Here is a 288,358-nt window from a genome sequence, read left to right as displayed (position 1 = left end):
CATAGTGGGTGGGTTAGTATCCTCTAAAGGTGCAAGAAACATTTGAGCACAATGAAAAAAGGAAAGAAGAAAGAAAAAAATTGTGTTCTTTACATTTCTGTCAACAAGTTGTTCAATATTTATACAACACAAAATAGAAAGAATTTATTGGCCAATTGTTTGGTCCCTATGTCTCAGCAAAGGCTGACTAGTAACCCCGCTTTAAAATGGGTGCCCAGCCGGTTAAGTTTAACAGGTTAAATTGAATTTAGACAGGGCAGAGCCAAAAATGGATTATCCAAAAGGAGAATATTGTTAATACACAGAAACCGGGGGAGATTCAAATTGAGAAATGCCCGATTTCTCGGATCACAAGTAAGGCAAGGTGCACAAGTAGCCCAGCTAAACCTGGAGGACCGGAAGGATCAAATCAGGGTGTCAATTGAATTACACAAACAGAGGACCAAAACCCTCGGTCTACACCAGGGGGAGGGGCCCCCTATCTGGTTGAAAAGGTCAGTGCGGCACATAAAGTGCTAGGCCTTGGGGCATTTCGGCTGGAAATTAGAACGCCTTTGTCTGGGCCTCCGGTATGGAGATCTCTGTAAAATGGAAGGAAAGAAAGAAAAAATAAAGGTAGGTGAGATCTAAGTGAGGTCTCATTGCCTGTTAAAAGCACAAAAGGGCTAAAAAGGGTAAAGTATTACTGCCTAGCATGCAATCTAGGTAAAGGATATTAATATTGTAACACCAACAATGTCAGCCATAGTCTGATATGTTTAAAAATGGAGCTGCGAAGAGGCCAACCTGTAGGGTGGGAACCGCTGTGAAGGGACGGATTCCTGTCTTCACTGAAACCCAGGCATACACATGCAGGGTAAATCCGGCTGTCATGTTATGGGTGCAGCTTGTGGGGAAGTAGTTGTCCCATCTGTAGTGAAAAAGGATCACCTCGAGGGGTGAGAGTCTAAAAGACAAATGTTGAAAGTAGTGCTAGTGTAGCCAGAAACTTGTATATGAGGCTCAAGGAAAAGCAAGAAATGCAACACATTGTGGGTAAGTGTACACACAGGTCAATGTACCTTAGTGCAAAGTCATAGTGGGTCGAGTCCCCGTAAGGTGATATGATAAAAGCGTGCTGTAGTATTTCAAGCAAGCGCTCTCTGTCAGCACGTCTTGATCACCAAAGTGTGAAGCTGCATGGAGAAAGCAAAGAGGTGCCGAAATCAACTCAGATGGAGCATTAGAATTGAAGCAGAGCATTCTAAGTAGCGAGCTTGTGGCCGGGACCTACTGGGCGAACAAATGCTTACCTCGAGATGTATCAAGCCATAGTAGTTCAAAAATGTTGCGAGGGTCTCCGTCGCAACCGATCCACGGTGCTCTCCTGCAGACGCCAGGGAGTTGTACCAGCGATTGGTATCGTGCGCATGCGTAAGGAACTAGTGTAATGTAGTTCCGCGCATGCGTAAGGGAAAAATAAACTGAAACATTGTCATGGCAACCCCAATGGAGTCACGGCAGCCACGTATTGGGCCGCCATAATGGAGAATCACGGGATAAGGCTTCTAAAGTGCCCATAATACATACAGATCGAAGTATGTGAATGTAAGTTTGAGTAAGGAACTTGGTGGCTGCCTGTTAGAAAGTAAAGCCTGGAAGATGTGCAGTGTTGCCACGGGTAACTGTGAACCTGACACACCGACAGTGAAAGATGAAATGTCAAGCTTTCTGATGGTGTCGTAAATGTGCCGTTCTAAACAAGCTGCAAAATGATTGGTAGTGTGTCAAGGCACGAGAGAACAGAACGTGCACACAGAACTGCCTAGGAATATAGAGCCAGGCGCGGCTTGTATTGTGTGACACAGTTCCTCTAATGGTTGGTAGAGCTGTGCACATGGGTCTCAGTGTTGAGGGTCGGCGAAGGGAACCTAGAGGGTTGTGTGAGACAAATGTTGGTAAATATTGGGCCTACTGCTATGAGGATGGCATCTTATATTAATCATGATGTCGGTTGGGTTGGCCATTAGGGGATAGTCTGGTGTGGATGTCGGGTTGCACTGTGCAGTGCTGTGATGTAGATACACCAGCCCAAGGTATATGCAGTGGTGAGAATATCACAGCAGAGGTCAAGAATCACAACTGTAGCAGATCTTTCCGAAACTTCTGCTCCGTCTGCACGGAGGTAGGTACCTCCTTCTTCCAAATATCTCACCTATCTTTTCAATACAATCTCTTTACTTACATCGTTCCTGAACCCTCAGATCTGCGGCTCCCGATCACCCGCCTCAGGCTTCACGAAATTCAGAAGGGGGATATCCAGCTTCTAAGACGTAGCCCCATGATAAATTCAGGGTAATCCCCTATTTTATACCACACCACAGGCTTGCCAGATTCAGAACACCTACTTACTTGTAATTTATATTTCAGTGTAGACCTCAGGGCAGCCCGGTCAACTGAAGCAGACAACCATAACCACCTCTATCCTTACGAGAACAAAATATTGACACAACAACAATTGAGAAGAGTGGGGGTACAGGGCCACTGGGGAAATTCATCAGTGCAGCATTATCCTCATCTGGTTCCGGTCAGTGCAAAAGTAATTCCTGGGTTTGGTCAGTTAAGAAAATAATTGTGACAGTTAGTGATGCCTGCTTTATTTTTTTGGTGCTGACATGGATCAAATGCAGCAACTTGTTGCTGCTGTTCAATCACTAACCCTAGAAGTCCAGGGATGGTTCAGGCTCCACAAAGTTCGGAACTACCACCAGGCCCTTTGCCAGGTGGCAAGTTTGACAGTAATCCACACAAACTTAAAGAATTCTTAGAATCTTGTACAGTTCAGTTTGTTTTCAAGGCATCCTTCTTCCCCACAGACCGGGACAAGGTGAGACACATGATTTCCCATCTTACAGGTTCCGCCTTAGCCTAGGCCACTCCCTTTGTTACGACCAATAACCCCATTCTTGATTCCTTTCCAGCCTTTGTGAATAGCCTAAAGGCCATGTTGGGAAGACAGGAGATTACTGTAGCATCTCAGGAACATCTCCTAGACTTTAAACAAGGATCACAAGACCACTATTTATACCAAACTCGATCTGCGGGGCGCATACCATCTTACCAGAGTGAAATCCGGGGATGAGTGGAAGACAGCCTTTCGCACACCCTTTGGTCATTTTGAGTATCTGATAATGGCCTTTGTATTGTCCAATGCCCTGCCATATTCCAAAGGTTTATGGATCACATATTTGAAGACCTCCTATTGCATTATGTCATCGTTTATTTAGACGACATATTGATATTCTCCTCTTCCAAGGCAGACCATGTCCAACATGTGCAGGAGGTGCAACGGGAACATCTTTTTTGTAAATTGGAGAAGTGTGAATTTCTCCAGAGTCAAGTCACCTATCTAGGATATGTACTGTCAGCTTTGGGGATCCCCATGGACCCCATAAAAGTAGCAGCAGTGGTAGACTGGCCATCCCCTGCTTCAGTAAAGGATATCCAACGTTTCTTGGGCTTTGCAAACATCTATAGGAAGTTTATTCCTGGGTTCTCCTCTGTAATCCAACCTCTTACTACCCTGTTGAAGAAAGATACACCCTTTTTTTGGTCAACGGAAGCCCAAAGAGCCTTTGAGACTTTAAAATCCTTGTTTACTAAAGCCCCGATACTGATCAAACCTGATCACAAGACAAAAATTAATTGTCGAAACATACACGTCGCATTATGCATTAGCCGCGTTATTGGTGCAAGAAAACAAAGCAAGGAGATGAATGCCCAGTCGCCTACCTTTCCAAAACCCTGACCTCTTCAGGACTCATTTATTGAGTTCTAGAGAAGGAATTGTTGGCCATAAGAGAGCCTTTGAGGAGTGGAGACACTTGTTACTTTGAACCATGTATCGGGTAGAAGTGCATAGCAACCACCTTAATCTTAAGGCTCTGCAATACGCCCAGACCTGCAACAGTTGACAGGCACAGTGGGCTAATTTCTTTTCTCCGTACAACATAGTTTTCACCTTCATTCCAGGAAGAATCAATCTTCGAGCAGATGCTTTCTCCCGAAAAGAACCTATTGGGCCTTCACAATTTTGTTCTGAACAATTATTCCCCAAGGCATTGTTTGTGAATGTTATTTCGGATTTCCTACAACAGGTCGAAAATGACACAAAGATTCATGAGACAGAATGCCAGCAAATTGTCCCTAGACACAGTTTGCAGAAGGAAAACGGGTGCTATTTCCAGGATTCACGGGTGTATCTTCTGACCAAAATGCTCCGGCGCGAAGTCCTCCAGATGTATAATGATTCACCAACAGCCGGACATCGCGGAGTGAACAACACCACTGAACTGATTCAAAGACACTTTTGGTGGACTTCTTTGCACTCAGATATGCTAGATTATGTTTCCTCATGCCATATATGTCTTCAGTCAAAAAACCCTCAAAGGCCCCAATTGGGGAGTCTGGAGAGAATGGCGATTCCCGATCGTCTCTGGCAGATCATATTTACAGACTTTATTGTGGACCTTCCACCTTCGCGTGGATGCACTGCAGTGACGGTGACCATAGACTTCTTTACAAAACTAGCACACTTTGTACGTCTCCCTGGCATCCTGACTGCAGCACAGATGGCGCGAATCTTTGTGGACCATATATTCTCGCGATATGGTTGCCTGAAACTATTGTATCAGACAGAGGTACACAGTATACTTCCCGCTACTGGCAGCAGATCTGTTCCATTCTTGATATCAAATGAGCCTTGAGTTTGGTGTTTCATCCTCAGACTAATGGGCAGACCGAGAAACTGAACCAGACCCTGGAGGGGTACCTACGTTGTTTCATCTCAGCTGCTTAGGACAATTAGGCAGATTTATTTTATCTGGCCAAATTTGCATATAACAATGCTGTGCATTCAGCTTTAAAGACCAGTGCATTCTTTTGCACGTATGGCTATCACCCCACTTGCCTTCCTGTAGCCACCCTGCGGCTACTAGATTCCCGGATATAGATGACCTGGTACATCATATCCAAGCAAGACACAGAACAGCCCACAAGGCTTTACAAGAGGTCCGGGACAGGGTGAAACGCATTGCGGATCGTCACCGTACTCCAGCTCTGGATTTCTGTCCTGGAGACAAAGTGTAGTTGGCTTCTCCTTTTCTCCCTAGGCATTTGGAACCCTCAAAGCTGTTTCCCTAGAACTTTGGACCCTTCACGATCCTGCAGAAAAAAGGATCGGCAGCTGTTCTTCTGCAGCTTCCCTCTTTGTGGTCCAGGATACACCCTGTGTTCCATGTATCCCAACTGAAACCCGATGTACCGGATCGATTTGGACGCGCCTCTGGTGCTAGACCTCCTCCCGTGATCACAGACTTCGGCCAAGAATTTGAGGTATCAGGGATCTGCGATTCCCGTTATTCCTGGGGAGGGCTCCAGTACCTGGGGGACTGGAAGGGCTACTTCCCGGCAGAGCGCACCTGGGAACCTGCTTCAGTGGTGCATGTAGACCAGCTGGTTCGCCGCTTCCATCGGCTTCATCCTGGCAACCCCTTCCCCTTCGGAGGGGGCATAATGTCATGCTCCATGGGACGCATTGTTCTCTCTGGGAGCGATGGAGATGTGTTGGCATGGTAACTACTCATTCGAAACTCTGGCTGTGTTCCAGTCCATCCGATCCTCCCGGCATGGCTCCACCCATCCTGCACAGTGGGGAAAGTTATCTGGGAGCTTGGACATAGAAGCGTTGCATCACTACTCCTCAAAGCGAGCGCTCTGTAAGTTCGATTCCTATCAGAAACATCTTTCTCATACTCTGTCTTGACTATCTGTATCTAACAGCTCTCTGTCCTTCCTAGCAATCAGGGTCCTCCAAGCATACCGCCCCTGCTTGCTCAGCTGCCCTCTCTCCCTGGTTTCCCCCAATGCGATCCAGTTGCCTAGCAACGGTGCATTATACGGCTTATCTACTCTTCGTAGTATCTTACTGCTATCCCCTTCTAATATCATTACTAACCTGTCTGATCCTTTGGGTTTCCTTGATAATCATAGCGCCGCCAGCACACAACTGTAGCAACTCTTTCCGAAACTCCTGTTCCGTCTGCACGGAGGTAGGTTCCTCCTTCATCCAAATCCCTCAGCTATCTTTTTGCTACAATCTCTTTACTTACATCGCTCCTGAACCCTCAGATCTGTGGCTCCCGATCACCCGCCTCAGGCTTCACGAAATCCAGAAGGGGACATCCAGCTTCTAAGACGTAGCCCCACGATAAATTCAGGGTAATTCCCTTTCTTATACCACACCATGGGCTTGCCAGAGTCAGAACATCTACTTACTTGTCTTTAATATTTCAGTGTGGACCTCAGGGCAGCCCGGGTAACTGAAGCAGACAACCCTCCCCCCTCTCTCTACAAAACATCGACATGTCAACAATTGAGAAGACATCCCATCATCAGGGTTGTTTTCCCCAGAGGGGTTCCTTGTGGGTTCTGTTCATCCCACTCCCACTGGTGCAGAGTGAGGGGTGCAGGGCCACTGGGGAAATTCATCAGTGCAGCATTCGCCTCATCTGGTTCAGGTCAGTGCAAAAGTAATTCATGGGTTTGGCCAATTAAGAAAATAATTGTGACAGTTTAGGCGACTCGACTTAAACATTAAAAAAACAACATTGAGGGCCCTCCTGATTCAGGATACGGAAAATTAATTGCTATTTTTAAAACAGAAATTCCACAAGAAGGAGGACAAAGCAGATAAGATCCTGGTGTAGAGTCTGAGGGAGGGGAGGAAAGTAGATTGGTTGCTTCTTTAAAGTTGGGGGATGAGCTAGTGGTTTATAACACAGAAAGCATCAGAAAGAAGTGTGTTAAACATTTTGAGGCCTTATATACCACAGAGAACAGGGGAGATGGGTCACATATTGAGAGCTTTCTTGAAGGTCTTCCGATCCCGGTGATCTCCAGGGAGGTGGCCTTGACGCTGGATGCCCCAATGCCACCCTAGGAAGTCATCCAAACTATACAATAAATATATATATATATATATATATATATATATATATATATATATATATATATATATATATATATGAATGGGGGCACTGCTCCGGCAGGCTTTCCATGAAATGTTATAAACAGTACCGCTCAACAATAACAATATATCTGGTAAATGTGTTTAACGCTGTGCTTGAGGGAGTGCCCCTGCCGGCTACGATGATGGAGGCCATTATTGTGGTGATCCATAACGAGGGAAGGTCTCGTTCATCGTTTTCCTTAGATAGACCGATTTCACTCTTGAACAATGATATAAAAATTCTAGCCAAACTCATAGTTAATAGGCTGGAGTCTGTCGATCCGACCCCCATACATGGCGACCAGGTCGGTTTTATCGGAGGGAGACAGGGGACAGATAATGTCAGAAAGACGATTGATTTTATCCACTTTGCTGACTCCCATGACATGTAATCGTATCTGGTGGCTATAGACTGTGAGAAGGCCTTTGACACAGGCGAGTGATTATATATATGTCCAAAGTCTTGGAGAAGATGGGGTTTGGGGAGAATGCTAGGAAGTGGGTTTCAGCCCTATATGCTTCACCAACAGCTAGGGTCCAGATTAACAGTGCTTTGTCTCCCTTGTGTCAATTGAGCAGGGGGATGAGACAGGGCTGCCCCCTGTGCCCCTTATTGTATGCCCTGATAAATTTTCGCTTTTTGCAGATGATATGTTACATTACTTCACTGGTTGTGGGCCCCCGTTTGGGATATCCCCAAAAAGCTAAAGGACCAGCCCACACTGGGAGTCCTATGGGCAATTTGGAGAAAGAATAGTGTTCATATGAAGCTCTCTTCCTGGCCCTCTACATATGGTTTTAAAGGTGCTCAACTATGGTCGGATAGAGGACTTGAAATGGCGGGCCAGATGTTTATCAGAGGGAGGTATGTGGACTTTGGGGGGATGGTAGAGACCCTGGGCAGTCATTTCGTTATGATTTTTGTCTACATCCGCCTTAAGGGAATATTCTCAGTTTAGAAGTAGGGGGAAACCTCTTTTGGGATTATACCCCATTTGAGAAGGCTTTCAAAAACTCTACTAGGAGGAAGGGCATCCTACCATGATTATATAAGGTTTTAGTTATGGCTGGCTTGACAGGGAGACAGACCTTTAAGAGGTTCTTGGTTGATCTAGCTGGGAGGGACATTTCGAGTGAGGGTATAAAAAGGTAGCTTTTTATGGGAATGTATTCACCTCCACTATGGAGCATAATTTTAAGATCTTGCAGAGTTTGCACCGGCACCAGCTTAAACAATCGAGGATGTTCCAGGGTGTCTCCACCATATGTCCCAGGGGCTGTGCACAGGTGGGCTTACTTGCCCACATGTGGTGGCATTGCTCAACAATTCAAGTCTACTGGAATGTTCTTTTAAATTCGGTCAAGGAGATTATGGGGAAACAGCTCACCCTGGACCTCTTACAGTTGTTACAGGGCATCCCTGCTTTGGACAGAGATGAATATAGATTTCCAAGGCTGTGGGAGTCAATGTTTAGAGCGGGTAGACTAGCCATAGCTCTGAAAGGGAAGGGGTGCTAGTTACAACGAAGGGGGATTGAAGAAAGAAGTTGCGTGATATCTTTCTTATGGAGAAATAAACTGCATTAATTAATGATTACGTGGGCTCCTTTCAGGCGGAGTGGGGTCTGCTGATTGCTAGGTGGGAGGGAAATGCAGAGGAGACTCCAGATTAGGTATGAACTAGTTGGGTTTATTTCCGGGAGAGTGACCGGATGTGGAGAAAGGGATGTTCACACTGCTCAATGGGGAGTGTGGTGGGGGCCCCGGATTGTAGTGTTGATTAGTGGGAGGTATTGAGGTGGAGTCCTTCCCCCATTTGCAGGGGGCTTACTATGTTATCATTTCATCATAATGGGACGGAATAGATGTTGACAATGCTACTGAAGGGCTTCTACTATGTACCTCAAGAATAAGCAACATCGTGATCCATTTTCTTTTTCTTTTTTTGAGGGGAGGGGGCTGGACCTAGGGGTTCCAGTCGTTATTGAAGATGTATGACGTTGATCTATGTTGCAGCAAAAAACAAATACAAACGACAGTGTACAAAAAAGAAGATACTCTCCAGAAGCAAACGTACAACAAAAGGCACTGAAAAAGAAAAAAGATTTGGATTTGTAAAAGTATGGGGTACGTGTGCGTGAGGGAGGATTACTGACAAATCTTACCCTCTACCTTTACAAAGCCAGAACTTTTGGCTTTGGTAATACTTATTCATACACTAGAACTATTACAGCCTTTTTCCTTCTTGGTTGTAATTTATCCAAAATGGCAAAATCATTATTAAATGTTACTGTTGTAATGGGAACGGATATCTCAATATACTATTTACATAAAACAATTAGAATGCTCTCAGGACAAAGCTCTTCTGATTGGCCTTAAAGCTTTAAACTGCACTAACTTTGCTCAAGAAGAAACTAAAATCTCTCCCACTACCTGCCATTTTTTGGAAAAACAGTTATGATTGCCACTTGCAATATTGATAAGTGCACCTGGGCATATATCCATTGGATGGATGTCGGTCTTGACTATTAACCCATCTTTGTTGCCACGCAAGGACTGTGCTATCAGGGAGGGACAAGCACATTGAACTTGATGTAAGGGGTCATCTTACAAGGATGAAAAACAATCAACCAATATCTGTAGAGGCACATGATAAGAACGTCTTTCCCTGGATTCTTTTGAGGGCATGCATCAGCAACCACGCTCCAAAAAGGCTGCGGGTCAGTATGTACTGTGGCCCAGAGCAGTTATTTGCAGAATGTTCACTTTTTCTAGATAGCACAGTCATTTGACACTATTTATTTATTGCGTTTGAATACACGCCCAAACCCTTGGGTGTCACGGCATAGGTTACATACATCATAGTCATCTTAAGCAGTTACAAATATCATGCAAATCTTAGGCAGTTACGTACAACTTAGGTGTCTTGAACATTTTGCATCATACTTGGGAATCTTAGGCAGTAACATAAGTATGAAGAGGACAGGTGGGTTCCTCAAAATAAAAGCGAGGTACATACGGATTTGGCAGTATATAGAATGAGGAGACATGCTGTGTTGCACTTATGCTGTTAGTATTTGTTAAACAACCATGTTTTTAGTTGTTTCTTGAACTTTGGGAAGGAGGTTTCGTTGCTGAGGTGGGTGGAAGCGAGTTCCAGATGCGCTGAGCTGCTATGGGGAAGCTGGCGTTGCCTGCTCTGTATGTAGTGAAGCGTGGGATGTGGAGGTGTGTATTGGCGCTGGATCTGAGTGTTCTGGCCGTGATTTTGCAAAGAAATGCTTTGACTGAGATAGATAGGGGCGGTGTCAGAGATGCATTTGTGGACGATGGTGAGAGTTTTGTGGAGAATTCTCACTTGTACTGGAAGCCAGTGAGCATCTCTTCTGTGTTGAGAAATATGCTCTCTTCTGTTAATACACAGAGCTGCTCTAAGGGCTTTGTTTTGGAGGAGTTGTAGTTTGATTAAATTTCTTTTTGACGTACCTAGCAGTAAAATGTTGCAGTTGTAAATGCAGAAATCAATTCTCCTAAAAGCTGCCATATTGGTTTGCTTCAGCAAGACTAAACCATTGTTCACATAGCATTATGTCCATGTTAAACCAACTGCTCTTTTGTGTCCATGCACAAAGCCTACGGTTTGGCTTTGAGCACACATTACTCATAGATTTAGGAAGGTCCCTCTGCTTGCCTTTCCTGTAAATACGTACATAACAGCATCTTTAGCACTCTTTTGCTTCCCTTCCGACAGTGTGCGGCCTGCAAGTCAGCATGTGTTCACCGACCTTTGAATCTCTTTCATGAATAATGATTGTTCAGCAGCTGCGCTCTTTCCCGCAAACGTAAGAATAAACCTGTCTGTCTTTGGCATTGTCATTTCTTGGAATATGTGTAAAGGGAGTTTTTGTCGGACACTTGTGCATCACCCTGTAAAATGTATGTCCTGCTTTTGTTTTAAAGTCCATAAAAAGAAAATGATTATTGTGGCCTCAGCAAGATATGCGTTGTTTTGCAAAATTCCCCGCTGTATCAAATTTGATGAGATGCTTGTTTTGAATGACCGTGCATGCCAAGGTCACATCTGCATCCTGCACATGTTATGACTTACCCAGATAAGTCATATGAATTAATAGCCGTTAGCAATGTCCGGCCTTTGTGTTTCTCACCGCAAGGTTTAGGATTACAGCCAAAGGTATTTTGGCAGGAAATTGTATGTCTAGAAGTGTCTCATTTTTTTTGCCAGCCATAAAGCTGAATGTTACCATTTTCCTACAAAATTTATCGACTCTGTAATGTTAGCAGCTCACTCAAGACAGCATCCCTATGATGAGGACCTGCAGTCGGCCCGTCCGCGGAAGCTTTTGTCTTGATTGCAATAAATGATTGTTAAACTCACTGGTGCATTTATTTGACGGAGACCTCCGCCTGATAATTTAGCATTTACAAAATTGGCGTCCCTGTGCTGGCTTCGCAGTTGCAGTCCTTCACTTTGATGCATGCCTTCCACTGAGCCGTGTCTTCCTCCGATGACTTTTGGGCCCAACATCTATCGCACCTTTGATGGAAACAGCGCAGTCCTCGTCTTAAGACGGGGATCAGGAAGAAGGAGAGAAGACTGCTCTGCCGAGGAATAGAATCACAGAGGACGGAGGTCTCCTTGGTGCGGTGAGTGAATTGTATCTGCAAATATTGTATTGGTGGATGGTAAGCCACATTGGTATCAGTTTTATGGTACGTATTATTTGATTTTGGAAAGGATATATTATTAATAATGGGAAACTTGTGTGACCGAAATAAGAATGAGGAACCTATGCATGCGCCTGCTGAAGGCACTCCGTGTTATACCATGTTAACGAATTATGGGCTGGGGGCCGTGCAGTTTTTAAAAATAGGGAGGACTATACCAAGAAGTCCATTCAGTTCAAATGGCCTAAAGCAGGGACTTTTGATGTGAAAACGATCAAACACTTAGAGTTAGTATTACTAAGAAAAAAAGTCTGCCCCGCCCAACACGATGCTGCTCGCCAGTGGCGAACAGAAGCGATGAAGCAGAAAATGTCCCAAGACAAAAAGGATAGGAAGAAACAAAAACAAACCATACAGGAGAAGGCCTGTGAATTAGATAACAAAGAGTTTGAGCACCAGCTACATGTAGAGGATCAGGCTGCACTAATAAAGTGCAGTAAGGGTATGTACCCACTCCCCTTGAAAACAGGAAAGGAAATTGCTAGTCCTGACAGCGAGGCTGTTCAGGATGCAATCAGATTAACAGAGAATCTCTTGCGACTAACGTTATCCATCATATCCCAGTCCAACATTGCGCCTCATGTCCCTTCTGCACCCCCCCTGCATATCCATATGGTACCCAGACCGGCACTATGGATCCATGTAGTACTGAGGAAGAGGAAATAGGGATGAATTTGCCCGCTTAGACAACATCGCACACAATTTGTTTACCGACTCAAGGGTAGGGGTCATGCAGAAGCTATATACCTGCCAAAAGAGGGAATTCCGACAGGTAATGAAATTGCATTGTAACCTTGTCACTCAGTGGTTCAGGGATGAGGCTAAGTGTCAGTGGCCCACAGGGTTGTATGGAATGTATCAGAGCATTAGCACCTAGAGAGATCGGACAGCCCTGTGGAATAAATACACTCAGATAATTGACGAGGTAACAAAGGTTGTGAAAGACTACAATGACCAACTAATGGGGCAGGAACGGGAAAATGAAAGGAGAAAGCAGGCCCTATGGGAAGCCAAATCAACTGCTGATGCTTTGATTAAAAATATATATAATGAAAAGGAGAAAGGGAAGTTAGACTACTGGACGGACATATATGCCACCCATAGCGTGGCAACCCAACTGATATGTCTGGAGGGACTTCTGGACAAGATAGGATCGGAATGCGAAACAGGTGGGCGGGAGGATGTTTTTAAGAAAGTGAGAGAGTGCAAGGACGAGTTAAATTCTTATAACACTAACTGGGAAGCTGAAGATCCCCTTAGGACACGCAGATTGTTCAAGGAATTGTTACAAGTGTTTCTCCCAGGGATCCAAATGATGGAATCCCTGAGGGAATATGCACCCATTGTTACAGTGAATGCAGACCCGAGCAAAGACCCCGTTGTTACTAAAACATATGTCTATTTACCCCTCACCAGGGCAGAATTGTTTAGTATGATAAAAAAGCACCCAGGACCCTAGGACTAATGCCGCAGGATTCTACAGAGAGCTGAGAGTGTTATTTAAAATGTGTACCTTGACTTTGCAGGACATCGATCATGTGATGTCCGCCGTAACCCCGGCTGATGTATGGGAACCTTTTAGATCGCGGGACCCCACTGGGCATGTCATTGCCTGGACCATATTAGAAAAGCAAGATAAGGATCAGAAACCAACTGACCCCATTCCGGACGACCTAAAAACCCTAGGGACTAGAATATTAAAGGCACTGAGTGAGGTGCTGCCAGAGGTGGATGTGAATGTTGAGAAATTGGATGCTGTTGGTCTCGATTTGATTGACAAACTATTTACTTTAATTTCATTGCATTCTTTCATTATTAGGCGACCGTGCCCCGCCCGCCCCTGGGGAGTCCCCCTGGGCGGCGCCTGATATCTTCATCGGGCCCATGTTTATCCTAATATTGCCTCCCGGTTCGGTGCATCGCCGCCAGGCCGACTTACAGGTCCCCCCAGGCGTTGATGCCATTGCATTGGATTTGGTTGTTTGGTTATGGGGTTGTCATTCCTCTGTTTGGGGGAGGGATGTGGAAGGGGGTGGGGGGAAGGGGTTATATGTAAAAAACTGCTTGGTATTCGCAGAGACGGTAGGGTCCTGGGCACCGTGGACCCGATGGAATTGCAGACCTCACTATAGTATGCACCGCCTACGGGGGACACACATCCACACACCCGTACTCCTCTATGGCTACCCCTGGGGTGTTGGGTGAAGAAACTCTGACATTTATGAGTTGGAACGTGCGAGGGCTGGGGAACTACAAGAAAATGAGGATACTACAGCTCCAGGCCGAGCGACATGGGGCTAAAGTCCTGTTCCTGCAGGAGACGCATGCATGAACAGAGCATTGTGAAAGGTTTGCTAAAACATGGGGCCTGCAAAGGTACTACACTACCTACTCCACCCAGAGCCGTGGGGTTATGACCCTTATTCACAGGAGCCTCAGATTCAATCCCAAAGCCACGTCGATTGACCCCCAGGGCAGATACGTTTTACTCCATGGTACCCTGCAAAACAAGGAGGTGGTCCTATTAAACATCTATGGTCCCAACATTGATGACCCTGAGTTCTATACACACCTCACGGCTCTCCTCGATAGCTTCCTGCTGTTACCGATTCTCTGGGGGGGGGGCAATTTCAACACAACATTCGATGTAGACCTTGACAGATCCGGATCCAGTCCCCGTCGACTTTCTAAAGCTGCCTACACCACACTTTCCTCTCTCCCCCGCTTGCCTATGGTGGACGCATGGAGGCTCCTCTACCCCGACTCCCACTCTTACTCCTTTTATTCATCGGTACACGACTCCTATTCCCGGATCGACAGGTGGCTGGTGTCTGATATACTCATAAGGAATATATCTGGCTTGACAATCCTACCCAGGACACTCTCGGACCTCTTCCGGGTGACTGTTACCCTGTGTTGGGGCCCAGATCTCGACCGGACTAGACACTGGCGAATGAAACCACATTCCCTTCTCGACCCGGTCTTCAGCTCTGAGATGGGGTCGGCAATCGAGGAGTTTTTCGAGATTAATATTAACTCTGTGTCTTCTCAGACTACCCTCTGGGAGTCTTTCAAAGCTTATATTAGAGGCATTGCCCTTTCTAAGGAAAACGGTATCCTCAAAACTATCCGAAGGGAAATTGCCAAAAGCGAGGCGGCGCTGTCTGCGTTGGAAGCCCAATGCACGCTGCGCCAAACCCCTGAAATCCTTGCGTCGATCGGCTCGGAGCTAGATACCTTCCGTGCGCTTGCGGACCGCGAACTGAGGTTCTTGGACAGCCCGGAACTTGCTAGGAAATATGGTGAGGGTGAGCGCCCGAGCCGTCTCCTGGCTAGACTCCTCCGCCAAGAGTTTGGCGCCACTCCCATCCCCAGGTTTGAGAGACCTGATGGGACTCTGGCCATTTCACCCCAGGATATCAACTCTGAATTCCTCTTCTTTTACGAATCTCTATATGCCCACGCGGACGGCGCCGCCACATCAGAAATTGACGCTTACCTCGACAAGCTCCCGCTCTCGGTCCTTTCCCCTGACACCATTGGATCCCTCGAAATTCCATTCACCCCTGAGGAGTTTTCGGAGGCTATAGACTCCCTATCTTCGGGTAAATCCCCAGGATCCGACGGTATCCCTGTCGAGTTTACAAACACTTCAAATCACTTTTACTCCCTCGCTTGGTTGCCCTCTGGGAGGAGTCGGTGGAGGTGGGTCAGTTCCCCCCCTCGCTCCGTGAAGCCATCATAACCGTCCTACTAAAACCTGGCAAACCCCCACTCAATGCGGCTCCTACTGCCCGCTCTCACTTATCAATTGCAATGTCAAGATTTTTGCTAAGTTACTTGCCTTACGACTTTCTCCCTACATGCCACATATCGTTCACCCTGACCAAGCGGGATTCATTCCGGGATGCTCCACCTCCTTGAATCTGAGGCGCCTTTTCAACATTATAAGCAGGCTGAGCCCAGATGCCTACGTGGTGGCCGCGACTCTTGACATGCAGAAAGCCTTCGACTCGGTCTCGTGGAGGTATCACTGGTGGGTACTTGACAAATGCAAATTCGGCCCTACCTTCCTCTCCTGGGTCAGGCTACTCTACTCCAACCCTGTAGAAGGAGTCCGCACTGAGGACTGATGTTCCCCCCTTTTTCATATAGCTAGGGGTACTAGGCAGGGCTGTCCCTTTTCTCCTTTAATCTTCGCTCTGGCAATGGAGCCATTTGCGGACATGCTTCGCCAACGCCATGCCCATAGAGGCCTGCGCACTGCCGGATCCTCGGATATAGTCTCCCTATATGCGGATGACGCTCTCCTTTTCATCCGCTCCCCTGAAATTAATCTGGCCCCAGTCCTTGAGGATATTGTTCTCTTTGGTCGAATCTCTGGTATCATAGTGAACTGCTCTAAATCCACCCTTTTTCTGCTCACTCCCACCACACTCCCCCATCCTGATACCCTGGGATTCACATGGGCCCAGTCTGTATTCACTTATCTAGGCATAGTTGTTTCATGTCAAGCGGAACGGGTCTTTAAGGAGATTTACCAAAAATACCTCACGAACCTCACGGTAAATATACAGGGTTGGAACAAACTTCCGATCTCATTGGTTGGTAGGGTAGGGATACTGAAGATGGTGGTTCTGCCCCAACTCTTGTATAGATTTGCCAATGTTCCACGGTGGCCGGGCGGCGGGTTCTTCCGGGCACTGACTCGTACCCTTAATACCTTCCTCTGGCACTCAGGCACGATCCGCCTTAAGCTCGGGACCCTTGCTGCCCCAATGGTGGCTGGGGGCTTCGGAGCACCTGACTTCCTCAAGTACTGGCTGGCAGCACAACTCCTATACACTGCATATAGGTTTAACATATCGGACACCCCACCCCACGTCAGGCTGGAAAAGCTAACGGTCAGCGACCGAGACATCTGTTCCCTGGTGATTGCGCCCATGCCAGTGGTATTGGATTCGCTGGACCCGGTGACTTGTACATCACTGGCCTTAACCAAAACGTGGCAAACATTGGGTATCACCCACTCCTTTCACGGTAACCTACCTATTTGGAATTTCCTCCCAGAGGTCCCACAAGTCCCCCCTTCGATTGTTCGCCGATGGGCAGAGACGGGATACAAATTACTCTGTGACATATTCGTACAGGCTAATTTCATAAAATGGCCGGACCTCCCGCCGTCCAAGATGCGGGGACTGTCCGTTTGGCTTCAGTATTCATCCCTCCGAAAGGTCCTCAAACATAAATACCCGAGCTTTCCGGCACTGCCTCCTGATGAGCCTGCAATCACTGAGCTGTCCTCACCCTCTCCCTTGAGGGGCAACATTTCTAGACTGTACTCTTTGGTGCAGACCGGATCGCTCCCCGCATTCTCCAAACTAAAACACACCTGGGAGGTTGACCTCGGACTGGAAATGACCGATGACCGTTGGGCCCATATGTGCGCACGTATCCATGGGGTCTCCTTCAACTCCCGGTTCAAATTGATCCAATTTAAATTACTACACAGGTACAGTTACACCCCGACCAGGCTGCATCGTATCTCGAACGACTTCTCCCCTAGATGCCCCAGATGTGGTTGCGATGACGCTGACTATGCCCACATGATCTGGGCTTGTCCCCGCCTCACTCAATTCTGGAGCGCAGTATGCTCTACCGTGTCGGATATACTTGAACACCCTATCACCCCATCCCCAATGAAGTGCCTTTTTCATGACTTCCCAGAGCTCCACCGTGATTCCCAGAAATTGGCTGGCCTCTGTATGCTACTTGCAGTGCGTGCAATTTTACTTTGCTGGCTCCGACCTAACTCTCCTACTCACGCACAGTGGCTCAGGGCAGTTACATGGGCCTCTGACACCGAGGAATCCTGGGCAGTACAACAGCCCGCCTACTCCAGACCTAGAGATATTTGGTTAAAGTTTCGTTCATTTATGTCTCCTTCTGACACCGATTCGGATCCTGCATCCCCAGCCCTCCCCTCTCGCTCCTCCCCTTCTAGTTCTTGAATTGTCTTCCTCTTAGTCCTGCACCTAACTTCTATGTATCCTCTGTGTGCATAAGTTGATTTTGTAACCACTCTATGTATCTGCAATGCCTACGTTGTTCTGATTGTATATGCCCTGTATGTTACTCACCTGTATCTGTGCTACCAAGCTGTATAAATAAAAGTTTAACAAAAAATGGATGCTGTTGTACAAAGCCCTGCAGACACGGTTGGGGACTATTTCCTGAAATTTGAAAGTGCATTTAAGGCACACAGTGGTCAGTCTGTTAGCGACCCCACAGGTCAGAGATATTTCGCCATGGGCTTTGTGAAGGGTTTACGTAAGGGAATTAAGAAACCACTTAAATTGGGCGAGAGTTCTTGGCAGGCAAGCACCCCGTCCCATATCCTAGAGATGGCTAAATATTACGAACGGCAGGAGGAGGAAGAAATGGAAGGTAAAAAACAGGCTGACAGAATTTTTTTTTTTTTTTAAACTTTTATTTATTCAGCTCGGCAACACAGATACAGGTGAGTAACAATAAAGCATATGGAATCAAAACAGTGCAATCGGCACAAATTCATATAGTACATATAAACGAAGTACATAAAGGAAAAGGAATCAACATATGCACATGGGGGACACATAGAAGGTCGGAACGAAGGCAGATGGAAAATAAATCAAGGGCCAACTAAGGATGAACTAGGATAGGGAGGTGGGGATGCAGGATCTGAGTCGGTGTCAGTGGAGGACATAAATGAGCGGAACTTCAGCCAGATATCTCTAGGTCTGGAACGGGTGGGCTGTTGTATCGCCCAGGACTCTTCGGTGTCGGAGGCCCACGTAACTGCCCTGAGCCACTGTGCGTGAGTAGGGGTGATAGGCCGAAGCCAGCGAAGTAGAATTGTACGCACAGCTAGTAGCATACAAAGGCCAGCCAGTTTTCTGGAGTCACGGTGGAGCTCGGGGAAATCGTGAAATAGGCATTTCATTGGGCATGGGGGGATGGGGGCAATCAAGAGAGCAAAGAATGCATGCAGTGGGTACCTGGAGCACATCAAAGGGGGATCAGACCGCAACGACGACTGCCCAACAGCCCGACCACATTGTGATAGGTCAATGAATCAGGGAGAAATAACAACAGTGAGAAACAGCAAAGACAATAACTTTATTTGTTACAGGTGCGACCAAGTCGCCTCATGGGAGCCACATCAGGTAATGTCAGAATGACAGAAGTCCAGATAAGTTCTGAGGCAGGATATAACAGCATCCATTCAACAATTAGCCTAAGCTGTGGCGAGCCAATGGTGGTGCCTGTTACGAGTACATTTCAGCCGGGAAAGTGTTCATCTATGAACCTGGAGGCCTCCTCAGGCAGCGTGAAGAAGTACACACGGTTTGCATGCTCGATACGCAGTTTAGCGGGATATAACATGGCATATTTAACCTGGAGGTCGCTTAGTCTCCTCTTCACCGCCAGGAAGGTCTTGCGTTCACGCTGAACCGCCACCGAGAAATCCGGATATAGGTGGATTCTGGCTGCGCCTAAGAGAAGGTCCCCCTTGGCCCTCGCCGCCCTGAGGAGGGCATCACGGTCGCGAAAATTTAAGACCCTGGCTATGATCGGGCGCGGAGGTGCTCCAGGTTTGGGTTTTGCCGTGAGTGAACGGTGGGCCCTCTCGATTGCAAACTGTGGGGAGAGTTTTGGGGAGTCCAGGAGTTGGAGTAGCATGCCCTCCACGTAATCCTGCATGGGTTCTTGTATACCATCCTCTGGCACCCCGACAATGCGGAGGTTGTTGCGCCTTGAGCGAGATTCAAGGTCCTCGTTCTTCTTCTCCACCTCAGTAACGTGGGCGGATAGCGTGGAGACCTCCGCACGGAGGGAACCCAGACCGTCCTCGGCGGTGCTCACCCGTGCCTCAATCTCGGTAACACGACCATCAGTTCTCTCCATATGTGCTTTAATAGAGGATATCGTGCCGTTCATGTCATCCAGTTTGCTATGAATTGTGGTGAACCCCTCGTGGATAAACTCCATCATTTTCTGGGAGTCGGATGATTCCAGCGCCAGTGAGGGGGAAGGTTCCTGTGTAGATGCCTCCGTCCCGGGGCCTCCCGAGGGTTTAGTGAAAATATTGATAGAGGATTACTTCTTGCCGGTTCGTGTCGACATGTTGCCGGTGGGGGGATAAACTTAAGACCAGGAGACCAAACAGGAGAGTGGATAGGGCCACAAGGGGAGGCACCAGGATCGAGCAGGTGGCGTATGAGCGGAGGCCGAGCCGAGCACCAGGAAGGAAGGAATATGGCATCTCCGCTGGGGGGCCTCCCGGGCCAGTCAATCTATGTAGGAGCCGTTGAACAGCAAGCGGTCCCAGGAAATTCTCAAGAAATTCTGTAGGGGGTCAGGGCCCAAGAAGCAATGAACAGCAGGAGAGGCAGAAGGAGCCGGAGTCTTGGGTGTTGATGTAGTGCAGGGGAACACCCCTGTATGAGGCAGTAAGACGGGTGGCACTCGGTGCAGGTCGTTGAGAGCAAGTGGAGGGGTCCGGGGCCCTGGAACAACCGTAGCAATAGGCCCAACAGCCGGGTGGTTTGGTGGGAGACAGTTGAGGTTGTCTCTGTGTCAGTATAGAAGGTAGTCAAACCGTCTGCCACAGCCAGAAGGCTTAAGGAGGAACTGGCCACAAGGTCCTGGAGGGGGGTCCCCCGTTAGGGTCAGGATGGAGCTGGTGGCTGGGGGAGAGACCCACCGGGGGGCGACTCCGAGCTGGCGCACCAGCTCCAGCGGTTTCCTGGGGAGAAGGAATGGGGTTGCCGCGACCAACCAGGCCCGCGTGGAGTGCCCAGAGTCAGCCGCAAGGGCAGGGGACCAGTGCAGAACGAGAGACACCTCAGGACCTACTGTAACGAGGGGGATCAAGCCTCCCCAGGGCTTCCGAAATCAAGGAGGAGGAGGGCAGGGTCCGCTGTTGTGTGGCGGGCGTAGAGGAGATCGGGCCAGGACCACTCACCACCCGGAGCCGGATCGATGCGCACTCGACCTCCGGTCAGCACACCGCCCAGGACGGGGCAGCGGAGCAGGTCACTCTGGGATCCAGTGTGGTGAGGAGGAAGAGGCCGCGGCGCAGGCCGGTCCACTCCGGAGCGAGGCGCGCAGGGCGAGTGGAGCGTCCCCCCCCCCCAGCAGACCGCAAGCCGTGGGACTCAGGCGGGAACTCCTGGAGCCGAGAGCGGGGCCGGAAGGCGCCCGCCCCCGCACCTCTCACAGCGGGCTGTAACTCCGCAGCAGGCGCAGCTCAGCGGGCAGAACTCGCGTGGTAGACTCCCGGGCCCGCCAGCAACCCCCGCTGCGGGTCGGCTATACGCAGTGTCGGGGCAAACAGGAGAATTTTCAGGTAGAAAGTGTCACACGGGACGGAGCTGTGAATCAGGCAGCCATCTTCGCTGAGCGCAACAGCGCCCCCCAGGCTGACAGAAATTTAAAAAACAAAATGTTAATGCAACAATTGGTACAGACACCTTATAATAAACCAAAGGACCAGAGACCCCAGGTAGGAAACCCCACAGGTAACGCCCCGCAATGGACACCCCCAAGAATAGATCAGTGCTCATTTTGTAGGCAGACAGGACATTGGAAAAACAATTGTCCCACTTTAATGGCACAGGACGGTCAACCGGCAATTGGGAGAGGAAGAGGTCGAGGTGGACACCCTGCGGGGCACCCCAAGGACAGGGAAAGTTTATAAACCCTGAAAATAATGTATTCTCAGCTGGTGCTGCGCAGCGACAAATGGTTGGAGTGAATGGCAATGGGTTTGTGGAAGATGAATTAAGTTGGAATCATGTTTTTTGATAATACAGCAGCAATGAGTTGAAACGCCCCTAGTGAATCTGAGGAGGCGTGTCTGTTCCTATAGATCAGAAAGGACCTTATGTTAAATTGCAAATAGGACAGCACCCCACCGTTAAATGCTAAATTGATACCAGTGCAGGTAACAGCTTAGTTGATGTCAAGAGCGTCCCCTCAGTTCCACTATCGGGTGAAAATAAGATTTCTGTAGTGTTTGTTGGGGAGCCCATATGTACTCCAGTGTCCCAGAGAGTTGAGACATCCATATGTGGAGTGAAATTGACAAACAAATGGTCACTCACCAACAGGTGTCCTGAGAATCTTCTTGGGTTGGATCTTTTGAAAGCTTTGAATGCAACCATTTATTGTTCCCCAACAGGTGTTCGCATGACTATATGTAAATCCAAAATTGGTGGTTGTTATCTGGCTGAACCATTGCCACCAGAGTTACAGGTATTGCCCGCAGAGCTTTGGGCTGCTTACAGTAATGATGTGGGTGTCCGGAACATTCCCCCCGTTGTAATCAAGGTGAAACATGGGGTCCCTCTACCCCGGAGCCCCCAATATAGAATATCTCCAGAAGGGGAAGCAGCATTGGTTAGGATTGTACAGGACTTGATACGGCTTGGGGTTGTTGAGGAGTGTGATGACAGCCTATGTAACTCTCAGGTGCTCCCTGTTCATAAGAAAGGAGATGAAGTGACCCCATACAGATTTATTGACCTTAGAAGGATTAACAAAGTTGTAGACCCAAGGTATCTAGTGTCCCCAGTGTGACCAGTATTCTCGCTATGGTCCCCCCCACGGCAACTTATTTTAGTGTTGTGGATTACAAAAATGCATTTTTCTCTATACCCATAGCTGAAGAATCCAGACACCTTTTCTCCTTTGTATTAGCACAGCGATAATACAGGTTTTGTCGAGCACCCCAAGGTTACACCGAGAGCCCGGACATTTTTAGTCAAGCACTAAAGCAACAGTTGGATGAGATTTTGGTACCCCCTGGAGTGATGCTCATCCAGTATGTGGATGATATCCTTATCTGTGGAGATAAGGAATTGAGTTGTAAGGAAGGTACCTTGATTGTGTTACAGCATTTGGCATACCATGGTCACAAAGTGTCACTTAAGAAAATGCAATATGCACAACTAAAAGTTGATTATTTTGGATACGTTCTCACTGCAGAGGGTCGATCTCTGTCACCTGTAAGGGTACGGGTAATCCAAGAAATAGCCTATTCTAGTACCTTTAAAGAATTGAGACGCCTGTTAGGTATCACCTCATATTGTCATCATTGGGTCCCTGAGTTCTCCCTGCTAGCTAAGCCCCTGCTACAATGTTTGAAAACAGAAAAAGATCAGATACCTTTCATTTGCACACAAGAACTGAGAGAGGTCTGCGACGCTCTGAAAAGCGCCTTGTGTAGTGCCCCGGGGCTTGGGACACCCAATTACGGCAAACCATTTACCCTTTTTGCACATGAGCAGAAAGTTTGTGCCCTATCTGTATTAACACAGGAACAAAATGGAAGGCAAAGGCATTGTGCTTATTTCCCTGGCACTTTGGACAGCGTAGCTGCAGCACTCCCCCCATGTATGCGATCAGTTGCTGCAGCAGCGGTAGCACTTAAACAAATTGCTGGTTTAGTGTTGGGAACTGCCATCATTGTAAGAGTTCCCCATGCCATGGATGTGTTGCTCAATAGAACTCAGACTCAGCATCTAACGGCAGCCCGTTTAACACAATATGAATTGACATTGTTTGCACCAAATGTAACTATTATGAGATGCAATACTTTGAACCCAGCTTCCCTTTTGCCCTTGCCAAGTGGGCAGGGAGATCAAGACATGCATGATTGTTTAATACGCACTGATGAACAGACCCGAGGTAGGGTCGACCTGAGTGACCTTCCCTTGGAGGGTGGTGATGGGGTTCTATTTTGTGATGGCTCATGTTACAAGTTGGAAAGTGGGGAGACAGTGGCTGGGTATGCGGTTACAACTGAAAGTGAAATTGTCCATATGTACCTCTTACCTGAGTTATTAGCGCAAGCTGCAGAATTAAGGGCATTAATAAAGGCTCTGGAACTAAGCAAAGACTTAGCTGTAACCATCTATACGGATTGAGCCTATGCGCATGGTGTGGCTTTTAATTTTGGCCTATTATGGAAAGAAAGAGGGTTTCTCACCTCACATGGTACCAAAATAAAACATGGTAATTTGATAAGCAAATTATTAGCAGCACTGGCTGAACCCGCTCAGGTGGCTATAGTGAAGTCCTCCGCCCATAAAAAGATAGTAGATTTTGTGGCGCAGGGAAATGATTTAGCAGACCAGGTGGCTAAATATGCAGCGGAACATTGTGAATTGCCCCTCCCAGAATGTAACATGATGCAAAGGGATGTGGAAGGGAAAAGGGATGGTGAACTGGGAAGAGGAATTGAAGAAGTAGTAAGAGTCATTCAAAGAGAAGCAGCAGATTGTGAAATTAAAGCATGGACTAAGGAGAGTAACAATGAACAAACATCCAAGGGTGTGTGGTTGGATAAAATTCAAATGAGGGGGCTGCTCCCTGACAGTTATTTACCCGTGGTAGTAGACATGGCACATGGGAATGCCCACGTTAATGCAAGCGCAATGGAGGACATTCTGAGCAAGGTATGGAAGAACCGGAACATTGGATCATATTGCAGGAGGTGGGCAGCACAGTGTGCCATCTGCCTCCAGCATAATGTGGGTAAATAAGGTGGTGGCAGGTCATAGCAGGCTCCCTATGCAGCCATTTGAGGTGGTGTATATGGACTTTATACAGATGGAACCAGTTGCCAAATTGAAATACTGTCTTGTGATGAGGTGTGGGTTTTGCAGCTGGACAGATGCCTACCCCCTGAGAGATAACACTGCTATTTCCACAACGAAATGTATTTTGAAATACTGGGTGCCTGTCACGCTCACCTGGTCTCCACGGGGGCGTACCACGAAGCTACACTAGTGACAAGTTACTTCACTGATCCTGCGGAGCTGTAGCAGAGTCTTGAATAGCTGGACTCAGCAGGTAAGTCTCTATGTCAATAGATGCTTGGTATTGGTGCTTAATGTCTTTATTGCCCAAGTTATAACCTTTGCTTCTCTTTTCTTTCAGGCCCGGTCTTGAGTGGTTTTCAGAGGAGGATTTGTCTCTTCCTGAGACGCTGAGCAGATTTCCTGCGGGTGAGTATTAGCGTGAGTGAGTGGCGCTGAATGTCTTTATAGATGGTTCTTTTCCGTGCGAGACTAACCTGCTGTTTCTTTTTCCTTTCTGCAGGCGCGGCGTGGCTCCCGGACGGCGATGGGATGAACCGCTTCAATGAAATCCCAGAAGAATGCAGACCCCCGGTGAGTATTGGCTGTCCATGCAGATACCTTCTTCTCTGCAGGAGCAGCGATCCGGTGAGCAGCAGAAGGTGCTGCCGTTTGGATGGAATGATCAGGTAAGGCCTCAATTGCTGTACTAACTCCTGTTCTCTTCTTTTCCTTCTTCTCAGGTGCTGATGGATTGGGATCTCAGGACGGGCGTGGCTGTAAAGTGAAGTAAAGGTAAAGTAGTCCCTCAGCCACACCTAGGGTAGACAGAAAGGCTCAGCCTTGCTAGGCTGTGTATGTAGTCCCATGCAATTTAGCACACGTTATGAGCCTGGCACCGAAGGCGCCAGGACTGAGTCAAGGAAGTCCTAGGACCACCTTTTGGGACTTGATAAGTCCCTATGGGTGCCAGTGAATGGGGTAGGCCCATCAGCTCCAGAGGTTTGTACCATGACAGTGCCCCAGTACACGGTGCCTAGCCTTTTGTATTCTGACAATGGAGTGCATTTTACTGGCCAAGTTGTGAAGTATGTCTGTACTGCTATAGGAATCGATCAGAGATTCCATTCAATATATCACCCAAAGTCAGCCGAAATTACTGAACATGCCAATTCCGAGGTGAAGAATAAGCTGGCAAAGATCTGTGCCTCCACAAATCTAAAGTGGCCAGATGCCCTTCCTTTGGCATTGCTCAGCATGCGTACCTCTCCAAAGGGGACACAAAGATTGTCCCCGTTTGAAATCGTTATGGGCCTCCCTCCAAGAGCCTGGTCCATCCCTAAACCAAAAGCTATTGGTGATATTGAGCAGCCATTGTTGAGGGAATACTGTGCTGAACTCACGCATAAACTGTCTATTATCCATGAACAGGTGAAAGAAGCAGCTCTGTCGGCCCTAGAGAGGGCCACGCTATCAAGCCTGGACACTACATCCTGGTCAAAAGCTTTGACCGGACCAACTGCTTGCAGGCCCACTGGAGACGGCCTTACTTGGTCTTATTGGCAACTCAGACTGCAGGTAAAGTAGCTGGCCACTCGAACCATCTGAAAAAGGCGCCACCTCAGATATTCCACCCCACAACTAAGGATACGGACCATTTTGTAGCCGAACCAATGGAGGACACTCCAAGGTATAATCTGCACCCTAGGAAGTAGCATTGATTACCTATGTTTGAACTCTGACACATGGCTGAGAAAAGTACTTGGTAAAGGGCCGGAACAAGCAAGGACAATTGAAAATACAGATGAAATGGCCTCAGCAGCCCCTCAAGGGTAGGAAATAGCCTCACTGAGACGTGTCAAGGTCGGTGCCAGAAGCGGTGACAGCAGAACGGGTTATACTGTGCAACCCTTGCGATCTAGCGCATAAACAGACGGCACCGTTAGGGTAATTGTTAGGGAGTTTAAACCTTTTGTGTAAATATATACTGTGTGTAACGTGTTACATTTGACAGCCAAGTTCCGGAACTCAGCCATCTGGGATCAGCCCTGTGCGAGGGAACAAAGTAGGTTGTTATGATGGATAACGTTAACCAGAGAGGAAGGAACGAGGATGCAGGACAAAGGCGTCCGTGAGTAAATAGGTATGCATGCACTCCAAAGAAGAAACTCATTATATCCATTGTTTGTGTCCTTACAGCAATAGGGTCAGCTATATTCCTCTGGTACCTTGAACACCATGATATTTATGCTGCCCATAACCTGTTACCTGTCACACCACAGCCCCCAACATCAGAACTAGTAACTATTGCCCATGTAGATCAGGAGTATCGGAAAAAGCACCTCAGTAATAGCTCTTAACATGGATGAATGATATGAACCAAATATTGAATAAGAGCAATTGTTACATATGCACGTATATTCCTCATAGTCATGACAGTGGACCTGAATGGTACGCAACTCCTGCTACAAATGATACATGTGTGCCTCTGCGAGATTTCATCTTGCGTGCCTCCCATAACAATACCGAAACACTTAACTCGATCAAATTTATAAATAAGAAAAATAAGACAATAATTACTTATTGGGTCCCGGGAAGAACTTACATTCCCCTAACACCTAACGCAACTCGGTATCTGAAGAAATCCACTTCTTGCCCAGATGAAGAAACAGAAATGCATCCTCTAGCTACTTTCAAATTGGAGGGGAAAGAAGTACTACCCCGCCCAATCCTTGTACAAAATATAATTTGAAGGGCCCCCTTTTGTTATCAACGAAACAAAACACACGATAAAACTGTTTTTATGGGTCGACACAACTGCCAGATTACGGTAGATATGAATAGTATGTCAGCACCCTTCCGTCCCCCTAAGGGGGGAATGTTTATCTGTGGGAAAGAAGCATTCCTCTGGTTGCCTCGCTATTGGAAAGGTAGATGTACCATTGGTTATATAATGTTAGGCTTGCATTATAAACCTTTGGAGGCAGTAAACTTAAAACAAGAAACGAGAAGAATAAAGATGAATATGGGGAATTACGGGCGAGGGAAAAGAGGTGTTTTTGATGATGAAAACACCACCTGGGACGAATGTTTCGATTTCTTAAAGGGTATAGTGATGCCGATGGGAATAGTTATGAATTCCCGGAGTATTAGACATTTGGCCAGATTGGTGGAAAAGGAACTCAATGTGACCACCAAAATACTCACTAACATTACTAAAGAAGTACAGGCAGTCTGGATGGTCGCATTACAGAATCGCCTGGTATTGGATACAATGCTGGCAGAGGTAGGAGGAGCTTGTAAAATTATTGGGACTTCCTGTTGTACCTTTAACCTGATTATAGCACCAACATCTTTAAAGGGATCGATGAAATGCATAAAATGGCAGCTCAAATACATTCTGAATTTGGGCCCGGGGATGGGACATCCTGGTTCTAGGACCTATTATGGAGTTGGGGTTGGAAGCTCCTTACCCCTCTTCTTGTCATAGGAGAATTGATAGCAGCTTGCTGCTGCTGCATTCAGTGCTTTCCTTTATGTGTATCTGTCATAGGAGATTGCTGCAGGAAAATGATGGGGGCACTGACACCCAAACCCACTAATGCTATGGCAACCAATGAGATGATAAAATTGGAGGAGGCGATAGAAGGGTTGCAAAAGATTAATGTTTCTGACAACAAAAATAAAGAGAGTAAAATATTCAAGTCAAAATATGTGACGTATACTGAACAACTGAACCAAAGGAGAGCCGCAGTTGGGCTCTGTCCAGTGCCTGACAAAGAGCCGCAGCCAGTGTCTAACAGGATGAATAAATACCAGGCACACCGAGGTTATCACTGATATACTCTTGCTGATGCAAAAGGGTCATTTGTAAAAACAGAAATAATTTCTCCTAAAAGCTGCCATATTGGTTTGCTTCAGCAAGACTAAACCATTGTTCACATTATAGCATTATGTGCATGTTAAACCAACTGCTCTTTTGTGTGCATTCACGAGGCCTACGATTTGGCTTTGAGCACACATTACTCATAGATTTAGGAATGTCCCCCTGCTTACCTTTCCTGTAAATACTTACATAACAGCATCTGTTAGCATTCTTTTGCTTCCCTTCCCACAGTGTGCGGCCTGCAAGTCAGCATGTGTTTGAATCTCTTTCATGAATAATGATTGTTCAGCAGCTGCTCTCTTTCCCGCAAACATAAGCATAAACCCGTCTATCTTTGGCATTGTCATTTCTTGGAATATGTGTAAAGGGAGTTTGTCGGACACTTGTGTGTCACCCTGTATAATGTATGTCCTGCTTTTGTTTTAAAGTCCATAAAAGGAGATGATTATTGTAGCCTCAGCAAGATATGCGTTGATTTGCAAAATTCCCTGCTGTATCAAATTTGATGAGATGCTTGTTTTGAACGACCGTGCATGCCAAGGTCACATCTGCATCCTGCACATGTTATGACTTACCCAGATAAGTCATATGAATTAATAGCCGTTAGCAATGTCCGGCCTTTGTGTTTCTCACCGCAATGTCTAGGATTATAGCCAAAGGTATTTTGGCAGGAAATTGTATGTCTAGAAGTGTCTCATTTTCTTGCCAGCCATAAAGCTGAATGTTACCATTTTCCTATAAAATGTATTGACTCTGTAATGTTAGCAGTTCACTCGAGACAGCATCCCTATGATGAGGTCCTGCAGTCGGCCCTTCCGCGGAAGCTTTTGTCTTGATTGCAATAAATGATTGTTAAACTCACTTACTGGTGCGTTTATTTGACGGAGACCTCCGCCTGGTAATTTAGCATTTACACAGTAGTCACTCTTTGTTAGGATAAGGGCTCTGGCAAGTGTCAGACAGTTTTCAGTGGAGAGGAGAGGCCTGCTTAGTGTGATGAGTTTGGCTGTATATGCCGTGGAGGAGGCAAGAGCGCTATTATGGTTATTCATGGTCAGATTGGAGTCAAGGTGCACTCCTAAGGTTTTGACTTTGTGAGATATAGCGATGTGGGTGCCGTCTATCACTATGGATGTGTAGTCAGGGTGGAGTTTGCCGAGTCTAGCTGAGGAACCGACTATGAGGCTCTCTGTTTTTTCTCCGTTGAGGCAGAGACTATTGTTAGCCATCCAATTTTGGTTGAGGGAGTAGATTTTGTTAATGTAAGACGTGTCCTGTTTGAGGTTGCCTGTGATGGGAATAAGTATTTGTGTGTCATCGGCGAAGTTTGTATAAATTACATCCATAGCATCTGGTGCCGCGAAGAGTAATTTTATGTAGGCGTTGTAAAGCGTAGGGGAGAGACAGGATCCTTGTGGTACTCCCAAAGGTACACGTATGGGATCAGCTGCTTCTTCCCCTAGGGTGACTCTTGAGGTGCAGTCAGAAAGGAAGGATGTTATCCAAGTAGTGGCTTTCTTGGAGAAGTGAAAGTTGGTGGATAAGGTTTGGCATATTTTGTCATGGTAGACTTAATCAAAGGCCGCAGGGAGGTCTAGAAGTAGTAGGATGCACAGTTTACCAGAATCCCTAAAATAGTCCATCTGGTTGTTTAAGTCTAGAAAGGCACTCTCAGTACTGTGACTGGGACGGAATCCTGATTGTCTATCCCTAGCAAGTGGTTCTGTTCTAGGTGGGTTTGTACTTGGGTGTATGCTATTTCGTCAATGATTTTGAGGAGAAATGGCACCGTTGTGATGGGCCTGTAATTCGTGGGGATTGCTGGGTCTAGGGAGTTTTTTTTAAATAGGAGTGTGACCTATGCTACTTTGATGGATGCTGGTATTTCACTAGAATTGAAAGACTCATTAACACATTTGGTAATGATAGGTGCTAGTGTGGTGGCGCATTCTTTGACTACTTTAGCAGGAAAACTGTCGCCTTTACAGTTAGAAGGCTTATGAGATGCTATTGTTTTAAGGACCTGGTCATTGGTAACTTGAGCAAAGTGGAATTCGGGTACATCAGATCTTGTGATTGTACCTGAAGGGTGGGATGGACAGGTTGTGAGTTCTAGGAGCTTTTTTTGCAAGGCTATTTTGCTTTGGAGTGTATTCACTTTAGAGGACAGAGCATCCTGAATGGTGGTACACCAAACTTTGCTAGTAATGGGGGGCTGGTGGGTAGGATCGGGTATTCTAGTTCTCTAATAATAGTGAATAATTCTTATGTGTTGGAGGCCGCGTTGGAGATACGTTTATTGAACGATTCCGCTTAATGGGAGAGTACACTAAGTTTATAAGCTTTGGATAGTTGTTGCAGTTTGATTTGGAGTTCTGGGGAGTGGTTTCCTCTGGCTAAGCGTTCTAGGGCTCTTTTTCCCTTCTGAGTTCTATGAGTTTGTCATTGAACCAGGGGGAACTGCGTTTTGACTTGGGCAATTTGGATTTGAGAGGGGCTACTTCATCTATCGCAGATTTCAAGCATCAGTGGTAGTGATCCGAGATGCTCTCCGTATTAATACTGTCTAGTGGTTTGGCGTTTAGCAGGTCGTTAAGTAGCAGATTTAAGTTCTCAGGGGTGAGTTTACATGCATATCTGATCTCAATGGGTGCTGGGCTACATGTTTTAGCTACTGGGTCTGTGTCTAGGTTTATGTTAAATTTGATTAAGCAGTGGTCAGTCCATTGCATCTTGAGGATGTCTACTATGGTTACTGCGGTATTCAAGGTGAGTATCCAATCAAGAATTCTACCTTTGGTTTGGTTGGGGGGGAATTCACATGTTGGGTGAATTGCATCTCACGGAATGCATTGTGGCAAGCTGTTGCTTTGCTGTCCATGGGGACATTAAAACCTAGATTGAGGTCTCCTAGGAGAATGTACTTAGTTTTGGGTTTGAGAAAGGGTGTAATTAAGAGAGGTAGGTCTATGTCTGGATTGTGTGAGGCACTAAGTGCTCTGTATACTATTAGTAAGTTAATTGTTACTTTAGGGCTGATGTCTAGTGTAACAAAACAGGCAAGGCGGTAGGTTTGTTAAACAAGAAGTTTATTCTGGCGAGCCCGCGACACAACCACCATCAGCGCCCTCACCCCCAACCGTCACCCCGTCACACGAGCTTCCAACATAACAATCCCTGAGCTTGCGCGACGGCACGCACTCTAACATTCCATTCACTACATACATCTGTAACAAACCGGGCAAGGCGGTAGGTTTGTTAAACAAGAAGTTTATTCTGGCGAGCCTGCCAACACAACCACCATCAGCGCCCTCTTCCCCAACCATCACCCCGTCACACGAGCTTCCAACATAATATCTATAATAATATCTGAATAGCACACTTATGAATATGTACAATGAGCAGAAATGGGTAATATTACAATATCAACAATCTCTTTAATCAGTTAGGAGTAGGAATAGAAAGGATAAGGTAGCAGAGAATACTTTGTATAATTTAAGGAAATGCAATGATGGGAAAGAATGCAACGCAGAAATAACTTGATATGGTTTCAATCAAAATAATATGATCACTTTTTCCCCTGTGACTACTCACTCCCCCCACTATGCAATATGAAGAGATGGAAATGAGGGCACACAGGTTTCAGGAACACCATCAATAATGCAGTTCAATCCCAGTTCCCCCAGCAAGCTTAGAGAAAACAGGTATGATTTTAAACACAGGTCAAAAATGCTTTTGAATGTGATTTCAATGAAAGGGAAAAATGCTAAAAATGACTTTAATTCACTAAAGGAGATTCAGGATAAGTGAGAGTTACTTTGGATAGGTTCAGGTCAACACTAGCAATGATTTATGAATGATTATCAGATTGAAAACGAAATTCAGCAGTTGAAAACAAGAAACAGCTATTTTGACATGTGGTGAAATGGAGCTAAATTGCAATTTGCAGCAATTTTTCCGCGTGCGTAAAATGTGATTACGGAAAATCGCATAGTCGCGTAATCTGCTTGTCTTAGCTTCAAAATGACAGTTACATTTCGGTTCTAGGACGTGCGGTTCCAAAGTTACAGACGTTTTTGTGAAGGTAAATTTTTCAGAATCAAAGTCAAGATTTCAAAAATGACAGATGCGCTTTAAAGATTTACCAACAAGAATAGGCTTACACTAAGGAGCTATGAAGAAGCAAGACACTCAACGGGCAACAATCTCTGTCCGTCAAAACACTTGTCCCTCTTCAGAAAATATCAGCGCAAAGATGATTACTGCTACAATTATCTAGAATTATGTGGAGGAGAGAAGAATTAAGGATAGACAACAGAGGTTCTGTAATGCAGTTCTGGACAGATTGAAATTGATGGAATAGGATTACATTAAACCAAGAGATTCGTTATGTACAGTTCTAGACTAGATACTCACTCCTATGCTTTGAAATGGAGTGGGCCCCGTCAAAGATCTGGCCAAGGGTTTAGCTGGGATTCTCTCTCGCCACCGGACAGGTCTCAGGCACTCTGGTCTCAGCACTGCACTGCAGTCTGCGCAGCCTCTGGGACTGGATCTGACGGGTTCTGGATACAGCTCTGCTTTCTGGATCTTGGTTCTAGCACAGGGTTCTTGGCTAGAATAGCAAAACATCACAGCCCGACTGTTGAATGTGAGAGCCCCTTGGAAGATTAGGGGTTAGAATCAGGTTGGTAGATTCTGCAGGCCTGCTGAGAAGGGTTCAGCTTTTGGGTTAGGCCTCTTCTGCTTCAAAGTTCTAGAGTTTGGTTCTAGAGCTTGGTTCTGGAGTCTGGTTTCTGGATCTATGTCTGGAGTCTGGAGTCTTCCTGCAGGGTGCTTCGCCAAGAAATCGGTTAAGAAGTGGAAAGTGTGTGTTATCTGTCCTCAGCAGTCTCTATTTATGTATTTCCAAAGTGGGTGGGGAGGCTGATTCTACAATGCCCAACCCTCTAAGGATCTGATAGGTTAGAGGATTCCCTGTCCCCTGATTGGAGAAAGGATCAGCGTGTCATCCTGTGTCATCTTTATGGCTTAGGGAAAAAAACCTCCCCTTTTCTCTGTACAGTATATCTTATTTTTCATAAAACACATTTACAATATACACAACTTGTTAATATTACATAAATCACATGACAGATTAACTAAGGTACATTTCTGTTCAACTCTCATCTTCCTAAGAGCTTGGGTTCAGAAATGACCACTCTTTGCGCTTTTGGTGGGTTTCTCAAGATTATTTCTGCCCCAATTTTTAGATATGAATGCACACCCCATCGGAGCACAATTCTGTAGTTTTTCAGGTTCCTGGCATAAACATAGTAGCTACAATATGAATAATTCAGGGCTTTGGTCTCAGAACAACGCACGGAGTCCAGCTTAGTCTTAAACCGTGAGTGAATTTTTCATTTTAACAATCTCAAAGTTTCACATTTTTGTCCATTTGTTATAATTTGTTATAAGCATTTTTCTAAAACATATATTTAACCCAATGTTAAATCCACATTTCAGTCTGGTCCGCCCCCAGAGCTGGGCTGGCTCAGAGGTCACATGTCTCTCATTCCTGGCAGCAGTTTGTTTTCAGTCACACCCGAATTAGCATTTTCTATTCAGCCCAAGGATTCCTCTGTCTGCACTGAGAGCAACAGGTCAGGGTGCCACTCCCAGTTCCTTTTCACACCAGCCTGTCAATCTCTTAGCCAGGGGCAGGGGGAAGTCCCCTTTGTCCAGGGAGAAGGTGTGGAATTTGTTTGAACACAGTGTGGGAAACTTTTAACTCTTAAACCCAATGTCTAAAAATGGTCTTTTCTTATAATATAACCCACATTTTTAACACATATATTAAACAATTTCTTGCTTCAGGCCTTTTCAGAATATAGTTTTAAATTGTATCCACCTCTTAGCAAGTCCTTCTTTGGCATAGTTTGAGCTCAATGTACAACTTTACACAAAATGGTTTTAAAACACCGGCTTCTGGTAGAGGTAAGTAACGGTATTACACCCATTTTTGACAGATTTCTTCCAGCAACCAATCCTCAAAAGTGGACTTTGTTCAGCTAACACATACTTCTGTGGACCTTATATTTATGTAGATTCTTGCGGGAGAATGATGTTCACCACCCCACAAGGAGGTTGGATCTTTTTGGGTGGTTTATAAGCACATTTTTGACAATCAAGAAAACGGATTTCCACACAGCTCTGTGTTTCTTTTTGGCATTCAGCATTGCTTTTTCAAGTGATTTCAGGCTACTTTGTGGGTAGCCCAATGGTAGGTTTTGGCAGTGATCTCCTGTGCTCACTGACATAGGCATAAGTAGATGGTGGCCTATTTTTCAGATTTTCACTGCGCACTTTCTGGTGATTTTTGGCAAGCAGCATGCTTTCCGGCGGCCATTATGATGTTTCTGCTGCCAGCAATGCACAGTGATGTTGCAGGGCTTAGAATAGTGGGTTAAGACATCCCACATAGTAGGGCTCCTAATAGAGGCTGACTGGATTTTGGCGAGCTCGAGGGCAGGGTCAGATTCATTTGAGAGAGGGTCGCTGTGGTGTTAGGTATGTTTTGCAGGGTCTCATTAGAGGTGGTAGTCCACTGAGAGCTCATGTCAGGGTTCTCCTGAGTCACATGAGGTTTAGGCGTAGTAGTGGAGTTGGGACAAGGAGGGGTGTGTTGGTTTTTGATGTGGGGGTGTTGGTGATGGGTGCGTGCTGAGAGTCTATCATTTCTTTTAGATGCAGTGATGGGTTTTGTTTGGGCCATATTGTGTGTAGTTCTGGAGCAGAGGCGTGTGTGGCATGTTCTGCCTATTAGCGGCAGGATGTGGATGTGGGGATGAAGTGTGGTCGGGAAGGCTGAGTGCTGGGAAGGAATGACGTGGGGCAGGGCATGGGGTGGTGTCAGTGAGTGCTGGTAAGGAATGGCGTGGGGCAGGGCATGGGGTGGTGCCTGGGGTAGTGAAGCCGGGTCAAGCCTGTCATGAAGAAGATGAATGCACCTTTAGAACAGACTGTGTTGTCGATGGGCATGACTACTGGGTGACCAGGAGTAGTAATGTAGGGTCTAGTGTTATTGGCGCGGGCAGGTGTAATTTGGTGAAATGAGGCACTATGTAATAGGAGGAAGTAACTGAGAACAGAGAGTATTGTGTGGATTGGGGTTGGGACTCTAGGATGTGGGCGCCCAGACCTATTGCTAGGTGGCTCGTTAGTCTGGGCGGGTGTACACCAATGCAGGGCTAGGCGTGTGTTTGCATTAGGCGGGCACTCTGGCGAAGTGCCTGGGGTTCTATAGAGACACTAATAGCGCAGAGGGCGTGATAGGTGGTTACAGTGGCGTGCTGGTAGAGGTGCTGAAGGTTAGGATGGATAAGGTGAGGGCAGGGAGCATAGTAGGTAGCAAAGAGAGTCATGGAGCTGGAGATACAGTGCAGTAGTTGGTGCATCAGAGGGCTACCAATATGGGCAGAGGACCAGAGAACACCATACAAATAGGCTAATTCGAAATTAGGCAGTGGGGCAGAGAACACCATACAGATATGCTAATTCAAAATTAAGCAGTGGGTCAGAGAACATCATAAAAATAAGCTAATTCAAAATTAGGCAGTGGGCTAGAGAACACCATACACGTACACTAATTCAGTATTAAGCAGTGGGCCAGAGAATACCATACAAGTAGTCTAATACAGAAGAAGCAATGGGCCAGAGAACATCATAAAAATAGGCTAATTCAAAATTAGGCAGTGGGCCTGAGAATACCATACAAGTAGGCTAATACAGAAGTAAGTAAGTTTACAAATTATACAAACACACTGCGCCAATCCCTTTACTGCATCATTGCAATATTTATTGTTTCTGTACAGATCAGTCTGACACGTGTTTCGAGCAAAAACAGGCTCTTCTCCAAAGGCTGATTCCACAATACACCATTTATGATTCGTAGTTCACAATATTTGGTTCATACAACAATACAAAATATCACAATCCAAAACATCGCCCCAAGGGTAACAAACGGAGGGTATCACAGAATTAGAAGCAAGCAAATTATGTCCAAACATAGTCATTTGTAATATGACATCCATAGGTGCAATATATAGTGGAAAAATAATCCCATTCAAAAGAATACAATAACACAAAAAAGGAACAACCATTGGACACAAGAAAATAGAGAGAAACGAAGAGAAAACATGAAGACATAGTTAATTTTGAGCTACTGCCAGGCAAGCCAGTGAATATCATAATTGTATGGCCTGAAAGTAATATGCCACGCGGGCCACACCATGGGGATGAACTAAACATTTTAACTTTACCTCAAATGTTCTTAAATGGATACCTTGAAACACAAAATTAAAATGTGTTGTTGTGAGTTATAACAACTCCATATCCACAAACTAAATATTCATGAGTCCATCTTGACCGGTTTTGAATAAGCCAACAACGCTATATGCTGACTTACTTACCATTAGTTGAAAGGAATATTTAGCCAAAGAATCAATTTTGTATGCCTGCAAACAAGAGAATATAGAATGTATGGTGGAAACAACCGTCTCGTTAATTATTCGATACTGTTCCTCTCCAGTTCAACACCAATGATCAAATATATAGCATTCATTTGTAAAGCATACCTTAATTAATCTGTGCGTGATCGCATTTTACAATTATAGTGTCTACTGCCATTCCATGATTGTGACATGTTTATAAATTAGGTGCAAACACAATCGTCCACGTTAGGAATCTGATAGCAGTCAAAAGGAATGCAGCCGATGACGCGTTCAAAAGAAGAGAAAAGACAAGTCCAATCAAGGCCCACTCAATTAATTAGTACTACAATACCTAATCCCCCACACTAGCGTGAGAAGGGGGTTTAGATTCTATAAAAGACAAGGAGGCGAGTATTATGCATGCATTACAATCTTTACTCTGAACCACAGCAGCAAAGAAATAAAACTTTGTAAAACTAAATTTTTTGCAAACAAACACAACGTTATAAACATGCAATGGGAAACATCCCAGTCCAACATGGTGGGCAGGTCATGCCCTAGAGGTAGCCAATGGCCTGCGAGCCAGTCCCATATAAGTCCATTCCTTTAGTAACTCCTCCTCTTTCTGATGCTGAACTTCATCACACGCCCATTGAACATTTTCTCCACGCCGAACGAAGAGCAAACTCCCATGGCAACGGCAGAACTGAAACCTTCTGCAAGTTGGAGCTGAACATCCCGCTTCTTCCTAAATTGAATCCATCAACTGAAAGCTGAAACAACAACCAAACACCAGTAAGGGAGGGTGGGTGGGATAATACTCGCCTCCTTGTCTTTTATAGAATCTAAACCCCCTTCTCACGCTAGGGGGATTAGGTATTCTATGGCAAGACAGGAGGCTTATATTATGCAAGTTCAAAGCCCTTGCATTACATTCACAGCAACATGAGCAATACGTTTATGATAAAACGTCTTAAAAGTTGATTCCCTTGACCAGTCAGCTGCTTTCAATATCTGTTCCAAACTACCCCCCAGAAAGGCTGCCTTAGAGGCCATAGCGCCCCGGACTGAGTGGGGACCAAAAGAGGCTGTGTCAACCCCCGCGTCCCGCATAACCCACTTGATCCATCTGGCCAAAGTAGCAGGGGAGACTGGTTTATGGGGCTTCCTGTAGGAAATCAGCAGCTGAGAGGTATTCAGAGGCCTAAAACTTAGTTTTAAATTCAAAACATTTCAAACAGTTGACCGCACATAATTTACAATTTTCAGGAAAAGCTGGATAGGATATTGAGTTAAACATTTAGTCCTTCGTGAGATAAAGAAAGTAACCCCTTGAGGGGTGAACATCTTATTATCCACATCCAGAGCTCTGATATCAGACACTCTCTTAATAGACACTAGACATAGTAACATAGCAAGCTTGGAAAATAACTGTTGCAAGGATAGATCTTCATTAGGAGGCCAGGATCTGAAGAGCTGAAGTACCATTTTAATGTCCCAAAGAACCGAATACTTCGGTTGTGGAGGGACCTTAATATGAATAGATTTGAGGGCCCTACGCACCAAAAAGTCTCTACCCACGGGTTCCCCCTTAACCAAAAGATGACTGGCTGAAATGGCTGACCGAAACCCATTAACAGTCCTGTAGGCTTTCCCCTCCTTAAACAACTCCACTAGAAAATTGACCACTTCTACAGGAGAGGCAGAAACGGGATTGAGGTGCCTAGCCACACACCAGCTAACCCAGCAGTTCCATGCTGAGGAATACCCAGATTTAGTATAGGGCGCCCAGGAGTCCCTGATGACTGACATAGAGTCTTGCGAAAGTCCTCTGAAGCACCAGGAAGAGCTGAAATCTACCAAGCCATAAGGGCAAGGTGTCCCTGCAGGACCAACTCGTGAGGGAGACCCCCCGGATCCAACAGCAACTGGGGATCGAGAGGGAGAAGACGGAGAACATCTACTGCCAATTCCAGAAGGGCCGGGAACCAAACCTGAGAGGGCCAAAAGGGGCTAACCAGAACCAGAGCCACCGCCTGTCTGTGAACTTGGACCAGAACCTGAGCTATCATGGCAAAAGGAGGGAAGGCATACCCCAACTGACCCGACCAATCCTGCAGGAAAGCGTCGGTGGCCAGAGCCAACGGATCTGGTCTCCAACTGTAAAATCTGGGAACCTGACAATTCCGTCTCGAGTCTATCGCCAGGGGACCCCATAGGGACGCTATGCGGGCAAAGAGAGACCTGTTCAACATCCAGTCGCTCCTGTCTTGCAGGTGTCTGGAGTTCCAATCTGCAACCTCGTTGCTGACTCCTGGGGGGTATTCTGCTTTCAAAAGAATGTCCCTGTCGAGACAAAAGTGCCAAAATCTCTTGCCAAGTCCGCCAGGGCTTTGGACCTGGTGCCCCCCAGATGATTGATATATCTCACCGCAGAGATGTTGTCCAGGTGGAGGAGAACACAACAATTCCCCTGATCCTTGAGGAGACTTCGAACAGCAAAGGACCCCGCTAACAACTCTAGACAATTGATATGTAGTTGTTTCTCTGATTCCGACCACTTCCCCCCTGTGGCAACCTGACCCAATCTGGCTCCCCAGCTCGCTCTGCTTGCATTTGATTCCAAAATGACATCCGGAGATGGGCCAAATATTGCCATGCCATTCCAGGCCTCCATGTGCCTGAGCCACCACAGGAGCTCAAATCTGGCCTCTGGAGACAAATCCGCCATCTGGGAGTAAGAGAGAGACCTGCGCAAATGCCTGGCTTTCAGGCGCTGTAGCGCTCTGTAATGTAGGGGAGCGGGGAAGATAGCTTGAATGGATGCCGACAGCATTCCCACAACCCTGGCTAACTGCCGGAGCGAGATCCTCCCTCTCCTAAGGAGTAGACAAATCTCCTTCCTTATCTTGGAGAGTCTGCTGTCCGGGAGAAGAAGGATGCAAAGCTTCGAATGTATTTTGAAGCCCGGAAAATGGATGCATTGCGTAGGCTTTAATATGGATTTTTTTTACATTTATCACAAAACCCAGATCCTGTAAAAGGGTCACAGTGAACCTTAGATGAGAGCACAGAGTTCGATAATTCTGGGCTAGAAGAAGCATGTCGTCCAGATAAATTATGATCCGAATCCCTCTGGATCTGAGGAGAGCCATTACAGGCTTCATGAGCTTGGTGAAACACCATGGGGCACAGGGCAGACCGAACAGAAGGGATGCAAACTGCCACACTCGACCCCCCCATTGGAACTGAAGAAACTCCTGATGTGGGGGAAACACAGGAAAGGTAAGCGTCCTTGAGGTCTAATTTGACCATCCAGTCCGCCGGGAGAAGGGTGTCCCTGAGCAAATGAATCCATTCCATCTTGAAGTGATGATAAACCACAAAAGAAATGAAGGCTTTTAGATTGATTACCGGGCGAAACCCCTGGTCCGGCTTCGGGACTAGAAAAATGGTACTCAGGAACTGAGAGGCCTTGTAAGAGGCCAGGACTACCGCCCCCCCTGGAGATAAGATCCCTGACTTCCACATCTATGAGGGATTGTTTGACCCCATCAAACACCAAAGGAAGGGGATAAGACAACTGGCAAGGAGGAGCATAAAATTCTATCTGATAACCCTGAACAGTTTGTAACACCCAAGGATCCGAAGTGAGGGCTTCCCATTGTGGAAGAAACCTGGCTAGTCTGCCCCCTAGATTTTTGAGGGAAAAAACTTTTAACACCTGAGAAAGTACCTGGTGACCCTCTTGAGCTTCCGGCGCCCCTGCCGGCACGTCCTCTCCAACTCGAGTTTTGTTGAGGGTAAAACTGGTTGTGTGTTCCTCGAGCAGAGGAGGGATTGTATGCGCCACGGGGCGCAAACTGGCGGGGACGGGATGAGCCCATGGAAAAGCAGCCGGAGGAGCGGGCCCTGCCTCGTCCAGCCTTGTTAAAAACCTTTGGGGCAAATACCTTTTTTTATATTAATTTGCGCTTTGTCCAGTGCCATAAATGTGTGAACATATGCTGACAGATCCTTGAGGAAAGAATCCCCAAACAAATTGCCTTGAGCCGAAGGGCCCCCTTTCCTTTCTGACATGTCCGCCAGTTTAGAATCCAACCTCATTAGTAATGATTTCCTCCTCTCCCTACATATGGAGGCATTAGCATTGCCGAGCAGGCAAACCGTGCGTTGGATCCACCCCCTTAGTGCGTCAACATCTACCAGGGTATTAGAGGACGCCGCCTCTTCTGCCATTTCAAAAATCTGCATGACTGGATCCAGGATGTCCAATAGTCTATCTTGACAGCTATGCCACGCTTTATCGACCCCTTTCCTGTGGTCTTTCCCTTTCTGGGAAAGAAAAGCCGCCATAGACTGGTCTATCTCTGGCGCTAAAGCCACCTTGTCGGCAAGCATAGGTCTGGGACATTCAGACCTTAACTTATTACGTTCCTCTTTGGGCATAGGGCATCAAATCCAGAACTTGAGGAACGAGGAAACCTCTTCAGAGGGCTGCGACTCGGCTGACCTGGGGTGCTGAATCAGGGCAGGATCAAAGAAAGGTACTCCACTAACATCCAGAAGGGGATTCTCCTGAGGGACAACAGAGGTCACTTTCCTTTTCCGCCTCTTTGGGGGCGAATCAGAATCATCTGAACTCTCAAAGAGGATGTGACAGCAATAGGGGGTTCCACTGGCGCGAAAGGCACGGGGAGTGGCCACGGGGTGGATGACATAGGGTGACTGGGCTCTTCCCACCCTCTCTTTAGGTTTCTTTTAGGGGAAGACACAGGAGATATGGCAATGGGGGGACTCAGTTGTCCCTGGATATGTTTAGTTTTTGCTGTGCACTTTTTAGGGGCCTGGACTACAACAGATGGGGCAGCATCATGGGGGGGGGTGAAAATCCGCAATGCGGGTAATAAATCTATCAAAAGCTGACGCCAAGGTATTATTTAAACCAGTTAAGGCTGTGTCCAAAGAGGTTTGAATAGCTTGCGCCACCGAAGGCTGGGCATGACCGGACTGATCCCCCATACTGTCCAACTTATCACTTTTCTTAGCAGCGCACACCGGAGTGCTGGCATCTGCAGAGGAGGGAACAGAACTCCTTTCCATGGCAGCACTGAAACCAAAATATTTCACCATATTCCAAATATACACTTCAAACATATAAGTCACAATTTTATGACCATTAGCAGGCTCAGCTGCTGTACTCAGACTTAGAGCCGAGTAGGCTCGCACCCTTTCACCTTGCTAGGGTGAAATATAACAGGGAAGGCCCACAAGGCAATGCAACAGGCCGTGCCTGAAACCGAGCAGGTAATCACGCGAGCAGCGTGTGAGGCAAAGAAAAAAACCATTGACTAAAACCCTAAATAAGGCAATAAGTAATTTTTAACAAATTCTTAACACTGTAAGGGAAATGCGCAATAAATAAAAAATCATACAAATTATACAAATTTAAATACTGTAAAGGAATGACTCCGGAATGCTGGCTTGAACCGCCAACCTCTCTGGTGCAAGGCACGACTCTACCGAGTGTGCTAACACAGGATATATGCAAACGCGCACGGCTTGTCAGAAGCTACTACACAGCCGCGTGTGCCTGACAGAAAATGAAACGCCGACGGCCCGAATAGGGTCGCGCGTCACAAAGGAACGCTCGAAGCGTACCAAAACTCTTTCCAGACAAAGGAAATTTTAACTAATAAAGCGTGACGCCAACAGGCGATGCGTACAAAAACCACCTCAGCAGGCCTGCGCAGGCTTAAACAAACAACGCTCCGCTCGCCTGACTGAGGAATAACCTTTAAAGAAAGTTGCTAACTAATGAAAGAAAAAGAAACACGCTTCCAGCGAAGGTGGTTCTAGCACACCAATAACTAAAGTGCTACAAAGTAACACTACCAAACACAGTCTAAGGAAGAACAAGAGGTGTGATTTAGCTGTGGGTCAGCAGCAAAGAAAGAGGAGGAGTTACTAAAGGAATGGACCTATATGGGACTGGCTCGCAGGCCATTGGCTACCTCTAGGCCATGAACTGACCACCATGTTGGACTGGGATGTTTCCCATTGCATGTTTATAACGTTGTGTTTGTTTGCAAAAAATTTCGTTTTACAAAGTTTTATTTCTTTGCTGCTGTGGTTCAGAGTAAAGATTGTAATGCATGCATAATATGAGCCTCCTGTATTGCCATAGAATTACAATCAAGCTGCGTTTGTACAGCTCACGGACCCCAGGGGTCGTAACAAATTCCAGCATGTCATACTTACCCAGCCTTTCGGCATCTGAACAGCTTCTGCGCAAAGGCTGCACAGTCTTTCCTAAACATTATACAGCGTTCTCCTAATGGCTGGACCGTTCAGCTCTTGTTGAAATGCATGGTCTAGATGTCTGCCATTTTAGGGGAACCTGGTTCGCAACCGCATGGGTATTCAAATATGTTCGTAACACAGATAATATTGTAATTTTTTGCTGCAACCCAGAAAGGGTCCATACTAATTTGTGCATGTGGCGCTCACTTATTAGCAGTGCTATAACCTACAATATTGCCACTTGTTAATCTGGACTGCAAAATTCAAATTCAATGTTGATTTTGTGCTGCAAAAATAACACGGCCGTCAATGAAAAATGTATTGATGTATGATCCCCATAGTGCAGTGCTCCTTTCGCTTACCAAATATATTGCACATTTTGAAGTTTAATAATGGGAACTATTCTGAACATGTACTTGAATATGGGAACTAGGTATTACGAATTATTGAAATTATTAAAAGAGGCACTGGATTACCTTACTGGTAAAATGATAACATCACCCACTGCATAAATATACATATTTCAGTGCGCTATCTGAATCAATTCTAATTTGAGGAGACACATCTAATTAGTTAAACTAACACTAACAGTACACTCCTACCAATATATGTTGCATGATGCAATTCACAATTAATGGACATTGTCCAATATCTTATTATTTATTTTGAAATAATATGCGGAGTAAAAACAATGAAAAAATATATACATTGGACGTGATATTATATCAATGATACATTATTTCTCTTTTTCATAAAAACACAGAAAATTCATGGTCTGTGTTGAGGCCAACAGTAACAGTTCTATATTGACAGATAAGTCTTGCCTCGCGTTGCCTCGATTTTATTTCCAAATTACCCCCTCATTGGGGTAGGTTGACCTTTGCCATACCCACAAATTTGATTTCTTGTTTGTTATGCATCTGATGATCAGTTTGCCTAATGTGTGGCCAATGGAAATTTTGCTTCTTGATTGGAAATTGTAGAGAGCTGCTCTCTAATTCTGATTTTTAAAGGCCTAATTGGTACTTCCAATATAGTGTTTTCCGCATACATAGCTAATACAGTAAACAACATACTTGGAGTTGCAATTGATGAATGAATTGATATGGGGTTTACCCAAAGTTCCAAAGTCCAAAGTTGTACATTCCAGGGCATATGCACACATAACATAGTGCAACACCCACATTTATGGAAACCATTCTTTCGTCCGTGTGCTAACCATGTTTGTCTGTCAACTTGATTGGACATAAATGAGGGCCAAAGTATATTTTTTAAAGTAGGTGCTTTGCTGAATATAATGCTCGGATTAGGATCTAGTCATTTGTTTAAATCCTGGTCCAGTTGAAGTAAGTGCCAATGTCTCTTGAGAATTGTGTATATATATTTTGCTATCTACATCATAAAAATAGGCTAATTCAAAATTAGGCAGTGGGCCAGAGAACACCATACAAGTGGGCTAATTCAGTATTAAGCAGTGGGCCAGAGAACACCACACAAGTAGGCTAATACAGAAGTAAGGAATGGGCCAGCGAGCACTTTTGCATACAATTAGGCTCATTCAGTTTTGAGCAGTTAAGCATACAGATGAGGTACCACAATATTAAGTGTTATTCCTACAAAGGAGGAGAGGATGCTAAGCGCAAACATGGGCAACAGGATATGTAATAGATACAGGTTAGGCAGTAGAAACTATAGTCATGTGAGCAGGAGGTAAAAATAACATCCTAGAGGAGTATTAGGCAATTTAGGTAGGTCTGCATTGAGTAATAGCTCGTAGCAACGATGTCAGGCGGTTGCTTCCATTGTTAGCAGGCAACTGCAATCATATAAGCGATTTGGTAGCAATGCTGATAAAAGTACTTTGTTGGAATGGACTAAAAAAGAGGTCTTCAAACTGTGGGGCGCGCCCCCCTAGGGGGGCGTGGCCGCATCCCAGGGGGGGCACCAGAGCCCAGCATGAAACGTTAAAAAATATATATATATATTTGTTTTAGATTGGAGGAAATGGGAAGGGCCAGCTCACATGGTCAGACTGGGCCATAAAACGGTCTTAGGCACCAATGAAAAAATGGCCAGCAGTTGCAAATGGATATTCAGTGTTTAGTCACAGACTGTTTGAACAGTACCCAAGGGGTTGTTTTTTGTTCAAATGTAAACAAATGGGGTGATATTTAAAGAATATTTATTCAGCAACAATGGTCAAAACTACTAGCTGCATAGTGAAGTAACTCCTCAAACTGGCCCACATTGGCCAAAAAGTGGCCCATTTTTACTGGCCTACACTAGCATTTTGCATTTTTGGTACGGTCATCGCCCTATTGCCCTATAGGCCAGTCCAAGCCTTCTGGCTCATCCATAATGGGTGAGGAGGCGTCCACCCACTGGCCACCTCACCCATTATGGAGGAGGCGAAGAGCCAGCCCAGTGAAACACTGAGCACTCCCTCAGCTGCTTTTTCCAGCTGAGGGAGTGCTCCTGGGCTGGCTGAACTGTCAAAGGGAAACTGTTTGCCTTTGACAGTTCATTTCCCCAGCCGCACATGATCACTGAGCCATGCAACGCTGGGGGTGTTTTGCTTCGCCAGCCTTGCATAGCTCATTGGAAATGCTGGCTTGGGCACTGCATGTATGTATGTGCGAGGGGTGCTCCTGCGCCTCCTCGCACATACGGGCAGAGCAACCTGGAGCGTGGCATTTTAGCAACAAAGCGAGGTACGTTTATGGCAATTTATTTTTTATTTAAATGTGTATGGATGTGTGTATGCTTGTGTTATGGGACTGTGGTGGGAGCAGGATGGGCGGCAGCACTGGGATAGTGGTGGGAGTAGGGTGGGGAGAGCCCAGGGTCTGTACTGGGAGTAGGGTACGGTGACGGCACACAAAAGTTCATAGCGATTTCTACATACTGTCCATCTGGCACTTTTGGGGGGGCCCGGCCTGCCCATACTTTGCTCAGGGGGGCCCAGGCCAAAAAGTTTGAAGACCACTGGACTAAAGTAAGGCAGCAGTCATTTTCAGCAACAGGGTCAGGATTCAAAAAAGCAATAATACGCAGAGTAAGTGGCAAAGATTAGGCAGGTATCCCGGCAAACACTATGTTACAGCGTCGCGACTCAAAGCCGTTGCGTGATGGTGAAATGCGCAAGATATACGGCAGACATTGCTTAATAGCGAATCAGATGGAGCAGATTGTGCAATAGTGAGCATGAGCACACACGAGTACAAGCAAGGTATGCGGCATGTACATCGAGACAAGCACGAAGTTCGGGTGGGCTGGGTGCATGGTATTGGGCCAGGATGGGATGCAATGCCCAGGTTAAAGCAGCGTTTCAGGTGATCAGCATGCTGCCATGGGGAGTGAAGGTGTTATACCGGCATGTGAGGCTTTAGTTACAGCAAGACCCATATACACAGGTTAGTAAATGCTTAAATAGTAGAACAAAGTGAAAGGCACACAGATGCGCGTGAGAGTCACCTTGCAAAGTTCCTTCGGTCTCCGCGTCTCCAGGCTTCGACAGGATCGGACAGGAGTAGCCTTAGTAGTGAGGCCTTTGTGGGAGAGGCCGGCTTCACCTGCTGGCGTTGCCTGATTGGTAGTTATGGTAGCGAGTAACCAATCAGCAACACGGCCTGCCCAGCAAATTGGGAAGCGGTCTCCTATATCTATAATATATATATAACTATAATCTGCAGTGTTTCCAAACTCTGGAATTCTTCTTTTAAAATCATTAGCAACTGAGTGTTCAAAGTCTTACACTCATTATGGAACCCGTTCTTATGCTGATGTCTCATTTGATGCTGCTTTCTAAGTAGATGAGAGTCCTTCAAAACCATCATCCGATTATTCAGCCACCCTATTCACCTCCTTGTAAAGGATGGAGGGAGGAGTGGGGGTTATCTGCACTCCTGCCCTCTATATGGCAGAGTAGAAGAACAGAGCACCCTAGCCAAGGTTCTCTATGTGGTAGCAATGGATGAGCAACCGAGGCTTAAGCTCTCAGGAGGTGATGCAGGCTGGTTCATAAGTACAGTGCAGTCCCCCTCTCCCCAGCTGATCTGTTCTCTCTTGGCACTGTGCACCTGGCCAACCTCTGTCCTTTGGGCCCAGGTACCTGCTCACCCACCTGCTCACCCTGCCACCCTCCCGCACTGCCTCTGGGCCACCCCTTGCACTGGGGTCTGTATCTCTACCCATACAGTTCCCCCCTTTTTCTTCCTGCACTTATCAGACCTACCCTGTCTGCTGCCTTAAACCCAGCACTTGCCACTTGCTGGCTGCACTACCACTGTGTGTTGCCTTTATTATTTATTTATTAATTATTATGTATCTGTTTCTCCTTTGCTTTGTACTTTCCACTTCTCCCCCCTTCCATGCACTTTCTCCTCCCCTTCTCCCATGCACTTGCGTGTTCTCAATTTCACTGGGCCTAGTAAGATCGTTGTTTTGTTCTTCCATGTTCCCCTCCCTTGCCTTGTTGCGCTCTGAAACACTTGAGTATGAGTGCAATAGAAATAAAATATCAATTTCCCCAAGCCGCCACAAAGGAATATCCACACACCATGTTATGTGATAACACAGTTTTTTAAAAATATAAATAAGGTTCAATATATATAAACAATCAATAACACACTTTGGACTTTGGTAAATCTAATATGGCAAACATGCACTATATATATGTGGTACTACAGTTAACTCTTGACTCCTCTAAAATGCACCAACTGCTGACAGTTTCAAATAGCAATGTGACTCAACGGAAGACATAGGAAGGAAGACAAGTTAGGTTAAACAATGGCAGAACAGTACTTTAGCTACTAAGTCACAGTTGTGTGTGGGGATAACCCCCCCGCCCCACTTGGGCAACCTGTAAATAAAGTGTATCAACAAGCCCAGTCCATATATGTTTAAAATAGTCTTTGTTCCTGCAAAAATGTTCTACTACCCCAATGTACCTGAGTTTAGCAGAGTTTCAACGGTTTGTCAATGGATCCCTTGTGGGTGAACGCCCTTTAAAGCAGGAGCTAGAGGGCGTCGAGAGTCCTCGAATAAATGTGAACCTCGGCACTGAGAGTCCTCGAAGAAGAGATTTCGATGCCACAAAGATGACTCGATGAAGAATGTAGGCCCGGCAGAGGGCGTCGGCATTGGCATCGATGATCGGGACACGGCCACAGCTGGCTTTCGCATCTTCTTCGGCATCTTTGTGGCCTTTGGGTGGCAGGAAATCCACCAGCGGATTCTCCACGTTTCGTCGGCGACCATGACTTTTTACAGCAGGACAAAGCGGTCGACGGTGATGGCAAGGGAGTCCTTTGTTTCAATTGTCTTAGGCAAAGGTGGAGCGGCGCAGCTCCGGTCGTCGAACAGAACGGCATGAGCTGTCCCTGCTTTTGGGCAACACGACTCGACTGGCGTCCAGCGGTTACAGTAACCCTCCGAACCCTGGTCGAGGGCAATGGACTTCGACGGCCTTCATGTCCGGGTGCTTCACTTCGAGATTCCTCGGGGGAACCCGTCTGCGGTCAAGAGCCTTTCAGGACTGGCTTTCGGGGTGCCTCAGTGAAGATCAGCTTTCCGCATGATGTTCCCTTGTAGCTGGGGGAGAGGTCTCCTAGCCAGGTCCTCTCTTGGATCAATCCTCGACAGACTTGACAGCTTTTGGATTGGGTCGAAGGAAAGCAGCAGCAATTCTCTTTCTTCCAGCTGGGCTTCAAAGATAAGCATTGTCAGGGCTGGGCATGTAGTTGGTGGCATTGGGTTCACAGGTGAGTGGGGCCCTGCCACGTGACCCTCCTGGGCTAACATTCTTGGAGATGGAGGCCCTCTGTGCCGGCACCCACGTGGATCCTCGCCCCGTTCCCCTTCTGTATTTCCTATGCCCCCCTCTCCTCCCGCCTCCCAGACCGCCCCCTGCCCTTGATTGGTCCGTCTATGTGTGTGTGTAACAGCCTAGATGCCATCGGACCTGTGCAGATGCCATTCCACCAGGCGCTGCACAGGTGAGTGGGGCCCTGCATGCGACCCTCCTGGGCTAACATTCTTGGATTTGGAGGCCCTCTGTGCCTCTTTGTACCAGCGCCCACGTGGTTACTCTCCCCATTCCCCTTCCGTATTTCCTATGCGTCCCCTCTCTCCTCCCGCCTATCAGACCGCCCCCTGCCCTTGATTGGTTCATCTCTTCGTGTGTGTAGCGCCCTAGACACCGCCGGACCCGTGCAGATGCCATTCCACCAGGCGCTGCACAGGTGAGTGGGGCCCTGCACGCGACCCTCCTGGGCTAACATTCTTGGATTTGGAGGCCCTCTGTGCCGGCGCCCAAGTGGTTACTCTCCCCGTTTCCCTTCTGTATTTCCTTTGCATCCCCTCTCTCCTCCAGCCTCCCAGACTGCCCCCTGCCCTTGATTGGTTCATCTCTTTGTGTGTGTAACGCCCTAGACACTGCCGGACCCGTGCAGATGCCATTCCACCAGGCGCTGCACATTTGAGTGGGGCCCTGCACGCAACCCTCCTGGGCTAACATTCTTGCATTTGGAGGTCATCTGTGCCTCTTTGTGCCGGCGCCCACGTGGTTCCTCTCCCCGTTCTTCTTTCATATTTCCTATGCCTCCCCTCTCTCTTCCCACCTCCCAGACCGCCCCCTGCCCTTGATTGGTTCATCTCTCCGTGTGTGTAACGGCCTAGATGCCGCCAGACCCGTGCAGGCGCCATTCCACCAGACGCTGCACAGGTGAGTGGGGCCCTGCACGCAACCCTCCTGGGCTAACATTCTTGGATTTGGAGGCCCTCTGTGCCTCTTTGTGCCGCACCCACATGGTTTCTCTCCCCATTCCCCTTCGTATTTGCCTCCCCTCTCTCCTCCCACCTCCCAGACCACCCCCTGCCCTTGATTGGTTCATCTCTCTGTGTGTGTAACGGCCTAGACGCCGCCAGACCCGTGCAGGCGCCATTCCACCAGACGCTGCACAAGTGAGTGGGGCCCTGCACGCGACCTTCCTGGGCTAACATTCTTGGATTGGGAGGCCCTCTGTGCCTCTTTGTGCCGGCGCCCACATGGTTCCTCTCCCCGGTTCCCCTCCGTATTTCCTATACTGCCCCTCTCTCCTCCCGCCTCCCAGACCACCCCCTCACCCAGATTGGCTTATTCTATACTCTTAAAGCCACCTCCCCAGGGCAGGCCTCTGGCTGGCAGCCCCCGCAGTGAAGGGCCCCAAGGCAAAGAGCTGCCCCAACAGAGGCGGCTCCACAAAGTGTCTGCAGGTGTCTGCAGGGGAAGCCAAGGAAGTCAGCAGACACCAACTGTCAAAACAACTAAAACTTAGGGAGGAGGAGATCAATCCCCTCTCCCGAACCACAGAAGCCGAATGGATCGACCCTCCCACTGTGGTTGGCACAGGCGCCTGAATATTTAAAGTACAGGAAGCCACGTAGCAGCCAATGGGGGGAAGACAGAGTTAGGGAAAGGGGATGGACTAATAAAGGAAAGGAAGGGGAAAACAACAAGGCAAACAAAGAACAACTCCAAGCTACACACCTGTATCTCTACCCTGATGATTCCTGACCTGATGCCTGAATATCCTGAACGCCTGATTTTATGCACAAACACTTTGAAAACATAACATACTTCTCACAAAAGCACACTGAGCACAATGCGTGGGCCAGGACTCTTAGTGAGCATGACTTGCAAAGCAGGACCTTACATTAACACAAAATGTCATGAAGCAAGGCTTGGAACATGTAACACCATGCGGTTTCACATACAGCACATACATGACACTGAGACATAACATTGCCCCAATTGGGTAAGCATAAGCAACTTTTAACTGGAACAACACCCTCCCTTGTAGAGAGTGTTATCGTAACTTCGGAATGCCTGCTTAACGGGTTCCTCGTGTTTTAGCAAACCATATTCATGCCCTTAATTTAACAAGGACATCTTTAAACAGAATTCATGCCCATAAGTGCACCCAAGAATATATCATAGTGTCCACTTAACTTATTGTCCGGAAATCTTCCTCAGAACGTCTGGACATCAAAAGAGTAAAGCGGCAACCAATAATAAGTCACTGCCGCGACCCAGGTGTTTTACAGGTTTTCTGCATTAACTTCGCGTCCATACACAAAGCACTTATCTGAGTGTCCGGGTGCATCCTGTGGCTACCCCGGACATAAAGAAAGAAGGCACGTCAATTTCCTTCCATGCTCACTGCCGCGGCCCGAAGTATGAGACTGCCGCTCATGGCCACGCGTATCTCTCTTCATAGCGTGTGCCCGCCGCCTCCTCCTACAACGTTGCTCTGTTGCTGCTGCCGCCACAGCCCGTGCTCTCCAACATCAATCATCAGCAGGGGAGCACGGGCGGACGGCCGTTAAGAGCACACCTGAGTCCCAATTGCCTACAGCTGTGGACAGGCGTGGCTACAAAGAACTACCCATTTCCCAATGCCTGCTGGGAAAGGTAGTTTATTCTATACATTTACCCGTCTTTTCCTGTACCACAACCTCTGATTCCTGACACCAACAAAACTGTGAGTGTGGCATGAGTGGGGTATAGAGCAATTACTCTACTCCAGAAAGCCCCTGCCACTCTACCTTACCTTCCATAGCCTAGACTGCCATAGACTTACACAATACATAATTAGGGAGACTTGTGACCACTGCAAATAGACTGTAAATGTTGTCTTGTAATACATATTAACTTACTTGCCAATTTTAGCTAGTGCCACACCTGTAGGGAACTGAAAATTAGCCTGAAAATGTGATTCTTAGCATGCACCACATTCGCATGGAATTCTTAACTTTAGCTTGCATCGCATCTAGATAGAAATGGGAATGTTAGCATGCACCACACTTAGAATTCTGAACTTTAGCTTGTGTCGCATCTAGATAGAAATGCATCTAGATAGAAATGTAATTGTTAGCATGGTCCACACTCGTATTGAATTCTATCTAGATAGAAATGTGATTGGTGGCATGTGCCACACTCGTATGGAATTTTTAACTTTAGCTTGCATCGCATCTAGATAGAAATGGGAATGTTCGCATGCACCACACTTAGAATTCTGAACTTTAGCTTATGACACATCTAGATAGAAGTGTGATTGTTAGCATGCACCACACTTAGAATTCTGAACTTTAGCTTGCGTCGCATCTAGATAGAAATGTGAATGTTAGCATGCACCAAACCTGGATGGAATCCAATAATTGCAAGGACAGCAATGCCAACTAACCAATCTACTAACAATTTCATCCCTCTCCATACACCTCTCAAACTCTAACCAAACACAACCACAAGCCTAAAACACAGCAATCCACACAAACTTCACCACACTGCAACAACAAAACAAACCACACATAGGCTTGCACAACAGCACACAATGACTACCGACCGTAAAACAACCCAAGCCCAGCCAACGGACCCACGGGCTGAGGCTGCCAACAGCACATCACTGCTCTCTTGCACTTTTCCAGCTTATTCCCACTAACCCGCCCCCCCCTCCCTTTTTCAGAGCTGCCAGAGCGCCAGGGGACCACTCCGGTGGTGATAGTGTGCGGTACAAATATCCTTTAACATTAACATTTAACATTAACATAACATGTAACTGGTGCTATGGGAGGAGTAGGAAGGGTTAAAGCTGTTCCTGGGCCTACTACATTGTACTCCAGGCGAGTACTCAATCCCTTTTACCGAAAGAAGGCTCAGGGATGGAGAACAGCCCGAAGACTACACTACCAAGCAGGCTGTGCTGTGCACAGGCCTGCTGGTAGGGAAATTGCCATGCCCAAGCCATCATGCATGCGCGAGCCACGCCCGCGAGACAGCGCAAGCCACGCCCGCGAGACAGCGCGAGCCACGCCCGCGAGACAGCGCTCGCAATTCTGGACTTTGGAGGGAGAGAATGTGTTACCCTGAGCTCCGGCAGGCACGCCTACGCTGGGCACAAGCTCCCACCTGATCGCCACAGGCCCCGCGTACACCTGCAAGATAAGTCCCTTTGCTATTTATTTTCGCCGCAAATGCAAGTTAGGAACGGAAGTCACATGCACGCCGAATACCACAGACCACAGACGAGGCAGAGGGTTCCGAACAGGGGGCGGATGCACAAAACCGTTACGCATGATACCCGCATGACTTGCATGTTTATTTGCATACGCTCGAGGTGACAGCAATCACGAGGGACGTGATTGCAGAGCCAAGATCTTGTGATCAAGTTCAAGCACTAATACAGCCCTGAGTGCACCAAGAAAAGTAGAAGGCAGCAACCGCATATGCTCATCCCTTGGCAATCGTCATCAGTTACCTAAATATGGGGGTGCTTTAATTTTACAGCACCCACGAGCAGGAATAGCTCCTCTTATAAGAGGATCCACCCTTTCTCTTACGTAAGGACCTTTAATGTATCAACGGTCTCCTATGTGCACCATGTAGTAACACAACTTTCCTTTCTATTCTTATAGAACTTTACCAGTCCTCATTTCTACCCACTCTTCTAACCCTGAGACTATACCTCTGCACCAGAAGACCCGAGACTTACGTGATTAGCACAATATGAAGTCTTAAGTAAGTCTCCAATTGAGAGCCTGTCTACAGTACCACATAGATGGCGGCACTTGCCTTACTGCTATTTATGAATTGTGTAGGCCAACAGCACCTTCCTTACGGATTAGAGAAAATTAAGTTTATTGTTTGTGTGTTTACAGGGACACCTCTGGGGACTGCCTCACTATGAACCTAGGCAGTACCTAGAAAGTACTTACCGATACTAAGAGATGGTAAGCACCCCATCACAGGGCGTTTTTTCATTTTACAATGACTAAAGCATTGTCTGAGAAACCACCACAATCATCATGTGGCCTTTCTGTTTTTATGATTAGGTTTGGCCTGGTACTATCAACCTGTATTAAATACAAGAATTTATGAACAGTTATGAATCTAGACGTATCCACTACGAATACGATCAAGGACTCTACGCTGCCGCAACAGCCAGAACAAGTCCAGTTCTATCAAGCCTCCATCTTGACTCAAGCTGAGGACGAGTTCTGTCTCAGCTCCCACACCCCCCTGAAGAAGTTCCTATAACCAATCCCAAGGACTACAGGAACGAAACATGTAGGGCTACTGCAGATACTAACACTAAGTACCTGAAAAAGGAATTATAACTCGCTAGGGTGTATTTTAGGTATTTTGTAACCAAAGCACCACCTTTTGAGACATTCGACAAAAATAGGTCTCATTTATTGTATCCTATGTGGCTTATTCTGTTTACTAAAACAAGTCAAAGGTTGCTTTCTCTTACAGTTTCTAAACTAAAATTGTAAACAAGTACCTGACAAATCTAGAATTCTCATGTACCTGGAAGTTAGATTTAGTCAGGGTACGTTTTTTGTACTTTATTAGCACTTTTTGGTGATTTGCACACAGCACTTTATTCAACAGCACTGGTCACTTTGTTAATTATTTTATTGATGAAATTTTATATGTATGTTTTTATAACCTTATATGCTTTGTATTAAAATTGTTCTTAACCGAATTAATAATGAAGTTAGGTTGTATTTTCCATGAACTTCTTAGCGTCAGTGTTCTGCATCAGGTTTTAGTGTGATATTTCATGTTCAACCAGGAAACTAAGTGTCCAAACCTTTATTAGCTATGGGAGCCTTTATGGTCTATTGTTTTCTAATAAGATATGTCAGGTTTGCTCCCCGACTACCTCTAGTATACCTGATTTCCCTCCAAGTGTGTATAGGAGATCCTGGTGTAACCTTGCCAGTTGGGATACGGTGGGCACGCTCGATAGAGAAGAACCTGGAGAATGACTCTGCGTCATAGGTGTTTGCCAGCCATTCTTCGAGGAACAGTTCCATGCATTCCCCTTCTGCTTTTTCAGGAAGGCCGACTATGCGGATATTGTTGCGTCTGGATCTGCCTTCAATGTCATCAGCTCTTGCTTCCACGGTTTTAATGCACGCAAGCATGCTCGACACTTGCCGATTCACTCCACGTAAGCCATCCTCGGTTTCCGAGATTCGTGTCTCTGCTACTCCCGTACGGGAGGTCTGCTTTTGCAGGTCGTGGTCGCAACAAGGACAGGTCTGCGTCAATATTGTCCATCTTTTTTTCAATTGTGGTCCTGGAGCTGGCAATGGCACTCATTATGTCTCTGAGGGAGATATTTTCTTCCACATGATCTAGATTGGCCGCTGGGAGCCTCTCTGGTGAGCGAGGCACTGGAGTAGATGCATATTGATTAATTCTACTCTGCGTAGATGTTTTCCTGGGCTCATCTTTACCCATCTTTCTGCTTAGTAGGATGTTGGTGCAGGAGGCTGGTGTCGGGTCCTGATGGGGGGGAGTGCTGGTGTTAGGATAGGCGGCTGTTGCCGGGACTGTGGTGGTGGTTGCAGCAGCGCTAGGCGTGGCGTACAAGGCGATTACTTATATCTGCACTAACTTTGTGTGCACCTTTATCTCAATGTCCGCCAACCAGGCAACCAGTGGCCGCGATACACAGTCTACAAAACAGTTCGGCACAGGGGGGCGGCAGTGTGCATTGTGTTTTTCCGGCAGGGGCCTTACGCCGTGCACTGGAGCACTTTGGTTCCTTCCCCTGCCTTCATGTTCCCGGGTTAGTGGGCACCACACTGAGGCAGAATAGCGTGGGTGGGACTCCGCCGGATTTGCTCCCAACACACGTTATGCTTCACAGGATGCTACTCCCCGAGGGAGAGCATAGTTTCTGATGCGGCAGGGTAAAACTGCTGTGGGCTTTATTGGTTAATCTGGAGGGGTTATGTGTATTCTCTCGTGTTGCTTCTCTGCACGGTACACGTGCCTGGCGCTGTGATGGGGTCTTATGGGTTAGCCCCCGGTGCTGTTGATGGACCGCTCTTCGTTCGTGTCGCAGTGCTGTTGGGGACTTGGGTGTTACAGGAGATTTCAGCCCCAGTCACGGGCGAGTATCGGTAAAGATCAGGGCCCCAGTTGGGGGGCTAGCAGTTGCGGGGGAGGGGGGATCCCAGTTCTCTCTATCCCACCATCTCCCGCTCCTTACCGCCCTGCAGCTCACTCAGGAGTCGGGTTGTTGGGGCCGTGGCTCGGTTTGCCGGGGGTTCTGCGAGGGCGCTCTATGCCGAGCGGAGCGCCCGCTGTCACTCTGTGGATCGTCCCTCATTGCTGGTCCGCAGTGCGCACCACCACTGAGCCCGCCTGGGCTTTCCTTCCCCGTCTCACTCGCGAAGGGGAATGGTCCGCAGGTGACGGGTGCCTTTCCACAGTCCGAGCGCCGCCACTCTGCGCTTCGTCCTCCGGGCGCGCCCCTGGCTCGCAGTTTCAGGATGTCCGCACAGGCAGAGACGCCCGCCCAGCGGTTAACAGGGGGGCCGGTACCTGCCGCGGGTGATCGGGCAAAGCCCGCCCTCGGCTGCCGCACAGCACCTCCATCGGGATCAGGATATCGGACGCAGAGCCGGCTCCTCACGTGAGCCCGTAGACGCTGTGCCCGGTGCCTTATTTCGCTTCAGGGGCTCGCTGTCCTCTGCCTCAGTCGCCGGCTACTGCAAACGCAAGGCAGCCATCTTGGGAACGGCCTTCGTTTCAGGTCCCTGGACTTTGCGCTCGCTCGGGAAACCGATCCACGCTCCGGTTTCGCGCCGTTGCAGTGCGATTCAGTGCAGCAGAGGTTCACACTTCGGTGAGCTACTTTGGGGCTTGTCACAGAAGAGTTTTAATGCAGGATCTTTGCAGGATAAGGTCGGTGGCACGGGAGCAGCAAAACTCACGTCCTCATCGTACGGCTGCTGGCCACGCCTCCCGATTGAGGCATTCTTAACATTAAAGGTGTCAGTGTGCACACAATAATGGAGGAGAGGAATCGACACTCTCCCCCGAACCACAGAAGCCGAATGAATTCAACCCTCCACCCGTGGTTGGCACAGGCGCCTGATTATAGACACAGGACACCACGTGGCAGCCAATGGGGGGAAGAGGAGTTAGGAAGAGGTTGTGGATAGGGTAGGGAAGTAGGAACACCGGATAGAGGGTTAGGGAACTCCTAAGGCGGATAGGAAAGGGGAAGCACAGGGAAAAACCTCCTTATCTAGTTCTTTTACTAAACCAAACACATAGGGTATGCGCTTATTAATCTTGCCTCCAGCCTACCTCTAATTCGTATAAACACACCTTAATACGTGTGAACATGTAACAAGATAAACATATAGCAAGCATAGATGAACACCAACAATGGAATTAGATTCCATACATGAAATACATGACACATGGCCCGTTGGGCAAACTGAAGCAACACTGAACACATATAGCCATAATGTACATGCCCAGACAGGGACACAGATCACTGTTGTGCCTAAACAGCCCCTAACCCTGAATGTCCTGTACTGGATGTTGCTGATTTAGCAACCCTAAACATGCTCCGCACTCTGCCGTGTACCTTTAGACACACGCGCATTAAGCATCGAAGTCCTTAACAAGGATTCACTGAAAACACACACTTTGCAGGAAACTCGTAATGTGCCCATTACTTAGCTGAGCTCCGAGTGGCCCCACGAGACCACTCGGAGTCTGAAGAAGACGCTGTAACAACTGCCAGCCAGTCCGCCAGCTTCGTCTTGCTCCAAAGTCTTACAGGCTGTAAGGAAAGCTCTGCTCACGTCTCGCTCCGACCGAACCCATCCAGGAACACAAAATAAGCCACACCTGCGGTTGCGAGCGTGTTGGCTTTATGCTGCCCTTTATTACTTGCAGCTGACAACGCGCGGCAACTTGCGCTGAACTACAGGTCCTCCCCGGAATGCTGGGAAATGTAGTTCTCTTTACCAAAGCTTTAATAAGCAAACTTAGTTACTCCCCGGCGGCACCAGCCCTTATTCCTGACAAAAGGAAAGATTACCACAGCCCCCGTCTTGCAACACCCGAGACCAGATCTTCCATTTGTGGTGGAAACTGATGCGTCAAACATAGACATGGGAGCGGTTTTATCCCAGCGCAATCCAAAAAACCAAGAATTATATCCAGTGGCCTTTTGGTCCAAAAAATTCTCCCCAGCAGAACTTAATTATACAGTCACGGATAAAGAATTACTGGCTATCAAAAGCGCATTGAAAGAATTGAGACATCATTTGCTGGGTGCTAGACACACTGTAACTATATTCACTGATCATCGGAATTTGCAATATCTACGTTCTGCCAAGGCACAGTCTTCGCGAAAGTTAAGTTGAGCCCTATTCTTTGCAGAGTCTGATTTCATTATCACATTTCGGCCTGGTGTGCGAAATGGGAAGGCTGATGCTCTATCCAGAATTGGGAAGGGGGAACAAGCCTACATTGCTCCTGCCCCTGTGGAAATAATCTTGTGAGAAAAGATACTTGGAGTCTTGGGCGCCACAGATCCAGCATTTGAAGAAATGAGTGACGAAGTTAAGGTCAGCATGACTGAGGCAGAATTATCAAGGTGGGAGTCTGGAAAGGAACAACGTAGTGTCCAGGATGGTTTGCCATTTTATCAAGGACGATTATACCTACCAACTCAAAGGTTACAGACTAGAGTGATTGCCGACTACCACAGTGCCTCCATGGAAGGTCATCCTGGTCTAACAAAACATTGGAAAGGGTTAAGAGAAATTATTGGTGGCCAACATGGCGACGAGATGTGATTCAATTCATCAACACATGTGGAAATTGTGCTAAAAGTAAATCCCTGAAGAAAAAGCCTGCTGGTCTCCTAGAGCCATTGTGTGTGCCACCCAATCCGTGGCACACACTATCTATGGATTTCATTACCGATCTTCCTAAATGTGAAGGGTTCGACACCATCTTAGTAGTGGTGGATCGTTTTTCCAAAATGGCGCATTTTGTGCCCTTAAAAGGACTTCCTTCATCAGGCATTCTGGCGAAAACCTTTTTGGAGAACATTGTAAAACTCCATGGATTTCCTTCATTTGTAATTTCTGATCGGGGAAGCCAATTTGTTTCCAAGTTTTGGAAAAGATGTTGTGAGTTAGTCAAGATTGATGTACGTTTGTCCACTAGCCATCATCCCCAAACTGATGGGCAGACAGAGTGCACAAACCAAACACTAGAACAGTACATCAGGTGTATGCTCCATCAGACTGAAGAAAACTGGTTGGATGTTTTGTGGGTGGCGGAATATGCCTACAACAATTCTGTACATTCCTCTACTGGTTTGACCCCTTTTTTTACCTTAAATGGTCGTCACCCAAGAACCTCTGTCTTTGATCCGCCAGAATCATTGGAAATGCCAGCTGTGAAGACTTTACATGCAAATATTGCCTCTGCCACTACCAAAGCAAAAGAACAATTGTCTTTAGCAAAAGACTCTCAGAAAACATGTGCTGATCGCAAAAGAAGAAACACCCCAGAATACAAGGTGGGAGACTATGTTTGGTTGTCTGCCAAGAATCTTGCACTGAGAGGAGCTCGCAAATTCCTTCCTAGATTTTTGGGACCCTTTACCATTGAAAAGATTATCAACCCTGTGGCAATTAAATTGACTCTTCCAAACAAGAGGAAGATCCATCCTGTGTTCCATGTGTCCTATTTAAAACCTGTCAGTCCCGATACTCGCATTCAAGGTCCTCCCCTTCCAGTGAAGGTGGAAAATGATCAACCAGAGTTCGAAGTCAAAGCCATATTGGATTCTAAGATGGTTCGCAAGAAGCTGTTTTACTTAGTCAACTGGAAGGGATATGGGCCGCAGATAGATCTTGGGAACCTCTTGAGAATATTCATGCTCCTCGACTACTAAAAATCTTTCATCAGAATAACCCTAATAAACCAAAAGGGGGAATTCCAATTAAGGAAGGGTGTTAGGGGGGAATACTGTCATGATCACAGGGAGGGCTCCCAAAAACTTTCACAAGAAGACCTGGTCTTCAGTTTACCATGCATGGGCTGTGCACAAACAACTTAGCATGATAGAAGACAATTAGGTGACTATTTCCTGATCACCCAACATGGCCACTTCCATTGTTCTCTGTAGTATCTGTGTTGGGCTAGATGTTTCCCTTCATGCCCTATTTAAGCCCCTCCCCTCGGGAGCTCCGCGCTTCGCGTCATTCTGCTTGCAATAAACGCTTGCAGTTAACGCTTACCGCGGTCTTCGAGTTTCCCTGTCACCTCAGACACATTTATAGTTACAGCCTTCCTTAAAGTCATAGATTTAGTTGTTCCTTGTGCCAAATTCAGTCGTGGCATTTTCTGTGGTTGTTTCCAGTCACCGCGTACTTCTGCTCCCTCAGACGGTTCACACACGCGAGCCGAATTCCAGTCAGAAGTTGTTGCCGCAAGTACCCTCAGTTGTTTCATTGTGGTTGCGTTATATTTTACAGCACTCGTATCTTTTATCTGAGATATTTACAACCTGTGGTGCCATTCGCTACACTAATAGCACTGTATTGCTGTTCGGCGTTCTAACGGAACACCTCGCATGCATTTGTAATTGGCATTGTATTTTGCTTATGTGAGCATACATCAACTTCGTTGTTCTGTTATCAGTGCGGTTAGCACTCCATTGCTGTTCCGCATTCAAAAAACGGAATACACATTACTCCGAGCGCTGCTCTGTACAGTCAGCTTTCTTCCAGCTGACTGCATTATATGGCGCACAGTTGAGCTACCTCTTCAGAGCGTTTTTTACATACAGTTCCCATAGATTTTAAAACCACACCATTCCGCACTCATGTTGTTACACAGAGTTCTTGTTGGTTATTAAGGTGGGTGATTTCCATATGTGGGTTGCCAGAGAAAAGGAGTTACAGTCAAGAACCTCAGTTACAGGCTAGAGTAGTATCTTCCCAGAGAATTTAGTTCATTCCTTTCTGGAGTGCTATTTCCCACTCGCCTAGTACATGCCTGTTCCCACTTAAAAGGTTCCATAGAAAATAATTCGCGAAAAGGTCCAGTCTTTTGGGAATGTAATTAGTAATCCTTTCACATAACCTTCCATCCGCTCTCAACTACATCAATATCTTCAGGACAAGCGCCCCTGCACAGAAGCAGGATGGAGAACCCACTATAAAAGGACAAATGAGGAGAAAGTGCGAGTGAGTTCTCAGACTAAAGACTGCTGGTACAAAAGAAGGTTTTGTAATAAGAACTATAGAAGAATTTCTGTGTATCATTTTCAGGAAATGTCATCTGTAGAAAAAGAAGCCAATAAGAAAACATACATTGCTAGCCAAGAAGCATTTGGAGAAAGGTTCGAGTGGTGCTCCCGCAAAGTTCAGGTAAGCGTTACAGAACGTTATCAAGGCAGCATTGCCCAAGCAGCACGGACTGACCAGGTGACCGTGGGACAAACAAGAAAACCGCAGCTAAGTGTTTTCATATTTTCTTCTCGTTGAGAATGTAGTGATAAACAGTACCCGCACCTCCCTGGGATCCAGCCCTTTGTGCAAAGTAAATCACTCCTAATTACCTTCCCACACAAATAAGGTTTAAGAAGCACGATGAACTCAGTCTGGAAAAAAGCCAATCACACAGAATATGATGCTTGCATTTATTATCTACAATGACTAATGAAAACTAAGCAGCAATTTATAATAATGTGGAAATAGAGAGTGCAAGCTATATAATGCCAATTATCAATCACAGATGAATATGCAATTATTTGGTCTTACGCTCCTAATGAAATGTAGATGAAGATACGATCTGATCACATCCAGGACCCTCGCCGCTATCTGGTGCCCGGCACTCCTCAGCAGAGGAGGGGAGGACTGGCCAAGCCCCCACAGTCCTACACCAGAGCAGGGATGTGATGTTAGGAGCCTCGGCCCTGATAGCGCACAGCTGGTCGTCCAGGCACTGTCCTTGATACGCACGTCTTTCCAACAGTCCAGGATGAGTCCCCCCTCCCTGGTCCAAGTATAGTTCTCTTATTAGGAGCTGCACGTCAATCATCATGACGTGTCAGCTCTTCGAGAAGCTTCTAGGCTCTTCCCTCCTGGCAGTAAACATGTTTTTTGCTTGGAAAGTTACAAGACTGGAAACAGCCAGTCTTGGCTCCCAGGCTTCGGGCACTGTTTCTTTGCATTCTTGTCTTATCAGTGCACCTGACTTGCAGAGCGAAGACGGGCAAAGCAATGCCTGGCTCCCACGAACTGCATGGAGCCTCTTGCTAAAGCACGATGTTTTATGTCTTCAAAAAAGGCCTTTGCAATTAACCCCTTGCAAGCATGCAGGCTCACCCAGTTTGAGAGTCCTGGTTGATGTCAGCATTTTCCTCCACGCTTCGAATAGGCTCTAATACACACAAGATAGCTCAGTGGGTTAGTGCAAATGCAGGTTACTGCAAGCGCCTAGCAGCTTATCACTACATTCCACCCCTTTCGAAGTGAGGCCTGAAAATGCTGACTCAGTTCCATGATCTGGAAGCATGCACAGTGTGCTGTAGGCCAATTAAGCGTTTCTCTAGCGCAGACATTCTAGTATAAAGGAAAGACATTCTGCGCAAGAGTCCAATGAAGACGATAAGTATGAATATTAGGGAAATCAGCAACCACAGCAATGGGTGCAGTATTATATTAAGCAGTTTAGTGGAGGAGGGAGACCATCCAGTGAATATATCCCACCAGTGGTGAGTAGTAACAGATTGCAGATGGTCAGCAGTTTTGATTAATTGGTTTCTGTCTATTATTAGCTTGTACTCTGCAGAAATAACTGAGGTAGCTAGCGTCTGGAAATCTTTCCAAGCAGTTTGAGCAAATTGTCTAATAGCTTGAAGCCGGGCAGTAATCACTCCATAGGATAGAGTCCAGTTAAGCAAATGCGTGAGCTCAGCATGCAGAGTAGTGTGAGACCACTGGGTTAGAGAATATAGGGTATGAGTAACAATGTCTAGGATAGTCACAACTTGATCTACACAAAATACTTGAGGATTCCCTAATAACCTATAATTGTTAATAAGCAAGGAATGATTAGTAACTACGCAAGCTGTATGCTGATCTATCTGAAAGATGTCAGTCCCATTTATGTGGTATTGCATCCAGGTGCACTCCCCTGCTACGGGATGTATACATGGGTCCGGAACCCTCCCAGTTAGGGGACACACCCACCCCTGATCCCAGGGCATGCAGGTGTGACTGTGGATGGTGTAGTTTTGGCTGTCTAACCATTCCCCTCGTATTTGCGGAACCCACCAGGAACCATTGATTTTCATAGGCAGTACTATAAAAGGGCACCATATTTCTAGAGCATAAGCGGTCCTACTCACTTGCATTAACGCATGGCAGGTGTTATTCATGCAATCAAAAGCAAGCGGCTTAATCCATATGTCTGCTGGTAACTGTAGCTCTGTGTGCCAGTGGGTTGAAGATAGTCGCCCCCATTCGGAGCGGAAAGCTAACACCTGCTGATTTAGCAAAGTTTGCCATAAAATACATCGTGTGTCTTTAGCAGTTTTGTTGACCTGTCCTATGGCAGAGAAAATGTCTTCATAGCTGAAATTCTGCCACTTCCAATGGTTGCCAATACTTGTAGCAGTGTTGCGCAGGGTAGGACTTATCAATGGGCCCCACTGAGCCAGAAGTTTTATAGCGCCGCTGGCATCAGAACCCATAGTGGCTAACTTGTTGCGCACAGTTTCTATGTCAAAAGCATTTAAAGCCCCCGTTCCCACTCCCGCTGCACCCGCAATCAAGGAATCTAAACCCCTAGCTACGCGCAATTTGGTGATGGGCCATAGAAATTGACTCCATTTATAGCAGCTTGGTAGTACTAAGGAGACATTGCCCCGTGACAAGTCTATGTCTAAGTGTACCTCTGAAATAATGGAAGCGTGCATCACATGTCTGCAATTTAAATGTTGTCTTACTATTGGAAAATCTAGCAGTTTTACCAACTCCTCTTTGTGAGATTTGAAAAACACCATCCTCCAAGTGGGATGCCTACCAAGTACAATATTGGTTTTTGATACAAACACCATACTACCATCTGGTATAGGCTGTTTCAACGTACAATTATATGAAGAACATGTGGCTAAGTTATAGTCCAGAAAATCTTGGCGAGTACACTCGTTGCAGTTCTTGGGACAAAAGAAACATGAAACATCAAACAAATTATTTGATCCATTCACTGAAACTTTTGGACCTAAAATCTCGTAGGCGCCAGTCATATGAGTTAGTGATAAAAGGTGTCCAACAATGTGCCAATCTAGAACTCTTGCAGTTCCATGTGGATACTCATTTGTAACACTTTTCTCACAGGTTACGGTGCGGTTGTAGTTATCACGCAGGACTGGAGCATCAGGTGTAGTGCATGCGATTCTCAGAGTCCATGTAGTGTCTTGCAATAACCCACTCTTTACAGAGAAAGCGTTGGTTTGGCAGGCCAGGAGCACCCACAGCAAGGCAAGTCCCATCCCCTTCATACTGCTCTACGTTCGTGGTGTGAGCCTAGTAGCGGGAATATAAACAGGCACATCAGAATTATGCAAAAGTACAACATAAGTACTTCCAACACCTTGACTTAACACTTCCCCAGCCTCAGGCTTTTTGTTAGGATGGTGCACCCACACCTTTTTTCCTGTGCTACCGAAGCCTCCTTCCCCCCTCAATGTAGTGTCTGGAGATTGCTTGCTTTCTACTACTAGGGGGACAACTGCTTGTTCACAAATCAATTGTGCAATTCGGTCATATTTGGTTAATGGTACTGCAGATGCACCAGCATTATGTAAAAGTACCGAAACAGTCCCTCTATAATCAGGATCAATCACACCTCCTAATATGTCAATGCCTTGTTTTGCCAGGCTGGATCGTGCAGCAATGCGTCCATAAGTGCCAGCCGGCAATTTGATGCCAATACCCAGCGAGATGGATTTGGTTTGCCCCGCCGGTATAACACCATCTTCACAGGTAGATAGATCAAGTCCAATGCTGCCTGCAGTGGCTTGTACAGGCAGCTTAGCTTCTTTGTCAGTTTTCCACACAACAAGAGTCTTTGTAGATTCCACTTTCTCACTTGTCAGTCTCACAAAGGGTGTCTGGCGATTTCCCAGTGGACGATTGTTCAGTTCAAACAGTGCATGTGCCAGATGTTTGGACCACCCCTTGAGAGTGTGAGTCTTAGTCAGCTTCTTTATTTGTTGCTTGAGCAGCCCATTGCTACGTTCCACCAGAGCAGAGGATTCTGGGTATCGGCTGATGTGCAGTGTCCACTTTATGCCTTGCTCTAGTGCCCAGTCTTGCACATTGTGTCCAGCAAAATGGCTGCCTTGATCTGATTGGATTTCATCCGGGATGCCATAGTGTCTGATGAGGTATTCCATGCCTTGCAAGGTAGCCCTTTGATCTGCATGGGCGGCTGGATAAGCTAATAATAGTCCAGAGTATGTGTCTACCATGGTCAACACATAATGCTTTCCATTCTCGGGCGGTAAAGGGCCAATGTAGTCAACTTGCCATACGCTAGCAGCTCTTTCACCTCTTCTCAAAGGGCCTTGTGGCTTCCTCTCCAGAGGGTAGTGCTTCACTTCACTGCACACGGAACATTGGGAGGCAGCTTGTCTGGCTTGATCCATGGTAATGGGCAATTGTCTCTTTTTTGCCCATTGATAAGTTCCTGTTTGCCCTAGATGCCCTGAGGTTTGGTGTGCCCAATCCGCCATCCCTTGCAGCACCTCAGCTTCTTGCGGTGTTGTCACTGGGCGAATCTTTGCCATTTGATCCACTTCATTGTTGAACAGGGCAGCCAGTGAGGTGTCAGGGGGCATGTGTGCATCGACATGCCCAATGCAGATTTTGCACCTCTCACCTTTGCACCACATCTCTTCCCAGATGTCTGGCCCTCCCCAGATCGGCGTGTTCTTGATTTGCCAACCATCTCTTCTCCATGCCGGTGCCCAATGTGTCAGGCCTTGATATGTGGCCCAACTGTCTGTGTATATGTATGCAGTCTCTGTTTCCTTCACCTGTTCAATCACGGAGGCCACTGCTTGCAGTTCAGCATACTGACTTGATCCTCCCACACCTTCTCTCATTAGCAGTGTTTCTCGATGGGGCTGGAATGCGACAGCTTGCCAGTGTCTTTGCCCTTTATCATACTTTGCCGTGCCGTCCGTGAACCATGCAGACTTTTGTTCTTCTTCTGTCAATGTATCATAGGCTGGTGCGACTTTGAAGGGAGATTCTGGCAACGCCACATGGGTGTTTGGTTCAGGCATCGCATCCAGATCTACTGCCTCCAGCATTTGTTCTTGCAGTCTGGAAACCCCTGTGCGGCCAGCTTTTGCACGTTGCTGTAAATACCATTTCCATTTGACATGAGTGGCGTCTTGTGCTCTGCCACTTTTCCCATTTGCAGCAGTGTCACGCACCCAGCCCATGATTGGAATTTCTGTGCAAATTGTCACTGGTTGCTCGCCTGTGATTCTTTCAGTTTCAACTAGAGCCCAGTACACTGCAGCAACTTGTTTCTCAAGAGGAGTGTATCTTGTCATAGGATCTGTGAGTTTCCTTGACCAGAACCCCTGTGGCACTCTTTTATGTCCTTGCTTTTGCCACAAGCTCCACACAGCCACGTCATTGTAGACAAGAATTTCCAATTCAAAAGGATCAGTTTTTGTCAGGGGCCCCAGCGTGATGTAATTTTGCAATGCATCTTTAGCCTGTTGGAAGGAAGTCTGTTGCTCTAGGCCCCATGTAAAGTCATGTTTCTTTCTGGTGACTTTGTAAATGGGTTTCAGTATCAGGCTTAAATGAGGTATGTGATTTCTCCAAAACCCCATTAACCCAATGAATCTTTGTGCCTCTTTTTTATCTGCTGGTGGAGCCATCTGCTGAACCATATCAATTACCGGGTCGGGAATTTTCTTAACTGACCCAGACCAGATTGCACCTAGAAATTTCACCTCTTGAGCAGGCCCCTGTACCTTTTTGGGATTTATGGCCCACCCCCGATTTTGCATGTGTGTGATCAACTTTTCAGCAGCATTTTCTACATGTTCTTTCTCAACACTGGTCAGCATGATGTCATCAATGTAATGAGCAATAAATACATCATCCAATTGCATCATCTTTAAGTCCCTGGCAATCAATCCATGACACAGAGTGGGACTATGCACATACCCCTGGGGCAATTTAGTAAAGGTAAACTGTCTGTCTCCCCAAGTGATAGCAAATTGGTCTTGTGATTCAGTGTCAATATCAATGGAGAAAAATGCATTGGCCAGGTCAAGGACCACATGCCATTCACCCACTTCTCTTGTAAGGTTTTCAATCAGAGTAATGATGTCTGGCACCGCCGTAGCTAAGGGCGGCACCTTCTTGTTCAAAATGCGGTAATCAATTGTCAGACGCCATGCCCCATCCGGGCGGCGGACAGGCCAGATCGGCGAGTTGAATGGACTGACTGCCGGCCTCATTATGCCAGCTTTCACCAATGACTCAATAGTTTCACCAATCTCTTTATGTCCTCCTGGCAACCGGTACTGTTTCACACACACTGGGTCAGCAGGAGGAGGTAAATGCAAGGGGGACCATTTGGCATGCCCAACCACAACAGGGTTAACAACTCTCACATGGATTTTTCGATTGCCAAAAACAAATTCGCCTAAATCTGTAGTCACACTTTTGCCCAACAACACATCCATGCCAAGGATGTACTCTGGTATATCTGCAATCAAAACATTTGCTGTGAAAGGCAATCCCTCGCCAATTGACATTTTTACATTAAAGGCTTTTGCAACAGTTTCTGCTCCCCCATAACCATTGACCAAAACTTTGGGACCAGACAATTTACTGGGATTGCCATTCAGAATGGTTACCTCAGCTCCTGTGTCTAATAGAGCCAAAACATGTTTTACTTTCTCATCCAAGTACAAGGTAAGTGGCACAAAAGGGCGTCTGTCTCTGGGGCTAGTTCTCTTTATTAACCGTACCTCAAAGACAGAGCCAGCCCTTCAATCAAAAATGGGGTCTGGGACCTCCCACTTGTTCTTTGCCAAATCAGGGTAACCCTTTGCTCGCACTTTGGGCTTTAACACCTCCTCTTCAGAGGGTGCAGAGGGCTTAGTTTTTTCCCGTCCCTGTCTTTTAATTTTTTTCCATTTCTCAAGCAGCTCAGATGTGGGTTTACCATCTATCTCATCTCTTGGAATTCCTGCCTTTAGCAGGTCCACCCACATTTGTTTGCGTGTGATCTCAACAGTATCAGCTTTCTCTTTATACTTTACATTTTTACCACGCTTTTTTTCTGAATCATTGTTTGCAGCCACTAGACGTGCTGCTTTGCGTACATCCAGCCCTTCTAGTTGCCCTAACAGAAGTGCCACTTCACCAATGGCTTTGCCCTGCGCTGGACCCAGCAATGAAAGCAATGCGCCCTTCATGTGACTCGGTGCATTTCTTAACAAACGTGCGCGCATGCCAGCTGTAAACAACTCCATGTCAGGCCCTGCAAAATTTGCACTGTACAGTGCACACTGCAAACCCATCTCTCTAAGCTGGTTTGTTGCTTCAGTTAGTGACTGCCAACAGCCCCAACTCTCTTCCATATCCATTGGACTCCCATACAGATTCATTAGGGCAGTCTGAAGCCAATTAAACAAGGAATGAGAACCTTGCTGTCCGAGCGCACCGCGCACTATCTGTCCCAACATCACATTAGTAGTGAGTGAACCCATCTTTAACAGTTCCTCTGGGGTTAAGAAGATACTATCGGCACCCGTGTCCCAGATGCGAAGGAACCAAGTCAAAAGTGCTTCACCTAGCTTCTGTCTAAATAACTTAGCAATCTCTAAAAGCTCTGTCTGTGTATAATCACGGACAATCCTTGTATTTTGAATATTTGCACCGCCAGCTTGGCCCTTTGATTTGTTAGTGATTAATGGCCGTGCTGGATAAACACATTTCTCTGGAACACATTCCAGCTCTTCTCCATCAGACCAATTTAATTCAGCAAGTCTAATCTCAACAGACTCATTCCAGTCACGTGCTTGCTCAGTTTCACTATCACTGACTTCACCCGACCATAAATTTGGGTCCCAGTTATCTTTCCTAATTAGCGCGCGAATCCTTATCTTTGATGGATTGCCCCGCTGCTGTCTGCGCTTGTGCGTGGCTACACGCACAGCTAAAGAGGCACACCTGTCCTCCATCTGATCAGCCCGTTTAACGGACGATTCAAGGGTCTCTCTCATAATAATTTGTTGCTCTTGGAGCAGGGATATCTCGTCTGTTAATTTACTAATTTTAGCATCTTTAAGCAATTCATTCTCATGCACCTTTCTGAGCGCCTGCAGGAATAACCAGCCTATATTTCCTGCTGCCTTGAGCTCCTTTCTGCATTTCTCAAGCGGTAAACTCTCCAAGCACTTACTAATTACCGCCGGGGAAACATCATTTTCAAGCATGTCCCATGCCATCGGTGCCGAGTACCGATGCAAAATATCTGCCACACCCGACCAAGCATTTGATGCCGGCCATCCTGGAATGTGACAGAGTGCACTATCTTCCCCATTGCATTCATCTTTTGTATTTCTTTTCCAGAAGGGCATCGTGCTCGAAAACCCAAACTCACAGCGCCAAATGTAGTGATAAACAGTACCCGCACCTCCCTGGGATCCAGCCCTTTGTGCAAAGTAAATCACTCCTAATTACCTTCCCACACAAATAAGGTTTAAGAAGCACGATGGACTCATCCTGGACTGTTGGAAAGACGTGCGTATCAAGGACAGTGCCTGGACGACCAGCTGTGCGCTATCAGGGCCGAGGCTCCTAACATCACATCCCTGCTCTGGTGTAGGACTGTGGGGGCTTGGCCAGTCCTCCCCTCCTCTGCTGAGGAGTGCCGGGCACCAGATAGCGGCGAGGGTCCTGGATGTGATCAGATCGTATCTTCATCTACATTTCATTAGGAGCGTAAGACCAAATAATTGCATATTCATCTGTGATTGATAATTGGCATTATATAGCTTGCACTCTCTATTTCCACATTATTATAAATTGCTGCTTAGTTTTCATTAGTCATTGTAGATAATAAATGCAAGCATCATATTCTGTGTGATTGGCTTTTTTCCAGACTGAGTTCATCGTGCTTCTTAAACCTTATTTGTGTGGGAAGGTAATTAGGAGTGATTTACTTTGCACAAAGGGCTGGATCCCAGGGAGGTGCGGGTACTGTTTATCACTACAGAGAAGTATTGTATTGAAGATTCTGCATGGTGTTAATGCAGGGGTGGTTATTCCTGCATGGGTACTAATGTGGTGAAGTTGATTCTGCATGAGTGTAATACAGGGTGCACTAAAACTGAGGTGAATATTAAGGTGCAGGATTTGAATACAGCATACCCAAGCAGCTGGTTGGCAGAGGCAATAGTTCAGTGACTAGGGCCTGAGGCCCACAGTGTTCTGGTTAGGGAGCTCCAGTACAAAGTCTTCCATACTACTCAGGCACATAGTGTGAATGTGGAGTGCATGAGAGTAAGGGCGGATCAAAAACACCACTCTGGAACCAGCAGCAGGAGCTGAGGAGCATGTTACCTTAAATCACCCTACCCATCCACTATCATTCCCTAACCCTCTTTCTGGTTATCCTGAAACCCTCTACCCATCCAACCAACGGACCCTAACCCTCTTTCGCTGGCCTGTTGCAGTGGCCTACGGTAATAGCATTCCCAGGTGCCAAGACCCAACGGGGAGGTAGGAGTTTGTGATCATCCTCAATAATTCAAGTTCCAAGGAATCCCTGAAGAAACAGTGCTAGGTTTTGGAATAGAGGCAGCAGGAGAGGTGGCACTCCCAGAAACAAATTCAATAACAACCCCAGGGGCAGGATCCTCAGTGGTTGTACCCCCCCTTCATCAAGAGCATCACAATCAGTCTTGAAGGGGCCCCTACGGGACCCTCGCGTATGATAACAAGGCACAATCACCACACACGAACTGATACGCCAGACACGAGGTTGTAGTCCCAAAAGCTAGGGTTTATTGCAAAGCAAATAGTCTCAGTTGGCCAACTGGGTCAAACGCCCCGCGACGTGTGTTTCCAGACCTCTGGAGACGCAAGAGAGTGAGAATCGTACAACAGTTACATATATACAAAGCAAGCATCTTACAATCAGTAGTGACACATCCAATACCGCCCCTAATACATTTCCTTTGAATTGGGCACGATGATTGACAATGGTGACGAGTATGACACCTTCAGACATTTATTTAGCAACAGTTTGCAATTTCATGAGCCTGTAGACACAATTCTTTGTTATAAGAACACACTGCTTCTGTTCTCTGCAAGCAAGCTGCGTGCAGGGGGGAGAAACATTCAAGGCCTTGCTATCTCCTAGTTTCTATTCATGTACTGGGGGTCAACTTGCTCTCCAGGGCTCAGGAAAGCGGGGGCCGCAAAGAAGAGCATAATTCAAGCCATTTAATGTTCGCTTCTAACATTTCTACTGTATTAACGAGACTAGCTGGCACCTGTGTACTAGTTAGAATGCCTCGCTGCTTACTTCCAAGGATTTGTGAGGGAGGAGACCGGGCATTTCTGTCTGGGTTGCTGCATTATGTTTCAACAAGTCTCTCGCGACCTTACACTTTACATGAACAATGATGTACTAGTGGAGCAGAATAAGTTTTCAGCAAAGCAGTTTTAACAGAAAGCAAAATGCAAATGTTAGAAAACAAAATGGCGATTTCAGTCACTTCAAAATGGCCGCACTTTAGTCAAGTTTATGGCTATATATTTCTAATATTAAACACATGAGGCGGTTGGTCTTCGGCCAACAAAGTACAATTTCTTATGATTGAGGGGTGTCTACTTTTTCTGGACTGACAGTCTGGTAGTCCACCAGGGCAGCTATCAGCTCAGCCCTAGACTTATCTTCAAAGTCTAACTCCCTGGCTTCACAAGTACTCTGGAGAGCCTCTAAGCTCCTCCTAGTGAATTTACCATTTGCAATAGATTCCATTGCTTGTAATGTAGTTATCCTAGTTATCCTAGTACACACCACTAAACCTTAAATAAACAAAGTGTGGATATTTTGTAGGTGGCAAGGTTAAACACTGATTCTTAAAACCCTTAGCATTCCACCGCTGCCACCAGTGTAAAGAATGGAGAGGGGCTATCTGCACTCCCTCCCTCTATATTGCAGAATAGAAGCACAAAGCACCCCAGTAGTTCCCAGGCCCCCACAAAGGAATGTCCACACACTATGTTATGTGATAACAAAGTTCTTTATATAAATAAGGTTCAATATACATAAACAATCAATAACACACTTTGTACTTTGGTATATCTAATATGGCAAATATATACAATATCTATGTGGTACCAAAGTTAACTATTGACTCCTTTAAAAGGCTGATGACAGTTTCAATGGCATACAAGTCAAATAGAAATGTAAATCAAGATCAGACATAGGAAGGAAGACAAGTCAGGTTAAACAATGGCAGAATAGTACTTTAGCTACTAAGCACCGTTCTATGTGAGAATCCGCCCCACCAGGGCAACGTGTAAATAAAGTGTATCAGGAAGCCCAGTCCATATATGGATGGGGGTGTGAGGGTTGGCATGACCACACCTGGATGGAGGCCTAAACATTGGCCTGCGCCGCGTCTAGATGGGAATGTGAGGGCCAACAGGTGTCACACTCAGACAGAACTATGAATGTTAGCATGGTAAAGGTCAGGTAACCCACTAACCAATATAAGCTCAAACTCTGCATACTGATCTCACTCAAAAAAACTCACACAACCATCTCTTGCACAACAAGCCACATGCACTTCACAACACTGCAACAACACATAAGCCGGAACAACAGCACACGCGGACTGACTCCGATCCGATACCCGCACCAAAGCTCAGCACCCAGTGTATACTGAGTTGAAGCTGCCAACAGAACACCACTCCTCTCACTATCCTACTCCCTTCTGCAATATAGAGGGAGGGAGTGCAGATAGCCATCTGCACTCCCTCCCTCTATATTGCAGAATAGAAGCACAAAGCACCCCAGTAGTTCCCAGGCCCCCACAAAGGAATGTCCACACACTATGTTATGTGATAACAAAGTTCTTTATATAAATAAGGTTCAATATACATAAACAATCAATAACACACTTTGTACTTTGGTACATCTAATATGGCAAATATATACAATATCTATGTGGTACCAAAGTTAACTATTGACTCCTTTAAAAGGCTGATGACAGTTTCAATGGCATACAAGTCAAATAGAAATGTAAATCAAGATCAGACATAGGAAGGAAGACAAGTCAGGTTAAACAATGGCAGAATAGTACTTTAGCTACTAAGCACCGTTCTATGTGAGAATCCGCCCCACCAGGGCAACGTGTAAATAAAGTGTATCAAGAAGCCCAGTCCATATATGGATGGGGGTGTGAGGGTTGGCATGACCACACCTGGATGGAGGCCTAAACATTGGCCTGCGCCGCGTCTAGATGGGAATGTGAGGGCCAACAGGTGTCACACTCAGACAGAACTATGAATGTTAGCATGGTAAAGGTCAGGTAACCCACTAACCAATATAAGCTCAAACTCTGCATACTGATCTCACTCAAAAAAACTCACACAACCATCTCTTGCACAACAAGCCACATGCACTTCACAACACTGCAACAACACATAAGCCGGAACAACAGCACACGCGGACTGACTCCGATCCGATACCCGCACCAAAGCTCAGCACCCAGTGTATACTGAGTTGAAGCTGCCAACAGAACACCACTCCTCTCACTATCCTACTCCCTTCTTCACCCTACTAACCCATCCCACCTTTATCGCTTACAGATCCGCCTGAGCGCCTGGGGACCAATTCCGTTCGTGACGGTGCGCGGTACAAATACCTTTAACATTTAACATATATGTTTAAAATAGTCTTGTTTCCTGCTAAAATGTTCTACTATCCCAATGTACCTGAGTTTAGCAGAGTTTCTTCAACGATTCATCGATGGATCCCTCTTGGGTGAGCTCCCTTTAAAGTAGGAGCCACAGGGCGTCGAGAGTCCTCGAAGAAATGTGAACCTGAGCGCAGAGAGTCCTCGAAGAACAGAGTTCGATGTTGCAAAGATGACTTGGTGAAGAAAGTAGGCCCGGGAGAGGGCGTTGGGTGTCAGCGTTGGCGTCGACGATCAGGACTCGACCACAGCTGGCTTTCGGATCTTCGTCCGCATCTTTGTGGACTTCGGGTGGTGGGAAACCCACCAGCCGATTCTCCTTGGTTCATCAGCGACCGTGACTTTCTCCGGCGGCACAAAGCGGTCGAAGGTGATGGCAAGGGAGTCCTTTGTTTCAAATGTCTTAGGCAAAGGTGGAGCGGCGTGGCTCCGGTCATCGAGCAGCATGGCGTCAAGCTGTCCCCGCTTCTGGGCAACATGACTCGATTGGCTTCCAGCGGTTACGGTAACCCTCCGAACCCTGGTCGACGGCAATGGACTTCAACGGTCTCAATGTCTGGGTGCTTCACTTCAAGATTCCTCTGTGGACCCAGTCTCTGGTCGACAGCCTGTCGGGACTGGCTTCCAGGGTGCCTTGCTACTTTGCTTCTAGACACCACACTGTGATCTAGCTCATAGATGCTCCACTGCTTGCCTAGGACTTCCCACACTGCCATGCTCTCACTGGAATCCTATTCTGGCTACCTATCATCTCCAGTTGAGTGCTATTCCCCTGAAGCAATTTCACTCTAGTGTGATTCAGTCATGGGGTCCCCATTGTCTATTCCTTAATGACTACCACTGTTACCTTGCATGACTGCGATTTTCCTACTGTTGGCGGTTTCGAAGTATTACCCATTGCTATCTGGCTTCACTGTGGCTTAATACTGTTGTCTGCTCCTGGATGTCTACTGCCATTTTGCTCCACTGTTGATTTAGGACCAGGCACTGAACATTGCCAGGAATACCATGACAGGTTAGGGTGATTTAGAACTTCTGAACACAGCTACCCAACCCGAGGTGCACCAAAGAACATCTCCCCAATTGCTCTGCTCAACCCTACTTCTTGCCCTGTGGAGCTCCACTCGTTCTTATTTATTTATTGTTTGCGTGTTAGGTGCTTATACGGGAAGAAAATATTGTTTCAAAGCATCGACAGGGCAACAGGGAGGGGACAAGGGGATCTGAAACAATTGAAATACATAAACAGATTGAATACAGTGGGGGGGGTGAACCTACTATGCCTTGTGAGTGTTCAGAACCTGCAAGTGCAGAAGGGAGGGGGAATGAGAGAGTTCTGTGGTGTTCATGGGTGAGCAACAAGTGAAGTGACGTGCAATGTAAGGTAAGTGCGATCCTCTAGGGTGGAGGGTGAGCCGAGGCAAGTGCTGAGGATAGACAGAAGCTGGGGGTGAATCTGTGTTGGAGGTCAGAGCCCCGAGGATGCATAAGGGCCCTAAACACCAAACCAGCAACTGTGAGATTAGCAGAGGAGAGTGGGGGTGTGAGGGGGGAGGCGGTAAAGAGGAAAGTCTTGAGGAGCTTCAGGAATTTAAGAAAGTCCTGCTCAAGACGAAGAGGGAGGGAGAGGCTGTTTCAAAGAAGGAAGCCAGCCGAGGAAAGCGATCGACCTCTTGCACTCTGATAAGCGAACCGCTTTACACACAAAGAGTTGGTGCCAGAGGAGCACAGGGGTGTAGAGAGGGAATATTGAGTAAGAGAGAGTTGCAGATAGTGTGGACCCTGACCCAGACAGCCTTGTGGATAATACAGAGGGATTTTAATTTAATCAGTGAAGTATCCAGGAGCCAATGAATACTTTTTAGGGCAGGGGAGATGTGGTCCCTGGGTTTGAGGCCAAGGATAAGTCTTGCTCCCCTATTCTGGATTAGCTGGAGTGGTTGCAGAGTGGAAGAAAGAAGATTCAGGAGGAAGCTATTGCAATAGTCAAGCCTAGAGAGAACCAGGGCTCAGGTAACATTCAGCTTCTGGGGGAATGTGTGAAAAGGTAGGATTCCTTTGAAAAAGAAGAGCTGAAAGTGGGACTTCTTGGCAATGCCATGAGTGTGAGGGAAGAAGGAGAGCGAGCAGTCGAAGATGACTCCAAGGTTTCTGGCTTCAGAAGATTGAGCAGGTGCATGTTTGGCTGATATAACCCCTGCCAAAATCATGGTACAAACCCAGGTCGTCAGGTTCCCTGGCCAAAAACATACCCTGCAGTCCACATGAAATCATATTCTAAACCTGTTTGAAATGGCTTCTATTTGGATTTTGCTGTGCAAGGAATATTTTGATACAGATTCTTGAGTTTAAAATGTGTGCTCCTTGTATGCCTTGCCAGCAACTTTATAGAACATTCTCCTCTCTCTGGTTATTTTTTGGGTATAGATGATTCATTTTCTTAAAGGAAAATGCTTATTTGTCATGTGCACTTTCTTCCATTAGGAATGCCCAATAGAGTGAACTTTGCTTATTTCATTTGAAAATATATTCACTTCACATTATATATGTTATTGAGCCCCCACATCGCCATTTATTTTTGTTTTGGCTATTAGGTGGTGTTGAAAGCGCTGCATACAAGCAAAAACTATTGTTATGGGAAGGGAGGATAGGAGAAAAGAGATGTGAGAAGGGACACAAAATCTGTGGATGGTATTTAGTTATTTACCCACCCATTGACCGCCCATAGCCATGCTAGTCTCTGTGGCCAAAACACATCCCCTGGGTTCTGAACAGCCTTCTGAAAGGTAATGGCTTAACTGCAACTATAAACCAAATATACCAGCTCTTGGTGTAAAAACTATTTTAACCAAGTGTGCCTTCTGCCACTTGATTTATAAGCAGTATTTGTGTCCTTGCATTTGAGCCGAGTGCAGCACCTTAGCTGATTAAATTGGAGGTTTGAGTTGGCACTCGACTGCCAACTGAAATACCAAAAAAGGTGAAACAAGAGCCTAGGATTACTAATCTGAGGCAGCCCATTTTCTGAGCCTAAAATTTGGGGCTCCCATAACCCTTAGCATTCTGCTTATGATAACGAGTGGAGTGATTTTAGATTTGTATTTACACTTTCGGCTCATTGAGCCTTTTGAGACAGTATGAAAAGTAAAAGAGATTAAAACAATATAAATAACTATTTGGTTAAAACACCACACCAATCTTAAAAGCTATTGAATAAAACACATGGCGGGTATTCTCCAACAACAAACCCTTATTACAATGTAAAATGACATCCACATAGGTTAGACACTCTTAAAACGAACAGGGGGCACAGACATCGCACCTAACAAGTGGGGAGAGCTAGGAAGGGCCAGCAGAATACTAGATTGAACATCCTTGCTTGCAGTCCCAAAAATGCCTATATGTCAAAGGCTCTATACACAAGGGCTATTTATCTTCTTTGCTCTGTGACACCAAGCCCCATTAATAAAACTTGCAGTTTATTTGGTAATGTTAGTATCAAAGTCCCCCAAAAGAAAGGACAGAGCGGCATTTGGGCTATCCAAGAATCCTTCCCTTCTTAAGAAGGAGAGGATGCATTGCGATCTGAAGAGATCGTAGGTTGGGCATACGAGAAGAAAATTAGGCAGGTCTTCCCTCTCAGTCTCACACATTTTGCAATCAGGGCTTGATGGACCTTCCATTTGTTAATGTTACGAGTGGAGTGATAAGCCTGCCCCCTTCCCTAATCTTCCAAATCCTGCATCATTGTTGTACACAGTTCATAAAGTATCTATCAGAGAGAGAGCGAGAAAGAGATTGACGGTGGAAAAGTGAGAAAGCTAATGGGCTGCTGTCTGCAAAGGCCCGTTGGGAAACCAGGCTACGTTGCCATGTTGTGACTTTGCATGCTATGCTACGACTTCTAATAATTTGTTATGCCTTGCCATGCCCTTTATCATGCTTGGTAGGCATCGTTACATCCAATTTGATTGTTTGCATCCCTCACTAACCTGTTTGATTTTCTACTTTCTACCTTATATTATACTGCTTTCTACCTTATAATTATACTCCTCCCAAGTGCACTATGATTCTGCCCGGTGGGATTTGCTCCCATTTGTCCCACTGTAATTTTGTTCCTGTGCGTCCCAGTGCAATTCTCCCCCTTTGAGGTTTTGCTCGCTAGTCCCATTGTGATTTGTCCCACTGTTGCCCAATGCACTTAGTACCCAACAGTTTTTTTTCTATCTGATGCCCAATGTAATTAGCATGTCTGGTTCCTAGATATCACATCTTGGAATTTTTCCCAGGCACCCCATCAGGACTGTGCCTTCCCTGGAATACCTACTCTGAACTTCAACTATTCTCACACACTGTCAACCATCTATATGTTTTGGACAATGACTCCCATGATCTATCAGCATTGATTATGGTGCCCAGGCCTAGACATTGCAGTACAAAACTACTTCAGAGCTAAAGGTTTTAGACCCCCCTGGTCTACTTGTTACTGCTGCATGCTCCCTATGCCTTTCACTTTTTCCTGTTTTTCCCCGTTTTCATCCAGGACCAGGCGGTGTCCGCAGTTCACTGCCAGTGACACCATCCCTCTGAAGGGTGCCTGAGAACATATCCTCAAAAGCCCTTTACCCGAAGGGCACCCCTTCAGCGACGTGCGCAAATACCAACCCCCCACATTGAAACTGTTTGATGAAATTGTTTTTAATGCTTTTTGTAAAATTGGGTATATTAAATTGGTGCATGTAATCGGGAGAACCTGGGTATCACTGATCAGGCTCTGGCCTGGATGGCCTCTTTCCTTTCTGATCGACCTTCCCAAGTCCAACTGGGTTCCTTCCTATCATCTTTCTTCCTCTCTGCCTGTGGTGTTCCCCAGGGGTCTAAGCTCTCGCCCTGGAATTTCAACGAATACCTGGCAACACTTGCCCACTGCATTGCCACTCTATGCTCACATTTCCAGTGCTACACTGACGACACTCATTTTCAGCCTGCCCTCGGCCACCTCCTTTCCCTCACTTATCTCGGATTGCCTAACTGCCATTCAAGATTGGTGTGCTGCCAATGATCTTTGCCTGAATGCCAGCAAGACTGAGATCCTACTCATCGGCACACCTTCTCCATCCTTTCCCCTCTCTCTCTGGCTGTCCTTGCTTGGCCTTCCTCCCATCCCCACCTGCGAGGCTAAGAACCTCGGGGTCTTCTTTGACTCCACACTTTCCTTCTGCTCCCACATCTCGGATGTCTCTAGAAAGTGAAACTTCCTGCTGCACCTCCTCAGAGGTACTCTTCCTTTCCTCTCCTTCCCCCAGAAGTTCACTGTCTCCCAAGCTCTGGGTTCTCTCTAGGTTGGACTATTGTAACAGCCTTTTTCTAAAGTTACCTGCCTCTACTCTTCGCCCTCTTCAACTAATCCAGAACAGGACTGCGAGACTTGTCCTTTGCCTCAAGCCCTCGGATCGTATCTCTCCGGCTCTGAAATCTCTCCATTGGCTCCCAGTGGTTGCAAGGATTACATTTATAACCCTCTGCACTGTCCACAAGGTTTTCTGGGTCATGGGCCCAAAATACCTTCAGCTATCTCTCCGCAAATACCTCCCCTTTCAAGCCCTTCGCTCCTCTACCTTTAACTCCCTCAGGGTCAGTCGCTTTTCAAAGAAATGAGCTGGGGGGAGATCTCTGTCTTCGGCTGGGGCCTCCCTATGGAATAGCCTCCCTGCCACTCTAAAACTTGAGGAGAACCATCTCCGGTTCCAGAAGCACCTCAAGACCTTCCTCTTTGTATCTGCCTTTGCTCCCCCTCTGTCCTGCTGATCCACTCTCTTGGCACTGTGCACTGGCCACCCTCTGTCTCCCGGGCCCAGGTACCGGCTCACCCTGTCACCCTTCTGCACTGCCTCCTGGCGACCCTCGCACTGGGGACTGTACCTGTAACCCCCACGCCCCATTTTTCTTATTTTATGCACTTATCAGACTTACCCAGTTCTGCTGCCGTAAACACAGCTCTTACCACTTTCTGACCGCACTCCCTCTGTTATTGCTTCATTATCTATTTATTTGTATTTATTATTATTTATCTGTTCTCCTCTGCTCTGCACTTTCCACACTCCCCCTTCCATGCACTTTTCCCCTTTCCCATGCACTTGCACGTTCTCAATGTCACTGGGCCTAGCAAGATCGTTGTTTTGTTTCTCCCGTTTCCCCTCCCTTGCCTTGTGGCGCTCTGAAACACTTGTGTACGAGCGCGATACAAATAAAATATCATATCATATCGTTAACAATTACTCCTTTTTGACCCCGAGAGAAAATTTGGTTTGAGATTTAATGACTGGGAATAAATGCAGTTATGATCCTCTTTCGGGCTTTCCATTTGATATTAGTCAATCCCGGTATAAGAGGATCACTGAATCCGGGTCCCTGTGTATGGATGAATTGTCAGTTATATGTCAGGCAGAGTGACAGTCCTCTTCCTAAAAGCCCTCTCACAGAAACTTCATGATGGGAAATCTCTCTACTTTCCCTGTATGCCAATCTGCTAGAGGTAATAGTGTGAGGACTGTTTGTATGGGACATAGTCAAAGTGATTTTGGCAAGTCTTCCGATGTCAGGAAATTAAAGACTTCCCAAGAGGCGAGCTGTCTTTTCTAGTTCAATAAGGATGGGTACTAGTCTGTTTCTTGTCAGGCAGTTAAACTGTGCAAAGGAAATGCACAACCTATATTGTCCTCTTGGGAGAACTTGCTTATTGGGAAAACTCTCTTTAAACCCCAGTATGATGCAACAGTTAAAGTGTGAGATGAAAGCACTTTTCTGTGTGGACAGAGATCGATTGAACTGTATCTGTTGGTGCTGTGTGATGGAGATTGAAAAGGGAGAGACACTGAAAAAGCCAAGAGCCTTGCATCCTCTATTGTGGTGGTTTAAGGGGTTGTGGATTGGGATTTGGTGGAATTGAGCGACCGCCAAAAAGGAAAGTGTCTTCTTAGAGTATGTAGGGTTTGGGCAGATCAGTCAAATGTGAGGCTTTCCTACGTGTGAGCATAGCTCGTAACCTTTTGTGTCGCCGGGGCGGGTGAAAACACCCAATTTTTGGTGGGGCAGGTGAGGCAGATAGGGGGTTTGGCAGGTGAATTAGCAGATTGCACGGCTGGTGCCACCAACCAAAATTGTGTGAGAGCTATATGTGTGTGTACCCCTGATTTAACCCTATCAGCCTATCTCAGAGAGTCCTCACCCTCCTATGGCCTTTGGGGGGCGTGGGCAGAATAGTCTGGAGATGGAGATCAGCTACCTCACATGATTGCAATGTGTGCGATTTGCAATGACCATTACAAAGTCCATTTTGTTCATTGTAACCTAGCACTTTGCATTCATGAAACCTTCCACTTTGAGAAGCACTGCTGTTGCATATGCAAAAACCATCCTCACATTTGGTTCCTGTTTTATTTGTAAAACTGCTCTTTTCTGGCTTGTATGCTTTGTTGGGGTGGTCGATAAAGGTCCAAATGAGAAAGAGAGGTATGCGTTGCGCGCGCAATATTGGTGACCGGGGCGACGGGGATATTGCAATTTAGCATGTATCTAGTTTAGTTAAGGCGATAAGTATTAATTTTAGTGTTACTGTGTGATTAACTTGATACATTTTAGATTCATACGCGAGCAACAAGATAATGTCAAATCTGCCAATGCAAATAAGTACCGGGAGGATAGCTCAGCGGCAAAGTGCTCGCCTTGGAAACAATATGACACGAAGCAACGCGGGTTTGATCCCCGGGTCCGCACTTAGAAACTCTGGGTATTAAGCGTGTCATAAATACGCAACTAAGAGACATATTCCTGTAACAGCGCGTCGATGCCCCCGGGCTGTGTGAGCGCTTTAAAAATGCAGAAATAAAATAAATAAACAATATAGGTGTGTTGTGTGCCACACAGCGCATAAGGTTGGCCACCGTGGAGCTTCACATGCGCCCATGAGATAAGAGATTTGCAATGGAGAAACCATTATTAGAGGACGCAGTAGTCTTGAACATACATGCAGATCTTTAGGGACGTGTATTTGGGACAGTTGGGGTACATGGTGAATACACAAATCTGTACGCCGCAAGTGATCTCGTAGCTAGGGATTGTGCAGGCCCAGAAGCCTGGGGTAGCAAGATAAACTGTGTGGTTGGGAAAACTGGTTTAACAAGGTTTAATGTTGAGGAAAGGCAGCAGGCAGCTGCGATAATATCAGATGGCCCAGGCTCTGGTTTTTACGACTTTGTAATATTGTGGTGAGGAGATGCAATATTTTTAAGTACGTCGGAACCTGCAATTCATTGTCCAGGGGAGTACGGCCATCTGGTAGAGTTAGTTTGGGAGCGAGTAATAAACCTGGTGCATGTGATACTTAAGGGCAGAATGAACAAATGGTTCATGGGTTTTGATCAGGTTCTCAGGGTGTACGCAAAGTCCATGTGAGCTGAATTGGTAGTCATATAGATTAGTGTAAAATAAGGACGCCAGCAAGTCTGGGCGGATAAGATATTTATCGCCAGTCCAAAGGGTACTTGTTCGTGTCTCTCCCTCCTCATGTTGTTGAAGTATCCTTGCAAAGACCATGTGCATCACGTTCAGGGTTAGAGGTCTCCGGTCTGTTGGAACCTGTAATTAATTATGTTTTTTTTGTGAATGTGTAACGGCAGCATGACCTACCATGAAAAGATCCCAAAAAGGGGTGTGCTGTAAATATGAGCTGATGCAAAGATATGTTGAAAGGGGATGGTAATTAAATAAATGTGTCCAATTAGAGCGTGGTAATTAAAGGAGATTACATTTCTGTGTATAGGTTTGACCAATCATGTGTGGGAGGATGATTTGTAACAAAATATGTGGGAGTGTTTTAACTTTAGCAAAATGTATAAAATGTGCAAACTTGTGTGGTTCGAAGAGACTCGTGGTTAGTTTGACTCCACGCCATCACCTAACTCCTCCCGGTCGTTTGTACAATAAACTTGCTTTACGGAAAAAACGGCACTAGCTTCTGAAGAGGTGGGCCTACTTTGGGTTAAGGTGATCAGAGGTCCATCTACACAGCTTTAAATAAGGATGGTATGTGAAAGATAACAAAGAGAAACAAATGAACCATGCAAACACGTTTAAAATAGTACTTTTGTTTTTTCAAGCATATTTTTCAAGTTTGGAACATGATTTATTAAATAAAACTACAATTGAACCTCATTGGTAACTCCTGCCAAATACTGAGTAACTATTTGCATAGCTCTCAACCGTTTGAGTCGCTTTTTTGATGGGTCAGAGCCCATTGAAATCAGTCTATAGGGGGATTTGCGGGTGAGTCAGCTGATTGCAAGGTGGGTGACACCTGTGGCGTTGGCCCTTTAAGGGTACGCACGCGACGGGGTGACGTTCACTCCGTTGCGTGCGCAGTTAAATAAACGGGGCGTTCCTGGTGACGACACAATCACCGGGGAGCCCACACTGGTAACACTGCTGTCTCCGTGTCTCTGTGTCACGGGGGGTGGGGGGCTCACGGACGGCGGCATCCGGAGACCGCCAACAGTGGCGACGAGTGCCGGGATCACTTCCTGGAACAGGCGGAGACATTCGCTCGGAGTGTAGATGATCCTACGTGAACGCTCCAGCGAATTCTGACCGCGGAGAAGGAAGAGACACACGCGGCCGGCGGCCATTTTGATGAATAGGCCTCGGAGACTCACGGCTTCATAACGAAGTGTCGGTGAGCCATCCGGACATGATTTTTGGATATTTCAGCGGCGGACAGTCGCTGGAAACAGCACGTGTCAATTTCAGAATGATTCATTGACATTTTCACTGTTTTTCACCGAGTAGATGGGTGAGACTCTATGGGAAGCCTGCTGAATGCACTAGGGGTCTCCCCCCTGCTCAATTTTTGGACACTTCATTGGCTGCCTGCTGGCTTGAGTGATACATCTGCGAGGAGTGCACCTGGTGAGAGGCAGAATTCAAACCATCTCTGGAGGCTGACTGCTGGTGGTGAGTTGCGGCCCCATCAATTATATCTTCTGGGGTGCCTGTGCGCTATCCACCATGAGTCAAGCTGCTGCTGCGCCTCCGCCTGCTCCCCCGCTGAAACCACCTCGGTCCCTACAGCCAATGCCTGAGTTTGATATCTCGGGTGCTCCATCAAGCCTGGGACAGAGGTGGAAGATGTGGATGGATAGGCTTGAGATGTACTTCAGGGCCACGATGGAGACAAGCGACGACAGCAAGCTGGCCACTCTCCTGTACTCTGCTGGCCCAGCAGTGCATGAGATATTTCTGTCCCTGCAGCCGGCGGATGGGTCGTTTGCGGCGGCAAAGGATGCACTCCATAATCATTTTCTGCCAATGGCCAACGCAGATTATGAACGTTTTCTCATGGGAACGGCTCGACAGAAGGATGACGAGACTCTGGATGTATTCTATGGACGGCTGCGGAGACTGGCGGCGCCATGTGCGTGGAACGACCCTGAACTCATGATTCGCAATCAAATCATTCAGGGGTGTGTCTCTGGGAAACTGAGGCGCCAGATATTGCGCGAGCCTGGCATCACCCTTCCTAGCATCCTAGAACTGGGAAGGTGCCACGAAGTGTCGGAATTGCGGGCGACCAGAATGGAAGCTGGTGCCCGCCCAGGCAAGGTGGAGGAGGTCTGCGCGGTCGGAAGAGGCCGTGGAGCGAGGCGCCCCATGAACACTCAGAGCCCGCGCCCGCTTGGGACTACTTCCTCGTGCCCAAAGTGTGGGTACGATCTCCCGCACCCAGCTGAATGCCCTGCGACTGGGGTTAAGTGCGGTAGGTGCGGAGGCGCGGACCACTTTGCCAGGATGTGCAGATCTGCAGCTCCCAAGTTGGTGCCTAGGGGGCCTGTTCGAGCCGGTTTCTTTCGACCCCAAAGGACGTCCAACGTCGCTCAGGTGGACCAGGGTGACGAAGGGGCACCTCAGGAAGGGGAGGAGGAGGAAGAGGACGAGGAAAACGTCTTCTTCGTGTCCAGTGTGAGCATGCTGAAATCCCGCTCCAAGAGACAGCCCAGGTGCAACGTGCTTGTCAATGGTGACTCTGTACCAATGCTAGTGGACACCGGTGCGTCCGTGAATGTGATGGCCAGACAGCACTATGATACCATGCAGGCCCCGCCCACGCTGACCGCACCAAGAGCACGCATATTCGCTTTCGGCGGCGATCAGCCCCTCCCTCTGGACGGCGTATTCGTGGCTGATGTTCAATATGGTGACTCACACATCCGGGCCAGATTCTACGTCACCCCGGTGAGCGACAACACCCTGCTTTGCTGTGCTGTGGCTGAGGCGCTGGGAATTGTTACATTCGCATACTCAGTGTACTTAGATGACATTCAGGTACTCCTGGCCAAACACAGCTCCCTGTTTGAAGGCATTGGACAGTTGGTGGGTGAGCCAGTCCGGCTCCACATCGATGAGTCGATCCAACCAGTGGCGCTGAAGCACCGGCGAGTTCCTTTTCATCTCAGGGATCTGGTGGATCGAGAACTGGACAATCTCGTGGGGCTGGACATTATTGAAAAGGTTGAGGGCCCCACCCCGTGGGTGTCTCCCATTGTCATTGCGCGCAAGCCTAAACAGCCAGATGCGGTGAGGATCTGTGTGGACATGCGACTCCCCAATAAGGCCATAAAGAGGGAGCGACACTTGACCCCTACCATCGATGACATCATAGCAGAACTGCAAGGGGCGAGGTTCTTTTCCAAACTGGACCTGAGAGCAGGCTATCATCAGGTGGTCCTGCACCCCGAGTCCCGCTACATCACAACCTTTACCACTCATTGAGGTCTTTACCGATACAAGAGGTTGAGTTTTGGGGTGTCTTCCGCGGCGGAGGTTTTCCAAAACATCATAAGAGGGGCACTAGCGGATTTGGATGGAGTCCTTAATATTAGCGACGACATCTTGGTGTATGCCAGGTCGGAGACGGAGCATCTGGCACGCCTGGCCAAGACCTTTGAACGCCTGCGCTCGCTGGGACTCACCCTGCACAAGGACAAGTGTGAATTTCTGAAAACAACGATCGAATTCTTTGGGTTCGTGTTTAAGGCGGATGGGGTGTCGCCGGACCCCTGCAAAGTGAGGGACATAAAGGAGGCGCGTCCGCCAGAGAATGTTGCGGAGGTGAGGAGCTTCTTGGGCATGGTTGCTTACTGTGGTCGTTTCATCAGGAATCTGGCGTCCGGTTCAGAGCCGTTGAGATCGCTCACAAAGAAAGACACCACCTGGCAGTGGGGCCCCCTTGAGCAGGCGGCATTCGATGACATCAGAGGTGCCTTGGCGGCGGACGACACCATGGCGTTCTTCGATCCGAGCCTGCAGACGGAGATCGTAGTGGACGCCAGCCCATCTGGACTGGGGCGGTGCTTACACAAGTGGGGAATGACCAGGAGATTCGACCCATAGCATACGCCAGTAAGGCGCTCTCCGACACCGAGCAAAGGTACTCCCAGATTGAGAGGGAAGCCCTGGCGGTGCTGTGGGGTTGCAGACATTTTCACCTCTACATTCTGGGGCGCCCCGTGACTGTGGTCACGGACCACAAGCCGTTGTTGCCGATCATGGCGGGCTCATCTTCCCGTCCACCAGTGAGAATAGAGCGCTGGATGCTCGCCCTGCTCGAGTATGGAGTGTCGTTGACATATCGTCCAGGGGCTAACAACGCGGCAGACTACCTCTCTCGACACCCAAGAGGGAACTCGCAGGAGTCTGCATCAGCGGAAGAGGCCGACGAACATGTCCGCCTGGTTGTGGAGACGGCCACCCCAAACTCCATGCAGGTGGAAGAGCTCGAGGTTGCATCAAAAGGCGACGAATGTTTCGACATCCTGAGGGAAGCCATGCAGAGGGGTACCTGGAAGACGGTACTGGAGGCCGTGGAACGCAGGACATGTGAAGCCAGAGTGGCCCTCGAGCAGTTATGGAGAGTGAGAGAAGAACTGACATTCTCAGAGTCGGGGCTGCTACTGAGGGGTGAGAGGATCGTGGTGCCCCAGGCCAAAGTTGCACAGGTCATCGCCTTGGCGCACCAGGGTCACCAAGGGGCGCCCAAAACCAAAGCTCGCCTCCGCCAGAAGGTGTGGTTCCCGGAACTCGAGCGGAAGGTGGAAGCATTTGTGGGGTCGTGCGTATGGTGCCAGGCTGCGGCACCGGCCCAGCGGGAACCGTCCATTGAAGCGATGCCCAGAGGGACCAGGCCATGGGAAGTAGTGCACGCAGACTCCGGGTCCACGTCGAGAGGCACTCACTTCCTAGTTGTGGTGGACGAATGGTCTCGATACCCGGAGGTCGAGTTCATAGAGTCCGTTACATTTGAGACCGTGGTGGTGGCGCTGGAGAAGATTTTCGCCACCCATGGCCTGCCCTCTGTGCTGTGCTCCGATAACGGGGCACCATTCCAAGGCAAGAGTTTTGCCGAGCTCATGAAGGAGTATGGCATTCAACACCGGCGGGTAACCCCACTGTGGCCCCGGGCTAACGGGGAGGCAGAGCGCATGATGCGCACCCTCAACAAAGTGTTCAGGATCGCCCATGGAAAGGGCGAGTGCTTGCAGAGGGCCCTGTATGTCTCCCTGCGGGGATATCGGACCACACCTCACTCCTCAACGGGTGTGGCCCCGGCGGAGGCTCTCTTCCAGAGATGCCCGAGAGACGTCATACCGGAGGTGGGGGACAGGGACCCTGCCGCCATTGACAATGAACAGGTCGAAGAGGACAGACGAATCAGGACGCAGATGGAAAACATCCGGAGGGGCCTGAGACCCCCACACATCGCGCTGGGAGATGAGGTGCTGGTGAGGAATCGCCACCCACAAGGAAAGTTGTCCCTCACGTATGAACCCGCTCCTCTAGATGTCGTGGCGGTCAAGGGTTCTATGGTAACAGCCTCTGACGGGACGTCGTCTGTAACAAGGAATGCTTCATTCTTCAGGAGAATCGGCGACCCGAGAGTGGACAGCCCGGACAACCAAGAGGGTGAGGGTGCCTTGGATGAAGGTGGGGGTGAAAGCCCCGCCGTGGACTCTCCGGCTCGAGGCAGACCAGGTCAAGAGACACCGGCCAGGGACGTTGGCAGGAGGTACCCCCTGAGAACAGGGCGTGGGAAACCTGCCCGTCTCACAGGCTATGTGACGGACTGAGCTGGGGAGGCTGACCGGTGGTAATGGTCAGGCCGTGACAGGTACCCGTGGGGGATCCAGGGTGGCTGCGAATAAATGGGGGTTTTTGGAGTTCACAGAGTTGTGTGCTTTATAAATGTGTGATAGTTAGTCCCTCCTGTTTCCAATTTGTTGTTATGGAAAAGGAGGAGTGTGGCGTTGGCCCTTTAAGGGTACGCACGGGACGGGGTGACGTTCACTCCGTCGCGTGCGCAGTTAAATAAACGGGGCGTTCCCGGTGACGACACAATCACCGGGGAGCCCACACTGGTAACACTGCTGTCTCCGTGTCTCTGTGTCACGGGGGGTGGGGGGCTCACGGACGGCGGCATCCAGAGACCGCCAACAACACCCACCAAAAACATGTAGGTTAAGAGCTATGTAGGTTGAGAGCGATGCAGTATTCGGTAGAATATTACATATGCTATTTAGTACACCTCTAGTCTGAATGGCACGCATCTACACAACTGGAAAGCTATCTCGTCTTTTCGATCTGTCACTTTACATAACGCTTAGCTCACACAATATTTTGGCGGGTGTCATTGCCCATTCAGTTCACTCACCAGCCACGCTCCTTACATGGCGTAACGCTTCATTGCACTCTCAGCCGCCAAAACAAAATCGGCTGCTTTTTACACGCTAGGGGACACCAAAGATTGAGAGCTACGCGCACCAAACCCAGATCTGCTCTATAGCACCTAAATCCATATAAACGGCAGCGCGTAACACACCTCTCCATACTCAACTAACATAAAACTTTCACTTGACCAAAACCTTAACCTATTGAATTGTTGAAAGTTGCCAATGATTGTCTTCTTTACTGACAATAATTCACGAATTCTCTTTGCGGGTGCGGTGCGGGCTATTAACATGATGTAAAAGACATTTTCGAATATTAGTTGTTTCTTTTCCAGTCGGCCGGAAAAGCTGAGAATTTAAAATATATATTTTCCGTGTATTTCACAAGGAACTTATACAATATAAACACGATTCATAATTCTAAAGTACTGTACCTTTCTGAAATTACTATTTAAGTGATATGAATTATTTTCGTGTTAGGAAAAGTATACACGCTAAATTTTAGAGCACTCTAACTCGTTCTGCGTGCAGCTAGATTTTTCGCCGCATTGGATCGCTACTTCCTTCGAGGCTATCATGAACGCAGCAGTGCTTCCGGGGTCTGAGTGTCACACTGAAATGTGTCCGGCGCTGTCTTAGCTCGCCGATCAAGCGTGCGCTGTCCTAAAGAAGGCTGTGGTGGTAGTTAGGTTCGGATTCAGCTGCATTGATATACAAAATTCCCATTTTCTGGTGAGTATGGAGGACGAGGAGCTGGAAGCCATCAGAAAGCAGCGGATGTCAGAGCTGCAGGCCAAGCACGGGGTAAGGAGATGGTGTATGATGGGCGTGTTCAGCTCCTCTTTATTATTAGACCAATCTGGGTGTTTTAACAGGCTGAGGGTCAGTGGGGGGTGGTGGTGGTGCAATAGGTGAGAAGTCGCTACCAATTCGTAAGCATAACCTGGTTGTGTTGCCTGGACAACACCCATATTAAACCAGTATACGGCCGAATGGGGCTTTACATGAGAGCTAACCTGGCACACAACAGCCATGAGGAGGATCCTTCAAATAAGGCAGGTTGAGTGAGCACCGAAAAAGATGTCATTTACTAAAGACGTCAAGTTTCCAGTGGCCACTCCTTAATATTTTCAGAACAAGCATATGCAAGAATACAACAGCGCACGTTTTGAACAATGCAAATGAGATATTATGTATTCTAACATATTCAACTACCAAACATTGCATATGCCCCAGAAAATATTTATAGATTAAGTGATTACATTTCATCGGGGCAACAATCATCATTCCTAAATAGCGTCAAATTAACTGCAAAAATAATGACCCTATTTTTCACACTTAAACACACATTTACACACACAATGACAAAGAAAAATGCCTTTTTAATTTCCATTTCCTGACTGTTTAGACCAGCGAATTACTCAATCTGGCACTCCACTGCCATATAAATCATTAAGGGGCATCCAAAGGGTCTGATAAGCTTCTTCCTTACCCTGTCTCTGAAACATGACCCGTTCAAAAACAGATAATATGAAAGTATAATTAATCCAACTCTCAATTTGCGGCTTCTTCCTGGTTTTCCATACTCTCAAGATCTGCTTTGCCGCCATCACAAGTACTTTATCTATCCAACTCCCATACACCGAGCAGTTATACAGCGCCCCTTATTCGATAACAAAAGCACCTGCAGTGGCATTCTTGGAAAACTGGTAGATAAGGTCACATCTAATCTGTCTAATACTTCGCACCAGAAGGTATGCACTTGAGGACAGTACCATAGCATATGAAGTAATGTCCCTTTCTCTTTTCCACATCCCCAACAAGTATCACTATCCACCAACCCTAATTTGCACATGTGCTCAGGTGTCCAATACAATTGTCCTAATATGTTTTGTTGTATAAGTCTTAGCTTGAGATCCAACTTACTTTTGTGTCCAACCACATGTGTCCCCAATTCTCATCAGTAATAGTACATCCCACATCTTCTTCATCAGGTCCCTCCATCCATGCTCCAGTCACTAAACTATTCTCGGGCATGAGGCTTAAATATGTGGAGATCGTGTGTGGCGATGGGCAAACGATGGTCCAGCCTGCCGGCTCTTTCTCCATTGGCGTAGACAACATATTCAAAGTCTGTGTCAAGAGAGATTCTAATTCCTTAAACTAATTCCTTTCCCTTATGTTCAAATGAAAAAGCTCTTTGAATGACAACATATGTCCATCATGCATTAAATCCCCTATCTTTAAGATCCCCTTCGAAATCCAACTTCGCCAATGTAGGGTCTTGTTCGCAATCTGTAGTGCAGGATTGTGCCGAATAGATGCCTTGTAATTTAAAAATAAATTCCCATTGAAATTAATTAGCCACCATGTCATCAAATCCTTAGTCACTTCAATAGATGGCAGCTTAACAGCCCCTTTTTTGGTAGTCTCTCCATAGAAAAAATATTGCTCAATTGAAACTGTGAAAGAGTATCCCTCTCAATTGTTAAACAGATTGGTTTTTGTTTTACCTCTCCAGTCACATATAGGGCTGCATTTTTTAGGATGAATCCCCTGCAATAGTTTTCCAAGTTTGGATACCCAAGCCACCCTCTTTAGTACCTTGCAGCAAGATACATCTTGGAATACTTGGAGCCTTTTTTTTACCCCAGAGAAAGTCTTGACAAACTAGATCAATTTCCTTGATTATTTTCTTCGAGAAGATAATTTAACCACATTAAATTCTACCATCTTTCTTTTTTTTTAAAAAACCTTTAATTTTCATTTTTAACAAACTCACGATTAAATTACATTTTTGTTATACATATCATCAATATGCATTTTCTGAACATATTTGACAGTTGCTATATTACGGGCATTTGCTACGTGCAACACGGGACTGTTTCTGCCACACTTGCTAAGTCGTCTTAAGTGTCAGATATGTATCGCCAAGCAGGTCTTTGGGTCTGCATGTGGAAACTACCCCTTTGACATAGGTCTCTTGACGCTCATGAACGGTTATCGGGTCTTTCAGCCATGTCTGGGTTGTGGGTGCCACCTTTGCCTTCCAGTTCTTTAGGATATTCCGTTTAGCCACAGCCCCTGCCACTGTGAAGAGTCTGCATGTTTTTACTGACACCTTACCTATATCGCCCAGTAAGTATTTCAGCGGGGTGGCCGGGATCTGAATGTCACTGTGTATGGTGGCCACTTCCTCCCAGAACTGTCTGACTGGGGGACATTCCCAGTACATATGCAACAAATAAGCATCAGAAGAATTGCGTTTAGGGCATTGTGTCTGCTTGGATCGGTCGAATGTACTTATCTTGTTGGAGGTTACGTGCAAGTGGTTCAGTATTTGGAATTGTACCAGTCTGAAGTTGGTGTTTAGGGAAATGGACTTAGTGTAGTGACAGTATTTCACCCACTGCATGTCTTCTATGGTTATATTTAGGTCTGTCTCCCACTTTGACTTGATTTTGTTCTTTGAGGGGGTGTGTGTCTGAACCGCCTTATATAGCGTGGAGATGCTGCCTTTGAACCTGACTTTCGAGGGTGCTGATCAAGAATGGGTGCAGGGTTGGGGCTGCAGAGAATGTCGACCACTTGTTTTAGCATGTTGCCCTCAGGTGGTAATACTGCAGCGTCGTATTTAGACCAGACCCGACCTTCCCCCGGACTTCTTCTAGTAGGACAAACCTCTCTTCGGGGAAGAGATCTCTTAGGTGCATTTCTTTACCCGAGTCCCAGCTCTTCTGCAGTGTCGTGTCAAACGTGGGCGGCATGTCTGGGTAGTGTCAAAGGGGAGTGTGTGGCCAGTATGGGTCTGAGCATCCCACCATACGGAAGAGCGTTGCCCAGCCTCGTGTTGTACAAGTTACAGGGTCTATCCTGTCTGTTTTTTTGCTTGCCTTTGCAAAAATCATGGATTATAGATTCGTGGGGGCTGATGCGAACTTCTCCGCCTGTATATGGGCGTATTGCTCTCTCTTGCGACCAATGTTTCGCAAAGGGGGCCTGTGCGACATGGTAGTATAGCAGAAAGTCTGGAACAGCCAGACCGCCTGTTCATATAGTTTCGGCCAGTTAATCCTTTCCGCATCGCCCCCCCCCCATACCAAGTTGGAAGCAAGCTTTTGTAGCCTTATCAAAGTGGCAGCGTCCTGGCCATAGTAAGATTTTGGTAAATAAGTAGAGTGGTTTAACTTGGACTCGAGTGTCTGTATATAGGGTTCGTAGTTTTTGGCGTAGAGTTTGTTGTCTGTGGCCATTATGATACCTAGTTATCATGCTGTGTTTGGAGAACATCGGAATTGTGCTGTGGCTGCCGACCTTACTGTGCCCTGCGTTAGGGGGATGACTTCTAAATTCTACCATCTTTCTTATGTCTTTGGTAAAACCCCTAAATATTTTACATGTGTCTCAGACCACTTGAGTTCCATTCAGCGAAATCTCCCCTTCTGCAGGTCATGTAAAGCGGGAATACCTCCGTCTTATCCCAATTAATTTTATAGTCTGAAAGCGTAACCAAGGAGAACACTGCCCTTCTCTGGATCTGAGGGCATCACCACTATATCAGCAGTATACAAGAGCACTTTAACCTCTTTGAGCCCAGACTTCAACCCTCTTATTCTCTGTTTTTTGCGTATCAGTTACTAATGGCTCTAAGGCAATATTGAATAAAAATGGCGATAATGGACAGCATTGACACTTCCCCTAGTAAGGCTAAATGCATCTGACATCACATTATTTACCCAAAAACGCACCTTTGCAGCGTTCTGTAGACAGTGAATCAGCCCCACAAATTTACTTCCAAATTCCTTTTCCTCTGTCGTGAATTTCAAGAAAGCCCAGTTCACCCTATCGAATGCTTTCTCAGCATCCATAAAAACAATAGCTGTATTTAAGATGAAGACTTATTATATCCGCAAGCGTCCTGATGTTATCGTATCCGAATCTATTCTTCATAAACCCTACCTGAGACTCATGAATTATTTTCCCAATACAGCTATTCAGTCTATTTGCCATTGATTTTGAAAAGAATTTTACATCAACATTTAACAAGGATATCGGTCTGTAATTTCCGCACTTCCTATTGTCCCTCCCCTCTTTTGGTATGAGTGTGACCACGGCCTCCGTCATTGATTGGCATAACTCCCTCCCTTCTAAGAAAGAATGAAACAGTTTGCATAAAATGGGGGCTAGAAAATTATCAAATTTCCTATAGAATTCCACTGGCAAACCTTCTAATCCCGGGGATTAGACCCCATCTTGAGATGCTCAATTGCCATTAAGACCTATTTCACTTCAATTTCCGCTTCTAAAGATCTATTGTCATCAGGTGATCGTTTTGTCATGTCTTTATCCTCAAATAATCCCTCCAAATCTTGCTGGGAGACTGATTCTTCCTCCTTATATAATCTCTCATAATAATTTTCAAAGCTTGCACAAACCTCAACATTCTTCCATACTAATTGGCCACTTTCATTCTCGATTCCCTGAGCAAAAGATCTCCCTCCCATACCCTTCAACTTATTTGCCAACAGTCGCCCACTCTTGTCTCACCTTCCCAATATTTTTGTCTCATAAAGAATAAACCCTGTTCTGCCATCAAGTTAGTTGCATTCGCTAAGGTTTCCTGGACATGATTCATCTCAATCCTATGCTTAGCTCTTCCAGATTGAGCATACCTTTGCTGCAAACCTGACCACTTCGCTTCCATCATGTTCAGTTCACCCAGAGATTTCTTCCTAAAGACGCAAAGTTCTATATCAATTCACCCCTGATTGTTGCTTTAAAGATATCCCACGCTCTTCTTTGATCAGCAGAGCTTTCATTCACCTCAAAGAATTGGGTCAGACTGGATAAAATCCCTTCTACTACATCCCTCTCCTCTAATATTCCTGTCACAACCTCCATTTCCGAAAGGACGGAGCCTCTATATCCATCTTCAAATGAAGGTCAACTGGTGCATGATCTGAGATTTCCCTCTCCCTAATATTAACATCAAGAGTCTTCTCCATTAATGCCCTACTGATCAGTATGTAATCCAGTCTAGAAAGTTATGTACCAGAGAAAATAACGTATATTCTCTTGCTGAGGGATGTAACTCCCTCCATATATCAACCAAATCAAACTTTTGGAGGAAAAACTTAAACTTCTTACATGTGTTCACATTAGTATACCTGCACAAACTAACTCTTATCTACCTTGTGATCACGAATACAGTTAAAATCGCCCCCAAAACGATTGTATCCCCATGCATCTCGCACAGAAGTTTTGAAACGCCGTCGAAAAATCCTTTTCCTGCCGAGCACGGTCCATAAATGCACCCTAATGTGATTAATTCCTCCTTAATTATTAAAATAATTTGGCTGTCTCCATCCATTACTACCTTAGCAACCTTAAATTGCAGACCTCTCCTAAATAAAATACCTAGACTTAGTTGAGTAACAATTAGACAAGTCCTTGTGATATCTCGAATTGGCCAGTCCTTGTCTAGTCTCATCAACTAAATGTCTCTTGTTAAAAAAAAAAAATCCATAACCTCGCCATCACTTTTCTCCTCTTTCGAGGGCAATTCAACCCCTTTACATTCCACGTCACTATAAAGTCACTCATTCCCTTCTAATTTAAATCCTGTTGTGTCCTTTTGGAATCTGCCACGATTTCCAAACATAACAGGACTCGATGGCCTTCTCATGCACCGCCATGGGAAACTTGAGGGTTAAGCATTATCAGCAAGAGACAAGGTCCAGCAAAGGTAGATGGGGAGGTGTCTGAATGGGATGGGCTTAGGGGCGGGAGGGAGCCAAAAGAGTTTTTGGGAAGAAATGAGCAACTGTGATTGACTGGACTAGCTGTCTGAGATGGGCTATTGAATTTTCATACTGTTTCAAACTGTTGACTGCATAAATTATCTCGGTCAGGAAATGCACTGTAATTCACAGTATTCGATAAATATTAAGTACACCTTGAAATAGCGAAGCAGGCAATGAATAGGTTCCATTGTTAACATCCAAGGTTTTGACATAAGCAACTCTTAACATAGTTAATTTTGTAGATAACTGTTTCAATTATAACAAGTTATTTGAGGTCCATGATAAAACAAGCATTGGCAAAGTCAGTTCTTTTTGCGTTTACTATTCTACATTGCAGTTTGCATTGATGACCAGGGACAGGGAGGAGGCAGGAGCGAGAGTGCAATGCTGCTAACAAGGGTGTGCAAGAAGTGTGAGCGGAAGGCAGATGGCGGAATGGTAAGATTTCAGGTGTGTAAACGGAAGGATGACTAAGAAAGTTGTGAGCAAGAGAGATGTGATGAGGATCTATGCAGGGGTGCTAGTGAGAGGGTGCAAAACGTTGCAAGTGTGAGAGATGAGATGATTAATAGATGTGAGGCGCTATAGTGTGAGATTAGCGAGTGTGAGGAGAGGGCGACTGGGGCCTCATTACAAGTTTGCCGGTCGAAAATGCCTTTGCTACCGTGTCCGTGTAGCACTGCTGCCAGAATCAACGGATGATTCTGAGTCCATGTGCATGCGCCGCTCGGCATGCCAGAAATGGTAGCAACGGCATGCCGGTAAAGGCCCCAAAAGCCCCCATACTGGTATTCTCGCTGACTCTTGTTTCCGGCTCTGTGCACACCTATGTTACCTGCACTGGTATTAATGGCACCGGAGATAACGCCATCGCCGGAACACAAAATGTACCGGCGGCCATCATAGAAACACAATCCATTGCAATCCTCTCTGCACAGTAGTGTGACACAATCTGAGCACTGAATAATACAGAGAGACATGTCCTCAAGACAACCTGCCGTACGGAGGCGCAAGCCAAGGTTCAGTGAACCTGAACTGAACATGATTGCTGATAGCCTGGTCGAGCCCTCGGCAGAAGTGTTCTGCAACGACCTACGCTGCCAAACACAAACCGGAAAGAAGGCCATCTGGGAGGAGGTTGCCCGCAAGGTGTCAGCGGGGGGCACAAGCCTGAGGACAGTGAGGGACTGTTAAAAAGCGGTGGGACGATCTACGTCTCTGAGTACCCAAGGCATGGCCACAGGAGAGGGACCAAAAGAAATTGGTCACACAGGCAAATAATTATTTAGAACAATTTGCAAATAGATTCGACTACAGTGTGCGAACAAAGGGGATAAGCTTGGTCAGTAAAGAATTACATATTCATATTTTATTGATAAAGTACACACAATAGTATAAAAATAAACACATTGTTAATCATTGAACGAGTACAAAGAGTTATAAAAGACATATACATTTGGTACTATATAAAGTGAAAATATTTGGTCTATATAGAGAGAGAATATCAATGTTAAATAGTATTAAATACTAGCTAAGCCTAATTACATATAAACCCTGCTGCAGTCAGGGCTAATGGCTATATTTATCTTAGATAGTAAATTTCATGCTCTCTTAATAGACACGAATAATAACAAAATTCGCAAATCGTCATAAAGTGCTATGTCAGTGCAAAAAGGCACTCAACAAAGAGTGCTAAATGTGGACTACTATTACCTTGCTTATTTTTATTTTGTACATATCTCAGGGTATCCGGTTGTTCTGTAGTTTCGACAAATACTTGTATCTAGTTCAGACCAGTCCAACAAGAGAGGAGAGAACTGATATTACTCTCCATCAGGACACAAACACAGCAAGGTGAATGTTAGACAGTCAATGTACAAGAACATATACCAAATTTAGTTCACATCTAAACTTGCTCATTTCTAATTAATGATGAGGTAGTCACATGGACCAATCACAGAAAACTTGGCCTCTGAGAATTGCTGTACAACTGACACTGGTACAAATGAAAATTAACTGGCCATGTGCAATGCTACTTTTGACATTTACATGATTTGTATTTGTGATTTAGTGGTAGTAACGGTATACAGTCTTTTTATTTGCAATCCTTTATCTAGACTTTCTTTTATATCGTAACCCATATGACGAACACATATTGAACGAATATGTGTGAGAGGTATATGGCTACATAACTGCAGTAAGGGTGGGGGAGTGTATTTAGGGATGGTAAACGCGGAGTTCGGTGACGCTGCCAAATTAGCATCATGTGTTGGTGGTAGTCAAAGAATTTCTCATTTTGGAGGATCTGGTCTAAACACATTCAATTTAAAGGTGTTCCTTAAGGAGACATGACAAGGGTAGTAACAGGTAGTGTACCTGTGAAATATGTGTGCAGTCACAAATTATTTAAATGCGGCAGCTACTGGAAGATCTGGCTGAGCATCATGACTTGTGTTTCCTTGACTGTGTTTTTGCCTGTTATTTATTCTCACTATGGTGTGGTGCATTCTCGTACATGTGGTTTTGGTTTTTTGCTGGCCCAAATAGATGGTTATGTATGCACTGTATGTATTACCTACATGGAGACACGGTTGTCGAGGCCTTGCGCTTTGGCATGCTACTACTGTTTTCAGTGCTCCAGATAGGATTTTGAGGTGGGAGTATTTTACGCATGATTTTTGAAATTAGAGAGTAAATGCAATTTTAAGAGAGTAAAAATGAGTTTTCTCCTCTGCAAGAGAGTAAAACGTATCCAACATATACACCCAATGCATACGTAAAGTCAGACCCGTAGACAAAGAGTTGTAGATCAAAGTTGTCTGGCTTGCCTTTAACCATTTTATTACACTTGTGGAAAATATTCTGCCATAAAATAACTTGTGAATACATGCTACATACGCAGCTTCATTTTCAAAATTCTGGGCCTAGAAACTCTGTTAAGAACTATAGAATGAGACTAAGGCATTTCCTGCAGATGGAGCATGAGCAAGCAAGTGTTACAGTACAGAACTTGCTTACATAGTTTGAAAGAAGTGAAAGCAGTCAACAAAACAGTGCCAGGCTAGAGTTTAGGAACTATATAACTTCAAAATCAATTTCTATAACATGTTCTGTGTGTTGTTCTCATTGGAAAGATTACATGTGGTCTCCTTTCCTATAATTTAAAACAGACTTCACAAATTCTGAAAATAACATGCAACGCTTCACAAATAAAAGTGTTACCCTTACGTAGAGCCAAGGTAATCTGTTTTGTTCACCAAGTATTCCACACATTACTCACTAGCCAGAATCAACTTTTACTGGCTTACATGGTAGCTCGGAGCAAGGTAAACTGAGCCACCCATTACACAATCACACACTAAAACATGAAAAAACAGCCTGATACACTTAAAAAGCAAGCTGATTATAGGTGTGTGTGATTGTCACCTAGAGAATGGAGGTAAACGGATCAGTCTACATTTCAAAAGACAATCTTATATATTGTTGCAAACATCTGCATCCACTAACACTCCTGGCTACTGCATTTCTATGCAGCAGTATTGGAGCTACTAGCATAGGAGCACCTGCGTACACCAATGTGGCCCTACTACACTTATTAAAACTGTCCTATTGTAAGGGTGTACCATGCATGTGTAATCATTCATAAGCACTCCAATTTTTGCAGTTGAAATTAGGGTGAGATTACAATATTTGCCCAGGATCACACACTTACGCTAAACAGCGAAGCAGGGATTTTAACCCACACTTTGAATTTGGGCATGGCCACTTTCTTCCACGCTTTACTTAGAACAAATATTTAAGTTTTGGGTGTCAAGACCTACACACAACAAAATCGTGCTCTAGCTGCTAACTCGAGTGATAATAATAGCGCACGTTCAGTTCAACGTTATTAGCAGTCACCATGCTCGACCTGCTCCTTTACTTAGAAACAAGTGACCTTTAAAATAAAATATGTGACAAAGAGTGCATTTGAAATGCAAGTCATGACATCAAACAGCTCACATCATGATATCACATGAGTGTGCCAATGGTGCTATATAATGTAAGCAAAAACAAAGAGGTGATGGCTGGAAGGCTTAGAATTGATATTAAACCACTGGCATTGCTCTGGGCAACCCTCCTGACCATCGTTTTTCACCTGCCAAGTCATTATAGAACGGGGAAAAACCATATGCAATTCGGGCATGGCCCCATCCCCAAAAGGGCAGTGCAGCCCGAACTGCTAGGTCACATCCCTTCTGCACAGCAACCTGGGCTCCACATCTGGGTATACCGGTCCCAAACAGGGAAAGGTACACGAGGGAGACATGGGGCATGTGCGGGGGTGGGGGGTACAGGACAGACATGGGGCATGAGCCGGGGTGGGGGGAACAGGGCAGAGACGGGGCATGAGCGGGGGTGGGGGGAACAGGGGAGAGACACAGGGCATGAGTGGGGGGTGGGGGAGAAAGAAGGGAGACACGGGGCATGAGCGGGGGTGGGGGGGGAAGAAGGGAGACACGGGGCATAAGCGAGGGTGGGGGAGAGAAGGGAGACGCGGGCCATGAGCGGGGGGTGGGGGGAAGAAGGGAGACACGGGCCATGAGCGGGGGGTAAGAAGGGAGACACGGGCCATGAGCGGGGGGTGGGGGGAAAGGGAGGGAGACACGGGCCATGCACGGGAGGTCGGGGGGAAAGAATGGAGACGCGGGGCATGAGCGGGTGGTGGGGGGTAAGAAGGGAAACACGGGCCATGAGCGGGGGGTGGGGGGGAAGAAGGGAGACACGGGGCATGAGCGGGGGGTGGATGGGAAAAAAGGGAGACACGGGGCATGAGCGGGGGGTGGATGGGAAAGAAGGGAGACACGGGGCATGAAGGGAGACACGGGCCAGGAGCCGGGGGTGGGGGTAAAGAAGGGAGACACGGGCCATGAGCGGGGGGTGGGGGGTAAGAAGGGAGACACGGGGCATGAGCGGGGGGTGGGGGGTAAGAAGGGAGACACGGGGCATGAGCGGGGGTGTGGGGGAGAAAGAAGGGAGACACGGGGCATGAGCCGGGGGTGGGGGGAAAAGGAGGGAGACACGGGGCATGAGCGGGGGAGAAAGAAGGGAGACACGGGGCATGAGCAGGGGGTGGGGGGGTAAGAAGGGAGACACGGGGCATGAGCGGGGGGTGGGGGGAAGAAGGGAGACACGGGGCATGAGCAGGGGGGTGGGGGGGGGGAGAAGGGAGACACGGGGCATGAGCGGGGGGTGGGTGTAAGAAGGTGGGCCTTTTAAAGACAGTTTAACTTCCTTTAACATTCGGGATGCTTACCTGGCTGATGTCACCGCGTTTGCAGTCTCCACTCTCAGCTCACTCTGCATATAAAAAAATGCAGCAGGACACGTATGTTTCTGGAAAGGTCTTCCAGGAGGGGGTGGTTTGAGTCCTGGATTAGGATACATTCTTCTGAGTGAGACTGTCAAGAGAACTGTCTGCCTGCCTCAAGGCAGGAGCTTGCGTACTACAGTGCCATCTAGTGGCAGAAAGTATTTTTTTTTATTAATAAATACAGCGTACATGGTACGCAGTACAAAAATAAAGAATCCGTATTTCCTTTCATTATGTGCGTAAAATGGGACGTTACGCACCTTAACTTTAGGGCTGACTGTGTTGCACCTTCAGTTACACCTACACATTTCATGCACTCACAACGCTGAATATGGTCCTGTCCCGTTCTATGTGTGAAGTTTGTTCGTGTGCAGATTGTGGGTTATGTGGGTTATAAGGTTACTTTCTCTTATTCCTCATCTACCTTTGCCTTTTGTTGACTTAACCACCCTCTGTGCACTTTTTACAGAGGTTTTGTAAAGGTTACAGATTTTGCAGTGTGGGTAATGATGGATTAATGCATGCAATGTGCACATCCTGCTCAACAGTCTCCGCGATAACCTGGGTATCACCGATCAGGCCCTCGCCTGGCTGACTTCCTTCCTCTCCGAACGACCCTCACGGGTCCAACTTGGGTCCTTCCTCTCCTCTATCTCTACCTGTGGTGTTCTCCAGGGGTCTAACTGCTCTCTCCCTGGCTTTTCAACCAATAACTGGCACTTTTTGCCCACTGCATTGCTGCTCTCTGCCCCAACTTCCAGTGCTATGCAGATGACACTCGGCTAATTTTCTCTTCAGCCACCTCTTCTTCTCCTTCTCTCATCTCTGACTGCCTGTCCGCCATCCAGGAGTGGTGTGCCGCCACTGATCTCTGCCTTAATGCCATTAAGACTGAGATTCTCCTCATCTGCACACCTGCTCCCTCCTTTCCTGTCACTCTCTGGCCAACCTCCCTTGGCTCTCTTCCGGCTCCCACCTTTTAGGCTAAAAACCTCGGGGTAATTGACTCCACACTCTCCTTCTCTCCTGATCTCTGACGTCTCTAAGAAGTCACACTACCAGCTGCACCTCCTCAGAGTTATTCTTCCTTTCCTCTGCTCCCCCCCCAGAAGCTCACTGTCTTTAGAGCTCTGGTTCTCTCTAGGCTGGACTACTGCAACAGCCTCTTTCTAAATCTGCATGCCTGTACTCTCTGCAACTCATCCAAAACAAGACTGCGAGACTTGTCCTTGGCTTCCAAGACCAGGGATCGTATCTCTCCAGGACTGAAAGCTCTGCACTGGCTCCCAGTGGCGGCGAGGATTAAGTCAAAAACCCTCTGCATTATTCCAAGATGGCCGCCGGCAGGGGAAGTCGCGTTTGAGCAGCGCTCCCGCCGGCCCGCCAACATAAAGCACCTTTTTAGGCAGAAATCCGACCAGATTTAATCGAGACTCTCTCCCGCCACACACAAGCGGGGGCGGGTGTACCAGCAACCGGACTCCGGTCGATCAAATCCCCCAGGGGAGAGAGCGAGCGGAGAGGAGTGTCTGCCCATCCGCCCACCGAAGCAGACTCCGCCGCGCAGACGAGGTAGGCCGCGGAGACTGGTGGAGAAGGTGCCGGGGCGAAGAGGGGGGCGGCGGCCCGCTCCCTCCGAGCACACATCGCAGAGTACATTTCAGCCGCGCCGGGACCTGCAGGGGGCGCCCAGTGGGGTGGCAGGTGTCCCGAGGGTTAGGCGAGGTGGGGGAGGTGCGGCCCCTCCCCCCCCCCCCCACCTCCGGCGGACTGAAGAGATTCCCCTCCAGCAGGCAACCGATTCACTCGTCGATACCAACGCCAGGACCCGCTCCCGGCCGGAGACGTTGGGCGTACCCAGCAATCAAGGGCATCGACACCGTGAGGAGGAGAGGAGACCAGGAGAAGAGGTGAGGGCGCCTGTATGTCACCCCTCAGCCGCACGCCGCGGTAAGAGTCCCTGGGAGCACAGCGCCGTCCCGGGTGCGGGTTGTGGAGCGGTCCCCCCCCACCTCCCCCACCATCACCGTTCCCGGGGGTGGCGGACCAACCCACTCGTACAACACACCCAGAGAAGACCAGAACCCCCCAGAGGGGCCCCTCCGGATTCCGCGGGGGGTGTCTCGGGCCCCCCTCGTCACTACTCTCTGGGAGACACCCAGCAACACGACTGGACCCCATATAAAAGAAAAATGTCGATGGCGAAGGGAAAAGGGGGTGCTTCACAGCCAATGCCGCAAACCTCCCTCCCAGGACACCAACTTGCTCAAATTGTGGTCCGCAGAAACGCCGACAACAGCGAAGGACAGGGTGGGAGATGAGCACGCAAACCACAGCACCCCCCAACCCCAGACCTCCTCTCTACTAACCAAAGACGACATAAAGGAGTGGTTCGTGGTGCTGCAAGACAAGTTTATGTCCACGGTTCAGGAACAGTTTAATACAATGAGGAATGAAATGAAGCAGGCCGTTCAGGAACTCCGTATAGATGTGGCAAAGCTGGAGGAAAGGACAGATACCCTCGAAAGAATAGTGCAAAATGTAGAAGAGGAACAGACTCGGAATAGGGAAACACAGGAGCAGCTGGTTCGACTAACCCATAACCTCGAAATCCAGTGCGAAGACCTGGAAAACCGCTCCCGTAGATCAAATATCCGCATTAAACACATGCAAGAATCGGTGACAAATAAAGACCTAAAGAGAGCGGTGCAGGAAGTCTTCAGAGATATACTAGAAGAACAAGATGCGGAGAGCATTGGGAACGATAGAGTCCACAGGGTGGGCCCGAAAAGAACTGGAGCACCAGGGGAAAGACCGAGAGATGTACTGGCGGCCCTCTCAGCATATCCACAAAAGGAGTTGATCCTCAGAAAGGCGAGACAACTAGATCATATAAGGATGAACGGGGTAGGAATCCAATTATATCAGGACCTGGCCTCAGCGACTTTATTAAAAAGAAGGCAGATGGCCCCCCTGGTGAAAGAACTGGCGACCAAAGAAATAAGATATAAATGGACGTTTCCATTTGGACCACTATTCAAATGGGAAGGCAAACAGAGGAGAGTGACCACCAGTGAGGAAGGTCTCCATATAATGGGCCAGCAAGCCGAGGAGGAGCACACTGATGGGGCTAGGCCACGGGGTGATGCAAACAAGAGACCGAGGGGGTGGGAGGATGTCGGGAAAAGGAAAAAACATATCGGTGGGGGGACATCCACAGAAGAAATAGGAGTTAATGTTCACGCTACAATACTGGCTCGCTTTCAGGCATGAGCAGGCGGGAGAAAGGGAAATACAGGACAGTCGGATAACAAGTAGCTGGCGGCCCGGCGGGAATGTACCCTAGGCTGGAGAGAAATGCGGGGTTTAGGACCCCCTGCAAGGTTCACCCCGAGTCCAGTGAGGGCAAGGAGCGATAGGCGCAACGCCCTAGCAACCTTAGGTGCCTGGGCCCTCTTCAGGATCAAAGTTGTAATACTGTTAACCGTTGGGGGAAGTTGGGGAATGTTGGGGGGGAAAAAGGGAGGGGAAACTCTGGAAGAGGGGAAGGAACACAGCAATCAAGGGAACTCAAGCAAAATCAGTAAACTAGTGCGATGGGAAAACTCACAATATTCTCATTAAACGTTAGGGGACTGAACTCCCCGGTGAAGAGGAAGAAGCTAGAAGCCTTGGTAAAAAGGGAACAGGCGCACATTCTGCTCCTCCAGGAGACTCATATTAAGGCCCAGGATAGGCAAAAGGTCCGCCTGAGAGAGTACACGATTTGGACACAAGCGAATGCGGGCAATAAAAGAGCGGGGGTGATGATTGCAGTTAAAGGTGGGCTGGAGGCGACCCTCTTAGACTCGCTGGCTGACAGGGAAGGGAGATTTGCATTTGCAAACTGTGTAATTGGGGGTATCAGGCTCACCCTGGCGACAATATACTCTCCAAACTCTGGGCAAGACGGATTTCTCCGAGACACGCTGGGGAAACTAGAGGGATTCGCGAAGGGAGAGATTATACTGGGGGGAGATCTAAATCTGGCCTGGCAACCAAACCTGGACAGAAGTGCTGGGGGTACACACGGCCAGGGACCCCCTACCAAACATCTTAAACTAAAGGTAGAGCAGATGGTGCTGCAGGATGTCTGGAGGGTGAAGAGAGGGCAAGCAAATGGTTTTACGTATTACTCGCACGTGCATAACACGATGTCGAGAATAGATTACTTCTGGGCGTCGGTGGGACTGGTGGGGATGATCCAGGATATAGATATGGGGGCTATAGCAGTGTCAGATCATGCCCCGCTCCGGCTGGATATCCAGTTGCCAGGAAGGGGTAGAGGCCTCTGGAAATGGAAATTACCGCCCGACATATTAAAGGATCAGACGATGGGAGAGGCACTAGGAGACAAAATTAAAGAATATTATGAGCAAAATGACAATGGAGAAACTCCCCTAGGAACAGTGTGGGAAGCCTTTAAGGCAGTAACACGGGGACACTGTATAGCACTAAAGGCAGCCAAGGATAAGCAGCAATACAAATGGGAAAGGACTCTGGAAAAGAAAATCATAGCCATCCAAGGGGAGTTAGTAGCCCATCCCACGAGAACTCTCAAGAAGGCATTAAAACATGTACAAGGGCAGTTAGACATGCTGCGCAACAAGAAGGCAGAAAGATCCCTGCTATATCTTAAGCAACGATACTACATCAAGGCCAACAAGGCAGAGAAATTCCTAGCAAGACAGCTTAGAGAAAACCAGAAATCAAGAACTATCCTAAACGTCAAAGACACTCACGGGAACACACAAACATGCAACAAGAACATAGGGGAGGTATTCAAGACTTTCTATCAAGATCTGTATGCGACAGAACACCCGGACGAGCACCAGCAAGACAAGTTCCTACAATCACTAAATCTACAAACCATCTCAGAAGAGGACAAACAGGCACTGGATTTCTGCATTACGGAACAAGAAGTCCGCAAGGCAATAGCGGATCTCCCGTCCGCAAAGGCACCGGGCCCGGATGGGTTCACGGCCCCCTTCTACAAAAAATATGCAGACACACTCACACCCTTTTTGACAAGACTACTAAACACTTTCAAGGACCAGGGAAACATAACCCCATCTATGAATGAGGCAAAAGTCCTGGTATTCCATAAAGCAGGCAAAGACCCTACTCTCCTGGGCTCGTACCGGCCTATTGCTCTGATTAACTTGGACGCAAAAATTTACACCAGGATACTGGCGGCCAGACTCTCCCCCCTCCTTCCGACCCTCATAGATGCAGATCAATCTGGCTTCATCCCCGGTAGGCAAACGCACGACAACCTAAGAAGAATAATCCATCTGGTAGAAAAAACAGATTTTACTCCCACACCAGCGGTATTACTTTCCCTTGATGCCGAAAAGGCTTTCGACCGAGTAGAATGGTCTATATTGTTTAAGACACTGAAACATATGGGGTTCGGCAATCACTATATAAATATGGTCAAAGCAAACTATAACTCCCCTTCGATGAGGATTGCACTCAACGGGGAAGTCACGGAGAGGGTACCTATCTCAAGAGGCACGAAACAGGGTTGCCCTCTCTCCCCACTCCTGTATGCCATCTTCCTAGAGCCACTTCTAGCTAGGATCAGGGACTCGGTAGGGGTTACGGGATAGAGATGGCGGGCAAGAAACATAAAGTGGTTGCATATGCAGATGACATGCTCTTGACGATGACAGATCCAGGGAGATCGATTCCCCACGCCCTGAGAGAACTGGAGGAATTCGGGGTAATCTCAGGCCTTAAAATTAACAGGGAGAAATCAGAGATTTTACTCCTGGAGGGGGATAAGAGGACAGTCGCAGAATTGGCGGGCGTTCATCGGCTAAAGGTAGCAGAGGAGGGAATTAAATATCTAGGGGTGACCCTCACACATAAGACCAACCTGCTATATAAGAACAATTATCCACACATACTGGCAAGGGTGAAGAAGGAACTAGACAGATGGTGTCCGCTCAGGGTCTCATGGTGGGGAAGAATCCAATCAGTTAAAATGAACATACTCCCCAAAGTTCTCTACCTCTTTCACGCCCTCCCAATAACAATCCCTGATTCCTTCTTCAAAGCATTGTCCAAGACCATATTGAGATTTGTATGGAACAAAAAACCTCCTAGAGTAGCCAGAGCTATCCTCACAGCCCCGATCAAGGAGGGGGGGGGGGTCTAGCACTCCCACACTTTTTAAGAAATACTACTATGCGGCGCAGCTGTGGGTTCTGAAGGAATGGCTGGGTGAAGACCAGAAGACTATTTGGGCACGACAAGATAGGGCGGTTGCCAGGACCCCCCTGGAGGACCTCCTGTGGAAACACAAACAACACAGACACCCCAATCTCAGAATCAGCAAAATTATGAGAACAACTCTTAGCGCCTGGGATGCCCAAACTAAGAAAGGACTTATGACCACCCCACTGGCCCCTTTTACGCCCATTTGTCAGAACCCGCAGTTCCCTCCCGCATCTGAGCCCGGGGCGTATGAGAATTGGGAAACAGCAGGGTGCAGGAAAATCGGGGAGATGTTCCAGGACGATACATTAAGGACTTTTGCGGAATGTAAAAGAAAGTGCAACCTAAAGGACGTCGAAAGGTATTAATATGAGCAACTGAAACATTGGCTGACCACTACCGAGGTATACCAGGCGACAACGAGAGACCTAACACCCTTTGAAAATTATATAATAACCAATCCAGGAGACAAAAAATTGGTGTCATCACTATATCGGTTCATTAACATGACAGAAGAAGAAATCAAATGGGCATACATGAAGAGATGGGAAGGTACACTGGGGAAAAGTATAACTAGAAAGCATTGGGAGGAACTGTGGGGGAGAACCCCGAAAGTCACCCGAGCGGTCCAAACAAGGGAAATGTGGCTCAAAATAGTCATGCAATGGCACTACACCCCCGAGAGGCTTAAATCCATGTACCCACAACCGTCGGATCAATGCTGGACAGGGTGTCTGGAACCAGGCACCTGGAAACATATCTGGTGGGACTGCAAAGTGGTGAAGGCCTTCTGGAACGAGGTGCAGGCGGAAATAGCCAAAATCTTTCCAGAGGCGGGCCACATGGATGAACGGGTGTGGCTGTGCGGACTCCGAGACCCCCAGGCCAAAAAACTCCACAAATACCAATGGAGAAGCTTCATGGGCCTAGTCATCGCGGCATGGGCGACTATAGCCCAAAACTGGAAAAAACAAGACATGCCTCTAGTATTCTCCTGGCTGCACAAGGTCTGGTCGCAAGTGACCATGGAAAAAATAACGCATCAGCTTCAGGATCAGAAGACCCTCTTCATGAAAGAGTGGAGGCCGGTGCTGGAGTATCTAAGGTCGGACTACATGGAAAAATGGTGTCCGCACAATATTAGAATCTCAGACATTTGTGGTTCATAAGTATCCCCCTGAAATAGAAACCGAAACGGACCCTCACTTCCAGAGGGGCGGGAGGGGGATTTGAGAAATTGGTGTATTGTGTTGTTGTTAATACATGAATATAATAAAATATGTTTATAAAAAAAAAACCCTCTGCATTGTCCACAAGGCCTTCTGGGGCCTGGGACCTCAATACCTTCAACTCTCTTCCTAAATATCTTCCTTCTCGAGCTCTTCAATACTCCGCCTCCAACTCCCTCAGGGTTAGTTGCTTCTCCAAGTAGCGAGTTGGTGGTAGATCTCTTTCTTCGGCTGGGGCCTCCCTCTGGAACAGCCTCTCTGAAACTTGAGAAGAACCATCCCTGGTTCCGTAAGCACCTCAAGACCTTCCTCTTTGCTTTTGCTTTCTCTCCTTCTCTCCCCTGCTGATCTCCTGGCTGAATCTGAAACTGCTTTGGTACCTGGCTACCCTCTGATCTTGGGGCCCAGGTCAACCCCCCCAGTTGCACACCTGCACTGCCCCCTTGGCAACTCTTGCACTTCGACTGTTTCTGTATCCCTACAGCCCCTGCTAGCACTTGACACCTGATGTCTGCACTTTTTATTGTCTCTATTTATTTTACTGTTATCCTATGTACTGCACTGCCTATCCCCTTTCCCCCTGCACTTTTCCGCTTCCCACCTCCCCTGCACTCTTGCAATCTCAATGTCATCTGGCCTAGTAGGATCGTTGTCTCTGTCTTCCATCTGTTTCCCCTCCCTTGCCTCGTTGCGCCTTAAAACACTTGTGTATAGGTGCTTTATAAATGCCATATCATATATCCAATGGTTATGCATCTCATGCTGGGCCATATTTCAACAGTCTACGTGGGCTTGTAGTTCCACTCAGCCAGCTACCAGGTTGGCTATGCTGATTACTGCCCCCCTCCAATTCAACAGTTTGCATGGCCTTGTAGTTGGACTCACCCAGCAGCCAGGTACAATGTCCAGCATGTCGTGCCATGTAGCGGGGCAGCATGCAGTTGCGCAGCACTATGGAGTCATGTGTAGAGTCAGGGAATCTTGCACAGCAATGTGTGACGAGTTGGCGGGCATCACACCGTATGTTCATTGAGGGAATGGTACAGCTTCCTGTTGGGGTACACTACCTCCACAGCGTGCATGACCACCAGCTCCACATTTGTGCACCGCACCTATTACATTAGGCGTGCATGGAATGCTATTTTTGTTTCATTCACCACCTCTGCAGTCTGTGGTAAGCTGATGTGGTCACGTACATGGGACAGGAGTGCATCTAGCCCCTGGAAGAGAACACGGGAGAAACAGGGTTGGGAGATACCATGCAGCTGCCCCACTGTGTGCTGATAGTCCCTGTGGCAATGAAGTGTAGCACAGACCCTACCTTCAGCAGGGGGTGTGGGGGGATGGCTGTCCGGATATTTATGAGGCTCACCAAGTCATCATGTATTCACTATAGTGGTGATGGTGTCCCTGTCTAGGCGGTACAGCGTTTGGATCTGAGCAGGGGTGAGATTGAATGGGGTGGGCCCTTAGCCGAGGAATTGTTGGCTGTCTGCAGGCTATAACCTGCTGTACATTGGGTATTTGCCAGGCCATAATGGCCCTCCTTCTCCTTGGGCCTCCGCTGCATCCTCCGCCTCACTGCCTCTTCAATCGGTAGCTCTGCAGGCATGTCTTCCAGCACCAGTACTGCTAGTGCTAGTGCTAATGGTAGCATTGTGGTTTTGAAAGGGGTGTGGGGTGTGGGAGTGGTCCTTTTGTGTTGCACAGGCCATTGGGCCCACCTGTGCTCATTTTGTGCACTTACGGCATGTTTCTACACACCGCATTACACTTAACGCCTGGTCCGCGATGCCGGTTTTTCCAGCATCATTTTCAGTGTTACCGGCATGTCCATGCCAGTGGTTACTTGTCTGTGCACCTCTGAATGTGAACTTAATTACGCCATGCCGGTATCACTGGCATTGCCGCTGTGTGTCTCTGCAGATACATGCAACAGTGTTGCCTGCCACGGCGGGTCCGTGGCGATGCTGGTGTTATCAGCGGGGCTACTCGGACTACACCGGTCTGGAAAAAGGTGCTGGTACGGATATACCGGCAATACCATTTCCGGTGTGGCATACTTGTAATGAGGCCCCCGTGTGTGAAGTGCGACAGAAGAGTGTGAGGAGAGCGAGAGAGATGGTGCTAGCAAGAATGAGCGAGAGGCTAAAAGTGGGATGGTATAAGAACGAAGGTGTAAGAGGAAGGATGCAAGAGAAAGTATGGGTGCAAAGAAAGGTGAAGGAGACAGTGTTTTGATGGTGAATGCAAGGGTGCTAGTGAGAGGTTAACATGGTTAGGGTACACTTGAGTGAAGGGGGAAAGCAGGAAGACGGATGTGAGAGTGAAGAGGGACAGTGTGTGCAGCGGAGGAGAAGAGGGAGAACATGAGAGGGAAAGGACAGCGTGCGAGAAAAACGCTGTACCTGTGGAAGGACCAAGGTGCCTCTACACATATGTGCCAGAATTAACCTGAATGGGCTGTCGCAATAATTTTATATTGACGAAAAGCAGTGATGCAATGGAATGTCCATGTTAACAAGCCTCTTTGATTGTTTGACTCTATTCAAAACCAAAAATTATAGATGGCCCGGGGTGGTTGCAGGATTGGGTGGGATGGATCAGATGTAGAAAACCACCATTTGTACTCAAAATACATAGCTAAGCTGCCTAATGGCACATGTAATGTGCAGCACATTGCGCCAGTCTGGGATGTACAGAAAATGCAACAGTGCCTCAGATAGCCTTTAAAGTAGGGTAGCCACGTTTCCTAAAACAATGCAAGACATCAAATGAGTTTTTGAATAAATAGCCTGGAAAGGCCAAACACACAAAACAATTGATAGATCAGAATTCTGACGTGTGCTACATTTAGGTTCTTTCTTTGACTTTTTGAGCATTACTAAAATAGCCACGGTATTGCCCCGCAGCAACATTTGTGCTTCCTATTAAAGCAGTGGTCTTCAAACATTTTTGGCCGGGGCCCCCCTGACCACAATTTGGGCAGGTCGGGACCCCCCAGAAATGCCAAATGGACAGTATATATTGCGCGCCGTCACCTGCTCCCATCAGAGCCGCTGGGCTCCCTCATCCCACTCCTACCCTGTCCCTGGTCTCTCCCCACCTCATCACACACCCTGGGCTCTCCCCACTCTGCTCCCACCAATATCCCTGGGTTGCCCCCATCCCGTTCCCAACACAGTCTGAGGGCCAGTGGCGGCTGGTGATTTTGTTTTTAAGTGGAGGAGCATAACTATTTCCCCCAAAAATGCCATAGCGACCGAGCATAGTGAGGGAGCCCGAACCAATAAATGAAGGTTCAAGGGTGGTTCCCCCCCAGTGAATTCTTTTCAAATAATGGGTTAAAATGTTGCATTGTAGAGCATACTTTTAACAAAAAAATGGGTAAATGCCCAAACAGTTTGCAATTGGTGCTGGGGGGTCCAGGGGGCATGACATTTTTTACTGGACATCTATGATAGATGTCCAGTAAAAAGATACCATCCCTGTCCCTGGGCCCCACTGGGCCTAACACAATCAACATGATTATGTGTGTATGCAAGGCGCTGCACATTCATACAGCAATCACTCTATCATTCACACGAGCATCCATCACCATACACTCACTCGTAACATAAGCATAAACGCATCCATACACATGTTTAAATAAAAACAATGAACATACCTTCTGCATTGGCCTGCGTGTGGGTGCTGAAACGCCCTCCTCCAGGCTGCTCTGTCCGTATGTGCGAGGAGGCGCAGGAGCTCCCCCTCGGACATACAGACATGCAGTGCCCCAGCCAGCATTTCCAATGAGCTATGCAATGCTGGCGAAGCAAAACGCCCCAGCACTTGCATGGCTCAGTGAGCATGTGCGGCTGGGGAACTAAACTGAACTGTCTTTCCCTTTGACAGTTCAGCCAGCCCAGGAGCACTCCATCGGCTGGAAAAAGCAGCTGAGGGAGTGCTCACTGTTTCACTGGGCTGGCTCCTTGGCTCCTCCATAATGGCCGAGGGGCCACTGGGTGGGCGCCCCCCTGCCATTATGGATGAGCCGCCAGGCTCGCACTGGCCTATAGGGCAATGCCTGTACCAAAAATGTAAAATGCTAGTGTGGGCCAGTCAAAATGGGCCACCATTTTGGCCAATGTGGACCAGTTTGATGAGTTACTTAACTATGCGGTAAGTAATTTTGACCATTGTTGCTGAATATATCACAATTTACTTACATTTTAACACAAAGCACCCCCTTGAGTACTATTGAAACAGTGGGCCTCATTACAACCCTGGTGATAGCTGTGCCGGTAAAACCGGCATGTCTGCCACCGGAGGTGCATCCGGGTCCGGCATCCGCGAATGGGCAATTACCGGGTCATGTCGAGTTAGGCGGACCTGATAATTGCCCTTTCGCGGGTGCCGGTACCAGTAGATCCCCATTCGAGCCCCATAGGGCTCAATGGGAATGGGGAGCTTGGATGCACCGGCACCGTTAATAACGGTGCCGGTGCATCCGACGAGCTGTGCTTGCGGGTGCCGCACAGCCTGCCAGTTCAGACCTGGCGGGCTGTCAGGCACCCACGGGCACAACTCTTACTATGGCGGTACGATAACAACGGTGCCGGTAGCTTACTGGCACCATTGTTACCGTACCGCCATAGTTGTAATGAGACCCAGTCTGTGACTAAAGGAATGAATATCCATTTACAACTGCGGGCCACTTTTTCATTGTTGCCTGAGACAGTTTTATGCTTCAGCCCGACCATGTGAGCCACCCCTGCCCATTTCTTCCAATCTAAAAAAAAAAGAAAAGAAAAAAAACATTTTTTTAAAAAAAAATATTTCATGCTGAGCTCTCAGTGCCCCCCAGGGATGCACCCGTGGACCCCTGGGCGGTCGCGCCCCACAGTTTGAATACCGCTGCATTAAAGTAACCCTATATGCTCACTAAACAGTTTGCAACTTTCAAGCTCCCTTTTATCAGTCGCAATTTTCAATGCTGCTCTTCGTGTATTCTAAGCACCAAAAGCCTTTGCAAGGGGCTGGTCCGGTCAGCTGTGAATTACTACATCATATTGCCAACAATAGAACAATATACCACAGCAAACTGACTCTGCTGGCATTGTCTAATTGTTGTTAAAGAAAACCAGTTTCTTAACAGTCTTTGCAGCCGTTTCCTAACTAGGTCCGTTTTTTCTGCCACTTATTTTGTACCAAACACTCATTTTCCCTTCTTTGACTTTTGTCTTATCTAGTGGAATGGTCCTTGACGGTTTGAGTACCATGCTCGCTGCCATTTTTTTGCAAACTATTTTTGACAAACACCGGCTTAACTGCATAGTTTTTTTGCCTGACAGGCATGCTGCTGGTGAACCCTTGCAACATACCCATTCATGCATCATTGATTTCTATCAGGCACCTCGTCGCCCCGCATGGAGTTATGCGAAATATTGGATCTACAGCTGTCCTTATAAAGCCAACCGCACGCTGATCCTCAAGTGAATCCCTTACGTTGCATTGGAGGTTGCAGTGTAGCACCCATGGTTTTTGCATTGGCATCCAACTGATCAGCAACGTTATGCTATTGTGTGGGGTTAATACGAACATCATTTATGCATTGAATAGGCTATGCCTGACCCGCAGCAAACTTTAATTCAATATTCCTTAGCGACATTTAGTACTATTATATCCACACTTTCCTCCTTGGGTTGTAAGGAAAATATGTAACCCTCAAATTATTCTGGCGCCTGCATTTAAATTGCTATTTTGACTTACTCCTACTACCTTCTAAAAGATGTCTTTTAAGGTTGCATTGGGTTTGTTCCATTACCTGCTCTGTCTAAACAGTCGTCTCTATTACACTTGCTGCTTTATTCTGCCCACGGCAGACTAGAGTTGCAAAATCCAGCCAGTGCTGCAGAGCGGGAAGCAGCACACGGCGCTGGTGAGGGAACCGAGGAAAGGGAACACATAGTGACTGCACATTCCCATCACTGATATTTTCTCGCCCGAGAGCAACATGCTTAAACGTGGAAGGCGAGAACCCAGAAGAAACGCTAGTCGCATGGTGACGGGCCCTGCGATTGCAGGAGCCCGACAAGGGAGCCACAGTGCGCCAGTCATAGAAGCTCGAGCCTGTACCCTATTCCACAGTCAAAGCCAGATTTTCGTTCGCTTCCTTCATAGTTCCAAAACATGTGCCTGTCTTCCACGTATGCATCGCAGTTGTGCAAATACATACTGATGGCTCTCACCCCCTTCAGTAAGACAAGGAAGGGTGCCACTGACATTGGACCTAAAGGTGCCCGATACACCCTAGCCCAGGGTTCTGCAATCTTTAGCTCTCCAGATGTTTTGGACTACAACTCCCACCAGCCCTAGTCAGTATAGTCAATGGTGAGGGATCATGGAAATGGCAGTCCAAAACATCTGGGAAGCCTCAGGTTGCAGACCTCTGCCCTAGCCCCTCCTACCGCTAGCCCACCCTACTGCTGCATGCTTGAATTTCTCTGGGGGGCTCCTCTCTAGGGTTAGTTTTACCAAAATACTCCAGGACGTCGTGTCTGTGGGAGGGGGGATATCTCCTCCAGGAAGAGAGGCAAGATAAAGAAGGGGTTGCTCACCGGGGAGGGGATATAAAGGAGGTAGTTGGCACACAGACAGGTGGGGAGAGCAGCTAGCAATGGAAATATTACTACACTGCCTGGCCAGGATAAAAACACGTTTGGCACAATCATTATTAAACAGTGGTGTAAAGGTCAGATGGCCTCAAAATAGTAACATTCTGCGGTTGAGCGAACTCATGTTTAGAATGACTAGTTACCATGGCAGCCAGATAACTTACTTCTCAGTGTTATTTTTTTTATTAGTTTCACAGTTGGAGCAACAACGTCACATGTAATTACATAGCATCCTCTGAAGGAATACATAACATCCTAACTTCTACAACCCCCCCCCCTCTAAAACCCCTTGGATACTCGGTTTTCCACACACACTGCCATTCTATCCCTCTCCTCTGTCTCCATTCTGGTTTAGATATAGTCTAGCCAGACCAGGCTTAAAGGTCGGGGCCTGGAACTTTTGGTCAAAGTCAGAGCAGGGGTGACCAAACTGCCTGTTGATGTACCTTCCCCCTTTTGCGGCCGATACTCTCTCGACCACTTTTATGTCCTAAACTTTAGTCCCCCATCGTCCTAAGTCCAGACCCTTGGCTGTTTTCCAGCACCGGGCTGTAGTGATACGTGCTGCCAGCAACAAATGAGTTATAGGCTTCGCTCGGGCTCCCGCTTTTGGATATATCCCCTCACATGGTGCCTCTAATAGTAGGGTTTTCTGGCATAGTGGTAGGCGACTACCAGTAATGTCATGGCTCAGTTGCACAATGATCTCCCAAAAGGTACGCATTAGGGGACAATCCCACCACATATGGAAGTACAAGCCCTGAGCCCCCACATTTTCGCCAGTACGTAGGGGGATCAAGGCCTGGAAGTGGTGGATCTGGACCGGCGCGTAGTACCACCAGAACAGCAATTTCAATGCATGTCACGCATTTAGACGAGGCACGGGCCCTGGCCCAAATTTCCAGCCAGGCCACGTCATCCAACCGAAGGCCTAAGTCAGTCTCCCAGCGGGTCATGTAGTCCGGGCGGCGCAGGGATAGGTCTTCCCGTAAAAGTCTGTATAGTTTTGAAATCCCTCCTTGTGTATGGCCTCCCCCATGTTGAGCTAGAGTGGGCTCTGAGGTCGTGTAGCTTTCTCTCATTTCCGGGTGAGCAGTCGAGTGATGGATCTGGGCATATGTGAACCTATCCATCTCCGAGAGTTTACATTCTTTTTTGCAATCCTCGCTGCAAATAATTGACCCAGTGTCGGTAGGCTTCTTTTCATCTCCTGAAGGCTCCTGGGGGGGTGGTCGGAGTAAAGGCAGGGTTACCAAAGACTGGAGAGAGTGGACCCACTCTCTAACAATCTTCTTCCTCCGTAGGACCTCCTCTCATACCTTCAGAGGGAGTTTTGTCGAGTAGGCAAGGCCATTGCCACGCCACACCTCAGCTACCTAACCTAGACCTGCCTAAATGCATAATGTAATATACTGTTTAATCTAAATGCATAATGTAATGTACTGTTCTGTAACTAAGTGTAACAGCACAGTGATGCCTAGGGGCTGCCTTGTGCGCTATACAAATGTAAAAAATAAATAAATAAAATTGCTTACGTGACACGTGAAGAATGAAGGGCAAGAAACGAAAGGGCAGGGGACATTGTGCTTGCTCTCTCCCTCCACCTTGGAGCCGGTGGGTCAGCCGACCACATGGGCACGTGGGATAGTTGGGCTGCTTCAGCATATCTAAGCAAGTTGGGGACCCCTAGAACCCTGTGCCCAGAGCCCCCCATCATCACCCTATTAGGGATCCTGGATTTCTTACCCTGCCATAAAAAACCTATTAGTTTCAGCTGCAGCCTTTCTAATGGCTTCGGGGCCTCGACTGGGAGGGATCAGCAACATAACAATCGGGGGGAGGAGGTTCATCTTAACAGCAGTGATTCGCCCCATTAACAACATTTCTTGTCCCGCCACTCTCTTCAGGTCCTGTTCTAGAGTCCTAATCAGGGGAAGAAAGTTTGCCCCATAAAGATCCCTCGGAGCAGCCGTCAAGTGCACCCCTAGATAGGCTATAGAAGTCGTGTCACAGCGGATGGGGCAGATAGCCTGGATGGCCGTTATTTCCCCTGCCGTGAGGCCCCTTTCCCCATGCTTTCCCAAAATTGATGTCAAACCCTGCTACCCTTCCAAACGCTCGGATTTCCTGCAAAGCCGCCTGTAAGGAGGGGATGATGTTGGTAATAGATCACACCATCGGCATACATTAAGACCTTATGGGGAGAGTCCTGCACCACCGGGGACTGAATTGCCTTATTTCCCTGTATGTGTTGCGCCATTGGCTCCATAATGAGCGCGAATAGGAGGGGCGATAACAGCCATCCCTGATGCGTACTGCAAGTGAGAGGGATGGGGGGGTGAGCACTCCCCTATTAGCCTGAAGTGAGGTACTCTGGGCACAGTAGTTGGTGGCTATCGCTTTCCTGAATAGGGGGCCAAAAGCAAATGCCTGCAGCGTCGGGTGCATGAAGGACCAGTCCACCTTGTCAGCCGCTTTTGTAGCGTCCAGAGCTAAGAGCTAGTTTGTCGTTATTCTGTGCTGTTAATTCAATTAAGTTCAACACCCGCCTGATGTTATCCCCGGTTTTCCTGCCTTTGTATAAATCCTGTTTGGTTGGAATTAATCAGTTGCGGCAGGAGAGGGGCTAAGTGGTTAGCTATCACCTTAGAGTAGATGTTAGCACCAATATTCATCGGCGTGATTGGCCTATACGAGGCACAATCCTTCGGATCCTTCCCAGGTTTTAGAGCTAGGATTCTGGTGGAGTTTTGCATCGAGGGCGTCGCACTTCCCACCTCCCGAAATGTATTAAACGGGGACGTTAAGGGAGCCAGTAGCTAGGGTCTAAAAAGCTTATAAAACCTAGGCAAAAACCATTTGGGCCCGGGGCGTGGGCATTTAGTGATTTAATTACGGCCTCTACTTCTTTTTGAATCGGGGCTTCCAACACTTCCTTGTCTTCCTGAGCCAGGTGGGGGTAGGGATCCCTCTGTGACATATTGTCTCTGTACCTTTTATCGATCTGTTCGCACTGGCCATGGTCTCCATGAAATGGGTTTGTGCTAACTGGATTTTCTTCTGTTCTCCGTATTGGCTAACCCCATCCTGGTTCCGGATAATGATAACGTTCTGTTTCCTGGTTTTCGCCAGCCTCCTTGTCAGGAGGTGATTTGCCCTGTTACTATTTGCATAGTAGGACTCTGTTACCGATTGCAGGGTCTGCGCTGTCTCCTCCGCATACAGGGCCTCCATTTTATTGCGGGCCACCCAAAGGGCCGCATGAACCCTCAGGGACCAACCCTTCTTGTATTCATCTTCGATGACCTGTATCTCTTGTTCCAAGCGGGTTCTCGTCTGCTTCTTCCTCCTGTGTCACGCTGCTGTATGTGCTATTAGTGGTCCCTCTAATAACCACTTTCATGGCGTCCCACGTTGTGGCCGGGCAGGTTAGTTCTGTGCGGTTTTCTTGAAAGGAGTTCTCAATTGCCTTTGCCACCTTATCTCCTAAGGCCATAACATCCAAAATTGGGTCATACAGGCGCCATTGTGGTCGGGCGCCCGGAGACGGGTTCCAGGATTTAATCTGTAATACCACCAGGGCATGATCGTTGAGCACTTTTGGGGCGATGACCACCTTATTTGTGAAGGATAAGAGGTGGGGCAAAACCAGGAACAGATCGATGCGTGAGGATGTGCCGATGGACATGTGAGAAGAATGTGTAGTCCTTTTCCTTTGGGTGAAGCACCCTCTAAGCGTCCACCACTCCAAACATGTGAAGAATTCACAAGGCGCGTCTGTTTTATCCTGGTCTAGGTCGGGGACCCCGTTAAAGTCTCCTCTCACAATGATCTCGCGTTCCAGGAAAGCGGACTCTAGGTCAGACAGAAAGCGCTCCTGGCCCTCATTTGGAGCATAGATCGAGACCAATGACTGCAGCTGGCCCTGGAGCCTTCCCTTCACCGCTATAAAGCAACCACCCGGGTCAGCAATGGAATCTTAATTCCTCGAAAGGGATACCCTTGGCCATCAAGATTGCTGCCCCCCCTTTTCTAGTGCCCTCCGAGGCCAGGAACTGTTTTGGGAAATCCCTGCTTTGGAGCCAGACGTAGTCTTCCGGAAGCAGGCGAGTCTCCTGGAGGAATATCACTGCTCTCTCTAAATCTTTCAACCGCTTTAATATGGATTTTCTCTTCAACGGTAAGTTGAGGCCCTAGACAATCAACGTGAACAAAGTTCACTTATTCTAAGCTGTCCTGTCATCGATGTGGGGGGAGGTCAAATGATCAGAAGTTGTCATTTAACATGTAAAAGAACCTGTGTATTTGCTCCAACTGTCTTTTTTTCCTCCAATAACGCAACAAAAAACCTTGAACTGAGTCTGAACCATGGACTCCAAACTAGTCGCCTGCCATGAATCGCCGGCAGGACACCCAAGGGCCTTCAGGTGACATCCACCTTGGAGCTGGGCTTAGACCGTGTGAAGCCCATTCTCACTTTCTTCTTGTTCCCTGTTCCCATAGATTCTGTCGGATCAGACCGCCGGGGTGATGAATGAGGGTGTAATCGCTGCTGTTCAGGATCCGAGGATTCGGGTAGCTGGGTTCATTCATTTCGTATTGCAACCTTTCTGGGCCCTTGATCAGACTGCACGCCTCGCTTTTGGAGGGAGGACTTCTTTACCATCAGGGAGTTGGGAGAGGAGCCACCTCTTTATCGGTCGACGTGGGGTTCATGATCATTTCCACGTATTCTAGATGTCCAATCACTCAGGAGACCCCTTTGAAGGAGAATTGGACTGCAGTAGGAAATAGCCAGCGATATCAAATCTTTTAGTCCCGTAGGAACAATGTCAGAGGCCCGAGGGCCCTCAGTTTCTGTATTGTCACTACGGCTAGATCCTGGAAAATTGGCAGTGGGGACACCTGGAATGACAGTTGTCTTGGGAGTGGCCTATCACCAATATTGCCTCCTTAGTTGTGTAGAAATGTAATTGAGTGATCACATCTGGAGGGGTGGGGGGGAGATTCCGTCTCTAGTCCTCTTTGATGGCGTAGTCTGTGGGTGTGGTCCAGTAGGAGTTGCAACTTCTCAGAATTTGGTAGGAGGAATTGAAATGGTTCACCTATGTGATCTGGAACTGCAGTAGGGACCCCTAATCCGCAGATTATTTCGTCGGGCCCTGTTCTCCAAATCCTCCTGCTTGTACTCCAGAATCTCATTTCTATCTGTCAGGGCCCAGATCTTTTGAACTTTGGGAAGCAAAGCTGAGTGTTCCCGAGTCAGGTCCTCTACTTCTCCCAGTCTCTGCTCTGCCTCCGTCACTCTTTGATCTGTAAGCTCAAGTTTAGAGAGTTCTGTCATGCAGAAGTGGAATTCAGATTTGGTGACCACCATGAATGCCTGGATGTCTCCCTGGTAGCCAGTTGTCTGGCTCCTACCCCCCGGTGTAGTTTATGGTTTGGATTTAGCTGACTCTAGCTTCTTCCCTTTTCCCCCCGTGAGCAACATGGCAGAGATATCTCCACTCTTGGGGGTCTTGAGATGTTTGGACATGGTGGCGGCGTCCCCTCGAGCAATGAGTGAGCCCTGCTTTTGTAGAAGGCAACAGGTGGATGATTTTCAGGCGTCCAGGACTTTTGCCCTTGTTCGCTTTTGTATAGAGGAGCGGCCCACTTCCAGGCCTCTGGGGAGCACTCTGGACTGCGTCTTTGTTCTTGTTTTCTCTGTGGAGGGGCAGGGGGGAGTTGTCAGTGGACAGGCTGTTTTGGGTTTGCAGCTCCCCAGCTACCTTTTGTATTGAGCAGAAAAGTGGGTGGGGGGAGGCTTGCCTTTTCGACGGCACTGAGGCTGCTTCAATAAGGTCTCTCCGGAAATTGTCTGATTAGTTAAGTGATGTTGCGTAGGTGGGGCAGTTCCTCTTAGAGCCGACTCTAGAGTGGGTACCTTCCCAAAGAACAGGCCATTTCTGCTGTGTTCGTTCTCATAGAGGAGCGCCCGTGACTAATTTTTGACCTCTGGCAACTGTGTGGGGATCCTGCCCACTTAGTGGAAACGGGTATCTCCACCGGGGGAGCCGCTTTCCTCACTCTTCCTCTCCTCGGTAAGCTCACCTTGGTTTACTGTGCTGCATTCAGTTGTCTTGCTCAGCTAGAGATTCTCTGATTGCCTCCTCCACCATGTTGTGTGAACATTAATGCTCCACAGGTCCTCTTGTTTCTCAGCGCTTTGCAGACCCCAACGGGGTCTCCTGGTGCAACTCGCGCGTGGGAGGGAGGATTCTCTCCTGTCGTGGCGGATCTATCCCAGTCATTCATGGCATGGGGGGGGGGTTACAGTAGCGGAACACCACCTCTGCTGCAAGTGAGCAATTGAAGCAGCAAACTCGGCGCTGACTTGTAGCGAGATGACTTGTTTAATTATAGGTTAGCAGATTGCCAGTTTCAACGGCCCGAGTGGTGTTGCTTCCCCGAGGACCGCGCAGGTGCTGCGGGTGCTGTCTACTCCTGCCTCCTCTGCCACTCAGGAATTCCCTCCGGGACTGCACCTCCGTCAAGACGATTGTGCCAACCCACGAGGGGGCGCCACTGCTCAGTGCGGCGCCGGGCTCCTAGATTGAGGTTGCTGCAGACGTCTGGGCCCTGCCCCTCACCGCAAGGCCGGGTCTCATGGAGCGGACTGGCACGGAGGAGCTGCTCTGGGCCTTCCGCCTCTACCGGTTAGGTACCAGTGCCTTTTCTAGGTACGCAGGTCGCCCCCTTCATTGCTCCAGGATGCACTGTGGAGATGGATGGCAGGGTTCCTTTGTCGCTTAGTTGTCGCAGGTTATGAAGGTCTGTCCTGTCATCGGCTCCCTGGCGAACAGCGACTCCCTCGTTCTTTCTCCCCGCAATCGTCTGCCACCTTGTTGCGCTGGGGCCAGGATCTCGTGCTCACCAGCAGAGTTCTGACCAATCTCGTCAGTGTACTCCTCATGTTGGAGCAACTTACGCACTCCACCTTCCGATCACTGCAGACGTCTTCTCCAACCTTTAAAAAGCAGTGGGAACCTTGTTAATCCGTCAAAGCAGTGAGCTTCACTTTGAGGCCATTAGCAGAGCTGCCACATCGGTGGCGCTGCTGGCCACCTGCCAAAACACTCTTCTTTTTTGTTAGTTTTATTTTCTAGTTTTATTTTCTTTTGTGTTGGCAATGATTTGCCCCATAGGTGGCGCAACCAAATATGCTAAAACCCAATATTTTGAAAACCAAATTCACATCCTCATGTGTAATATATTTAGATCCAGCAGGCTTTAAAACGTTAAGTTCTTCAAGAAGACTGCAAACCACTGCATGTAAACCAATGGTCGAGCCATCATGAAGCTATGGCCTGTTGAGATGTGGATCTTTCTTGTAAATTTATGATGCGAAAAGCTATCCTTGCTAAAATAGTTGTCAAAGTTCACCTCCTCAAAGGGATATCTGAAGGATCCAAAGATTGCCCCACACAACCGTATACCCAAGCATTGTGGTAACCCTTGAAAGTTCGGGGGGCTCAGGATTCCCTGACGCTATTCTCCCAGGCGTGTTTCCTGTGAACCTCTCCTGTATCACTAGTGACAAAATCATGTTGACTCTCCTTTTCCAGAAATTCTTTGAAAAGTGAGTGCCTAATAAGGACTTTTACATCGCCAACTCGAGCAACCCCTCCGGTGTGTCTCCAATGCCACTTTACTGTGACCATCTTGTGGTCTGACCACATAACAGTTTCGGCCACTCGCTCGGTATACATGTAATCCAGCTCCCGGGGGACTAACTGGAGATCTATTCTAGTATAAGTGCTGTGTCGCGGGGAGAAGAATGTGCAACCTCCTGCCTATATCTCTTGAGTTCTCCAAATATTGTCCCAAAGGTAGGTCTGCAAATTCCCTATTTTCCCTCGTGGCTTTCTTATGCAAGTCCCCTTTCAGTGACTACCTTTTGGGTCTGTGATCATATTGAAATCCCCTCCTAATATCATGGAGCTTTTGTCCTTCCCCACCCATTGCTCTAACAAAGCACTCCCCCTCCCCCCCCCCCCTCCACCCCCTCAAAAACCGATTTGCCCCCTATTAGGTGCGTATAGTGTGACCATGGTGACCAACAAGCCAGCCACATTACCCTTAACCGCTAGGAATCTAGTTTCAAAACCTCACTTCACTTGTGTATCCCTCAATAGGCAATAGGAATGTTTTTGCCAATATATTCCCACCCCTTCCTTTTTACAGCTCTCCACCCCCTCGCTTAAATTGTGTCTCTTGCAGTAAAATGACACAGATGGGTTTTACGGAACATATTACACATTAGTGACCTCTTGTTGAGAGAGTTTAGCCCCCTTGCATGCAAGGTTGGCAACCTTAACTTCATCCATTCCCCTGGTATGTGATGCGAGTACCTACCACTAGGAATACCTGGCATGACCCCGAATATATCATGGCGATCTCTGACAAGACTGGAAAAATGTCACTATACAAAAGCATTCACTTTGCTAGTGCTAGTTTAACTGGACAGTTGCATAATTGTGCTCTGACGGTGGACTATAAACCTATGCTTGTTTTGTATTTCACCGGGGGCAGCACATTTTCAATAATAGTCAGTTTGTATTTGACAGAGGTTCCTTAAGGACCAGAAAGCGTACATATTTGTAACATTGCTTTATATGTTTGTGTTGGGGGTGTGGGTGTTGGCGGAATGCATTCCTTTCAGAGGCTATTTTGTTTTATGGTGCATACTGCATTAAATGGCTTCCTTTCAATTCAAAAGGAACACACTGAGAAAGGGAGGGGCGTCTCCCTCCCGGATCTGCGCATATACCACAGAGCGGCCCAACTTGGGGCCCTGGCCCCACATCTCAGTGAGGACCCGGACAAACAATGGGTCTACCTTGAGAACTCCCTCCTGAGTCCAGTCACAGTTTGAGAATGGGTCCCATTGAAAAAGCTTCCAAGAAGAATCGGGGAACACCCGATACTAGGCACAATGTGGAGGGCATTGGAAGGGAAGGGACACGGGAAGAAGGGGACCACATGGCCCTTCCCCCCGAGCCACGGTCCACGCCTGAACTGGAAGAAATCCCAGTCCATGAACATTACCAATCTTGGTTTGAAGCAGGCCTCTGTAGAGTCGGTCAGCTGGTGAGGGAGGATTATTTTATAAGTATTCAAGAGCTTGAGGAGGCACTGGGAATCGGCAGGCTCTCCCTGCTCCTTTATTTACGGCTTAAGGGAATCCTAATGCAACAGAAACATAAGCCCCACATTCAAAGAAAACTTACCCCGATAGAGAAAATCCTAGACACCCATGTAGAAATGAAAGGGCTCATCTCACTTCTCTATGCTGCTCTTTTGACCCCCCGGGAGGGAACAACCAAAAGCCTCAGGAGAAAATGGGGGCAGGACCTGGGCTGCGGAATCGGGGACAGTCTCTGGGGGCGACCCTGCAGCAGTGCATTTAAAACATCAATCTCCTGCCAATATAAGAAACATGTCATTAAACTTCTTCACAGGTGGCAGTACGACCCGATCACCCTGTCGAGGATGTTCCCGGGTGTAGTTCCATTGTGCTGGCATGGATGTGGGGAAAGAGCCAACTATTGGCACATGTGGTGGGCATGTAGGAATGTCCAAGCCTACTGGTCGGAGGTGCTTAGCTGGCTCAAGGAGGTGGGGGGGGGGATATTCCCACAAGACCCAATTCTGATACTACTTGGTCTGCAGCAGAATGATGATCACTGGGAAAAGTTACCAGACCTCACACATTCGCTATTGCTCGCAGCCAGAGCTGCTAGTGCAAGAACTTGGAAGAGGCCCGCCCTTCCCACGAAACGAGAATGGGTGGCAGTGGCCAAGGACATCTACTTTATGGAAAGACTTACCACAGCAATACACGGCTCATGTGCCCAGATAGAGACCGACTGGCTGCAATTCAACGAGGTGTTCGTTAGCAGGGAGGATCAGCCCAAGTCCCCCAGGGGCACTTGACCCGGCCCAAAACACGTCTTAGTATCGAACAAACTGATTCAGAACCAGAAGAGTCGGTTAACCACCGACGGCCTGGAACCCGGTCGAAGCTGCTCCAAATAGATCAGCATGGACGAGCGGATTGAGTGTCCCGAGAAAAAGGGTTGGGTGGGTGGGGGGAGGTTGGGAGAACATATCGGGCACAATGACATACCGTTTTTCTTGTTATTGACTGCGCCCTGAAGTTGTGTTTTGAATAAATCTGCTGTTGTCCTGAAAATCCAATAAAAATTGAATAAAAAAAAAAAGGAACACACTGTTGTATGTTTGAAGTTTAGTTATGATTCTTGAAAATGTGCAGGATTGTTTTTAGACCATCTACTTCACTCCTTTGAATCCAACTGCTGATGCTGTAAGTGCTGCTCTCATGCCCCCATACCCCCTGCACAAGGCCCTCAGGCCCTTTAACATAGCCACCAGGGCTTTGTTTAGCTTTCCACAATGCGCCCACCCACCACTGCTCCTGATTGGCTGGGGTCACAACCACGTGACGCTGATGCCTAATTTCCTCGATCCTCTCAGGGCAGCAGATTAAAAGCTTAGGAAAAGGGTGCCTTCCTTTTGGGCACCACCCATCCCTGTTCTCCCTGACGCCCCGGTTTGTAAGATGCCACGCTGGCCATCTACAGCTACTTCCAGGTAAAGGACATCTTCACTGAGCCATGCCACTGTTTTTACTTGATCACAAAAGCCTAGGTTATCCATTTGGATTGCTTTTTCAATCCTGCCATTGTCTGTATTCTGCCACACTTGGATTGTGCCTCACTTGGGCTCCTAACTTCAATTGCATTATGCATAGCATCATACATTTGACATGCACACTATTTCACTACACCCTATGCCATCATAAATCGCCCCCAGACCTAGTGCCACCATCCGTAGAATACAGCTGAGTCCTCTGAAAAATGTGCCCCGTTTGTTCATATATCACGACTCTTTTGACAATTTGACACTGCACCCTTCCCACTTCTTCTAATATGCACTGCTGTTAGGGACCTGCCCATTCCCTAACTATCGTTCATCAGGCTATAAATGCACACATGCATTTTACCACTCCGTTAATTACTTCTCAACTCAGATTACAGTCTTCCAAAGAGTGTTCATCCTCACAGCGCTTCGAAGCCATACAAATGGCAGTGGGCGCTATAGAAATGCCAAATAACATAATGCACTAGGGGGAAAAACATTAGTTTATTTAAGGAGTTTGTTGAACAATGCACCTCACTCTGAAAAGCAACATAATGTTATACATGACCACAGAATTATTATACGCTGTATATCAGTGGGGCATTGTGCAAGATATAGCCAGGTTCAGTGCAGCGATAGGATGTCTTGTTTCGTTGTTTACAAGAATATTTTGATGCCTGAATAAACTAAACTTGATGAGATGGCAATAGGGAAATCTCTTCAATGAAATGTAGAAATAATTGGGGAATGAAGATTAAACGATAAGACACGGATGATGCACAAAGATATTCATTGGCCCTGTTTAGGCAGCGTAACGCTAGTTCACCCTAAACTCATTTTGGAAATGTAGGCGCCAACAAGTCTGAGGTATAGCACTGTTTAGGCATTGAATCTGGTGTGTTGTAATTTTAGGCAATTTAAGCATTGACCCATTTTAAGTGCTTACCATTGAGTCCAAACAACAGTAATATTTAAATATGTTCTACACTTTTTGTGATCTGTCAAGCTAATAAATGATTGCTTTTTAATTGTAAGCGTAAGGTTCTTTTCTTGTTTTTATAGGACAGTTCTGGAGATCAGGCACAGCAACAAGAGAACAAACAAAGGTATGACCTTGCGAGAGATGATTATGGATTTGGGAAAAATTACAAAGGTGTTTTGTTTCTGTCATACATGTTGTGTGTATTTTTATAAAAGTAAATTTTGCCATGAAATGGAGTTGTCCTTTTCCATCAAACCTGGTGCAGTCTGTGACGGCATCATGAAGCAAGACACCGACAACAGACTTAAAGTCCAAATTTATTAACTTAAATGTCAGTATGGTAAAAGGCCTAACTTGCCCTATGCTAAGGTGTGTGTTCCCTCCCTGAACAAAACTAAGGAAAGTCTGAGTCAAAGAGTTCAACTTAACGTCTGTCTGTGTCCAAAACCTACACTTGCTATCGCAACTAAAGTTAAACTGTGTGTAGGGATGTCCAAGAAATGGTGATCAACCTAAAGTCTGAGCTTCTTCCAGCTCATTCAGCTCCCCTTCCCCAAGTTAAAGACAGTTCCACAGAAAGGTCTTGGCATTTACCTTCAAATAGTTCCACAAACATTTCGGAGCTCCCTTCCTTGAGGTCAAAGCAACACAATTCAAACAAAAGGGTATTTAGGCCCTGTCCTCAAGACAATACTTGTAGTTTATCCATTCTTGGGGGTTCCCTTCCCCAAGACTTCAACGTAGCAACCAATATGTAATTCCGTCTTTTAAAGTTCAGTTTAACACTGGGTCGACCTGACCCTCCTTCCGGTTTGCCTCACCATTTCACTTGCAGTGCTCCATCTTGGTTGGTTTCACCATGTCTTTATGTTCACAATGCTGGGCTCACTGGTCTAGGCATAGTGATCAGACCACACGGTCCACCCATGACAGGTTGCGCAACCAAGGAACCTTTGGCTCTTCAACCCACACGGGTTCCTCAGCATTTGCCCCTGTGTAGAAGGTCACGTTCCTTATTGGTCTCTCTGCTCTTTTTGCAATATGTTCACTCCTCTGGCTTCTCTTGATTAGCCTCTTGGCTCTGCCAACTTTCACTCACAAAATTCACTTGGTGAGGGTTTTCTTCATGCCCCACCGTTTGGTTGCACTCCTTCATACTGTTTCCTTCATCACAGGTTGTTTTCATGTGGGCATTTTCCTGTTTAGCCCTTATTAGTCTTTTGCTTTGTTTATAAAGTTTATATTTCCTTTCAATATGAATTTGGTTTTAATTTTTAGGTTTTCCATTAATTCGGCATAATTTGGTATTCAGTCGGCTTGGGGTAGCATTGTTTTAAAACTTCTGTTCACTGTTAAATATGCATAGTTTAATTCTGTTTTCATCTTCAATAGATAGTTTAGCGCTAATCCTCACTTCGATTCAATATATACTGTGTAGCGCTATTTAGAAACTCCCATTATGTTAAGCATTAATATGTGCCTATAGTATTTTGAAGTTTTCATACATACAGCACTTCGTTTGTTGTACGCAGCCCACCTGGAGCACCCTGGTTTCCGAGAGTCTTTCCAACGTTCACCGGTCAGCTGCGTCTTGTTCCGGCGGCTCTTGCTGCTTTCTCTGGCGTCCCTGGCTGGCACTCCGACCTCGGCAAGCCTCGCTCGAATGCCGCTTCCACTTGTGTATGCACCGGCAACTCTGAGCGCAATGCGGCCAGTGTACTTTCTTTCTCCTTTGCTTGTTCCCAGCTGCTTAAGCTCTGTCCTGAGGCTCCCACACCTCGGGATTGTCGGCTGGCGTACTGGTCATTCTTCAGGTCCCACCAAAGCTGCCTCCTCACGGAAAGGGCCCCCTGGTCTCGCCTATACAGGCCTGCCTGGCCCTCCTTCTCTCCCTAATGGTCTCCCTTTGTACACATGCAGTCCTTTGGGCAGGATGCAAGTGTGAGTGTCTCATTAGACTTGCCTGACTCTCACCATGCGCGTCTGAGTGCCAGTGGTAAAATGAAGGTTTAGTGTTCATTACTCTTAATCTCCTCTTCCCAGTACTTTCAAGTGTTCAATGTGGGGAAATGAGGGGAGAGTTCTTGCAATAACCTATAAAGGTTGGAGAAGGGCTAAGTTGGTCAAAGGAAAGGGGGATACCATTACTCATTTTATCTTTGACCCCTTTCTTCTTCCTTCTCTTTCTGTGGGCATAATCTCTTTGAGTATTTTCTGGATCAGTGGGACAGAGATGGCTATACTCCATTGCTACCTCTGGGAGAGAGGGTTCTTTCTGAAAGAAGGATGCAGAATACCACATCTCGCCTTAGGTCCTTTTTCTCCCAATCCCCAAGGACCCTCCACCCAGGTGAAGATCCTTCGCTTCTCCACCCCCAGGGTCGGGATTCAAGAGCGATGGCTTTTCCCTGGCCCTCTGGGAAGAAGATCCAAGGGGGGGGGGGAGTAGATGTGAGGACTCCCTCAGGTTTTTCACAAGTCCATTTGATCTTCAATAGGTAGTGGTGTCTAAGGAGTGTTCTGTAGCAAATTGCATTATACTGTTTTATTCGGTAATCTGTGGTTTTAACAACCACACTTACTTGGACCATGTTTTGGTCTACCTTGTACGTCGTAATGGCATGTGTGACTTTCAAGCATAACCAAAACGTGGTCCAAGTAAGTGTCGTCTCTGAAATCACATGGAACCCCTGTTTTGATATGCTTATAGTAAAACTGACTAAAACCGATGCCTGGCTAGCACATAGACCACGTTTTAGAATGTGTGTACTGAATGAATGATCTTCCTCCCCTTCTTCAAAATTTGTGAATTAATTATTCTTAATGTCCTCTATCTGGTCCACAAACGTTTTCCCATTGGCTGCGATTTAGTGTTTTAAGCAAATTACTTGTCTTCTTGGTCCATTTGTCCCTGTAACACAGGGCTGCTTCCTGTTCCTCTAGCAATACAGATTTATAATGGAGGAAGATATTTTAGCGATTAGTGCAAGGAGCCAGGATTGAGAAACTGAGGAGACACGTTTGTGGCTACAAACTTTTATTTAAATGAAAAAGGGTTGGACAATGCCTCCCTAACCCTAATCTAGGAGGAATTTCCCTACCTCAACCAAAAGCTAATGAGTCTGTCAATGTCAAGATGTCCAAATAAAGTAAGTACTATGTCAGTAACCCTATTCTGGCCCTCACACTCTAAAACATCTATAGGGTGCAAGGGGTAACAAGGCATAAATTAGTTAAACAAAAAAAAGTTTTACAAAATTGATTAGCAGAGATTGCTAATTAAAATGTTCTCGAGTAGCAAACAAACACATTTGATTAGTAATGTTGTACGAATATTGTTAATGTCACCAGAAGTTATTTGTACCCATGAAATTAACAACAATGCTGCATTTTGGTGTACCGCTGAAGTAAGGCATTCGTGAGATGAGTCAGGTGTTGTAAATTCTTTAGAATACTGCAAGACGAGTAACTTGGTTTACCTACTTGACCTAAGAGAAATGCCCTCGACCCATAGCAACGGATGACAAAAAATTGAAATGTGCTTTCTGTAAAATGGTGCATGTCGACACAAAGCCACTCTTTGGCACACTGCTGCCACCCAGGGGCCAGCCATGCACAGCGGAAACTTTATTTGACATTTACTGCAAACAAAGTCAAATGTTACATATACGTTTCAAACATCCCCTGGAAATGGTACCCTTTCCAAAAATAAACTCGACTATGCGAATGGGCGAGTAGACTTTGGGAACCCCGGTGAAGTGTCTGTAAAATGTAACGGGTCAGCTTCATGAATGGACACAAATAAATAGATATTGTAAAAAAAAAGGCTCTGAAAACAGTTTGGCCAGCTGTTCCCTGCAGGTGCCAATATATAATGCAATCATAGAGCAAAGCGAGCTCTGGAGGCTTACTACAGTACATGGTATTGCAGTAGATCTGTATATGTACGGACTGGAAGGAATTATTAATCACTACTTTGTGTAAACATCCAATTAGCTTTGTGTATTCATTATGTAAGAGGAAAGAAAGTATTCCACCAAGTTTTGCCAGTTCTCTGCCTGCTTTGCCATCCAATTGGTTTAGCTTGTGGCAGTCTCACTTTCAAGGAAGCTGATATAAAGAGACAATGTGATAAGATAGAATGTTAAGAAGTAGGAGATCAGCTCATGGGTTGAGCACTAGTTGCACAGATGTATGCAAGCAGCAGGTCACAGAACTGGGTTTGCCATCAAAAGCATTTGGCTGTGTGATCATGTACATTTTCAAAAGTGTTCACTAATCAATTGATGCATCTTCCCCAACAAAATGTAGTATAGTTGATGCCGAGATTTAGATACTTACCTAAACTTTCCTGTAAAGCATGGAAGCAATGCAGTTTATTTTACAGTCGCAATACTGTAGTTATGCATTATGTAACAGCTTACATTTTTAGGAATGGAATTGCATGACTGTGGTTAAAAATATGTTTTTAACAAATAAAGTTAACACATATACGCCAATCAGGATATAGTTACCTTTAATAAAAGTGTCCTCCCAATTTACTTGTGGTTTGCAATTATTTGAAAAAGAAAAGAAAATCTTGCATAGCACCCCCACACAGGCCTTTGGCACTTAAGAGCGTAGCAGATGATTACTGCTGCACTCTCTCCCTCCATTAGCCCCTTTGAACTTGCTCAGAGAAAAGAGGGTGGGCAAGAGATGAATGCAGGGTGAGCTGTGTTTTCATTGAACAGGGTAACTTAAATAGCTAGCTCTGCTACACATGTTTTAATTAATTTAGCAAACTTACAGAATTGCATAGCAAATCGCTATGCAACACTGCTTATTTTATGTGTTGGGTAATATTTTTCGTCTTAAAGAATTCAAAAATGGTCAAAGTTCAATTCAACCAAAGGTTTTCTTCACGGATAAAGTTCACAGTTCTAGGGAGAACCTACTTTCCTGGATTTGTTGCATTCAACATCCAATTTCAAAAGGAACCACCAAGTTTCCAAGAGGAATTTTCTCTGCCCTCGGAGCATTCACATAGCTTGCAGGACTTGCTCCCTTCCCCAAGGTTTCTCTTCACTTCAGTTTCAAAAACACCTTTCGGCACTTTATTGGGGGTTTGGTCGAATGCAAAACAATCACTTTATTTTATTTCATTTGTGATGTCATCTTTGATGTCCTGGGTGTTAGTCTTAGCAGTGCACTATGGTGGCGCGAGTTGTGGTTGCTTATCTTACCATAACTGGTGAATTTCAGGGGGTTTTCGGTTTTACTTGTAACCATAACGTCCCTTTAGCAAAGGTTTTTCATTGCATTTCATAGGTTTTTATTAGTGCAACTTAACCATGACGTCCCCTTAACAAAGATTTTTCATTAAATTTCATAGGTTTAACGTCCCTTTTAACAACGTTTTTCCATTGAATATATAGAAATTGTTGCTATGGTGAATTTCTCGGCCCGCAACTAGACGCTACTCGCAGAGCTCCATTAACCTGAATGTAAACATGCGACTTGTGTTGAGGGGAGGAGGCATCGGTCATTAAGACAACTAGGAATCCAATATGGCCGCCACCAAGAGGCAAATGAACAAAGAATAAAGCATCGGTCTAGTTGTAGCAATGAGAGAAAAGGAACAGGAAATTAGATATAATGAACTGCAAAATATGGTGTCAATAGCAATCTGATGAAGCCCAGTTTGGGGTGAAACGCGTTATTGTAAATTTTTACACTGGTGTACTCTTGGCTGTCCACACATAAATAAAGGACGTTTTACTATCGAAAAAGCTGAAGGTGTGGCGTTTTACTTGGAAAGAAAATGGAGGAGTGCCGCTGTGAACTGCTATTTTGCAGTTTATCTTTTTGCCTTTCATAACAAACGTGTGCCCAACACGTATACAGCAGGCACCCATGCGGACCAAATTTCGGGTCGAATTTGAAGCTGCGCGCGGTGCCAATAACTTTGTGTGTGTGTATATATATATATATATATATATATATATATATATATATATACCCTTCAATCCTGATCACCTTAACTTAAGATGGAACACATTTATAGACCTTGGTTTGTGCACACGTGCGCAGAAAATAGGAGCAGAAAAACCAAGGCACCGCCTTTAAGGAAATGATGGCACACATTCTTGCACACATTTTTCCATTCTTGTAATACCTAGTTGAAAAAAAAATGTGTCTTTCTAATGATCACAAATGGATGAGGGAGTTGGGAGGGCCCCTGTCTCTGCTCCCCTCTGCCATAGTGAATTAATGTGGTGCCACTGTCAATCACTCAATACCTTGCTGGACGTCATAGACCGGCGTGAATTGAAGTCTTCAAAATGCATGCATTCAAGGAGCCGTACACTGTGCTGCATTAACAATACTCACCACAGCGTATGAAGACAGCAGAGCTGAATGAACACATAGCTATCTGGAGACCTAAACCTAACTACAATATTGTGTAAGAAAAGGGGGCAGCCCTAAAGGGTCTTAAAAAGACCTGCAGTGTGAAAACCTATCCCAGGGGAAAAGGGAGACCTAGCTTGGTCCTTGGGGGTCAGGCAATGGAGGGGAGGAAGGACAGAAATAGGAATGGAGGAGTATAATAAAAGATTGAGGAAAAGGTGTTTGGGTGAGGTCAGGAGGAGAGGAGATGGAGACAAGCATCAAAGAGTTTGTGGCGTGTTTGTTTGGTGGGCTGTGTGTAAGAGGGCCTAGGTGTTAGAGAACAGAGGAGAGTGATGGGAAGGAGATGGGAGTGATGGGGAGAGGATAGGATAGGTGGAAAGGGGGACAGGGGACATATGAGGGTGGAGAGTGAACATCAGGGGGACCCACTTGGTGCTGCAGAGAAAAGAGGAGGGAGAACAAGAATAGAGCTGAGTGGAGAGTAGACGGAAGGAACATAAGGGAAACTAGTGGAAAGAGCGAGTTAATGGGTAGGAAGGATCCATGTATCAGTTAAGGCACAATACAGGGAAACTATCATTTCATAATCTGGCCTGGCCTGGGGAGTGTTAGGATACCCCTAGAAGAACCCCAGAGGCAGCCAGATGGAGGAGGCTAGTCCCTAGGCCCACACATCAGCTAGTTTTAGACGGTAAGAGGGGGTGGGGTCTACTAGGTCTCATTTTGGAGTTTAGGGACACTTGGTTTAGGGAGGTGGGAGCCCACCAGAAGATGAGTGGTGCCCACTAGTGTACCCCAACTCTACCTGAATATCATTAAGAAACCCATGAACCATATCTTTTGAAGTCTCTGGTTTTATGGGGCCATCTTTGAGACATGGCGCCATAGTGGGATTGTTCAGAACCAATACAGAGTTCACCCACGAGAAGAAACAAATATTATATCAGAGGTAGGGACATCTTGGATCACAACAGCTACGGATCCTCTTACCAAGTAAATCTTGGAACTGGGAGTAGGCCTGAAATGTCTTGGCCTTATAATCTTCAGAAGGGTCAGGCGACAGCTGCCAATTTAGCAGAACCCTCCCCCCTACTGAAGGAGACCACTCATAAGAATCCTCAATCCTGGCCCAAAGGGAGGCCCGGGAACGAACCACAGCTGAGGAGGGTGGGGGTGTGCTGGGAGACGCAAACAGCGCTGCTTTTTAACAGTGGACCATGGAGGTTAAGGTTCAAAATTCCCACCTGGACCACTGTAGGAGAATCCAAGCACCATAGAGGCTGGAACAGTCACTGCCATGGAAGACCTGCTAATGACTTTGGTGGAGGGTCAGGGTATAATTAATAACCGGGACCAGGAGACCTTCATTGCCTTATTCGGATACCTAGATGAAATACACTGCCATCCTGTTAGCATCCACGGTTGTCCAGAGTTTAACAATGCCCTGTGGCATATTTTGTGAAGTTTAAATTTGTTGCTGAGATTGCCGAGCAGTAGTGAGACGACAGAGCCCCTCCTCAGGCCCAGCATGTTTTTCAATCTTTGAACCTTGATGAAACCACCCCATACGAAGAACTGAAGAAGCACCCTGGAGAAATTGGGTACTGATTAGGAACCTTATCGGCCCTGGCTCAGACATCGACTACGGCAGGAGTGACTCCCAGGCAGATGTCTTACTGGGTAAAAGAACTTGCAAGTAAGGGGCTGGGTCAGAAAACACATAAGGAGGCCAAGGAAATGTCAGATTAGAACAGTTTGTTTATTCCTAGCCATCATATAGCCAGAATGTTCTGCACCAGTTTCAGGAGCCCAACCTTGAAAAGCCTATTGAAGCTACCAATGCCTGCCAACGAGCAATTTACTCCTCGGACCCGGCGATCGTTTCTAATAATTCAAGCTAAGTAAAATGTATGGCCTGAATGGGGGAGAGGAGCCTCACGGGTAAGATTTGGCCCAGCAACAAAGTACTCCTCCAATCCAAGTTGATCAGCCTGCGGCCTGTTCCACAATGCAGAATCTGGTGTTAAGCCTGCAGAAAACCTGGCAGTATAGCTTGGTTCTGCCTGGATTGACGGATGGAATAACCCATGGAGATCGGGTTTTTTGTGGGGTCTCCACAGTGTGTTCCTAGGATGTGGAACCAGAGACTAAGGCCGGGGTGGGTGGGGGGGGGGGGTGGGAATGGTAGGTGGTAATTGTAATATGAGATTTCACTTCCCTTCCCTTCCATGGTCCAAGGGAAAGCCATCACAAGCCCTGCTGGATATTAGCAAAAAAGATCACCCATTATAGCAGACCGTGATCCGATCCAACCCCCCCCCCCCCCCTGTCTCTGATAATCTGCATCCCCCAGATACAGGTTGAAGTCTGAATGTTGGATACTACTATCTAATATATGATTTGGTATTTATAACGTGCCTTTACGCATGTTTCTAGGCGCCACAAGACAAGGAGGGGAGACAGAGGGATGACGAGACAAACTATATTACTAGGCCTTGTGACATTAATATTGTGCAAGTGCAGCGAGAAATACCAGAATTACCACGATTACCAGTAGAATTGCTCCTGGGCACTGACTTTCCCTTATTCCAGCAATGCGTTCAGGCCCTGCAACTTCAGCAGTGGGAATATTCACCCACCTCTTGTCCTCCGGCACAAGAGAACCCAGAGATGGGATTCTGTGAAGTGGTCTCAAAACGAGGGGTATAAGTATGTGACCAGGGATCAGACCCCACACCCAGTCAAGGGTTTACAAGGAACCCTCCTGGCTGGGGTGGGAGGACCATCTGGGTTTTACCTGGGCCCGTCCTGCGCCGGAAGTGGGGCCATGGGAGTTGGCCGGGCCATAGTATCTGCCCCTCCCTGCTTGTACCGTGTTGAATGAATATGTTGTAACTGTCAATCACTCAATATTTTGTTGTTTCGATGTTCTGTTTTTGTTTCAGAACTATTAGTACCAGCCTACCTAACCGCCACCATAGACCACAGTGAACTGAAGCAATAAACCACTGATCCAACTAAAGTCTCTGAAACGTATGCGTTAAAGGAGCCATGTAGAGTCAACAATACTCACTGCAGTAAATGATGGAGCCGAGCGAAAACTGACCGAGCCAGAGCCCAAAATTAGACTTGAATATTGTGTGAGGAAGCAGGCGGGCCTAAATGGCCTTATAAAGACTTTTGTATGTGAAAACCCATCCCAGGTGGAAAAGGTAGACATAGTTCGGTACTTTGGGTCAGGTGAGATGACTAACCCATTGAAAGGAGGGAGAAGGTAAGGCACCAAAAGGTAGGAGTATGAAAGACTGGTGAGGAAAGACAGAGTGAAGAATGATCGGGTGATTTCAGGAGGAAAGGTGGACCTAAAAACAAGTTTGAGGATAGACAGTGGACCAGAGCGTTGTAGAGACAGTTACAGATGATTTGTTGGTTGTGAGAAAGTGTGATACCAGATACTAAGACTGCGAGTGAGTGAGTGAGTGAGCGTTTGGTGGGTTGTGTGTGAAATGGGATGTGTGAGAGTGAGGGGAGAGGAGAACATGTGACGTTGGAGGGACAAACATATGGAGTGGGCAAAGAGAGAAGAGTATAGAGGCAGGGAGAAGAGCAAGAATAGTGCAGAGTGGAGAGTAATGAGAGACTGATGGCACATCAGGGAAAAGTGAGTGAGTAGAGAGATAAGGAAGTGGTGTACATGTTAAGGCACAGTACTGAGAAACCATGGTTTCGTAGTCTGACCTGGGGTGTATTATGAAAGGGGACCCCTAGAAAAAACCCAGAGGGAGCCAGATGGTGAAGGCTATAGTCTTTAGGCCCTCACATCAGCTATCTTTTAGGCCGTAAGGATCACCAATCGCTAGTTGACAATCTGGGGTATAGGGATGCCTTGATCAGGGAGGTTTAAGGCCACAGAAAGATGAGGGACACCCACCCGAACTTTGGTCAATCCCTCATCCGTCTGAATATCATATCTTGTGTTCAATAAAAACCCTTTAGCCATATTTTTGAAACTGATTATTTTCTTTGTCCCTTGAGTCATTTTAAAGGTCTATGTGCTTTAAAAAGGTTTTTCAAGACTATGGAGTAATTATGTGAGCTGTGTCTCAGCAAAGCTTTTTCCAATGTCACAAATTCCTGATACTTGGAAACTCTACAGTAAATTTCAGTGCATCTCAAAACCACTTACTTCCGGAGTTAAACATCCCACTTTGCCCATTGGCCACCACTGAGATTTAAGTCTATTTCTGACCTAATGCAGTTGGTATTATTGTGATGATCTAATCTACTTGGCTGTAGCCGAAGCAGTTGACACCAGAAGTATTCTTCGCCAATTTAGATTGTTCATATCACAGGTGAGACCTTGTTTGAGAAAAAAAGAGCTATACATTGGATGTTTGTGCATTTGCAATAATTTTCGCACCCCCCGCACTCCTAGCTTATCTGTAGTTGTGTGGCAATGTATGAAGACTTGCTGTTGATGCTTCATTAAAATTAGTAATTGTGCTGAATTTAACCATGGAAGCAGTGTTTTCTAAAGCAGTTTCGTAGTGGGTTGCTTGTTGGTGACCATAGGCAGATTGTATGGATAGCAAACGCTAAAGTCTACTTCTGCATTGCCCTGATGCAAGACCTCTGTCACCCTGTCAACTTTTATCCAGGCCCAGAAGCCAAAACAAATTGCATTCAGGCATCAGCAAGAATGAGTAATAAGGTTGGTGTCGAGATTGGGGTTAGAGTTATGAGTAGCAGGAGTCAAAAACAATGAGAAAGCCAAATAAGAAAAAGGGAGAAGACTGGGTGTGGAGGTCTAATCATTGCAGTCTTCCAGAAAAAGAAGCATGAACTTAATGAAACGCAAGATAACCATTTATAAAAGGGGGACCTTTTGGAAGTTGACAATTCTGAAAAATGGTTGACCTTGATGACTTTCGGGGAGGGTTGACTTAACAGTCTTGCATAAGGTAAAAGCGTAAATGGAAGTCTACTTTTGTTCATGGAACTGATAGCATAGTGACCCATTGTATATAGGTGGGCTGGCAGCGCGGCATTTGCATTTGTTGAATATTATAGTTCTACTTGCATGGTATTGATGTTTGGGACTGCATCACAGCATAGTGTTTTTTCGATGTGTCCTGTAGTCCGACCTTGTATACCAAAAAAACATTAGCTTTTCACTAGGCGACGTTGCACTGCAGTGTAACGGTAGCATCAATTAACGTCCTCTTTGCTGTATAGTCATGGTGTGTTAGTCATGCTTCAATTACTATGTGCAGAATTGGGCTGTTTTGAATGATCTACTATTTTCTACTGCTGTCTGGGTCGTAAAGATAATTTGTAACCCAGTGGAAATGTTGGTGCACAGAATGTATAGGCATATTAGTTTGATTCTGCATAGGCATCACATTGCTCTTAGCTACGATTTGGGCTCTCTCATTTAGTAAACAACATATGCACCATGTGATATTTTACAAGGTAGACCTGTGGGAACCATGTGCACTTGTAGGCATTTCAAGCACCAAGTGACTGTAGTTGTGTCAGGGGACAATCGTACCCTTCTCCCTTCCTAATGTGTTCAGCGATTGCTTGGGTATGCTTTCTTTACTCTTGTGATACTATGTCCTGGATAGCATCTGGTGATTCCAAGGGCCTGCGTCTTGGTTCAGGGCTCTCAGCCCAATCGCCTCCTTTTTGATGGGCGTTTCCCACTTATCTTCTTCCCTTCTCCTGCTACTCCTTCTGCCAACTCTCTTGCACCCTCATCTTCCTCCTCTGGCCCCTCTTCCACCTCTGCAGGGTGTACCTCAAGCCTGTACCCCTCCACGGAAGTCTTTCAAATGTGGCAAACTGCTCCACGTCGCTACTCTGAACTCTAGTTCTGCTATCAAACACTCCTCTGACATCTGTCACCTCCTTGAAGAACTCGACCTAGATGTCCTTGCTCTCACCAACACCTGGTTTACTGCCAGTTGTCACAGGTTTTTGACACGCTCCTCCCTGTAGGCTACAAGATCCTCCCCGAACCCAGAGCCAACCGACCTGGAGGTGGAGAAGCCCTGATCTTTCTGGAGTGGGCTCCGACCTCTGTCATCCCTACACAAGCCTACTCGTCCTCCGAATGCCTGGTCTGCAGCCTCTCCATCTCTCCTGGCCTTTCTCTGACTGTGGCCATCATCTACAGGCCACCTAGCCAGATCACCCTCTTTCTCTCTGAATCGGCCGACTTCTCTCCCCTTCTCTCCCCTTCTCTCCCCTTCTCTCCCCTTCTCTCCCCTTCTCAATTTCTCCTCCTCCTGAGATCTCAACATCCACCTGGATGCTTCTAATCCCTCCCCAGGGCTTGTCCGCAACCTCTGCGACACTCTTTCTATTCTGCCATCTGGCCCGACACACTCTGGTGGACATACTTTGGATGTTCTACTCACCTCAGACATCCCCCTCTCAACACTCGCACCACTCCTCTCTTGGCTTGACCACCTTCTACTCTCCTCATCTGAAACTCTGTCCCTCAGGCAAACCCCTCCTTCCGCTCCCCCCCGCAGCACTGCCACCTACCTTCTTAGTCATTCGGCCCATGAAGCGTGTCAGTGAATGCCTTGCCTCTACTTTGTCTCCTCCTCCTACTCCTGTGGCTGACTGGCACCCTGACGCAGCACTTTCTAATCTGCATCTTTCTTTTTCCAACACCTTGGACATCCTTGCCCCTGTCATGAGAATCCGGCTGAAGCCTACCTCCAAGTGCAACTCTTGGTATGATTCTGACCTCGCCGCCCTGAAACGCAAGTGCAGGGTGGCTGAGAGGAAGTGGAGGGCTTCGGCGTATCCTCTGACAAACTGGCCTTCCGCCTGCTCCAAAGGCAATACAGACTCTGTCCTGTCCAAGAAGAGAACGCACATTCAAGCCTGCGACTCTGCACTCTCTAACACGGCCAAACTCTTTAAAATCTGTAGAACTGGCCAATCCTGTTGCAGTCTTTACCTCTCCTGTTCCCTCCCAGGCCCTCTGTATGGCTCTGACCTCACTTCTCTGCTAAAGCTCAGGACATTTTGTCCACAATCTCCTCTTCTTCTCTGGTCTCCTCTCCCCCCACTTTGGCCATCTTTCCCTCTCCTCCTCCTTTCTCCTCTTTCTCCCTGACAAGGTTTCTAGACCAGTCTGATCTATGAAAGAGTCATCCAAACAGGTGCTCCCCTGCTCCTCCAGAACCATCAAGGACCATCCTCGTTCCAGACTTGGCCGATTTCTGTAATCACTCTTTCGCCACTGGAACTTCCCCTCTTCCCCCTTAAGCACTCCCTTTTTCACCCCCTTACCCCCTCAAGAAGCTGTTTGCCGATCCTACCTTCCCGGCAAACTATTGCCCAATCTCCACCACCTCTTTCCTGGGCAAACTCTTGGAAAAGCTGGCCATCTCCCAGTTTACTCTCCACACTGAATCTGTTGGTTGTCTCTGTGACCATCAGTCTGGCTTCAGAGCTGCCAGAGGCACGGAAAGTGTTCTCTTGAACACCTGTGAAGATATGCTCTCTAATCTTGATTCCAGCATTCCTTCTGTCCTCATCCTCCTTAATCTTTCCTCTGTTTTCGACGCGGCTAACCACGCCATTATCCTGATCAATCGACTCTGTGAGTACCTGGGTATCACGGATCGGGCCCTAAAGTGGCTGTCCTCCTTCCTCTTGGACCGCCCCTCCCATGTCCAACATGTTCCCTTTCTCTCTGCCGCCTATCCGTATACCTGTGGCGTTCCCTGGAGCTCTATCCTCCTCACCCTGGTTTTTCAACCTCTACTTGGCCCCAATGGCCCACCTGCTCTCTACCTTCTCCTCTAACTTTCATTGCAATGCGATGATGCACCGCTTTCCTCTCGCGCTCCCCTCAGCCTCCTCTTCTCTCTCTCTCATTCCTGCCTGTCTATATGCGATTCAGGATTGTTGCGCCTTCAGCGATCTCTGCCTTATTGCCATTAAGACGGAGATCCTTCTCATTGTCATGCCTGCCCCTGCTTTCCCTCTCTCACTCTGGCCGCCCACCCTGGGCCCTCTTCCTTTGACTTCCTGCAAGGCTAAAAACCTTGGTGTCATCTTCAACTCCACTCTTTCTCTCCTCACATCTCGGACGTCGCCAAGAAGTCCCACTACCAGCTGCACCTCCTCAAAGGGACTCGTCCCTTTCTCACTTCCCCCAGAAGCTCTCCATCTCCAGAGCCCTGGTTCTCTACAACTAATGCAGAACAGGACTGCAAGACTTATCCTTGGCCTCAAACCCACAGACTGCATCTCACCAGCCCTGAAATCGCTCCACTGGCTCCTGTGGCTGCAAGGACCAAGTTCAAGACCCTTTGCATTGTCCACAAGGCTTTCTGGGGCCGGGACCCTTACGACAAAATACCTTCCTTCTCGAGCCTTTTGCTCAGTTACCTCCAGCTCTCTAAGGGTTAAACACATCTCCAGCCAGAGAGTGGGGGTTAGATCTCTGTCCTCGGGAATGGCCTCCCTGCCCCTCTCAAACTTGAGCTGGACTACCTGATTGTGTGTCTCTTCTTTCTTTCTCTCTTTCTTTCTCTCTTTCTCTTTCTTTCTCTCTTTCTCTCCTTTTTCTCTCCTTTTTCTCTCCTTTTTCTCTCTCCTACCAACTGGTTGCTTGGCTACCCTCCGTCTCACTGGGTACCTGGCTCTTTCTTGATCAGTCGCCCAAGTGCTGCCTCCGGGTCTACCATGCACTTAGGGGCTGTAACTGTAACCCTACAGTCCCTTGTTCTCCTTGCACTACCCAGAGCCGCGCTGCTCTGTTTTCCCCTCCCATCCCCTTGCTCCCACTCCCTGTCCCCTTGCACTTCGTGTTCTCACACTTGCACAATCTGAATGACTCGAGGCCTAGTAAGATCGTTTGTCTTGTCTTCCCTCTCTAGTCCCTCCCTCCCTTGTCGCTCCTAGAAACACTTGTGTACAGGCACATTATAAATGATAAAGGATACTAAGAGGCAACAGTCTGATCAACACTAATAATAAAGAAATGTCTGCTCAGGGCTAGCAATCAAGGAATCTTTGCTAAAACCAAGCAATGTATCGTGAATACTGACTGTTATATTATTGATCTAACTAGGTTTAATGAAGTCGGCATGAAAGCCTTGTGGTTTACAGGAAATACCTTGGAAAATATCTTTCGAGAGAGCAACCTGTTGTAAATTGCGCAACAGGTTCTTGCCAAAATTCTGCCTTGATAAGGACTTGGGTTGAAACAGGTGTCGGCTAGAGGCATATGTTAACCCGTGATATCGAAAGAACAATTTCATGTTGTTGTAATTAAAAGTTGTACACACTTAAGTTTTGGGTGAGCAGAATTATTGTGTGTGTGTGTGTGTGTGTGTGTGTGACACAGACAGACAGACACGGATTAGTTTAAGACTCCAGTGGCGCTCATCCATCAATGCTCTGTACAGGTGGCCATTTGACATGGGCAAAGATTGATCTTTGATGCCCGAAATTCACATGCGGTTTTCTCAGTTCTCTTTTTATCATCCGTGTCAGAGTGAAAATGCAGTTTAGTGAACCGCTGCTACACCAAATTGGTGGAAATAAAAACAGTACGTAATTTATAGAAGTCTGGGATGGACCAGGGAAAGGGTAATCCTGAAGCAAAGGATGGCTTCAAGCTATGTGGAGTCTGTCAATAAGAAAAGTTAGGAAATGTACTAGCCTTGCGTTTCTGCTGCCTGCATCTATTTTTATGTTCTCTGTTTTAATTTGGATGCAACAAGTCCAATCAAGTAAGGATGTATTTGCTGAAACAATATTGATTATATTCATGCCCACATAAGGCTATGTTCTCTTTAAGGTTCTGACTTCAGCTATGGCTCATGTCTCGCTGAGCAATGACGGTAAACGTTATAGGAAATTCTATTGGTTCACATACATTAAGAGACTTGCTAGATTTTACAACTATGGGATCTCTTACTTTTGTATTTTTATCACAGGGAGACTGAGGTGAGAAACAGTATTTTAGCCCAGGTTCTGGAACAAGCTGCACGTGCCAGATGTAAGTGCAATGATTTTTTAAAACAAAATATACAACTGTGGTATTGACAATTACAATGAATGAAATACTTTGTTTCAAGTTCGTATAAATCCGTGAGTTCTTAAAAACAATCCTTCTGCCCAACCAATTTAATCAATTGTTGTGTGACATTAAACCTGCTTGTCTGCGCCCCATTCCAACATCTGAGTGAAATAGATCCAGCCTGGAATTGTCACTGTTCTTTCTTATCTCTATTTTCTATAGCACATCCAACACTTTCCATGCACATAGTTGATAGTTCTAACTTCCATGGAGAAAATAGTATCTAAAAAGATATTGGTGTCATGCAGAAATGCACATGGAACTCCTGGCTACTATTTCAATTAAACATTTGCCGCAGGATTACCTTAATCACTTGAAGAATCCCTGTCAAGGGGAATATATTATACATATTGGATATTAAACATAAAGAGATTTCACACATGTTCCTTTTTTATTGTTAAATATATGTAGAAGAGGATTGGGAGATGAATATATCCCCAAGGAGAGGCATGTTCGGAGTCCTGATTGGGCCCATTTGCGTTGCCTTTTTGCTGCCTCATGACTCTTGAAAATGCTACAAGAATGTTCTTTGTTTGCCTGCTTGTCCAACAACGATGAATGCGTTTTATCAAAATAGAAGTGAACATATATATGCTCATTTTCCAGGATATAAACCATAATGTCCTTTTTAGCTTTTCTCATTTTTTGTTGCATACTCATGGTATTATGGTTTCCTAAATTAAGATCCTGTGAGTATTTTGTTGATGGCTTGTATTTAGTATGTTTTTCACATTCTAAACCCTGAATGATAATAGATTTATAGATGTATTCAAACTACATGCTACTTGTATGTATTGCATAGGTAAAGATCATCCATAGACTATGCAAGCTATAGTAATGCGTTTTTAAATTAGTTGTCGTAATTTTAGCTTAACATTGTAAAAAGTAGATCATAATGAATATTGAACAGTACAAAGTTAACAGAAAATATCTGCAAGCCTGTTTAGTACAGTCATTGTTTCTAAATTGTATTTTTTTTCTCTTGTGATAGTGAGCAATTTAGCACTTGTGAAACCAGAAAAAGCAAAAGCTGTGGAGAATTATTTGATACAGATGGCAAGATACGGACAACTGGGTGGAAAAGTAAGTTTTACTATATAGGTATCCAGAAAATAGAATAAGAGATTAGACCGTTGTAATGTTTGTACAACTTTTATTTGTTTTTTTTCTTCTTTCTTCTGTTTTTTTCATAATCTTTCGGGGCGGCTGGAATATCCTTGACCCAATTAGAAAACATTGGAAAGAACTGCTGTGTAAATAAGTCTGCTTGTTGCGCAATACCACTGTTGGAGTAAACGTCTGCAGAAGTGCATTCTTTAAACTTTTTTTTGGTCTCCATGTTTCCATGTTTCATCCCGTGGCTGTGTCCACCTCCCTATTCAATAATAGCCAATGAGGTAAACATTTGTCTGCCACAGACAATACATAGATACTTTGTCATTGTGAAAAGTTCTGAAAGTTACAGAAAAACCAGTACCTGTGCTTTAAAACAAAGCAACTGCTCCCTTCATGATTCTTAGTTCTATTACGATTTAGAAAATTGACTGTTTAGAGATCTTTTTGTTCTTTAGTTACAAGCAAGTATAAAAAAGGGACTTTCAGCCGGTAAGAGCAAAAACACATAAAGATCACACCCGGTATCTCAAAGCGGTAAAGGGAACTGTAAACTACAAAAATAATCTGCAGGAGAAAACATTTGAAGTAGTAACAATAACCCCTACTTCATAATCCTATAGTTTTGACTGCATTACAATATTCAGTACTGATTTATTTGTATGCATATCATTATGTGTTGAACTATCTGAGGATTCCAAGGTAAGTGTAAGGGCTTACTTGCCTCTAATGCACTTATGTGTCTAAAAAACTGGGGCAAGAAAATGTGTAACAAAATTATGATTCAATCAACTGCCTTTTGCAGGTAAAACTGCACTGGAAAAATCATAATGAATCCTACTATGTGATAACCTCTCACAGGGGACCAACATGCATGTTATTTTGTCCCTGGTACGACCTACTATGCCAGAAATATTGAATGACTCTTTTATTCCTCGGTTTTAGGCAGTGTCGAGTGGCTTTTTATTACTTGATGATGACAAATGACTTCAGAGTGTGTTGGTCTCTGGAACATTTTATCCCAGCTTTGAAGATTGGAGAGCATAGGCTTTAGCTGGCTCAGTAAGTGTCAGGTGTCTTCGATCCAGTCTGACGCAGAAGCAGCAAGAACACCTGCCTCCCCATAGGGTCTTGGCGCCTGGACCCAAGTGGAAACACATGCTTCCGCAACCCGCCGGGGAAAGAGGGTTAGGGTCCATAGAATGGATGGGTAGAGCCTCAGCTCCTGCAACCTGCTCCGTTAATAACTCTTGTGGCTTGCTTGCCGCCCACTCACACCATTCACAACAGTCACACCTTTGCCAGTAGTTGGAAGCCTTTTTGGTGGAGATTGAAACCACCCCTTAGGAGCTTTTACTTGGAGCTCTAACCACTGGATGCTTTACCAGGATGAGTTTAACATGCAATTTACTGCCTTCCAAATCACCTGTGTGCAGTACTAGGCGAATGCTAACTCGCACAATTCAGTTCATTTGGTATTACATAGCTCCTAGTGTCATTACATAGCACCTTGTAGCAAACAATTAACACTCAGTAAGAATCGGAATTGCACTTAGCTGCGGTTTGTAGTCGTGTTCTCATTAGCACGGCTCAGGAAGTTCCGATAGTTCTATAGCGGCGAAGTTCCGCTGGAAAACACCAAAAGAATAATGAGTGTGTGCTGGGCCAACTCGCTCTATACTAAGTTTCCACCCAAAAACAGTGGTAAGTGGAACCCGATGATGTGCGCGTGCCGGGTTGCCTTCACCCGTGGCTCTGCACTCATGCCTCCTGCCCTGCGCCGTTGGAAGGTCGGAAATGGTTTGCTTCGGGTTACTTCACCCGGAACGTTGCTTAGGCGCTCAGCCAGTCACCCCTAATGTGCACTCTTCATGCTGGTTAATGAACAGCCATGCGTTGCAGTCTAACCGCCTAAATGCTTATGTTTGCATGCAGCGCGACTTCAGCCGCTTCGTTAGTCTTTCTCTCCGTATGCGGATTAATCTAAGCACTTATCTGAGAGGTAACGCGGGGCCTGTGAAGGTTTCAGGTGGGCGGATTGCCCCGCGAGCTTGCCCTGGACGGAGCTCCGAGAAACACGTCCGCTCTCCTCTGCAGCCGGAATAGCAAGCGGGGAAATGTGGGCGCGGCCCGCGCATGCGCTGATCGTTGGGTGCGGCTCGCGTGTGAGTCTTTTCTTCCCGGCAGGCTTGTGAAGCACACGGCCTGCTGGGTAATGTAGTTTCTTGGCTGTTCTCATGCCCTGCCTGCTCTGCCTGCAATATAGATGAAAGGTCCTCTTTATGCACTGCATATGGGGCTGCAACAAAGGTTTCACAGGGTTTTGGCAACCGTGGGACACTAGCCTGCCACATGTAATGCTAGCAACTTGCCCAGCCCTGACAAAGCTCCTGCACACAACTCCTCTTAATTAGATTTTAGTTTTTTGATTGATACATTTGTAACACGCTTCAGACATAGTTAAGTGCATCTAAGCGCAGGTGTTCCTGAATTCGTGTTGAAACAGCCATTTAGTGCTCATTACTAGCAGAAAAAAGATCAGTGTTCAATTAAACAGATTGAGTCTTTAAGACTTTTCGGAATAAGATGAGGGGCGTAATGCTTTGAATATGAAGCGACAACCGGTTCCATAATCTGGGACCATATGTTGAAAGCATGTGGCGCCCCTGTAAACAAATCTAGGTTGTTGATTGCCAGTAGATGTTTATCCAGGGATCGTAAATGATGCTTTCTGGTTAGATATTTAGAGACTAAGTTATTGAGGCATTTGAAAACCAAGCATAGAGTTTTAAACTCCTTTCTTTGTGTAGTTGGGAGCCAGTTTAAATATTGACGCATGGAGGAAATAGTCGATTTGGATACCCTACATATCAAACGAACAGCCCGTTCTGTGCCCTTGGAAGTTGATTGATTTGTTTGTCGGTTATCCCCATAAGAAGACCATTCCAATAATCCAATTTGGAGTTAACCAATGCTCCACCACGACTGTGTGGTCTTTATGATTGAAAAATGGGAAGATGTGATGTCAGAAGGGAGAAACATATCGATGGTGTCTTGTCTCCTATCTGATGATTGCAGCCCATATTGGACTGCCAAAAGCATCCTAGATTGTTTGCCTTGGGCACAAAGGACATGGGTAGTCCTAGGGTACATGGTGAAAACGGGTGTTAAGGCCCCATTAAGATCAGTCTGGTTTTGGTTGGGGTTAGTTATTTTATTAGAGGACCTCCACTGACCCACTTCTTGATGCACTGCACCATTTTTGATGGGGATTTCGAGTTCTTACTAACGGTCATGCAGATCTGTGTATCATCTGCCTAAGAGTGATAACCCAGCTCATAGTTCCTGAAAATACCTATCAATGGTTGTAAATGTAGATTGAACAAAAATGGTGACAGTGGCGATCCTTGAGGAAACCCACATTCCAGCTGAATTATATTTGAAGTATGCCCTGTCGTTTTTACACATTGAAAACAATTCGCTAAAAAAGATGTAAACCAGGACAACGCGTGTGTGAACACTCGGGCCACCGCACTCCATCTGGACAAAGAAGTCTTGATCCACTGTGTCAAACGTTGTGGAGAGATTCGAGCATGTCTTACAATGCAATATCCCCTTTCATCCGTGATTTTAAGTATATCGTCCCACTTGGCAACCAGAGCAGACTCTCTGCCATGTAGGGAACGGAATCCTGATTGAAAAGTATTAAGAAGGAAGAACTGCTCAACATGTTCCTCGAGTTGGAGGGTGAGACTTTTTTTTTCTTTCAAGTATTCTGGCTGGCCAGGGAATACCTGCCACGGGTCTATAATTCTGTAGATCCATGGGATCCAAAATGTTTTTTTGGTAGTGGGGTGACTGTTGATACCTATTAACCCTTAGGTGTTTTCACAGAATTTTTGCATTTTTAATGTATTTGCATCTTAGCGAATTCTTATCGACTGTTCATTCTAGGAGTAATGTGTAATTTGTAGTTGGAATTTGATTTGAATATGTATGCATGTTGAATTGTTTTAATGCAATATTCATCTATTGACATTTTTTGTTGTAGAATTCTTTTTCACGTAAAAAAAATCCTACTTGTTGCGCACAAAAGCTGTCACGTGATTTAAATTGTGCTAAAACATAAGTGTTGCCAAACGTTGAAACTCGTCGACTGTTCCCTCTTAACACAAGTTAGAATAAAGATGGTGTTTCAAATACTGTCCACTAACAATGAAGGGTTGTATTGTGCGCAGCGATATAAATAAAATGAGTAAATGTGCTTGTTGGGGAGAATTCTCTCTTTAGGCTGAATTTCCTAACCTAGTGAGTCCTCCAGCAGCTTTGCTGGATTTCTGGAGTTTGTTTTTTTCTCCTGCCAAGAGTGAGCCTCTTTTTCTCCCACTCTTGGACATGATTTATGGTGTTCCTTTGACTGTTAATGTGTTGTATGGGCTATGGGGTCCTTTATTCCATAGGGTCTCATGTGTTTTTACTATGTGTGTTACACAGCACCCTCCGTGCAGTGACACAGGGGTGTCATAGTGACACCCCACCATAGACTCCATACACTGGGACTGACTACTGTCTCCCAGGGCATTTAAAGTCACCATTGGCTTTACTAGTCCCAAATTATTAACAGAAACCAGTACAAACCATCATATTGTGGACGTACTGGTCGGGGCAATTCGATTGCCCCGGGGTCTGTTAGTCGAGGGGGCACGTCTCTGTCCCCCCTGATCGAGTTTTGGCTGGTGGCAGTGGAAACTACTTTTTATATCCGACCGCAAATATTTTCCTATGGGATTTTCCCATTGTTCGAGGCTACCAACTTTAATTATTTAATTCTCATAGCCTCGAACATACCGCCGGTTTATTTAATTAATATTAATTCGCTGGTTGGTATTTTTTGCCAGGACTCGATTCTAAAATGGCGTTTGTGTTCTCTTCTGTGACTCCAACCCAAGTCGAGCCCTTTGTTCCACTTTTTGGTGGGCTTCTCCACAGAAGCCTCCAAAAGCGGTGCCACTCTGTCTGGGTACCACAGGGGGTGTGGGCGGGGGTTTAGGCACCCTGGACTGAGTTACCTTGGTAACTCAAGTCGCACTCTTGTGTGATTGGCCCAACCACTTAGCATGTTTGATTGACAGCTAGGCTGAGTGAATGGGGGTATGCTGCATAAAAGCAGGGCTTTGGGGACTGGAACTTCAGAAGTCGCCACAGGACCTGAGAATCCGACGAGGGAGAAGCTGAGCCGACCTACCACGACACCACCACCGGTGGAGCCCTGCGGAACCGACTCACCACTTCCCGACGACAGAGAAGATCTCCTGGCTGGAGAGGCTTCTTCCCCTGACTGGTGGGCACAACCAGTTTACCTTCTTTTCTTCGCACCCCAGACCGGGTTTGTGGTCGAACTGCCCGTGCCAAGCACCCTGGCAGCCGGATAGCCACTTACAACTGAACCGCGAATCAACGGACCACTCCTTGTACCTGAGAAACTCTGCGGCTGGTTTCTTCCCTGGCAGTTCAACGGACTCCTGTCTTCCTCCACGACGAGATCCTCTCTTCCCCCGGACGAAGCACCGACTTGCATCCGCTGCCAGGAACAACTGCCCCCGCTGGAGTGTTCTCACCACTTTAAGTTACCATGTCCACCAGGCCTCCTTTTCTAAAGATTGCTACAAGGTAATAATAACCCCTTAACCTTCTGGACTGGGCTGGCCGCCTTGACCCTCTAACTGGTCCCTTTCTTTGGTCCAACTCCTTTTTGAACCGTTACAAGACTTTTGTGCACTGCAACCGTGTGACCTTGGACACATTTCGTTTCGATCCTCTTAAAGCGGATCCGGCCTACTGACTCTGAATTCACGGTGTTACTTTGCCTTCCTCTCTTGTTGTGTTCGTGAAAAGTGTTGGGATCTGTTTCGATTTATTCTCTGCTTTTCTCTCCCTTTTTAAAACGAATTATTAGAGTGCCATCTACGTTAAGCGCTCACCGCTGTCTGAAAATAAGTGGGGCTTTACTTAAGACTTGTCTAATATTCTTTTAAGGGAGTGTATATCTTTTAGTAACCATGTTTTTGAATTGCTTATTATTAGTGCCTGTGTGTTTTTCTAGATGTGGTTTTAAATACATAATTATATCTCTTTTACACCAAGCCCTGCTCAGTGTTTACTTGTTCTATTGTGTTCTCTTGACCTATTGTGAATACTCTGTATACTGCCTAACTCTTCTTGAGGGAAGTCTGACTGCTCAGCCACAGCTACCAAGTGAATCTGTGTGGTACAGACTGCTACCAAGTGGGTTTACTGCCAAACACCTGTAGTCCTAAATCTTTTGCAGTGGTCCCAGAGGGAACTGCACAGGTTTCTGCCTAACAGTGCTTTATGTAAACTGTGTATCTATTGTCTGATATAGTAATATTTGTTTGTCCAGGTGAAATGTTTTCTAAAACAAAAAGTCATGGATTGTTGTGTTTAGCACAATTTTAATTGACAGTTTTTGTATGTATAAAAGTACATTGATAATTGAACATCATAATGCAATCAATATTATGATTAAGATGATAGGTTCAAAAGTAGAAGTATGTTGTTGTTTCAAATTGATCTACAGGGTATTGTATTATGGAGTAAAGTACCCTGTTGGATGTAAAGCTGTTATTCTCTTTCCATTCTTGTTAAACACTGTGACTATAAGGTTTCTCAGCACTCGACTATGCAAGGATGGAAGAAAAGAAGACTGATGGGGATGAGCATGATCAATACAATTCAAACCGCCACAAGACTGAGATGATCTGATGATCTTAAATCTGTTGGCACATTGCAAGGCAAACCGCCTTTATATATAGGCAGGGGGGCCATGCCATGAATGGCCTTCTGGATAAGGGTCAATCATTTCAATGTAATGTGCTATTTGATATCACGCGACCTGCCGCATTCTGAAGCATTTGTAAACGTTTAATTAGCGTTTTGGGTAACTGGTTAGCGCTGAATAGCACTGTCCTCTTCTGTTATGAAAGGTCTTATTTGTTTTAAAACCATCAAATAATAATGGGTACAGCTTGCTTTCTTTTGTAGAAACTAATGGCAAAACAGAATTTGAGGATCTGACCCAAAGAATTTAGTTTGTCTGATCTTTCAATCCATAGCACAACAGGTATACCGCCTTCTCCTCTTAGAGAAGCCCATGGCCAAGGGTAGACTAACCTTCTGGAGGGGTCTGAGCTAGCAGAGAAGCAGACCAGAATCCTTGGTAACAAAATAAAAATGTCCCAGGTTCTGCAAAAATAAGATACTTTATTTATGCAAACACACTAATCTAAAAGAATACACCCCATACCCTTTAAAAAAGAAAGGCGAATATGCATACTTGTAATGAAAAGGATCACTCTGGGTTTGAAGACTGGGGTGCACATGGAATGATTTCAGCAGCAATGTCAGGGTTATTAAAGATGTCTTTAAATGGGTAGAGAGTGGGGTGTCGCAGGGGTTTTTATGCCTGGCCAGTGGGACAAGACAACATCAAAGTCCTGTAGATGCGTGTCTTTTGTGCTCCAAAGCATTAAGCCAGGTTTCTTGGTGCTGTGCTGCACTTCGAGACTGTGACAGTCTGGTCGAGTCATGCTCCCCAAGTTGGTGTCAAGACAGTTGGAGATGAGGGATCTCGATGGGTCGAGTCTAGGTTCGAGTGGAGGCATGCATTGGCTCAAGTCGGCAATTGCAATGTGAAGAGTCAGCTGCTTCCACAGGGCTGTGTGCCAGTAGTGTTGAGACAATTGGCTTCAGTGAGTCAAGTCGTGTCGAGACTGCTTGAAAGGCAGGTACACGAATTGGAGCAGAGTGCCAAAAGAAGCAACATAAGGTCCTGTAGCAGCCTTAAGTGAGTGGAGCATGGTCGATGTAACTCAAAAAGCATCTCCCCACTGAAGGTGGGCTTTGGAGTGCTCCTGGGCTTCTTAGTTGATGGGAGTCCCAGTCCAGGGCCCCAAAGGGCAGGGTAAATCCTTTCATCTGCCCTTCCCAACTAGGAAGATTTCTAAAGAGCAGTTGCATTGTTCAGTCAACTCGCAGAGTCCCAGGTACCGGCAGTCTCGGCTGCATTAGGTCTTGTCCAGCCCCTGTAAACCCTACCCTTGGGATGGTTAGGGGGCAGAGTTTGCCTCTTCTTTCTAGATACTGATCTTCACCACTATGAACGTTCGAGCAGTCTGCACACCCAACCAGGTTCCTGATGACTCCTCTTTAGAAACCTGAAGGAGGATCCAACTAAAGGGAGGGTTCTCTTTTTCTCTCTACCCCTTTATGTGGTTAAAAGGCTACAGCAGATTGAGAAGGGGCCCAGTCATGACTGCTGTAAGAAGTCCTTTGCCATCTCATGTTATATCCAGAGTGCTCTGTCTGGGAATTGGGGAGGAGGACAGGAAGCTTGTGAGCCCTTAGAGAATTCAAAGACTGTGGAACCCTTCTGAGGACCTATGTCTTTCTCCTGGCTACTCTGTCTGCCTGTGTTGGGGAAAATTCTAATTTATGTGCTAATTATCTTCAATGTTAGAGACCCCCAGCTCTTTTTCTGAACTTTAGGACTTTTAAATTTTAGCCCTGCAGTGAGTGAGCCCTTTTTCTCACTCTCTCGTATTTTGACCCGATTTGGATAATGTGTTTGTTTTGTTTTTGGAGTCTGACAAACTCCATAGGCATCTACATTTTGTATGGTGACACACAGCACCTTCAGTGCAGTTTAACAGAGAAATCCTTTAGATTTCTCACAAGGTTCAAATACCTTTTCTTGTGTGAACTACTGTTCCCAAGAATAGTAAAGAGAAATTGACTTTACTTACCTTTTTCTCTTTGTGGGTCCAACACATACCGTCTTATGTGGAGTGCTGGGGGTTACCTAGTAGCCCCGTATCCTACATTATCATGTAACATTATTTTATGGTACACTCACTACTTTAAATGGCTGGTGGTAGTGGTTTAATTTTCCTCCCGCAGCTGAATCCTCAGCTGCAGTATAGCACCCATGGGTGATCATTTTGTCAAAATGGCCCTGGTCGTCTTTTCTTGCCATTTTCTGTTTGTGAGGTTCCGGTTTTACTCTGGGCGCCAAGCCAGGTTTGAGCCCTTTGTTCGTTTTGCCTTTGGTGGTTTTCAGTCCTGAAACTCGCCTCTGACTCCAGTGTGTCTGGAAGGGCAGGATGTGAGGGAGATTTCCGAAACTCCCCTGTCATTTTGTCTCTAGGAGTGCATGAATACAACCAGTCCCGATTGGCTAGGACAGCCACCCTGCTGTTTTGAGTGACAGCCTAGGCTGTGCATGAATGGGAGGGTTTTGGGACTAGAATCAGTCGACCACTGGGAAAAACACCCAACGAAGAAACTGTGAATGAAGCTTGCTGCATCCTCCTGGTCCTTTGATTTGCCCAGCGAAGCCCTGCTGTTGTGCTGAAACTCCCTTTTCTGATTGACAAGAGAAGCTCCGCAAGGGATGACTTCTTCCCTTGGGTTAGTGGAACCAACTAACCCCAAGACTAGCTCCACTGGACCATCTTCCCCGATTGGCTGTACTTCTTCGATGCTGCAAGAACTAAGTGCCAGGGGTCGAGAAATCTATAGTCTGGTGAAACGTCTGCAATCCGGCCAGAAGCTCCAGGAGTCTCCTAAGGACCCTCCGAAAGCACGACGACCAGAGCTAGAGTCCCCTTACCAGAGTGCAGGACCCAAGGAGTGACGAAAACCCAACCTGTATCCAAGATCCGCAGTGGTGCTGTTTACCGCACGCTGAAACCGCGAAGTGCCCCTGATCTGAAAAGAGCCCGTAGCTGCCGCAGGAGTCCTCCAGACGTCCTCCCTCTTTTCCCCACGACTGACGCTCAGGAACCCAGGATCTGCATCGCTATCAGGACAGAATCCAGCTGGACTACTGTTCAAGCCAGAGGTACTGTGTAGACTTGGGGTACTTACCTCAGCGTCTTTAGCTTTGCTCTTATTTGAGACTTGCAGTGGCTACTTTTGTTAGAGTTGACTCCAACTCTGCTTTCCACAACTGTAACCGCTTGTGACCCTACAAGTGATTTCTATAAAAACTCTTGACTTTGTGCAAGACTTAACAATGAAGTGCCTCAGATCCATAGACTGTGCTCCAATTGTCTTTGACTTTAGCTGTCCTGGCTCCCCGCAGACTCTTCTAGTCCATTGATTTTGACATTTTCTGTCCCTCAAAGGTGGCAACTTGTTTTTGGACTGTTATTGCTGGGAAAGATTTTAAGATTTCATTGGAAGATTTAAGTATACTTGCATGTCTTGAGAACCTGTTTAACCTTTTTTCCTCCCTTTTAACCTTTCCTTTCTGCAACCTCAGAATCTGCAACATATTCTAGTGATATACAAATGCCATTACTGTCCTTGTGAATGTCATTACTGTCCTTCTGAATGAAGTCCCCCCCCGGTTGTAGGAAGTGTGTAAAAAGCATCTCTAAAGAGTATTCACTAAACTTATGCTGATTCTAGAAAAGCATTTTAAAGTATATTTAATTGTTACATATCTTGCCCTTTTTAAAGAATGCTTATTAAAAAATTGGTGTTAAATGAGTAGAAGTGTTACTTAGCTACTTGTATTTGCGAATGTCATTGCTACATCTCTACAGCTCACATTTACCCCTCTTGAGATAGGCCTGGCTGCTCAGTCACACTACCAACTTGTGTAGTACAGCCCTATACTAAAAGGTAGGTTACCTAATACCAAGTAGACGAGTGTTGTGTAGTCTCAGTGTTAGCACATCCTTTCTTGCCTACTTCGATTGTACCTCTGTTAAATGCAAACCTGGTGCGAGTTTCTTTGGCCTAGCAGAGCCTGGCCTTTGAAGCTTAAAGCCTCTCCCTGCCCCCTTGAGGCAGTTTCTTTCTACCTAAAAGGTGCCCATCCGTTACCAGGAAAAGGCTTTCGCTTGGACCAGGCCTGAGTTGTTTGTTTTGGGTGAAACTCCATCCCAGACAGTGTGTACACAGACACCCTGACCAGGACGGTTACTAGAAATTTAGCTGATAATGAAATGACACCAAATAGAATTGTGGTGTCCCAGAGTTCACAATGTCATAACCATACATGGCTTTTATTTAATTTGTCATCTGCCACAGATCATGAGGCTCACAATTACTTAATTTTTTTTAATTTCATATTTTCATTAAGGGTAACACATCGTACAGTGGGCAACATGAAATTGGGCATATTACATTCAGCATCACAATGAAAATATCTCCTCTCCTGGGGATATTAGCTGCCAATCGGACAAAACAAGCCTATAGTCATAAAGCCAATCACACCATCTTCGAAACCCCAACTGTGTGTGTGTGTGTGTGTGTGTGTATATATAGATATATATTTCTGAAACTTGTGGATCTGCTTAGATCACATGATCTGCGTAGTCCAGCATGTAGTGGTAGTCGCAGAGTATTACAAGATTTGTTTACGAAAGTCAAACTAATGTCGACAGGTTGTGTTAGTAATACTATCCCTTGTTAGGCAAGATTGTATGTAGTAACCCTGTGTGAGACTACACCAGACTTGTCCTCTTGGCAATAGGTAACCAAATTATTGGTGTAGGTCTGTACTACACAAGTTGGTAGAACAGTGACTGAGCAGCCAAACTTATCTCAAGAGCGGTAAATGTGAGCTGTAGAGATTTAACAGAGATGCACAATAAGTATCCAAATTCAAGGTTTTCTAGTAATTATTAAACCGTTAGCTTTAAATAAGCATTCTTTAGAAAGGGCAATATGCAACTAAACAATGCACTTCAAAAACACTTTCTTGGGTTTAAGTTAATCAAGTAGATACCCCTTTGGGAAATGTCACACACATTTCGTATCCCCTGAGGTGACTTCAATTGCTAGGACACATTGACATTTATATCCCTTTTAACCCTTAATGCAATACTGAAGTTGTGTAAAAGGAAAAGTCTAGGGAAGGAAAAAGGTGACCTAATTCTCTGAACAGGTACATACTTTACAATACCCCAGTGAAGTATAGGTTAACCCTTTCCCACCAATACAAGTAACGTATGTACCACCTATGAGGGACAGTTAAACACAAAGTCAATGGGTCAGAAGTGTCTGCAGGGAGCCAGGACCACCAATGTCAATTGAAACAATGTCTAGGGAGCTGAGGCACTTCTTGTAGATAGCAGAAAAGTCTTGCACAATGTTATATAGAGAGTTTGTAGAAAATAATCATTGATGAGCCACAAGCTGTAAGGCTTGTGAAAGCAAAGCTGGAAGCAACTCTGCAGAAAAAGCAGCTACTGCCAGTATCCAGTGAGAACAAGCAAGCTGCAGACAAGAGGTAAGTACCCCTTCAGTCAAGACAGTACCTTAGGTTGGAAGAAGAGGATCCAGCTGGATTCTGTTGAGGTTGCAGTGCTGCAGTTCAGGGTTCCTGGCACTCCCTCCGCCTGTGGTATAAAATGCACAATTGTTGGAAAATTAAACCACTGCCACCTGCATTAAATGTAGCGAGGGTAACATAAACAATGTTACATGAGTAAGTAAGAAAAGGGGCTACTAAGTAACCCCCCCAGTACTTCCTCATAAGATGGGTTGTACTGGACCTTCATAGTAAAAACTGGTAAGTAAAGTCAATTTCACTTTACTACTGTTGGGAACAGTAGTTCACCCAAGAGAAGGTATTTAAACCTTAAGAGAAAACCAAAGGACTTCTCTGCGACACTGCACTAAAGGTGCTGTGTGTCACAATACAAAAGGTGATGCCAATGGAGTTTGTCAGACTCCAAAACCAAAAGAAACAGAGTCCAAATCAGAAGAAATATAAGAGAGTGTGAGAAAGTTTTTACTCACTCCAGGATCAAAATCAAAAGTCCTAAAGTCCAGCAAAAGAGCTGGGTGTCTCTAAGGTAGAAGGGAATTAGCACAGAAATTAGTATTCTCCCTAATACCTGTCCCTAACACTTGTCCCCCCAGACTAAGAGACATGAGGATTCACTCCTGTGTTCTATGGTGAAATCAAATTGCATTGTTCAGCGCCACTTGGGAAGAGCATATTGATCACCTAGGATATGTATTGCAGGCTCTTGAGCAGGCCCATCTGACCATAAAAGCAAGCAAATGTCAAATTGGTCAGAATAAAGTGGTCTACCTTGGACATGAGGTAGGACGAGGTGAAATAATTTCACCTCGTCCTATCAAAGTACAAGATGTACAAGACTGGGACACCCCTACTACTCGACCCAGGTGAGAGCCTTTTAGGTCTTGCTGGTTACTGTAGGAACTTCATTGAGAACTATGGGACCATAGCTTCTCCCTTGAATTTGATCTCCTCACCCAAATTCCCCAAGAAGGACAGGTGGAATGAGGAATGCACTAAGGCATAATCCCTTTGTCAAGATCCAGTCTTGAGAGCTCCTGACTACAACCAATCCAATCCTTTATTGTAGAAACTGATGCTTCAAATACAGGAATAGGTGCAGTTCTGAGTCAGCTGGATGAGAAAGGCAGGTAACACCCTGTCTGCTTTATAAGTAGGAAACTGAAGGACGGAGAAACAAGGTGGGCAACCATAGAACATGAATGTTTTGCCATTGTGTGGTCTTTGAAGAAGTTTAGACCATACTTGTATGGATCTAGTTCTGTAATTCAAACAGACCACCAGCCGTTGCGATGGTTAAGGCAGGTGAAGGGGCAAAATCCTAAATTGTTAACATCGTCAATCAGTCTTCAGGGGTTTGATTTCACCATAGAACACAGGTCAGGGTGTAATCACCAAAATGCTGATGGGTCTCTTCAGGAAGTATGACCGACTGGAGTAAGGGGATTCATCCAGGAGTGGATTAAATACTCCTGTCCCTTAGTCTGGGGGGGGGGGGACGAGTGTTAGGGAGAATTCTCAGAAATGTGCTAATTCCCTTCTACCTTGGAGACCTCGAGCTCTTTTTGCTGGTCTTAAGACTTTTAATTTCTAACCTGGAGAGAGTGAGACCTTTTTCCCACACTCTCATGTAATTTTCTGTGATTTGGACTCTTGTTTCTTTTGACTTTGGAGTCTGACAAACTCCATAGGCATCATCTTTAAATTGTGACGCAAAGCACCTTCAGTGCGGTTACACAGGGAAGTCTCTTAGATTTCCCAAAGGTTTAAATACCTTCTCTTAGTGAAATTACTGTTTCCAAGAGCAGTGAAGTGAAATTGACTTTACTTACATTTGGTAACTTTCTAGACGCAGCACACAGTATCTTACAATAGGGTGCTGGAGGGGTTACTTAGTATCCCCTTTTTCTAGTTTCTCATGTAACATTTTGATGTTACCCTTTCCACGATTAATGGCTCGTGGCAGTAGTTTACTTTTTACTACCATTATGTGTTTCTACTGCATGCTGCAATGAAAGTAAAGCACCCAAGGGTGCCCATTTTGTCAAAATGGCCCTGGTCTTTTTTTTGGCCATTTCTTGTTGGAAAGGTCCTTCTTGAGATTTACTATGCACGCCAAACCAGGTTTGGTCACTTTGTTCTTTTTGTCTTTGGCAGGTTTCACGATTGAAGCCTGCTTCTGGCTCCAGTGTGTCTAGCAGGGCAGGAAGCGAGCGAGATGCCCGAAACTCCCTGTTCTTAGTCTCCTTGGTTACAGGAATGCACCCAAGGGTGATTCGCTGGCGGGCTGTCCTTGGAGGACAGCCACCCTGCTGTGTGATTGCCAGCTAGGCTGCAAATGAAACGGAGAAACCTGCATAAAAGACAAGGCTTTTTGCTTGTAAGGCAGTCGACCACTGAATGTAGGAATCCGAAGAGGAACTTGGAAGAGACGCCTGCTGCAACTCCTGGACTGTTGGTTTGCTTGGTGAAGCCCTGCTGCAGTGCTGAAGTTCCGAATTTGCCTCGACTAGAGAAGACCTACAAAGGATGACTTCTCCCCTTGGGCTGGTGGGACCAATCGACTCCAAGACCAGCTCATCTGGAAATCCTCTCGGAGCTGGCTGTACTTCCATTGCAAAACAAGAGAGTTGATGGCTGGAAGGTTTAGAATAAATCTTGACCTCTGGCATTGCTCTGGGCAACCCTCTAGACAATCGTTCTTCACCTCCCAAGCCATTACAAAAGGGGAAAAACAATATGCAAATCAGGCTTGGTCCCACCCCCAAAGGGGCAGTCCAGCCCGAACTGCTAGGTCACATCCCTTTTGCACGAGACCACAAGCATCCCCAGACATGCTACACCCTTGTTGGGCGTCATCAGTGAGGAGTAGCTTGGTTCTCCAGGCCCAGCAGGCAAGGGATCCACGTCTGGACATACCCTTCCCACTCGGGGTGACAATAGCAAAACAAGAGAGTTGATGGCTGGAAGGTTTAGAATAAATCTTGACCTCTGGCATATGCAAATCAGGCTTGGTCCCACCCCCCAGGGCAGGACAAAGACTGATATGTTTGGGATATTTCTTCTCTGTGAAAGATAGTAAGCTAAAGACTCTGGGTAAGTCTCTCGTAACCGGGACTAATGTCTGGCAGAGAGACTCCCAGGACCCCCCTTGTCAATTTGCATATTCAAGTAACTTTGGGTCTCACCCTAAGTTACTAGGGGAATCCAGACGTGGACCCCTTGCTCACTATTCTTAGAGAGGCACAGCTCCTCCCTACTGATGAGGTCCAACCAGACCGAAACACGTGTCTGGGGATGCTGTTGGTACTCTTGTTCAGAGGAGAATTGCCTAGCATTTCGGTGCTGGACTGCCCCAGGGCAGGACAAAGACTGATATGTTTGGGATATTTCTTCTCTGTAAAAGATAGTAAGCTAAAGACTCTGGGTAAGTCTCTCGTAACCAGGATGAATGTTTGGCAGAGAGTCTCCCAGGACCCCCCTTGTCAATTTGTACTTCCATTGCTGCTGCAGAAACCGAAGTGCCAGAGAGAGGAACACTAGAATCGAGTGAGTGTCTTTAAATCGGACCCGAGCTCCAGGAAAATCCTCCAGACTCCCAAGGAAGCAGGACTGACTAAGCCTGAGCCAACTCAACAGAGTGCTGGACCCCAGATGCAAGGAAAGTCCATAGTGGTATCCGAGAACTGCAGTGGTGCTATTTGCAAGAGCCGCCAGGAGCGGAAACCACGAAGTGCCGCTGATCTGAAGTTTTCCCATTGCAGCTGCCGACCTTCAATTTGTAGTGCAGGAGTCCCCAGAAGTCCTCCCTCTTGTCCCCAGGAACAGGATCTGCAGACCTACACAGGAACAGAAGCTAGCTGGTACCAATTTCTTCTAAGCAAAGGTACTGTAAAACTAAGGGGACTTACCTCTTGTGTAGCACAGCTTGTTCTCAGTTGAGACTTGTCTTGGTTGCTTTTGAAGAGTTTCTTGCAGCTTTGACCCCCACAAGCCTCCCAGCTTGTGTCCATACGGTGATTCTATTCTTCTACACGGACTTCTAAAACATTGTGCAAGACTTTTTTATTTACCTGCGAGAAGTGCTTCAGCGCCTAGACTTTTGCTCAATTACCATTGGCTGGCCTGGCTCCCTGAAAGACTCGTCTTACTTCTGACTTTGTGCTTTACCTTTCTTCTAGGAAAGGGTTAATTTACTTTGCATTGGGGGTTCAAAAGTACTTATCTGCTTAAGAATATTTGTTTAACCTTTCTTTTATTCCCAAACCCTTTTCTTTGACACCAACTCAGTATTGCTCTAAATGTACCAGTGATATGTACCAGTGATATATTAATGTCCACAGTGTCCTGGTTATTTAAGTCACCTCAGTGTGTAAGAACCATCTGTGTGCCATCCCAAATGGGTACTTGGTGATTTAAAGAAACTGTGTGTATTTTGAAGTGCATTTTCGTGTTACTTTTATATATTGCTCCCTTCTGAAGAAGGCTTATTCAACTGACTGTTAAATACATTAATAATTGTTTAATCAAGAAACCTTGAGTGCAAGTGTTTATTTCAATGCTTGTCACTGTGAATCTCTGTTTAAAAACCCTACTGCTTAAATTGACCACTTGAGATCAGCCTGGCTGCTCAGCCACACTACCAACCTGTTTAGTACAGACTTGTACCAAAGGTTGGGTTTCCTATTGCCAGGAGGTCAAGGTTTCTGTAGCCTCCCAAAGGGTACTGCACACAATCTTTCCTAACATCCGTTTTAGTCTTTCGAAAACTAATCTTGTAATACTCTGCGACTACCACTAGATGTTGGACTATGCAGGGGATTTTAATCTAAGCAGATACAAGCATCAGACACATGATTGCGGTGAGTAATGTATCATATATATGTATCTCATATCAGAGTCTGCACATTTTCGATGTCATTCATTCCCACTCAGGTTATTCGCTGTCTTGTCGTGCGAGCAGCTGGGTGGTTTTGCCACACGTATCGTGTGTTGCCATGTGAAGTACAGCCTGCAATTCAACCTAGATTGCATTTGCCACCAGCCTAGGCCCTCGGCTGGTGAGCATAGCTACACCTACAGCACGGTGTCCATTAATTTGCTAAACATGTCTGCAAGAGGTTGAGACCCTGCTTTCCTGATCTTGGCACGCTCTGAGTCGCAAAGCCTTCCTAATGGATTCAGCCACTTCTGATTGCCGGCTGCTTTCCAGTCAATTAATCTAGCCTTTGTAGCAGAAAATGGAGCGATTTGCACAGATTGGCGGGTCAAGGAATCGTCGTCCCAGTCTTCGCTCTGAAGGCCAAAGATCGTCAGCGGCTCCGGGGGAGGATATTGCAGTTATCAATTTTGGTCAGGTGCTATAGCACAAGTCCCCAGAAAGACTGTATAGCGTGACATGCCCAGCGGCTGTGCTTGATGGTGCCCATCCCCCCCCCACAGTTTCTCCAGCAATGTGAAGATCGCTATAAGTCCTTGGCATGTAACTTGGTGGGTGTATAACATACTCTATGTATCAGTTCATATTGACTTTCTGTGTCGCAATTTGCAGGACATAGTGCAGATCATGTCAAATGCCTCATGTATACCTCCGCGCAAAGTGTTGTCACTATATCGTCGGACCAGCTCTCTGCCAGCGTAATACTTTTGCTAAGGTTTTGTTATGCAAAAGTCTTAGAAAGTCTGGAGCCCGGGGAACACGGATGTGTCGCGCCCAAAGTCTGACTCTCAAGTCATCGACTTCCTACCCCTAGATTCCACTGTAGTAAATTTAGTCATACTTGAGCGTATAGATGGGTATACTAGTCTGAGGTCGTGAGGCCTAGTGTATCTTTAGCAGACTGGAGTGGTAATATCGCCTACTTTTCACACACATCCATTACCCGGACATCGCCCCAGTGACTATTTTGCTGTATATGTATTTGTGTCATAGCCTCAGTTTATCAATGCTCGAGACTGATCCATGCTGGGATTTCCTGCATCTGTGATGCAGTAAGGGCACATTATCAGTGCCATTCCGCTAAGGTGGGGCTTACGACAGGGTGGGTCTTAAGCCTATGTGGGAGCTGCCTGGATGGGAAGGCAATCACTGTAGCATTGGATCATTCGTATAAACATTGTATTATGCGCAGAATCTGCCCAGAGAACCCAAACCTCTGGGGAACTGCAAACCTATAATCCCACAATGCCCTGTCAAATGCCTTTTCGGCATCCAGTGACAGTATGACATCGCCTGGGTCCAAGGCAGGCGTTGAGAGTGTTGTAGTATAAAGCCAGTCTGGTCTTGATGGACCAGTGCAGGAATCGTCTCTCTAGGCGCTGTGAGGCATTTAGTGAGCACTTTAGCAATGGCGTTTATTAAAGAGATCGGCCTGTATGTGCTGCATTGTAGTGGGTCTCGTCGTTTTTCATGGAAAACTACTATGCTGGCCGTAAGTAATGATGATGGGTGTTGACCCACATTTGCCGAAACATCTGCCCCAGTTAATGGGCTATGACGTTCCCCAAGCGTTGGTACATATCAATTGGCGAGCCAGAGGTCTTGCCACAATTACATAATTTTATTGGGATGCTGGACTGCCCACGGTTAAAGTCTGATCTGGCTGCTGACCTTTGGTCCCAACATTTGCCGGCCTAGAATGCACGTGCCATTTTATGACTGCTGTGACTAATCGTTGGGTATCGTCACTACTTCTATCGGGGAAGCCCTTTCCATGAGGCCAGGAGGTTACCTGATCGTTCCCCTGGGGGTGGTACACAGTGGGAGTATCTCATGGGGAGGGAAACCCCCCTTTGTGGCCAGTGACGACCACATCGGGAGATCGCGGTATTACCACCAATCGCATTTCCTTTACCTCCTTCCTCTTCAATCCTACCTTTTATACCCTGTGTACTTTTCTAAAGCGATCCAGGAAGAGAGTACTGAGACGAAGACTTGCGCAGACCACACCACAAGGTACGTGGGTAGCTGAGAAAGCGCTGAAGGCTCAAGGAGGTGGTGGCACGAATCTGAGAGCTCGGAAAGGATTGTCTTGGACCCTAATGCAGTGGGAGAAAAGCAAAGAAGTATATGGACATTTGTACCAAGGCTTGGCAGGAGAGTGAACCAAGCCCACAAAAGGGAAAACTAAGGTCGAAATTGCAAGTCTGGTACTTGCACCCAAATAAAGAGAACTTGAAGTTAATGGACAGTTCATACAGTACTTGGCAGGTTAGTGAACCAAGTATGTATGGACCACCACATCCTGGGGAGTTCCTCCAGGATACTCTTCTTCGTTGCAGTACGTGTTGAGGGGGAACCAGGTCTTCCCAACAAGGTCAGGGATCCGCTAGAGCCTGGGGAGTGCATCCAGGCTGTTCCTTCTTGAGTGCAGTATACGGCGAGAGGAAGCCAGAGCTGCCAACCATGGTCTGGGGCCCCAAGGCTCTATATTGTAAGCTGGGGGAAGGCTGGGGGAAGGAGAAGCATTCCCCCAACAGCTAAGGAGTGGCTGAAGCCACTTTGGAAAGTCCTACGAAGACGGACTGCCTTTTGTCAAGGGGAAGGGAGTAATTCCTTTGGACCAAGAAGGCTTCTCATTTGATTCAGTTAGCATGTAAGGGACAGAGTTGGCAATATGACATTAGGACTTTTTGACATTGGACATCTGACACTAGTTATTTCAGGTGAGGCAGGGAAACCACTCTTAAAGTTAGGGCGAGAGAGGGTTTTCTTTTACTTTTTACTCTTGAATAAAAGTTTATAGCAAACACTATGACCCCCCCCACCTCCATGTCAGTCTTGATTCTGCACCTTTAAACTGCCCTGTTTCCAAACCACAAGCCAGCTGCTGAGTGATGTCATCAGACCGATTTAGCAGGAATACAAGTATGCACTATGATTTTTTTAACATGGTGCATTATGAACAGAGGGCTACGATTGTCGGATCACAGCTACCTGCTTTTTATATAAAAAAAAAAATCAAACTAGCTCCTACTATTCCACCCTCACGAATGGCATTGCCAAATCACTCACCATTAGTTAGTGGCTAATGCAAATTTTGAGCCCTAAAACTGAAAAAGTAATTTCAAACATGTATAAATTCCAATGCAGAGCCAGAAATGCCTGCTGTTTAAATCAGAAGTTGCATAAAAAATACAATACAAAGCAGACTTCACAAGGAAAATGTATATAAACCAAATATATTTAATTGATGTCTTTGATTTTGCAAATAATAAAAATAGTAGCAGTTAAAGAATTCTCAGTATATAAATCTGATTCCGACTTCTTTGCAACAAAGACTGCACATTTGGTCAAAGCTGCCCAGCTTTGGAACTCCCTCCCGCCCGGCCTGAGATCTCCCCAATCCTACGCTCTCTTCAGATCCAACTGTATCAATTGGATCAAAGAAAATGACCGATAGTCCATAACCACTGTTCTACAAACGTACTATGTACATAATTATATACCCTTTATCTCCCTACTGCATATTTCCTGTTTATATTATGTTATATGTATATACCATGGCCTGCATTATGTAATCTCTACTATGTATAACCACTACTTGTAATCATGTGTAACCTGTAAAGTTTAAAGTATCCTTGAACAACGCGCCCGGTTACCCTCGGGTCTGGCGCGCGCTATAAATAATAAACTCAAACTCATAAGTCTAACCAGTGGTATAGTTAAGAAGTATTTTATCAGCGAATAAACATGTTTTAACTGTAACTATATAACAATTATTTCTTTGCAGCTCGTTAATCATAGACATTAAAAGATGCATGATTTTTTCTCATCAGTTAGTAATGACCATTGTGTCTTCGTGTGTTACTGCATGCACTTCTGGTCCAAACATTTCCATATAGTTGTTTGAGTGAAAGTGGGGCACAAGGTCCTACTTGACTGTTTACAATTTTTTTTGTTGGGAGTATTTGTACTCCCTATTTTTATTTTTGGGGAGCATTTGCATATTTATAAGGAGTAAAAGTGGCTGAGACCCCTTATCTGTAGGGCTGCGTCTCACTAGTTTTACATGTAGAAGACCTGTTCTGTATTTGGCACAACATCTATGTCTTAAATAGAGTTGAAGTCTTGGTTGTCTGTCTGTTTTTGAACCTGGGGGTCGGGGAGAATATGAAGTATTGTTTCTAAATCTTGCGACCGAAAAGGCAGTGGCAATCTGGAATGTTTGCCATGCCATACCCCTGCCACCGTTTTTGGAAAAGGGCAAGTAGTAAAATTGTAGTCATTTTGATAATTAAAAAAAAAAAGTTGAGATGGGCTGAAACTCCAGCGCAAAAATGAGTACATATAGGAAAGATATATCCCTATAACAAGGATCTTGGTGACTCCTTCAATGGAGTATTGAGCCATTTGTAATTGGTCACACACACTCTTACTCATTATCTCTCTGTGCTCCTCCCGCTGAGATCTTCCTACTCTCCCCCACTCCCTAGCTCCACTCTTCTCTACCTGCCTTTGCTACTCCTCCAATCTTGCCTTGCTCTACGCTTTCCTCTCTCTAGTCTCAGTACCCTATCCCATGCCTCTGTGTCCTGATCTTATCACACCTTTTCTGCCTTTCAATTCCAACTATGCCCTCCTCCTGCTCCACTTCACCCTCAACACTTTTCCCACTGTCCTATCGCACTCTCTGCTTAACACTCACTTTCTCTCAAGTTCCCCAGACACTTTCAGTCCACCCCGCCCTCTTTCACTCTCATTTAACACACTCCACTTCACACAACGCGTACCTCCCACTATATCTCGCCTTCACTCTCACAAAACAGTGCCACACTCTCCTCAGCACTTGTCCACTTCTGTTCTCTGCCTGGTCTCTTGAACCTCCACACACACTCCTTTCCATCTCTTCTCAGCTGGCTAGGCTTCTTTAGCGCAGCCTGCCTCTTTCCCATGCTCCCATTGGTCTCCTTCATCAATGAGCCCCATGGCCAATCCTGGGCCAAGCTATCCATCTGGGGGTTGGTACTTGCCCTGGAAGGGTTTTTAGCCCTCCCCCTAACCCCCATGCCCTACATTTTGAATATCTATTTGCGGGGTGGTAGCCATGTGCTCAGGCTGCTTGCTTTCCTTGTGGCCTTCTCCATGCACTGGTGTCTCTACTGCAGTCCCTTCTTGCTCTGACCCTGGGGTTGATGGGTCGGGTATTTGGTGTCTCTTCTCTGTTTGGTGGACAAATCCCAGTCTGCTCCATTCCTGTTCTCTATTCCATTTGCCTGGTTCCAGTCTGGGTTTTCTTGGTTGTGCTCAGTTGCTTTTCTGAAAGCCGCAAAAGAGAGCTCTAGCTGGAATTGAGGTCGACGGGCATTGTGGAAGGGCCTGGGGAGTGGGTGGGGTGTATCATGGTCTGGGCCCACCTCCTGACTAGATCACAACTGGGACCCAGTGTAGCACCCTGTGAGCCAGCGAAATATGATCTCGGAGGCCTAGATTACATAGCCTTTTGGGTGCAGCATTTTGAATGGCTTTTAACCTGCCCAATTGTGTTTTCAATATGGCCAGATACAATTGTACCATGTTTGGAAATGTAAAATAGTCGAGTTCTGAGCTGAAAAAAACAGGACATGGTTCCTGAGCTGTACTCCGTGTCCAGAGAGTGACAAGTTAGTTGATCCAGACCCTGGATTCAGTTACTGCTTGTGCTGGAGGTAGGCAATGCCTGAGGGACACTAATTATCACGTCAACACTAAAACTAGGAACTCTCAGATGTATTCCTGGACACCAGCTTATTTTGTGACTGTAGAGTGAATTGCTGTATTGCAGAATTTCCATTTTCTGTGCATTTAATTAAAATGCGATACCAATTCATCCGATCTTCAACCCACTTCATGCACTGTTTGTATAGATCAGTTGGTATGTTTACTGTATGCCCCAAGCAAAGATTCACCTACGTGTCTGTATGCATTTAGGTCATGCCACAAGCACAGATCAAATCAGCCAGTGGCTGTAACAGTATGCCATTTGAGAGGGCGTAAAAGCCTTAGTTCTAGCAATAAAATGAATGGGTGAGCACCTCCTAATTGCGACTTGTTTTCATAAATGTTTTGATGCCCTTGGCCATCTAGTGACCTCTGGAACAGCTGCCCTGCAGTGGCAGTGGGGAAGGTTAAAATGCACAGGTATTCCTGATCTCAGATGCTGGAACCCAAAGTTCCTATAGGCAAGGCTGACTTATTAACTGCAACCCTGTGGAGAAAGGGCTGGACTTCTGCTGTTGGGCTGTGGCGAGTGGACTTCACCATTACTCTCCTGTTCCCTGTGCTGCTCCTGAGTGAGGTGCGTGTGCCTTTAAGGTCTGAGAGCAGCTGACCTTTAAAAGGGCACCTCTAGCGCCCTTGTGGCGTAAGCCCTGTGGAGAAAGGGCTGGACTTCTGCTGTTGGGCTTTGGCGCCGTGCTGTGCGAGACACTCTTGAAAGATGCTCTCACAGGCCTGTCAGGCCTCCCCTTGTCTTAGAACACGAGCTCAGAAGAAACGAAAGCTCCCGGGAGACCATGGTGAATGTAGCACGATCAAGAAACAAACCACAATGAATGTAAGTCGTTTCTTCTCATGCATTTCTACGAGTGAAGAGCCCAGGGCTCATGGAAGCGAGGATTGTATCAACAGTGACCCCTTAATGGGTCCGATTAGGACGTGTGTGGAACTGAAGCATCACGCCGAACTGTGCTCCCCTGCCGCTTGTATCACAGGCAGTAACCTCAGTGACATACACCCAAACTGTGTTAAAACAATTACACCACTTGTACACTAACTGCAGACATGTGAGCTGTGTTTGATTACCAACAAGCCACTCAATGTTGTCGATTCCGATGTAAGTGCAGCGACTCACTTACCCTCCGGGGGTGGGGGGGTTGTTCGACCGCTGGCGTTCCCGGGGTCTGGTGTCAGCGCTTCTTGTTGTGGCTGCGTGGCCACGGCTCGGTCCGATCCCGTAGCGGGAACCGGCCTGCCGGCGTGCAGTGAGGAATGTGGAGGAGGCGCGCAGCCTGCTGCGAGCCCCTCTCTCGTGGCTGGCTTTGTTCAGACGGCGAGCGGGTGCTGTGGACTCCCCGCGCACCTTCCCTCCCCTCTGGAGGCAGCTAGAGGTACAGCCGGCGATGTCTTCTCTGGCTTAGTGGGCGTGGACTCCCACTTGGGCTATCCTTCGAGCACAAGCTCGCCTGCTCACCAAAGCAACACGCTGTCAGAATGGAAATCGACTGAACTACACAATGAAGACATCCTCTGTACAACGCAAGAGGGAAGGAAAAATCAACCTTATGATGAGAAACTGCATCACAGACATGAAGAGCGTCGTGACTCCCTGGGGGTGGCCGATAACATCTTGCACAGTCTAATATCTATGAACAAGGCTTGTGTCAACAAAACAGGGATGAATGTACCGCTGCAATGTGACCAAACACAGAAAATAGCCTTGAAACGCCATAATGCTGATATGAACGAACCTAACGGTTACATATGGCCTAATGTTCACTACAAACGTAGGAAGCCAGCCGACAAGGCGTCTGGGGGGCCCTCCAATGGGATCTCAGATAACGAGCTATTGTTCAATCAGATACATTCCCAAAACAGACTGCCGCCATCCAAAAAGGCGTAGAAGGTTCCAACAAATATGAGGGGCCACAATCCTCATTCATCGGACTCAATTGCCTCAGACTTTCAAGATCTCTCTGACTCTTCTATTATCGAAAGACCTTACCCGAAAATAAGGCGGAGAAGAGCGCACAGGAAAAAGAATGGGCCGAAAAGGGTCACACAGACCGGTAACCCTGAGCAACTAGAGGCTACGTTATTACCTGCACTACAAGCTGCAATAATATCCTCTATGGTGATGTCCTTAACCCCGTTTATGAAATTATATGAGAATCTGCATGATTCAATGAAGGACCTGACCACACTGACAGCTCTTACGAGTACTAAAGTGTCGCACCTAGAACAAACATGCTGTCAGTCAGTTACTAATTTCAAGGAAGGGCTAAAAGGTCTGGAGGCCGCATACACATTTCTGTGCGACCAGAGGAACAATGACTCTGCGGACAAAAAACTACTGGCGGAAGTGGCAAGAGAAGCCGTCTCTCTATTTCGGCATGAGTGCCACAGCCACACAGGACAACGTACATGAAATGTTCAGGAGCCCTTTAAGAAGGGATCTAAAATCGCTCTTAACTGAACAGGTTGGGGAGATATTTCCTTCCTGCAAAGGTCCTTGGGGTGATCATAGTACTGCAGTGAGTGACTCACAGGGTGCTGTGTCGCCCAAGATAACCTCGCAATGCCAAGTTTCTGACGCGACTGTGCTTGAGTGCGATGGATGCGTCTCAAAGGTTCAATTACCGCCTAAAACTCTTACATCTACGCAAGGTCCAGACACCAGTATATAATTGGAACATGAGAAAATTGTTGAGATTTCTTTGAACTCTGCCTTTGAACAGGCTAGAGCATGCAAGAGGCAAATGATTAATGACAACCAAACAGCATCAACCTCCACCACGGTACCCCGGATAACAGTGAAAAACAGGGGTCAAGCTCAAACCAAGGCACAGAGAAGCCCGGTGTGTTTCCTATCTTTGGAGGTGGCATGCAGGTCCCTGCGGTATTATCAGAACCAAAAATCAAACCTAAGAACCTCAGCAAAAAAAACAAAAAACCTGCCTAAAAGGAAAGTCATCAAAAACACAGGAGCAAGAAAGTTCCTGAGGAACGTAAAATTAGTACAAATAGTAACTAAGGAAGTTGCTAAAACCCTGCAAACTGAACCTTTCTATAAAGTGGATCTGACAAAAGAACCAACCCCACCTCAAGATGTGGTGGACATTGAAGCGCTAAACAATGACATACCGGCATAATTACTAAATTAGTCGACATACGACGACAGAGAGCTTGACGAGGTAGCAGACAATGCCTTAATAATGGCACCTGCGAAAAACAAGACTGAATAAGATAATTTAACACCGGAGCCTTGAGACGACATTAAGGGACATCCTTTGGTGGCAGATGTAAACGCAGCCCGTCAAGTGGACAGGACTGCCCACGATCAAGCTGTCGGGTCTAAAAGTGTGAGAATCTGTCGCGTTGTTAATGGGTTAGCAAGTCCGGAGACTGGACCACACGCCCCTACTAGCCCACCATTTATAACAATGCATGAAAAAGGTCAAAACAATGTTTACCTCAAAAATGCACTAAGCATGAAGGATGCGATTCTGCCGTAATCCACACGAGTGGGAACGGGGATGGCAACTATCTTATCCCCCACAATGCTCGTAGGATTGTCAGTAATTCCAACGAGAGGAACTTGAATATGACTGAAAGGGGCGACCAACGAGATTACTGGGAGAAACGGCAAGCGCCTAAAAGAAGCCATACAGGAAAAGCTCATGACAAGACCCAGGCAACAAAGGTGATGATCTAGTGTCTCGATCCCAAGGACAAGCTGATCATAAATCGAGCAAACATTATCCGGTTATTTCGACTCATACCCAGCCTACGCGCTATAACATCTAATGACCCAAGGATCGTCGCATTTCCTAACGAAAGGTGCAACGACTAAGTAATTCTGCACTTGTCATCACTAATAGCTACAACAATCACTGACGCCAATGTTGCACTATTCTCACTGGGGTTCGAAGTATACAAGATGGAAACACCACGAATGGTCCAATCTACCATGAATAATGGTGACAATCAAAACTCGCTAAGCTGTCTGCAACAGAGCACAGTGTTACGCGTCCATAAGAAATAGGAGGAACATCCCCCACAAGTCATTGAGACAAGGATGGTTGGAACTGGGCAGTCTGCGAGAACCTCGGCTGAACCTACACAGGTAACTAGAAATAACATCACTCCATCAATAAATGTGGCGGGGTGCGCATTCAACGCCATCAAATTGCCTATTAGAATCACTATACGTGGAGACACACGTCTTGATACACTGTGTGACGGTAGCAACCGACGCACTAATATAATACGGGACAATGCAGAATGGGGATGGTTAGCCGCCTCGCTCAACAAGAACGACAACCAATAATGCCAGGATCCGATGACCTCATGCGTATGTACAGTCACCTCTTGGAACACGTGTGGTTTCATGCATTTGTTTAATTCGAATTGGCTGAGCGGCTTGAATATTGTCTGTTTGCAGGAAACCTGGTTAACGGAAGCACCAATCTCATGTGACTATGAAGTGGCCTTGATTCCTGCTATAAAACTGGAGAAAGGCTGTCCGATGGCCGGTCTGGTGACATTAGTCAGCAGGGCTTCTGGCCTAAGAATTGTAAAGTCCGTTAACCATTACTCTTTCATTCAAGAAACCACGATAGGAAGGATATCCAAGGGCGACGAAGATCCTGAGGAAACTACTCTCCTAAACATCTATTGAAACTATCAGACGGCGGGCAAAACCAAATTCTTGGAGGAGATCTTATCAATAGTGGATCATCTGCACGAGTACAAAGATTCCGCAAACATCATGATCTGTGGCGATTTAGACATTGATTTGTTTAAACCTGCAGGTCCAGAAAAAAACTGTTAGCTAAAGAATGGACTGAAGAGATGGACTCGACTAATGCAGATGCTGAATGGTAATATATTCGAAGAAATACCACCATCAACAACCTGGCACGCGATAAGTCTACATCCACAATTGATTGTGTTTGTGTCTTCCAACTTACATGCCCGAATTAAATCATTTAGAATTACGAAGAACGCTAGCAGTGGCCACAACATGCTAACGACTAAAATTATAATGTCACTGAAAGAGGGTGCCTCGAGGTGGGAACACAAAGTTCTAGCCGAAACAAACAGGGTCAGATTACGCCTTGAGACGCATGAGGTTGCTCAGTTTGTCATCTGCTTACTGCCAGCAAAGTACTCAAATGGAATATGACCAGCTACTGCTACAATACAAACCTAAGAACGTAGGGCTGAAAAACCTGAACTTCGCCCGCAAACACTGGTTTGACATGGATATACAAAAACACAAACAGGAGATGAGACGGGAGATTCGTCATGTTCAACCCCTTGAACCAGAGCCTCGAAAGATGAATACTAGAGTCATAAAACAGAGGTATAAGAACTGGCTAAAGTCCCACCTACACCTGACCATCCAAAACGACGCTGAGGTAATGTTAGCCGCACTACAAAACAAAAACACATGTGAGTTCTGGGGGTTAATCAACAACATGCAGGCACCACAAAGATCCCTCCAAGTCTGTTTGGTGAGCGAAATAGAATGGATCTCTCTCTTTGGTGCGTTATACAAAGGATGTAAGGCAGAGGATTGCGGGAACGTACCTAGATTCTCACCACGATCACTCTCCTTCTGTAAAGATGACATTGGGAAGATAATTATGAAGGCCAAAAACTTGAGATCCCCGGGCCCGGACGGCCTCACAAACTACACCATCAAGCAGCATCCGGAGATCTGGGCTGAGATTTGTGTCACCTTATTTGAAAGAATAAACAAACTGGGTCTGTCTCCTAGATCTTGGAAGTCAGCAATTATAGTGCCGATTTTCAAAAAAAGAGACGGATCGAATCTCAAAAACAATCGGCCGATAGCACTGCTGGACGTATTGGGAAACATGTATGCCACTATCCTGCAGCAAAAACTAGTGGAGTGGGCAGTAAAAACATCACATATAGATCTCCGGCAGGCCGGTTTTGTTAAACAAGTAGGCTGTTCTCTAAACCTCTTGTTACTGAACTTGATAAAAATGGAGGCCCTGAAATCAAATACACAGTATACGTGGCGTTAATCGATTTCTCAAGCGCCTTTGATACTGTTGATGGGGATCTCTTGTGGGCCAAATTGCAACGGTGGGGCTGTCTAGGCTGAGGATTTCCTTTCCCTGATTTATTTAAAAAAAAAATATATATATATATATATCTATCCCCTCTGTTTCTCTTGATCCTCCTTCCCTGAGCTAATCATATCTGGCCTACCAGCTTCTCCTGTTTATTAGTAGTCTCCCTTTTGTCAGTGCGCGGGGGATGTCTCTGCTTAAGTTCTCTCTTCCCAATCTTGTCCTTCACTGCTCTATTCTTTGTTGGCTACTTTTTCCTTTTTCAGTACGTGGCAGGTTAACTAGGTGTGCGGGTGCCGTTCAGTTGGTTTCATTGTGTTTGGAAGTGAAGAGCCTGGTTTTAAGACTGTTAGGGCGAATTCTCAGAAATGTGCCAATTCCTCTCTACCTTGGAGACCCCCAGCAACTTTGCTGGATTTTAGGACTTTTCATTTTTAACCTGGAGAGAGTGAGGCCCTTTTTCCCACTCTCTCGTGTATTTTTAATGTGATTTGAACTTTGTTTCTTTGTTAAGTATGGAGTCTGACAAACTCCAAAGGCATCATCTTTACCTTGTGTCACATAGCACCTTCAGTGCAGTGGCACAGGGAAGTCTTTTAGATTTCCCAAAGGTTTAGATTTCCCAAAGGTTTAAATACCTGCTCTTGGATATTTGTTTCCAAGAGCAGTGAAGTGAAATTGACTTTACTTAATGTTGGCCTGAGGGGAATATGGTGGAATGTGGTGTTGTCAAACAATTGTTGCATGGTCATTCAGAATGTGGGCAGGTTGAGGTTATGTTGTTGTTTACGTTTGTTGGGGATTCCAGGGTTGGGCAGTTGGAGAGTTGCAGGCTTCCCTTGACTTAACGAGTCCGTTTGGTTGCCTATGATACAAGGTGAACCAGGGTTATCACGGTGGACGCAAGTGATGGAGGTGTTGGCGTGGTATTGTCACAGATTTGTGTTGATGGGAGTGAGGAAATAATTGCCCATGCATCTCGAGGGTTGAGAGTGACCGGAAACTAGGTATTCCGTTTTGGAGAAGGAAGCGTTGGCATTACTGGGCTGTAGCGAGATTCAAGAACTTTGTGTGGGGCACAGATTTTATTATTTGTACGAGACATAAGCCTCTTAAGGTCATATTTGAGAACAAAGGGTTGGGCAAGGTTTCTTGGAGGATGGCTGGATGGGTCACCAGAATGCAATTTCATCAATTTAAAATGGAGGTGATCCCTGGAAGGGAATATATTTTGGCAGATAATTTGTCGAGATTGAAAGTAACGACTAATGGAGATGTTGAGAATATGGACATGGAGATGGTATTTGTTAATACTGAGGGCATTGTCACCAAGGAAGAGTGGGTAGAGGAAGCAAATAAAGATGAGGTGATGGCATGTGTGACAACATATGTGGTATCGTCTGTTTTACCCAAGAGATGTGATTTGCTGGAGATGGAGAAGCCATTTTGGGAGGTGAGAGATGAGTTGTGTGTCGCTGACGGTGTGTTATTCAGATGGGAGCGTGCTGTGGTTCCCGTGGGTATTCGTGGTATGGTGATTGATTTAGCTCATTGTGGTCACATTGCCATTACGAAAACCAAAGGAGTACTGAGGTGCAATTATTGGTGGCCGGGATTTGATAAAGATATTGAGAGGAAGTTGAGTGAGTGTGCAGTGAGTATTAAATCCGGTAAGGTATTGGAGGCATGAAAGCAATCTTTAATGGAAGGTGGTGTTCCCGTGGCAGTATGGAGAGATTTGTCTGTGGATATCTTGGGCCCTGTGGACCTTGGTTATGGTAGAGGGAAGTTTATTGTCCTTCTCATGAATTTGTTCTCTAGATGGTGCGAGTTCAAGATTGTTAGGGAGATTTCGGGAGATGGTATGGTTGGCGTGCTTCAGGAGGCATTTGCGAGGGAGGGTGTGCCGGAGAGCATTCTTACGGATAATGGTGCACAATTCACAGGAGGGTGTTTTGTTAAGTATCTGCAGGAATGTGCAGTGAAACACAAGAGATCAGCGCTATATCACCCAGAGACCAATGGTGTGGTGGAAAGAATTAATGGGTGTGTGATGGAGAGCATACAGATGGCCCAAGAGTGTAGTTATGATAAATTAGCCATCCAGGAGTGTTTGTGGGCATTGCGCATGTCTCTGCATTCAACTACTGGGGTTGGCCCTTTTGAATTGATACGGGATCGCAAACCCAATACCACAGTAAGTCCACCGAGGTTCGATAGGAGCAGAGATTCTGATTTAGTTGTGGATGCAGTGAGGAAGAAGTTGAAGGAGGAATGGGTGATGCGTGAGAACCTGGGAGGCGCAAGAAGGAGTTCAGGATTGGCGATTGGGTAAGGATTAGAAAAGGAGTAGTCAAGAGGAAAGGTAACTTTGTATTGTGATCCTGCAAAGGTGGTTGCTGTGTTGAAGGGAGATGTTTGTGTGTCTGGGAGTCAAGTGTCATACAAAGACAGAATTGCGGTGGTGAAGAGGTGTGTGGTGTAATTATGTATAGTTGTGTCAGTGTATAAGTGTAAAGGGAAGGAGATGCGTTTTAATGTTGGCTTGAGGGGAACATGGTGGAATGTGGTGTTTATTGTCAGTGTTGTGCAGAATGTTGCCAGTTTGAGGTTCTGTTGTTGTTTAGTGTTGGTGTTAACATGTGTTGGGGATTCCAGGGTTGGGCATAGTTGCAGGCTTCCTTGTGGCTGGGCTGGCTGAGCTGGGGGTCCTTATTGTTCAGAACTCATTAATAAAGCCATGTTTCAATGTTACAGCGACTCAGTCATATCTACTTAACACTTTTAACTTTCTAGACCCAGCACTTTTTGGTCCCTGCACTTTCTAGACCCAGCACACACTATCTTGCAATAGGGTGCTGGAGGGGTTACTTAGTATCCCCTTTGTCTAGCTTCTAATGTAACATTTTTATGTTACCCTTTCCTTGATGAATGGCTGGTGGCAGTGGTTTACATTTAACTACCGTAGTGTGCTTTTTCCGGGGGCTGCGTTTGCAGCTGCAGTAAAGCACCCATGGGTGCCATTTTTGTCAAAATGGCCCGGTCTTCTTTTTTCACCATTTCTTTGTGGAAAGGTCCTTTTTGAGATTTACTCTGCGCGCCAATCCAGGTTTGGTCCCTGTATTAGTTTTGTCTTTGGCGGGATTTTTGAGTGAAGCCAGCCTCTGGCTCCAGTATGTCTGGCAGGGGCAGGACGCGAGGGAAGTGCCCGAAACTCCCTATGATAGGAGACAGAAATGCACAGGTGATTGGCCGGCTGGCTGTCCGGCAAGGACAGCCACCCTGCTGGATGACTAACAGCTAGGCTGGAATGAGTGGGAGAAACCTGCATAAAAGGTGAGGCTTTTTGGCTTGGGAGGCCGACTCGACCACTGGATGAAGATGAAGGAATCCAAAGAAGAACTTGGAAGAGACGCCTGCTGCAACTCCTGGACCGTTGGTTTGCCTGGTGATGCCCTGTTGAATCTCCGAATTTGCCCCAACTAGAGAAGCCCTGCGAGGACGACTTCAACCCTTGAGTTGGTGGGACCAATCAACTCGAAAGTAAGCCACCTGGACATCCTTGCGAAGTTGGTTGTATTTCCACTGCAGTTGCTGCTGGAAACCGAAGAGCCAGGGAGAGGAACACCATATTGCGTGCGTTGCTTTTAAGTTGGCCAAGAGCTCTAGGAAGATCCTCCGGACTCCCAGGGAGCAGGACTGACCTAGCCTGAGCCACCTCAAGAGAGGGCTAGACCCCAGATGCAAGGAAAGCCCATCTCAACAGCCAAGAGTCCGCAGTGGTGCTATTTGCTGAGACGCGAGGAGCTGAAACCACAAAGTTGGTCCTTTTCTGCCGCTGACCGTCCCGTTGCAGTGCAGGATTTCTCCAGACGTCCTCCCTCTTGTCCCCACGACTGAGGCCCAGGAACACACGATCTGCAGAGCTGCACAGGAACAGAGAAGACAGCTGGAACCGTTTTTCTTTGTAAAGTCTAAGAACTTACCTCTTGTTGTGTAACCTCACTTGTTCTCTGTGGAGACTTGTCTTGGTTGCTTCTGTAGAGTTGCCAACAACTTCTTTACCTCACAAGCCAAATCAGCTTGTGGCCCTACTTGAGTTCTTCCTTTCTACAAAGACTTCTAAAATGTTGTGCAAGACATTAATTGTCTGCAAGAATTGCTTAAGCTCGCCTGGACTTTTGCTCAATTGACTTTGGCCTGGCCTGGCTCCCGGAATGACTCTTCTTCCCTCTGACATTGTATTTGCCTTCCTTCCAGGAAGGGGTTAACTAACTTTGCATTGGGGTTACCAAAAGTACTTGCCCGCTTCATAATATTTGTGAGATCTCTTGTTTTATTCTAATAATTTTTTTCTTTGACATACTCCGAAGTATTGCCCTAAAGGCAACAGTGTCCTAGCTATTTAAGTCACCTGAGGTTGTAGGAAGTGTCTGTGTGCCATCCCAAATGGGTATTTGCTGATTTAGGGAAACTAAGAGTGTGTATTCTGGAGTGTATTTGTATTACTATTATATTGCCCCTTCTGAAGAATGCTTACTCAAACTGACTGTTAAATACATTTAATAATTGTTTAATCAAGAAACCTTGTGTAAGAGTTTATTTGAATAATTGTCACTGTGAATCTCTAACTTCCCTACTGCCCACGTTGACCCCTCTTGAGATAAGCCTAGCTGGTCAACACGCTACCAACCTGTGTAGTACATACTTGTACCAAAGGCTGGGTTCCTATTGCCAGGTCAGGTTTGTTGTAGTGCACCCAAACGGTACTGCATACAATCTTGCATAACAAAGACGTTTTCTGAATTGTGTATGGTCCTTCCTAGTTTGTATTTCTCTGGGGAGGTGGTTCCATAGTTTGTTGCTAAGCAGGAGAAAGCTGATCCACCCAGCTTTTTCTTACTGTAATATTTTGGTTCTAGTCGGATGTCGTTGCAGGATCTCGGGTTTCTGCTTGGTTTGTAGATGGAAAGTTTCTTTTCAATTAATTCCTCTCCCTGGCCCTGTATTGCTTGGCTGTTAGACAATTGCCTATTGTGAAGGTATCGTGAAGTACACACTAACCACTGAGTAAAACCTGGGTTACAAACATTTATTAAAATTAAAATAAGATTGGGAAAAGGCCTAACTTGCCTTATGCGAAGGTGGGATTTTCCTACCTATCAAACTAATGATGGTCTGTCAGGATGTCTAAAACAAATGTCTGTCTGTGTCCAAAACCTATACTTGCCCTCACAACTACTTGTAAATAATGTGTAGGGATGTCTGCATCAACTTGAGAAGTGTTAAAATAAAAGTTCAGAGCTTCTTTCAGCTTTTGGTTTGAAAAGGGGTTTTCCCTTCCCCCTCAAGATTCTGGATAGTTCCCTGCCCCAAGCTTTCACAATGTTCCAAAACACTATTCCTTGGGATACTTCCCAGCTTTTCTGGCATAGTTGACTTTTACCAATATTGCAGAGTTTATTTAATATTATATCACGTGAGATTTCCTTGATCTTCAATCACAAGCTTATAGGTGAGCTAGGTGGCTTTTCCTTTAGGTGGGTGTACTTGATGGCACAGTTGTCGGACCACACAGTCCACCCATCACAGGTCACGCAACAGATGCACCTTAATTGCTTGTTCACAGTTACACGGCCACTGTTTCAGTTTCACAGTGCTATTGGATTTATTCTCTTGGAGCTTTCGCAATACTTTCACCATTCACTCGTTATACTTTCAGATATCATCAGAGCTTTTGACACAGCCTACTCTTTCAATGTACACAGTTCCTTATTTCCTTATGGCACTTGCCAATGCTTGTTCTCTTCAATTTACTCTGTTCACAGTTCCTTTATTTAAGGACATTTCACCAACTGCTTTCAATCCTGTTGGCATTCAATCACACTTGCTTTCTTTTGGTTCAGTATTCAGATTGCCTAAACGGTCTCTGTCACTCGCAAGCGATCTGCGTGGTTTCTGCAGGTCAGTTCACCCCACAGCCAGCCAGAGTCATTCATGCTCCTTTCACTCACTGGTTACGCTGTATCCAGGTGCTGTTCTCCACGTCAGCAAAGCTCTCTGTGGGTGTATCTGCTCCTGGCCCAGCGCACCTCTCTTCTAGGATCCCTGCCGCTTTGGATGTGGACCAGCTGTGCTACCGGAGACCTTTCAAATGCTCCTGCCACAATCTGCTTCTGCTGCAATGACACTGCAGATGCTAGGCACTTCGGGGAACGTGTCTCCCGGGTCCCACCTCCGGCTTCTCCTGCAAGTGTTCCACAGGCGATCTCATTAGCCTCACCTGAGCAGGCCATTTATACTACCCCCCCACCCCCCGCTTGGCCCCAGGGGCAGGCAATGTTCCTTTACTGCATAACAGTCTTGCTATTTGGCATCACTCTTCCTCGTCCCATTACCAGAGTGTGTTTGTGTGTCTCTGGGTAAATAAAGGGAGGATGCATGCCTCTGGGTGGTCTTTTCCTTGTCTCAGTACCTGGCTGGTGTGTATTGGGAGAGTGTTTTCTGAAAGAATAGGGAAGAGATTGGTAATACCTTATAAAACACTGGGAGATACTTGACACCTTATAAAGGGAAATGGGGATACTGTGTCTCCCCCAAGGGTGTCATATACCCACTCCCCAAGTCTCCACCACCTAGGTGATCCTCCCTTGCATATTCACCATCATGGTCAGGATCCGAATTCGACCGCCTTTCCTTGGCCACCTGGGAGGAGGATATATTGGGGAAAAATGAGGACGCCCTCCGATTCCTCACACTATTTACTTACTTTTTCTTTGCAGTTATCAGGGTGATTTATATGCATTGTTTTAACTGCAGGTTTATATATGTTTTTGTATTTAGTGGTGTGCTAGAATACCTGCTTGATTCACCTTTCACAGTGTTTTGGATCTTATAATAAATGTATTTATTTACTTACTAAGTGTAATCATTGTATATTTCACTGTGTGGGTTCATTGTGGACGCCTGATCCCACTTTCCGCTCCTGAGACTTGGCCTTGACCGTTCTCCACGCTTACCTCGATTGGTTTGGCTAAACTCCCAGAGATCCTGTTCACTATAACTAGGGTTGCCTCCTAAACTCTGACACCACAAGACCAAATGCAGTAGAAATGTGGCCTTCCAAAGCCCTTTGGTGTAGCCTTTTCCCTTTGCGCCCAGGTAAGTACAGCCACACATTTGAGGTACCGTTTTCGTCGGGACACCTGTGGGAACGTGGGAAGGTAGAGCATGTGTTTTTGCCCGTGTGTTTTTGTGGTTTCCCAGAAGCAAATATATCAAAATAGTGTTTTCTTTTTCTTTTTTTTCCCGTACATTTTGGACTTTGCCGGGCCTTGTGGGTGATGCATTTTAGGGCGATTCATGCAAGTCGGACCTCTTTTTGGATTCCCACGGGTGTCTTCTTTTCAGAAATGCATCGGGTTCCTTGTTTTTCTTGGTGTATGCGACACCATAGGCCCAATCTGTGGATTGTCGTCTTCCCCAGGGTGTTTCATGTACCAGTGGTTTAGCCTTTTCCCTTTATGCCCGGGTCAGTGCACCCAGACAAGAGGTACCATTTGTATCAGGACACCTGTGGGAAGGTAGGACATTTGTTTTCTTCTCTTGGTTGTGAAAACCTTTTCATACGTTTCCTACTGCGTTTTGACACACAACCCTGTCATTTCCCAAATGTGACCTACATTTAGTTGCTGCTTTAGGCACTGTATGCTTTTGTGAGCATTGGGTGCCTGTCTCCCATGTGGGTCACCTGCCCCCAAGCCCAGCTGTTTTCCCGGGGAGTCTTGGCGGGGTTCTTGTGCCTCGTCAGCAGGAAAAGCTGTAACGCTGCCCGGCCAGAGCTCCCAGATGGCCAGTGGTGCTGCCTTCGGCGTCTGACTTGCACATGTGTCGACCGCCCCTGGCGAGCACCCGGCCCTCCCCAAAGGGAAAAGCTGGCATGGGGGTGCTGTCCAGGCCTTGGGCACCTGTGTCCCATGTGGGTCAACCATCCCATATGCAGTAGGATCCAAAAGGATAATTGCCTCGAGTGCTGGTTTGAACCCACCCAGGGTCTAATATCCATAGACTGTGTACTGTAGCCCAGCAAAGACCCAGACTGTGTGTCATCCAACCAACATCTTCTGAAAATGTCTGTAACTCTGCTACCACCTCCTTGTGAGTTTGCAAGGGTAAGGAAGCCGTGAAATGGATTTAACGTTGGGAAGTCTGTCTGGGACGAAGGGCCTTCTTTAAAAATGTATTTATTTAAAATTTGTGTATTTTGCAAAGGTGTTAATACTGCGACCATAAGGTGATCTGGGACCTTCCCTGACATAAGGGAGCATTTTATGGTTTTACTAAAATCTGACCCTACTTCTGATCTCGCCTCCTTAATAATCCTGGATGAACATTTGCTCTGTAAGCTGTAATGAGGTCAAGTAATATCTTGTCGCCGGTTGAAAAGAATCCAGAATTGTATCTGAGGCTCGTTTGGGCTTCCTGGATGAACTCCCATCCGGGCAGCTGTCCTCGTCTGTTCCTGTTTCATTTTTTAAAATGTTCACCAAAAAATGCAGGCGAAGGCTTCAGAGCGCCTGAGATGGTACGATGGAGCCATTGAAAGCAAATGGAGACCTTAGCTCCTTAAGCAATCTAATTCTCTAGCTGCTTTGGGCTGTTAGAAATGCACTCCAAGTAGCATCTCCGCTTCGTCTGCCTGATTAGTCTTTACATTATAATTAAGCCGTTTTCTTATGCATGTAGTTTGAGCATTATGGTTATAGCTTTTTCTCCAAGCCTTCTCGGATTGCCTGATTGACCTTTTCTACAGTCTGTAACCCCAAGGCTTACTTTGCTCATGGGCTGGATTTAATAAAATATTTGTGCCTGGGGTAGTTGGTCACTTGTGTAAAAGATCTTTTGAATAGAATGTTTCGAGCATTTGGGATGGAGCGACGGTCTCTGTCGATTTTCATCTGGCTGCGTAAAGGCAGAAAGCAGAGTGCTAAAACGTTCCAATTTGGGCACTATTTGCTCACTCATCTGTAACGTAATCGTGGATGATGTTTGACGGTAGAAAATGGAATTCAGGCATGATCCAGCCAGGGAAGGAAAAAAGGTTAATCCGCTTTAAAACACCTTGGGTTATTGAATTTACAGTCCAAAATATGACCTTCAGTATGCATGGGAAGTAGTACCACCTGTTTTGAACCCTAAATTGTTCAGGAGTTCTAACATGGATTTGGTGTTTGCGTTATTTGGAACGTACAGACAAACATGATCATCTCCTGTAATTATCAAGTGGGAGTAGTGTGGTAAAGGCTGAGCTAACGCATCACAAAATTGATCAAATTCAACTGAGGTTGAAGGGTGGTAAATTAAGATATCAATCGATGTGATGAGTTAAGCCTTCATTTAAGATGCGTAGCCTCAATTCCAGCTAGATTTGAAATGGTTTTTAACCTTTCCTGTTAGGGAATATTTCACTGGCTGCTGATTTTACTTCTTTTTGTGGCGCTACTCCCCCGCCCCCCCCCCCAAACTTTGTGCTTTTGTTTCAGTCCCCTGTCCTCACTTTTGCCAGTGGAGCACAGCCTTCAGCTGCACTCCACTGGGCTTTCATGTTATGGAGAAACTGACGTGTTCTCCAGACAGTCAGTACTGAGAACTACGTTTCTCTTATGACTCTGTTGCCACTTTTGTTCAACTATTTCATTGTGCAAAGTACATAAAGTACCGCACAATGGGGTCCATGCGTTTTCGGGCCTTAGTCACCTACTAAGGATTTTTTGGTAACTCTACAATGTGCCTAGGAGTAGACTGGTGGCAGCAGAAGCTTTTTCATGTATTTTTATGAATGGAGCCATACCGCGCTTGCCGCGTTTGGTTCATGTCCGTGGTTAGTGTCCGTCATGGCTGTGCCGCAAGGTCTTTTGTCTTCTCTTTTTGGCCATTTTGTCCGTTGGCCTTACTCCTGGCCCTTGTGACCCAGGGAGTCCTTATTTTGGCATGCATTCAAAGCCTGTGATTTTCATGTGCTATTGCATGTCACATGTGTAGGTACCCAGGAAGTGGGCTGGGACTGTCTGGTCCCAATCCATACTACTGGTGCCAGGATGTCTGGTGTGCAAGAGAGCTGCAGTGGTCCCTGATTGGACCACTGCTGGCGTGCATGAGTGGGGCAGATCTCCTCATTGGCCAGATGGGTGCGAGCACTCACTGGACATTTGGATATGAGGAGGGGTCCTGAATGAACCCGTAGATGGCAAAAGGTCCGAACTAACTTGTACATAGAGCCAAGTAACCAGAAGAGCCGAGCAGACCCAAGGACTATCCCGAATCACCCAGAAGAAGGTTGGCAGCCTGAGCCTGCTGTTGCCCTGGCAGAGCCCTGCTTTGCGCTCTATCTCGGAAGACCTGTAATAGTGCTTCAACCCCTTAGAGTGGTGGGACCAATCGATGTCTCCTGGTTGCCCTGCAAAAGAGCCTTCTCGAAGTGTCCCTGTTCCTTCCAATGGGCTGACAAGTTGGAACCTTGGCACCTGTGCAGGAGCATTGTCTCATCGATTTTACCTTTTGCTTTGGGGAAATCCTAGCTTGCACTGTAAAGCATCTTCTTGCCAATTTCTGTCGTCCCATCTGCTTTGGGCCGCGAAAGAGAAGCGTGCGTCAGACCACGGGACTTGGGTGCCACTGCGTCACTGTTCGGTCGGTGCTGCCGACTTTCCCGCTTTTCTTCAAGTGTCCTGAGATCAGCTGCATTGGTGTTTTCTTTTTCCAGCAATCGAGACGAGATATAGCTCCTGTTGTGAAACGGGCTGCACTTTACAGCTAAACCAAAGGTGGGAATTTCGTACTCCAAGCAACCCTCTAGAGACCTGCCAAGTTTGGACCCGGAGTGAGCTAAAAGCACTGAGTAATCAAACCACTTACCGGTGGACCCTAGTTCTTCCATTGCATTTTTTTTTAAACCAAGTTTATTTTTGGATCGAAGGCATACAGGTAAATACAACATAACATTTGCCATTAATTATTATTTGGGTTCTGCACCTTACTTGTGTTCATACCTTACAGTTCCTAGAAGTTCGCTTTGACTTCAAAGATGTGCAGTTTTCGATTATTTTTTTTTATTTATTTTTTTATTTTTATTTATTTCATTTATTCCCGCTCTCCCCTTCCCTCCGCCCCCCCTTTCCCTAGAAACCCTTTCCCCTGCAATTTTAACCTCTATTGTACACTATAGAGTTCAGTAGATTTAGGATCTGACGTTTGAGTCCCACCGTATTTGTCTGGTAGGTCTCAGATGACATGCGTGTTACGGAGTAGGCGGGGTTTCAAGAATTGAGCTGCTCTGTCCCGCACATGTTCATGGAATGGGTTCCAGATAGTTAAGAATTTTAGATATTTTCCAGTACTGAGAGCACATTTCTCCATAGCCATTACTCCCCAGACCTTGATCCACCACCATGCTGCGGTCGGGCCCTCTTTGTTTTTCCAGTTTTGTGCAAGAGTCATTCTTGCTGCTGATAGCTGGTGAGTAATGAGCCTAGCTGTCGTTCCTGATGTTGCATATTTACCTTCTATGGGGACTCGCTTTAGGGCATGTCCACCACACATGGAATAGGTCTCCCTTCTCATCACAGTTCCTCCAGCAGTTTGGTGAGTATGATTTTATGAATGCGGTTCGGGGACATATACCATCTGAGGCATATTTTGTAAGCGGATTCCTTTATCGTATTGCATCTGGAGGTGCTGTGTGCACGTGCCCATATTTGGTTCCATTCCTCCTCTGTTAGTGGCTCTTGCATGTCTCTTCCCAGTTCATTTTGTATGTGAAATTGTCGGTTGGTTGATCGTTGGAAAGCAGTCTGTAGAGTCTGGTGATCACCTTCGCCGTGTTGCCTTCCTGCAGAGACGGTTCTAGGCCTGATTGCATTCTCGTGCCCGCTCCCTTCACTGTTGGGTGGGTTATCCAGTGCCATATTTGTGCATATCTATAGTGCTAATTTTCTCCTATATTGAATTTCTGCTGACAGTCTGTGAAGAGTAATGGAGAGCCATTTTTGTATGTCTTTCAGGTACATGTCTCTGCCCCTGACCATCCCCCCCCATTACATTCGTTGAAGACCCGGTGTGAAATCTGGGTTGTGCATCAGCGGTGTATATGGGCCCATTCCGCTGGGATGTGTTTCTTTTTCCGGGCTTTGTCCCAGCTTTGCAGTGACCATTTCGTCATTTCTAATAGTGCACCCCTGCTCTCTCGATTTTCTTTTCTCAGGCTCAACAGGGCTATTGGGGGGCTAGTGAGGCTGATTGTTAGATAGATTCCACACCATCCCTTATGGTTCTCTGGTTTTGCCCACCTCAGCATTGGTGCTAGTTGTGCTGCCAAGATGTATCTGTCCATTTCTGGAACTCTCAGGCCGCCCAGGAGCGGGGAGCGCATTAGGATTAATTTCTGGATCCTGGGTTTCTTACCGTGCCATATAAATTTAAATATCGCGTTTTGCAACTCTCGGATCTTGGCTGGCGTTATGGGCACCGGTAGTGAACTTATTACATAAAGGAGACGAAGGAGGATAGTCATTTTGACAGCTATGATGCGGGCAAACCATGACAGCTCCTGAGATTCCCATTGGAGCATGTCTTCCTGTAGCTGTTTCCACAGCGAGACTATGCCTGATATAGTTTGTGTGGTTCTCTAGTAAGGTGGATCCCTAAGTATTCCAGTTTTTGCCCCACCCGGCCCATCGGGAATGTCCTCTCCAATGTCTGTCACTTCTCCCCTTGCTGTTATGTTCATGGCTTTTGATTTGGAGAAGTTTATAGAGAACCCCAAGACCTGTCTGAATTCCTCCAGTTGGGCCATCGCTCTGGGCATCGTATTTTCTGGGTCTCCCATGAAGAGCATCATGTTGTCCGCGTACAGCGCTATTTTGTGGGTTTGCTGACCAACCGTCACTCCTCTGATGCTAACATCTTGTCGGAACTGCATTGCGCATGGCTCCATCGCCATCGCGAAAATCAGGGGGAGAGCGGACAGCACGGTCGCGTGCCCCTTCTGATCTTCACAAACTCTGTGCTCTGACCGTTGATCCTGAAACTTGTCGATGGGTGTTGGTAATTGGCGAGCACCATCTTGGTAAATTCTGGGCCACAGCCGAAGCGCTCCAAGATCAGTTTCAGATAGCACCAGTCCATGCTATCAAAGGCCCGGGTAGCATCTAGAGCTGCCACTGCAAACGTCTGCCATGTTTGTCGCCCCGCATCTGACATCCACTGCCCTTCTGACGTTATCTTGCGTGTGCCGGTCAGTGATGAACCCCGCTTTGTCATCGTGTATTATGTCTGGCAGGATTTTCATTAGACGGGTTGCTGGGATTTTTCGTGTAGATTTTTGCGTCGGTGTTCAGCAACGCTATGGGACGAGAGCTTGCACAGTTGTGGGGATCTTTACCCGGCTTCAGGGGCAGCATAGTTATAGACCTCCCCATATCAAGCGTGACCTTCCCCTCTTCTCTGATTGTATTATATAGTTTTGTCAACGGGCCGAGCAATTGGGTGTGGAAGTCTTGTTCGCTGGTAGTGCTGAGATGGCATTGCTGATATCTTGTGCAGTGATTGGGTTCCCAAATCTGGGGCAGCGGGAGAGTGTTGATGTAGATGAGTTGGCGTTCTGGGTCAAGATTCTCACTACTTAAGAGTTCCTCATGAAATCGCTTCATTATTTAATTTTTGTCGAGCTCTGCCGTGGAGGGTTTTCCACAGACAGTCGTTTAGTTGTGCTATATAGTTCCAGGTTTTTTGCTTTCTCAATTTCGCCGCCAGAATCCGATTCGCCTTGCCCCCATGGATGTAATAGGATTGTTTGGTTTGTAGCAGTGAGTGGGCAATCCGGTCCGCCGTATGATTCTCCAGTTGAGCTCTGATTTTCCGAAGCACTCTCAATGATTTTCTCGAACGGTGTGCTTTGTGTTGGGCTTCGGTAGATTTCAACTTTTTCTAGTTGGTTTGTCGCCGATGCTCTTTCTCTGTAGTATGCCGCTGCCTGTGACATGAATTCTCCCCAGCACACTGCCAGCATATTACCCCCCCAGTTTGTTTCCCCGTTGTCGTTTTCTTTGAAATAGTTGTTGATGGTGGTCTCCATATGGGCCCTTAACACTATCTCCTTTAGGAGGATTTCATTTAACCTCCAGGGTGGTTTTGCCCTGCTGCCTTCCACCCCCCATTCTATACCCACCAACACTGGCGTGTGATCTGAGTGATATTCCACTCCTATTTCTACTTCGTTATTGGGCTAATGTTGTGGATACTAAGACCATGTCTATCCTGGAGTATCCAAGTTGGACGGCTGAGTAGTGGGTGTACTCTCTCCTGTCTCCTTGGAAGAATCGCCAAGTTTCAATTACCCCTAATTCTCTGAAGAAGCGACCCAGGGCTTGTGTGTTTTTCTGATCAGTTGTTATAGGGGGGGGGGGAGGAGAGTGTTTTCTCCAGTATTGGGTCCATAATGCAATTGAATTCCCCACCTAATATCAGTTGGCCCTTGCACCAGCTGCCCAGTTTGCCCAGCAGATCCGTTATGAACACATCTTGGCGACTATTTGGAGCGTAAATAGATATGATTGTGTACAATTTCTCCTTTATCAACCCTTTGAGCCCCAAGTACCTGCCCTCCTTGCCTTTACGGATTTGTAGTTTTTTGAAGTCTAGCGCCCTCCCAATTATTATAGCTACTCCCCTTTTTTTTCCTCCCCACTTGAGGCAAAATATGGTTGTGGGAAGGCACGATTGGCCATTCTCTTCTCGTCTTTAGAGAGGTGTGTCTCCTGTAGGAGCCCATTCGCCGTCTGCAATGTTTTCAGCCTATCTAGTATCACCTGTTGTTTTCTTGGCGAGTTCAGGCCCTGTACATTCAGAGGTAATACCTTTGACTCAGCCATTTTTGTGTAGGGGAAGTTGCACAGTTTCGAGATGGGGGTGAGGCGCTCCACTGACTCACATTTAACCTTTTAGGTTCCATGGGTCTCTAGCTTGTTCTGTTGATGTGCCTCTTGGTTCCTTTGCTCTTCCATCAACCCTCCAACTCTCCCTCTTCCTCCCCACTTCCCAGATGTGGTGTTCTTTTCCTTCTGTGTGGGTTTTGTATGTTTTGGTGTGTTGTAGTCCTCCACCATTGTTCTAAGGTTGTACATTCTCTTGTTGGTTGCTTCTCCTAGTGTTCTTCCATTGCAAGTTATTCCTGGCTCTGTTGCGGAACCTTGGATTTCCCTGTTTTCTTTGACTTTCGCTTTTTCTCGATTGACCATTCACACGGTTTACCTGCGGTGTCTGGTGGATTGGGACATGATCGGTCATTCGGACGCTCCTGGTCTTCCTCTAGCTGAAGGATTGAACAGCCCTCCTCGCAGGTAGTGATTTTCTGCTGCTTGCCCTCCCATGTAAAGGAGAGGCCGAATGGATGCGTCCACCTGTATCATATCTCCTTTGCTTGGAGTACTTTTGTAATTGGCTGCATCATTCTTCTCTTGCGGAGAGTAATCAACGCTAGATCTTGGTATAGTTGAATGTGAGAGCCGTTGATTGTGAGGTCATTGTGGGATCTTGCTGCTCTCGGGATGTCTTCTTTCTGGCATTAGGACGTTACCGCTATTAGGACGTCTCTAGGCCTTGCTCCAGGGTCGTTTCGTTTTGGGCCAACTTTGTGTATCCGATCAAACCCAATTTGGTCTGACTGCGTGTCCGGGAGCATGCTACTGAAACATTGTTGCATAGTGTCTTTGAGGTCACGATCCTGGATCATTTCAGTGAGACCTTTGACCCTGATGTTGGATCTTCTTGAACGGTTTTCAAGGTCCTCCGCCTGTAATTCCAAGTTGGTTGTTTGCGTTAGCCAGCTGGTCTAGAAGGACGCTGTTCTGGTTGGATTCTTCCGCTACATTTGATAAGCCATTTTCGACTATATCTATTCTGCCTCCCAGGTCTGCCTTTTCTCTGCTTACCTCCTGGAGGGAAGATTTCAGTTCCTCCTTATCTGTTCCAGCTGGTTGTGGAACGTATTTGTGAGTCTGGCTTCCATCCCGTTCAGACAATTTAGGAGTTCCTCCTTGTCTGACGCCATAGTGTTTGGTGATGCCACTGCGTGGTTGGGTCGTTCCGGGGGGGAGAGGGGGGAGGGTTTTTGTTGTAGTGAGGGAATCATTCTCCATTCGTCGCCTCTGACCCTAGCAATTTTCAAGTTGGCCCACCTGGGTTTTAGCCTGTGTTCTCGACTTTGTCCGGGCCTTCCCTTGTCCCCTGGCATCTGAACTGCAGTCAGTGCCACTTGGAAACAGCAGAGTTATCTTCTTGACCAATGTGTATGCCTCCTTTGCCTCTTGGAGCTCCTAGGCTGATTGATGTGCTTCTTTACAGTTCTTATTGTCCTTTGTCACGCTCTCTGGACCCCAGGGGCACCTTGAGGCAGCACTTGTTTACCTTCTTGGTGGTAGCTCCTGGGTAATGGTGCTGCTGACAATGTATATTGCTTGGGAGTTTATGCAAAGGAGCAAGCTGCTGCGCTGTTAACAGTTGTGTAGAGTGATGTCGCTGCAGACTCTGCACCTTGCTTGGAGGTTTTTGCAGGTGGGTGTGCTGTTGTGTGTGTCGACAGGTGTATAGGTGGGCTAATGCAACAGTAGTTCAGTGCCCGTGAGAGTGTCTAGGCTGTGGCGGGTTGGAGCTTGTATAAATCTTATTTTTGGGGGTTGAGGGAGCAGGGGCCCCCCGTCACAAACGCGCCCCCCCCCAACAAGGCCCTGCTGTTTTCCTTGCTCCGGCGCACTTTTGCGCCCCTCTCGCACAGTACAAGTACTTGAACCTGAGCAGGATCCAGGGCGCAACGCCTGGTCCCAACATTTGCCGGCCTAGAATGCACGTGCCATTTTATGACTGCTGTGACTAATCGTTGGGTATCGTCACTACTTCCATCGGGGAAGCCCTTTCCATGAGGCCAGGAGGGTACCTGATCGTTCCCCTGGGGGTGGTACACAGTGGGAGTATCTCATGGGGAGGGAAACCCCCCTTTGTGGCCAGTGACGACCACATCGGGAGATCGCGGTATTACCACCAATCGCATTTCCTTTACCTCCTTCCTCTTCAATCCTACCTTTTATACCCTGTGTACTTTTCTAAAGCGATCCAGGAAGAGAGTACTGAGACGAAGACTTGCGCAGACCACACCACAAGGTACGTGGGTAGCTGAGAAAGCGCTGAAGGCTCAAGGAGGTGGTGGCACGAATCGGAGAGCTCGGAAAGGATTGTCTTGGACCCTAATGCAGTGGGAGAAAAGCAAAGAAGTATATGGACATTTGTACCAAGGCTTGGTAGGAGAGTGAACCAAGCCCACAAAAGGGAAAACTAAGGTCGAAATTGCAAGTCTGGTACTTGCACCCAAATAAAGAGAACTTGAAGTTAATGGACAGTTCATACAGTACTTGGCAGGTTAGTGAACCAAGTATGTATGGACCACCACATCCTGGGGAGTTCCTTCAGGATACTCTTCTTCGTTGCAGTACGTGTTGAGGGGGAACCAGGTCTTCCCAACAAGGTCAGGGATCCGCTAGAGCCTGGGGAGTGCATCCAGGCTGTTCCTTCTTGAGTGCAGTATACGGCGAGAGGAAGCCAGAGCTGCCAACCATGGTCTGGGGCCCCAAGGCTCTATATTGTAAGCTTGAGGAAGGTCGGGGGAAGGTGAAGCATTCCCCCAACAGCTAAGGAGTGGCTGAAGCCACTTTGGAAAGTCCTACGAAGACGGACTGCCTTTTGTCAAGGGGAAGGGAGTAATTCCTTTGGACCAAGAAGGCTTCTCATTTGATTCAGTTAGCATGTAAGGGACAGAGTTGGCAATATGACATTAGGACTTTTTGACATTGGACATCTGATACTAGTTATTTCAGGTGAGGCAGGGAAACCACTCTTAAAGTTAGGGCGAGAGAGGGTTTTCTTTTACTTTTTACTCTTGAATAAAAGTTTATAGCAAACACTATGACCCCCCCACCTCCATGTCAGTCTTAATTCTGCACCTTTAAACTGCCCTGTTTCCAAACCACAAGGCAGCTGCTGAGTGATGTCATCAGACCGATTTAGCAGGAATACAAGTATGCACAATGATTTTTTTAACATGGTGCATTATGAACAGAGGGCTACGATTGTCGGATCACAGCTACCTGCTTTTTATCTAAAAAAAAAAAATCAAACTAGCTCCTACTATTCCACCCTCACGAATGGCATTGCCAAATCACTCACCATTAGTTAGTGGCTAATGCAAATTTTGAGCCCTAAAACTGAAAAAGTAATTTCAAACATGTATAAATTCCAATGCAGAGCCAGAAATGCCTGCTGTTTAAATCAGAAGTTGCATAAAAAATACAATACAAAGCAGACTTCACAAGGAAAATGTATATAAACCAAATATATTTAATTGATGTCTTTGATTTTGCAAATAATGAAAATAGTAGCAGTTAAAGAATTCTCAGTATATAAATCTGATTCCGACTTCTTTGCAACAAAGACTGCACATTTGAGACATAAGTCTAACCAGTGGTATAGTTGAGAAGTATTTTATCAGCGAATAAACATGTTTTAACTGTAACTATATAACAATTATTTCTTTGCAGCTCGTTAATCATAGACATTAAAAGATGCATGATTTTTTCTGATCAGTTAGTAATGACCGTTGTGTCTTCGTGTGTTACTGCATGCACTTCTGGTCCAAACATTTCCATATAGTTGTTTGAGTGAAAGTGGGGCACAAGGTCCTACTTGACTGTTTACAATTTTTTTGTTGGGAGTATTTGTACTCCCTATTTTTATTTTTGGGGAGCATTTGCATATTTATAAGGAGTAAAAGTGGCTGAGACCCCTTATCTGTAGGGCTGCGTCTAACTAGTATTACATGTAGAAGACCTGTTCTGTATTTGGCACAACATCTATGTCTTAAATAGAGTTGAAGTCTTGGTTGTCTGTCTGTTTTTGAACCTGGGGGTCGGGAGAATATGAAGTATTGTTTCTAAATCTTGCGACCGAAAAGGCAGTGGCAATCTGGAATGTTTGCCATGCCATACCCCTGCCACCGTTTTTGGAAAAGGGCAAGTAGTAAAATTGTAGTCATTTTGATAATTAAAAAAAAAAAGTTGAGATGGGCTGAAACTCCAGCGCAAAAATGAGTACATATAGGAAAGATATATCCCTATAACAAGGATCTTGGTGACTCCTTCAATGGAGTATTGAGCCATTTGTAATTGGTCACACACACTCTTACTCATTATCTCTCTGTGCTCCTCCCGCTGAGATCTTCCTACTCTCCCCCACTCCCTAGCTCCACTCTTCTCTACCTGCCTTTGCTACTCCTCCAATCTTGCCTTGCTCTACGCTTTCCTCTCTCTAGTCTCAGTACCCTATCCCATGCCTCTGTGTCCTGATCTTATCACACCTTTTCTGCCTTTCAATTCCAACTATGCCCTCCTCCTGCTCCACTTCACCCTCAACACTTTTCCCACTGTCCTATCGCACTCTCTGCTTAACACTCACTTTCTCTCAAGTTCCCCAGACACTTTCAGTCCACCCCGCCCTCTTTCACTCTCATTTAACACACTCCACTTCACACAACGCGTACCTCCCACTATATCTCGCCTTCACTCTCACAAAACAGTGCCACACTCTCCTCAGCACTTGTCCGCTTCTGTTCTCTGCCTGGTCTCTTGAACCTCCACACACACTCCTTTCCATCTCTTCTCAGCTGGCTAGGCTTCTTTAGCGCAGCCTGCCTCTTTCCCATGCTCCCATTGGTCTCCTTCATCAATGAGCCCCATGGCCAATCCTGGGCCAAGCTATCCATCTGGGGGTTGGTACTTGCCCTGGAAGGGTTTTTAGCCCTCCCCTTAACCCCCATGCCCTACATTTTGAATATCTATTTGCGGGGTGGTAGCCATGTGCTCAGGCTGCTTGCTTTCCTTGTGGCCTTCTCCATGCACTGGTGTCTCTACTGCAGTCCCTTCTTGCTCTGACCCTGGGGTTGATGGGTCGGGTATTTGGTGTCTCTTCTCTGTTTGGTGGACAAATCCCAGTCTGCTCCATTCCTGTTCTCTATTCCATTTGCCTGGTTCCAGTCTGGGTTTTCTTGGTTGTGCTCAGTTGCTTTTCTGAAAGCCGCAAAAGAGAGCTCTAGCTGGAATTGAGGTCGACGGGCATTGTGGAAGGGCCTGGGGAGTGGGTGGGGTGTATCATGGTCTGGGCCCACCTCCTGACTAGATCACAACTGGGACCCAGTGTAGCACCCTGTGAGCCAGCGAAATATGATCTCGGAGGCCTAGATTACATAGCCTTTTGGGTGCAGCATTTTGAATGGCTTTTAACCTGCCCAATTGTGTTTTCAATATGGCCAGATACAATTGTACCATGTTTGGAAATGTAAAATAGTCGAGTTCTGAGCTGAAAAAAACAGGACATGGTTCCTGAGCTGTACTCCGTGTCCAGAGAGTGACAAGTTAGTTGATCCAGACCCTGGATTCAGTTACTGCTTGTGCTGGAGGTAGGCAATGCCTGAGGTTCACTAATTATCACGTCAACACTAAAATTAGGAACTCTCAGATGTATTCCTGGACACCAGCTTATTTTGTGACAGTAGAGTGAATTGCTGTATTGCAGAATTTCCATTTTCTGTGCATTTAATTAAAATGCGATACCAATTCATCCGATCTTCAACCCACTTCATGCACTGTTTGTATAGATCAGTTGGTTTGTTTACTGTATGCCCCAAGCAAAGATTCACCTGCGTGTCTGTATGCATTTAGGTCATGCCACAAGCACAGATCAAATCAGCCAGTGGCTGTAACAGTATGCCATTTGAGAGGGCGTAAAAGCCTTAGTTCTAGCAATAAAATGAATGGGTGAGCACCTCCTAATTGCGACTTGTTTTCATAAATGTTTAGATGGCCTTGGCCATCTAGTGACCTCTGGAACAGCTGCCCTGCAGTGGCAGTGGGGAAGGTTAAAATGCACAGGTATTCCTGATCTCAGATGCTGGAACCCAAAGTTCCTATAGGCAAGGCTGACTTATTAACTGCAACCCTGTGGAGAAAGGGCTGGACTTCTGCTGTTGGGCTGTGGCGAGTGGACTTCACCATTACTCTCCTGTTCCCTGTGCTGCTCCTGAGTGAGGTGCGTGTGCCTTTAAGGTCTGAGAGCAGCTGACCTTTAAAAGGGCGCCTCTAGCGCCCTTGTGGCGTAAGCCCTGTGGAGAAAGGGCTGGACTTCTGCTGTTGGGCTTTGGCGCCATGCTGTGCGAGACACTCTTGAAAGATGCTCTCACAGGCCTGTCAGGCCTCCCCTTGTCTTAGAACACGAGCTCAGAAGAAACGAAAGCTCCCGGGAGACCATGGTGAATGTAGCACGATCAAGAAACAAACCACAATGAATGTAAGTCGTTTCTTCTCATGCATTTCTACGAGTGAAGAGCCCAGGGCTCATGGAAGCGAGGATTGTATCAACAGTGACCCCTTAATGGGTCCGATTAGGACGTGTGTGGAACTGAAGCATCACGCCGAACTGTGCTCCCCTGCCGCTTGTATCACAGGCAGTAACCTCAGTGACATACACCCAAACTGTGTTAAAACAATTACACCACTTGTACACTATCTGCAGACATGTGAGCTGTGTTTGATTTCCAACAAGCCACTCAATGTTGTCGACTCCGATGTAAGTGCAGCGACTCACTTACCCTCCGGGGGCGGGGGGGTTGTTCGACCGCTGGCGTTCCCGGGGTCTGGTGTCAGCGCTTCTTGTTGTGGCTGCGTGGCCACGGCTGGGTCCGATCCCGTAGCGGGAACCGGCCTGCCGGCGTGCAGTGAGGAATGTGGTGGAGGCGCGCAGCCTGCTGCGAGCCCCTCTCTCGTGGCTGGCTTTGTTCAGACGGCGAGCGGGTGCTGTGGACTCCACGCGTACCTTCCCTCCCCTCTGGAGGCAGCTAGAGGTACAGCCGGCGATGTCTTCTCTGGCTTAGTGGGCGTGGACTCCCACTTGGGCTATCCTTCGAGCACAAGCTCGCCTGCTCACCAAAGCAACACGCTGTCAGAATGGAAATCGACTGAACTACACAATGAAGACATCCTCTGTACAACGCAAGAGGGAAGGAAAAATCAACCTTATGATGAGAAACTGCATCACAGACATGAAGAGCGTCGTGACTCCCTGGGGGTGGCCGATAACATCTTGCACAGTCTAATATCTATGAACAAGGCTTGTGTCAACAAAACAGGGATGAATGTACCGCTGCAATGTGACCAAACACAGAAAATAGCCTTGAAACGCCATAATGCTGATCTGAACTAACCTAACGGTTACATATGGCCTAATGTTCACTACAAACGTAGGAAGCCAGCCGACAAGGCGTCTGGGGGGCCCTCCAGTGGGATCTCAGATAACGAGCTATTGTTCAATCAGATACATTCCCAAAACAGACTGCCGCCATCCAAAAAGGCGTAGAAGGTTCCAACAAATCTGAGGGGCCACAATCCTCATTCATCGGACTCAATTGCCTCAGACTTTCAAGATCTCTCTGACTCTTCTATTATCGAAAGACCTTACCCGAAAATAAGGCGGAGAAGAGCGCACAGGAAAAAGAATGGGCCGAAAAGGGTCACACAGACCGGTAACCCTGAGCAACTAGAGGCTACGTTATTACCTGCACTACAAGCTGCAATAATATCCTCTATGGTGATGTCCTTAACCCCGTTTATGAAATTATATGAGAATCTGCACGATTCAATGAAGGACCTGACCACACTGACAGCTCTTACGAGTACTAAAGTGTCACACCTAGAACAAACATGCTGTCAGTCAGTTACTAATTTCAAGGAAGGGCTAAAAGGTCTGGAGGCCGCATACACATTTCTGTGCGACCAGAGGAACAATGACTCTGCGGACAAAAAACTACTGGCGGAAGTGGCAAGAGAAGCCGTCTCTCTATTTCGGCATGAGTGCCACAGCCACACAGGACAACGTACATGAAATGTTCAGGAGCCCTTTAAGAAGGGATCTAAAATCGCCCTTAACTGAACAGGTTGGGGAGATATTTCCTTCCTGCAAAAGTCCTTGGGGTGATCATAGTACTGCAGTGAGTGACTCACAGGGTGCTGTGTCGGCCAAGATAACCTCGCAATGCCAAGTTTCTGACGCGACTGTGCTTGAGTGCGATGGATGCGTCTCAAAGGTTCAATTACCGCCTAAAACTCTTACATCTACGCAAGGTCCAGACACCAGTATATAATTGGAACATGAGAAAATTGTTGAGATTTCTTTGAACTCTGCCTTTGAACAGGCTAGAGCATGCAAGAGGCAAATGATTAATGACAACCAAACAGCATCAACCTCCACCACGGTACCCCGGAAAACAGCGAAAAACAGGGGTCAAGCTCAAACCAAGGCACAGAGAAGCCCGGTGTGTTTCCTATCTTTGGAGGTGGCATGCAGGTCCCTGCGGTATTATCAGAACCAAAAATCAAACCTAAGAACCTCAGCAAAAAAACAAAAAACCTGCCTAAAAGGAAAGTCAACAAAAACACAGGAGCAAGAAAGTTCCTGAGGAACGTAAAATTAGTACAAATAGTAACTAAGGAAGTTGCTAAAACCCTGCAAACTGAACCGTTCTATAAAGTGGATCTGACAAAAGAACCAACCCCACCTCAAGATGTGGTGGACATTGAAGCGCTAAACAATGACATACCGGCATAATTACTAAATTAGTCGACATACGACGACAGAGAGCTTGACGAGGTAGCAGACAATGCCTTAATAATGGCACCTGCGAAAAACAAGACTGAATAAGATAATTTAACACCGGAGCCTTGAGACGACATTAAGGGACATCCTTTGGTGGCAGATGTAAACGCAGCCCGTCAAGTGGACAGGACTGCCCACGATCAAGCTGTCGGGTCTAAAAGTGTGAGAATCTGTCGCGTTGTTAATGGGTTAGCAAATCCGGAGACTGGACCACACGCCCCTACTAGCCCACCATTTATAACAATGCATGAAAAAGGTCAAAACAATGTTTACCTCAAAAATGCACTAAGCATGAAGGATGCGATTCTGCCGTAATCCACACGAGTGGGAACGGGGATGGCAACTATCTTATCCCCCACAATGCTTGTAGGATTGTCAGTAATTCCAGCGAGAGTAACTTGAATATGACTGAAAGGGGCGACCAACGAGATTACTGGGAGAAACGGCAAGCGCCTAAAAGAAGCCATACAGGAAAAGCTCATGACAAGACCCAGGCAACTAAGGTGATGATCTAGTGTCTCGATCCCAAGGACAAGCTGATCATAAATCGAGCAAACATTATCCGGTTATTTCGACTCATACCCAGCCTACGCGCTATAACATCTAATGACCCAAGGATCGTCGCATTTCCAAACGAAAGGTGCAACGACTAATTAATTCTGCACTTGTCATCACTAATAGCTACAACAATCACTGACGCCAATGTTGCACTATTCTCACTGGGGTTCGAAGTATACAAGATGGAAACACCACGAATGGTCCAATCTACCATGAATAATGGTGACAATCAAAACTCGCTAAGCTGTCTGCAACAGAGCACAGTGTTACGCGTCCATAAGAAATACGAGGAACATCCCCCACAAGTCATTGAGACAAGGATGGTTGGAACTGGGCAGTCTGCGAGAACCTCGGCTGAACCTACACAGGTAACTAGAAATAACATCACTCCATCAATAAATGTGGCGGGGTGCGCATTCAACGCCATCAAATTGCCTATTAGAATCACTATACGTGGAGACACACGTCTTGATACACTGTGTGACGGTAGCAACCGACGCACTAATATAATACGGGACAATGCAGAATGGGGATGGTTAGCCGCCTCGCTCAACAAGAACGACAACCAATAATGCCAGGATCCGATGACCTCATGCGTATGTACAGTCACCTCTTGGAACACGCATGGTTTCATGCATTTGTTTAATTCGAATTGGCTGAGCGGCTTGAATATTGTCTGTTTGCAGGAAACCTGGTTAACGGAAGCACCAATCTCATGTGACTATGAAGTGGCCTTGATTCCTGCTATAAAACTGGAGAAAGGCTGTCCGATGGCCGGTCTGGTGACATTAGTCAGCAGGGCTTCTGGCCTAAGAATTGTAAAGTCCGTTAACCATTACTCTTTCATTCAAGAAACCACGATAGGAAGGATATCCAAGGGCGACGAAGATCCTGAGGAAACTACTCTCCTAAACATCTATTGAAACTATCAGACGGCGGGCAAAACCAAATTCTTGGAGGAGATCTTATCAATAGTGGATCATCTGCACGAGTACAAAGATTCCGCAAACATCATGATCTGTGGCGATTTAGACATTGATTTGTTTAAACCTGCAGGTCCAGAAAAAAACTGTTAGCTAAAGAATGGACTGAAGAGATGGACTCGACTAATGCAGATGCTGAATGGTAATACATTCGGAGAAATACCACCATCAACAACCTGGCATCGCGATAAGTCTACATCCACAATTGATTGTGTTTGTGTCTTCCAACTTACGTGCCCGAATTAAATCATTTAGATTTACGAAGAACGCTAGCAGTGGCCACAACATGCTAACGACTAAAATTATAATGTCACTGAAAGAGGGTGCCTCGAGGTGGGAACACAAAGTTCTAGCCGAAACAAACGGGGTCAGATTACGCCTTGAGACGCATGAGGTCGCTCAGTTTGTCATCTGCTTACTGCCAGCAAACTACTCAAATGGAATATGACCAGCTACTGCTACAATACAAACCTAAGAACGTAGGGCTGAAAAACCTGAACTTCGCCCGCAAACACTGGTTTGACATGGATATACAAAAACACAAACGGGAGATGAGACGGGAGATTCGTCATGTTCAACCCCTTGAACCAGAGCCTCGAAAGATGAATACTAGAGTCATAAAACAGAGGTATAAGAACTGGCTAAAGTCCCACCTACACCTGACCATCCAAAACGACGCTGAGGTAATGTTAGCCGCACTACAAAACAAAAACACATGTGAGTTCTGGGGGTTAATCAACAACATGCAGGCACCACAAAGATCCCTCCAAGTCTGTTTGGTGAGCGAAATAGAATGGATCTCTCTCTTTGGTGCGTTATACAAAGGATGTAAGGCAGAGGATTGCGGGAACGTACCTAGATTCTCACCACGATCACCCTCCTTCTGTAAAGATGACATTGGGAAGATAATTATGAAGGCCAAAAACTTGAGATCCCCGGGCCCGGACGGCCTCACAAACTACACCATCAAGCAGCATCCGGAGATCTGGGCTGAGATTTGTGTCACCTTATTTGAAAGAATAAACAAACTGGGTCTGTCTCCTAGATCTTGGAAGTCAGCAATTATAGTGCCGATTTTCAAAAAAAGAGACGGATCGAATCCCAAAAACAATCGGCCGATAGCACTGCTGGACGTATTGGGAAACATGTATGCCACTATCCTGCAGCAAAAACTAGTGGAGTGGGCAGTAAAAACATCACATATAGATCCCCGGCAGGCCGGTTTTGTTAAACAAGTAGGCTGTTCTCTAAACCTCTTGTTACTGAACTTGATAAAAATGGAGGCCCTGAAATCAAATACACAGTATACGTGGCGTTAATCGATTTCTCAAGCGCCTTTGATACTGTTGATGGGGATCTCTTGTGGGCCAAATTGCAACGGTGGGGCTGTCTAGGCTGAGGATTTCCTTTCCCTGATTTATTTAAAAAAAAAAAAATATATATATATATATATATATATATATATATATATATATATATATCCCCTCTGTTTCTCTTGATCCTCCTTCCCTGAGCTAATCATATCTGGCCTACCAGCTTCTCCTGTTTATTAGTAGTCTCCCTTTTGTCAGTGCGGGGGGGATGTCTCTGCTTAAGTTCTCTCTTCCCAATCTTGTCCTTCACTGCTCTATTCTTTGTTGGCTACTTTTTCCTTTTTCAGTACGTGGCAGGTTAACTAGGTGTGCGGGTGCCGTTCAGTTGGTTTCATTGTGTTTGGAAGTGAAGAGCCTGGTTTTAAGACTGTTAGGGCGAATTCTCAGAAATGTGCCAATTCCTCTCTACCTTGGAGACCCCCAGCAACTTTGCTGGATTTTAGGACTTTTCATTTTTAACCTGGAGAGAGTGAGGCCCTTTTTCCCACTCTCTCGTGTATTTTTAATGTGATTTGAACTTTGTTTCTTTGTTAAGTATGGAGTCTGACAAACTCCAAAGGCATCATCTTTACCTTGTGTCACATAGCACCTTCAGTGCAGTGGCACAGGGAAGTCTTTTAGATTTCCCAAAGGTTTAGATTTCCCAAAGGTTTAAATACCTGCTCTTGGATATTTGTTTCCAAGAGCAGTGAAGTGAAATTGACTTTACTTAATGTTGGCCTGAGGGGAATATGGTGGAATGTGGTGTTGTCAAACAATTGTTGCCTGGTCATTCAGAATGTGGGCAGGTTGAGGTTATGTTGTTGTTTACGTTTGTTGGGGATTCCAGGGTTGGGCAGTTGGAGAGTTGCAGGCTTCCCTTGACTTAACGAGTCCGTTTGGTTGCCTATGATACAAGGTGAACCAGGGTTATCACGGTGGACGCAAGTGATGGAGGTGTTGGCGTGGTATTGTCACAGATTTGTGTTGATGGGAGTGAGGAAATAATTGCCCATGCATCTCGAGGGTTGAGAGTGACCGGAAACTAGGTATTCCGTTTTGGAGAAGGAAGCGTTGGCATTACTGGGCTGTAGCGAGATTCAAGAACTTTGTGTGGGGCACAGATTTTATTATTTGTACGAGACATAAGCCTCTTAAGGTCATATTTGAGAACAAAGGGTTGGGCAAGGTTTCTTGGAGGATGGCTGGATGGGTCACCAGAATGCAATTTCATCAATTTAAAATGGAGGTGATCCCTGGAAGGGAATATATTTTGGCAGATAATTTGTCGAGATTGAAAGTAACGACTAATGGAGATGTTGAGAATATGGACATGGAGATGGTATTTGTTAATACTGAGGGCATTGTCACCAAAGAAGAGTGGGTAGAGGAAGCAAATAAAGATGAGGTGATGGCATGTGTGACAACATATGTGGTATCGTCTGTTTTACCCAAGAGATGTGATTTGCTGGAGATGGAGAAGCCATTTTGGGAGGTGAGAGATGAGTTGTGTGTGGCTGACGGTGTGTTATTCAGATGGGAGCGTGCTGTGGTTCCCGTGGGTATTCGTGGTATGGTGATTGATTTAGCTCATTGTGGTCACATTGCCATTACGAAAACCAAAGGAGTACTGAGGTGCAATTATTGGTGGCCGGGATTTGATAAAGATATTGAGAGGAAGTTGAGTGAGTGTGCAGTGTGTATTAAATCCGGTAAGGTATTGGAGGCATGAAAGCAATCTTTAATGGAAGGTGGTGTTCCCGTGGCAGTATGGAGAGATTTGTCCGTGGATATCTTGGGCCCTGTGGACCTTGTTTATGGTAGAGGGAAGTTTATTGTCCTTCTCACGAATTTGTTCTCTAGATGGTGCGAGTTCAAGATTGTTAGGGAGATTTCGGGAGATGGTATGGTTGGCATTTGCGAGGGAGGGTGTGCCGGAGAGCATTCTTACGGATAATGGTGCACAATTCACAGGAGGGTGTTTTGTTAAATATCTGCAGGAATGTGCAGTGAAACACAAGAGATCAGCGCTATATCACCCAGAGACCAACGGTATGGCGGAAAGAATTAATGGGTGTGTGATGGAGAGCATACAGATGGCCCAAGAGTGTAGTTATGATAAATTAGCCATCCAGGAGTGTTTGTGGGCATTGCGCATGTCTCTGCATTCAACTACTGGGGTTGGCCCTTTTGAATTGATACGGGATCGCAAACCCAATACCACAGTAAGTCCACCGAGGTTCGATAGGAGCAGAGATTCTGATTTAGTTGTGGATGCAGTGAGGAAGAAGTTGAAGGAGGAATGGGTGATGCGTGAGAACCTGGGAGGCGCAAGAAGGAGTTCAGGATTGGCGATTGGGTAAGGATTAGAAAAGGAGTAGTCAAGAGGAAAGGTAACTTTGTATTGTGATCCTGCAAAGGTGGTTGCTGTGTTGAAGGGAGATGTTTGTGTGTCTGGGAGTCAAGTGTCATACAAAGACAGAATTGCGGTGGTGAAGAGGTGTGTGGTGTAATTATGTATAGTTGTGTTAGTGTATAAGTGTAAAGGGAAGGAGATGCGTTTTAATGTTGGCTTGAGGGGAACATGGTGGAATGTGGTGTTTATTGTCAGTGTTGTGCAGAATGTTGCCAGTTTGAGGTTCTGTTGTTGTTTAGTGTTGGTGTTAACATGTGTTGGGGATTCCAGGGTTGGGCAGTTGAATAGTTGCAGGCTTCCTTGTGGCTGGGCTGGCTGAGCTGGGGGTCCTTATTGTTCAGAACTCATTAATAAAGCCATGTTTCAATGTTACAGCGACTCAGTCATATCTACTTAACACTTTTAACTTTCTAGACCCAGCACTTTTTGGTCCCTGCACTTTCTAGACCCAGCACACATTATCTTGCAATAGGGTGCTGGAGGGGTTACTTAGTATCCCCTTTGTCTAGCTTCTAATGTAACATTTTTATGTTACCCTTTCCTTGATGAATGGCTGGTGGCAGTGGTTTACATTTAACTACCGTAGTGTGCTTTTTCCGGGGGCTGCGTTTGCAGCTGCAGTAAAGCACCCATGGGTGCCATTTTTGTCAAAATGGCCCGGTCTTCTTTTTTCACCATTTCTTTGTGGAAAGGTCCTTCTTGAGATTTACTCTGCGCGCCAATCCAGGTTTGGTCCCTGTATTAGTTTTGTCTTTGGCGGGATTTTTGAGTGAAGCCAGCCTCTGGCTCCAGTATGTCTGGCAGGGGCAGGACGCGAGGGAAGTGCCCGAAACTCCCTATGATAGGAGACAGAAATGCACAGGTGATTGGCCGGCTGGCTGTCCGGCAAGGACAGCCACCCTGCTGGATGACTAACAGCTAGGCTGGAATGAGTGGGAGAAACCTGCATAAAAGGTGAGGCTTTTTGGCTTGGGAGGCCGACTCGACCACTGGATGAAGATGAAGGAATCCGAAGAAGAACTTGGAAGAGACGCCTGCTGCAACTCCTGGACCGTTGGTTTGCCTGGTGATGCCCTGTTGAAGCTCCGAATTTGCCCCAACTAGAGAAGCCCTGCGAGGACGACTTCAACCCTTGAGTTGGTGGGACCAATCAACTCCAAAGTAAGCCACCTGGACATCCTCGCGAAGCTGGTTGTATTTCCACTGCAGTTGCTGCTGGAAACCGAAGAGCCAGGGAGAGGAACACCATATTGCGTGCGTTGCTTTTAAGTTGGCCAAGAGCTCTAGGAAGATCCTCCGGACTCCCAGGGAGCAGGACTGACCTAGCCTGAGCCACCTCAAGAGAGGGCTAGACCCCAGATGCAAGGAAAGCCCATCTCAACAGCCAAGAGTCCGCAGTGGTGCTATTTGCTGAGACGCGAGGAGCTGAAACCACAAAGTTGGTCCTTTTTTGCCGCTGACCGTCCCGTTGCAGTGCAGGAGTTCTCCAGACGTCCTCCCTCTTGTCCCCACGACTGAGGCCCAGGAACACACGATCTGCAGAGCTGCACAGGAACAGAGAAGACAGCTGGAACCGTTTTTCTTTGTAAAGTCTAAGAACTTACCTCTTGTTGTGTAACCTCACTTGTTCTCTGTGGAGACTTGTCTTGGTTGCTTCTGTAGAGTTGCCAACAACTTCTTTACCTCACAAGCCAAATCAGCTTGTGGCCCTACTTGAGTTCTTCCTTTCTACAAAGACTTCTAAAATGTTGTGCAAGACATTAATTGTCTGCAAGAATTGCTTAAGCTCGCCTGGACTTTTGCTCAATTGACTTTGGCCTGGCCTGGCTCCCGGAATGACTCTTCTTCCCTCTGACATTGTATTTGTCTTCCTTCCAGGAAGGGGTTAACTAACTTTGCATTGGGGTTACCAAAAGTACTTGCCCGCTTCATAATATTTGTGAGATCTCTTGTTTTATTCTAATAATTTTTTTCTTTGACATACTCCGAAGTATTGCCCTAAAGGCAACAGTGTCCTAGCTATTTAAGTCACCTGAGGTTGTAGGAAGTGTCTGTGTGCCATCCCAAATGGGTATTTGCTGATTTAGGGAAACTAAGAGTGTGTATTCTGGAGTGTATTTGTATTACTATTATATTGCCCCTTCTGAAGAATGCTTACTCAAACTGACTGTTAAATAAATTTAATAATTGTTTAATCAAGAAACCTTGTGTAAGAGTTTATTTGAATACTTGTCACTGTGAATCTCTAACTTCCCTACTGCCCACGTTGACCCCTCTTGAGATAAGCCTAGCTGGTCAACACGCTACCAACCTGTGTAGTACATACTTATACCAAAGGCTGGGTTCCTATTGCCAGGTCAGGTTTGTTGTAGTGCACCCAAACAGTACTGCATACAATCTTGCATAACAAAGACGTTTTCTGAATTGTGTATGGTCCTTCCTAGTTTGTATTTCTCTGGGGAGGTGGTTCCATAGTTTGCTGCTAAGCAGGAGAAAGCTGATCCACCCAGCTTTTTCTTACTGTAATGTTTTGGTTCTAGTCGGATGTCGTTGCAGGATCTCGGGTTTCTGCTTGGTTTGTAGATGGAAAGTTTCTTTTCAATTAATTCCTCTCCCTGGCCCTGTATTGCTTGGCTGTTAGACAATTGCCTATTGTGAAGGTATCGTGAAGTACACACTAACCACTGAGTAAAACCTGGGTTACAAACATTTATTAAAATTAAAATAAGATTGGGAAAAGGCCTAACTTGCCTTATGCGAAGGTGGGATTTTCCTACCTATCAAACTAATGATGGTCTGTCAGGATGTCTAAAACAAATGTCTGTCTGTGTCCAAAACCTATACTTGCCCTCACAACTACTTGTAAATAATGTGTAGGGATGTCTGCATCAACTTGAGAAGTGTTAAAATAAAAGTTCAGAGCTTCTTTCAGCTTTTGGTTTGAAAAGGGGTTTTGCCTTCCCCCTCAAGATTCTGGATAGTTCACTTTGTCAAAAAGAGGGGTTCCCTGCCCCAAGCTTTCACAATGTTCCAAAACACTATTCCTTGGGATACTTCCCAGCTTTTCTGGCATAGTTGACTTTTACCAATATTGCAGAGTTTATTTAATATTATATCACGTGAGATTTCCTTGATCTTCAATCACAAGCTTATAGGTGAGCTAGGTGGCTTTTCCTTTAGGTGGGTGTACTTGATCTAGGCACAGTTGTCGGACCACACAGTCCACCCATCACAGGTCACGCAACAGATGCACCTTAATTGCTTGTTCACAGTTACACGGCCACTGTTTCAGCTTCACAGTGCTATTGGATTTATTCTCTTGGAGCTTTCGCAATACTTTCACCATTCACTCGTTATACTTTCAGATATCATCAGAGCTTTTGACACAGCCTACTCTTTCAATGTACACAGTTCCTTATTTCCTTATGGCACTTGCCAATGCTTGTTCTCTTCAATTTACTCCGTTCACAGTTCCTTTTATTTAAGGACATTTCACCAACTGCTTTCAATCCTCTTGGGATTCAATCACACTTGCTTTCTTTTGGTTCAGTATTCAGATTGCCTAAACGGTCTCTGTCACTCGCAAGCGATCTGCGTGGTTTCTGCAGGTCGGTTCACCCCACAGCCAGCCAGAGTCATTCATGCTCCTTTCACTCACTGGTTACGCTGTATCCAGGTGCTGTTCTCCACGTCAGCAAAGCTCTCTGTGGGTGTATCTGCTCCTGGCCCAGCGCACCTCTCTTCTAGGATCCCTGCCGCTTTGGATGTGGACCAGCTGTGCTACCGGAGACCTTTCAAATGCTCCTGCCACAATCTGCTTCTGCTCCAATGACACTGCAGATGCTAGGCACTTCGGGGAACGTGTCTCCCGGGTCCCACCTCCGGCTTCTCCTGCAAGTGTTCCACAGGCGATCTCATTAGCCTCACCTGAGCAGGCCATTTATACTACCCCCCCACCCCCCCGCTTGGCCCCAGGGGCAGGCAATGTTCCTTTACTGCATAACAGTCTTGCTATTTGGCATCACTCTTCCTCGTCCCATTACCAGAGTGTGTTTGTGTGTCTCTGGGTTAATAAAGGGAGGATGTATGCCTCTGGGTGGTCTTTTCCTTGTCTCAGTACCTGGCTGGTGTGTATTGGGAGAGTGTTTTCTGAAAGAATAGGGAAGAGATTGGTAATACCTTATAAAACACTGGGAGATACTTGACACCTTATAAAGGGAAATGGGGATACTGTGTCTCCCCCAAGGGTGTCATATACCCACTCCCCAAGTCTCCACCACCTAGGTGATCCTCCCTTGCATATTCACCATCATGGTCAGGATCCGAATTCGACCGCCTTTCCTTGGCCACCTGGGAGGAGGATATATTGGGGAAAAATGAGGACGCCCTCCGATTCCTCACACTATTTACTTACTTTTTCTTTGCAGTTATCAGGGTGATTTATATGCATTGTTTTAACTGCAGCTGTATATATGTTTTTGTATTTAGTGGTGTGCTAGAATACCTGCTTGATTCACCTTTCACAGTGTTTTGGATCTTATAATAAATGTATTTATTTACTTACTAAGTGTAATCATTGTATATTTCACTGTGTGGGTTCATTGTGGACGCCTGATCCCACTTTCCGCTCCTGAGACTTGGCCTTGACTGTTCTCCACGCTTACCTCGATTGGTTTGGCTAAACTCCCAGAGATCCTGTTCACTATAACTAGGGTTGCCTCCTAAACTCTGACACCACAAGACCAAATGCAGTAGAAATGTGGCCTTCCAAAGCCCTTTGGTGTAGCCTTTTCCCTTTGCGCCCAGGTAAGTACAGCCACACATTTGAGGTACCGTTTTCGTCGGGACACCTGTGGGAACGTGGGAAGGTAGAGCATGTGTTTTTGCCCGTGTGTTTTTGTGGTTTCCCAGAAGCAAATATATCAAAATAGTGTTTTCTTTTTCTTTTTTTTCCCGTACATTTTGGACTTTGCCGGGCCTTGTGGGTGATGCATTTTAGGGCGATTCATGCAAGTCGGACCTCTTTTTGGATTCCCACGGGTGTCTTCTTTTCAGAAATGCATCGGGTTCCTTGTTTTTCTTGGTGTATGCGACACCATAGGCCCAATCTGTGGATTGTCGTATTCCCCAGGGTGTTTCATGTACCAGTGGTTTAGCCTTTTCCCTTTATGCCCGGGTCAGTGCACCCAGACAAGAGGTACCATTTGTATCAGGACACCTGTGGGAAGGTAGGACATTTGTTTTCTTCTCTTGGTTGTGAAAACCTTTTCATACGTTTCCTACTGCGTTTTGACACACAACCCTGTCATTTCCCAAATGTGACCTACATTTAGTTGCTGCTTTAGGCACTGTATGCTTTTGTGAGCATTGGGTGCCTGTCTCCCATGTGGGTCACCTGCCCCCAAGCCCAGCTGTTTTCCCGGGGAGTCCTGGCGGGGTTCTTGTGCCTCGTCAGCAGGAAAAGCTGTAACGCTGCCCGGCCAGAGCTCCCAGATGGCCAGTGGTGCTGCCTTCGGCGTCTGACTTGCACATGTGTCGACCGCCCCTGGCGAGCACCCGGCCCTCCCCAAAGGGAAAAGCTGGCATGGGGGTGCTGTCCAGGCCTTGGGCACCTGTGTCCCATGTGGATCAACCGTCCCATATGCAGTAGGATCCAAAAGGATAATTGCCTCGAGTGCTGGTTTGAACCCACCCAGGGTCTAATATCCATAGACTGTGTACTGTAGCCCAGCAAAGACCCAGACTGTGTGTCATCCAACCAACATCTTCTGAAAATGTCTGTAACTCTGCTACCACCTCCTTGTGAGTTTGCAAGGGTAAGGAAGCCGTGAAATGGATTTAACGTTGGGAAGTCTGTCTGGGACGAAGGGCCTTCTTTAAAAATGTATTTATTTAAAATTTGTGTATTTTGCAAAGGTGTTAATACTGCGACCATAAGGTGATCTGGGACCTTCCCTGACATAAGGGAGCATTTTATGGTTTTACTAAAATCTGAACCTACTTCTGATCTCGCCTCCTTAATAATCCTGGATGAACATTTGCTCTGTAAGCTGTAATGAGGTCAAGTAATATCTTGTCGCCGGTTGAAAAGAATCCAGAATTGTATCTGAGGCTCGTTTGGGCTTCCTGGATGAACTCCCATCCGGGCAGCTGTCCTCGTCTGTTCCTGTTTCATTTTTTAAAATGTTCACCAAAAAATGCAGGCGAAGGCTTCAGAGCGCCTGAGATGGTACGATGGAGCCATTGAAAGCAAATGGAGACCTTAGCTCCTTAAGCAATCTAATTCTCTAGCTGCTTTGGGCTGTTAGAAATGCACTCCAAGTAGCATCTCCGCTTCGTCTGCCTGATTAGTCTTTACATTATAATTAAGCCGTTTTCTTATGCATGTAGTTTGAGCATTATGGTTATAGCTTTTTCTCCAAGCCTTCTCGGATTGCTTGATTGACCTTTTCTACAGTCTGTAACCCCAAGGCTTACTTTGCTCATGGGCTGGATTTAATAAAATATTTGTGCCTGGGGTAGTTGGTCACTTGTGTAAAAGATCTTTTGAATAGAATGTTTGGAGCATTTGGGATGGAGCGACGGTCTCTGTCGATTTTCATCTGGCTGCGTAAAGGCAGAAAGCAGAGTGCTAAAACGTTCCAATTTGGGCACTATTTGCTCACTCATCTGTAACGTAATCGTGGATGATGTTTGACGGTAGAAAATGGAATTCAGGCATGATCCAGCCAGGGAAGGAAAAAAGGTTAATCCGCTTTAAAACACCTTGGGTTATTGAATTTACAGTCCAAAATATGACCTTCAGTATGCATGGGAAGTAGTACCACCTGTTTTGAACCCTAAATTGTTCAGGAGTTCTAACATGGATTTGGTGTTTGCGTTATTTGGAACGTACAGACAAACATGATCATCTCCTGTAATTATCAAGTGGGAGTAGTGTGGTAAAGGCTGAGCTAACGCATCACAAAATTGATCAAATTCAACTGAGGTTGAAGGGTGGTAAATTAAGATATCAATCGATGTGATGAGTTAAGCCTTCATTTAAGATGCGTAGCCTCAATTCCAGCTAGATTTGAAATGGTTTTTAACCTTTCTTGTTAGGGAATATTTCACTCGCTGCTGATTTTACTTCTTTTTGTGGCGCTACTCCCCCGCCCCCCCCCCCCAAACTTTGTGCTTTTGTTTCAGTCCCCTGTCCTCACTTTTGCCAGTGGAGCACAGCCTTCAGCTGCACTCCACTGGGCTTTCATGTTATGGAGAAACTGACGTGTTCTCCAGACAGTCAGTACTGAGAACTACGTTTCTCTTATGACTCTGTTGCCACTTTTGTTCAACTATTTCATTGTGCAAAGTACATAAAGTACCGCACAATGGGGTCCATGCGTTTTCGGGCCTTAGTCACCTACTAAGGATTTTTTGGTAACTCTACAATGTGCCTAGGAGTAGACTGGTGGCAGCAGAAGCTTTTTCATGTATTTTTATGAATGGAGCCATACCGCGCTTGCCGCGTTTGGTTCATGTCCGTGGTTAGTGTCCGTCATGGCCGTGCCGCAAGGTCTTTTGTCTTCTCTTTTTGGCCATTTTGTCCGTTGGCCTTACTCCTGGCCTTTGTGACCCAGGGAGTCCTTATTTTGGCATGCATTCAAAGCCTGTGCTTTTCATGTGCTATTGCATGTCACATGTGTAGGTACCCAGGAAGTGGGCTGGGACTGTCTGGTCCCAATCCATACTACTGGTGCCAGGATGTCTGGTGTGCAAGAGAGCTGCAGTGGTCCCTGATTGGACCACTGCTGGCGTGCACGAGTGGGGCAGATCTCCTCATTGGCCAGATGGGTGCGAGCACTCACTGGACATTTGGATATGAGGAGGGGTCCTGAATGAACCCGTAGATGGCAAAAGGTCCGAACTAACTTGTACATAGAGCCAAGTAACCAGAAGAGCCGAGCAGACCCAAGGACTATCCCGAATCACCCAGAAGAAGGTTGGCAGCCTGAGCCTGCTGTTGCCCTGGCAGAGCCCTGCTTTGCGCTCTATCTCGGAAGACCTGTAATAGTGCTTCAACCCCTTAGAGTGGTGGGACCAATCGATGTCTCCTGGTTGCCCTGCAAAAGAGCCTTCTCGAAGTGTCCCTGTTCCTTCCAATGGGCTGACAAGTTGGAACCTTGGCACCTGTGCAGGAGCATTGTCTCATCGATTTTACCTTTTGCTTTGGGGAAATCCTAGCTTGCACTGCAAAGCATCTTCTTGCCAATTTCTGTCGTCCCAGCTGCTTTGGACCGCGAAAGAGAAGCGTGCGTCAGACCACGGGACTTGGGTGCCACTGCGTCACTGTTCGGTCGGTGCTGCCGACTTTCCCGCTTTTCTTCAAGTGTCCTGAGATCAGCTGCATTGGTGTTTTCTTTTTCCAGCAATCGAGACGAGATATAGCTCTTGTTGTGAACCGGGCTGCACTTTGCAGCTAAACCAAAGGTGGGAATTTCGTACTCCAAGCAACCCTCTAGAGACCTGCCAAGTTTGGACCCGGAGTGAGCTAAAAGCACTGAGTAATTAAACCACTTACCGGAGGACCCTAGTTCTTCCATTGCATTTTTTTTTAAACCAAGTTTATTTTTGGATCGAAGGCATACAGGTAAATACAACATAACATTTGCCATTAATTATTATTTGGGTTCTGCACCTTACTTGTGTTCATACCTTACAGTTCCTAGAAGTTCGCTTTGACTTCAAAGATGTGCAGTTTTCGATTATTTTTTTTATTTATTTTTTTATTTTTATTTATTTCATTTATTCCCGCTCTCCCCTTCCCTCCGCCCCCCCCTTTCCCTAGAAACCCTTTCCCCTGCAATTTTAACCTCTATTGTACACTATAGAGTTCAGTAGATTTAGGATCTGACGTTTGAGTCCCACCGTATTTGTCTGGTAGGTCTCAGATGACATGCGTGTTACGGAGTAGGCGGGGTTTCAAGAATTGAGCTGCTCTGTCCCGCACATGTTCATGGAATGGGTTCCAGATAGTTAAGAATTTTAGATATTTTCCAGTACTGAGAGCACATTTCTCCATAGCCATTACTCCCCAGACCTTGATCCACCACCATGCTGCGGTCGGGCCCTCTTTGTTTTTCCAGTTTTGTGCAAGAGTCATTCTTGCTGCTGATAGCTGGTGAGTAATGAGCCTAGCTGTCGTTCCTGATGTTGCATATTTACCTTCTATGGGGACTCGCTTTAGGGCATGTCCACCACACATGGAATAGGTCTCCCTTCTCATCACAGTTCCTCCAGCAGTTTGGTGAGTATGATTTTATGAATGCGGTTCGGGGACATATACCATCTGAGGCATATTTTGTAAGCGGATTCCTTTATCGTATTGCATCTGGAGGTGCTGTGTGCACGTGCCCATATTTGGTTCCATTCCTCCTCCGTTAGTGGCTCTTGCATGTCTCTTTCCCAGTTCATTTTGTATGTGAAATTGTCGGTTGGTTGATCGTTGGAAAGCAGTCTGTAGAGTCTGGTGATCACCTTCGCCGTGTTGCCTTCCTGCAGAGACGGTTCTAGGCCTGATGGCATTCTCGTGCCCGCTCCCTTCACTGTTGGGTGGGTTATCCAGTGCCATATTTGTGCATATCTATAGTGCTAATTTTCTCCTATATTGAATTTCTGCTGACAGTCTGTGAAGAGTAATGGAGAGCCATTTTTGTATGTCTTTCAGGTACATGTCTCTGCCCCTGACCATCCCCCCCCATTACATTCGTTGAAGACCCGGTGTGAAATCTGGGTTGTGCATCAGCGGTGTATATGGGCCCATTCCGCTCGGATGTGTTTCTTTTTCCGGCCTTTGTCCCAGCTTTGCAGTGACCATTTCGTCATTTCTAATAGCGCACCCCTGCTCTCTCGATTTTCTTTTCTCAGGCTCAACAGGGCTATTGGGGGGCTAGTGAGGCTGATTGTTAGATAGATTCCACACCATCCCTTATGGTTCTCTGGTTTTGCCCACCTCAGCATTGGTGCTAGTTGTGCTGCCAAGATGTATCTGTCCATTTCTGGAACTCTCAGGCCGCCCAGGAGCGGGGAGCGCATTAGGCGTTTTGCAACTCTCGGATCTTGGCTGGCGTTATGGGCACCGGTAGTGAACTTATTACATAAAGGAGACGAAGGAGGATAGTCATTTTGACAGCTATGATGCGGGCAAACCATGACAGCTCCTGAGATTCCCATTGGAGCATGTCTTCCTGTAGCTGTTTCCACAGCGAGACTATGCCTGATATAGTTTGTGTGGTTCTCTAGTAAGGTGGATCCCTAAGTATTCCAGTTTTTGCCCCACCCGGCCCATCGGGAATGTCCTCTCCAATGTCTGTCACTTCTCCCCTTGCTGTTATGTTCATGGCTTTTGATTTGGAGAAGTTTATAGAGAACCCCGAGACCTGTCTGAATTCCTCCAGTTGGGCCATCGCTCTGGGCATCGTATTTTCTGGGTCTCCCATGAAGAGCATCATGTTGTCCGCGTACAGCGCTATTTTGTGGGTTTGCTGACCAACCGTCACTCCTCTGATGCTAACATCTTGTCGGAACTGCATTGCGCATGGCTCCATCGCGAAAATCAGGGGGAGAGCGGACAGCACGGTCGCGTGCCCCTTCTGATCTTCACAAACTCTGTGCTCTGACCGTTGATCCTGAAACTTGTCGATGGGTGTTGGTAATTGGCGAGCACCATCTTGGTAAATTCTGGGCCACAGCCGAAGCGCTCCAAGGTCAGTTTCAGATAGCACCAGTCCATGCTATCAAAGGCCCGGGTAGCATCTAGAGCTGCCACTGCAAACGTCTGCCATGTTCGTCGCCCCGCATCTGACATCCACTGCCCTTCTGACGTTATCTTGCGTGTGCCGGTCAGTGATGAACCCCGCTTTGTCATCGTGTATTATGTCTGGCAGGATTTTCATTAGACGGGTTGCTGGGATTTTTCGTGTAGATTTTTGCGTCGGTGTTCAGCAACGCTATGGGACGAGAGCTTGCACAGTTGTGGGGATCTTTACCCGGCTTCAGGGGCAGCATAGTTATAGACCTCCCCATATCAAGCGTGACCTTCCCCTCTTCTCTGATTGTATTATATAGTTTTGTCAACGGGCCGAGCAATTGGGTGTGGAAGTCTTGTTCGCTGGTAGTGCTGAGATGGCATTGCTGATATCTTGTGCAGTGATTGGGTTCCCAAATCTGGGGCAGCGGGAGAGTGTTGATGTAGATGAGTTGGCGTTCTGGGTCAAGATTCTCGCTACTTAAGAGTTCCTCATGAAATCGCTTCATTATTTCATTTTTGTCGAGCTCTGCCGTGGAGGGTTTTCCACAGACAGTCGTTTAGTTGTGCTATATAGTTCCAGGTTTTTTGCTTTCTCAATTTCGCCGCCAGAATCCGATTCGCCTTGCCCCCATGGATGTAATAGGATTGTTTGGTTTGTAGCAGTGAGTGGGCAATCCGGTCCGCCGTATGATTCTCCAGTTGAGCTCTGATTTTCCGAAGCACTCTCAATGATTTTCTCGAACGGTGTGCTTTGTGTTGGGCTTCGGTAGATTTCAACTTTTTCTAGTTGGTTTGTCGCCGATGCTCTTTCTCTGTAGTATGCCGCTGCCTGTGACATGAATTCTCCCCAGCACACTGCCAGCATATTACCCCCCCAGTTTGTTTCCCCGTTGTCGTTTTCTTTGAAATAGTTGTTGATGGTGGTCTCCATATGGGCCCTTAACACTATCTCCTTTAGGAGGATTTCATTTAACCTCCAGGGTGGTTTTGCCCTGCTGCCTTCCACCCCCATTCTATACCCACCAACACTGGCGTGTGATCTGAGTGATATTCCACTCGTTGTGGATACTAAGACCATGTCTATCTTGGAGTATCCAAGTTGGACGGCTGAGTAGTGGGTGTACTCTCTCCTGTCTCCTTGGAAGAATCGCCAAGTTTCAATTACCCCTAATTCTCTGAAGAAGCGACCCAGGGCTTGTGTGTTTTTCTGATCAGTTGTTATAGGGGGGGGGGAGGAGAGTGTTTTCTCCAGTATTGGGTCCATAATGCAATTGAATTCCCCACCTAATATCAGTTGGCCCTTGCACCAGCTGCCCAGTTTGCCCAGCAGATCCGTTATGAACACATCTTGGCGACTATTTGGAGCGTAAATAGATATGATTGTGTACAATTTCTCCTTTATCAACCCTTTGAGCCCCAAGTACCTGCCCTCCTTGCCTTTACGGATTTGTAGTTTTTTGAAGTCTAGCGCCCTCCCAATTAGTATAGCTACTCCCCTTTTTTTTTCTCCCCACTTGAGGCAAAACATGGTTGTGGGAAGGCACGATTGGCCATTCTCTTCTCGTCTTTAGAGAGGTGTGTCTCCTGTAGGAGCCCATTCGCCGTCTGCAATGTTTTCAGCCTATCTAGTATCACCTGTCGTTTTCTTGGCGAGTTCAGGCCCTGTACATTCAGAGGTAATACCTTTGACTCAGCCATTTTTGTGTAGGGGAAGTTGCACAGTTTCGAGATGGGGGTGAGGCGCTCCACTGACTCACATTTAACCTTTTCCGTTCCATGGGTCTCTAGCTTGTTCTGTCGATGTGCCTCTTGGTTCCTTTGCTCTTCCATCAACCCTCCAACTCTCCCTCTTCCTCCCCACTTCCCAGATGTGGTGTTCTTTTCCTTCTGTGTGGGTTTTGTATGTTTTGGTGTGTTGTAGTCCTCCACCATTGTTCTAAGGTTGTACATTCTCTTGTTGGTTGCTTCTCCTAGTGTTCTTCCATTGCAAGTTATTCCTGGCTCTGTTGCGGAACCTTGGATTTCCCTGTTTTCTTTGACTTTCGCTTTTTCTCGATTGACCATTCACACGGTTTACCTGCGGTGTCTGGTGGATTGGGACGTGGTCGGTCATTCGGACGCTCCTGGTCTTCCTCTAGCTGAAGGATTGAACAGCCCTCCTCGCAGGTAGTGATTTTCTGCTGTTTGCCCTCCCATGTAAAGGAGAGGCCGAATGGATGCGTCCACCTGTATCATATCTCCTTTGCTTGGAGTACTTTTGTAATTGGCTGCATCATTCTTCTCTTGCGGAGAGTAATCAACGCTAGATCTTGGTATAGTTGAATGTTAGAGCCGTTGATTGTGAGGTCATTGTGGGATCTTGCTGCTCTCGGGATGTCTTCTTTCTGGCATTAGGACGTTACCGCTATTAGGACGTCTCTAGGCCTTGCTCCAGGGTCGTTCCGTTTTGGGCCAACTTTGTGTATCCGATCAAACCCAATTTGGTCCGACTGCGTGTCCGGGAGCATGCTACTGAAACATTGTTGCATAGTGTCTTTGAGGTCACAATCCTGGATCATTTCAGTGAGGCCTTTGACCCTGATGTTGGATCTTCTTGAACGGTTTTCAAGGTCCTCCGCCTGTAATTCCAAGTTGGTTGTTTGCGTTAGCCAGCTGGTCTAGAAGGACGCTGTTCTGGTTGGATTCTTCCGCTACATTTGATAAGCCATTTTCGACTATATCTATTCTGCCTCCCAGGTCTGCCTTTTCTCTGCTTACCTCCTGGAGGGAAGATTTCAGTTCCTCCTTATCTGTTCCAGCTGGTTGTGGAACGTATTTGTGAGTCTGGCTTCCATCCCGTTCAGACAATTTAGGAGTTCCTCCTTGTCTGACGCCATAGTGTTTGGTGATGCCACTGCGTGGTTGGGTCGTTCCGGGGGGGGGGGGTGGGGGGGGTTTGTTGTAGTGAGGGAATCATTCTCCATTCGTCGCCTCTGACCCCAGCAATTTTCAAGTTGGTCCACCTGGGTTTTAGCCTGTGTTCTCGACTTTGTCCGGGCCTTCCCTTGTCCCCTGGCATCTGAACTGCAGTCAGTGCCACTTGGAAACAGCAGAGTTATCTTCTTGACCAATGTGTATGCCTCCTTTGCCTCTTGGAGCTCCTAGGCTGATTGATGTGCTTCTTTACAGTTCTTATTGTCCTTTGTCACGCTCTCTGGACCCCAGGGGCACCTTGAGGCAGCACTTGTTTACCTTCTTGGTGGTAGCTCCTGGGTAATGGTGCTGCTGACAATGTATATTGCTTGGGAGTTTATGCAAAGGAGCACGCTGCTGCGCTGTTAACAGTTGTGTAGAGTGATGTCGCTGCAGACTCTGCACCTTGCTTGGAGGTTTTTGCAGGTGGGTGTGCTGTTGTGTGTGTCGACAGGTGTATAGGTGGGCTAATGCAACAGTAGTTCAGTGCCCGTGAGAGTGTCTAGGCTGTGGCGGGTGGGAGCTTGTATAAATCTTATTTTTGGGGGTTGAGGGAGCAGGGGCCCCCCGTCACAAACGCGCCCCCCCCCCACAAGGCCCTGCTGTTTTCCTTGCTCCGGCGCACTTTTGCGCCCCTCTCGCACAGTACATGTACTTGAACCTGAGCAGGATCCAGGGCGCAACGCAAACTGGTGGCAGTTCAGGATTGGAAGATGTATGCTGTACGTTGCACGTACCTTGTAGCTGTCAATGTCCGTAGGACTCCCCTCGACCCAGGCCCCCTGGCCGCTCGCTCTCAGTGCTCATGGCTAGTGCCTGGGAGAGGGATCCGTATGTACACAGCTGCCAGGGGAAGTGTGTTGCAGGTCCTGTCGCACACGAGTCACCTTCTCTCCTCCTTCCCTCTTGCTGGTTGCTCCGGGGCTCCAACCGGGGCTAGCTGTGTTCGCTTGGGGCTTCGCCTTCTGCCAGGGGTGTTTTTAAGGGGTTTAGAGAGGGGTTTAGGGAGTAGCGGTCTTGGCGTGGCAGGTGAATTGTGGTCTGGGGCGCCTCTTTGATGGTGCCATTTTCAGTGAAGTAGTGGCCGTTTTCTTTCGGGAGTCGAGCTGCTCGTTGCTAGTTGAACACCCTTTGATCCAGGCTCCCCGGGCTGGCTTGCGGGCTGGGCAAGCGTATGTTTTCCATGTGATTACGAGGGTTTCTACTGAGCTCTCTGCTCACTGCTCAGGCGGCCATTTCACCTGCAACCTCTGAGGTACTTCAACTGCCCCCCTTAGTTCTTTGAGAATGATTTGCCCCTTTTCTGGCTTCTTATGATTGCACAGTAGGCAGCCCTGTGCACAGATCCTTTCCCACTGTGCCAAATTGAGTCTTGTACTCGCGTTGGGGAAAGTGCTGGCTGGGGTTGCAAGATCGGGAGGCAAGACAGTGATCCCAGGCAAAACTTGTGTTGTGCTAAAGGTGTGGAGATGAGTCCTGTAACCCCCTTTCCTCTCCTCAGAGCCCAGAGATTTTAATGTGATCAAGGGATGAGGAGCCCTTGCCGGTGGATATTTATGGGGGCGTAGTTGACGACTCGCTTCTCACACCGCAGGTACACCCGTGAGCGCTCGCATCTAGGATGCTTGGTGGATTTGTGATGCAGTTCCAAAATAGTTCGCAGTTATCTATACCATGCAGTGCCAACAGCTTGTGTGGCCGTAGTTCGTGCAGTGTCTTGTGGTCGTCTCGGTGCCTAGTGGGGAGGGTCTATCAGTTCACCATGTGATAGGATGCAGCTGATTTTGTATTACTCAGGGTAGTTATCATCAAGATTGATCCAGGGTATTTGGCTTAGGATCTTTATTACTGAAAGAGGGTGCGTCAGTGAGCTGCTGGAGGGTGACTCTTCCATCCACGTATGCGTGTCCTTGCAGTGCTAGGGGCTTATACCGGATGAAAGGGTTGTGGCCTCCAAAGTAGCTGCAGTTTCTTATGGGCTTCGTGGGTTTTCTGTCACTTGGTGCTGCAGCAGTGACATGTGCGTATATTGGTGGTTATATTTGTAATTGGCATCACCCGCTGCTTTGTGCTGGTGTAGTGCAATGGGTGGTGAGTTCAGCACAGTTTGGTTATGTTGGTCGCCCAGGGTCTCCAGCAGCGTTTAGCCCCTCAAAGAGTGGAGCGTTTCTGCGTTGGTCGGCCCTTATATTTTAGACTGCCCGGGGTGAAAAGAAAGACGTTCCACTGTCTCTCCGATAAGCACTCGTACCTCAGGTGTAGCGCACTTACTACAGGCAATGCAGTGGGGGGTTAAAATGTTTTCTCCCTTGTTCATGGGCAGATCTTCAGAGTCCCTGTTTCTAGCCTGTATTTCAGAGCCCCAGTTGTAAGGGATTGCAGTTATGTGGCGTGGGGAAGACATACCAGGTTTTGAGTCCGTTGCTTCAGCACAGCAGTATCCTGTGGCCCCCCTGGGAAGCGCTTCAGTGCCCGCCGTCTCCTCTGTTCAGCCACTTGTGTCACGCTGCACAGTCTCCTACAGTTGGCTCCCAGCGCCACATGGGACCGAGGGCAGCTGCCACTTCAGGATCCAAGATTGTCTACCCTGGTTTCCATGCTGCATCCGTTGGTCTGCCGGGTGAGTCTTGCAGATTCAGGCTCCCCAACAGGATATTTTTTGGCACAGGATTCTTGCTGGAGAGGAGCTCAAGCTCTAAGCAGCCATCTTGCGTGCACGCAACAGCGCCCCCCTCCATTGCATTTTTACACACAAAGGATCCCTTGTGGTCCTTGCCTTGGGTAGCCTCTACTTCCTAAAGCCTCCCGAATGTTGGGAATAGCTTTGTTTTCCGCAGCAGATTCTCCCCTAACGCTCAGAACCTGTTTTCAACACTTAAGAATCCTCTCTAACTTTTCCACCCCCTTGAATTTTGTACTTTGTGTCTTTACGCACGACCAAGCATTTTTACGCGCACACAGAACGCTGAGCCCAAGGCTCCAATCTTTGTAGGGCTAGACTTATAAAGTTAGGGTTATCCATCTCTGAAGTTTGCCAATGTGAAAAAGCTTGCCTGTCCTTTTCCCTTACTGTTATTATTTTTTATTTTTTTTGCAGGATTCCTCACTTTACCACATTGGCCAAAAATGACTGTACATATATTTTACATAGTTTGTGTTGGTGGTGAGATTTCTGCGCTTTTCATTATTCACTTGTGTTAATTCTTGGTCCTAATAAATTGTACATTTTCGTATACCGCAGTCTAAGGGTAATTGTTGTCTTCTTACTGTTTGTGCTCATCCAAGACCTCGGATCACCCCACTACTCTTGAGATTTAGCCTTGGCTGCTCTCCAAGCTGCCTTGAATTGTCTTGGCTAACATCCCAAAAGTGTTCCCTGTTTCACTAACCAGGGTGGCCTCCTAAACTTTTGTTCACCAGAGCTGAGTTCAGAAATCCATTCTAACAATTCTCAACATGTTTTTATTGATTATGGCAACTCTGAGCATTAGCAGGGTATCCCTCAGGGCATATGGGTGGACATTAAATGGTCTGCCAGCCAAGTTTTGTTATACTTAGTACTTCATGTTCGAAGCCTGCTGTAAAGTCATTTTCCTTGCTGTCATTAGGAGTCTCCATTGTATGGGATAGCCTAACTACTATAACCTATATCTCTACGGACCTCAATAGTGCACTGCTGCTTCCTAGTAAGGGTAATGCTAGATAATTCCTAGGTGTGTGGCCATACCATTATTTGAGCAGATCCTGCCTACATAGAACCTTTGATGCAACCGGATATATTAAAGTGCAAAGTCTTCAGATGGCTACGATTGGCTCCATGGTGCCATGATCGTGTCAAAAGCTGTGGTTTTTGAGAGGTGCTTATGACAGGATGATAATATGCTAATTCTGCAGTTGCCCTTCCCGTCTCATGAAAGAATATTTAGTCTTGATCGTAGATGGTTTCTGACGCTCCCATATTCTGCTCAGTATTGTGGCCTGATGGCCTCCATTCTAACTGCAGAAGACAGCAGCAAGAATTTGCTGTGCTAAACCTTGACCCTGAAACACTTAAGATCAACCAGGAATGGGAGTCACCTAAGTGGATCCCGAGACAGACGGATCAGAGGTATAGTTAAGGAAAAAGGCGAACAATCAACTTTGCTAGTAGAACAAAGTGGCAACATAAATGACAATTGGCACCAAGGGGGGATTTTGTCCAGAACAAGACTCCATCTGGCCCTCCGGAACTTTGATTACAGTGTTGAAATCCTGTCTCTCGGCTCAGTAGTGACCCATCGTCACCAGCAACAATCTGGTCAAAAATCAACATCAGCAACCTCTGCTTTGCACCATTGGTCCGCATCCTCATTGCCATAAATATCTAGTATTGTGGGTGTCTGGCGAGGCAGTCAACGCAGAAGTACAAAAGGCAAGTACTTTGTGTCAAGTTACAAGTAAAAGGTTAAACACGAAAGCAGGGAGTATGCATCTTCCATGTCTGAGCTCCCATCCTGAAGTCCCTTTCAACTGTCACTCTTGGAATCCAGAGCCCCTTGAATTCCACATTCCATCAGGCATTAATTAACTCGTACACCCAAAGGACCAATTCCAACAAGCAAGATACCACATTCTTCTTGCATTACATTGTCCCGGAGTCCAACAGTGCATGCTCTATTTCCTTCTGGCTTCATCTCTACTTCCCAATCTTGCCTAGTTCTGTTTTTGACAATCTTGTTTCTTGTTGCATTTAGTATTCGTTTGGGCTCCCAATTGTGTTGCTGCTTTAGAATTGTTGTCTTATGAACTGAAATATTGGCAGATCCCTTTTTACATTATTTAAACTTAAATTTAGTTGGTTTTGAAAGACCTATGGTTTCTTTTCTAGATATCTGAACAGGGCCTGATAGAAATTTTGGAAAAAGTTAGTCAGCAAACTGACAAGAAGACAACAGTAAAGGTGAGTGATAGCATGAACATCTTTTAAAATGTGTGCCTCTGAAATACAAATATAGTACCACAGTTGAATCTTTCATACTGCTCTTCCTCCTTGCAAGCCGGGTGGTAGCTGCCTACAGCCACAAGTATGCCGTGAAATGTACTCCCCAAGATGCTTTCACTTATAGGTGGACTCTTGCATAGCTGTGCTATACATGCTCCTGGCTGCACACCAACCAAAGTGTTGCCAAACAGTCTGTTGTTTTTTTGTTTTTATTTCTTCTCTTCACATTTGTGGGAAGTGACTGTAATCGCGTTTTTTTTGTCACTTTTTTTCCCCCTCATTCTAAAACAAAAAGTTCACCAGTCACCTCTCCCCTCCCCGCTGTATGCTGTACACATCTGGATATAACTAACAAGCAACTGCGACTGACTGGTTTTCCCACAGTGGCACTTTAATGAGCCTAAATGCCATTTGGGAATCTTTCATCCAGTAAGTCCTGCATTTTTGTATGCCAGAGTAAGAGGTCCTTGTCGGACCTCAATCATTGTGATAGGAAAGATTGACACTGCAGGTTAAAAAACAAATTGAGTTGTCTCTAGGTGTTCCACAATGAGTTCAAAACAAAATAAACTGATTCAAGTTGAGCAATGGCCAACTTAGAATATCAAAACGGTACTTTTAAGGGTTGTAAGGAACTCATGGTGGCAACAGTAAATACAGACACAAATTATCACAGTTCAAGGGTGTTTATTAAACTGTATAAATGGGTGAGAAAAATGCTTGATGTAAACCTAAATCTAAGATGGGAGCAAGCTACAACCATCAAATAAGGCAGTCCTAGTGGCATTGTCAAATAAAAAGGACCTATGCTAAAAAATAAATAAAAGCTATTGCCAATCCTTACCATTAAGTTACAAAATAGTGCGGGATAGCATTCACCGGAAAAGAAAAGTGTTCACAAAATGATAAGTCAGGATGGTATAACTGGGTCTCCCTTCCCCACGTTTTTAGCATGGGACAAGGCGGGACTCTCGAGCACAGCACACTCCTGGGCTTCTCCAGCACAAGCTTACAGTTTGTTTCCAAAATATCAGGGCCTTCTGTGGCCAAGTCTTTTTTTACACCAAGTCTCTCTTGCCTCAGAGGGCGTTATGTGCTATAAACAACCAAACAAAAGTTCCTTATGGTAATCTTTCTGTCTGGTGATTTCCCTTCACCCGTGGATTCCCCTAAGCCGTGCTCCGATCCCTTTGCAACGTTGGCATTCCTCAGTCGGGTTCACTATGCCCTTTCACTCCCAGGATTATCACCTGTAGTATTCAAGAGTCCAAATGTCTTTTTAAACAACTGTTCACTGTGGACATCCCTCAGCTGGGTTCACACTTGTCGACACAATGTTTACGGGGTGTTAACGTTTTGCTCTCATTCGCGGGCATCCCTCAGACGGGTTTTCATTTGCCAGTTTAACACAGTCCAATTAGTTGTAACACCTTGCAGGATTCACTTCCCTTAGCATTCTCTGAGTCCCCGGTCAGGCGTTCTCTATGCCGGCCTTTCCTACAGCCTCTGGGTACTATGATGTTCACAAGAAAAGGGGACCAGCCTTTCGAAGGAGCGCCCTCGTGGCGCCGGACCACTCTGCAGCTGGTCTTTCCCTGGGGCTTTAAAAGTTCAGTAGCACACAAGTTCTTTGTTCATCTCATGTTGCTGTTTGCAACCTTCGCGCAACACCGTCCGGTTTATTAACGGTTCTCCCTCAAACTCACCGGCTGTGCTGAACTCCTTGTCGTTTCTCTCTGGAGTCTACCACGGTAGCAAGCGCGTCTCCCCACCTCGGTTATCAGCGCGGGAGGGTCCCGTGCACAATTGACATCTATTATACCAACACGTCAACTGTAGGTCCCGGTCTTATGACTTGCGGGTGTGGGTCGAAAAGGGCAAGGGCACTTCCCTCCTTGTTGTCCTTTACGGTCTTGCCACCTTTCTTCTCTGTTTGAACTGCCGTCTTGAAATTGCTTCCTTGTGCGTTTGTCCTTGCTCAAAATGTGCTCTTGTGCTCAGCCTTTTATCCCTGTGGGGAAGGGCAAGGGCCATTGTGTGTGTAGTTACTGTTAATTGAGTCTGCCTGAACCTTGTTTTGGGACATGTCAGGTAAACTGCTCTGGTGTTAGTCCGTTGTCTTTCACGGTGTGCGAAAGTGTTCGTGTTGGAAGGGTGGAGGGGGGGGGATTAGAGCTTTTAAATATCCTGCGGGGTAGGATGGGGAAAGGTGTTATAAGAAAGGAGGTACCGCGTATCCTCCCCCAGTGGTCCACCCCCAGGAACTGGATCCAATAGTGATGGCCGTGTCCTTACACCTGGATGACAGATCTATGGGGACTAGCGAGTGAGACACCTTCATGTTTCTCACATAGTACATCTAACAGTCATCAAAGAAGTGGTATTCTGAATACAGCAACACGCTGCAGCCTAAGACTGGAAAACGTGTGGATTTGCCCTAGAATTAACTAATTCAAAGAAGGCTTTTAGTAGCAAGGTCCTCTGTCGTCCTACCATGTCCGTTAATATAATACAACAAGATTGCTAATGGTAATCAATAGCTTCATTAACCATTTTCCTCCCTTAGGGTGACTTTACTATATGTGTTTGAAGAGTAAATGTATTACCGTATAAACCGCATGAGTGCGCAATAATCGATAATACGATAGTATTCTTTTCCCTTTCTAACGTTGCTACAACTATAACCGCAAACAAACACAAAAGTGCCCTTTGAAGTGCATTATCAAGTATTCCTAAGTGTTCTAATATAAAAGTCTGAAGTATTTATAGTGATTTTTGGTGTAAATGTAATAAATATATACTTTGTATATAACTATTTGTAAATGCTTCTTTGTTGTTCCTGTATAGCTAAGATTCAGTGTACTTACCTACAGCGCACATCTCCCTCTTAAGATAAGCCTGGCTGCTTTGCCACTCCACCAAGGTCCTGAGCTGGTACAGACTGATGAAAGTTGGGGATCTACAAACGACTGGGATAGCTTACTAAAGTCATCCTACCAGTAGGACTTTATGAAACTCCCCTAACAGCCCTTCAATGAAGTCCCGTTTCAAACCAGCATTTTGTAAAGCCAACATTTTTGGCTTGTGCATACTTTTTAAGCTTTTGTCAGGCACTGCTATTAGATGCCCAGGTGCTCGTACCATTGCGTCCGCTACCAACAATGAGTAGCGACTACCGCTACGGCTGTGCCTGGCAAGTGGCTTTCCCATGCCTAAATAAAAGCCCAAACTGTTGGATTGCCAATGACTTTTTAAATGTTTTTTGGAAGGGTCAGTGTTGTTGGTCTGCTTAAAACTTGGTCCTTTTCTAATCCTGGTCAGTCAGTGTATGTGGTATTTGTTGATTACACAAGTGCTTTTGGCCTGTGTGGATCAAAATCATTTAAGGAACAAATCAAAACATGACGTTAGGATGCTGGTGCAAATTACAAACACCTACACTGCTCCTAGCCTACACAAATTCCCTTCCCCTAACATCTGCACTGGACTCTGCCAAATCTCCTTCATTCGTAATCACCCCTGCAAACTTTAATCTACCCTCCAATCTTTGCTCCCACTTCCCAAGCCAATATCCATTGTCTCTTCCCTTTCTGTTAATGGGTTTGCTCACTACTTTTCCTCTAACATTTGTGACCCTCTCACAGCTCTCCTCTCCCTCCCCAACCCTTCTTCAGTGCAGCACCTCTCCCTCTTCTACTCTTTGACTACTTCTCCTCTACCTCTCCTATTGAAATAGCACCCATCCTTTGCCGTGCCAATCCATCTTGTGCTCCTTTAACCTCTCCCTCAAATCTGGACTTTCTTACCCATATTGAAGAAACCCTCTGCTGAACCAAATGTCCTAAAAAATGATCACCCAATTGCTCTCCTTCCTTATTATTCAAAAGTCCTTGAGCGGTTCATCTTTGACTGGGTTACTTAGTAGCTTTCTGACATCCGTAGCAAACCCTCCACTGAGACTGCACTCGTGCCTTTCTCCAACTATCTCTACAATGCTCACCATTCCAAACTCTCTTCTATACCCGTCCTTTCGAACCTTTCTGCAGCTTTTGACACTTGTCAAACACTCCTTTCAAGGACCTTGGGTTTCGCAAATCTGCTCTTGCCTGGATCAGCGCCTACCTTTTAAGGTCTATCCTTTTAAAAATCTCATGCCATTCGTGAGCCCACACCTCTCCCCGTCAGGGTCCCTGAAGCATCTGTCCTTGCACCTCTGCCGTAGGAAGACTTCTCATCCTTTGGCTTTCACCATCAGTTTTTGCTAATGGCACTCAAATACCTTTCTAGTTTCCCTCCTTCACCACAGCCATCACGGAAATCATTGGATGGCTCTCAGCTGCCTCAAGCTGAACTCTTTTTATTTTTTATTTTTTTCAAACATTTTTTTTATAAAGAGTCCTCTTTCTCCTTGTAACCAATGCATTTCCCGCCTGACCTTCTTGCACCCTCGCCCAACGCTTGCAATCTTGGGGTCCTCTTTTAATTGCCCCTATACAACTGTACAAATTCATCACTACCACTGCTACTCAACATTTGAAATGTGTTATTTTCCTACTACCCACTATACATAAACTCTAATCTCCACTCTCGTATTCAGATAACTTAACTACTTCTCAAGCCCACGCCTTGGTATTCCTATTTACTCCTTTCCTGCTCTAGACAAGTCTTCAACTTTCCTACCACTGGTCTCTACAAAATACACAGACCCCCTCGAACACCACACCTCCCCATTTCCCCTCTACTTACTGACAATATGTTGGTTGGCTCTCCATACACAACAACTCTCTACAAGTTCCGTCTCCTAGTCTATAAAGCTATCAATGGTCTTACTCCTCAGTACCTGTCTGATTGTATTTCATTTTACTAACCATCTAATTCCCTCCAATCCTCTGCGCTTCACCACACTGTCCCATATCCTCTGAGTCGTCTCTAGCTTCTGCTTTTTCTCCCTACTATTCCTGCTCCACTGGAACCCACCACCCATTATCATCAAAGCCCAGCCAACTGTAGATGTCTTCAAAACTCCGTTAAACTTCATTAAAGCGGGACCTTCCCCTGCCCTCTTTCCCATTTTACCTACCTGACCCCAACACTGCCTCCATTGATGCTTAATGTTGTATTTATTGTATATTTAAGTAGTACCCCTCTTCAGTCTGAAGCACTTGCTCCCTCAAGTTAATGTTACTTTTGTAAGTGACCTGTTTCTCATATTTTTCTTTTCCGTTTGTTTGATCCCTGGTATATGTCCCTCCCCTACCCCACTTTTTAGGCCCCCAAACTGGCTCGCAACTTGTTTTCATCTTTGTGCTATAGTAGGCACCCTTTGTGGAATGCCTCTGACATCTGTAAATGTGTGTATGTAATTTCTGTTAGAAATTGTGTGTTTCATGCCATTGCCCTACTGCATGGCATAGTTGTGGTTAAGACAAATTGTCTGTGGAGTTTCAGAAAATATAATTCTTGAAACCTTCCATGGAGAAAAAGAAAATACACAGTAACATTTTGAAGTAGGTTCTGATCTTGTTTTGAACCGCTTTTAATATAGTATTCATACTTGCACCCTAACAACGCTCAGATTCTCTGGAAAAGGCACTAGATGGAACAAACATGCACATAGTGCGCATTAGTGTAGTGTTGATGGATTTATGGACTAACACAATATTTAAAACCTGATGGGAATCTGCAATTCTGAACCCTTATGGATACAACTAACCAGTGCGCACAACCGCACATCCCACCTAACATCACACAACGCAGACGCCCAACACAAACCCAAAGTACGGAGTCTGACCCATACGATTACAACACGTGGTACCTCCCTAACCAACTCCCACATGCAATACAACTCTCTCAGATGCCAGTTCCTCCTGTTCTGAACCTATCCTATCCCCACTAACACACCCATCCCTCTTCTCTTGCAGATCCACATGAGCACCTGGAGATTGCCCTTGGGTGGTAGCAGTGCGCGGTATAAATCAAAATAAAGTAAAAGATATTTTTTCGGTGCAAATATCTTAAAATTGGCCTCTGCCCAATAGTTGGCATTAACCTAGCTCTCGTCAGGAATTGGTGCACTGAATGAACCTTTTGGAAATTCACTTTACCAATTTTGAGATTTAAGATAATCTAATCTTTGGTATGCATTATGTGTAAAAGATGTACATTATGCAAATGTATGCTACTATGCACATGAAAACTCACATCGAAGTCGAGACTGACTTGATCGTTTTCAGGTGATGTAAATGGCGTACAGATCTCATACGCCACTGTTGGGCAAAGCTTGTATGCAGTACCCTTTGAGAACACTACAAAAACTCTGACTACAGGTAATAGGAAACCCAACCTTTGGTATGTGCTTGTACTACACAGTTTGGTAGCATGTTGAGCAGCCAGGTTCATCTCAAGAGGGGTCAGTGTACGCTGTAGGGGAGTTGCACAGAAATTCAGTGACATTCAAATAAACACTTAAATAATTGTTCATTCAAGAAACCTTGTGTTTATTTGTCAGTCAGAGTAAGCGTTCTTCAGAAGGAAGCAACATAAAAAGTAACATACAAATATACTTCAATACTATACACACTTAATTTCTAAATCAGTAAAGACCCTTTTGGGATGGCCCACAGACGCAACCTACACCCTCAGTGACTTTAATAGTTAGGGTGCTGGGGACATTAATATCTTACTGTTTGCATTTAGAATACTGTTAGAAGTTGGTAAAAAGGAAAGGTTATTAGAATAAACAAGAGACCACAAATATTCTTAAGCAGGCAAATACTTTTGGATACCCCAAGAAGACTAATTCAGTATAGTAGGCTAGGCCAAAGTCTATGGGCAAAAGTCTTATATAGGATGAAGCACCTCTGGTAGGTAAGTAGAAAGGTCTTTGCACAATGTTTTAGAAGTCTTTGAAGAAAAAAAGAATCAAATGTAGGGCCACAAGCTGTTTAGAGTTGTGAATGGTAGAAGATGCAAGCAACGCTACAATGAGAGGTAAATTCTCTCAGACTTTTACAGTACCTTTTATATTGAAGAAAAAGTGCAGCAGGTGACTTCTGTTCCTGAGCAGCTCTGCAGATCTCTCTGTTCCTGGGAGTCAGTCCTGGGGACAAGAGGGAGGACTTCCGGGGACTCCTGCACTGCAATGGGACGGTCACTGCTCGCAACCGGCAATCTTTCCAACAAGTGGCTCATCAGTGTTTCAGCTCTTCGTGACTACCGCACATAGCAACACTGCAGTTCCTGGCTGTCGAGATAGACTTTCCTTGCTTCTGGGGTCCCGTGCTCTGAGGGGGCTCAGGCTCGGTCAGTCCTGCTTCCTGGGAGTCCGGAGGATCTTCTTGGAGCTCTTGGACAACTTAAAAGCAACGCACACAATCTGGTGTTCCTCTCCCTGGCTATTCGGTTTCCAGCAGCAACTATGTGGAAATTCAACCAGCTCTGAGAAGGATGTCCAGGTGGCTTACTTGGGGGTTGATTGGTCCATACCAACTCAAGGGGAGAAGTCGTCCTTGCAGGAGCTTCTCTGTCAATAAGAATTTGGAGTTTCAGTACAGCAGCAGGGCTTCACCGGGCAAACCAATGGTCCAGAAGTGGCAGCAGGCGTCCTCTTCAAGTTCTTCTTCGGTTCCTTCGTCCAATGGTCGACTCTGCCTTCCAAGCCAAAAGCCTCACCTTTTATTCAGTTCTCTCCCATTCATTCCAGCCTAGCTGTCAGTCACCCAGCAGGGTGGCTGTCCTTGCCGGACAGTCAGCCGGCCAATCACTACCGACTGCATTTGGGTCTCCAAGGAGTCTAGGCACAGGGGGTTTCGGCACCTCCCTCACTTCCTGCCCACCCCAGACACCCTGGAGCCAGAGGCAGGCTTCACTCGTGAATCCTGCCAAAGGCAAAGCGAACAATGGGACCAAACCTGGTTTGGTGCGCAGAGTAAATTTCAAGAAGGACCTTTCCACAAAGAAATGGCGAAAAAGAAGACCGGGGCCATTTTGACAAAAATGGCACCCGTGGGTGCTTTACTGCAGCTGTGAACACAGCCCACGGTAAATGCACACCACAGTAGTTAAAACAAAACCACTGCCACCAGCCATTCAGTGAGGAAAGGGTAAAATAAAAATGTTACATGATAAGCTAGACAAAGGGGATACTAGGTAACCCCTCCAGCACCCTATTGAAAGATAGTGTGTGCTGGGTCTAGAAAGTTACAAATGTGAGTAAAGTCAATTTCATTTTACTGCTCTGGGAAACAGTCATTTATCCCAGAGAAGGTATTTAAACCTTGGGAAATCTGAAAGACTTCCCTGTGCCACTGCACTTAAGGTGCTGTGTGATACAATGTAAAAGATGGCGCCTATGTAGTTTGTCAGGCTCCATAACCAAAAGAAACACAGTGGTAAAAATCACATTAAAATACATGAGGGAGTGGGGAAAAAGGGTCTCGCTCTCTCCAGGTTAAAAAAAATCAAGTCCTCAAAATCCAGCAAAGTGCTCGGGGTCTCCAAGGTGGAGGGAATTTGCACATTTCTGAGAATTCTCCCTAACAGCCACGTACATCAAAGTGATCTTTCATACATATAGAAGGCATATAATAAGTTGGCAGAATGCATGTACGTTTTTAATTTTTTGTATGCAAACTACTTGTGCACGTGGGAGATGTATAATTATACAAGTCACTAACCTCACATGAGTCGGGTCTGACTTTCAGTTTTCAAGAGATGTAGAGTGATAACATGTATGAACTGTAACTCCTATATGCCTCTTGTACATATTGAAACCTCACATCTAATTCAATGTATTACTGCAGACATATAGGAAATTTGAATTTTATGACCACTCGCATGCCAGGCATTTGAACACCAAACACCTACATGCCTCCCGCCACCCACTCCCTCTCGAGCCACACCTACACGCACTCCTACAACGGATGCTCTTACCATGCAAGCTCTTACAACAAACTGACCGTTAAGATGGATGTCTAATATTTGCCCTGGTGGACAGATTTTAGGAGGCCACCCTTGTTAAGGGAACAGGGGACGCTGGGAGTTTTGTCAAACCCAATCAAGGGAAGAGTGGAGCGTGGTCAATGCTAATTCTCAGGACAGGTGAGGTGGGTCAGGAGTCCACGATGAGTTCACACAGTGAAATAACTGTATAAGTGCAATCATCGTGGCAGTACAAAAATACTCTATTTATTGTAGGCCCAAAACACACTATAAAAATGAATCAAGCAGGTAATGTTATCACACAACAATATATATATCGTTGTGATCAAGCGGCGAGGCAAGCCGCGAAACGCGTTAACGTTCCCAACGCGCACGGACACTTTGGGAGAGCCAATTTTGATGGCCTTTTTAATTTTTGTGCCACTTTGTATAAGGCATCAATAAAGATTATTATCAGTGCTTTGAAGATATATATTTTTGCGGCTTGTGGATCTGCTTAGATCACATGCTATGCATAGGCCAACATGTAGTGGTAGTCGCAAAGTATTACATGATTTGTTTTCGAAACTCAAAAAAAGGGACGTCAACTGGGCGTGTCAGTAATACTATCCCTAGTGTGACGTCCATTGTACCCATGGTCCTTCACACGTTGAGGTCCTTCAGATTGTGCTTTTTTTTTTTCTCAACCATTGCAAACCAGCATGCGACTACAGAATTCTTCAGGCTGATGCCTTGCATTAGAAAGTTTATCATAGACTTTCTTACTATTCTTTCGCTAACCGCCCATCAGAAGATCTTCTGCAGCAGAGTTTCGGTGGATGGAGCCATCGTCAACTGAAAAAATCACCTCAACGAACACTGACACTGCTTATACAGCCGTCACCGGGCCTCAGTCCATCACAGTAGGGAGAGTGGGGGGGAGGCCATACTTCTCCTTTTAGAGAATGCCTAATCGCTTCGCCTCATTTCCTTCTCTTTGCAGTGCTGCCTTTTCCACTAATCATGGAAAATGCACCTTTTTAAGTTTTGTCCGTCCCGCAATAGGAAGTACACCTGCGTAGACGCACACCGGGTGTGTAACCGTCTCCCACAGGATCCCTCCGAAAAGAACTGCAAATCTTGCAAGTTCTTTCGAACTAAGACATTAAAGGACTGTAGAAAAAACCGCTGGGCTACTCACGCCATGCAGGCCGAGGCCTCCATTGACGTGGAGGGAGCTTCCAGTGGGTTCCATGTCATTTCATCGCGGGATGTTTTTTGCGGTTTTTTTACTTTGATTTTTTTTTTTTCATCTTTTTTTTTTTTTTTTCATCCCCAACCCCTCATTTCCAGAAAAATTCGATGTTTTTTTTCGAAAAAAAGAATTAACGGTAAAAAACCACACGAAAAAACATCCCGCAACAAAAGGACGTCGTGCCTTCCAGGGATGGCAGCGTCAGTGTCCTAAGTGACGCCAAGGGCGAACGGGAATCAACAGATTCCAAGTGTGAACCCCCAACTCCATTTAGCAGGCTGTGGTCCTGTCATAGAGACCACACCTGGCGACTCGAGCACACACACTTCACACCACACCAAGCACAGATCCCACCGTCGACCGTTGAAAGCCACGCAGTGTCAAAGGAAACGTCCTTAAACATCCCTGTCCTCTTAGTCATCACGCTCGTGTTTGCCGCATGACGGCTTCTAAAACAGACCCACAAGTCTGTATGACACTGTCCATAAAACAGACGCCCTTCCGACGGCCCCTCCCACTACCTCAATAATGAAATAACTCATTTTTTAAAAAAAAACGTCCTGGACCCTCTATTAAAATTCAACGAAATTACCTCTACTGTCTAACTACATAGGCATCTTCTTTTATATTGTCACACAGCACCTTCAGTGCAGTGACACGGGGAAGTCTTTCAGATTTCCCCAAGGTTTAAATGCCTTCTCTGGGAAGAACTAATGTTTCCCAGAGCAGTAAAGTGAAACTAACTTACATTTGTAACTTTCTAGACTCAGCTCACACTATCTTACAATAGGGTCCTGGAGGGGTTACTTAGTTTTCTCATTTAACATTTTTATGTTACCCTTTCCTCACTGAATGGCTGGTGGCAGTGGTTTACTTTTAACTACCGTGGTGTGCATTTACTGCAGGCTGTGTTTGCAGTAAAGCACCTAAGAGTGCAATTTTTGTCAAAATGACCCTGGTCGTCTTTTTTTTCGCCATTTCTTTGTGGAAAGGTCCTTCTTGAGAATTACTCTGCGTGCAAAACCACGTTTGGTCACTTTGTTCATTTTGCCTTTGGCAGGATTCATGAGTGAAGCCTGCCTCTGGCACCCGGGCGTCTGGAGAGGGCAGAAAGCAAGGGAGGTGCCCAAACCTCCCCGTGCTTCATCTCCTAGGAGACAGGAATGCACTCTTAGGTGATTGGCCGGCTAGCTGTCCGGCAAGTACAGCCACCCTGCTGGGTGACTGATAGCTAGGCTGGAATGAATGGGAGCAAGCTGCATAAAAGGCGAGGCTTTTTGGCTCGGACGGCAGCGTCGACCACTGGACGCATGAATCCTAAGAAGAACTTCAAGAGGACGCCTGCGGCAACTCCTGGACCGTTGGTTTGCCCAGTGAAGCCCTGCTGCTGTGCTGAAACTCCAAATTCATATCGACAGAGAAGCCCCTGCAAGGACGACTTCTCCCTTTGAGTTAGTGGGACCAATCAACTCCAAAGTAAGCTACCTGGACATCCTCTCCAAGCTGGTCGAGTTTCGACTGCAGTCGCTGCTGGAACCGGATAGCCAGGGAGAGGAACACCAGTTCATGTGTGTTGCTTTTAAGCTGGCCAAGAGCTCCAGGAAGATGCTACGGACTCCCAGGAAGCAGGACTGACCGAGCCCGAGCCCCCTCAACAGAGTGCCGGACCCCAGATGCAAGGAAAGCCCATCTCCCATCTCGACAGCCAGGCACTGCGGTGTTGCTATTTGCGGTAGACGCAAGGAGCTGAAACACTGAAGTTCCACTTGTTTGAAGTTTGCCGGTTGCGAGCGGTGACCGTCCCATTGCAGTGCAGGAGTCCCCAGACGTCCTCCCTCTTGTCCCCAGGACTGAGGCTCAGGAACAGCAAGATCTACAGAGCTGCACTGGAACAGAAGTCATCTGCTGCACTTTTTCTTCAACCTAAAGGTACTGTAAAGTCTAAAAGTACTTGCCTCTTGTGTAGCCACTTGTCCTCATTGGAGACGTGCTTGGTTCCATGTATAGAGTTGCTATCAGCTTCTTTTCTTCACAAGCCTAATCAGCTTATGGCCATACATTGATTTTCTTCTATTCTGCAAATACTTTTTAAACATTGGAAAATACTTTCTACTTACTTGCAAGAAGAGCTTCAGTTAACCTTGACTTTTGCTAGCTTAACATTGGTTGGCCTGGCTTCCTGATTGACTCTTCTCTCTTCTGCTTATATGTTTGCCGTCCTTCCAATAAAGGTTTAACTAACTTTCCATTGGGGGGGTTGTTTTGAAAGTACTTACCTACTTAAGAATAACTGTGTGAATACTTGTTTTATTCTGAACTCTCCTCTCTTTAACTTAACACTACTCTCAAGAATATTCTAAATGCAACAGTGATATATTAATGCCAGCAGCACCCTAGCTATTGAAGAGACCTGAGGGTGTAGGTAGTGCCTGTGTGTCATCCCAAATGGGTATTTGCTGATTTAGATAACTAAGAGTGTGTATTTTTGGAGTGTGTGCGTTGCTTTATATTGCTCCCTTCTGAAAAAGGCTTATTATAACTGACTGGTAAATAAATTAATAATTGATTTCACAAGAAACCTTGTGTGTAAGCGTTTATTTGAATACTTGTCACTGTGAATCTCTGTGTAACTCCCTTAGAGCTCACATTGACCCCTCTTGAGATCAGCCTGGCTGCTCAACACTCTACCACCCTGTGTAGTACAGACTTATACCATAGGTTGGGTTCCTATTGCGAGGAGGCGGCCAGGGTTGTTGTAGTGCACCCATAGGGTACTGCATACAATCTTGCCCAACACTACCGTTGCCATAAGTGGGATAAAATGCAACTAAAAATTGAGAACAGTCCCAGAGCCCCTAAAATCTCAGCTCCTAAATACTATAACCGAAGGCAAACCGGTAGCTGACTGCATCCTTGTTAGGCAAGATTGTATGCAGTACCCTGTGGGAGACTGCACTAGCCTTGTCCTCTTGGCAATAGGTAACCCAACCTTTGGTATAAGTCTGTTCTACACAAGTTGGTAGAGTGACTGACCAGCCAGACTTATCTCAAGAGGGGTCAATGTGAACTGTAGGGTTGCAACATAGTTTCACAATGACCAGTATCCAAATAACACTTGGACTTCAAGGTTTCTTGATTTAAACAATTATGTATTAATTTAATTCAGTTTTTGAAATAAGCCTTCTTTAGAAGGGAGCACATTTGTAACACTTAAATATACTTCAAAATCCTAGTTTCAATAAATCAGTAGATGCCCTTTTGGGATGGCACACAGACCTTTCTACACCCTGAGGTGACTTCAATAACTAGGACACCGTGGACACTGATATATCACTGGTACATTTAGAGCAATACTGAGTTTGGTGTCAAAAAGGAAAAGGTTAGGGAAGGAAACAATGGTCAAGTTTCTGAAACAGCTAAGCGCTTTTAACCCCCCCGACCCCCTTCAATGCAATGTAGATTAACCCTTTCCCAGCTATACAAGTAAAGAATGTATGACTTTTTGGAGGGACAGATCAAAACACAGTCGGAGGTTAGAAGTCTTCAGGGAGCCAGGAGAGCCAATGTCAATTGAGTAAAGTCTATCGGCGATGAGGCACTTCTTGAAAGGGGAAGTAAAAAGTATTGCACAATGTTATAAGAGTTTTGTAGAAAAATAAATCACTGTTGGGCCTCAAGCTGAGAGGCTTGTGATGGGCAAAGCTGCAAGCAACTCTGCAAAAGGCAGAAAATACAAGTCTCAACTGAGAGCAAGCAAGCTAAACAGCAAGAGGTAAGTACCCCTTAGTTCACAGTAACTTAGGTCTGAAGAAATTGGTTCCAGCTGGCTTCTGTTTCTGCTGTAGTATGGCTGATCCTGTTGTTCCTGGGTCTCAGTCGTGGTGACAAGAGGGAGGACGTCTGGGGACTCCTGCAGTACGATTTGAAGGTCGGCGGCAGAAATGGGCAAAGTTCAGATCAGAAGCACTTCGCGGTTTCAGCTTCTCACGAATAGCACCACTGCAGTTCTTGGATACCTTGTGGACTTTCCTTGCTTCTGGGGTCTAGCACTCTGTTGAGGTGGCTCAGGCTTGGTCTGCCCTGCTTCGAGGGAGTCTGGAGGATCTTCCTGGAGCTCGGGTCCGGCTTAAAAATGATGCACTCTATTCTGGTGTTCCAGTCCCTGGCACTCGGTTCTTGCAGCAGCAATCGAAGTACAGCCAGCAGAGGGAGGATTTCCAGTCTAGTTCCTCTTGGGGTCGATTGGTCCCACGAACCCAAGAGGAGAAGTCGCCCTTTACAGGGCTTCTCTAGTCGAGGTGAATTCGGAGCTTCGGCCCTGCTGCAGGGCTTCACCGGGCAAACCAGCGGTCCAGGAGTTGCAGCAAGCTTCTCTTCTAAGTTCTTCTTCAGATTCCTTCGTCCTGTGGTCGACTCTGCCTTCCTTGCAAAAGACCTCGCCTTTTATGCAAGTCTCTCCCAATTCGCAGCCTAGCCGTCACGCACACATCAGGGTGGCTGTCCTCCAAGGATGGACAGCCAGCCTGCCAATCACCTTTGGGTGGATTCCTGTAACCAAGGAGACTAACAGGAAGATACGGGAACCTCCCTCGCATCCTGCCCTGCCAGACACGCCGGAGCCAAAGGCGGGCTTCACCAGTGAAACCAGCCAAAGACGAAACAAATAAAGGGACCAAACCTGGTTTGGCGCGCAGAGTAAATCTCAAGAAGGACTTTTACAACAGGAAATGGTGAAAAAAGAAGACTGGGCTCATTTTGACAAAATGAACACCCATGGATGCATTACTGCAGCTGAGGATTCAGTCTGCGGTAAAAACACACAATGGTAGGAAAAAGTAAACCACTGCCACAAGCCATTAATTGTATAAAGGGTGACATAAAAATGTTACATGAGAAAGTAGACAAAGGGGATACTAAGTCACCCCTCGAGCACTCTTTGTAAGATAGTGTGGGCTGGGTCTACAAAGTTACAAAAGGTAAGTTTGTCCATTTCATTTTACTGCTCTTGGAAACAGTTTAACCAAGAGAAGGTATTTAAACCTTTGGGAAATCTAAAGGACTTCCCTGTGCCACTGCACTGAAAGTGCTGTGTGTCACAATGTAAAAAGATGATGCCTCTGGAGTTTGTAAGACTCCAAAACCAAAAGAAACAGTGTTCAAATCAAAGAAAAATACATGAGAGAGTGGGGGAAAAAGGTCTCTCTCTCTCCAGGATAGAAATGTAAAGTCCTAAAGTCCAGCAAAAGAGCTGGTTGGTCTCTAAGGTATTTGCACATTTCTGAGAATTCTCCCAACAATCCTAAAGCGCAACCTGGATGCTGCGGACAATGCAGGCCATTTCATAGCTGAAGCCACGCTCATTAAGCGCCGTGCCTGCCTTAGGCAATCGGGCTTTAAATTGGAAACCCAGGCCACGTTACTCAACATGCCTATTGAACCCAGTGCTCTGTTCGGTAAAGCGGTTGAGGATGCCCTTAAAAGCACCAAAAAAGTGTGCCGCCCTAAAATCTCTTTGGCACCTGTCCAACAAACTGTTTGTGCAGAGGGAGGGGTCTTCCAACACAAGAAGGTTTCATGGGCAGGGCACTAAATGCTCCTTTGGTTATAGCCAGAGTAACCAATCATCATCCTGGGGTTACTCGCAGGGAAAAGCCTCCTTGAATTTTCAAAGAGGCTATAAAAGGTCCAGGAGCAGAGGTAGTCTCCTCAGCCAGATGTTCCACTCCACCCAAACAATGACACCCCGCTGCAGGTTCCCTCCCATGCCACTCCAGTAGGAGGTTGCATCTCAAAATTCACCCTGCATGGGAGATCATGTCAGACAAGTGGGCGTTGTCCACCGTGGCGTGCAGATATTGTATAGAGCTTCTACAAAAGCCACCGAGCCACCGGCCAAAGCACAAGAAAATGACACTGGAAGAAAGGCGCTTACTGGAGGAATTGAAAGCCCTGTTTGAGAAAGACGCCATAGAGTTTGTCCCAGCAAGCCAGGTGAACAAGGCTATTTATTCAACATACTTCCTTGTGCATGCCAAAGAAAGACTGAATGGTGTGGCCGGTACTGGACCTGCGCCCAGCAAACACGTATGTCAAGCCTCACAAATGTTGCATGGCAACGCTTGAAATGATTCCCCTTCTAAAACAGGGGTCCTACATGGCAATATTGGCTATGAAAGATGCATAATTTCATATTTCAATGTTCCCAGCGCACAGAAAATAACTGCACTTCCAGATAGCGGCAGAACACTACCAATTCAAGGTGCTCCCATTAGGCATAACCTCGGCTCCAAGGGTGTTCACGAAAGTGCTAGCAGAAGTGGTGGTGCACCTGCGCAGAGGGTCCATCCCAGTGTACCCTGATCTAGAAGACTAGCTGATAACCGGGGAGACAACTCAAATTTGCAAATTCAACACCCAGAGAACAATCGTCCTTCTGTTCAAATTGGGTTTTTCCATCAATGAGAAAAAATCAAGTCTTGTACCAAGTCAAACGAAACAATTGTTGGGTGCAATCATAAAGACAAGGAAAGGGTCTGATCTTCCCCTCAAACCTAAGAGTTCAGAACGTGCTGCTACAAAAACCTCACAATCTAGCTGGTCGCCAGATAACCGTATGCCACAAGCCAAAACAAACCATGCATCCAGGTTTCCCCAACCAGAGTCCAAGGGGAACGCCCTGTGGATGAGTTGGTCAGGGACATTTGCTTGCGCAGAACCCCTCCCCTCACCCCACCCTCCCCCCCCCCCCGGCCAACCCCCGGACACCCCTCCTCAGCAGAATAGTGCACAAGATGCACCAGGAACAAGCCACACTAATCCTGATGGCCCCAATGTGGGCAAGACAACAATGGTTTCCACGCCTGCTCAAACTGGCAATGTGCAAACCAACCGAACTCCTGTGCCCCTACAACATGCTGTCCCAGCACAGAGGGGGACAAGACTCCATCCACATTCTCAGTCTATGAACTTGCAGCCTGGCTCCTCAAATGATAGAGTTCAGACAGTTAAAACTTACCCAAATGTGTGTGGATATCCTAAGGGAGGCATGGAAACCCAACACCAGACACTGTTACTTCAGCAAATGGAAAAGGTTTGTAATATGATGCTAGTCACAATACTTCAACCCAATTGAGTGTTTCCCTTCAAGCATTCTACACTTCATGCTTTACCTACTGGACTCTGGCTTAGTATTGAACTCCATCAAAGTACACCTAGCGGCTCTGTCCGCGCACTCCACTTCACAAAACAATGCGTCTTGGTGGAAGGTTCCTGTTAAAGCTTTCATGGAGGGAGTAAAAAGACTACCCTCCCATTTCTAACACTGCACCAGGTTGGGTAAGGTAATGTTGTGCTCGCAAAGCTCATGGGTACGCCATTTGAGCCTAAGCACAACGCCAGCCTGAAACACTTAACCTACAAGACTGCCTTTCTAGTAGCCATCACCTCCATTAGACTGGTTAGTGAGCTAAGACCCTTTCTTTATAATCCACAAGGACAAGGTGGTCCTTGGAACACATCCTAGGTTTTCACCTAAATTTATATCCAAGCTCCATGTCAACCAATCCATAGAACTACCTACTTTTTTTCCAAAATCCATCTAACTCAGCTGAAAGGAACCTCCATATATTAGATGTAAGGAGGGTGGTCTTGTACTGCGTAAACAAAGCCTACAAGGAAAATGGATCAACTCTTAGTTTCCATAGCAACTGGCAGGGAAGGGGATCACATTTCAAGAACTCCAGTATCCAGCTGGATAGTCAAGTGCCTACAACTATGCTATTCATTTTCAAAAAAGACCCTGCCTTTCGCACCAAGAGATTACTCTACCAGAGGTACAGGAGCTGCTTTGGCATTTATTGCAAATTTCCCCCTGGACGCCATTTGCAAAGCAGCTACTTGAGTTCCGTACGCACCTTTACTCAGCATTACTGTATTGACTCACAGCTTCACAGGTAGGACAAGAGGTGCTAAAACGTCTGTTTGCCGCTGTACCGTCTCATAACCTCCTAAAGATACTGCTCGCTAATCTATGCATAGCATGTGATCTCACGAGATCCACAAGCCTCAGAAGGGATACATTACTCACCATAATCATATTGCTGATGCTTAGATTTACATGCAGCCACCCTTCCTCCCCTCCTGGAGTCGAAGGTGCATAGATGTTTCTTGCTCTCACTATTTTCTGCTTTATTACATATGTACTCGCTCTACACTTCATGCTACCTCATGTCGGAAACAAAACAATCTGAGGGACCGCGACGCTTGAAGGACCATGGGTACAATGGATGTCACACTAGGGATAGTATTACTGACATGCCCAGTCGACGTCCCTTTTCACTTTTCAAAAACAAATCCTGTAATACTCTGCGACTACTACTAGATGTCGGCCTATACATAGCATGTGAATCTAAGCAGATACAAGCATCAGAAATACGATTATGGTGAGTAATGTATCCCACGTTTTCAGTTGTTTACTTCCCTTCCAGGTGTATTGTTTTAATCAGGCAATTGCATAACCAGTCCACAGAAATACGAGTCCTCACTATCAGTCCAAAAGTTGGATGGTGCTTTGTGCCTAAAAGTACACAAAGTACCGTTAGGATAGGGGATAAAGTTAGGAAATGTTCCTATGGGTTTGAAGATAGTTCCAGAATTCTTGCAAAGGGAGTTAGTTAAGTAAAATACTTTTCCTAGTTTCTAGTGCAGCTTTTTCAATAAACGTTTAAAAAGCAGTGGAATGGAATATTAAAGTTCTTCACAAACCTTATAATGGGGGCATCGGTAAGAATTGTGGCTACTCACTGCCCATACTCACATTTTACAAAAGGACTTGGCAGGTTGAATGGGGCGCTAGAGGTAGGCTTTCCTGCCGTTTGATCCACTAGAAGATGCCCAGGAGCTGCAGGTGCAAGGATGTTTACGGCCGGGTCCAGGAGTGGAGTGCAACCCTTTCCAACAAAGAAATGCAGTAGGCACTGATGCAGGACTCTTCGGGACACTACCAAACGGGGGGATGGCTAAGTTCAGTGACAGTTACCGCATAGGTGTGACAGCGGGTATCTCATCAGTCGCAAACAAAGGAAGCCTTCCAGAACAGGACCCTTCAATGCATGGATGCTGCGACTCATAGGACTAGATGGAGACCACTGAAGTTCTGGCCCAAAATGTGGAACAGTGACCGTTCTAGCACAGTAGAACCAAACTGAGCTGGTCAGTCCACTGGGTGGTTCAGGGACACTTCCGAAGGCTCCATGAGAAGACATTGAGACTGGTTGGTCTCACCACTCCAAAGGGTTGAAGCACCAGCAAGGGTCTTCTGAGATAGGTAGTACTGCAGGGCTTCATCAGGACAGCAGCAAGAATGGTCATCATGCCCATCAGGATTCATCCTCAGGTCTTCTGACATCTGCACAGGATACATGGCTCCTCTTCTGATCTACTGGAATGGCTCTAGGACTCCTTATCCTAAATTCAGGTGAGTGATTAACCCTCCAAAAAGAAAGGACCTGCAGCACTGATGCATACCGGCAGTGGTCCAATCAGAGACCACTCTGATGCAGACTCATGCATGTGCACTAAACATACTAGCACCAGTATGTGGATTGGGTGTTAGGACAGTTTTTCTGAAGTCTGCTTAGTAAAACCATTCAACTGAGGCAGTACACAACTTCACTCTTTTAGTTTAAGGCTGTACCACCTGAGTTTAGGGTAATGTAGACGGAGCAGCCTGGTTTATCTTAGGACGGAGAGAGGGCTCTAGAATCGGTACAAAGAAATTGTAATACAAATGGTACAAAGAAACACTGAATCACGATGTATTGTGTAAATAAATAGTTTTTGTTTTTATTATTCTTTTTATACTTTTATAGTTCAGCATGACACAGGAGTAAAACCTAAGTGACTATATGTAGTAGCACATGACACTTTAGCACAAAGAATGTTCCATTTTCCAGCTGTCTAATCTAGAGCAGTAGTATTTTATACAGGATCAATGTTTAGACAATTGGGCTCTAATTTTGCACCAAATGTATTTTGGTCTGTTCGCTTAGGGCAGTTGCAATATATACGGGTCTGATGCTCGTGAATCTGCTTAGAATCATATGCCTTGCGTATAGCCGACATCTAGTGGTAACCGCAGAGTATTGCATCTTGTCTTTCGAGGATCGAAAGGGAACGTCGATATGGGCGTGCCTGTAACACTATCCCTAAAGTGATGTGTAATGTACCCAAAATCCCTCACGCGTTGAGGTCCCTCAGATAGTTTTTTCCGCCCAGCTAGCTGGTCGCCTTATGCGGAGCTCTTATTGCAAAAATATAATACTTCCTGACCCCCGTCGTTTATATTTTATTCACCCCCTCTTCGATTTCTTCCTAACCACCGCGAAGACAGCAAAAGAACAGACTTCGACGGCTGGTGCTCTGGTCGACGCTGTCAACCGTGTGGCTGGGCCTTCTGCTCGGCCTATACAGTAGGGAGAGTGGGGTCTGGGGGTGTCTATTCTTTTCAAGAATGTCTTTCCTTCTCCACACTTTGCCTCTGTGGTTTTGCCGTCACATTAATACACCTGCGCTATGGACAGGACACAATTAAAATGTTTCCCTTCCTCTAAAGGCAAATAACCTTGGAAAGACACACATCGGCGGTGCAATAAGTGTCTTTCTCGCGATCACCACGAGGCGTCCTGTCTGTCTTGTCAGCTCCTGCGTCCTAAGACGATCAAGTTGAGTGAAACAGTGGGCGGCCTACATGATGTTGCAGACCAAGGGAAGCCCACACCCCTTGGCCTGCAACACAAGCGAGGCACATCTGGACAAGGAATGTAAAAAACTGTATGCTCTAGGGAAGATAATCACTACTGCAGCAGCATCTTCCACCCAAATTGCCAACAATACCACACTGTTGGCCAGCTATTGTGATGTCCAATGGAACCAGCTGCAAGAGGGCCTGCAGGAGATTCCCGAACCAGTGCTTTTCCCCCCTGCTTACAATTGTCAGAGGGTAAGCCAGTAAACCATAACATCCTTAAAAACACCTTAGATGCTGCTGAGACAGCAGGTAGAAGCCTAGCTCAGGTTACCCTTTTTGAAACGTCACGCCTGGTTAAAGAACTCCGGGTTGAAGCCGGAGACACAAGCGTCGCTCATCAACAAACTGATGGAAGATTCCAAACTGTTTGGCAAGGCTGTAGGTGAGGTGCTGGAAACTGCCAAGAAAGAACATGAGACTTTGAAATCTTTGAACCAGATCACTCAAAGGCCCTTTCAACAGAGGGGGGGGGGGGGAGGAGTTCTTGACACTCCTTTCGCGGACAGTCCTTCAATTGGTCCTCAGGGCAGGAGTCTGCTGCCTCCAATTCATATCCACCAAGAGGACAACGCCTTGGGAAAGGACGGGGTCCCAATGACACCCCCAGAGGCTCCCCGGCCTCCAGTCAGAAATGACTCTCAGATCCGGGTTCCCTCCCATGCCTAACCGGTCGGGGGATGTATAACATCATTACAAGCATGGGAGTGGATTACCACTGACCAGTGGGTGCTCCAGACCGTCGCCGACGGTTGTTGTATCTAGTTCAGCCAACTAGATTCAGACCACTGAAGTCCAGGCATCTAACACCAGAACACCTGAATATCCTGCTGCAAGAGGTCGAGGTCCTGCAGGAAAAGGGTGCAATCGAACTCGTGCCCGTTCAACAGGTAAACAAGGGTATTTATTCGGTGTACGTACTTGTACCCAAAAAGGATCTCACCATGCACCCTGTGCTAGACTTGCGCCCAGCGAACAAATGTATCAAACCCCAAAAGGTTTGCATGGTAACGCTGCAAGAAGTAATCCTCTACTGATGCAGGCGGATTACATGTTGGACATTAAAGATGCATACTTTCATATTTCAATGTTGCCGGCACACAGGAAATACCTAAGGTTCTTGATGGAGGACAAACACTATCAGTTCAAGGTCCTTCCCTTTGGCATTGCCTCAGCCCCAGGAGTATTTACAAAGGTGATGGCAGTTGCAGCAGCTCACCTGCACAGGCAATCCATCCCAGTTTATCCTTACTTCGACGACTGGCTCATAACAGGCGACTCCTACAGAACATTCCTGTCAAACGCCCAAAGGACGATAGACCTATTATTCAGTCTGGGATTCTCCATAAATGAGAAGAAATCCAGCCTCGACCCCAGCCAAGTCGAGCAGTTTCTGGGGGCTCCAATTCGAACAGAAGACTGCCTCCTCTTCCCCTCCAACGAGAGGGTTCAAAACAGGTTGTTTCAGATCCCTCAGTTTGTAGCCAGTCAAGAGGTGCTGGTATGCAAGGCCATGCATCTGTAAGGAATGATGGCATCCTGCATTTACTTGGTTCCTCGCGCACGTTTGCGCTCCATGCAAGAGTGGCTCAACAGCCAGTGGTGTCAGGCCAGTGGACAATAGGACGATCTAGTGGCTGTCTCGGCATCCCTCGTTCTCTCTGCAGTGGTGCTCAAGGGAAAACCTCTTGAAGGGGGAAAACCTTCACCATCCCCGCAGTAGAAGCCATTTTCACGACGGACGCATCCCTCACTGGGTGGGGTGCTCGCCTCCTTCAGCAGACGGTGCACAGCGTTTGGTCCCCAGCAGTAGCATCCAACCACATAAATCTGTTGGAACTGTTAGCAGTGTTCAAAGCACCGAAGGTCTTTCAGACACAGTTGCAGGGAAAGACAGTACTGATGCTCACGGACAGCACCACGGCCATGTACTACCTGAACAAGCAAGGGGGCACTCGCTCTCCAGGTCATTTGGAAATGGGCTCTCAAACACAGGATGTTCCTGTTGTCTCTACACGTTCCAGGGGAACTCAATCTTCTGGAAGACATGCTCAGCAGAGACTTCCCATTGCTTTTAGAGTATGAATGGCGACTACACGAAGTCATTGGCCCTCATTACAAGTCAGGCGGTGGACCATGGTGCTATTAGCACCATGGTCCATGCCGGATTCCGCCATGGTGGATGGCGGAATTACCGCCCCATTTCAAGGTGAGTGGGGCGGTAATTCCCCATTCACCATTTGCCCTTCCCCATTTTTGCCCCATAGGGCATAATGAGGATGGGGAAGGCGCTAATTACGGCACCGTAAATTACGTTGCCGTAATTAGCACCAAAGTCGCTTAGCGCCTTGGACTTTAACGCCTGCAGCAGGCGTTAAAGTGTGAATCAGGCGTTAAGGGTTAACGGCGCCGTTAAACCCTTAACGCCTGACTTGTAATGAGGGCCATAGTCTCCAACGTTTTTTGCAGAATGGGGCTTCCCAGAGATCGACGTTCGCAACTCTGGAGAACTCACACTGTCCAGATTACACCTCCAGGTACCCTCAGAACCGATCCAAGGGGAACGGTCTGTGGATAACATGGTCAGGGAAATTTGTTTACGCTCCCCCGACGCCCCCCCGCCCGACTTCCCTACTCAACAAGATTGTGCACAAGATGCACCAGGAACCAGTCACCAGGATATTGGTGGCCCCAATTTGGGCCTGCCCACCCTGGTTCTCCCATCTGATGGGGAGGTCTCTCTCTCTCTCTCTCTCTCCTCCAATGAAACTACCTTGCCCATAAAACATGCTATCTCAGGACAAGGGGGGGAAACACTTCATCCATGCCCGCAGACACTCAATTTAGTGGCCTGGCTCCTGAGGTCAAAGAGTTCGGGCATCTACAACGTCTGCAGAGATGCATGGATATTCTTATAGAAGCAAGAAAGCCTAACACCAGCCATTGCTACTCCAAAACGCTTTGTCATCTGGTGCAATTCCAAGAGCATCAATCCCATTGACTGCTCTCCTACTAATATTGTATTATACCTGACTCGCCTACTAGACCCGGGTCTAGTTTTTAATTCCCTGAAGGTTCACTTAGCTGCTTTCTCAGCCTATTCCATATCCCAGCGTAAGGTGTTGTGGTGGAAGATCCCTGTAATTAAAGCTTTCATGGAAGGGGTTAAAAGGATTCATCCCCCTATTTCTAACCCGGCTCCCGGATGGGACATTAATGTGGTATTAACCAGACCTATGGGGTCTCCTTTGAACCTATGCACAAGGGAAGTCTCAAAGCACTCACTTAGAAGACCGCCCTTTGATAGTGGCAGTCACTTCAAAAAGGAGAGTCGGTGAACTACAGGTCCTTTCTATTCTAGACCCTTTTGCCAAAATTCAGAGATAAGGTGGTTCTGCGCACATACCCTCGAGTTGCGCCCAAATTTATTTCCAAGTTCCATGTGAACCAGTCAATAGAACTACCAACATTCTTCCAGAACACCACTAACTTGGCAGAAGGAAGCCTACACACACACACACTGGATGTGCGCAGGGCATACTGGAAAGAACTAAACCACTAAGGAAATGTAACCAGTTTTTTGTCTCAGTAGTGGCTGGTATAGAAGGGAATCAATCCTGTCTCTAAATCGGCCATCTCAAGGTGGATTGTCAATTGCATCACACTCTGCTACACTCTTGCCAAGAGATTTACCCTTCAAGCTTCGAGCACACTCTACTCACTGGTGCTTTTCATTGCTTATGTTCCCCTCGGGTCCATTTGCAAAGCAGCAACCTGGAGTTCTGTGCACACCTTTACTAAACACTATTGCCTAGACACACACTCTAGGTCTGATTCTCAGGTGGGACAAGCAGTACTAAGACATCTTTTCACTACTGTTCTTTCTCGCATCCCACCACCAACTCCGGGTACTGCTCGCTAGTCTCACAGCATGTGATCCTAAGCAGATTCACAAGCATCAGAAGACATGCATTACTTACCGTAATAGCATCTCTGATGATTGTATCTGCTTAGATTCACATGCGCCCACCCTTCCTCCCCGCTCCGATGGAAGGAACATAGACATCTTGCTACTGCTTCTCTCTTTCTGTACTCCCTCACGATAGTCATAAGGCTCCCACACGGCAAAATAAATACAATCGGAGGGACCGTGACGCGTGAGGGATTTTGTGTACATTACACATCACGTATGGGATGGTGTTACAGGCACGCCCATGTCGACGTCTCCTTTCGATCCTCGAAAGACCAGATGCAATACTCCGCGATTATCACTAGATGTCAGACTATATACACAGCATGTGTATCTAAGCAGATACAATCATCAGAAATGCTATTACGGTAAGTAATGCATGTCTTCTTCAGTTATTGATCCATGTTAAATCTTTGAGCCACTCATTGAAGGTAAGTGGGCTACAGGACTTGCATTATTTCAGTATACATCTCATTGCTACCAAACAGCCAATGTTTAATAAGGCTCTGTTTTTTGTCCAATGTGTCTTGCCACATTCCTAACATAGCTGACAATGGATATGCGTATATCTGCTTACTAGTGATGCTAGATGGTGCAGCGTAGATTGACTCCCAATATTGTACCAAGCCTGGGCAGCTCCACAACATATGCATCACACCTGTATCTGATGACCCACACCTCAGACATTGGCCATTACAATCATGGTAGATTTTTTTTTTTGTTTGTTTAAGGGGCATATAGTGTAACATGTGCAGTATTTTGTATTGAATCAGTTTGCCTCTGTAGTGAATTTACACATTGCAGTCCATTGCATTTCTGTCAGTTGCATTTAGTTCAGCATTCCTTTTTCACAGGACAGGTCAATTCCCCTAGGGGGTAGTGGTCAACATTTCCCTGTGCATATAGCGGACAGCACATGGCGACACCCTACCGAGTTGGTGATATGACAGTTTGGTTTCTGGGGGTTCCTTTGAGTATTCTGACCATTTATCATGTAATGTAGCTCGCAGTCTGTAATAGTGTAGTACATCGGTGAGTGTTTATTTTTACAGCTGTCTAGTGACATAAATTCACCTTCTAAGAATAGGTCCCCAATAGTCTGATATCCCAGGGGCTCTCATCTCTGCTAAATTGCCAGATCGTCTGTAGGTGTTAAAAGGGGGTAGTTCCATAAAGGAAGCCAGCAATAATATGGGTTCTTTACTTTCAGTCTGGTAAATATGCGCTTCCATCCCTCCAACGTGCACTGCACCAGGTAGAACTGACAAGAGTATACAAAGATGACTGTCTAGTACGAATGTCATCAATTCCGTCCCGCCAACTGCCTTCCTTTCTAGCATGACATGTGGTGGAGCGGCATCTGTGCAGTATCAGTGGGTAGCATGCTGAGATTGGGCCGCCAACCAGTACATTGGCCCGTTGAATATCCCCAGTGCGTATGGTAGCAACATATTTGACCATTTCTTTCTGCACCGCTCCGGCATGCAACATAAATTGGGACATGCTTCGGTGGAGATTCAGAAAAATTGTTTTCCCGGCCAGGTTTGAACATTCACAAATGTATGCAGCATCTTGGGTACAAGTATAATTTTTATTAAAGACATTCTACCCACTAGAGACATGGATATACGGGACCAGGCAGACATTTTAGCATCTGCATATTTTTGCAGAGAAATGTAGCTGGCCGTGATAAGCGTATCTTTAGCTGTAGTCACTGTCGCATCAAGGTATTTTAACCTGTCCAGAGACACTTTTTTAATTGGGATTGTGGGGGCAGGGAGTATTGTCTGTCAGAGGGAGTATTTCTGATTTACTGTGGTTTACGGTAAATCTGGTGTATGTACCAATCTGGGCTATGTCGTGCATTATTGGGTCCAAGTTATGCTGTGGGTCAATGCATAATAATAATACAACGTCTGCATAAAGTGATAGGAGTTCAGGGATGCCTGTTATTGGAATACCTCTTTTACGGTGACTAGAGCGGATCAGTTCCGCCATGTGTTCTATAGCTAGCGCCGACCGCAGCGGTGCCAGGGGGCAACACTTGTTGAGTGCCTCTAGCGCATTCAAATGAAGCAGATTGGGTGCCGTTTGTGAGAACAGCAGCCATAGGTTTTGTGTAGTAATTTAATGTAACTTATAGAAGTGCCCCCATGCTGCATTTCTCCAGGACTGCAAATAAAAAAGGCCACAAAACCATGTCCTATGCTTTCTGGGCGTCTGTGGCTATCGCCAGTGTGTTTGCTTCTGGGGAAATGCATGCCATCACGTTAAATAAACGCCTCAGGTTGAGGGATGTTGCCCTGCCTGGGTTCTCCCCTGCTCCCCTCCCTTGCATTGTCGCGCTCTGAAACACTTGTGTATGAGCGCGATACAAATAAAATATCATATCATATACCACCTGATCATGATGGGTCAGAGCAGGCATTAAGGGGAGCAATCTGTTGGCTAGGCCTTTAGCATAGATTTTGGTGTCAACGTTCATTAATGATGGCGGCATGTAGGAGCCGCATTCATTTGTTTTCCCCGGCTTCAGTAAAACTATCGCTGTGGCTTTGCGAAGGGATAATGGTAGTTGGCCAGTAAAGACAGATTCTTCCTAGAGTTTCAATAACAATGGAACTAATAAGGACCCATTTTCCGTGTAGAATTCGGCAGTAAGCCCATCCGAAGCCTTGTTTCCGGGTAGATCTTAAATCGCCTGCATAAGTCCTGCTCCTGTTATTATGGCGTTTAATTGCGTTCTTACATCGGGGCATAGGAGGGACATGGGGATATTGTTTAATAGGGCACCCAGTTCATGTAGCTCTCCATGTTTGTGATATAGAGTATTGTAGAATCTTGTAAACCCATCATTAATGCCCTGCTCTGTGTGTACCATATTGATCGTCCCTTGTCTTTCACACGACTATATGATCATGCCCCCCCCCTCCCACTCCTCACCAGGTTAGCCAACGGTTTCCCAGATTGGTTTGGCAAAACACTGTCTGCCAGCTGCCTGAAGGCTTCAAGTTGCTCTCAAATTATCGCAAGGGTTTTTCTGTTAGGTAGTGCAGCATATTGCTGCTCCGAAATCTGGATTCTCCCTTCGGAATTCGCCAGGTCCCTACCTATGGTGCGTAATACTCAGTTATTGTGACCTCGCCATTCCTTGTATGTATATTTTAAATGCTTGCCACAAAGTAGCCTGCAACACTGTCCCATTATCATTGGACAGAAAATATGTATGGATATCTAAGAACTGATGGTCTACAAACTGACTTGAACCTCCACATACCACAGTCTATCTGGGCGTTGTCCCACATCAGAGATATTATCGGGGAGTGGTCAGAGTAGTTTTGAGGACATATATCCGCTTCAGTCATTTGTCCCACCAGGTAGTTGGATATCCGGAACATGTCTACGCTTGAAAACGTATTGTTTACAGTGGAGTAGTATGTGGATCGCCTCTGTCGGGTGCAGTTTACGCCATATATTGTGTAAATGAAACCTACACAATTAACTTGGAGACCAGAGGCAATATTTTCTACGACCACTAGTGAACAGCCCTCTACAAAAGAACACATTTTTAACAATACACAATGTTCACTCGGTCACTTGCTTCCCCAAATCCATATCTGGTTGTACCTTACTGCATGAGATTAACAGCCATTAAATTATCATATAATGCACCAAATTGTATCAAAAAATAGGTATTTATTTTCCGTATTTCAACAATAAAAAACTTTTCTTTTTTTCTTTTTTCACAACTCCAATTTCTAGAGAGTTTTTAAATAGTATGCCAAATGACAATATAAACAACATTTACATACATTATTTCTATGTATATTCAATCTCATGTAATATTCAATCATTTAATACTTTTCGAAATTCATCTCTTAACTTGGATCTGTAAATTGCTCACCTCTCTCATAGAGATAAACATCTCAGTCCGTAAAACATTTCACTTTGTCATCATAAAACCCATGCTTACTTTCATACCGCATTCATACCATATCCGACATGTTTCATTCCTTTCACACTTACAAACTACTAACAAGGAAATTCTTCAGGGGTATAATTTACACCACATTCAATTAAATGTACAGTTGTATTTGTCTTTTTATAGACTTAATTTCTTGAAGGGATCGGCTTTCAATGGGGTTCCGTCACTCCTTTCTTTAAGATCCAACCTTCTAACGGATACACTGTGGGAAGCAAGTGTGTGATAATCGAATTTTAGTACTCGAGATATCATCCCGGTCGACATTTATATTATGTACAATGAAACCTATCCAGTATTGTGCCAATACAACTGGCTGCTTTCGATAGCAGTCTGGCGCTGGAACCAGTACGGGCAAGAGTTAGACCTAATAAAGTGTTCATATTCTCCCAAACCCCCCCCCCCCCCGCCCCGCCCACACCCCTCAATGACTGCAGTGGACATGTATGGTAGTAGCAGGTCTGCTACCTTCTTAAAAGCTGGGATCGTCAAGATTAGTCCTGAATGTGTTCACTAGCATGATCTTTGTTAAGCAATTTGCCATGTATAATATATCGACCCCTCTGGGTCTGTGTGTATGTAATTACATGCAAGTCGTAAAGAAAGAAACAGAGAGAAAATCAGCTAGAGGCCCAACAGCGCTGGACTAGAGTGACCTCCCACAACAATTCAAAATTGAAATGCTCGCCTGTTTGTATAGGCCGAGCGGAGGCTCAGAATTCCAAGAAATGGTGTAGTTCATGATATACTTCATACAGTGGAAAAGAATCTCATTAAATTCCTAGAACAAGATAATTCACAACATAGGGCACCATATAAGGAAGCTGTAAGAAAACATAAAAACCGGAAAAACGGTCAGAATTTAAAGGCTAAGGGCCGTACATATTATGAATATTTCAAATAAACTGTAGATATTACCCCCTCTAATCTAGCAGGGCTGTTGCAGTGACAAACATTGCCAAAGAATGGATTGTACCATGTGTAAACTGTGCTCGAATGAATAAAGCCTAATGGCAGCCAAAGTACTCCTGCTTGCCAGAGAAACTAATAACAAACGAATGGGAAGTACGTGTAACCACACTGAATGCTCATACCCATGTCTGAGCGTAATGCTTCTCGCACTTAATCGCTGATGTATGTGACTCGTCTGTAAAATGCATAACGCGGTACAGCGAGATCAGGACCGACACGAGAAATATGGAGAAACAAATTACTTAAGATGACAACTTCCTCGTGTGCAGTGGTGATGGGACTAGCAGCTGAACCTCGATACGCGTGTCACGGGAGGGAAAGACCCACGGTATCAAGAAAACGTAAATGTAGCCAACGTGCAGGCACAAACATCTCGCAAGAGACCTCTAGAGCAAGTGAAAAAGCTCTAGGGTAAGTGGCTTAAGTTACCATGGTAACAAGGCACTTCTGGCCATATATCGCAAATAACAATGCATGCCAACGTGTCGAAGGTAGAAAGACACGGTTGTAGAAATTAAATAGAAATAACACAACCCAACCTTAGGTTGTTACCACTATGCCAAACAATACAGCATATGGAGAAAACGGACCACAGTCGTCTGTGGGCGATCAAGCCCATCTCCATGAGCTGTCTCTCTTTAGGTGGTAAATGGGTGGAACCAAAGGGACATAAAGGGATAACTGGGAAATATATCGCAAAGGAGGAGCACAATATTAGAATGCTCGAACCAAGAAGTGCTTGGGAATTCATTGTGGATCATTGCATATAGCAATAAAGGCAATTACGTTTGGTAACTCTGGGTATTATACATCCACCATTGTTCACACTGGGATGGCCTGTTGGCAATGGAATATGAGTTTACGCCCCTAACTAGATCAAGTGCCCACCATCTGAGTTCATCACAACTGTGATTCTTTTCGATAGTGGAAGACCAAAGGTGATGTCGTACTTTTGGTCCTAATCTTGGACTTGTGCTCCATAATTCTAAATGTAACAGGCCTGGATGTTTTGCCGATATATGATTTGGAGCATGGGCAGATGATAATGTATGACATTCTTGGAATTGCAGGTCGTGTGATCTTTGAGAGTCCAAAGTTTCTTGTTGATGGTGACCGTGCTGCATGCCGAAGTAGACTCACATTGGCAACAGTAACCACATGGAAAGTGTCCGCAAATCTTTTTAGAACCCTATAGGCCAGAGATGGTTTTTGCCCCTTGTTTGACTCCTGCTCTGTCAGCTTTAGATGGCAAATTTTTCATTTTTATTATTTTTTTATTCAGCATAGTACCTATTCGGGCCCCATGTTGCTGTGAAAGATGCATTTACGACTTCAACTACTGTCTCCGGTAAGAGCAGTATCCGAACATCATGACGGTTCACATAGGCTATAATTCTTCTCGTCTTGGTGCAATTCCCCAGTCCTCTAATGTTCCAGCTAAGGACTCGAATCGTCTCCAGGTTGGCTTAAAGTAGAAGTATATTGAATGTCTGTTGCGTAAGTGCCATTTCGTTGCCATTAGATTCTGTATGATGATCACATTCATTTTACGTGTATATAGCTGAACATTCTCCCCCATTTTACCCCAACGTGTAGCCCCACATCAGGGCCATGTATATCCCCTCCCTCCCCCTCCCATTTACCTCGCTGCCCCAGTCAGTTATGCACCACACCAACTTGTGCATTCGTATGTTCCCCAAAAAAAAAACTTCCAAGCCAATCAACAGCCGCCACAGAACATTTGGGCAAGTATTGTGATTTATGGGCAACAGCCCTATTCAGGGTTAATCCATTTGCATTACAATGTTAACACATTACTAAGTCAAAATGATTTACATCATATAAAAGGTAGTTGAGCCAAAGTATTTAAAGAGTTTGCCCCAAGTACCTTCATTAGAGCATCGGTGTACCTACAGTTTAGTCAAGGATGATGGAGATGGCGGAGATGTCGTGCCAGTATCATCTTCTACTGGTTTAGAGGTGATTGTATGTTAACCCCAATGTAGTTCGCTGCTTCCTACGGGAGGGTGAAGAATAATGACTTTCCCCAGTATAAAATGCATCGGTGCGCTGGATATAGCATAGCATATGGAATCACTCTTTCCTCAAGCATACGTTGCACACCTAAAAGGGATCTGCTTTTGTGTTGAATGGCCATAGAGAAATATGGGTACAAGTGAATTGTAGTGTTGTAGTGTAACAGCCCTTTGTCAGTCTCTGTAATTGAGTAATTTAGCCATAATTACCCTAGGAGGAGCCCTGGGTTTAGGAGGTGATGTGGTGTTCTGTGGGCTCTTTCCACCACAAACATTGTGGAGAGGTTTTGCTTATCGAACTCGGAAGGTTCTCAACACTCTCTTCCAAGGGGCCATGACTAAAGGTTTCTGGCAGGCCAATTATGCGTATTTTACTCCTCTTTGAGCGAAATTCCAAGTAGTTACATTTGGACAAGGCTCCTTTCAGATCCGTAAAGACCTTAGGCATTTGAGCTTTCAAGGTAATTATGACATCTTCTGTTGATCCAATGCGTGCTTCTGCCTCCGTCCTGCAGGTGCAAACCTTTTCCATTCAGTGTATTTATATTAGTCGTAATGTCATCTAGTTATCAGTCATGTAGGCAAATCCAGCTTGCATGCTGTGCATCACTTGCTTAAGGCTTAGTGGCTCATTAGAAGTTTTGCAGGAAGCCATGTCTATTTGAGGTTCAAAAGATTTGTCCTGTCGAGTTGGATTAGTTTGTCCTGCAAAAGCATCCAGTGTGTTCTGCTTCTTTTGATAAGCTCACCCTCTGGGCATGATTAGTTATGTCTCTTCTAGGCAAAGCGTGGCTTTCATCAGTGGGTACCAGTAATGTGGCAGGGTGCCAGTCTCGGCATCTTGGACGTTTTTGTATGATATATTTTTTTTGTGTTTGTGAGCGGCTTAGCGTGATTACCAGCCTTATAGTTAACATACAAAACTGCTTTTCTGATAGCCATCACCTTGATGAGATGAATCGGTGAGCTACAGACAATATCTGTTCAAAGACCCTTTCTTTGTAATCCACAAGGGACAAGGTGGTCCTTGGAACACAAACTAGGTTTTCACCAAAATTCATCTCCAAGTTTCATGTCAACCAATCCATTGAACTACCTACTTTGTGCCAAAATCATCTAACTCCGCTGAAAGAAGCCTGCATACTTTAGATGTAAGGAGGGCAGTCTTTTACTATGCAAACAAAACCTCGAAGGAAAACCAATCAGCTCTTTGTTTCCATAGCACATGGTAGGGAAGGTGATCACCTCTCTTAAAAAAATAAAAAATTAAATGCCATCTCCAGATGTATAGTCAAATGCATACAGCTGTGCTATTCACTATCTAAAAAGACCCTAACCTTTACTCACAGAGGTACTGGAGCTACTCTAGCAATTATTGCAAACGCCCCCATAGACGCTATTTGCAAAGCAGCTACTGGAGTTCCATTCATACCTTTACGTAGCATTATTGCATTGACACACTCTCTAAAGAAGATTCCCAGGTGGGACAAGCGGTGCTAAAACATGTATATGCTGCTGTACCTTATCACAACCCACCACCTTCTCCAGATACTGCTTGCTAATCTATGCATAGCATGTGAGCTGAGGAGATCCACAAGCCTCAGATGGCATACATTACTCACTGCAATCTTATTTCTGATGCTTGTGTCTGCTTAGATTCACATGCGCCCTCCCTTCCTGATATTTATTGCTCTTTTCGGCTTTATTACATCTGTACTCATGCTATGCAACCTCATGTCAGGAACAAAATAATTTAAGGGACCTTGACGTGTGAAGGACCATGGGTACAGTAGATGTCACATTAGGGGACAGTATTAATAACACACCCATTTGATGTCCCTGTTTGAGTTTCGAAAACAAGTCAGCCTGTGCATAGCATGTGAATCTAAGCAGATACAAGCCTCAGAAGTGTGTGTGTGTGTGTGTGTGTGTGTGTGTGTGTGTGTGTGTGTGTGTGTATGTGTATATATATATATATATATATATATATACACACACATACACACACATACAAGAAAGCGTACTCATTACATAATAAAGCTGTTGGTGTTAATCTGGGGATTGAAGCTAAATGGTCTGACTTCAGTATTGTCTTGGTTAATTCAGGAGCTTCTATTTTCCAAAACATTGCCACTGATGGTACATTACTGTATTAGTGATTCAGTTCCTCATGCACAATAAAATGTTATATTAAGTAAGGCTATCAGATAAATATTCTCTCTCAAATCCAACTGTTGTTGACATTTGGTAGTGGATCATGCCTTTCATGAGGTTGTATAATTATGTGTTCGTACAGTTAAAAAATAAATGCACCGGGTGCACCATTTAAAACACAATGGCTATATGTAGCATGCACAACATGTGAACAATTTATCTGAACATGAGAAGACTGAGACTTTGGTTTCCATAATTGGTCAACTGTATTTTGGAGAAGCATGCTCATCAATAAGCAGCATTTATTCATTTTGCTAGGATCTGCATGTGTGGAAAGTAAATTGGAATTAAGTGCAGTGTAATCAAATATGCTGGTGATTTGTCAAATACAATGTTAGTGTGGCTTTTGTATCCTGTGTTATGTGAATGTGAAGCATGCCCTGAATAATGAGGGTCTGAGACCATTGCATGAAAACTAGCCAAGATTAGTGATGTGCAACTGTTTTGATTTCAGTTCAACAGAAGAAAAGTAATGGACTCTGATGATGAGGACTGAAAATATACTTTTCTGAAAATTTCTTTTGGAGGTTGCGGTTGACAACTGAAATGGAAAAGAAAATATTCAGAAGAAATGTTTTGGATTGTGCATGTGTTTCTCAACAGAGCCCTATGTTGCTCCACTTTCTATGTAATACACATGGACATATTTTAAATAATAAAGACAGACACTGCTTTTTGTAAAAAAAAAATTTAAAAAATTGCACAACAGCCTATTTTGAGAGACTTTGGTGAATGAAATACCAAGACTCCCATCTCTTAATACCCAAGCTTTCATGCTCCTTGAGGTAAGCAATTGCAGAATTTGATCAAGACAAATATTGAAGACATTAATTCACCTTATTCCATGATTTTTGCAATTTTTCATTGTTGGTCCGTCTAACATACCCTCTTATTTGGCTTCTTTCAAATGCTAATTTACTGTTTGCACATAATCGCCCTGTTTATTTGCCATTGCTGCTGCCCCTGCCTTGAATCTTGATTTAGGTTAATACTATTCACTGTATTTTCGCTTTGAGCCTTTGTTGACTATAACATTGAAAAATGTTGTAATTAGTTTTCATGTATGTACCCAATATTAAAAAGTATGTGTATTGGTGTTACTAATCTAGAAATGATTAGACACTAAGTTAATGCCACCAATTTTCACTCCTTTTTGTGACTTTAATGCTTTTAGCTTGTGCCAATGTTTTGAGATGTATTAAAGAATCCTATGTTTCACTGCTTAGTTACACACGTACACCAAAAACATTGATATAGAAAGAAAGGCACTGCTTCATAAACTGATCTCTAGCTCAAGTGAGAAGTAGAATAAAAAGTACTCTTGAAACCTGATACTTTAATAAAGGTTCTCACTGTGATCTGTTGTAGTCTGGAGGAGCCATGACATAATTTTAACTAATGCATCCTTCAAAGCAACCCATACCATGGTGCCCCAAAAAAATGAATTGGAGGTTGAAATGGCAGAGGGGAGGGGAAGGGGAGGGGAAGGGAGGGGAAGGGAAGGGAAGGGAAGGGTGGAGGGAGGAGGTGGGAGGGGGTTTGCCTCAAGTTTGTTAAGGGCGCCCAGTACCATACAGTGAAGATCACCAACCCCACAGGAGGCTTTGCTGGCCAATACATAGTCGCTTACACACAGAAAGGTATTTTAGTGCCACAGGTACCAAAATATGCTCTGGCGAAACATGCTAGTAAACGTGGTGTTGAACCCTAACAAGTAAAGGTCACCGAGATGGCCCACTATGTAGAACCTACTAAAATCAATGATGGAAGGAAATACGGTGCAGTACAATGGTGATACGAAGGCGTTTGGCACTGGAAAACCCCATCACACCAGAGGAACACATGATGCTGAAAACTGTACAGACGCTGAATAGTTCACACAATGGCCTAATGAAGGCAAAGGAATTATGGCACTGAAAAGATGGACTCCCGTGTTACTTAAAAAAAAATAAAATAGTAGTGGAAGTGTTGGAAAGTGTTCCTGCAATCTGCGGTTCGGCATGGATTGGAACGACTGGTGACCAGATCACGAAAGTAAGCGATGTAAACTTGCACTTAGCTGCTTTGTTGTTGCTTGTGGAAAAGAAATAGGTTAAATATGCCAGGCAAATTGACATAAAGGAGCGGTTACAATTTGAGGGATAGAGATACAAACACTTAAGTATGTTGTAGGGAATGCTGTCAATTGTGAAAAGCAATCCGAATCACTTACACTTCTGTCTGCTAATGGAGTGCAGCAGGATGGTGCTAATGGATTTCTTTCCAATTGAGCCAGCAATTGTTATTAATGTCCCCGGTGTTCCTGCTGCTATTGATTTGGAGGGAAAGTCCTTCGAAAAAAGTAATGGTGGGCACACAATAGCACAAGATTTACGGTGGTGGATGATTATTAGAATTGTTATTTACTACAGAAAACCATCAATGGATGTGATGAAGCAGAGTCCATGGTAGGGGTTGAATGAAACAGGTGGAGTGTTGGAGAGTGGTGAAAGCAATTTGCACAGTGACACCCAAGGCACTAACATGAGAATTTCTGCCTCACTGAACCTATATGTGAAGCAGGACGAATTGGGAAGCACAACAGTTGCTGACGATCTGCATGATAATTGCAAGTCTAGATTATGATGCTGCAATTTGCATTGCAAGTATTGCTCTGATTGTGTGGGAAGATTCTTCAGTATGTTTTGACTATTAATTGCAACCACCAGGCGATTTATCTTGATGACAGGAGCCAGGAGGAGTTAATAGCAGCATCTGAATCCAATCGTTAAGCAATGCCCTCACTAATATGGGTAGTGACCAGCATCACTGTTCAAATAATGAATTGGAACTTGTAGAAGACAGAGGTATCTGGATCTGAGGTAGTATATCTAACTCTTAAAAGCATTTGATAAAAACAAAATGCTAACTGAGGCAAAAATGGGCTGCAGACAACTGATCGCGTGCTCAAGGATTCCATTAATTTGTTGTGCCATGTGAAAACATCCAAATTAACTACAAAATAAGGAAAAGAGCCAACCGGAAGGAAAAAATGGCAGGTCGTATTCCCCATATATTAACTAGCTGGTTAAGTATGTGATGACGTTCAAAGGACAGAAAAGATTCATGATGAGGAACACTCCGAAACAAAGCTCAAAAGTAGCAGTGTGATCTACAAAGATCAATGCTTGCCACCAGATTGTCGAACAAAAACAGGATTTGTAACCTCTGTGAAATGCCAGCAAAAGTCAATTTTGCACTCTAAAGCCTGTTAAAATAAAAGAGAATCTTTCACAGTTAAATGGCTTCATGTGAAAGAAGCGAACAAGAGAGTAAACTGGTCTGATCTATCGAACTTATTGTGCCAAATTTTGCAGATATGAGTTTTGGATACTTCCGACTTGGATTTTGTTGAACCATTGGATTGATATAATCCAAATGTTTCACATATTCATTGTTCGACTGAGGAATCGGTAAAGATTATACAGTCCCACGGCGAAAACATCTTAAAGTTGGGCTATGCGCTGGACATCAAGGAAGGCCTTGTGACATTTGAAGAAAATAATAATCTTTTACATTTAATTGAGAGCCTAAAGACGACCACAGCGTCTAGTGGCAAGCCAGATAATCGTATCATCTCCCAGGATGGTATCATGTCCTGAAATGGCTACTGGAATCTTTTTTTTTTTTTTTACTTACTTTATTGACATTTCATTTAATCAACACAAACAACCCACCAGATAATGCTCCCCCACCCCACCCTATAGATAACCCTCTTAATCCAATCAAGTCCGAACCCAACATCCACATAGTCCTGCTTCTCCACGCCAATGAGGCTGAATAGTCCAAATTGCCAAGTCCTCGAAGAGGGCCTCAGGGAGTGGGTGAAGATCCCACCACGAGATCAGACCGAGCGGGGATCCCCGCATAGCAGGGGACTCCGGCCTCTCCCTCCCCGACTGTTTGAGGAGGTATAGCGTGTACGCATCCCGTATCCGTTTGTCACCACGGTAATTCCCCCTCATTGCATCCCATCTAGTCTCCATGTCATTACAATACAATATGTCCTTCGACCACTGGGCAATTGTCGGACTCCACTTCTTACCCCATCCCATAGCCACGTGACGTTTTGCCAGGATGAAGAGAAGGCCTGTCAGCTTCCTAGTTTCCTTAGGTATCTGCTCAGTATACCCCAGTAACGCCTGCACGGGGTCTGGTATAAGCCGTTGTCCCACAATATCTCCAACCACCACAAACACCTGTTGCCAGAATTGCATCAGCTCCCCACACTCCCAAGCCACATAAAGAAATCCTGCCGCCTCTTGTCCACACCTAATACAGGCCCCTGACCTCTGAGGGAAATAATCTTTTAGCTGGGCCGGGGAGTAATAACATTGGTGCAAGAATTTAAAGTGGATCAACCTAAAGTTCGAGTTAATCGCCCCCTTCTTAGTCACCTCACAACAGTACTTCCATACCTTGGCAGGCAAGTCCCTTCCCAGTGATCTCTCCCACAACTCCTTTGACATTCTACTACCTGGCCTACCCTTCAGAGCCAGCCCATACAGTTCAGATAGCACCCGCCGCCCTATGCCTCCCCCTATCACCTTATCAAGCATCCCAGCCACTGGGGGCGAGTCGGGGAAAGATGGGAACAACTGCTGCAGTGTCACCTTAAGACTGTGGTACAGAAACGCATCTAGTGCCGAAGGGGCCCCTTTCTCCCTCAGCTGATCAATGGAGATGAACTTCCCACCCAGAAACGGGTCCCCCAGCTTAGCAACCCCTAATCGTTTCATCATGGCTACAAAACGAGCCTCGCTAGTCTGGGGAACACCGGGAATAAATATATGTGGAAGTTCCGGTGAGTAGAGTACACTGCCAGTGGGCGCATGTTCCAGAAGGGACCAGGCCCAGCATGTAAGCTCCACCAGGTTCCGAGGAAACCACGAGTGGCCCGGGGCCATCTGTCATGATCACCAAAAAGATGCCTAAAATAGTTCTTAACAAAATCAGGTCATCTGCTTATTACTCCTAGTTGGAGGGCAAGCGATGCTGTTTATTTCCTAAGGCTAAATGGTTACTTCCTAAAAGCACAACATGGCTGTCAAGGCAGCCTTATGAAGATTGCAGTGCTGGTCTAGGTGTTCAGATTCTGTAGCTATATAAGCCCCTCCCCTTGAGCGCTCTGCATCGTCTTCTGCATTGCAGAGTGATGTTTACCCAAGTCCTGTCACAGAGATTAAATGTCGTAGTGATTCCATGTATCTTTCTTAGTATTTCCCTTGTGAATCCTCCTAATTTTAGATCCCCTGCCTCTCCCTTTCCAAGCCCTCCCCGAATATTCCTTTCTGGACCTCTCCTCTTTTTCCAGTCACGTCGAGGGGTTTTTCCCTCCGTTCACTCCAGCTGTTCGAGCCAGACACCGCAAGTACTATTGCAATGTATTGTGTCTCATAGTTTATCTACTTGCCGAGGTACGTTGTTTTGGCAGTGTGTGTAAATAGTTGGTGAAGAGATTTAGAAGCCTGTTATTTCTTGCTATTTTACGGTGCGCGTTGAGTTTTTCCTCTGATACGCATTCCGTACGCTGCTTCGTTGGAAGAGTGTGGCCATTCATCGCTCGTGGCGCAGTGGTAGCATTTTGATTCATGTTGTGCCTTTCCTGCTGCACACTCACATACACACAGGTTTATTGTGCACACTTGTCAGTTTGCTTTGCAATCCTTTCAGTGAAGTCAGATATCGTTTTTGTGGATATTCTGACCTTCACTTCTGAGAAAGTCTCTGAGGAGAAAGACACATTTTAGTCACTCTTGCCAAAGCTGTTTAAGTTTTCCTCTGAGACGCAATTGATGTTTGACTAGCCAATAACCATGTGAATTCTTCCTTTGCCTTTTACATTTCATTCAGTTTTCTGGGGAAAAGCTTGCCTACGCTTATGTTTTACAAAAGTTACCTCCTCATTGTTTCCCTATTGGAATTGTTTTCACAGCAGTGCATTTGTGCTCCTCCTAAATTCATTCCAGATTCATGAAAGTCAGAGAGAGCAGTTCCCCCCCTCAATTCATAGTTAAAGGATTTTTCTCCAGCAAAAATCCCTCTTCAGAACTAGAGCCCCTGCTCAGAAGCAGGATGGAGAGCTCCCCCCAGAAAAACATGAGATAATTAGTTTCAGGGGAATTACTTAATAAATATTGGGGAACTGGGTTGAGAAATAGCCTAAGAATCTTTGCTGTGTATCCCATAGGGGGAGGCAAGCTCTGTAGCAGGAGATTAGAAGCATCGCTCGCTGAGAAAAGTATCAGATAAGTAGTTGAGTGTGTGTCCCCGCAGAGTACAGGTAAGCGTTACACCGTCAAGATAACCGACCGTAGCAACGCCGGCGATGCAATTGACCTTTGAATCTCCACTTGCCTATGCTCTGCCGCCATCCCATACCAGTACCTGAGAAAGCTAGCCTGTGCCACCACATAGTATAACTCAAAATCAGGCAGTGCCAGACCTCCCTCCTGAACCGGCGCTGTAGCTTCCCCCAGGATACTCGAGCCTTCTTACCAGCCCATATGAAGTGCACTATCGATGAACTGAGGTCTCGGAAGTATTTTTGAGGTACCCTTATAGGCGCATTCAGGAACACATAAACAAATTTGGGAAGAATAGTCATCTTGACCACCGAGATCCTACCATATTGGTTAAGTGGGAGTGAGGTCCATCCCAACATCGCCCGTTTGGCCGCCTCCAGTGTCTCCACATAATTCGCAGCATACACCACCCTGTCCTCCCTCGCTACGGTGATCCCCAGATATCGAGTGCTCAGTAGGTCCCATTGGAAACCTCCAAGAGTCCCGAAATTGAGATGCCCCCGTCAATGGGAAGATGACCGACTTGCTAGTGTTTATCATAAGCCCCGATAGTTCCCCGAATCGCTGAAGATCCAGCATAATCGGGTCTAGGTTGATTTCAGGGTGTCGAACAAACAGGACCATATCGTCTGCATACAGCGATATGACCACCTTATGGGTATGCAACTGAACTCTCCGATGTAGATGAAGCTCCCTAACCCTTTCAGCCCAAGGCTCTATCACCAGGGCAAATAGCAGGGGGACAATGGACAGCCTTGGTGCGTTCCCCCCCCCCCGCTCAAGAGCGGCACTACCCCAGTGGTCATCCCATTCACCCGCACCCTAGCTACTGGATCGGTATATAGTAGTGGCACCAAGGAGACAAAGAATTCGCCCAAGCCCATCCTATGCAAAACCGTGAATAAGAACGACCATTCGACGGAATCAAATGCCTTGGTGGCATCAAGTAAGACCGCAACCACCGGGTCGTCCGCAGGCAGCGCCGCTATCAAACCAAACATCCTCTGCAGCCCAAACGAGGTCAATCGACCAGGAATTAACCCTGCCTGGTCAGCCCTCACCATAATTTGCATCTGCGGTGCCAGCCTTGATGCTATAAGTTTTGCCAAGATCTTATTGTCCAGATTAATGAGCAAAATCGGGCGATACGATGAGCAGTCTCCCTCGAGCTTCCCAGGTTTCAACAATATAACCACCACAGCTTCTCGAAGAGAATCTGGTAGCCGGCCCTTAGACACCGCCTCCTGATACATACGTAGTAAATATGGCGCCAGTTTCTCAGCGTAACATTTATAAAATTCCGCCGTAAAGCCGCCCGGGCCTGGAGATTTCCCACCCAGTAGTAATTTAATGCTTTCAACCACCACCTCCAGCGTCACTGGCCTATTCAACCACTCTCTTTGCTCCTCCGAGCACCAGTACACCCCCACATCGTCAAGAAAAGCCTATATATCCACCTGTGACGCCGACAGCTGGGATGAGTACAACTGGCTATAAAATTCCTGAAATTCACAAACTATCACTGTTACCCTGTTCTGCTGATCCCTCAATCGGGTTGGCTCTCGTGAGCGACCGTCCCGGGGTTTGCCCCTCTCCGTACCACCGAGGAGCAATCCTATCCCACACAAATTACCCCTACCCTCCCGTTGAGCCAGGGTATAAAACTCCTGCAATTTCTGCTTAATTATCCCCTGTTGATTTGCAACTGCAAGACCCTCAGTTCCTCTTCTACACCAGCCAAATCTCCCCGTAACCTCTTCAGAATCCCTGACTCCTTGGCTATAGATTCTCCCCTTATCGCACACTTAAATCCTTCCCATAGGACGCCAGCGGATGAAACCGACCCATCATTAACCTCAAAATATGTATCTATAGCTTTCGCCAATTCCTCCCTGAAGACCACATCAGTAAGTGCTTCACTCTTAATCCTCCAAGGAGGCCTCGCCTTATGTCGGCCTTCGAAACGGATAGATAGCAAAACAGGGGCATGATCTGAGAGAGTGCGGGCCAGAATACCTACCCCCACGGACCGGCACATAATTGCTCGAGACACCAGGAAGTAGTCTAATGGAGCTGCCGAACCATGCGGCGCAGAATAATGCGTGAATTGATTCACCCCCGGGTTTCTCACCCTCCAAATATCTTCAATGTCCCATACTGGGAGCATACTTCGAATTCTAGTAGAGTTCTTGCAACCTAGACGCACCGCACTGCCCACCCTGTCCAGGGAGATGTCTAAAACCGAGTTGAAATCTCCTGTCCATATAATTTCCCCTTCGGGGAGTACCCCCAGTTGCCTCTCCACACAATCAAGAGATTCTTTCGTATCCTGGTTGGGACCATAGTAACATATCAGTGTGTATAGCCTCTCCTGAATGACCCCTTCTACCACCAAAACCCTTCCCTCTTGATCCTTCAGGACTTTGGTCAGTCGGAACCTCACCAAGGTGCACACACCCCTGGAATAAGAAGAAAAGGATGAGAAGTACTGATGGCACCCCCAGCTGTTACCAAACTTAGATTCAGTTACTGTCGTCAAGTGGGTCTCCTGGAGAAATGCCACCCCCACCCCATGCCTCTCCAGATATTGCAGAACTTTCCGACATTTAGGCAGGCTATTAAGGCCCCTAACATTCCAGGTCATAAGATTTATTGTCGCGATTTGAACATGTCAGACATATCATCCCACCTCCACATTAGCCCCGCATGCATCTCAACCTGTGTATACCACCGAATCCCCCACCTAATTCCCTGCCTCCCCTTTCTACCAACAACCCCCCCAACTTGTTGGTGAATACCCCCCAATCCCACCTCACCCCCCCTAACAACCCCAGCTAAAGCAACCCCCCACCCATACTGAAAACCCCAACATTCCAACTCCCCAACTATCATTAACATATATGCTGACAGCTTTTGCTTAAGGGGCAACTTCGATCCCAACCCTCCATTGCACCACTCCAGGATAGTTGTCGCTCACTTAGGTATAACATCAACTACCAAAAACAGCTGTGACATCAAAGAACCCTACCATGCTCGCACAGTGTCACCTATCATTCAACCGTGGTCTAGGAGACCCGGGCAACGTATCAAGAAAAGAGGAGGCCTCTTCCAGAGTTTGAAAAAAACAGCGATTTCTCCTCATATACAACCCGCAGCTTGGCTGGAAATAACATTGCATATTTCAGGCCCCTGTCCCTCAGTCTCTTCTTAACAACCAGAAAGTTTCTCCTGAAAGCTTGCACCTTATCAGAAAAATCTGGGAAAAATGGGATTACATCCCCTTTATAAGACACTGTACCCTTCTCTCTGGCTTTCCTGAATGTTGTGTCCCTATCCCGATAATTCAGTAACCGGGCAATCGGTGGACGAGGTGGGGCCCCCGTGATCGGTCTCCGACCACTAGGCATCCTATGCGCTCTCTCCACAACGCATAGCGGAGAGAAGCCCTCAGGACCCAGCGCCTCTCGCAGTATCTCTTCCACCAGAGACTCCATGTTCTTCTGGCCCTCTGACTAGGATAAGCCCACAATTAGTATATTATTCCAACGACATCTCAATTCGAGATCCTCTTGCTTCTCCCTAATTTCTTTCAGGGCCTTCGTGACCACAGACATTTCTCCCGAGACCGAGGTTGCCACATCCTCCACTCCAGACAGACGACCCTCCGCCTCGTCCAATCTTTCCCCATGTTTGTCCAAACGGACCTGCATGTGGTCCACCTTGCAAGTCAGAGTGGCCAGTTTACCATCCATAGACTGTTTGCCTGACTGTAGCTGCATCAGCATCACCTTAATGTCTTGAAAAGCTGCTGCGGGGTCCGACTCCGATCCTGAGGAACTTGACGCAGCTGGATCAGTCGGTGTTCCGCAAGCCTTGACCTGCGTGGGTGTCTCAAAGTTTAATTTCGACTGCTGCTTACCCACTTTCCCTGACTTAGACATGGTGTGTGAGGGAAGCGGGTCACCGAGGTAATCTGCTGGGCATGCGGACCTGGGCAAGCCGCTCCCCCGTAGCCCTTGCCCCTTTCCTCACCGGGGGCCAGGCCCGAACCCTATGACCGACACCAGGATCCGCTGCCTCCGATCCAGGCGCCAGGGATATGCACCGCTCACCCACAAAGTTATCCACTGTACCCGTGGGCTGAGGAACTCCAGGCATATGGGGCTCTGTGTATACCAAGCGTAGCCCAGGCCATCAGCCACCAGGAACCCCTAGAACTTGCCGTCCCAGGGGCCAGCGGCCCCCAGCTGCATGGAAAAGTCCCAGCGCCGTATCTGCACTGCCCTCCTGAGGTGCCACCGCCAGATAGTCCAGTGCCGCACCAGCCGCAGCGTGCAGCCGCCCAGGCCCCTAGGGGAAACACAACGGGCAGACAGCTGCACCGAACTCCGACCAAAGTAATCGTCTCCCCCGATGAGTTATGGGGCCGGCCTCTCACCGATCACCACTCCCCCGTACCTGCAGGTACAAGCAAGCCAGATTCACACTGGGGGAAGGGAGAGCAGTCTCCACACAGGCCAGTGAAGCACCCCACCTCCGTGTCGGGACCTCTCCACCAGCACCGGGTGTCTGTCCACACTGCTTACAGCTCTGGAATGTTCGCGTGGTCAGCTGCCGAACACAGCCCCTTCTCCCTCCTGCTGCCGCACAGCCGCGGCATCACTCCACTGTTCCAGGCCCACCAGAGCGGGTGGCTGCTCCACCACCAGGGGGCACGCAAGCCGGCCAGTGCCGCAGCCAACAAGGCACACACTGCGCCAGAGCCGGCGCACCTCTCCGCAGTCTGCCTCACCTCACTCCTCACGGGGGGGAATGCCACATTAGGCTACGCAGTCCAGCAAACCAATAGCGGTCGTCCAGTACAATATATCCCGCTGTGTCTCCCATGCTCAAATAGCCCACCGCCGGTAGCCAGCAAGGAGCCCCGGCACACCACGCTCCGAGCGGGGCAGCACCTCCCCCTCTCTTCTCCTGAGAGAGTCCCCGCTGCTGTCTCTCCGTACCAGTTCTTCACTCCGCTGGTGCCGGATTCACCCAGGAGAGCCTCTACAGAGGCCGAGTGTAGTCCTGCCTCAGGTGCTGCAGTTCAAACACAGATATCGATACAAGGAGCGCCGGATAACAATAACATGCCGTATAGAAAAGGTGCTGGAGAGGTTCACGGGCCTGCGGCCATCTTGGTCGGGCTCGCTAGCGCCCCCATGGCTACTGGAATCTTTGCTGCCATGATTACTGTCCATTACTACCTGGAACATGAGAGGTTTCACTCATTTGTTGTACTCGTATGGCTCATTAAGAACGTTGCAGCGTAAGGACATCTTTATGATGCAGGAAAGTTGTCTAACCTCCAGTTTAATTATTGACGGCTACCAAATCTTCCAAATACTAGCAGAGAAAGGAGATTTGGGTTGTCCGTATGAGGGGTTGGTTGTTGGTGTCAAAAACTTTCTGAAGGCGAAAACATTTGAAGTCTAAATCTTCAGAACATCTTGCCAGTGGAAGTTGAACTTCCAGACCAATATCAAAGGTTGCTTATACTAAATGTTTATGATCTGCCGGAATGAAAATCTTTTTGAAATCTCAGACATTGTCAGACATGTCAAGCAGTAATTAAGATGAAGCAATAATCCTAGGTGGTTACCTGCATGCTCGTTGCATGAGCAATGATGTTTGTGGGGAACTAGTTTTGTGAACAGTAAATGTATGATGGTGCAACGTACTGCTAAGAAGCAAGGTAAGCTATGGGCAGCATTTATAAAAGACAGGGATTAACTAAGTTCAACTGATGTGTTAATGGAGACTTCCTGGGCAATTACACATGGGCGTGTTGCCAGAAGAACACAACCCTGGACTACTGTTTTGTTAGTCAAAGCCTATTGTTGAATGTTTGTCGCTTGTGTGTTGAACAGTGTGTGTGTGTACAGTGAACATTCAATTGTAACCACTATTTTCAGAATATAAGCGTTGATAATGCTCAGGCGATGTTTAAAGGAACCACATTGGCTATTGAATCCGCTGGACGCCCAACAACCTAAAGGATATTTTGAATGGATTGTGTCCAACGTATTCCACATCTTTGACATGTAATGTCCACAGCTGTGTACTTCGGAAACGTTTTCGGCAGAGGGTGTCCTGCGTCGATGGCATCAGGTCGATGTCCCTCGAAGGCCTCTGTCAAGGGTGACGTCAGCGGATGTTTTAAATGGTACGCACGGCGGCCGTAGCCTCAGTTCCGTTTTTTCTGCAAATGTGTTTGCTTCGGAGACTCTGTGCGCCTTGTGTATTCCCTGTGAATGTCTTCTTCTTTGACCCCTCCAACTCCGCTGTCTGGCTTCAAGACTTGCTGGGACTGCAATTCTAAGATGCCAATTACCGACCCGCATCGCTTTTGTTTGTGGTGTTTTGGGGGAGAGTCACGACACTGCACCGACAACTGTCCCAAATGCCACTCGCTGACTCCTAAGGCCTTGTGGGAACGTAAGGGAAAGCTTCAGGTACGTAGGAGTTCTAAACCTAGTAAGTGCCATTAAATCTAGGGGAAGACATGAATGCCCCGTCACCTGAGAGACACTGCCACCACAACCATTATCTTGGTGAAGACCCTCAGGTGGAGGTCAATCCATATGGCAGGACCCGAAACTAAAGTGTGAATCTCCAGCCGCAAACCTCAGGTGCTTTCTGTGCTTGGGATGAATTGGCACATGAAAGTAAGCATCCTGTAGGTCCAGAGACCCCAACCAATCCTGAAGTTGAAGGGCCTGGAGGACTTGAGAAAGAGTGGCCATCTTGAACTTGTCCTTCTTGAGAAGTTTGTTCAACCAACGCAAGTCCAGGATGGGTCTCAATCCCCCATCTTTCTTTGGAATAAAAAAATAAGGGGAATAGCATCCCTTGTTCTTCGCCGCTACAGGCACCAGTTCTATAGTGCCTTTCTCTAGCAGGGTCAAGATTTCCTGTACAAGGAGCGGATCTGGAATCTTCAAAGAGAGATTGCCCGGTGGATTGTCGTGAGGCCGCTTTAGGAAGGGAAGGCAGTAGTTATGGGCTATTGTATCCAGAACCCACGCATCTGAAGTAATAGCTTGCCATTCTTTGAGATGCTGACACAGTCTGCCCCCAACCGGCGAATCATGGGACACAGCCTCATGACTGTTTTGGAGCGGCTGCAGCAGCGCCTGAAGGCAAAGAGGCAGCTGCCTGAGCGGCTTTGGCACCTCTATTTCCCCGACCACCATGGGGACTTTTACGATGACCCCTTTGACTAGAGGGTCCTCTCGTTCTACCAAAGGAGGAGTAGTAACGAAAAGAACTTCCCCCCACCCCCTCCACTGCTGTCCCCTAGGACAAAAAGGCGGTGGTTGACACAGCTGCGCTTAAAGATTTTGCTGCAGTTTTTGAGGTCGGCAACCTTGCAAGGCTCTCGTCAGCCCTGCTGCCAAACAAACGTGTGCCATCAAAAGGCATGTTCAAAAAGGCATGCTTGAACATCTGGGGCAAAACTCGACTTCCGCAACCACACAAATCTGCACATAACTGTGCTCGCAGCCATGGACTGGCTAACTGTCGGCCGCGTCCAAACCTGACTGAAGGGATTCACACATGGCATCCTTGCTATTTTGCAGGAGAGCAAGGAACCCATTCCTTTCTTCCCCCTCGGGAATATGCTCAGCCGCAAGAGAAACACAATTCCCCCGAGTGTGTGAAAATCTTGCCAAGGTACAAGTGGAGTTGGCCGATTTCAGCACCATACTCCATGCAGAAAACATCCTGCATGCCCAACTATCGAAGCGTTTGTCGTCCCTATCTGGTAGGATGGCAGGGTACACCGCCTGCCTCAAGGTGGCCGTAGCCGCCTGATCCACCAAACTCTCGGGAGTGGGGTGAGATGAAGGTAGCTGGGGTCGCTACCGGAAGGGCAGTATTTCTTAGTTAACAATTTAACTGCCGGAAGAGATTCAGTGGTCTGCCAAGCAGCCGCCACCCTTTTCTGCAAGGTCAAGTGAAAAGGTAACATGGACCTTGATCCAAAATATCCGTCAAGTCAACTTGGACAAAAGCCTAAGGAGGACCGGACCAGCCAAGATACTCTGTGACCCTAGCCATGAGCCTCCTGTAGGACGACTCAGCATGAGTTCCAGGCTCAGGCCTGCCAAATTCCACCTCTGGAGAAGTGTCCAAGCCACTGGCATCATTAAGAGATTGCCTCAACTTCAATTTGACTGTCTCCAGAAAAGATAGGAGCCACCTCAGGCTCAAAATCGAAGTCTGACCTCTTCTCCTCCTCATAGATGTCATCCAGAATGAGGTAAAAATCCTGCCTCAGGACAGAAGAGAGGGTCTGGAGTCCATAACAGGCCTGACAGACTTGGAAGTAGCCTTCCTTGGAGGATCCACAGTTGTAGGGATCTCCATTTCTGCCAAAAGGCCCCAAAGGCGTCAAGGGCGCCGAAGGCATCGGCATCGAGAGCACCGACGGCTTCGGCGGCGACAAGGGCTGGTGCGAAGGCAAAGCTTCCATGTCGGTATCCCGTCGACACCCACCTCCAGCCCTTAGCAGATTTCTGCGGCCTCGCTGGGGAAGAGGACCGAGACCTGGAAGCACGTCTCTTGCGACCATCCTGAACCTTGTCCGAACAGGAACGCGAAGGTTCCCGATGAGTCACATCGAGGACCTGAGCCCGAAGGTGTGCAAGCCACATTCAAGACCGTTCCTTGCTGGCTTCTTCCGAAGGCGCGGACAGACCTGTGCCCTGGGATTGGAAAATCGCCAGCATCTGCTCCCTGAAGGCAGCCCATTCCTGCAGAATCGAGGACTTAGTCGGGCATGCCACTTTCCTCACGGCTCCATCCTCCGAGGAGGACAGGGAAAGCAACCGGTTACAGCGCTTCCGAGAATGCAGAGACAAGGATGACGAATGGCAGGAACCACTCCAGGACCGAGACCCCCGGGACTCCTTCCGACGCGTGAGACTAAAGTCACACTTTAGTTTCGGGTCCTGCCATATGGATTGACCTCCGCCTGAGGGTCTTCACCAAGCTAATGGTTGTGGTGGCAGTGTATCTCAGGTGACGGGGCATTCATGTCTTCCCCTTAGATTTAACGGGACTTACTAGGTTTAGAACTCCTACGTACCTGAAGCTTTCCCTTACGCTCCCACAAGGCCTTAGGAGTCAGCGAGTGGCATTTGGGACAGTCGTCGGTGCAGTGTCGTGACTCTCCCCCAAAACACCACAAACAACTGGATGACTGGCTGATCCGTGCGTGTTCTCCCAAACAAGCGTTGGATCGCCTCGGTCTCACCTGCCGCTCCCTCCACAGGCTGGGCTTCTCCCTCAATTTCAAGAAGTCGCATCTGACACCTTCCCAACAGCTCCAGTACATCGGGGCTGTGTTGGACATGTACTTGGGGAAGTGCTTGCCTCCCACGGTAAGGGCTCATCACATTGGGCATGTTCTGCCCAGAGTCTCCCGGCTTTTGAATTCTTAAAGTTGCCCAGCCTCATGGCGTCCTGCATTTTTCTGGTGCCAGAGGCCAGGCTGAGGATGAGATCCCTGCAATGGGTTCTCAAGATGCAGTGGTCGCAGTTCTCAGGCAAGATATTGGACCCGTTCAGATTCCACTATCGGTCTCCAAGGGTCTTTTGTGGTGGGCCAACGAGGGGAACCTGTGAAGGGGAGCTGTTTTGGCAACGATGGCCGGAGGCGACTGTAGTGACGGACGCTTCCTTCGCTGGATGGGGTGCTCATGCCGAAGACTTGACCGCCAGCGGTCGTTGGTCTCCGTCAGAGTCCAAACTCCATATCAACCTGTTAGAGCTGAGGGCCATCAGGCTCGCCCTGAAGGCTTTTCTGCTGTCTATGCGGGGGATGAGTGTCCTGATAATGACGGACAACAGTGGCTTGCATTACCTCCACAAAAAAGGGGCAGGGTAGAGTCGTTCCCGTTCTGCAGAGAGGCAGTGCAGCTCTGGTACTGAGCAATCCAGCAGGGAATTTTGCTCTCTGCAGTTCATCTGACCGGAGAGGAAAATGCAGAGGCGGACGCTCTGAGCAGGCAGAGCACGATCTCTCACGAGTGGGAGTTGGCCCAGGAAGTCCTTCTGGAGATCTTTGCCCTTTGGGGAACCCCGTTAGTGGATCTCTTCGCCACCAGTGCCAACCGGAAGTGCGAGGGATTCTGCTCAAGGGAATTTCCTCTGAGAGGAGCCTTAGGAGACGCATTTGTAGTGGATTAGTCATTCCCACTGCTGTACGCGTTTCCTACATTCCCCGTCATTCCTCAAGTGTTAAGGAGTTTACGGAGGTTCGGCTCCCACATGATCCTCATTGCTCCGGATTGGGCCAGGAGAGCATGGTACCCGGACCTTCTAGAAATGTCCATCTCCCTCCGCGCGGTCTTCCATGCCGAGAGGATCTGCTCTCGTGGGTTAGGGGGGGGTGCGGTGTGTGGCGGTCAGGTTCTCCATCCAGAGGTCAGGACTCTTAACCTTCAAGCTTGGTATCTTAAAGGTTGAGGTATAAGCATTGGGAACTCCCGGATGACATGATGGAGGTGTTGCTTTTGGCCAGGAAGCCAGCAACAAAATCCCTGTACCGTTGGTAAAGTTTTGCGACTGGTGCAGAGGACAAAACGTTGATTTTTTTTTTCCCAGTGTTCCATTCCTGTGGTGTTGTCTTTCTTGCTTTCTTTGGCCCACGGGGGCCTTCAAGTGGGTACCATTAAGCGTTACCTGGCGGCGCCGTCTATCTTCAAGCGCTCGTCTGAAGAATGTTTTTACTTTAAGATTCCTTTGATTGCCCAATTTCTTAAAGGACTCACTAATGTTTTCCCGCCGTCCCCTTTCCAGGTGCTGGTTTGGGATCTGAATTTGGTTTTGAAATTCCTCATGGGTGCTCCGTTTGAACCTTTGCACTCTTGTTCTTTGAGATGATTGTCCTTCAAGACACTGCGAGTGGAAGTAACCGCAACCAAGAACGGAGTGAGTTGCAAGCACTTTCATCTAAGTCTCCCTTTACTGTGTTCCACAAGGATAGGGTTGTACTGACGGTACGACCTTCCCCTATACTTAAGGTAGTGTCTGAATTTCATTTGGACCAGAAAGTGGTTCTTCCTATCCTCCTCCTCATCCTGGTAAGAAAGAGGAGCGACTCCATAGGTTGGACCCTAGGAGAGCTCTGAGCTTTTATGTTTCTAGGATGTCCAGGGTCAGAGTGGATGACCAAATCTTTGTGGGGTATGCTGGTCACTGATTGGGCCAGGCTGTTACAAAACAGACCGTGTCCAGGTGGATTATCCTCACCATTACTGAATGTTACCGTTTGGCGGGCAAGGACCCTCCTGAAGGGTTGCAAGCTCATTCCACTAGGGGCGTGGCTACTTCCACAGCCCTGCAGCAGGGAGTTCCTATTAGGAATATTTGTGATGCAGCCACGTGGGCTTCGATCCGCACCTTTGTTAAACATTACTCCCTTGATGCACTCCATGGTCCAGATATGGCCTTTGGTAAGGCGGTTCTTTATTCTGCCATCTGATTGGGTACTCTAATTCTTTTCCCTCCTCCGTTTTCTGGTACTGCTTTGGGAGTCTATCAAAGATGTGGAATACGTTGGAGGACACAATCCTTTGGAAGAACAAGTTACTTACGAACTGGTAACGTGCTTTCAATTGGATGTTCCCCCAACATATTCCCATCGCCCTCCCAGCCTGCCCCTCTGGAGAATTTCCTATGCGATTGCAGCTTACGTTTCCGCAAGGCTATGTGCAGTCAAGCAGGCATTGGATATTTGCATGTTATATATTATGGAGTAAAAAACATAAACTGAGGCTACTGGCGCTGTGCGTCCTATTTATAACATCCGGTGATCTCGCCCTCGATGGAGGCCAATCGAAAGAACGTTACCAGTTGGTAAGTAACTTGTTCTTTGCAGATATCACAACTGACTGGTTATGTCAATTTAAACAATGGCCTATTGGTTTTATAAAGTAACTGCAGACATAGCAATATGAAAAGGCAGTTATGTAGTGTCAGATAAGCCACATGATAACAGAACTGTTGACAAAGAAATAAGAGATTCTAAGTGTCTAAAGTGTAGACTTATCTGACATGTTAAATCTTGCCCACTACTATCGGCGCCATCAAACAGATGCAATTCAAAGCAATTCGATTAAGTGGGTGTCGAATTTCACACAACCGTTACATGGTTACAAATGATAGCTGCAGTAGATATTCTAGAAGTATTTAGCAGATTCTAGGTGCAAAAAAGGGTACCAAGAAAAGCAGAGTGGACCAAATAATTACTGAGAATTTCATCCAGCCAATCTGACTTTAGGTAATATTAAAATCGAGTTGGCCATTGATGGACAGTATTGTTGATAAAATTAAGAGGTTAAAAGGGTCCAGAGCTTCTGGCCCAAATGGGCTAGCAAATGCTGTTGTAAAGAGTGACCCAGAGATGTGGGATACCTTATTAGAGACATTGTTTAAGAAAGTCTGTGTGGAAAAAGCTGTCCCTAAATCATAGGGGGAAAACATATTTTTTAGTACCGATGATTGAAAGGGGCACGAGGACTGTGCCGTCGAATAATAGACTATTGTCTATGCTTGTTGCCACAGGAATAATATTTGCCTCTTTTCTTTTGGACAAACTGCAGAAATTGGTCGAATCTATCCAGCTATGAGACATATTCCAAATGGTTTTAGACTGGGCTCAGGAACTGTTCATAATTGAAGGCTTATTGACAACTAACCGAAAGGGCAAGGAAACAAGGAAATCCAGTCTTTTATTCGGTTTTTGTGGACTTTCGTGGAGCAGATTCTATGAATAGAGACAGACTGTGGAGGAAATTGAGTTGTTTGATTTTTCTGAGAAGTTTGATGTGCGCAATTAGAATGTTCTTCGAGGACACAAGTGTACAGGTGAGACTCTTTAGTCACTGCTAAATTTGACAATTTGATAGACAATGCTATTTAGTGTGGAAATGTCTCAACTGCCCACCTGATTTTGAATTTAGGTGCATCTCTGCCCCACTTGGCCAATGCAATTTAGTGTGTTTCAGCTGTCTACCTGATTTATGATTTTAGGTGAATCTCTGCCCCACTTAGTCAACACAATCCAGTGTGACATTAGTTACCTTATGACTCTCATACTTATTTGAAACCCCTCCACACCCAATATATGCAATCCAAGGTGATTCCTGACACCCTTGTGATTCGGAAGTCTACTGCCCAGCCCTACCGTCCAGGAACCCAACCACTCAGGAACCAACTGTTACTAGACACATGTCCACTGTTCTCATCTCCTTCCACCAAAATGTACCTACCGGGTATATATTCAGTACTGCTGAGAGTCATCCTCCACCTTATCCATGCATCTAGCCATCTCAGCACCCCCCCGGGCCAAACGAGCATGATTACCACCTCACCCCCCACCATGTACCTGTCTACACCGTGCACCCTCTCTGCTAGAAACTCCAAACCACGCGCCAGACTCCCCAAAATATATGAGCCTAGAGCTAGGGATACAACCCATACCAAACCATCAAATTGGCCCCAGCCTTACACCATGGCTATCCCCACCAACAACTGCACAGACCTACCTAAGCCCACCCAACCCAACACTAAGCCCAAACACAAGACTCGATCTTCAACCCCCACTCCTACTACTAGTAAACCTGCCACTACACCTTTAAGATGTGCTCTAATCAATGCGAGATCTGTAGTAGCCCACGCGACAGACATAGCAGACTTCATCCTAACGGAAGAACTAGACTTCTTAGCCATCTCTGAGACCTGGCTTCATGCAGTAGCTGGCCCAGCCCTTACGCTTGCCATCCCTGAGAACTTCTCCATCCTCCGAGCAGACAGACAAGATTCCAGAAGCGGTGGCCTTGCTATAATTGACAAAACCCACCTCATTCTCAAACCTGACACCACTGATCACTACTCATCATGTGAACTTCTCACAGCCAAACTCCCCACCACTAACTCCCAAACCATCACCATCCACCTACTATACAGACCCCCAGGACCCCTAGGCTCCTTCGAGGAAGACCTCAATTCCATCCTCTCTAACAACCTAAAAAATACCTCCCAATGCCTCCTCTTAGGAGACTTTAACCTTGGCTACAATGACTCTAAAGACACCCAAGCATCCGCCATTAATAACTCACTGTCAGAACTAGGCTTCACCCAAAGAGTGTCTACCCCTACTCATAACAAAGGGAGAACCCTTGACTGGATAGCAGACCACAACTGCGTGATTTCCATCACTGCCATCACCCGCAACCTTGGTCCGACCACCATCTCCTCTCCTTCACACTTGAAGCGTCCAGCCCAATCACTAACAATTCCCTAGCCACATCCATCCCGACTAGAAGCAAGAAAAATACAACTGCGGAAAAACTTATCCCTCTCATTCAACCTACATTGAACCAACTCCCAGCCAACTCAAACCCCCACCATCTTGTTGAAAGCTACAACAATAGCATGCGCCTAGCCTTAGATGCTATCGTACCACTAAAACTGAGAAAACCCAAGCCGATAAAACACTTGAATACCTGGTTCACGGCCCATCTAAAAGCCCTTAGATCAGAGAAACGCAAAAAGGAACAAATTTGGAGACAAGCTCCCACAGACAGCAACAAGCTGATCCTCAACAAAATAACTTCTACCTACAAAAAAAGAAATCCTCCTCGCCAAACAAGAATCTTACAACCTGAGAATACTACATGCAAAATCCAGCACTAAAGAATTGTTTACCATATTAAAAGAGCTAGAGACACCCATCCTGGCCCCAGACACCTGTAAGAAAGACAAACAATGGTGCACCAGCATCGAAAATGCCCTTTCCAACAAAGGTGCAGGCCTCCAAATCACAATTAACAACAAGAAAGAGACATTATCCAACTCCAAACCTAACAACACCCCCACACGTACCAGCCTTCAACACCCTCCCCCCAACCCCCTCACTCGCTTCAGCTTCTCCAACGTTTCCACGCTAGAAGTGGAAAAAATCATACTCGGCCTCAAACCTTCTAATTGCCAAGGCGACCTATGCCCACCTCAAATCATCAAAGACGCAGCCAGAGACCTATCTCCATTCATTACCAAACCCATCAACGCCTCCTTCTCTTCAGGTACTATCCCCAATAACCTCAAAGAATCCTGGGTCCTCCCCCTACTAAAAAAACCCACACTCGACCCAGCCGTACCCACTAACTACAGACCCATCACCACTGTCCCCTTCCTACTAAAAATCCATGACAAGATAGCCTATCTGCAAATTCAAAAATTCCTTGAACAAAACCACCTCCTAGGAGTCTGACAATCAGGATTTAGACCCCAACACGGCACAGAAACCGCACTCATTGACCTCAAGGCCCAAATCGACACCCTGAGAGATAATGGGAAAACTACCCTATTGCTCCTCTTAGACCTCACGGCAGCTTTCGATCTTGTTGATCATAAAATCCTATGTAGCCACTTAGACTCTGCTGCCCACTTTTCCCACAAAGCTATTGTCTGGATCAAATCATTCCTGAGCAATAGATCCATGCGTGTCTTTTCCACCACGGCCTCCGCTGACCCCATCCCCATTACATGTGGGGTCCCTCAGGGGTCATGTGTCTCCCCCACACTGTACAACGTGTTCACTAAGCCCCTATTTGATGATCTCGACGGTCTGGGTATCACCTACACTAACTATGCTGATGATACCCAGATCCTCATCCCGCTGACGGGAGATTACAATAAGGATTTGGCCTTGGTGAACAAGGTGTACCTCATCATTCAGGCATGGATGGCCTCCCATAGCCTATGCCTGAATGATGACGAGACCGAACTCATCATCCTGGGATCAGCCACGAACCTAAACAAACTGGACCTCAACTACTCCAGCTTCACCATAGACGGCAACTCTATAAAGGTAGCTAAGGAAGTGAAAACCCTCGGCATGTACCTCGATTCCACCCTCTCCTTCCATAAACAGGTCAGCTCCATGATCTCCACCACAGCCTACACTTGCAAGCTTATACGCTCTGCCAAACCCTTCCTCTCTACCCAAAGCTGCATTACTCTAGCCAGAGCCCTCATACTTTCAAAACTGGACTATTGTAGCTCCCTCTATGTAGGTGCTAACAAAAAGGTTACCAATAAAATCCAAATCCTACAGAACAATGCTCTCAGAGCAGCGCTTAGCGTCCCTAAAAGAGAACACATCTCAAATATTAGGAGAACTCATAACTGGCTCACCACCTCGGACAAAATCCTGCTTAAGGTAGCCTCCCTAACCCACAAATGCCTTAACAATGCAGCTCCCCGCTATCTAGCTGACAGAATAACTAGATACACGCCCAACAGACACACCAGAAATAGCAATGCTAACCTACTCGCTGTTCCCAGATTCAAGCTAACGAAAATGGGCGGTAATGGCTTCCAGGTGAAAGCAGCCCAACACTGGAACACACTACCACCTTCCGTTAGAGCACCACAAACCTACCACCAATTTAGGCGTAACTACATCCAGTGGCTAAAGAACAAAGACCAATAACCGACACCTTTGTAACTACTGCAAATGTTCTTTTTCAATTTGTAACTCTTTCGTAATTGCACTTCACTGTCTCCTTGTAACTGCATCCTTTGTATAAAAATGTAAATAATGTACAGCACTGTAACTAAGCTGAGAATATACTTGTAATGCTTGCGCCCTCATACCTTCTAGTCCGGTGCGCCATATAAATAAATAAACAAACTGAATTGCAGGGGTGCTGTTAATGCACCCATACCTACAAGTAAAGGTGCTAAGTAGGGGTGTGTGATGGCACCTCTGCTTTTCAACATTTACCTTGCTTATCGTCCCATCGTATTACGGTCAACATAGAACTGTCCACCCAGAAGTACCAAGATACCGGTGGTGTTTATCATACGCTGATGACCTTGTCATTTTGGTCGAACTTTCTCTGGCATCCAAAGATCTTTGTTCGAGCTTTGTAAATATGTTGGTGAAAATAGCCTAACGATTAACAGTGAGAAAACTAAACTGATGCAATTTTCAAGTAAATCAGTTCATAGACCCAGTTTAGTTGTGTATAATGATCAGATTGAATATGTCCAATATTATAAGTATTTGGGGACAGAGATAAGTTCCACAGGTGGCTAAAAAGAGTTGTACATTGCTAAATGTATGAAAGCAGTGAAATGAATAGCGCTGATGGCTAGATTTGCAGGAGGCACTGCCAGATACAGCTTAAAGGGAATTTTGAAATTATATAAGCAATGTTTTTGTCCTACGGTATTGTATGGTATTGATGCTCTGATGTTCAAAGATCACCTCTGGCTGAAAGTGCTTGAAGTAAAGTTTTGGAAAAGAATTTTGGGTCTACCTAGCTGTGTGTCTAGGGACATTTTAAGATTAGAACTTGGCCTAATCTTATTACATGCCCAAGCACGTAAAAGGCAGGGTTTATAATATATTAAATCTAAAGCAAATCGTAAATGTCCTTTACTCTGTATTCACAGTAAGGAGGATAATAAGAAAATGGCTATGGTTCCTTTTGCAGATGCTGTTGAAATGTTTTTCTTTGGTTGTAAGCCAGAGTGGGATAGTGATTTTTATACAAATGTTGTTTTACATTGAAATGGATGTTTGTAGTAAGTTGGAAAAATGGGACTGGTGTTCGAACTATGAGCACATGATGAAATGGAAAAATTATAGGGAAATCATGCACGTAGCCCATAATATCAAGTATGATTGAGGCATTTTATATTTATGTCCATTGCAAGCTGTTCGAAGATTTAATTTATGCCACTACGTATTAACTGTCTGCCTGTTTTAACCGTATGTGGTCTGGCTCTTGGGATACCAGTGGAACATCAATACTGCTGTCTGTCAAATAGAAACAATCATGGAGTGTGCCAAACATGTTTCGACCGAGCGTAAAACCGTGGAAACCACTTATGTGTATGTTTGGCAGTTTTGTGAACCAATATGAGAGTATAAAGTGCAGGCAATTTTGTTTGACTACAGAAAGTAGAGCACTGCAAATAGCATATTGGGTTTGGCAGCAGGTCAACAGGAGTCTTGGAAAATTGTAAACATGAAGGCTGATTTCGATTTTAAAGTGTTAGTATTTTGAATTTCATATGGATGTTTATGTATGTACATACGTTATGGATTTGTAGTCTTACTTGGATGCCTTTTGGATGTGAATTGATTTATTGAGGATGGATGTTTTTTAAATATATGAAAAGGTTGTTATGAACTCAACACACTAAAATAAATTAAAAAAAAATGTTCTAAAGCAGTCTGCGGAAGAGAGTTAAATGTCCCAGACACAGATTCACATAGAAACATGTATGGATCTTTCAGAACAAAAACAGCCCTCTTTGAAAACACAGGAATTGGAAAATAAAAATAGTATAATGCAAGAAGGACTGTCCAGGGGGGGGAAAGGAAAGGTACAAGAGGATTTGTATTCCTATTCACCCATTGTACATTGCTTCTCGAAGCTAGGTCTGCGCCCAAGAATTCCCCAAATTAATAAAATCAATCTACATTTTACAATGCTCCTTGCAAAAAAAGTTGATGAGCCAAATCAACATTTCTTGATAGAAATCTTACAGGAGCCAAAACCTATTTCACAATCAACTCTAATTATGGAACCAGTGTAGAAACAACTCGAGCGCGCTGTTTACCCAGCAACAGTGAAATATGTGATTCCTCTAACCGCCTCCCCAGATGGAAAAGTTTGAGGGATTGTCTTGGCAGCCAATGAAGATGGCTGCTTCTCTATGAAGCTCGAGAAGGCAGAGGCCTGTGGTCAGCAGCAGTGGCGGTAGATGCTTATATTGTTGAGATTGTACCACCTCCCTGGCGGACAAGTACTATGTATGATTTTTGTAATCCTTACCTGACTCTCTCCCGTGTCAGAAATGAAGGACACTGGCATAGCACTTTCCTGGTTGCAGGTGTTGTAGAGACTTGAGAGGAGCAAGGGGATCATTGGCATCTGCAGATGCTCCATTTAGGCAACACGTTGGGTAGACACTGGAACCCTCACTGTTGCCTGGTAATGAAGATTACCCGTAAGTAATTATTTCTCCTCCTAGTTCTTGCCATTCTGAAGCATATGAAAAATGAACTGATCCACATTAAAGAAAAGAATAGACTGACACCATGATCCAATGCATACCCAGTACTATGTTTTATAAGAAACTTCACTCATAAACCAGATGCTCGGTGGATATAGTTTAAAGGGCAACATAGATTGGACTGAGAAGACCAGGTGGCTGCTCTGCAGGTTTCATGTAGAAATGCTCCTTTTGCCTCAGCCCATAACGTAGCCATAGCACAAGCGGGTTGACCCTAGACCTCTACTGGCAGACGCACCCCCGCCAAGTAGCCTAACCACGTGATCACCTCCTTCAACCAACTGCTGATAGACGTTCCAGAGGCTTTACATTCTCTAGAAGCCGCTCAGTATGTTACAAACAGGCTCTGAAATTTTGGAAAGGAGGATCATTTTTCCATATACAGCAGCAGAGCTCTCCTGACATCCAACACTGCCCTCTTCACTGCTCTGCCTGGGAGAGATTCCTGGACAGCCACAGGACCACAATTTCCCGAGCCAAGTGAAAAGATGAAAAGATACTTTAGGTCTAATAGGGGGGGGGGGGGCACATTGCAAAGTGACTGCCTCTGCGGTCACACTGAAAAAAAGCAGCTCACATACCAGAGCACCCATCCCACCAAATCTTCTGGTGGAAATGGTGGTCCCCAGAAATAATGCTACTTTAAATGTGATAAACATCCTTGCTGCTTTGATAGGCTCACAAAGGGATGCTAACAATGATTTGCAGCCAGTGGCAGGTTTCATGTCTGAACCAGCGGACTGACTACTGTGAAACCCTTCAGCATTCTGGCTATCAAGGACACATCTTGTTCCTGGCCAACCTGGGGATGCCTTATTTCCCTAATTTCTCACCACTTGGCTTAATTAGGAGACAGGCCTAACTCTACAATTTGGAAGAGGTCTGGTGCTCCACAAGACCTCCCCTTCTCTTACACCAAGCATAGAACACAACCCAGTGCTCGTTGAAAGGATCAGGGAAGCCAGTGAGTTTTTAAGTTCTTTATTGGGGCCTGCGGAGATGGCACATACAGCTAGCTCTCCCTACCGCCCAACCATCTCACCGATCTCCCGAGCCTTCTACATTCTATCACTCAGAAAGCTCGGGAGATGGAATGCAACACATCTCCCCCTTAACATTGTGAAACAAAACCACTTAATAACATCAACTATGATGAAAGTATAAACTGCGGAATGGGGTGAAACATCAATTAACAGCACTCAAAATGACCTGGATATAACGAAACAAGCAAGGGAAAGGAGTGAAAACTATATACATAACTGAAAATGTAGATAACTGATAGTATTGGAGCGATGTGTTACTGTGTACGCAAACTGAATGCTGCTCACTCACTTAATGCTGCTCACTCGCGCACAAAATTCCTCAACCAATTTGGATCCCTTCTCACTATTTTAGTTGCGAAGTCTCCATTGCTCTCGCTGGTACCCACTGAAAAAAACCTTCACTTTCTCCCTATGATGATGGTGCATCACGCTTTCTGGTTCCCACTGTCAAACCGTCTCTCTCCAATGATTGCATTGCCATGATCTTCTCTACATGGTATTAACCTACCCATAGAGCATACTTCACCTCCCTCCACGATTAACACACCATTCCTTACAGCAGAAATTCTCTTTGGGTGTTGATGATTGGAAAGCAAATCCCTGGGCCCAATCTCCTACTTTCCACACATAATCCCTCACACTCTTTCCTTTCTCAAACACTGCCACTTCCTTGGCATGCCTCCAACTCTTTTTGATCAAGTCCATTATAGAATTCCTATCCACAGAAACAGAATTCTCTAATCCTAACCATCCCAGACATACCTTGGTACCCGGCTCTCTCCCTTTCAACGAAACAAAGGGTGATCCTGTAGTCACTGAGTGTGGTGTGGTGAAATAACCCCACAACATGTGATTCAGAACAACTTTCCACAGCAACCTTGATCTTAAGGCCAATTGAATTCCACCCTATTAACTCTTTCCACAAAGCTGCGCGAGTGTGTTGGCATAACTATTCAAAAATGTCTTCATGAAATGGGAACACAATTGCACTCCATTATCTGTAACAATTTCAGTGGGAAAGCCTTCTCGATAGAACACATCTTCCAGAAATATGACAAGGTCCCTCGCTGTGACTTCTCTTAACTGCACTCCATTCCACCCATTTGGTGTGAAAATCAGCCATCACAAACAGAAACCTCAGACCATTGCACAAACCCTGAATGGGTCCCATAATGTCAACAGCTACCTCCGTCCAAGGTTGATCAGGAACAAAATTGGGAGTAAGTGGAGTCTCATGCACTTCTTTGGTCCTGTCAATCGGGCAACAAGGTACACACACACTAACCAACCTTTCTGCTATGCTGGCCTTTTGGTACTGCTCACTCTCAAGTGTCCTTGGTGCGCTAGTTCAACCAATTTAGACCCTAGCCCTCTGGGGGAACAATGTTCAAACCCTTCCTGAGTCCTCCATCAATGAGACCACATCCTTAACTTCCCACCCCACTTCAAACCTCCTGTCCAAAATCTCCTTGCTTGGCCAATCAGAGACTGTCCATGCCTTAATCTTCCATTACTCATCAGCTCCTTCACAACTCTCCCATTCCGTTTGCTCCACAATGCCGAGATCAATGCTGACAGCAATAACCTCATTCCAACTGCCACAAACTTTTTCACTCAAATCTACTGGCATTCATGACGGGCAATCAGCTACCACGTATTGTTTCCCCAGCAAATACCAGACCTTAAAATCGTAACCTTGCAAACCCAGCCACCGGCTGATCGTTGGGGATCCTGCACACCAATTTCCACATACGAGCATCTGTGCCAGTGGCTTATGATCCGATCTTGCAATACATTCCTGGCCCCACAAAAAGAATTGAAAATGCAATATGGCCCAAAATAGCTGCTAAAGATTCACTCTCGCTAACAGAATAGTTGTTCTCGGCTCCCTTGAGTGATCCCGATGCGAATGCTAATACCCGTTCCTCCTTGCTTCCATCACACTGCATGAGAGTCGCTCCCAAACCCAAAATGCTTGCATCTACTGTGAGAACAGGTTTGTCCTCAGCACAACATATTCCCAAAGAAGGTGCTTTCACAATGTCCTTGTTAATCTTCCATACTGCCTCTTCACATTCTCTAGACCAAGCAAAATGAACTCCCTTCTTGAGTAATGATCATAATTGCGTGGACTTGATCTTTATCTGCGGGATCAGTAGCTTTATTGATCGCTTCGACAAGGCTAAAATTGGGTCTTATCCCATTTCTTGACGCACAATGTCCTAGATAATTGACACTTTCCACGACTATGCAACATTTCTTCTGCTGAACTGTCAAACCCGCCATCTTCAATCTGTGCAGTGCCATCCTCAATAGTTCATTATGTGCTCCTGGCGAAGTTGCATGAATCAGAATATCGTCCTGGAACACTAATGTTGGGAATTCCTTCCATCACTTTCTCCATAACTGTGAAGAACTGCCGCCGCTGAGGTACTTGTTAGTTGGCGGTCAGAACATGATGTTGGGTCATTGGGCCTCCGGAGGGATTGCAGGGTGATATAGCTTCCGTAAAAATTGCTTCTCATGGTTAGGCATGCACTTGTGTAGCTTTTCCCCAGTGCCCCATCCACTTTTATCCACTGGGTCCTGCAGTACCGCCTCTTATTCAAACATGAATGGGCAGCCCGTCAGCGAAGACTGGTACAATTCTGACAGAAATGTTGGCATGCAAAGATGATCAGGCTCTTCCCACTCCATGTGGTCTGGATTTAATATCCACAATTGGAGGCAGCCTCTTTTTGGCTAATTTTCAGAATTGCTGCACAGCAAGGCTATCGCCGGGTCTGGTTTTCAAAATCCATTCTGATGAAAACATAGATGAGGACCTTTTCCACAATACTTTCCGCTGGGGCCCTACCCCTTTATTCTCAGCTTCAAGTTCACACAAGGAGGGAGAAGTGTGAGACTGATCTCCTTCAGACTTTTCAGGGCCAGCTTAGACTATGCCTTTCTTTCCTCCTGTATACACCTTCCTAATCGGCTTTGTCAGTTTTTTGTCAGAGAAATACCCCTGCCTTTCCTTATTTCTCTTCCACTGGGGGAAGGGTGATGGAGGGAAGGAGAGAATTAGGTAGAGGAGAAAACTGCTGGACCGGGCCCTCTATGTTTACGCTTCTGAGTGTTTGCCCATTCTTGCAGTGGTGTTATTTGTTGCCGTTGTGGATGTATTACCTAGGCAACACATGTCTTCCCCCGAGACTTTATCTGGCTCACTTCATACTGGGAAGGGATGTTTCAAGTAGAACTGCTTCTTTCGTTCACCCAAGCCTCTTTATTTCCCAGCTTAGTGTCAAGCCTTCTCAGGTACTCCCTGTCCCCACGCCCCCCGTCCCGACAAAGAACAGAAACTTGGTCAGGACAGAGGCCTCCCCTGCGAGACCACCAAAGCCAGGCAGTATCTGCCTCTCGCGGCTCAGCCTAGTCACCCGGGATATGCCAGCTCAGCCCCAGCCAATCTGGATCCTTTTCTAAAGACAAATTGGAACCCAGCAGGTGCATACCGGAGAGACCTTGTCCATTCAGACAGAAAACACTCTCTAGTCAAATGGGCTGTATGCAGGGTTGTTGCCATTAAGAAAGAAAAAGTTAGCAAGGAATGGAGAAACTGGCTGGAAGACCAGTTGTCTTCACATTTGTAAGGTTTGTGACAAAGAGGGACATGGGTTTTTTGGCAGCACTTTCTCGTTGTCATTGAAGTGTGGTCATTGGTCATAACGGGCATGAGTCACTGTTGGCAATACAACAGGACCTTTGTAATGTGAAAGTTACTAGAAATTATCTCCAGTACCACTCTAATGTGCAAAGTTCAGAAACACTGGAGCAGACTGTACTCCGTTAGCGTCATCAGTTGTTTTTGTGCTGCATAGATCCTTGAAAATTCAATATGGGGCAGTTTTTATACTGCTAGGGCTCATGGCTGAACCTATTCAGCATTGTTGTCTTGCTCATTCCTGTACAGTGGCTATACATTTTTTTGCAGCATGCCGCTGGACAGTTTAGAGTCTGAGTCTGGCACCATAAGTAGTCTGAGCAAAAGGTCTGACTCCTCTAGACAGAAGGCATGGGCGTAATTTTAGGGGGGGATAGGGGTGTTTGTCCCGCCCAACCTTCATGGCACACCATTTGTCCCCATTCATTTGGCTGGGGCACCTTTTCTTCAGATGTCATGCCCCTCCCAACATTTTCAGCAAAGTTTCTCCACTGACAGAAGGCATCTGTTTGTGTACTAGAGGCCCAAGTCTTCTATTTGCATGCTAGCAATTAGGAAATAAAAACAAAGATTAGAAATAAAACAGCAGTGAAAATCTATTCAAGACACCAAGCACAAGATTAAACACATCTTCCTATGACCTAGCAAAATGACACAACAGAAAGTCACTGAATGCCAAATAAATGTCTCCAAAGAGAACTATCAGTCCCCAACCTCCAAATCCCACACCTCAATCAACAAAATACAGTGCTTTATAGCCAGGGTGCAAAACCAGCAGAATCGCTTGAGACTCAACAGTGTACGTTTGGTGGAGTTCCAGAGGATGCCCATGGACAAGATCTGCAAGCATACCTGACCAGTGTGTTGCAGGTTTAACAAGGGCTTGGAGATACCTGATGCTGTATGCTGTATGCTCTACTATTGAGAGAACACACTGTGCCCCATCCCACAACCGGCCAAAGATAGACAGAGAATCGTCACAGTCAAGTACCTGGACTTCCAACAGAAAAGAAAAAATGTTCCGAAGTCCTATAGAACCATTGGCAGAATTTAGAAATAAGACCTGTCTGTTATGCTCAAAGACATTTTGGAGGATATCTTGGCTAATGATGGAGGGAATTTCATGGTGACTTCATCATGCTCAATGGCTGATCTCTTTTCTGCTTTTTCGTCCTACTCGTCCCCTCTGCCGCCTTTTGATTCTTTTAATTATGAAGCCCTCCTTGTTCATATAATATGATAGTTTATTTTTATAGCGCCTATAGACAATGTGTTTCAAAGCGCTTCAAGGCAAGGGAAAATACAAGGACATTCTTACAGGCAATGAACAGTAAGGATGTGAAATTAACTCTCATACTCTGCCTGACGATATTTCAGGTAGTGCAAGAACTAAAACATAGATAAGGAAGGGAGGGGAAGAGTGTGAAGGAAATTGAAACAGATAGGTAACTACTGCACTAGGCCTGACGACATTTCTGGTAGAGCCGGAGAAAAACAGAGGTGGTAATTCATAGAATTCGGTGCAAAAGTGGCGCACAGTTGGCGCGTGCAGCAGTCTGCGCCAGCTGTGTGCGAGAAAACCCATTTCAGTGCACAGCGTATTCATGGATTGTAACATCCATAACCAGTCGTGGCGCAGAGTGGTGCAGCGAGCCTGCAGCAGTGCCAGTAACACCCCCAATACTGCCCCGTGCGCCAAAAACATCGCACAAATCCCCTACATGGCGCAAAGGCCAGGGGACCAGCATACAGCCCCCTAAGCACGAAAATGCGTGGAAAAGTCCATGCGCACCCCTCGGAATACATGTACCGCTCTCTTGCGCTATCGAAAACACGTGGAAAACTCCCCGCGCACCCTGCGGAATACACGTACCCTGCTCGCACTATTGAAAACGCATGTAAAAGTCCACACGCACCCCTCGGAATACACGTACCCTGCTCGCGCTATCGAAAACGCATGTAAAAGTCCACACGCACCCCTCGGAATACACATACCCCGCTCGCGCTATCGAAAACATGTGTAAAACTCCCCACGCACCCCTCGGAATACACATACCCCGCTTGTGCCAGCGAAATCGCATGTAAAACTCCCCGCGCACCCCCCGGAATACACGTACCCCGCTCACGCCAGGCCTATCTCGTGTAAAACTCCCTGTGCACCCCTCGGAATACACATACCCCACTCGCGCCAGGTAAATTGCATGGAAAAAGTCCCCCCTGTGGTGTGGGCTGCCTGTGGAGCATGTCCAGGGTGGATGGGCTGCCTGCGGGGCATGGGGAGGGTGAATGGACTGCCTGCGGGGCATGGGGAGGGTGGATGGATGGGCAGCCTGCGTGTATTCCGGGGGTGCGCTGGGAGTTTTACACGCGATGGCCTGGCACGAGCGGGGTACGTGTATTTCGGGGGTGTGCGGGGAGTTTTACATGCGATTTCGCTGGCGCAAGCGGGGTATGTGTATTTTGAGGGGTGCACGGGAAGTTGTACACGCAAAGTGGCATTGTGGGTTCTCCTGGGTGTGCCCTTACCCCCCTCCCCATGCCCTGCAGGCAGCCCACACCACAGGGGACTACCCTACACCCCTGACCATGCCCTGTAGGCAGCCCACATGGCACCATGCACTTGT

At 46.5% G+C, this 288,358-nt stretch overlaps 1 protein-coding gene and 1 long non-coding RNA gene across 2 annotated transcripts in view; one reads left to right on the top strand and one right to left on the bottom strand.

The window, feature by feature from the left end:
- Positions 1–1,403, bottom strand: part of LOC138523635 (uncharacterized) — a 1,505-nt gene extending 102 nt beyond the window's left edge. The window contains exons 1-4 of the long non-coding RNA XR_011283332.1: positions 1,293–1,403; positions 1,062–1,175; positions 787–946; positions 1–581 (exon numbers count right to left, since the gene is read on the bottom strand). The exon at positions 1–581 is cut by the window's left edge and continues 102 nt beyond it. This is a non-coding gene — a long non-coding RNA (uncharacterized lncRNA). The remainder of the gene's footprint in view (positions 582–786; positions 947–1,061; positions 1,176–1,292) is intronic.
- An 87,896-nt stretch (positions 1,404–89,299) lies between these two features.
- PDCD5 (programmed cell death 5) lies at positions 89,300–256,625 on the top strand. The gene is made up of 6 exons (XM_069635450.1): positions 89,300–89,530; positions 126,798–126,841; positions 143,085–143,146; positions 144,219–144,310; positions 221,224–221,295; positions 255,944–256,625. Exons 1-6 carry the CDS (start codon positions 89,465–89,467, stop codon positions 255,983–255,985), a joined length of 378 nt encoding a protein of 125 aa, XP_069491551.1. The 5' UTR covers positions 89,300–89,464; the 3' UTR covers positions 255,986–256,625.
- Positions 256,626–288,358: the final 31,733 nt, after the last annotated feature.

The sequence above is a fragment of the Ambystoma mexicanum genome, chromosome 1q (genome assembly GCF_040938575.1).
Source record: "Ambystoma mexicanum isolate Mex_15411 chromosome 1q, UKY_AmexF1_1, whole genome shotgun sequence".
Taxonomy (NCBI): Eukaryota; Metazoa; Chordata; class Amphibia; order Caudata; family Ambystomatidae; genus Ambystoma; species Ambystoma mexicanum.
Note: the sequence above shows the minus strand (reverse complement) of the source record. Positions and strands in the feature narration are given on the sequence as shown.

Bases quoted from the DNA above. Each gene is read 5' to 3' on its own strand.
- PDCD5 (XM_069635450.1), top strand. From the start codon at position 89,465: ATGGAGGACGAGGAGCTGGAAGCCATCAGAAAGCAGCGGATGTCAGAG. The intron at 89,531-126,797 runs GTAAGGAGATGG...TTGTTTTTATAG, and splicing joins AGCTGCAGGCCAAGCACGGG to GACAGTTCTGGAGATCAGGC. The intron at 144,311-221,223 runs GTAAGTTTTACT...TTTCTTTTCTAG, and splicing joins ACGGACAACTGGGTGGAAAA to ATATCTGAACAGGGCCTGAT.